Source organism: Camelus dromedarius, chromosome 6 (assembly GCF_036321535.1).
Source record: "Camelus dromedarius isolate mCamDro1 chromosome 6, mCamDro1.pat, whole genome shotgun sequence".
NCBI lineage: Eukaryota > Metazoa > Chordata > Mammalia > Artiodactyla > Camelidae > Camelus > Camelus dromedarius.
This window is the reverse complement of record NC_087441.1, coordinates 44,488,543-44,740,711: the sequence shown is the minus strand read 5'-3', so window position 1 is coordinate 44,740,711 and position 252,169 is coordinate 44,488,543. Positions and strand designations below refer to the sequence as shown.

General features: G+C 41.5%; 7 protein-coding genes and 1 non-coding gene across 29 annotated transcripts; 3 read left to right on the top strand and 5 right to left on the bottom strand.

Moving 5' to 3' along the window:
- Nucleotides 1-17,149: 17,149 nt before the first annotated feature.
- Nucleotides 17,150-50,955, top strand: LOC135321491 (putative uncharacterized protein C6orf183). Its single transcript, XM_064486798.1, has 12 exons — nt 17,150-17,250; nt 20,505-20,618; nt 21,701-21,895; nt 23,046-23,199; nt 23,777-23,934; nt 27,008-27,157; nt 28,969-29,070; nt 30,863-31,024; nt 39,670-39,782; nt 40,154-40,289; nt 40,545-40,748; nt 50,710-50,955. Exons 1-12 carry the CDS (start codon nt 17,179-17,181, stop codon nt 50,911-50,913), a joined length of 1,764 nt encoding a protein of 587 aa, XP_064342868.1. The 5' UTR covers nt 17,150-17,178; the 3' UTR covers nt 50,914-50,955.
- Nucleotides 50,956-52,782: 1,827 nt separating this feature from the next.
- On the top strand, nt 52,783-147,830 carry LOC105097150 (coiled-coil domain-containing protein 162). The gene is made up of 30 exons (XM_010989653.3): nt 52,783-52,890; nt 58,196-58,396; nt 59,091-59,212; nt 61,096-61,324; nt 64,597-64,799; nt 67,104-67,259; nt 70,192-70,285; nt 70,997-71,134; nt 80,359-80,408; nt 80,790-80,966; nt 89,186-89,303; nt 92,099-92,264; nt 96,768-96,906; nt 105,103-105,256; nt 106,811-106,906; nt 107,962-108,117; nt 112,462-112,691; nt 113,541-113,679; nt 114,840-114,960; nt 124,923-125,032; nt 133,336-133,485; nt 134,312-134,365; nt 135,012-135,179; nt 137,034-137,186; nt 137,432-137,563; nt 138,174-138,326; nt 139,553-139,762; nt 141,481-141,601; nt 145,731-145,852; nt 147,632-147,830. Exons 1-30 carry the CDS (start codon nt 52,849-52,851, stop codon nt 147,761-147,763), a joined length of 4,236 nt encoding a protein of 1,411 aa, XP_010987955.3. The 5' UTR covers nt 52,783-52,848; the 3' UTR covers nt 147,764-147,830.
- LOC116154516 (U6 spliceosomal RNA) lies at nt 119,585-119,691 on the bottom strand. The gene has a single exon (XR_004138491.1). It is a non-coding gene; the product is annotated as a U6 spliceosomal RNA (small nuclear RNA).
- A 7,898-nt stretch (nt 147,831-155,728) lies between the features above and the next one.
- On the bottom strand, nt 155,729-169,755 carry CD164 (CD164 molecule). The gene is made up of 6 exons (XM_010989601.3): nt 169,450-169,755; nt 166,541-166,624; nt 165,067-165,138; nt 163,593-163,628; nt 159,678-159,734; nt 155,729-158,191 (listed from the first exon to the last, which is right to left on the bottom strand). Exons 1-6 carry the CDS (start codon nt 169,631-169,633, stop codon nt 158,025-158,027), a joined length of 600 nt encoding a protein of 199 aa, XP_010987903.1. The 5' UTR covers nt 169,634-169,755; the 3' UTR covers nt 155,729-158,024.
- Nucleotides 169,756-174,102: 4,347 nt separating this feature from the next.
- Nucleotides 174,103-206,776, bottom strand: PPIL6 (peptidylprolyl isomerase like 6). 4 transcript variants are annotated; one of them, XM_031456146.2, is made up of 8 exons: nt 206,594-206,776; nt 203,730-203,825; nt 198,931-199,119; nt 195,853-195,915; nt 195,587-195,734; nt 191,438-191,494; nt 181,703-181,838; nt 174,103-175,037 (listed from the first exon to the last, which is right to left on the bottom strand). In XM_031456146.2, exons 1-8 carry the CDS (start codon nt 206,714-206,716, stop codon nt 175,022-175,024), a joined length of 828 nt encoding a protein of 275 aa, XP_031312006.1. In that variant the 5' UTR covers nt 206,717-206,776; the 3' UTR covers nt 174,103-175,021. The 4 variants fall into 4 exon arrangements, with proteins under 4 accessions (XP_031312006.1, XP_064342865.1, XP_064342866.1 ...); XM_064486795.1 differs by having other exon boundaries at nt 174,845-177,541; nt 206,594-206,775; XM_064486796.1 differs by lacking the exon at nt 195,853-195,915 and having other exon boundaries at nt 174,845-177,541; nt 206,594-206,775.
- Nucleotides 206,777-206,779: 3 nt separating this feature from the next.
- Nucleotides 206,780-210,155, top strand: SMPD2 (sphingomyelin phosphodiesterase 2). Of its 3 annotated transcripts, XM_031456143.2 has the most exons (11): nt 206,780-206,946; nt 207,159-207,351; nt 207,581-207,677; nt 207,780-207,856; nt 208,208-208,301; nt 208,445-208,534; nt 208,776-208,858; nt 208,983-209,115; nt 209,209-209,313; nt 209,498-209,651; nt 209,750-210,155. In XM_031456143.2, exons 2-11 carry the CDS (start codon nt 207,302-207,304, stop codon nt 210,136-210,138), a joined length of 1,272 nt encoding a protein of 423 aa, XP_031312003.1. In that variant the 5' UTR covers nt 206,780-206,946; nt 207,159-207,301; the 3' UTR covers nt 210,139-210,155. The 3 variants fall into 3 exon arrangements, with proteins under 3 accessions (XP_031312003.1, XP_031312005.1, XP_031312004.1); XM_031456145.2 differs by lacking the exon at nt 207,159-207,351; XM_031456144.2 differs by lacking the exon at nt 209,209-209,313 and having other exon boundaries at nt 206,780-207,351.
- Nucleotides 210,156-210,295: 140 nt separating this feature from the next.
- Nucleotides 210,296-221,486, bottom strand: MICAL1 (microtubule associated monooxygenase, calponin and LIM domain containing 1). Of its 7 annotated transcripts, none has more exons than XM_031456139.2 (26): nt 221,293-221,486; nt 221,093-221,155; nt 219,464-219,807; nt 219,161-219,368; nt 218,791-218,895; nt 218,345-218,449; nt 218,091-218,246; nt 217,347-217,447; nt 216,403-216,660; nt 216,029-216,144; nt 215,722-215,848; nt 215,464-215,545; nt 214,748-214,895; nt 214,154-214,344; nt 213,892-213,980; nt 213,713-213,754; nt 213,449-213,523; nt 213,170-213,326; nt 212,780-212,856; nt 212,234-212,510; nt 212,015-212,115; nt 211,625-211,738; nt 211,405-211,498; nt 211,126-211,225; nt 210,942-211,015; nt 210,296-210,572 (listed from the first exon to the last, which is right to left on the bottom strand). In XM_031456139.2, exons 3-26 carry the CDS (start codon nt 219,719-219,721, stop codon nt 210,424-210,426), a joined length of 3,204 nt encoding a protein of 1,067 aa, XP_031311999.1. In that variant the 5' UTR covers nt 219,722-219,807; nt 221,093-221,155; nt 221,293-221,486; the 3' UTR covers nt 210,296-210,423. The 7 variants fall into 7 exon arrangements, with proteins under 7 accessions (XP_031311999.1, XP_010987898.2, XP_031311998.1 ...); XM_010989596.3 differs by having other exon boundaries at nt 219,464-219,775; XM_031456138.2 differs by having other exon boundaries at nt 219,464-219,772.
- A 7,030-nt stretch (nt 221,487-228,516) lies between these two features.
- ZBTB24 (zinc finger and BTB domain containing 24) lies at nt 228,517-243,400 on the bottom strand. Of its 11 annotated transcripts, none has more exons than XM_031456148.2 (7): nt 243,145-243,400; nt 241,577-242,560; nt 238,910-239,077; nt 238,343-238,426; nt 237,582-237,665; nt 231,186-231,267; nt 228,517-230,401 (listed from the first exon to the last, which is right to left on the bottom strand). In XM_031456148.2, the coding sequence occupies exons 2-7, from the start codon at nt 242,529-242,531 to the stop codon at nt 229,681-229,683; spliced, it is 2,094 nt and encodes a 697-aa protein (XP_031312008.2). In that variant the 5' UTR covers nt 242,532-242,560; nt 243,145-243,400; the 3' UTR covers nt 228,517-229,680. The 11 variants fall into 11 exon arrangements, 8 of the variants coding, with proteins under 8 accessions (XP_031312008.2, XP_031312007.2, XP_064342860.1 ...); XM_031456147.2 differs by having other exon boundaries at nt 243,252-243,400; XM_064486790.1 differs by lacking the exon at nt 237,582-237,665 and having other exon boundaries at nt 243,252-243,400.
- Between the last annotated feature and the right edge of the window lie 8,769 nt (nt 243,401-252,169).

Sequence of the window (252,169 nt, the reverse complement as noted above, 5' to 3'; positions counted from 1 at the left end):
TCTGTAGGTTTATTGATTAAAGGTACCAGTTCACTTGGTAATCTCAAGCAAGTACTGCCACATAACCATTATCAGATTCAATGGTGTGAATAGAAAAAATGGGTATGAAACACTGAAGTAAATGGGAAGGAAGTGGAGAGTGAGGGGAGCAAAAGTCAAGCAATAATGATCTAGACAACAGCAGATAAATAATATAGAGAAAAGTTATATTCTAGAGGCCAGTTATTGACAAGAATTATGCAAATGATTGCCAGTCACTTTCCTTATGAATTTAAGCCACTCAATTTCCTCATACTTCATCTTCCTTATCAGTTGGGTCAAGTCAGTATTTTTCAAACTGTAGATCATAACCTTTTAAAGGATTGTGAAATCAATTTAGTGGGCCATTACCAACATTTTAAAAATAATATAGAATAGCATTGAAAATACCAGAGGAAACATGTATAGAGAAGGTAGTAGTATTTTATGAAACTTTGTGAGTACTGGATTATAATTTAAAATGTAGTCCTAAATGTCATTTGGAGAAGAAAAAATCGGCTCTTACTAAATGTTCAAAGGGAGTGGATTTGAAAGATGCTGTGGAAGAAAGTGAGATAGCTAAGTTTAAAATAGGAATACTCCCAAATTCTCGATGATGGCTTATGGCAATCTACTATTTGTCCTAAAAGTATCATTTCAAATTTATTTTGTGTATTCTACAGATAGTAGTCCCATTTTAGTCAATACCATTACATTTCCTGGTCTATAGAATACTCTTCAAACACTAGCCAACCTACATTAGAGGAATGTTGCTTTTCTAATATGAATACAAATAAATACATTAAACATGAATCCCTTAACAAATGGCCCCATTATTCCTCAGCCATTGTTTCTATCTAGTCACTGCCTCTGTGTGGAATCTAACCAATTATGGGTCTTGTCTTATGGTTAGGAGAGAAATTTGTCCTGCAGACTGCTTGAGACTGTTTTGAAACACATAAAGATAAGAGATTTGTGGGAGAAAAATTGCATGTCTTGAATCTGAAATGAGCAAAGTTTTACCCCTTGACAAACCCTGTTTGTCTACGACAGTCAGCAGCACTAAAAATATTTAAAACCTTATGTACCATTAACAAGGCACTCTTTAAAAACATGTCATTATACTGAGCAATAGACCTGATAGAATATTTTTAAACAAGTGAGAAGCATATATAAGTATCTTACCTGAAAAATAGCTTCATTAAATGAAATAATTACCAACTGAGAGGCTGTATTTCTGTGACTTTTGATATCCTCTTTAACATATTTCTTAGAGGCAGTATCAGCTCTGGGCTATGGTCACAATACAGAAAGAAATGCCATAAGGAAGTGAACAATAGAATGATGTTCATTACGATAGGATTCTATCCATTTGTAAAAGTTTATTCACTACTACAAATTATTACGGTTGCTTAAGTAGTTAAATAGATTTTAGCCTTTATGAAAAGAGGATTGTAAAGTGAGCCAGACCTTCTAGTTGTAATTTAATAATATACTTTTGACCTAATTTTGCTTAATCTGATTAAGTAAATTCTAGGATAAGTTCAGAAAAACCTTGGAAGATATTTTTTGGTTAGTTTTCCTTAAAGTTAAAAAGTTAAATGTATATTGACTTGTAGGGTATTTCTTAGAAAAAGCTATTACTGAGCTAGTACAGAATGTGAATCATTTCTTGCCTGAAATATAAGATTGATGTTTACAGGGCAGTTGTCCAGAATCCTCTTGCTGAATTGGAAAGTATTTCACTTTTCATCACTGTAAGTTCTTCTAACTTCACAAATGTGTTATTTAAAACATAAATCATATTGGTACACAGGAAACCCATTTAAAATTAAATTTTAAAACACTCTTGAGAATTCCATGGAACATTTTTTGTTTCATAGTTTATAATTTCTTGCAGAAGAAAAAGTGTCTTTAATACCTTAAAGATATTTTTTCAGAGATAACTAAACCCAAAATATGTAACTCATGTGAACGACTAGCAATATTAATATCTTAAATACTGAGTGTTTAAACATAACATAAAAAGCATTATTACTTTCATTTTCCCAAAAATAAGCTAAGCTACAAATTTGAAGCTGGGAAATTCAGTACCAGATTTAAAAGAAGTTATTTCTAGGTTAAGAACTTTTACTTCTTACTTTAATCTCAAAAGGAACTGGTCTTTTAAAAACTTATTCTGTGATTTTATGTATATAATTTTTTGGTTTGATAAATTTGGAAGAATTTATATCATTATTACATACTTTGCTTCTCTCTTGTGGTATGATTTAAATACTGGGTGCCTAAGCTAAATTTTCAGAGAGGGAAAACAATTTTCTCTTTGTTCTCTTACAGTATAGCTCTCAAGCAGAGTGAGGGCTGTGCCTTTGGTATTTGGGTAGAATGTTTGCCTGTGATTTCTAACTCTCAGAGCCACTTCTGAGCATTTCTATGGATATGCCACAGAAAGTTTGATTCTCTTAACCAGTGTGCTAAAATACTACTGATCCAAACTACCACTGGCTGAAATAAGGCATAAATCACTCAGACTAAAGCATTTAGTAAAGAAAAGGAGTTTATATGCAAAGAAGATTCACAAGGGAGTCCAAGCTATAGAAGGACAGCCTTCACAAATTAAAGATATGAAAAAACAACCTACAAAAATACCAAGGTCACCAAGTTTACAGTTACACTCTTCAAAAGAGAAGACAGCAGTTTTCTCACGTAATTGTCATATCCAAAAAGGTCGTCACACCTTCAGACATCAGCGTTGCCAAAATCAGGGATATTGTTATTATTAGAGACTAACTTACAGGAAAGACTCAAGGTTTCATTTACTGGAGAAATAAGAATCAAGCAGGGTAACTGTTTTTTGCTGTTACTTTATCTCAGGGTTGCAAAGTGTGTTTTCAGGGGTTCCCAAGGTCACCTTTGGGTTCAGTAATTTACTAAAAGAACACCTGGAACTCAGAAAACCTCTTATACTCACAGTTCTGATTTATTACAGCAAAAAGATACAGATTTAAATCAGCAGCTGAAAGGGGGACATAGGGCAAAGTCCAGGAACACCAGGCATGAGCTACTAGTTTTCCTTTTCCAGTGAAGTCATGCAGACATCACTTACTTCCAGCAAAGATGTGTGATGATATAGTTGGAATAACGCCAAACAGGGAAGCTCCTCTGAGCCCTGTTGTCCAGGTTTTTTATTGTGGGCTGATCACTAGGCATAGCTGACTGCCCATGTGCCTGACCTTCAGTTTCCAGCCCCTCTAGAGGTTAAGCTGATACTAAATGGCCCAAAGCCCCCACCATAAATCACATTGTTAGCATGGACTGTCTGGCAGGGCCTAAGGCTCCCAGGTAAACTAAAAATGTTCTTATCAGGCAGCATATTCCAAAGGTTTAGAGGTTATCTCCCAGAAGTTGAGCAACAGCCAAACCTTTCTTTGGAATGTGAAAGGTTTACACAACCTAGACATGCTGTATTAATTCTTTACTACACACTGTTTTATTTTGTTTTCTGTCTCTGGAATGTGATGTGCATTGCTTACTTATTTGGTTAAGGTGTCAATTTTGCTTCCAAACTTCCTCCTCAGGCATGGCTTTGACCACATAAATTTATAGTGATTTTCTGATGCAGTATCATTATTTTGATGTTTTGTTTTATTTTTTCAGTTTTATTATGTAAGTGTGATGAAAAGTCTCACTTACATACACAAAGACCTTGTAATTTGGCTAATAAAGCTAGAGTCATGTGATGCTAAAATTTATGAGTTAACTTTGTGTAGAGGCTTTGTAAAGTTCATATGGTTGTTGTTTCTTTTATATGTAAGATATCGCTCTTAATCAGTTCGTATACCAAGATCAGGAACCAAGAACTATCCGGTTCACCTCAAGCAAGTTGCTTGGACTTTGTTGTTTAATAATGTGCTTGCCATATCTAATTTAATGGTATTCAAGGCATGGCCATGATTACAAAAGCAATTTTTAAATTACTACCTTGTAGAAAGGAGAACAGATTTTTACTGACCCTATGCAAAATAGCTACGTGGTATGAAAAGTCAAGGAACTATGTAATGGTATTTTGTGTAATGTTTAACAATTTTTATCATTTTGGGGGTAATTTTATATGTCATTTTTTCCAGAATCATTATTTTTGTATTTCTCTAACTATGTATTACTTATAAGCTATATTAAGAATTTCCACAGAGTACTTTTTTCTGAATTCCAAAGGGTCTGTTGGAACATGATGCCATTTAAAAATGTTTTGTTCCAGTTTATACAAGTGTGGCCAACAGAGAGTTTGAAATAAAGAAGAAAGGGATTTTTCTTACAGAATCCATTAGAAATAGAACATTAATTATAATTAACTAATTTAGGCCTAGGTAAATGAGTCTTATTTTTCTGATTTTGGGTGAAGCAATCAATTTCATAAAGTCATTTGCTTCTGGATTTAAAGAATACTAGATATCCTGACTCTTTTGGTAGTCTGACAGGTATTTGTCATGCTGATAGCAGCTTATACTGAAAAGATCTGTTTCCATGAGTCTACTCCCTGTAGTCAACAGGTATGAGAATAATAAAAGTCTTTGCTGAGGCTTTCACTCTTTTCATGTTTCTGCCAGAAGATTCAATGTCTGGTCTGTAGCTTATAACAGGGACTGAAGTCTAGGTAAATGTAAGGAAAGGGCAGAAACTGCCTATGGATGACAAGACTCAGTGGCTCAGCTAAATTTGTAAGAGCCAACAATAACAGAACAGTGGAGAGTGAAATCTCTTTTTTCTGAAATAAAACATGATCATTTGATAAGGATTTAGTTAATAATTACCTTGAGAGTAAAAATATATTATGGACAGAGTAGATACTAGTTGTCCCCAGGTTCCTTTAATTTATCCCATAAAATATCATGGGATTGTCACCTGGAAGTAAAATATTTCTTTAAAAAATTAATGTTTAAAAATAGTTATTGTGTCAGTCTTTGTATATGGACAGGACTGATTTTGTCCAACCTGAAAGTTGTTGCTGAAGTATCTTTATTTTATATTAACACATTTTACTTAAGTGCAATTAACTCAAGTTAAGCTCCTTTTACTGATTTGCAAGTTCTTTTCATATTGATGACTTGATAAGCAGGGTGACTTTTTACAGTAGTTTTGAGCTAATAAATAATCTGGAGTTTTTCAAACATATAATCATTTTTAGCATTCCTTCTTTTATAGGTTACGTGAGCAAACCATTGTGGCTGTTTGGCAGCTGTTTAGGAAACCCCAAAGGCAATTTTGGTATAAAAAACATTATAAGAATTTATTCATCTGAATTTGGGAAATGCAGTATCAAAAAAAGTTATCAGAGGATAAAAGATATGAGTAAAATAACTAAAAGAAAAAATGTTACAGGCAATATTTAAAATAAACTAAGCATGAAGTAATGGTATTTATTAGGAATTTTTTCAAAGATGAAGAACTTTTGTTTAAACACAATTCAAAGGTATGACAAAAGCACAAAATGTTAGGCTCTCAAGAGTATTTTGGTAATATAAGAGACCTTCACTATTTGTGTACTAAATACCTTTTAACTGCTTTTTGTTCCAAGTAGACATATACTCAAAGATAAATTTGTCAAATTAACAGAAAAGAAAATCCAAAGTCTAATTTTACTCTTTTTGAATGCCATCCATAATTTATTAGAATAAGATTCACAAATCTTTTCTCCATCTTATGAATAAATTCATTTACTTGTAACTAACCTTATAAAATAAGTTAATATATTTGCTTCTTTCAAATTCATTATGCAGGTATTATAAACCAACATAAAGTCCATTTCTCCTCATACCTTCTGCAGCCTATTGTACACCCTCAAGTTTGTCTGCTAATATTTCTTTCTGGCACAACCAGGCAATTTTACTTTAAGACAAAATCAATTTCCTTTTCCCATGATATTAAAACAAAAATTCATTATTTTGCATGTACACCTCTTGCCAGACACACAAATATTCTTTTACTTTTCTTACAAAAAAAGAGCATGTATACCAACATGTCTCAGTTTCTCATATTTATCTTTTCAACCAATTCATTAATGGTCATTTACAGTGTATAAAAGTAAAGCCAAGGGTATGTTAAAACCCTTGACCCAGGATTTATTTGTTGACCCAGGGTTTATTTCATTCTCTACAAATAACTTGCTTAGATACTGTAATTTGTATCCAAGAATTATTAATTAAATGATTAACTTAATTTAATACTAGTTTAGGAGTTAGAAATTTTTCTATAAAGTTTAATTAATTAGGCTTCTGGGGGTTTGTGAAAACAAACCCAAGGCTTTCATAAGTTAGGATGGTATGCTAACATTTTAATTCACACTGTGATAAAAATAAGACAGACATAGAATTGTTTTAAAACAGCATTATTAAAGCAGTCTAATTTTCCCAAGGATTCACCTTGATTACAGGAATATGAATTTCTTGAACTTTGTATTTTCTATTTCTATTTTTCATACTAAATGTTTAAGAACTCTTCAAATTTTGTTTAAAAGTACTAAAATTTTCTTAATATTTTTCTATCAATTCACATTGCATTACTTGTCAACCTGTAAATAAGGCTATTAAGTTAACTCACAGTTAAAGTGTTTTTTTCTTCAACATATAGGCTTCATTAAGAGAAATTTTTCTTTAAGAGTCAACAGACTTTAATGTCAGAGACTTAGATATTTTCTTCCTTTTCTAAAAATTCTTGAGTTCTCTTATTTTAAATTTACAAAAGTGTTTAACAGTCTCTATAAGTCAATCAAAAAAAGAATTCAGTTAAATTTAAAAGACTTATAATCTAATTTTCCTTCAGAGCAGTGTTTTTAAACCTTGGCACTTGACATTTTGAGGAGGTAATATATTGTTGGCGAAGGCTCGCCTGTGTGTTGCAGGATAGTTAGCATCCCTGGCCTTTACCCCTACTAGATGCCAGTAGCACCAACAGCGCCCCCGCCACACACACACACACACACACACACACACACACACACACACACACACACACACACACAATTGTGACAAGCAATAATATCTCCAGATATTGCCAAATATTGCCGGAGCAGAAAAGAATCAAAATCACTCCCAGTTGAGGACCACTGCTCCAGAAATAGGCAAAGATTCTCAGAAAGTATATACTCTTGCTTAACAGATGAATCATATTACTTTTCTGGGAAAGCTATGAAAAGAACTCTGGATAGTTTATAGCTGGACTTCTCCCTCTGTGTATGTATGCTATTTTTGTAGTACTCGTCCAATCAGATTATAGGTTGAGCTAGGGGCACAACTCTGGGTTTATTAACACCCTGGTTTTGGACACCAAGCTCTTTCTCACATCTTACTGGACTCATTTTTGTATTTGTGCTTTCATAGTTTCTTTTGAGAAGGGAGAGGATAAAAGTTATGCACCCAGAGCTTTTTAGATTTTTTATAGTACTCATGAAGTTCTAGGCAAGCCAGAGGCAGTCATTCTCATTCAAGCACAAATTTAGGCTCATTTGCAGAATGGTTATACAAACCAAGCAAAATCTTTTTTTAAGTCTCTACCCTTTGCTCTAAAACCATGTAAAAATAATTTCAAATTTTATTCATTGTGTATATTTTATTTGATGGTAAATCTGTCTATTGGAATTAGATGTCACTATATGGTATTTTCAAATGACAATTTTTCTGACCCATTAATCTCAAATAGCATCCTGAGGAAGAGACAAAGTTGGTTTCAGAGAGAAAGTTTATAATTGTAAATAGATTATTGTAAAAACCTATGCCTTCCTTTTTCAAAGAGAGGAAAAGGCTTTTTTAAAAATACACAAAAAGAACCAACAATCTTGGTTTTATAACATTAGCCACAGATGGATCAATTGTAATTAAAGTACAAAAAACTCATTGGTTGATGGTAGCAGCTCCAGATCTACAATGGTTGCTCTCCATTCCATTGGACACAAAAATATTTTTTCTTAAGTGATTTGAACTCTGAGTGGCACACAACATAAAAAACAGCACAGAGGTTGTCTGTCATCAGGGGTCAGGCAACAATAAAATAAATCAGTACTATAGGGAGTGATATGAGCAACTTCCCAACTTATTACTACCCAAAAACAAAGGAAAGATGTATCTCAGATGACAAAAGATAAAATCCTCAAGGCAAATATAAAATACAATCAGATATCCTGTCACAAAGACCTCATAAAGACCAGACTGTAAGACCATTAAAAGCTATATTATCAACATTGCTGCCACCAAAGGAGAAATATATATGGTTGTATACTAATCAGAACTAGCATGAAAACCAAGCTTAACCAGGAGACAAAAACTAAACAGATGCAAAGAGTCAGAAAAAGAAATGGAATCAACTAGATTAAAACCCTATTGCCACAGGAGATTCACCCTAGGATTGGAAAAAGATATACCTCAAAGAGCCCTTGAGTTGCTCCTTATGGGCAGTGCAGTTTACTTGGCTCTGGCTGATGACTACACTTCCAGTAGATAAATACATAAAATCTTGGTAGAATCTATAGAATTGTCATAGAAATAGCCAAACACAAAGCATTGAGAAAAGAAAATTTTACTTCCAGGAAAAATTTGCAAGAAACTTTTAAGTTTTAAAAGGACTGGTTCATCAAATTAAAAAATACAAAAAAGGGGGAAAACCCCACAAAATTACCAACATTACAAACTTTGTAGTTAGTCGGCTCATGGTAGAAAAGACAGCAATTTCCTGATATGGTTGTCATAGCCACAAAGGTTATCACAGATCTTTAGCTATCAACATTGCAAAAAGTTGGTGATAAAGTTGCTTTTATTAGGGAGTCAGTACTTACAAACAACTCTTAAGGATTCTTTTGGGGGAAACGTGAACTAGGTACAGTGACACAGGTTTGTTCTGCTTGTTTTATTTCTCTCAGGATACAAGTTGTTTTGCTTTCTGATATGATATACACACTTACTGATAATGGCAGCAAAGCATTGTGTCAGTTTTGCTCTCACACATGCTTCTTTTGGTCCTTGGTAGTTAAAAACCCTTCCCTGGACAAATTCTGAGGTAGTTTATTTTTACCTAAGGTAAAAGACATAACAAAGCGAAAGCTGAAGTCTGAGAGAGGTGCTTTGGATAACAGGGATATTTTTTCTGTTTCCTTGAAAGAAATTTCATGTCTTTGTGGACAAAATAATAGAAACTTAGAATGAGGTTAAAATACTAATGACTAAGACAAATCATAAAAATTTGATTTTGCCTGACAAAAAAGGCTGGAGGAGGAATAGAACAAAAGTCTCAGAAGGCTATACCCAAGAAGGAAGCTGGATTTCAAAGTCAGAGTAAAAATCTTTCCACAGTGCTTAGGAGACAAACTCCCACCAAACAGAGGAAGCCGACATGAAACACTTGACCAGTTTTCCTCTAGATGTTGGAATTAGCAAGCAGGGACTTTAAAATAATTGTCATATATATGTGCAGGGAAAATGGATAAAATGATAGATAATTTTGACAGAATTGGAATCTATAAAAATAATAAAATATGCAGTATAGAACTTAAAAATCCAGTAACTAAAATGGAGACTTCATTGTATAGTTTTAACAATAGCTTAGGCTGTGCAAAAACAGTTGCTAAACTTGAGGACAGATGAATTGATAGTACCCAAAACTGAAGCAGAGACAAAAAGAATGTAAAGAATAAAACTGAGTATAAGAGACATGTGGAATACAGTCAAGCAATCAAACATATTCAGTTAGAGTCGCAGAAGGGCAAGAATTACAGGATGGGGCAGAAGCAATATATGAAGAGATAATAGTCAATAAAGTCCCCAAAATGATGACAGATGTCACCCCCAACATTAAAGAAGCTCAGTAAATTTCATACACAATACAGATGTATGCAAAGGAAACCACAATTAAGTGTATCACAGCTGAACTGCTGACAAAGATAAAATCTTAAAAAGCAGCAAGAGAAAACCAGATATTACTTTGTAAAAAAGCAACAGTAAGGCAGATGACTATTTACTTACTGAAATCATGGAAGCCAAAAGACAGTAAAAAACAAACAACATTTAAAGTGCTGAAAGAAAAATAAAACTATCAATTTTATATCCAATTAAAATATCCTTTGAGATCATGGTAAAAATAAAGATTTATTCAGACAAAAGCTGAGATAATTCAGCAGCAGCAGACTTATACTATGAAAAATATTAAAGGAAGTTCTTCAGGCTACAGGAAAATGAACTCAAATGGAAGCACAGATCTTCAGGAAAGAAGAGCAGAATGGAAGATAAATATGTGGGTAAAAAAATTTTTAATTGATATTCAAAGCAGCAAAAATCAAATGTACTGTGGAGTTTGTATGTAGAAGTAAACAGTGGCAGGAATTGCAGGAAGGAGGTATGTGGATTTAAATCATTGTAAGATTTTTATTCTTTGGACAGTAAAAATCACTAGCTTAAGGCAAACTGTTAAAAAAAATCACTAGCTTAAGGTAAACTATAAAAAGAAATTACTAGCTTAAGGCAGGCTGTAGTAAGTCAAGAATATATGTTGGAATCTAGAGGAATGACTTTCAAAGTTGGTCCTTTGACTTAGAAGCATAATCACCATCTGGGAATTAGTGAGAAGTGAAAATTCTCAGGCCTCACCTAGATCTACTAAATCAGAAACTTTGGAGATGAGGCCCAGAAATCTGTGTTTGAACTAGTCCTCTAGGTGGTCCTGATGCATACTAAAATTTGAGAACTATAGGTAACTACCAAAAGAAAACAAACAGGTATAATGAAAAACCTAGTAGAAGAGGTAAAACAGAATGGTAAAAATACTTGATTAATTCAAAATAATGACAGGAAGGAAGAATAAAGGAACAAAAATAGGTGAGACAAGTAGAAAAACAATAAGATGAGTAAAATACATAGTAAGATTGTGCACTTAAACCCAACTATAACATCGTGTTAAATGTAAATTAACTAAATGCTCTGATTAAAAGACCAAGATTTTTCAGGTCGGACTGAAGAGACAAAGACACATAGATAATTTGAAAGGATTAAAAAGATAAACCATGTGCGTAGGAATAAACCTACCTGAGGAGGCAAAAGACCTAAACTCCAAAAAACATAACTAGGGGCTTTTAGGAGCTTTAAAAATGCTCAAAACTGTGTTGATTTATGTGTTTTGATAGGTGGACTTAATCCATTTACACTAACAATAGTTACTAAAATTTTAAAACTTATTTCTACCAGACTTCGTTTTGTGTCCTTTTTTCTTTTTTCCTACCTTCTATTGTATTTACAAGACCCATTCCTATCCCTCACCCCACTTGCTTGGGAAACTCTAGGTTGCATTTCCTTTCTTTTAGTAGCCACTTTGAAGTTTTTGACATGCATTATACATTTTCCTAGAAGACTGTAAAATTACAGTTTCTTTTCTAAACATCCCTGCTTTAACTCCATTGAAGCCCAATGTAACTCCCCATTGAACACCCTCAAACCCTGCTCAAGCTAATCTTACTCTCTTTTTCTTAGAGCTTATATTTTACCACTTTTTCAAACACATAAAAAAAGGTTTTTGATTTGTTTATCAACAGTTAATTAATTAAATTGTACTTATTTTTGAAAAAACACTATTGAAACAATTCTTAAGAATCTCTTTTCTGAGATTTTAAAGGGCCCAGTGCCAGCCTCACACAGAGTAGGTACTCAGTAAATGGAACCCACCTTATCCCGACCCAAAATAAACAGTTGATTATTTCTTTAACACAGCATGAGTACTCAGCAAGCATGGACTCCTCTGAGTTGGATCCATTTCACAGAGAGTGGTCAAATACTGACCTCTCCTTATGTTAATTTTGTGAATATTGTACATGACTGTGTAGCAAGCTGAATGATGCAGGATTAAATGTTCTCATTTCTGAGCTCTAAAGTGTTAAAAGTGATCAGGAAATGAAGGCAGAATGTCCATCATTTGGGAGAAAAATCAGGCAGTCTTTGTTGCTGCTACTCTTGGCTACTGGTTGGAATGCAGCTGTTAAGGCAGCTATTTAACTGTTTGCCCAACTGGAAAGGACACTGCCAAGTGGCAAATATTTTTTCTAACAACATCTTACTTTTGCTGAGAACAACAACAGTGTGTTTTATTGCACTCCAGCAGTGTGCCAAACATGACAGATTTATAACTCTGCAGGTTCACAACCTAGATGGAACACGATGCTCATTTCCATTTTTAATATTCATAAAAAGAATAAATCAGCTCCCAAAGGAAGCCTCTACACAAAACATCTCGACAGCTTATTTGTTGGTAAACAGCAGCAGATTAACTTGAGAAAATGAAATACCACTGAAAAGGAAAAGTGAAAAATCTTTGAATTGTCAAAGTTAAAAAGGAAGGCTTAAATATTTTATACCTCTTTAATGTGGCCTAAGAGTTACTTTACCCCTTCTTGTCCAGGACAGTAGCACAGGAAACACATCATCTCCTGTGTCCTCTGCAATTCATGGGTCTCATTCTGGGTCATGATCTATCTTGTTAATTAAAATATTGACGTTAGTATTTAGCAAATGATTCTGTTGAATCTGACAGACTGTGAACTGGGTGAGATGGTGGGAGTAGTTATCAACTATTTTATTTAATGGTAAAAGCTGTATGACAAATAGAAGCATTCAAAATTAAAAAAACACATTCAAATGCCTAAGCATGATTTTCTTCCAAACCCAAAAGTTCGGATCATGATCGTGTTAGGTAGCTCTCCACTCTCACAGTCTGTTCCCCCTGGTCAGAAGCTCATGCCTTCAGAAAGGCTTATGGAGAAATACTTTATGCTTGTATTAGGATTAGGATCCCTGTGGATCCTGTACACACCTATTGTTTGCTCCAGTTGAAGTGATATTAGATATTAGCAATAACCACCATTCATAGCATTTAGCATGTAATACCCACAAGTCTTTGTGAAGACTGTGGAGGTCAGGCACTGGGGATGCAATCTCATTCAATACACCCTCACAGCCAAATCTGGAGCAAAGATGTTTCTAAAGGTGAGCTGAGCTGAACAAGGATGGTCAATGGAGATTTTCTCTACTGTTTACTAAATGGTAATTAACTCATAAATGACAACAGTCTAGTCCAGCTATTTCTCCAAATTGCAGAAGCATACATTCTACAAAATTGACATGATTTCTTGGACAGAGATAGAGCAAGTCCCACAAACTGGGTAATGGTCACCAAGGAAGTTAGCCACAAGTTTTGTACTCTCTTTTTTCAGGGATCAGAAAAATAGTAGATGGAAACCATGGATGAAATTTATAAGATCGCTTGCACAGAAAAGATCCAGCTATTGGAAAAAGAACTGGCTGTGCAATTGACTGAACTGAAGTCCGAGATAGAAGAACAGGGGACTCTTCAGAGGGCAGCTCATCCAGCTTACAGGTAAAATGTGACAGTGTGAAGGCATGGTCTTCAGGGGCTTTATCTCTACTCTCACCCCATAATCTCCATCAGCACCACTTCTCCTTTTTAGTTGGACAATTGGCATTATCTCAAGCTCAGACTTGATTGCTGCCCCTAAGGTTTTCCTATATTCTAGAATTGTCAAGGCATTTAGAGACAATGTGTTACCAAAGAAAATGGAAAAGTACTCTTCATTTTGTAAATACCATTTCTTCAAGTTCCAGAAGCTATTATACAAATCATACACAATGAAAAGAAATCTCATTTTCTCCAATAATATATTATATGAATTTGACCTTGATTTTGATGAGAAATTTCAAAACAGAAATAATGTGAGGTGTTTGGTAATGAAATGATGCAAAATGATTCTGCAAAATGATGATCTATTAGGAGCTATTCTATAGGTAAATGCTGCCAACGATAGCAATCAAATTCTTTTAGAGAAACCGGGTAGCCAGATTAGCCCCGAAGTGGCAAGTCTCATAGTCCAAGACATTTATGTCCCTCTGTTTCTGTTACTGCCACAATTGATCAAGAAGCGTAGTTAAAAGGACCCTGTTAGGTTGAGTAGCTGAGAAAACACAATAGGGATGGTGAGTGTTGGGGAGAGAAGGTCAGGAGAAGAAGCAATAAGTAAGTACATGAATACCTCCTTCTGAAGATGATTTTGAAGAACCAGTATTTACTGTGTTTTATAATTTGGCATTTAAAGCCCTGGGGTGTATGAAGCAGATCAAGGATTGTGTGATGAAGCGGAAAGGGAATGAAACCGTGCAAGGCATAATTTCTCCCAGCTTTGTTTGGAAGACGAGGTTAAAAATATGTACCTCACCTACCTTATAAAGATCAGTTGAGATCATGCATGCTAAAGCACTTTGAAAACCAGAAAACACCACAGGAAGATCAAGTGTTGATATGGTTACAACTTAAATATCAGACTGGCAGGCAAGGAGCTCCCCACTGTACATTGTGATAAGAAAAGCTTCCTGAAGTCCCTTTTAGGACAAAATGATGGGAAATCTCCAGATACCTGTATTCTCTACTCCCCAAACCATCAAACACTACATCTGAACAATCTAACTATTAATCCAACAAAAACTTACTGATCACCTTATGCTTGTCAGGTGTGTTCAGTTTTGGAGTCCAAGGAAAATATCCACTCCTGGTAATCACTTTAGCATTCTCATTCCCTACTAGACTGAAAAATCTATTGAGAAGAGGAGGATAACCATGCCTTAGTCATTTCTTCTTTCCTTCCTCCCTCCCTCCCTCCCTTCCTCCCCTCCCTCCCTCCTTTCTTCCCTTTCCTTCCTTCTTTCTTTCTTTGTTTTCTTTTTTCTTTTCTTTTCTTTTCTTTTCTTTTCTTTTCTTTTCCTTTCTCCCTCTCTTTCTCTTTCTTTCTCTTTCTCTTTCTTTCTTTCTTTCTTTCTTTCTTTCTTTCTTTCTTTCTTTCTTTCTTTCTTTCTTTCTTTCTTCCTTTCTTCCTTTCTTCCTTTCTTCCTTTCTTCCTTTCTTTCTTTCTTCCTTTCTTCCTTTCTTCCTTTCTTCCTTTCTTTCTTCCTTTCTTCCTTTCTTCCTTTCTTTCCTTTCATTCTTTTCATTCTTTCCCTCATTTTGCCCCCTTAAGCCCAGGTCTTTGTAGTTGTTAAGTGCTTCATAGATGCTTGCTGAAAGCTTAGATGAATGAATGAATGTATAGTACATGAATAATGCTTGATGAACAAATGAGTGACTCTCTCTTTGTGGGCTTATGTATCCACAACTTTTGTTCACCAATCCCTTTTAGGCCATTCACAGACACTTTGAGGTTAACTGAGAAGAAAGGCATGATCTGAGCACAGAAGGTCAGGGCAGCCAAGCCCAGGACCCCACCCAATCTCCCAGCCTGCCAAAGAATTAGGAGATAAGAGGGCAGGGAAGGGATGTGGTTCTTCTGTTTCCCTGATCGCCTAGTAGCTGGTCCTAGTTAGTTACTGGCTCTCCACTTCCATGAGGCTACAGCCAGGATTTAGGTGCCCAGTAATGACGAAAATTATTAATGCTTTTACCCTCAAGGCCCTTGGAACTTGACGTTTTTGGGGTTTTTTTTTCCCATCAAAGTCAAGATGTGAGAAGATAAAGGAGGCATTACCTCCAACTGCAGCTGGAAATTAAACAAAAATGGCTCAGTGGGTTGCTTAGGCTCAGGTGGCTGAGGGGCCTCCCAACTGTCAGCCTGGTGCTCTTTTCATAGGACTGCTGCCTCCAGCGGGGCCTGCTGGCAAGCATACAGACTAACAATGTTTTCATCTTCCCTTAAAACTTATCCAGGGGGACTGATGAGGTCATATGAGCAATGTTAACCTAAACTTTATTGCCTACAGTCCTCCTCTGATCTCAAAGTGGCTTCTCACAGTGTTCTAGAACCTCCAATGGCTCCCTTGCCAATATTTGCAAAGTCTCATCTTAAGAAAGGGACCTCTGCACAGTGGTTACTATTCCCCAGTGTTCCCAAAGCTGCCAAGCCTTGGGTGTATCTTACACCAAATGGGGAGAGCTCCCCTTTTCCTGGCCCAGTGTCCCACCCTCTTATCAGGCCCCAGGGCAGCGTTGCTTGTGTCTCCTCGAGTCAGAGCCCACGGTGCAAACAACTCCTTCGTGACTGGGCTTGGACAGCAGTTGATGAAGCTGCTCAAGCAGGCACTTCTGCTACATTTTTTCTAAGGGATAAATAATTTTTCTAAATCAAAAAGTTTGGTTAAAATCATTTCCAAAGCATTCCATGTTTGATATTTACGGGCCATTTTCACCCCCCAGATAACTGAACAAGAGCACAAAAATAAAAACATTTTGTTTAAATGACAAGATACTGGTTTCATGTGTCCACTAGGGTGAGATAGAGGTATGATAAGCACAGTGGTTGTTAGAAATGAGGTTACTTAAGGAAATACAGGGGGGAGGATAGAAAAATTCTCACTATTGTGCCTCTGCCTGAATTCTGGAGTCAGAAACAGGTAAATCAGGGGTAGAAGGAAAGACCACTTTTGCGTGGGGAGGAGAGGAAAAGTGGCCGAGGGAAAGGGGTAGCAGGCATGAGGTGTGCACCGGAGAGATTCCAACTGAGACAGAAGCATGTAGCCTTTACATGCCCCCAACAATCAGTATAATATGATATACTTATTTAGACATGAGCAGTTGTGAACAGTTACAGATTAATCAGGGCCTGTCTATAATCTGATCTATTATAGCTTCCATAATTACAGCTTCTATTGCATAAACTTTTCTGCAGCTCTATTCGAATGCCAAAGGACATTTCTTACTTTAGAAGAGAAAGGGAACTGGCTCTAAAGAAAACTTTGCAGGTGAGTAGGAGAGTGGGCCATTTCATTACAATGATACATTAGAGTTTGCTAACTTGTTGCAAACTCTTAGCAAGAAAAGCTTATTTTTGCAAACAAACAGCTGATATTAGTGGTAGTGGTTACAAAGACAGAACAGCTCAATATTCAGCTCACTGCTGATATCTGATTTTTGTAGCATTTTAAACTTTACACTTCCTTGATTTATGATGTTAAAAGTTGTTATTTGGAAACTTAGGTATAAAAGCATAATTTGTTGTGTAAAAACTATCAGAAATTGTATGTTATCTTCTGTCATAGACACTGATAGTTTTATTTCCTTCTTTCCTTTTGTCTGCCTTCTCTGTCTCCTGGGGTTCAGGTGGCTGAGTCAAAGCCTCTTGTTATTCAAGCAGATGTCATGCAGAGGGAGCTAGAGAGCTGCCTAAGAAGAGAGTACACTCCTGAAAACTTACCTTTGCTTCTGTTGCAGGTAACAGTCATTTTGCAACTTGAAAAGCATCTGGAATTTAGTAGAAATGGATGAACAAAGCTGGCTTTCTGTATATCCTCTGGCCAGAGTAGGATTTCTCCACAAGTGTGGTCTGCAGAAATGATCTTCTTTGTTAGAGACCTAAGCTATTTAAGTTCAGCTTAGTTATAGTCACTAAACAATTAACTAAGTTTCTACTAGTTGCTCCCTGTGCTGGTATTATGAGGCAATATAACATTGACTAAGATAGTCTGAGACCTCAAAAATTGTTGGCTGATGTAGGGAAGATATTTCTGGAAATCTCTCAAGAAAATAACACAACATGGGGGAAAAGATTTTCCATAAAGATTATTATTGCAGCATTATAATAAAAGTGAAACAATAGAAGTTGCCTAAATGTCTAATAATAGGAGAAAGAGTTAAGAAAAACAGTATGATATTTGATAGAATATTGTTCTGCCCTTAAGCATTTTTTGCATAAGGAATTATTGTGTTATTATATAATATTAGTTAACAAAGCTAATATGTGTGTACCATAATAATGGTCATGTATGTATAGAAAAATCACTTGAAGGGCATAGACCAAAATGTAGCAATTACTGTTTTGGATGGCAGGATAATGAATTTCCTCTTTTTACTTTTATATATTTTTCCAAATTTTTTATAGTAAGTATGTATTGTTTCAGTTTTTTAATTCTTTGTTCTTTACTCTTGTCTTATGAGTTATGGTCTCACTATGCATACAAAGTAGCTCATTAGCAACTAGTTAGCAATTAACTAATAAGAGAATCACAAAGAAACAAAAGATTGTGATTCTATTTGCAAGTCAAACTGTTGTCGTTCATTACCTTCATCTAGGATTCTCCTTCCCTGTCATTTCTGGCACTCTTCATTCCTTTGTATATATATCAGTACTTCTTATTGGATAAAAGGGGAGGGTGGAAATGGGGACATTTGGCAATGTCTTGAGACATTTTTGGTTGTCACAATTTAGGGAGAGGAGGCAGTTGCTACTGGCATCCAGTGAGTAGAGGCCAGAGATGCTGCAAACATTATACAATGCCCAGGACAACCCCCACCACCAAGAATTATTCAGTCCCAAGTGTCAATAGTGCTGAGGGTGAGAAACCTTGGCAGAGTCTAAGTTTCCATATGGTATCATTTATCTTCTGCCTAAAGGACTTAATTTAACATTTCTTCTAATACAGATATGCCAGAGGCAAATTCTCTCAGTCTTTGTTTTTTTGAAAAAAGTCTTTATTTGCCTTCATTTTAGAAAGGTATTTTGGTTCAATATAGCATTCTAGGTAATAGTTTTTCTCTTTTATCACTTTAAAGATGTTGCTCCACTGTCTTCTGGCTTTCATAGTTTCTACTTCCTAACACAACATGTCCTTTTGTTCTGTGGTTGCTTTTAAGATTTTCTCTTAATGATTTAAGCAATTTGATTGTGATGTTCCTTGATGAGGCTTTCTTTATGTCTCTCTTGCTTGGAGTTGGTTCAGTTTCTTGAGTTGTGATTTTATCATTTTCAGCAATTAAAAATTTTTTAACTATTATTTCTCCAAATATATTTTCTACCCCCATACCTCCTTCTGGAACTCCAAAGACATATATGTTAAATCACTTCATATTGTTCCGTAAGTCACTGAGTCACTGTTAAATTTTTTCAGTCCCATCCACCCCCCCCCCCCCCGCCAGTGCTTCATTTGGTGTATTATTGCTGTCTTGTCAAGTTTACTAACCTTTTCTTCTGCACTGTCTAATCTGCTGTTAATTCCATCTAATGACTTTTTAATTTCATATATTATAGTTTTCATTTCTAGAAGTTAGTATTTGATTATTTTTTGATATTTTTCATTTCTCTCCTTATTATGTTCACATTTTCCTTTCAGTTCTTGACTATACTGAGCATATTAATAATAGCTCTTTTAAAGGTTGCTAATTTCATCACTGGTACCATTTCTGGGTCTCTTTCTCTTCACTGATTTCTCTCCTGCTTATGGGTCATGTTTTCCTGCTTCTCTGCATGTCTAGTAATTTTTTTTGGACTCCAGACTTTGCAGTTTTACATTATTGAATGCTGATTTTTAAAAATCCCTTTAATGAGTGTTGGACTTTATTCTGGCAGGCAATTAATTTGTAGATCAGCTTCATACTTTCAAGGCTTGGTTTTAAGCTTTGTTAGAGCAGATCTAGAATAACCTTTACTCTAGAGATAGTTTATTCTCCTTTACTAAATTTTGACCGCTCTCATGTCTCTGCTGAATGCCCCAGGAGTTCAGTGAGGAATCTTCACTCTGTCTGATTGGAACTTGAGCATCTCCTAGCCCTATGAACGCTGAGAACTGTTTAGTTTAGTTTCCTAGTTTGTTATTCTTTGCACAGCCTCATGGAGATTCACCCTCTGTACGCAGGGCTTAATAGTCAGCAAAAAACTCAAGGGATCTCTATGCAGACTTCTGGTGCCCTTTTTTCTCCATGACTTTCTCCTCTCCAATACTCTGCCCTGCAAACTCCAGCTGACTCGGCTTCCCAAACTTTGCTTTCTGTCTACATAACTCAGAGAGGCCATCGTGCTTTGCTTTTCTACTCCATGGTTCAGAAACTGCCTTCTTCAGGCAGAAAACCAGGGTGATTGCAGGACTCACTGCATTTGTTTCCTTTCTCTCAAGGATAATAATCCTGCCATGCCTGTTGTCCCAAGTCAGAAAACAGTTGCCTTGTGTATTTGTCTTATTTTCTAGTTGTTTGTGATGAAAGGGTAAGTCTGGTCCTACTTATTCCATCATAGCCAATATTATTTTTATCAGAAATAAAATATACAATGAGTTGGCTTATTTGACTACTTTTAAGTATAAAAAAAATTTCTGGTCTAAGGTTAAAAGCTATAATCTTACCTGTAATATGCTTTGTATTTTAGACTCATAACTTCAGTTCTTAAAAACTTTTAAGCTCAACTTTAGACAGTTTTACAGGTTTTTATGTCACTGCTAGAATTGTTGACCAGCTGATAAATGAAACTACAATCTGTTGGATTGGCAACAGATCATACAGATTTATACATGCCTACTTGCGTTATTTAAATTTGAATGGTATGTTGAGCCAGTTTCTTAATTTTGTGATCTTCATGTAGAAAATACGTCTTTCCAAAACAGCCACTTATTTTCCTATTGTTAGTGTTTTTAAGACTTAATCCAGTCTTCCTATTATAATTGTATTCTAAGTGTTGATTTTTGTTATTTTTATTAAAGTATTATACAGAGAGAATTACCCAGCTGGCCCAGAGTAAATATTTACACATGCTTAGGTGGAAGAGGTTTTGTCAGCACAGTAAGATCATGGAGCAGCTTTATCCTCTTTACAAGGTAGGAATCCAATGAACAGAACCTGTGGGCTATTTTTCATAATGAAACAGAATGGTCACTAGGCTTCTTAATTCACTATTATTAAGTATAGTCATCCTACTGGTACATTAGACCTCTAGACTTATTATTCATCCTACCTAACTGCAAATTTGTACCCTTTGGCCATCTCCCCTTTTCCCCCAGCCCCATAGTCCCTGGTAACCACTGTTTCATTCTCTGCTTCTATGAGTTTGACCTTTTTTTAAAGACTCCACATATAAGTGATACCATACAGTATTTGTCTTTTTTTTTTTTCCTGTCTGGCTTATTTCATGTAGTATAATGGTTCTCCAGGTTTATTCATGTTGTTGCAAATATTAGAATTTCCTGTTCATCATGGCTGAATAATATTCCATTTTACAAAAGTACATCTTCTTTATCCATTTATCTATCAACAAACTCTTAGATTTTCATATCTTATGACATTGTGAATAATGCTACAATGGAACATGGGAATACAGGTAGCTCAAGATACTGATTTTGTTTCCTTTAGATATATGCCCAGAAGTGGGATTGCTGGATCATATGGTAGTTCTATTTTTAATTTTTTGAGGAATTTCCATACTATTTTCATAATAGATGTACCAGTTTACATTCCCACAAACAATGTAACTTGTCCATTTTTTTAAGGTCATAGTTAAAGACAGGAAAAGAACTAATAGATGCCCTTACTTGCCAGTGCTGCCTGTGGCAGAAGATAATGGTACCAGTTTTTAAGAATGAGATTTGTAGGATGCTTATATGATAGAAAATGCATTTTTCTTCATAGCCCTTGCCCCTTCTGCTGTGGGTAAAAGGCTAACCAGCAACTCCAGTTACTAAATATCCTTAGGCACTGACTCTTTGCTAGGTCACTCTCCTTCAAACTCCTAAGAATGTGATCACTTCCCCTTCAGTAAAATTCAGAATATGGGAGAATTTTGATATTCCAAGAGCCTCGTGTTTGGTTCCCAAACAGCATTACACTATGTTTGGAAGCAAATAACTCAAAGGAATAAGGCTTGCAAATAACCAAGTTCTGTTTTTGTATCTCTCTTAACCAGAAACAAGTTGCCTACATTATGCAAGAGTACAATGATGCCCTTCAGAGAGCGGATAGATTGTCTGTTGCACGAGAAAACTTCCTTATGGGAAAAAAGAATCCTCCTAACTTAGTGACACAGGAAGACCTGACTATTTACACAAATTGGTTAGTGTGTCACCTACACTCACTCGAGACTATTCACCACTACCTGCAGGTATGTGCAACATAGTCGTGTGATGATGCGGTGCCTTCCCAGGATGGTCAGCACATCGTTTTCTCACACCTGTCACCTAGTTTTGGATTGTCAGTTTCTGTATTCCATCTGCCCTACAGATGGCGGGAAAATAAAGGGTCACTAGCTTTTTCCTTTGAGACCTTTGAAACTTTTTGTTTTTTTGGGAAACTTGCTCTAGTGAAATGACTCCATTAATTTAGCTTTCTCAAAGATGCCTCTGTTGTCCTATCTCATATTCAATTTACAAGTTCTCATTTTCATTCTCTTGTTCTGTATTTATGCTCTACAATGTAGATCCACTTTTTAAATACATATATATATATTTTTTTTAATTGAAGTATAGTCAGTTTACAATGTTGTGTAGATCCTTTTTTATTCAGCAAAATCTAATGAGGGTCTAATCTATGCCAGATACATGTCCTGGGTCCATGTAGGGAATATATAATTGCTGAAAGTAAGTGTGTCCCAGGATGGTAGGAAAATGGGCAAATAAATAGTCAACCAAAATGCAATGGGATAAGAAAGAACAGAATAAGTATGATCATAGAGTAAAGACAGTCGCAGAGGAGAAGCCCTAACTCAGGCTGGAGGCATCAGAAAAGAGTGACATGATCACATTTCCATTTTAGAAATATTTTTATTTTGCCACCTAATCTTTTCTTACTCTTTTGCACCTTATCTCAGTGATACCACCAACCATGAAACCTGGCTATCATCATGACATCATCCCTTCAGTCATGATGGGGTGTGCCTCTGAATCATCTCTCCCTGCCTCTCATGGTTTAATAATGATCTGCTCATAGGTCCAAGTCCCCCACTAAATTCTAAAACTCTATGAGATTGGTCCATGTCTTATTCATCTTTGAATCCCTAGCACCTCACACAGAACCTTGTCCATTGTGGGTGGTTAATCAATATAGACCTGCCTAGAGGTTAAGGTCACTTTGAGTTGGTGATAGACCAGGTCTCCCAGCTCCAGATTTAGCCTCTCATGATTGGGCAGGTCACTGAGGCCCACCTCTACCTCTTTCCTCCTCTTTCAAAGTGAAGGGCTGCTCCGGAACCACAATCTGGAAGCTTCTCTGAGAACTGAGTTGATGTGTGGCCTCTTGGTTGTGCCCTTCTCTAGGCCCTCCAGTATTTGCCCATCTCCAAAGTGCTGAGTGTAGCTGTCAACAAAGCCCCTGAGGTTGTTCAAGAAAATGAAAAGGTCCCTGTCGATGACACTGACCCTGACATCCATGGTTCTGCATCTCTAGGCTCTGTGAATACCAGCATTTCAGGTAAGAAGTTGTCTTTTCCCCAGGGTGATGGGGAGAAAAGATTGTGATTGTGCATGTGTGCTGTTTTGTCACCTGATCTTGCTTGAATTTTTCTTTATACCAAAAAGTTTTATCGTCTTAATAAATAAATGTCAATGTAATATTTTCTGACAGAAAAAAATGATAAACGCTTTTCTTAGACAGTATTACCTCCATCTTTGTAACTAGACAATTTTGGAGATGATTAAATTGAGGCCCAAGGAGATGAAATGATGTAAACAGTGAGGCCACAACAGAAATATGACCAGAGCTTCCACTAAGTCATTCCCCAAAGGGTCTGTTGAGTTTCTCCTGCAGGCTTTGAGAAAGGGGAGCCCTGGCTACTGCCCCAGAAAGCCAGCACCAGGAGTTTGTCAGACAGGCCTGGCTGAGTCCAGTGCAGTCTACAAATTGTGGTAGAGAAGGTTGGGCACAGAGCAGAATGGCCCTTCCCACCAGCAGAAGAGGCCCTGCCTCCAGCTATCTCAAAGGACCCTCCTTTTCTCACCCTGACTGGTGTTCGTTGGTGTTAATGCTCTTGATTTGGGACTTTTTTCAGGGCCAGCAAGAACAGAAGCTGCTTTTGTCCTGCCCCAACACATAACGAAAACAGAAGAACTGAAACCTCAGCTGAGGCTCCTGCTCTCCCACTTCAACATCCCCTACGACGTAGAAGAGCTAGGAGATGCTGATAAGGAAATAGAACTTCTTTTCTTGGTACTTGATGAATTCTTTCTTAATGGAAATATAGGTGTTCATAAAAGAAAATACTAGTATTTGCCACAAAGTTGGATATTTATACTGCCAGAATTGTTTCTAGAGTGATAAAATATAATAGTAATACAGAGAGTTAGACTAGCAGTTGAATTTTTTCTCTGTAAGAGTTATGGGGCTCTTGAATATCCAATCCAGAGGGATAGTAGAATTATTTTTCTGCATAATTTGAAGAAAATGGTAGATTATAGTCCATAATATATGATGGAAACATAGCCAAGATTTGGCAGATTTGCATGGTGTCTAGTGTCTGAAGCAACTGGATTCTCAGAGAGTGTTCCAATAGCTCTCCTGTTGACAAAATGCTTTATATTCAATAGAGTGTATATTGTATAGTGATTTTCTTTGTATACATGTGGACTTACGATTTTAATTGTTATCAGTGACAGTACCCAGAACATTCTCCTCAGTCTGGAGGGCACATCAATTAATAAAAATAATAGCCACAGTTAGTCTGTGGCTTAGCACTCAGGGGCCAGATGCTTGGGAATACAGCTTTGCTGACTTCTACACTTGGGCTTGGAGGTTCCTTTTGATCTCATATAGGCCTCTGCTCCCACTTCACTGTGGGTAGCTAACCATCCCAGCATGCCTCAGGGATCTTCTTAAGCTGCATTCAGAGGTCACCATGTCCTGTTCTCATTTGCACCATCTCCATCTCTTAAGTGGACAGCCATTGCTAGGAGCTAGGATAGTGCTTTGGGGGCAGCCCCCTCCATCTCTTGTGTAGTGATTTTTAAAGTCATGTAGCCTTCTCTGCTATAACATAGTGTTGCACCTCTTTTGAAAAATCATATTATCAGAATCCATGCTAAAACTTATTTCAAAGGGGTAAATAGAATTATGTGCAGACAACTTCAAATTTATGATAATAAAGTTTTCAGCCAGAGTTTCAACAATAAAGGTATTTCTAGCTCTGGGTATATAATATTTGTAAGTATGTGTATTTGCTAGGTAAAAATAGTAAGTTGATTGATCCAAAAAGGCAAAGATCAAATCTGAATGTTTTTGAAAACTCTGTGTGTAAAAAGGAGCCACTGTTTTCCTCTGTCATCGTTTGCCTTGACCTTGAAGTTTTGCTTCCATGAGTATTTGTTCCAGCATTATTTTTCTAGGACTATTTCTATTAGTAGGTAACCCAGATTCTTTAAGTTCACTGGAACCAGAGGTATTCCGTGTCCTCTGGTTTCTTTGAAGGTGATGATGTTTAGCTTTTGTCTTTCTTTTCAAGTCAGCAGCAGCACTGTCTTCAGCAGAGAGTGCTTCTAAGGGAGTATCCTCACCCTCATTATCAGCTAGTATTATGATAGACAAAAACCAGAATCAGGACGAGATGGTGTTTAGAAAAAGTCCAAGTAAAGAAAAATAAGTCGTGGCATGCTAGGCTATCGTCAGTGATAACAAAAGAACATGAAGCTACGGAGCACTCCCACAGAGCAGCCTTGTCCCCAAAGGACAGCTTGTCTTCTTTATATAGAAATAGTTCCCACTTTTGATTTTCATGTAACAGTATTACATGCAACGTTAAATGTGCTCCCAAGATATTCGATCACATTACAACAATTTTTTTGTGGATGTAGGAAGAATTCCTTTATTTGAGTACTGTTTATTCTGGCTCTCTAATGCCTTAGAGAAGGGTCAGCAAACAACAGCCTGCAGCCCACCACCTGTTTTTTTTTTTTTAATACAATTTTATTGAAATACAGCCATGCCCATTCATTTATGCACTGTCCGTGGTTGCTTTCACACTACAACCTGAGTTGAGTAGTTGCAACAGAGACCATGTGGTCTGCGAAGGCTAAAATATTTACTATCTGGCCCTTTAAGAATAAGTTTGCCACCCTAGCCCTAGTCTAGCGCTGGCTCATTGAACTCCCTGCACTGATGGGTATAATCTGCGTCTGTGCAGTCCAGTATGGAACCACCAGTCACATGCGGCTATCAAGCACTTGAAATGTGGATTGTGTAACTGAGGAACTAAATTTTAAATTTTATTTAATTTTAGTGACTGTACATTTAAATATGAAACAGGTACATGTGGCTAGGGACAACAGTATTGGACAGCACAGCCTGGGAGTTACCAGAATTAACTGGAAGAATCTTTAGCTCTGTGACTCACTGAACTTGCTCATTCATTCCAGAAACCTTTGTTGAGACCCTAGTATGTGCCAGCACTGTGGTTGGCTCTGTATGTGTGTGTGTGTGTGTGTGTGTGTGTGTGTGTGTCATAAAATATACATAACATAAGATTTACCATTTTAACCAATTCTAAGTGTACAGTTCAGTGGCAGTAAGTACATCCACACTGTTGTGCAACCATCACCATGTGGTGGATTCATGAGATTCATAGCCTGTACCCTCAAAAAGCTCACCATGTGCTGAGGAAGTCATGACACAGTGTGGCCAGTGCAATGATGAAGGCACTCCCACAGGCTCAGTAGGCCTGGGTCCCCTCTGGAGGAGGGAGGAAGAAGTGATCTGCATCTCGGCAGTAGGAAGTTATGTCACAGAAAGCACTGGTAGCCTCCGTCTGGAAGTGAGATGTGAGGGGATTGGCTGAGGAACCATAAAGAGTTTTAACAAGTCTTAGCATCTGGACCCTTCTCTCTAGCAATATCGTGGTCAGGCTTCTGGGAGCAGGATTCATCTCACCCTTAGATGTTCTTGCTTATCAGGTGGCCAGAAAAAGGGAATGTATTTCCAAAGGTGGACAATTTACTTCCCATTCAGGGTCCAGCTCGAAGTACATATAAATAAATATATGACATTGTTTCCGATTTTTGGAGCAGATATTCAGAACAAGTAACACACACAATTATGTTAATGAGCTGACTGAATACATGTGACCCAGAGGTATATACATTTAAGGTCCTGCTACTGTCACAGAGTCATGTTTAATGAATTAGTTTGACTCCAGGACTGTTTCAAAGGCAATCAGTAGCTGTTTTTGAAATTACCTAAAATCTGAGGCTTTTTCCAACCTGGGCTCTGCTTCTCTCTTCTCAATCCTGTTTAGGTTTCCCAAAAATTTCAAAGCATCTTCAAGGAGCAGCAGAGAATGCAAACGTTTCCAGACTATGATGCTGGGATAGCGAAGGTGAATTTGGGTTTGGCAGGACCTGTCATGGCCTTGAAAAAGAGAGCCAACTGGATTTCCTTTATAAAGGTAAGGAGATCCATGGTGATGGTCACCTGTGAATGATGTCAGCGGTGTCACAGAGTATCCTCCAAGCAGGCCAAGCAACCTAACAGCATCAGGTTTGTCAGGTCCCTATTGTCCTCTCTCCTCAATTCCCTCAGCAGACTGTCCCCTAGGACCACAGATGGGTGCCTGCCCGACTGAGGAGAGGTAGCTCAGAGAATCTGGCCTTGTGCACCAGCATCTCCCAGCTCCTTCCTGCATCTTCTCTGCGTTGGAGTTAACCATACCGTTTTGCCTTCTCTGGAAGTTCCCCCATCTCCCGTGTCCTTCTCTATTGGGTCAGAACTCCCTTCTTGTTGTTAATGACCTTGGCTACTTGGCAAGAACAAAGAATAACACTCAGAGGTATAATTGAGTTGTGTAAATCCAGCTTTTCAGTCAGAAACTACTTATAGAGCTCATCCTGTGTGTCAGGAATGGCCCTTGGTTCTGGAAATACACAGTTCACAAACAACATACAAGTAAGCAGATTAAACGGGACGATTTTAGGTAGTGGTAAGTGATGAGCTGATTCTCATTATTTGGAGGTGGTTATGTTCTGTAAAGTTACCCCGAACACTGAAGTAACAAATCCTGAACCATTACTCAGGGGAAATACAGGGTTAGGCTCATCAATTAATCAATACATAACCTAGTTTTATGTGTGTTTCCCTTTAAAGACATTATTTAATATATGTTGTTGATTCATTAACATCAAACTCATGGCCAACAGCACTGTAACTCATGCCTGAATGAAGCTTATTGCACACATGTCCTTCTTCTAGAAGACACATCACAGCCTTCCTGTACTTAGGAACACTAGACAACACTTCAGTTCTATGCTTGGGGGCTAATTTAAACAGTGAAATCACCAACAAAAAGCACAAAAGTATAAAAACATGGCACTAACTAGAACATAAAAAGGAAACTTGTTTACAGTATGAGCTGAAACGAGAAGGCAAATGTCACCTTGTTTGACTTCAGCTGGGAATATGGGGTTGGGTGAGTCAGATATTTCTCTATTCTGTGCATGTCCATGAATGTCCGGGAAAGCTCTGCTGTGCTGATATGGGGGTTATGAATAAATTTTAGTGAGGAGGCAAATTTGCAAATACAAAATCCATGGATAAAGAGGATCAACTGTATCATGAAGGAAAAAAACTTATTTGATAAAGATGGATGGAAGGAAAGCAGAGAAGTCACAAATTATTCCTAAGCCTGAGGCTTGAGCAAATAGGTGGTTGCTGTAGGGGAAGCCAGACTTTTTGTTTTAGATTCTTATACTGGCCATTCAAATATAAATATCAAGGAGATAGTTGAATGTAACAGGCTGGAGCTTAGAGCTAGATATAAATTTGAGTGTTATCAGTATGTTAATGTATTAATAACTGTAGAACTAATTTTTGAAATATAACTTGTTAATATTAAAGATGAAGTTTTACACCTGGAGCCTCAAAGAGTCTTTGTGGGCAAACTTCTCCTGCCCTATAACTGAAGTGCAATGCCAAGTACTGATGGATTTAGGGTCCTTTCTGCCAATGGGTGGTGGTGTTTCATCACAGATGGAGCTACTGCTTCTTAACAGGCCAGGTACCAACAGGAACTACTGCTGCCATCTCCCTACACGCATCTATGAGCCCACACAGACCCTTTCCAAGACTTCACATGCTCTAACAAACTTCCTAGCACCGAGGCCAGGTCCCATTTCAACAGGTCCTTGAATCTCTTTGCTTGCAACTTTTATTGAGAACCATCCTGTTATGTTGTAACTTTGTGTAAACATGTTTGTCCACTAGATTAAGCCAAAATGTGATCCTTGGCAAAAGAAGCTTTTGACCAAACTGAAAGAACGGAGAAGAATAGATGTATTAATGCATCTCCAAGCAAAAATTTTGAAGGTAAAAAAGAATCCATGTTCTCTTGTAGATAAAATTCTGTTCTCAGAAAATTGAATTTTTATCTCCTTTTAAAAAACGTTAGCCATGGATTCACTATGAAGGCTTTATTTGGAACTTCTAAATCTAATTGCCAAACTTTTATAATTCTGTTAGCTTTCAGAGAGTAACAGTTGTCAAAAGAGCAGGATTTGAGTTCAGCTTTAGCACTGTCTCTGTGTGATACTGGGCTAATCATAGAACTTCCTTGAGTTTTAGTTTCCTCATCTGTGAGAGTAAAATGTTAGACTAAATTATCTTATTTTTATTGTGGTTTAAAAAAATCCACATAGCATAAAATTTATCATCTTAACCGTTTTTAAGGGTACAGTTCAGTAGTGTTTAGTATATTCACATTGTTGTGAGACAAATCTCCAGAACTGTTTCATCTTACAAAACTGAAACTCTATACCTATTAAATAACTTGCTGTTTCCTCCTCCTCCCTGTCCCTAGCAATCACCATTCTACTTTCTGTTTCTGACTTAGACTGCTCTTAGATATCTCATATAAGTAGAATCATACAGTATTTGTATTTTTGTAACTGGCTTATTTCACTCAGGGTAATGTCGTCAAGGTTCATCCATGTTGTAACATGTGACCAGATTTCCTTCCCCATATATATATTTTATTGAAGTATAGTCAATTTACAATGTTGTATCAATTTCTGGTGTACAGCACAATACTTCAGTTATATAGGAACATACATATTTGTTTTCATATTCTTTTTCACCGTAAGTTACTACAAGATATTGAATATGGTTCCCTGTGCTATTCAGTAGAAATTTGTTGTCCTCCCTTTTTTTCATGAACACTTATATCAGTTTTATTCACAATAGCCCAAAACTAGAAACAATCCAGATATCCTTCAGTGGGTGAATAAACGAACAGTAGTATATCCATACCATGAAATACCAATTAGCTATAAAAAGGAACAAACTAGTGGTATGTCCAAGAACCTGGATGAATCTCCAGAGAACTGCATGAGTGAAAAAAGTCAATCCAATAAAGACTGTATGAGTCCATTTATACAACACTCTTGAAATGACGAAAGTACAGAAATGGAGAACTGATTCATAGATTCCAGGGGTTTGAGAGACTGGTAGGGGAGGGAAGGGAGTGAAACTATAAAAGGGCAACATGAAGGGTCCTTGTAGTGATAAGTCTGTTCTATATCTTGACTGTATCGACGTCAATATCCAGGTTGTGATACTATTCTATAGTTTTGCAAGATGTTAACACTGGGGGAAATGGAGTCAGGGGTACATAGGATCTCTTTATATGATATTCTTTTCCTCATTCTCTCTCTTTTAAAATTGTGGTAGAATATACATAAGATGAAATTTATCATTTTAACCATGTTTAAGTGTACAGTTCAGTGGTATTAAGTACATCCATGCTGTTGTGCGAGCCATCACCACCATTCACCCCCAGGACTCTTTACATTCGTCAAATGGAAACTCTTTACCCATTAAACAATAACTCCTCATTCTGTGTGCAGGGCCACCTGCTATTGTGTTTAGAAGGTTGTCACAGGATTTAAAATAAGCTGCTGTGTATATTTGAATACTTATACAGTGTTGAATGGATGAACACACCTAAGGGAATCATGATGTTTGAGCTAGATTTTATTTTTTAATTAAGTTAAATCCCACCTGGGACTTTTTTCTTATTTGTGTGTACATGACCTAATTCTTGCTGAAAAGAGAGAAATGCCCCGTCTTCCAACCATTGCTTCTCCTCTCTGTTCTACTTGAGATTTCCAACCCTGAGCGAGTAATGCAAGTGCTCCAAGATCATGCTGCAAAGACAGTCTCACTGGCTTCATCTCGTGCAACATTTGTGGCTTCCCAGGGTTTGCATCAGGGCAACTACGACCAAATCTGGGAGAGCATTTATAGCAACATCAACCTCTACCAGGTATAATAGGAAAAAATAACCAATATGCTTTTCTGTTCAACTCTTTATCTGTTATAGACCTTAGAAATTTACTTTGTTAGTTTTTAGAGACCCTCTCTCCAAAGCTGTATACCTAGCCAGATTTGTTTTTATTATAACAAAATTAAATGCTAATTAAAAAGAGGGATATAAAAAGGTGTAATATAATATGTTCTTGCTGCAGGGACTTATACTCAGCCAATAAATGCCAATGCTAAGTGCCAAACTCTAGTGCTGAACACCAAATGAACTCATTTATCTCAGATGTTAAATATTGTGTGTTTGAGGGACGGCAGTCCCCAAAGAGTTGGTTCTATTGGGGGAAGCCTCTTGAAGGAGGAGGAAATTGAGCTGCGCTTGTAGGAAGCACAGGGCTTAGGGAAGTGGTGGTGGAGTGAGAAGCAGGGAGCCTATTCCAGGAGGGATGCAGAGGAGGTACTGCACATGACATGTTCAAGTCCAGTTGGGTTGAGTGGAAGATTCATGTGGAAATCAAGTGAAGAAAGTTTTTTTAGCAGGGAGGAGAGGCAGGTTATGAATGCTCATAATTCCAGGCTAAAGAATTTGTGCTTGATCCTGTAAGGGAAGTCACACACACACACACACACACACACACACACACACACACTGCTGTATTTTAGGAGGATGCATGTGGCAGCAAGGTGTTAGTTGGATTGAAAGAGGGAGAGATTGGAGGCAGGGAAGCCAGTTAGGCAGTTACTTCATAGGATAGGCATGGAATTTGGAAATGAAAGGAAGTTTCTACACAAAGCTAGTGGATACTTGTCTTTACAATGGAACTGTAAGTTTTTGAAGCTACAGTCTGCTATCGTTTCTTTGTTGCTAAGGGGAGACTTTTGTTTCATTTACTTATTTAAGATGAGAAGACTTGGTGTGTTTATAGTCTGAGAAGAAAGAGCAGTGCAGAAAAAAAGAGATGAAAGATATAAAAGAGTAATGTGAAAAACAGATGACCCTGGAGAAAGAGGAGGGAATGGGATAAAGAAACCAGATAGAGGAATAATTTTGAGAAAGGGAGATTGGCATCAACTTCCCTCGAGGTGAATGAGGTGCGTAGAATTTTCAGGTGCAAAAAGTGAGATAAAGGAGCTTCTGAATGGCCCTGGCTGTTTTAGAGAGAGGAGGACGAGGTTCTGTGAGTGAGGTAGAAGGTGAGAGTGACCTGTGAAGAGGGGTATCACTCTGGGGAAGACAAAGGACCACCAATGAGGAAAGAATGTAAGAGTGACTATGTAGCTCAGAGGGCCCAGTCGAAGTAGGAGGGCATGAATTTGTAATAAGCCTGTCTGTATAATAATTCTATTACTTTTACCCCTAAAGATCATTGTAGAGTAACTAAAAATTATACATAAAGTCAAAAGTATAGAGAAGTTTAGTAAAATGCTGGAGAGAGAAGCAGTGCCATGGTCCACCATCCCAGGGTGGGTATGGGGGAAAGTAAAACCTGAAGTGATGGGTTACAGATTGGCTGGAAGCAAGCACATGTGAGGCAAGTACGTGTGTTCATACACACACACACACATATACACCTTCTATATCTTTTCAATCTGTGTACACAAGAATCTAGAGAATCTAATGGAAAATGAGTTGGCCACACAGATCAGAAGCAGATGCAGCATATCGTAGTATGGCTCTGCCTGGCCCCTGAACTCCCCGACAGTGCACGCAGCTACCAGTGACACCCTCTCCTCAGCTAATATCCTGCCAGAGCTGAGAAAATAGCCACAGTTTTCCTATTCCATTGCCATTTTGCACTGAGGTATATGTCACTATTAAAGAAGACCTTATACTAACAAGGGGACAGTTAAAAATGTCTGGCTCTTCTTTTTGATCCAGATTTGAGGGGGAGGAGACAGGGAGTAGAGAAGAAGGGAAGTGGGTGAAGGCAGAGTCAGCCCAGGTATCTCTGAACAAGATCTCTGCTCCTAGGATCCTGGACAGTCTACCTGTTGATGCTGATGAAGTTCTGGTATTAATATCTGAGGGCCATCACCATAAGTCTGTTCTCCTCCTTGGCTGAGAGCGTGGGGGGAACTAAACTCTTGGGGACCAGACTGGGGTGAAAGGAGGTAAATATGAGTGAGAGAAGGGTAGGAGGCAAAGGAATATGGAGTCAGAGATGAAGAGCTTCATGTCGGAAATCATGGAGAAGTGATGATGTGTGTGGGTGAGGGTGTGGCTGGGCCACCAGGTGACAGAGTTGTAGCAGTGCCCATGTTCGCTTAGGGGACAAAGGAGGTTACCTCTGTGGGACCAGCATGCCGGCTAAAAACAGAAGGTGCACAGCAAGAGCAGGAGTGGTGACTCGGGAGTGTTGAGAGGCAGAAAACACTAAGTTCAAGTCACAGCGTCAGAAGCCCAGCTGCGCAGTGGAGAGAACACTCCTTGCTGTTCTCTGCTGCTGCTTCCCTCCATGTGCCGAGGAGGTGGAAGGTCAGGGTACTGATAAAATGCAGTCTGAGCTTTCACCAAAGTCTGTTCTGAATATAGTTGACCGAATGTTAAAAAGACATTTTATTTTATTTTATTTTTTAAACATTTTTTATTGAGTTATAGTAATTTTACAATGTTGTGTCAAATTCCAGTGCAGAGAACAATTTTTCAGTTATACATGAACATATATATATTCATTGTCACATTTTTTTTGCTGTGAGCTACCACAAGATCTTGTATATATTTCCCTGTGCTATACTGTATAATCTTGTTTATCTATTCTATATATACCTGTCAGTATCTACAAATTTGAACTCCCAGTCTGTCCCTTCCCACCCCCACCCTTGACAACCACGAGTTTGTATTCTATGTCTATGAGTCTGTTTCTGTTTTGTATTTATGTTCTTTTTTTTTTAGATTCCACATATGAGTGATCTCATATGGTATTTTTCTTACTCTTTCTGGCTTCCTTCACTTAGAATGACATTCTCCAGGAACATCCATGTTGCTGCAAATGGTGTTATGTTGTTGGTTTTTATGGCTGAATAGTATTCCATTGTATAAATATACCACATCTTCTTTATCCAGTCATCTGTTGATGGGCATTTAGGCTATTTCCATGTCTTGGCTATTGTAAATAGTGCTGCTATGAACATTGGGGTGCAGGTGTCTAAAAAGACATTTAAAAAAAAAGAAAAGAAAAGAAAGAAAGAAAACCACTTACTCTGGCTAGATACTGACTTGTAAATGTTGTTCTTGGAATTGACCAAAGGGAGAAAATGTGAGCACTGTATTTTCAAGCTGATTTATGGCAAATAGACCCTAAAAAGACTTAGAATACCTACAGATTCTAGAGGTGGAGCATGGGGTGGGGTGTATTTAACACACACAAATTACCAATTACCAAACACATTAATGTCATACAAGTTTTCCAGTTTCCCATCCATTCATTCAGTGATTATTGCATGGGTGCTGTCTTTGTGCCAGGAATTGTGCTGGGCTTGGGGAAGGAAACATGCAATAAACTCGTGAATAAAGAAGTAAACCTACATCTCTAATGTGCAGGTGCTGTGAGGAAAACTAAGGAGCAGAAGGCAGTGGGGTGGGAGGAGCACCCTCTGGTAGAGAGACCAGCCATGATCTTTCAGAGTAAGGGGCATCTGAGCTGAAATTTGATGAATGAGAGGGCATCAGCTGTGCAAACAGGCTGGAGGAGAGCTTTCCAAGGAGGGAACAGAAAATAGCACAGGGTTTAAGGGAGGAGATCCTGAGGCAACAACCAATAGTTTTCCACCTTCCTTCACATTTTCCTGTGAGTGTTATTCCTCCAGTATTTCTGGTTTGGTCAGGAGGCACTTTATACAGTATCAGGGCACCAATGGTAGTGTGTTGACATTCTGAATGTTGAATACTGGTCAGATGAGATTAAGATTAAGTAAAATGTAGCAACTGGGAGGAGTCACAGGAATGTGGGTATGAATTTTAAAGCTCTGTAACTATTTTGCAAGCACATAGCATTCAAGTATGAATTTTAGCATGTGTATGTCGGTCAGCATCCTGATTCTGAAGTTGACAACCCATATCCCATGAAAAAGAGCTTTCTTAAGGGCCTTCGCATGAAGGAAAACAAACCTCAGAGGACTGTTCATTTTGACAGCCCTGAGAGAATGCTAGAACTAACTGTAATGCAACTTCAGAACAGTTTCTGATCAATTCTTAATGAATACTATGCACCAGCAACCTTTCTTTAGGAAGTTTTTTTTAAAAAACTATATGTTTTATTTTTGAATAGTTTTAGATTTACAGAAAAGTTGCAAAGATAGTATAGAGAGTTCCCAGTACAAAGCATTCCCAGGGTACCACACTATTTAACTGTCACGTCTCCCTAGACTCCTTGGGTCTGTGCCAATTTCTTAGTCTTTCCTTGTTTATTGTGACCTTGGCAGTCTCTAGGAGTAACCTATAGAACATTTCCTAATCTGACTTTGATGTTTTTCCAGTGGTTACACTGGGGTGATAGGTTTGGGGTAAGAGCACCCCAGAGGTAAAGTGCTCTTCTTGTCACATCAGATCAGGGGCAGATGCTCCCAACATGACGTCACCGGGGATGTTAATCTTGATCATGTGGTTAAGCTAGTGGTGTTTGCCGAGTTTCTCCACTGTAAAGATACCATTTTTCTCTGTAAGGAGCTTTATAAAAAATTAATTTTAAGCTACGGAAGTAATAACTAGATATTAATGCTTTAACTTGAACTAATGGGAACTCTAATACTGGTCCCCCCTATTCCACTACCTCAGAGGTAAGCACTGTTATTGCTTCAAGCCATTTCAGTGCATTGACATCCATACATATGTCCCCATTAAAAATAATATTTGTATATACATAGTATAATTTTGCATTTTAGTTTTCTATATGAACCGTCTGTCATATCCTATGGATATCTTCCTGCAACTTGCTTTTTTCACCCAGCAAATATGTCTTAGAGATCTGTCTCAGCTGTCCTTTTCAGTGGCTGTGTTATTTATCGTGTACTACAGGTCACACAGCCACCCCTTTGTGGATATTTGTTGCCATTTTTTTCCCCCATTAGAAACCATGGCTACTGAACTTTCTTGTATATGCCTTCTTCTACATAGGTGTGTTTCTTTAGTGTAGATATTTAGAAGTGGATTTTCCGAATCATAGAATGTGCACTTTAAATTTTTCATAGATTCTGCCAAAGTGGTAATAGCATTTTTCCTTATCCAGAAACTTATGAGAGAACCTGTTTTCCCACATCCATTTTAATACTGAATATGTTTGTCTCAACATTGATAATGTCTGTAATGTTTCTGTCACAGTTTGAATTGGCCTTTTATTTATCATTAGCATTGAAGGCTGGCCACTCTTTCCTTTAAACACAGTTCTAACTCCAGATTAACTCAAAGATCTGGGTTTGGGGGATAAAGAAAAACATACCTCATTTTCTTATAATTATTAATTGACTACAATGTATAACTTGAAAGAGATAATTCTGATCCAGATGGATTGCATTTTTGGATATTCTTTTAAAAAAACATAAAAATAATTTAACTGTATTCCCAATCAGAAGGACCAGCTAGCCCTGTGTGGATCCTCCCGAACCTGTTATTGTCTCCAATGCCATTCTCTAAGAAAACACCTGTTTATGAAAACAGCTATGTATGGACAGTAAAAATCATCATATTTCTAAAGATGTGGCTTAAATTGATCACCGTTCTTTAACTTTGGAGTGGTGAAGTGGCAGAAAACACTATATCCTTTGTCTCTACTTCTGCTTCTGCTTCACTGGTCACATCAAGGAGGGAAGATGGGGACACCCTATGTCTATGTGACTGCTCCCTCCACCCAGAGATAGTGCGATATAGTGAATACATGGTGTGCTCTCACAGAAGTGGTGTTGGATGTGGTAGCGCCAGTGTGCAAGAAGTTCCGGAATCATGAAACACCTTTTTCCTGGTTTTCCTCATCAAATTCAATAGAACATTTAAAAACCAAACATCTTCTGATAACCATAATAACATGTATTTATCAGAAAATTTGGGAAATAGAGAAAAGTTCAAGGGAGAATATTAACATCACCCATTATTCTATCACCCAGATGTAACAACAGTATTGTTAACATATATCCTTCTAGTCTTTTTATTCTGTGGATATACACCAGTAAGCTGTAGAGACATTTAGGGGGATGGGGAATACATAATAGGCTTACTCTTCCTCTAATTATTCCCTCCACCCTACCTCCCACTCCACTGCCCCTGTCAATTTTCCAGAAGAAAATGAGATTTACAATCAGTGGAAATCTCAGAACTGTCAAAATGCATGAACTCAGCCATTCTGGCAGAGAATCAGCCACAAAGTAGAATAAATGTCAAAGGATTTACTTACCTAGGAAGAGAGAATGAACACAGGTGGTGTTGACACTCTGGTTTCTCGTCAGTCCTTGGCTTACCTGCACTGTGTCCGGCTCTCTTAGGGGAATACACTCATGGACTCTTGGTGTTTCCCAAGCAGTTTGCTTCTGTGGGCTGTGGTTGGTTCAGGTTTCCCGGAGGATGCTGGGCTCTCTTCCTTGACTCACCCTAACCTGCTGTGCCCCCTTCCTCTCTTCCTGGCAATCTGCTGGTCCAACAATATTTTTGTGGTTTGTTCAGTCATTCCTTTAAAGTGTCTTTCACTGTAACTTAACATCACTTTCTATTCCTTCCTATGTAATTCTGGGTAATTTAAGAAGCAGCTGAAAAAGTCACAATCCCATCAGAGAAAAGCTGTGGCTCTGAGCCTGCCCTCTGGAGCCACATCAGGCACTGCTGAACTGCAACACAAAAGCGCTGTAAGCCCAGGAGGCAAAAGGCTTCAGTAGAGCCCCTCTCACCCCAAATTCTGGGTCAAATAGAAATTACCAAAATTCAGCTACCCTCATGGGGTATATACTTTCCTATAGATTTTTTTTTTAAATAATGGATTCTCTTTACTTTGGAATAATGATCTGGTGTTTCTGTATTAAGGAACAGGACTGCACCACATCACCTCCTAGGGTCTTTTCCAGTCTGTGGGTTGTTTACACAGAAATATACTGATGTACATTCTCACCCAGAACAGAAAGGAGCTACCTCTGCCCACAGGCAGAATGGGAAGCCACTTAATGATACCCAGTTAGACAACTTTCTCTCTTCCCTACTCTTTCTAATATCCCTGTCCAAAATTTTCTTCCCCACTGCCTGTCATAAAAGCTGGTAGTCTCTCTTTAGTCTTGGGAACTTTGTTAGTTAAGATTAGGTTTGGTTGTTGGTCATGGTTAAACACAAAATAACAGAGGATTAAAGGAGATGGAAATTTCTCTTTCTCCCTCATATTAACATCCAGGGTAGGAAGTACAGAGCTGGTGGGATGACTCTGCTTCACGGAGTCTTCAGGTACCCACACTGCTTCCATCCTGAAGTTCCAACAAATGTGGCTTCCATACCTGAGGTCAACACCTGGTCTGAGGTGGAGTTCCAGCTGACACATTCATCAGGCAGCAGGATGGAAAATGGGGAAGGGGAAGCTGCCACATCAGGGCAATTCCTGGAAGCTGCTACGTGGCATTTCATTTCAATTCCATTGGCCATTAGTCATATAGCTCCACCTAGCTACAAGAGAGGCTGGGACATGTAATCTTTATCTGGGTGGTCATGTGCCAGGATAAATATTCAAGTACTGTGGGAAAAGAGGAAAACGAATATGGGAGAATAACCAACAGTTTCTGCCATAAGTATTTGTTGGAATTCTGAGAACTGCTGTTAAACACAAGTAACCCAGCTAAGCCATTGACACTCAGTATTTCCATGCGGATCAGTGCCACTAAGAAAGAGCACATCTTATGGAAATGGGTTGTATGCCCAGGGATGGGCAGAGAGGGTGACCGAAAAAGGGGCTGCCCAGAGGGTGGGGGCAGGACCAGACATCCTTATCACCTTCTTCACAGTTTTCCTTAGGACCCTGGGTGCATGACCTCATCCTTCTCCATGTTAGGAAAGATAACTGAGGAAATAAGCATAAAACATGAATTTTGTGATAGATCCTACATCCTGACTGATGACTACCATCCCTGGCCAGGAGACAACTAGCATGTGCTGAGCACCTATGAGGTGCCAGCCACAGAGCTTTATACACATTTTATCATTTAATTCTCACAACAGCTTATTTCCCAATTTCACACTATTTTATAAATGTGAAAACAGGATTAAGACTTTAAATGATTAAATTATATTGCTAAAAAGTAGAAAAAGGCGTTTAATCCACTGATCTCTCTCAGCCTGGGACAAGACTAGATGTGAGAGTTTCAAGGTTCCAAACATCTACAAATGTACGTATCAACCTTTAATAGAATGAATCATGTAAAAGGGGAGGCGGAGTGGTAATGGCTGGTATTTAAAAGTTCTGAATAGTTTTGTAAAACAAAGACTAAATAATAGTAAAAACAGTGACCTTTAATTCATTTTAGAAATTCAGGTTTTCACACATCAGGTTCAAATGGATCAAGATGCTCTTCTACTTGTTCATCTAAATGTGCCTTGGATCATGAGATTTAATTTTGTGATGACCTGACTATGATTTTGTTAATAATACTGCAAATGTTCATGCAATCCTACTAATGCTACTTTTTCGCTAGAATGAAAATATGAAGGAAGATGACCCTTCAGTGGAAGGAAATGAAAATGACCCGGCACAAATAAATCTTAGCCAATGTGCTGATGAGCCTGTCAAACAGAAGAGAGAGACAGGGTAAAATTAACTCATTTTACTGGCGACTCAAGGAAATGGATTAAACACTGTGGGGAAAATTGAGTGATTGATTAATATGTAGGTTACATGTTAAACATCAAAAATGAAGCTGAAGTAAAAGCAAGATTGTTACAGCAGGTCAGATAACTAAAACCTCTAGGCCTGGGTTTTTAATGAGAGTGATTGCTCAGAGAAATTTCTTTTTCTGTTTATACATAGAGAGTCATTATTTTCATTCCAGTGTATTTTAAAAGAGTAGCTATTACAAAACTCCCTGAAGTTAAAGAAAACAACTTCGGTGTGGTATATATGAATTTTCTGAATCACTTTGAAGCAAAAGGTGTTTGTTCTGTTTTTCTGGCCCGCTGAAGGTACAGCTGCGCAGTAGCGCTACAACTGCTGGGCTTGGACGACCTGCCTGGGCCCGGTGGCGGGGACCCTGTCCTGGCGAGAGGGACCTACTTGTCCTTTCTGTATCTGCGCCACCTGCGGATCAGGGAGCTGCAGGTATGAGGATGGCCCAGCACAAACCTGAATTGTTTGGTTGTCTGGAAGGGGGTCTTTCCTGAGACTCCAGCAGTGATGCATTTTCACACTTTGCTCTTTGTGTTGATTTTCCCGTGAAGGCAGACCTTCTGGAGGTACTGTGCTTCCTTCCCAGCAGTGGAGCTGACCTGCAGCCTCCGGAGCCCCCGTAATTTTTACTCTGTGTGGTGGATTGGCGAAGGGCTGGGTCTTGACCCTGTTCTTTCTTTGTTTCAGCGCATCTGCTTAGGAATTCTGAACTATTTCAGATCCATTGAGCGAACACTGACAATCAACACTTCAGGCCTTACCTTGGTTGCAGGGAGCCTGGTCCCCACCACAGAAGATAGTTCCTGGGTAAATACAGTGAAAGGAGGCATGGGTACCTCACAAGGCCTAGGCGCTCACCACTATGTCCATGGGACATCTGCCGAGCACAAGGTGAGGATTCTGCTACGGTTTTTTTCTTCCTTTGATTCTCCTGTCTTCCAAGCCACCTTCGTCTCAGCGCCTGGAATCAGTTAACATGATGAAGTAACAGGTGGGAGTTTCTAGGGAAATAGGTTTTTTGAAACATTGTGGTGAAAAGGGAAATGGCTTTTAAACCACAATAAAATGCAGAGTCCACTTGAGAGCAGGACACAGGCAGCAAGTACTCGGCCCTGGAGGCCACAGCAGGAAGGAAGGCGTTTTAGCTGCGGGTTTGCGGACTTTATAGTCAACAGAGCAGGAGGGGCCCTTTCTGTTATCCTGAGAACCACATGTCCTTACAGAGACCCTCCTTGACATTGCTAGTGGTACTTTTTTGCCTCTTTCCTGTTTTTTCAAGCCCCAAATGTAAAAACAGATTAAAAAACAAGGGTAGAAAAAATTTTGATAAAGCTGAACATAAAAATCCCTCCTTCCAAAACCCTGCTTGTCCCTTGATCTTTTATTATCTCTTTAATACATCTTTCTACACTCTACAAAATTCATATTAAATCCCTCTCTTTGGAAATAAAGTTGAAAATGCATATATTTTCTTGGAATATTGTAGACACTCTTGTTGTATTTTCATCTTAACTCTAGAAAGTTCATTCCTGAAGGTAAGATTTAATATGAATTTTATCTTCTTAAAAAATGCGTTAGTTGACAAATGTTGAAAAATAAAATCTACTTAGCTACCAAATAAGTTATATTTTAAGCTTGTATCACTCCTGACTTATGATTGTCATTTCATAAAGGTATGAAATCTTACTATCAACTGTCGCTAATGTGTAGTGTAGAGTAGTGCTGTCCAAGAGAAATCTAACACAAGCCATCTACATAACTTAAGATTTTCTAGTAGCCACATTTGAAAAAGTATAAAGAAATGTGAAATTAATTCCAATAATGCAATTTATTTAACCCAATGTATCCAAAATATCATGTAATCAATACAAAGAAATCATTGGTAAGATAGTGTACATTTTTTCATACTAAATCTTCAAAATCTAATGTGTAGCTTATATGTATAGCACATCTCAACTCAAACAAGCCACACTTCAAGTGCTCAATAGCCACATGTGATTAGAGGCTACTGTGTTGAACAGTTCAGCTCTAGATATTGAAAAACATTTTCTTATTTTTCCTACCTAGTCTCCTAGAATCCAACTTTCACTGAGTATCAGGGAGACTCTCTTTTTGGTCTCGTTCCCTAGCAAGTACCCCCTCCCATCTCTTTAGTGTACACAGACTCCCCTTTTACCCCTCTGTCCCTCTCCCGTGGTCCTAGCTCATAGTTAGTCAAGTCCAGTTAGTATGCCCCTCAGTGAAGCTGGACAGGAGGGCTAGGGTGCTTTCGAAACAAGCACACCTAGGAAACAAACACATCTTTCTCTTGCTAATATCCTGCCTTTCTCATATCACAGCTGTAGTGTGTTATTTGCTAATGGATTAAAGAAAGATTCTTCTTACCACTGAGCCACTCTCCCAGTTTGTTTGTCCTGGATTGGAGGTGGGGTGAAGTGGGAGGAAGAGAATGAATGAAGGAGGAGAGGGGGGACAAATCCTATCCTGCCCCATTGATCGTAAGAAGAGATTTCAAGGGTAATGCAGCATTTCTTTCCCGTGCTCTCATAAATGACAGGAATAACTGCTTCCTTAGAAGCTGCCAGCAGCTACTACTTTAGTGTGAGAAACTTAAGGAAGTGGCCTTCCTTCAGAGACTTTAAAATAGGACCACGTGGTTTAGCTGTACTCCCTGTATGTGGCCTTGTCAGGATTTAATCTAGAAAGTCCTTCCTGTGTGTGGGATGGAAGGCACAGATGCTGATTTGTTGGGCTGATCCCACCAGGCCCAGGGCTGAGGCTACTGGGAGCAAGATCACTGGGCTCACCAGCCTGGGGAGCTGACATTGAAGAAGCCCCTAAGGTGGAGACCCCTTCCCTAGGCCCAGTGTGTTTGATCACGAGGAAAATCTTGGGCTAGTGTTAACACATGTTTGCCCAGTGACAATACCAGTAAGGGAAGCACCTACAGCCTATCACAGACACTCTGCCATGTACTTGAGGCACATGGCAGAGTAGAAAGAGCCCCAGAATGAGAGACAGCAGGCTTCTCCTGGCTGTTGGACTTTGAGCGTGTCTCCTCAGGCACACAGGCCTGACATCTCATGGCGTGTTCAGGATCGGCCTGGACTTGACATGCTAGTAGCAGAGGCTGTTGTGAGCAAGCAGTGGGAGATGAGGCTGCAGAAAAAAAAGCGGGCCAGACCGTGAAAGCAGAGGCTCTCCTCAGGATGTGGGACTAACTGCAAGGTTGGAGAGGAACAGAGAATTTTAAGTAAGACAATGGCACTCCTCATTGCTTTGTAAATTTCTCAGGACCTTTGCCCAGATGTAATCACATTTATTCCCTTGCTTGAGGTCTTCAGGAATTTCCTGTTTTTCAGAAGATAAAGTCCAAGCTCCTTGGTAAAGTTTACAAGGCTGGGCACAAGCTGGCTGCTGTCAGCCTCCCAGAACTCATTTCCCTCCACTGCCCCTGTACCTTCATTCTCATGGTGCTGGGCCTGGTCCTCCTCTGAATGAGCGGAGCTGTTCACACCTCAGGGTCTTGTTCACAATGGCCCTTCTGTCCCTCACCTCCTCTTTCCTTAGTAAAGGCCTGCTCTATTCAAGTTTTCATTCAAATATTACCTCTCTGAGAAGTCTTTCTTATATCTCTGGGCAGAGCTGGGTGCTTCTCCCTGTGACCTGTCTGTCTCCACCACAGCACTCAGCTCACTCCATGCTAGACTGTTGGCTTATCTACTCCCACACGCTGTGAGCCTGTCATTCATTGTTCATTCTCTCATTCATTCATCCCACCAATGTTCTGACACTGGGGGTATATACTAAGCACTGTGAATACAGCAGTAACAAAACTGTCACAAATCCCTGCTATCATGGGACTATTCAGTGGAAAGAGACAGACAGTTAATAAATAAATAACACATATAGAATGGGACATGGTTTGGCACCAAAGCTGCCCCAGACGTCGTAGGCCCTTGCAGCTGGGAGGTGTCAGTGGGCTCTGAGCATTAATGACATGTCACTTCTAGTCCAAAGCACGTAAGAACTGGTCCATAACCCTCCAGCTCTCTTCCCCTGCTGCAGCCAGTGGAAGGCACATGTTAAGCCACAAAGTAGAAATATCCTGGATTCCTTGGTCACTGCTAGAAGAGGCCTAGAAATCAACTAGCCCTGCAGTGGGCTCTGCCTGAGTGAGAAAATAATTTTAAGGGTAGGCTATGGAGTTTGAGGTTGTTTATCACAGAATAACCTAGCCTTTTTGGACAAGTAAAGATGGCGATAAACACTATGGACAAAAATTTAGAAGGAAAGGGCAATAGAGAGTTGGTGATGGGATATTGCAGGTGTAAGTGGGGTGATCGGGGAAGGCGTTCCTGAGAAGGTTCTATCTGAGTAAAGACCTGAAGGAAATCAGGAAGCAAACGACATGACTGACCGGGAGAAAAGTGCCAGGCAAAGGGGAGAGCCAGTGCAAAGGCCATGAGGCAGAACCCTGTGTAGCAATGTTGCAGGAACAGCAAGGGGTTCAGTGCAGCTAGAATGAATGAGGGGGAACTTGTCAGGAAATGAGTTTAAAGAGACTGGAGGGTGGGGAGCCAGTTCTGTAGGGCCTTGTGGATCATTTTGAGGACTTTAAGTGAGAAGGGGAGCCCTGGGAGAGTTTTGAGCAGGAGAGTGATGTGATTTGACTTCCATTTTTACATCCATGCTGCTGTGTTAAGAATGGACTGAAGGGCTGAGCAGAGGTTAGTTGGGAGGCTATTGCACTAATCAAACTAGAGACAGTGTGTCTGAGAAGATAACATGATTAGAAATGGTCAGGTTCTAGATATGTATTTTGAAGGTACAGCCGGTATGATTTCCAGGCAGTTAGGATGTGGAATGTGAGAGAGAGGGGCTAGGGGGAAGTCAAGGTTGATTCCAAAGTTTGGGCCTGAGCATCTGAAGTTTAGAGTTGCCGTCATCTAAGATGTGGTTGGAGCAGGTTTGTTGGGAAGATCAGGATCTTGGTTAAGGGCATGGACGTTTTGACATGATTACTAGATGTTCAGATGCCAAAAGGAAGCAGAGAGTTGGATATATATCTTTCAAGTAGTAGGTACCTAATAAATGTTTACTGGACAAAAGAAAGGCTCTGTCCATAGCAGAATGATTGTGAGATCACAAAAAGACAATATACATGAAAGTGTTGTGCAAAGTATGTCATGCTTTTCAAAAGCAGAAAAATAGGTATGATAAAGCATTATACTCTGCAGGTGAGGCAGAGACTAAAAGATTTTTATTTTCTTTTTCAAAGATTTAAAAGATTATATCCAGTAGATTGAATCATTCACCAATAAAGTTTGATGAATTCTTAGACTGGGCTATTATTATTTGAAATTAATGCAAAGATGATTTAACAAAAGGCAAGATAGTCAGAGAAGTATTGTCTACATTGCTAAGAGGCTTAAAATTTTTATTAAAAAGTGATGGCAGAAACTAATAGAGTGAAAAGAATTAATGATAGGCCACCAATTTTCCTATAGTCGCTGTACTCAAATAGTTATGCTGGCATCAGTTAATTTGCAGACTTAAAAACATATGAATCATCTCAAAGATCAGATTATACCTTAGCGAAACAGGTAATTATTTCCTTCCTTTTCCTGCCAATCCTGCAAGAATAATATTGAAGGATCAACTCTCTACACCACAAAAACGTTAGAAGGAAGGACTTCCACATGGCTGTGGAAGAAATTAAAATGAAAAGGAAATATTATAACCCTGCATGAGGTAATTTGGCCATCTGGTCTTCAAAGTTCATCTCCCACGGACAGAAGCATACATTTCAGACACAGAAGCTCAGGGAGAGAAGGGGAAGTCGTATGTCTGGCTATATAAAGGGCTCAAACAATGAGGTGAGCGTGGGGAAAGTGGAAAAAAAAAAGACCATTTAAATAGACAATGGCATTACAGTCGGTGTCCGGACACTGTTACTGCTTTCCGTCAGCACCAGAACTTAATCCAGTAGCCATTTCTTTAAAGTCCTATAAAATTCCCCTGTACAAGAACACTGGGAAAGAAAGGTCTTTTCCAGTAAAGTGGCTAAAGCATATCACATTAAGTTGTCCCTTTCTACCTCAGAGGATAGCTCATTTTGCATAACAGGTCACAGGAGCTAAATGCCAACAGAAGCCAACATGCTAGTTTATAAATCTAAGCAAGCTGTTTAATTTTTGTATATGTGACATCTCATTTTCTTAGCATCTTTTCTGTTTTCTAATGGTGCCTATCATTTCATTAAAAAATAATACATTCACTTTTGGAACTCCTAGTCAAATGAAGCTCCTAATTATTGGAAAGTTTTATATCTAAGGAATAGTAGAAAGCAAAGTAAACCAAAACAACCACTGACTAGAGAAATGTTTAACTATGAAATATCCTTCTGATGGAAGATTATGAACCCTAGCTATTATTTAGAAATGCTCATAGTTTTACTTATTAGAAGATTTCAAAGTTCCTGCTTGAATCATTAAGAATTTATAATTGAATGAGCAGTTCATTAAAGAGGAGTCTTCAGGGAGATTATTTCATCATCTGCTGTACTTATAACAGCACATAAAAATGAATTATAGAGCCAGAGAATTGAAAGGACCCACAGAGTACCGCCCCTCTACCTTTCCAACATATACAGTTAACCATCCGAGTAGATGATTATTTGCCCTGTTTGTGAAGGTTCCAGAGGGCTTCCTGTTATACAATAGGCAATGCCACATACACAAACCAATTGACAAGTCTACTGAGAGCCAGGATATAATGATTGCTTAAAATTTATAGATAAATGTCTTCTATCCAAGAACTGATTACTTAACTTAGCAAAGTTTTTATGTTACAATGATGAATAGATGGAGGATAAATGATTGGGAGCCATTGATTCCACAGTTTAAATGACTCACAAATATAACAACTAAGAAAATCAGACTTTTATTCTTTAAAAATATCACATATATGAAATATATGTGTGTGTGTATATATATGTATATATATTTATATGAAATAACTAATGTTAGTGAGGATGTGGAGAAATTGTATATTCTTTGCCTAGTTAAAGCCCCTTCATCTTCCAACCCCAGTTCAGTCATCACTTTTGCAAGGAACTCTTGTGTACTATACTGTACTCTTGTGTACTCTTGATGGGAATGTAAAATGGTTCAGCTGCTTATGTAAAACAGTATGGTTGGTCCTCAAAAATTAAAAATAGAATTGTCATATGATCCAGCAATTCTACTTCTGGGTATATACCCAAAAGAATTGAAAGCAGGGATTCTAAGAGATACTTGTATGCATATATTCATAACAGCATTATTCACAATAGCTAAAAGCTGGAAGCAACTCAAGTATCCACTGATGGATGGACAAATATGATATATACATACAGTGATATATTATTCAGCCCTAAAAAGGAAGGAAAAACTCAGACACATGCTACAACATGCATGAACCTTCAGGACATTCTGCTAAGTGAAATAAGCTAGCACAAATGGACAAATACTGTATGATTCCACATATATGAATTGCTGGAGTAGTCAAAATCATTCGACAATAAGTAGAGTGGTGGTAGCCAGGGGTTGGGGAAGGGTATGGAGAGTTATTGTTTAATGGGACAGAGGTTCACTTTTGCAAGATGAAAAGTGTTCTGGATGGATGAAGGTGATGCTTGCACAACAGTGTGAATGAACTTAATGCCACTGATCTGTATACTTAACAATGGCTAAGACATAAATATTATGTGTATTTTATCATTTAAAATATATAAATTTATATTTTATATAATATAAAAAACTAGGCCAATGTTTCTTAACCTTATTTTTCATTTTTCAAAAAGTCCTCCTCACACAAGGAGTTTTTTTAGACTTTTCCCCCTAATCTCATCCCCAAAGAAATGTAATACTAGTGATATGCCATGTATCTGTTTATGTACAATGTATATTTGTGCTTTATACATAAAAAGAGTAAGTTTTTTTTGCCCTCCAAGAAATATTTTTTAACCTAGACATTATCACCCACATTAAGAATGCATTTATTAGGCTGAATGACATGAGAATCCATGAGGGCAAAACACAGGATTTCTGACTGGTATATATTAAAGGTATAAGTAAGGATCATAAAATCATAGCATAAAAGAAATCTATGTCCAAAAATCTGAAACAATTGACTTTATTTTTTTCTAAGCACTGAGGACACAATAATAAACAAAAACAGACATATTCCTTACCCTAGTAGTACTTATAAATCCAATGAGTGAAACAAATATTGATCAATAATTACACAATAAATATAAAACAGTTACTTCAATAAGTACCTCAAAAGAGTGATACTTGGTGCCATAGGGAGACCAAGGGGGAGTTCCCTGCAAACGTGGTGATTGAGCTGAGGTTGGAAGATGAAGGGTGGAGGGAGACCTTTCCACTGAAGGGAATAGACTCTGTGCAAAGGACCTGTGGCCAGGGAGAACATGGCACCCACAAGAAATCAAAAGAAGACATGAGTTGGCGGGACACAGTGATCCAGGTGGAAAGTGATACGAAATGAAACCATCCCAAGGTTTCTCAGCCTTGGCACTATTGGGGATGTGGATAGACCAATTAAGAGGCTAGACCAGTTTAGAAGCTCCTAAACTAGTTCTAGTGCATGATAATAACAGCTCGGACTACAGTGGTGGGTGGAAATGCAGGCAAGTGGGTGGATTTGAGTGATAGGAAGTAAAATCAACAAGACTTGGTGATAGACTGGATGTGTAGGCTGAGTCAGAAAGAGATGTCAGGAATGATTCATGCTAGAGGAAGTGGATGGGTGGTGGTGCTATTTACTAAAATGGGGCAGCTGGAGGTGGCCTGGGTTTGTGGGGAAAGATCACGTGATTTGAGCATGTTAAATCTGAGGGGCCTTTGAGATGCCCAGGAACAGATGCTAAATGGGTCTAAAGCTCTAGGAAATCTGGATTGGAGATATAAATTGGGGAGCAAATGGTTTTAAAGAGGGTAATCTCAGCTGTGAAATTGTACTATCTCCTAAGAAAGGATTATAGGAGGGAAAGATGAGGTTCTAGGACCGGGGATTTAGTGAGACCACCATGTAATGATCTGATAGAGAAGAAAGGGCTGGAAAGTTGGTGAGAACAAGGAGAATATGGAGTTCTGGAAGACCAGGGCAGAGGGTGAGTCAGGAAGCCGGGAGTGCTACATTGTCAGATGCTCCTGAGAGGTTGTGTAAAATGACTCAACACAGTCTGCTGGAAGTGGAGCAAGGACTGTTGGTCTTAGTGAAAGTGGTTGGGGTGGCTGGATGGAGACAGGAGCCCGATGGGAATGGGCGAGGAGCAGGTGGTGAGGAGACGCAGACAGTGAGTACAGAGAACATTTGAGGAAGATGGACTGTGAGAAGGAGGAGAGACAAGGTGGAGCCTGGGGAAGGGTGTGAGGATATCTTAAAGTGAGCAGCTGTGAGATGTTTCAGTGTCAACTGGGAAATCTCTGGTTGAGATGAGTTGAATGTCCAAGGGGAGGATATGCTTCAGAGTGGGAGGGAATGGCTTTTAGAGAAGGGGAGTGGAATCAGCCCCTACAGTTCTGAGGAGGCAGGAGAGGAGGGGCAGCAGTGGTGTTTGTGTGTGAGTGGGGAAATGGAAGGGCTTCTGTGGAGACTGAGGGAGGCTGGGCACTGGGGCCGGTGAGAGGGGAAGTGAATTCAGAGGCTTGAGAGGGTGGAGAAGTTTGAAATTCTGAGAATTATTACTAGAATAACTAGTAAGAATGACTCTTGGGAAGCAATAGGTCCTCAGTCATCCAAAAAGTAAAATAAAATTATGGTTGGAATATTCAAATTACTTGTATTAGTTTCCTGGGGCTGCCACAACAAAGCTCCACAAAGTGAGTGGCTCACAACCACTGGGAAAGAAATTTATTCTCTGACAGTTCTGGAGACAACAAATCCAAACTCAGGGTGTCAGCAAGGCTGTGCCCTCTCTGAATGCTCCAGAGGAAGATCCTTCCTTGCCTCTTCTGGCTTCTGGTAGTTGCCAGCAATCCTTGGTGTTCCTTGGCTTATAGATGCATCACTCCAGTCTCTGCCTCTGCCTTCACGTGCCCTTCTCCCCTTTGTATCTGTCTCCAAATTTTCCTCTTTTTATAAGAATACCAGTCATTAGATTAGGGCCCACCTTAATCCAGTATGACCTCATCTTAGCTTGTGTATATCTGCAAAGGCTCTGTTTCCAAATAAGGGCATATTCACAGGTTTCAGGTGGACGTGAATTTGGGGGGGACACACTATTCAACCCAGAGTATTACTAAGACTTGACATTGTGTTAATGCACTTTAGAAGTATTTATAAGATTAAAACAAAAATATTTTTAACAGCTAATGTTTCTAGATCTCAAGCGCCTCATATGCAGTGTCATATTCCCTACAACAACTGTTAGGGTGTTTTCACTGCCCCCATGTTACAGATAAGGAATTGGAAACTACAAATCGCTGCATAACTTGCCCAAGTTGAGATCCTGGCAGAGGCTGGATCTGAACACAGGCACTCTGACTTCAGAGATCACTTTTACACTTGGCTCTATTGCCCACATTTATCCAGATAATCCTGAGTTAATCAGAAAACCTTAATCAGCTGGTTATCTACCTCAGGAACTACCCTTCCCTGCCGACATTCTTTGCTAATATCTTTTTCTGTACATATAGATAGCTCTTTATACAGTCATCATGTCTACAGCTCCACGCCGACAGCCTGCTGTGTGGGAGCAGAAGTCTGCTGTTCGGTCCATTTGGGCTGACAAATAGATCTCTCCCTCTTCCGGTAACTTCCAGGCTTGGCTTTCTTTCACCAGGCTCAGAGTGTCCAGTTCATGGAGTTCTCAGAAGTAGAGAACCAGGATGACTACTACTGCATGGTTGCTGGCTGCGTCCACACCCAGGACCAGCAAGGAGTGTATGTCGTGTATGATGAAGCCCTGAGTGATCTGAAGGAACTAGAGACAGAGCTGCTGCTGCTGGCCAGCCATTACATTGAGAAAGAAAAAGGTCAGAAGTGAGGTTCTTAAAAATCAACCAGCCAAACAAACAAAAAACACTAAGGGCTCTATTTAACACCTCCCACCTCAAAATATAAATGCATATCCCATAGTATCTGAGAATTCACTAAGCACATACATACACCTCCCCAGTACACACCACTTTTTTGGAAAAAGATTTGTTTCCAGCTCAAGTCCCTCATTTTTTGGAGACTGTGACTTGGTTACAGTTCTTACTGTTGTTTAGGCTTGTTGCCCATTAGCATTCCTGCTTCACCATTGAGTGCAGGGCCCTCAGGGACAGAAAGTAAGCAAGTGAAATTAATGATCAAAGTGACAAAAACAGTGATTGACCTTGGGGAAACTGCAGTTAGAAGCATAGATATTCCTGAATTCCTAACAGAAAACCACCAGGATGCAAGAAGACCTGGCTAGGAAAATAGCAGACAAGTCCCAGAAGGAGAAATCATTACTCAGGGCAATCAAATAACCCATAACCTGTATTCTCCCTTCCTTTGGGCATCACTAACATTTATCCAATTTTAGAAATAGGTGAGGTAAGAATATTCCTTTAGGAATAATATGACAGCATTCACATTGCATTGGAAAGAACTTAAGAGTTTCTAAACACAATGCAACACCTGAAGGAAAATTTAGCAAGGGTTTGTGCTATTTTGTAACATATGAAGACTTTAATTAAGGATAATTCATGTTCATACTGTTATAAAATGCTGCCCTAAGAATGTTTGACAATTAACTTCTCAGATCCCAGACAGAATTAATTTAATATTGGATTGAACTCTTTGTTCTCTTTGCCACAGACCACTGGGGATCTGAATCATGGGATATAGTGAAGGCATCCAACATTGCAGGGCATTTAATTTCAGCTGTTAGCTTTTATCTTTACTAGTCATCCTATATACCAATGCATCATTTCTGCTGATACTAATTTACAGTATGACGTGACTCTTTCCAGCTGCTAAGAATTTACTTTGATTGAAACACTTAGCAGTCACTTAGCCCCATGAGCATCTCTCACTGAGCTAGGGAGGACATACATGATCATCCATTGTGAAAAGATTTCCCAACTGCTGCTAGAGAAATTCCTGACCAGTTTTCTCTTGTTCAGTACCATCATATACCATAATTATTAAACTCAACTCCAGCACCTGAAAACTGATCACTTAAAATTTTAAGCAATAATAATGCTGACAGTGAAAATTTCCATTAATATAGTGGGAAAATATTTTAGCTGAATAGTGGCAATGATTTCACTTATTGATTTAAGTTAATAATTACCATACCTAAGGAATATCTTAGAAATTTCCCTGAAATTTTTTGACTTGGCTAGCATCCATTTATATAGCAGGTTTGTTGTTTAATCACCAGGGACCTATTTTTACAGAAGAAGAGATGTTTGTTTTGCCTTTAAATGATAGATTTCAAGACATTTTAGTAAATATTTCATGTTAACTGAAATTTTGGTTATATTTTTTAAATTAGTCTTTTTGTATTGTTTTGTTTTATGAGGCAGAGGTAGTTAGGCTTATATATTAATATATATTTGGAGGAGGTGCAGGAGATTGAACCCAGGACCTCGTGCATGCTAAGCATGCACTCTACCTTAAATTAGTCTTTAAATTTAATATTAAGAAGTCAAGACAAAAACCTCTGTTGACTTAGAAGTCAACAAGTATGAACTTAGGGCCTCGTCTTGCCCAAGGCTCATTAGCTGATTCTCTGGAATCCCAGTTACTGATTCAGCGTTTTCATTCCTGAAGTGGAGCTGACAATCTGAGAGGAGCTTTTCTACTAGAATAACTTCGTAGAGAGGCCTGTCTCTGGTCATTCTCATCCACTTCTCTCCTAGGCCACAAAGTGGGCATCAACTCCAATACTGGCCATGACTGTGGATGGGCCCATGCAGGTGTGGACAGATGTGCTGTGCTGTACGACATGTGGACTTGGGAAGCAACTCTTCTAGAAAACAAGCGCCAGGTATTTTTGCCTAGAAAACAAAACATCTGTTAAATATTCTAAATAAAACCCAGTATTTTTTAAAACCCAGTGGGTCTTTTAAGGCAGCTCCTAATAAAAATAATAATTCTTCAGATAATCTCAGCTAGTTGTAAGGATGTGAGTAATACATTTTATGTTCTTTATTGTGTTTTTTTTGTTATAAAAAAATCAAATGTGAAGGATACAACTTAATCTTATAGGTATGATTAGTTAGAGGGCTGTATAATGTAGGACCCTTTATAACACATATGCTTTTAGCGAGAAAGAATGATGATTCCTCTCATGTTCATTGTTCTGTCAGGGAAGCTTCACTTTGCTAAACACAGACAAACTGACCAACCTTAGAAATGTGTGCCACATATGAGTGGGTGAAAGCAAATGGCAGGATTTGCAGACTGGATGTCAGAGTGAGAGAATGAGGGTGGAATTAAAATCACTTCCTCAGGGTCAGGGAGGAGGCTATTGACCGAAACAGAATGAAGGAAGAGGGGTGTCTTTAGATGGGAAGGTAGGATTGAGACTAGGACACAAGGCGTATGAGGAGAGTTTGCTAAAACCCAGGTGTGAATGTTTTGTAGGCTCAGGAGCAGGTATGAGCTGAGGTATGAACATCGAGGCTGAACCATAGTAATGAATCAAAATGACTAGGAAAAGCCAGAGATGCCTGAAATGGGTCCCTGGGGGACACTTACATTTACAGGAAAGGTCATGAAACAAGAATCCATGAGAGGAGCAAGAAGAAGTAGCCAAAGAGACTTCAGGGAAAAAAAGGAGGGATAGTGTTAGGAAAGCCCACGGGACAAAAAACATTTTAATTAGGAAAGGATGGTTACTAGCATGGAGTAGAGTGAAACATCAAGAAAGGTGAGTCCTAAAAACCAGACAGTGGGCTCAGCCCTCAGGAGGTCATTGCCAGCTTTGTAGGACTCTCTCAGAAGAGTAGTGGAGGTGGAAGCCACGTTACAGTGCATTGTGATGTGGTCAGAAGATGGGGAAGTGGCAGTGTTTTCTCTGAACTGTTTTTCTGGTAGAATAGATGGTTTACCATTTCATCTACTCACTGGTCTGTTATTCACGGAGTTATAGGTCACCCAGTTTTTGAAAACAACTGGCTGGACTTAAAGTGTACAAGTCTTGGGCTTTGAAAATGGTTCCTCTTTTCAAAGGTAACTGACCTCTAGAGTTTGCATCTGCAGCCTTGATCTGCCAATTAGAACCATACTGTGATCAACTGAGTAAATCAGATAATTAGGCTCCCAGTGTAGAAACTGGAGAGGATGCATTAAATATAAGACAGAATCCTCAAATTCCACAAGTTTTTGGTCCAGGCATGTGTTTTAAACAACTCCCCTTTCCTGTACTCTCTCCACCTCCACTTTCAGTTCTTCTAGGCCCCCAGTGGAGGCCCCAGGCATGACTAGGGAAGAATAGAAGTCCAGAGAGTAATGAAAAACAAACCAGTTTCTCCTCACTTTGGCCTAGGGTTCATTCTGCGCTAAGCCACCAGGGCTGTCCACTAGTTTCTTCTAAGGGATATGAAATTGTTTTAACTTAAAACAATCACTGAAAATATCTCCCTCCTTTCTACCCTGAGAATAAGTTCTCTATAGAAACTAAGCTATCTGTGCCAAAACTGGAAAATGTGGCCTTCTAAATCAGAAATTGTTGAAAGAGCCCATTTTTAATGGATAAACCAGATTTTTATCTACAGTACAATTGATTTCCCCCAGTACTGATTCTACTGCCAAGTGTCCTCAGCTGTTTTAGATTGTTAAATTTATTGGAATCACTGGAGTTAAGAATTGCTCGAACACACTGGGTTGTCTTAAATCTTTAAAGTAACCATATTATGTAAGAGGCTCATAAAAATAGAGCTGGTGTGAATTTAGGTGGATTAAGAGGCTCAGAGAAACCAGGCATCAGCTGTACCAGCTCCTAAGTGACATTTATACCAAACTGCTAATTCTCTCCACAGCCACTAGAGGACACATTTTCAGGGCAATTTGAATGTGTTCAGAGCACTGGAAAAAAAAGAAAAGAAGTCTATGACAAGTTGTGTCCAACATTGATTTTCTGTTTTGCACTTTCATTTGACCTAAAATACTGTTTTTAAAAGTTTTTTAAATCCAAGAAGTAAAAAGGTTGAGGTAAAAAGAATATAAACAGTAGGGTTTGAGATTATTCATTCTGGCTATTTTTCTATTTCCTCCAATATTTGATACCTACAGTCAGTGAGTACCACATATTATTTTGCCTGAGAGTTGGCCCTTGGCACACACAGGTGACATCTGACAAGGCTAGAGAGACTTCTTAGACAAATACCAGCCCACAGTTTAAATGGAAATGGGCCAGTTAGCAAACAGATAATAAATAGAACCCACGAGGTGGAATGATCACAGTCCTACCCATGTTGGGAAAAAAATCATAATAAAATTATGCAAAGGGCCATCTGAGAGCTTCTTGAGGTGGAGGCCAAAGCTTGCAAAAAGGCTTGTCAATTTAAAGAGCCACATTTTCCTTCTCAACAGCTAGGGTTGCCAGGTAAAATATTTGTGATATACTAAAAAAGTGTCAGTTGTTTATCAGCAGTTCAAATTTAACTAGATGACCTATATTTTTGTTTGCTAAATCTGGCAATCGTACCAACAATGAAGTGATCATGGCAATGTAGCACCAGCCTCTGCAGCTTGGTATCACCAGATTGGAATCACCAGCAAGAACCCTCCCCACCAACTTCCCCTGTCAAATAACCAAACAATAGGGCTCTTTGTCTGAAAACAGGTCAAAGCAATACAAATACTATAAACCAGCTCCTGGGATTGCCCTGGCCCAGCCAGAAAGATTCAGGTTCCTCCAGAATGGCTTAGAGAAGTAATTGTTTCTTTCCTAATCTCCCCCGAGGATACTAAGTGACACCCTTCTTACCCCATCTAGTCGCTCCTTTGTTTCTGCTTTGTATTCTGCTATTTAACCGAATGCTACTTTTGAGTAGGACTCTGTGGACTGAACAAGGTCATTCAGATAACCCTGCCCGCTTCATTTTCCCTGGGCTCACTTAAAGGCAAGGGGATCTCCACCTTCCTTCATTTCCCACTCTGAGGTGTATGAGTTTCTAACCTGTGGAGCTCACTCTATATCCCGAGGCTTTTGCTTGTTTTGATGTTAGCCTTTTTATACTAAGGGTGACCCAAGATTCTGTAGACCAAGGGGCATCCTGCAAAACTGGATTCTAAATGAAATGCCCCAGGCTTTCCATCCTGCAGCCTTAGTGTTGAAGCCCTCAGACACTGGACATCTGTTACTAAGGCAGTGTTTGATTCCTAGTCTGCTATTGATTCTGGAGCTCTTATCTCCTTAGGAGCCACGGAAGCCACAATAGCAAGATGGAGAATCTGCTCTTGGCTTTTCCTGCCACTTGGTTCCTTGGCTCCCCTCTCCGTTGTTGCCACCTATATTCAAGTACTGCTTACACCTTCTCAAGTCTTTCTGGTCTTGCATTCTTAGCTATGGACGCCACATAATGAAAGGGCCTGTTTATCTCCTTTTAGGAAATTCCTTAGATTGTTAAGAGGGCTGACTTCCTGACCTCAAACCACCAGGAATACCTGCACCCAAGGAAACAAAACACATTCTTTCTCTAATGTATCTCAATGTGTGCTAGGCTGTTGGGCTGGTAGAAATTGCAACCTCAACCGCCTACTTCTTGCTGCCAATTAAATGCACACACTGGGCACACCTGTGCCTTTGATGATAAAGCTACCTTGGGAGCTGAGGCCTTGCAGAAGAGTGAAACCTCCAATAGAGGAGCTGGTGAAAGAAGACTGGGGAGGGAGATGTTGAGCTAAAACTCTGAGGGAGATGTTGGATTAAGCCAACAGAGAAAAGGAATTTGTTCCATTGTAATCCAGGGGGACTGAAAGTTCAGAAGCTTTCTGTCAGAGTTGACTTATCCATCAGGTAATATAAACTTGGTGTTTAGGATCTGAGAGCTTTTCAGGGACCATTGGAAATATGTGAGATCTGAGAGAAAAAAAAACAGTGTTACTCAGAAATACAAAAAGAAAATGTAAAATAGACAAATTCTTAAATGACATGCCCATAAAATGTAAAAAATTAGCTGAGCACTTGTAAACATCTCATTACATTTGAAAACAATTTGTGGATCAGATCTCATTCCATAAGAGTACTAAAGTATATGCTGCTCAGAAGTCATAGCCAATTATTAATTAAATGTATTGCTCAAAGCCAAATATTTGAAAAGCAAAGTTATAAATACCATTTAACATTTTTACAGAAGAAAACCGATTGGGATGTGAGTTTTAATATATTTGATATAACATGGGATAGGGTCTCCAAAAATAAGTGTGTCTAAGGCTTATGAAATTTTTAAAACAACCCTAGAACAGTAATTCCATTGTTTGGAACTGCTTACAGATCTTACCCTTAGGTTCCTGTTTGGGATTCCAGCCCAGTGATCTCTGAAGAGCTTTTTCTGATTAGCACCATGACTAATTATACACAAATAGAATTTACACACAGAACAGAAATCCCTTAAGCTTATAGACAAATGTAAAAGTAAAATAGCATCTTTTTCTGAACTCTCTAAGAATCCTTTTCAGTGGTTAGCATCTGGAAGCTCTCTTCAGTTTTTAGAAAAGTCTTGGGAACTCCACTAAAACAGAAGCTTCCTCGATGAGCAGGAGAATTCCTACATAGGCCCTTCCTAGTGGATTCCGATCTGGGATTAATGCCTTTATATTTATATTCTAACCACAACCACGCCCCATCGTTACTACATAGGTGAAACTCAGGCAAACAGTTATGAGGTCATTAATGGGGCTGAGGGTGTAGAAGTGAGGTGGAGGCCTCCTGCCCACCTTTGGTGATAAAGTGAAATGCAGGAAGGAGAGTGGGTCTGTGGGGAAACGGTGTTGGAGAAAAGTGTATTTGACAAAATGACATTGACCGCTCTGTCTTACTGGTGCTTATAGCTACTAGATAATACTTTTCACTGTATAACCCTTCTTTTACTTATGGAGAGCCAAGGAAGGGGGGACAGAGGCAAAATGAGTGCTTTTTCCTTGCCCTCCCTAACTTGGTCTGTGGGTTTCCTAATCTCTCTGAGTTGCTTTGGTGCTGCAGCTGCCCACACTGGGCCAGTACCCAGAAGTTCAGAGCTGTCTCTCTCCTTCTGATGGTGAGGAGTTTTCCCAAAGCCTGGAGTGGGTGGGGACTCATCTCTTTTTGCTGGACCCTGTTCTCTGACTATCAACCTTATTTGCAGCTTCTTGACAGTTACTTTGAAGCCTACCAGCATGCGTTGGACCCAGAGGAGAGGTTTGCCTTAGCACAAGTGATCACTGACATCATGCACAGGTGCGCAAGGTTTGATCTCAGCCAGCCTTACTTCATTAAGGCCTACCGAGATGAATGTGCCTGCCTGAGGCTTCACCTGCAGCTAGTGAGGGGCCTTCTCAACCAGCACGTGAGTACATTTGGGCTTTAAAATATCCCCTGTGAGAAGAGGATGGAAAACACTGAAATTGTGTCTTTCTATCAGCGCTGGTCTAGAATCTAGGTTTCACCATGTTTATTTATAAGCTTATTTGCATTGTTGAATTCCAAGCATAACTCCAGTCTTAAAGGGAGATTTCCAACCCTAATTAGACTGAATGGTTACAAAGAATTGACAACCTGTTTTCATTCAATCATAGAGTTTATTGGTAGTGAAAGAACTAACCCTACCCCTCTGTGAAACATTAGTGTGTAAAATTATATTTATTTTTTAAAACGTCGCAACCATTTTTAGGACCCTACAGGAAAGGAGCACAGTCTGTTCTCTGGGGAGAAGCTAAGGAGAAAACGATCATTGCCGTTACCTTAGGCCTGGTTAGAATTTTTTCCTCGCAGTCAATTATTTGACAGAAAGTTTTCTTGGGCCTCTTGAGATTGCCTGAAGCTAGTTGCCTTTGCTTTTCCTGGCTGACCCTTGGCTCAGACAAAAAGACAAGTGTGTCTCTGTGTGAATGAATCTCCAAAACCACGTCTGAGTGAAAATTAGTTAAATAATGAAGAGACGCAAAGGGCTGATTTTCTGCTCTTCTCATGCCAAGGCTCATAACTCACATCTATGGGAAAGTTTAACTTTTCTAATTTTAACTTTCATGCTACATTTCTAGATAGAGTGTCAGCGGGAGTATGTCCGGAGACTTTGGCTTGACAGCCATCCAGATGATAGCACTACATTTGGACTTCCTCTCAACATAATTTGCAAACAACTCATTTCCATCAACAATAGCTGGTAAGTCGGTGCTGTCTTTAGACATTTTACATTTAGATAATTTCTTCTAGATAATTTAAGGGTATGACGTTAAGTCAAATACTATTCTACAAAGCACCTTTCAAATATTTGGAGATGCGAGAAATAGATATAAAAGCCACAGAAGAAGGGTTCACTTTGTAAATAAAGGATAAGGAGGCTGGGATTTAAACTTATGCCACTGGGTGCAGAGTCTTCACTCCCTTGAGAAGTCCTTAAAAATGTTTCTCTTCAAATACTGTCAGAGGATGCTATCACAGGTGCCACACAAGCCAACATATATGAAACATGGAAATATTTATAAGTTTCTCAAAAAGGAATTTCTTTCTTCTAGCAAGGGTCAACGAAAAGGTTTCTGTAGACTTACCTTGTGACCCACTCCCCTTTAAGGAGTGGATTAAATTTCCTGAGATCACTCAGAGAGAGTACATAAAGTCACCCCCTTGATAAGTAGTATGATTTTCCCCCACCATTCCTTTACAGCCTTTGAGGCAACAGAGGAACTGGAAAGCTGGTGACAAGCCTCAAGTTGATCTGTGCCACCCAAGATCACAACCTCTCTGTTGCCTCCAAATGGGTAGAGAAATTGTCCAGCTCTTCTCAACAGCCAACAAGTATTTTTTGAGGATTTACATGTACCAGGCAGTGTGTTAGGAGCTGGGGACACACATATGAACAACAGAGTCATGGCCCTATGCTCCTGTGAAGCGTACAGTCCAGCAGTACAGCCAGACTTTCAGTAAGAAGTCACCACAGTGAACTCTAGTGTCATCTTGGTCCATCACCCGATGGATCGGTAGGGTGCCAAGGGATTTCATAGCTGAGATTGTAACCTTGACTCTTGAGAAAGAACCCCGGGAGCTCCAGGCACAAGACTGCATTTTCTCCAAAGACCTTTCTCAGGACTGAGTTTTTCACTGCAGTAAGCTTGAGACACCAGCTGTGTGTGTGTGTAGCTTGCAATGGCAAGAATATGCTGTTCAGGAAGCAGGTTTTGGTGGAATATGCTAGGACTCTATGGATACTGAGACCTGTCAGAATAGTCTGAAAAGCAAAGGATACTTGCTTGATGAGATTCCTTTCCAGTCTCGGGGTTGTAGTTTCTAAGACCTTGGACTAAGAAGAATCACATTTGCATTGGTTTAAGAAGTATTTATGTTCTTTAGTTCTGTGGAGGTATAGAAAGGCCCTTGACTTGACTGGTGCTGTATCCTTAATTTCCAAAGGGATAACCCATAGACAAATGTTTTATCATTTCTGGCCTCATTCATTTATAAAATATAACATTTTTATGGCAAACATGAATGATTCCAGCAGTTGTGTATAGAACTTAAAAATCATCTTCATCTGTTATCATTTTGAGGAAAAAAAGGATAAAGACTCAGGTAAAAAATAGCAATAATCATGGAAATTATTTAATATTTAGTCACTTTTATTTTAAGTTATTTTGTTTTCAAATATTTGGCTAACTATTGATTACTGAAATGTTGAAAGGTTTGCCATATACAATTTTGGAATCTTTTTCAATTTTATTGAGATATAATTGACATACAGCACTGTATAAGTTTAAGGTGTACAGTATAATGATTTGACTTACGATGGCTCTTATTCTTATTGACTTTTAGATTAAACTCCTGTGTCTTCCAATTTTAAAAGTGTGCACATTAAAGCACAGAGCATGTTGTATAACCCGGTGGGTTCCCTGGACAGCCTCTGAAGCCCCTTTGAGCTTCCAGGTTTTTATAAGGCCCTGGATTGTAAGAGCTGTTTTATTGGTCTTGAAAAATATCAAATTCAAATATCTTTGGAAACAGATTAAGTTCTTCGTTGTGTAAAATTGTCATTCATTGTTTCTCTTCATTAAGCCCAGCTTTGAAAAACATTTATCTGCTAGAGTTCCACCCTTCCCTGGGCCTAGCTTCCTGCATCTCCAGAGCCCTTGAGCACCTCCTCAGGGAGGCCCGCCACACTTGCAGGCCCAGGTCGGCCAGCGCCCTCACCTCGCTGGAAAGGCACGTGCTGCAGCTGGCCCTGGATGTGTGGCTCACCCCGGCCAAGCCTGAGTCCTGGTACAGCACACAGCTCCAGAAAGATGTATGTTCTCTGAAGGGGTAGGTGGGTCCTTGGCAAAGAGATTGTTTCCTCCCAGATGTTACTACTTAGCTTTGTTTTTATGTTTGGCTCTATTTCCCCATTATCTGGCCAGAGACAGATCATAGTCCTAGGGCTTGCCAACATTTTTATGGTTTTTTTTTTTCTTTCCACTTTTGGTCAAATTTTCTAGTTTGTCAGGATGCTGCTACATTTAAAATTAAATTTTTAATTTTAAAGTTAAAATTTAAAGGGACATGTACATGGGTATGGTTTATTATCTACATTTTAACAATATATATTTTTAATTAAATTTTTTTTCTTTCCAATACTTTTCCTAAAACGTGCTCTTTCACCCCGAGCTGAGATCTGGTAGAGGAGAGATGGCATTGAGTGAGGAGTCAGTGACCTAGACTCAAGTTCAGCCCTGCCAGTAACTTGCTGTGTGACTCTGAGCCTTACTTTTCCCATCTTGTAACATTATGTTTGTGTGCTGGGGGGTGGGGGCTGGGGCGGGTGGAAGCCAGCCCAGTGATCACTAAAGCCACTTCTGGCTCTAATGCTCTGTGGCTCAAACTGTGGCCCAATGATTTACAAGGCATTTGTAATTGGATTTTAATTCTTTTCTTTTTCTATTAAGGCTGTCACAGTTGAGCCTAGGATCCTAGTTTGATCTTACTCTGTGTGGATACTTGCTGTAGGATGAAGGAATTTTCAAAGGCTCCAAGCTGCCAAAAATACCTGTTCCACAGGTCTTCCGCAGCCTCCTGTCCCTTCCTACCCAAAGTTTTATTTTCTTTTAAATTGATTGAAAAAATTCATAATTTTAGCAAAAGAGGAAAGCAAAAAATTACTCTAAAAGTAACCATTCAAATGTATTTGTAATCATTTTTCTGAATTCAAGTATTCTTCATATATGTGTTTTACATATTTCTAATCATATCCTTCATACATGGTCTCCTGTTTTTCTCAGTTAACATATTATATTGCAAACTAGTCTTTGCAATATAATATGTTATATTATATTGTTGTTATATTGTTATATTGCTAATATCCTTATTGCTAACTAGTCTTTATATTCACCTTTTTGACCACATAATTCCCTTAAGTGATGATCATAATTTATCCCACCATTTCCCTACTGATGAGCATTCAAATAGTTTACAATTTTTTATCATTATTAAAAATGCTGCAAGGTACATCTCCATGCTCACAGATTTTTCCATATTTTGAATCAATTTCTTTTGATAGATTCTTGGAAGTGGATTCGCTGAAACAAAATTTACATGTTTGAATATATGTTGACAGCTTTCCAGAAATGTGCCAAATTATAATGCCACTGATAGTGTACAAGAGTACCAGTTCTGCTCTACCCTACAGTATTAGGTGTAAGCATATGATGTCACTGCTAATAATATATACATGTTATGTATAATGTACATATGTACATTATATATACACACAACACACATATATATTATATACATATACTATATACATATTAAATAGGATTACACTGTTAATTTTCTTTCTTTGCTATTTGTTGAGATTATTCTTCCAAATGTCTTGTTACTAGCTGTATTTTTTGTAATTTTCTGTTCTTTCCCTTAGTTTATTGGTCTCTTGGAATCCTAATGTTATTCCTATCCATTTACATGAGCTCTTCTTAAAAATAAACTTTAACCCTTTTGTCCATCATATTTTCGGCAATTATTTCCCTCAATTTGTCTTGTTATTTTTTAACAGAAACTTATTTTCATACAGTCAAACCTTTATCTTTTCCTTTGTTATTTCTTCTATCTTCCTAAATCCAGAAAGCAAAACTTCCTCCAGATGTTTCATATTTGTCTTACTTTACTCTAATTTCTTAAGATTTTTATTTTATTTTAAAAGTATTTCACTCCTTTTAGTATTTCACCTGGAGTGTGTGTGTGTAGTGTAGTGTGAAGTATGGCTCAAAGTAGAATTTTCCCCCAAATTACCAGCCATGTATCCTACTATCATTTATTGAGGATTTTTTTCATATTGTATTATGGTACCAGATTTTTTTAAAAGTATTTTAAATATTTTATAAATCATAGTGAATATCTGGGGACCTATCTAGTCTCCCATTGATACCACACAGTTTTAATTATTATTATTTTTAAAATGTGTTCAAATCGGGGCCTAGAAATGATAAATATTCAGATCAATCTTTTGTATTGGGACAGAAAATGGGGCAGGTATTGTCCTCAGAAGATAATCAGGAAATCAGTTTAATAAATCTCTTTTATCACTTTGGAAGACTTCAAGAGTCCAGAAATTGCATCCTGGAGTAGGCAAGGCCTTTGGTCAATATGTGGACCTACCTTTGGGAAGCCAAACCAGGAAAGGCAGATTAGGGGATTCCAAACTGGGTCCTTGCTGGGAGTGGCATATGAGAGGGTAGCAAAACATTAGAGCAGAGGAGCCAACCAAGGTAGAAGGACGTTAAAGAACAATGTGGTTACTTCACAAATCACCCAGGGCTGGCTCTGAGTGGAGGAGCACTGTAGAGGCAGTTTGACATACTGTAAAACTACTGAGCTTGGAAATCAGAAACCTAAGTTTACTCTCGGTACTATTGTGTGACCTTAGAAAATTTCAGTGTTTCTTAAGATCCCTCACTGATAAATTGGAAATAATGGTATCTGTGACGCCTACTTCCTGGGGATCTTGTGAAAATAAAAATGAGTTAATATATGTAAAAATGCTTTGAAATTTTATTTACTTTTAATGTCCTTTTAAAAAACTTTTTCTTTTAATGAGGTACTGAGGATCGAAACCCAGGAAATTTTGAAACTTCAATTAGAGGGGTTTATAAGAAATTGTTATTATTATTGGCCACTAACATACTTGAAAAATATCAGGAACTTCTATTTCTATTTAGGTCATCTTTGTCATTTCTACTCTTTATTTTGGTGTAAAACATTTATAATAATGATAACAGCAAATACTATGTACCAAGCACTCTTGCATATATTAACTCACTTAACCCTCTCAACAACCCTGTGATATGGTTATGATCTATTAGTTCCTATTAGGCACTGTTATTTTTTTCCCCAATTAAAGATGAGGAAACAGACATAAAAATTGAGTAAATTGCCCCAAATCCCACAGCTTTTAAGTGGCAGAGCTAGGAGTTGAGCCTAGGAACTCTGGATCCGCTGTCTATGCCACTGACATATTTTCCTTAACATGTTAAATTTCTTTCTTTCTTTTTTTTGTATTTTAAAAACTATTTTGTTTTCTTTCAGCTGTTTTCAGCTAAAGTGATGGGAGACCCCTTTCTCGTGGGGGAGATAGGCCTGCTTGCACTCAAGTCTGCAGCAGATGAAGGACAGAACCAAGGCCAAGATTCTCATATGCTGCTCCTGGAGACGTTTTCCAAACTTTTGGAACTCTTGACCCTCCGCCATCGGCTGGTAGAAATGAGTCTGGAGAGTGCACACTTAGCACGGTCAGTAGGGGGACTGAGGGTCCAGATGGAGGATAACAGACTATGGTCTCCCTATCTACAAGCCTTACCCCATTTATGCCCCTAGAGTAGCCAGAGTGAGTTTTCTAAATGGCTGAAATGATGCCTCCCTCCCTTGTTTCTCCTCTCACTCAGGTCTCCCCCCATGCCCCTCTAACCACTCAGCTGGCTGGGTTCTCCTGTGATCACCTGGGCTTCCTCTTCATTCAGCCATTGCCTTTTAATTAGATGCTTACTATTGGTTTATTGGTTTTTCTGCTTGTGTAAGCTCCCTCAGTGCAAAAGCTCTGTCCACATTGTTTTCCATAGTATCCTATCAGCTGGTATGAAGCCTGACCCACACCAGGCACTCAGTGAATACTGATTGGATTTGCCCTCAAATATAATGAAGTTGAATAGCAGAGCAGAAGCAGTGGAGGGCCCAGAGAAAGGAAAGGATGTGTCAGTGACAGCATCCAGGTCTGGCAGAGGTTTGGAAAGTTCAGCAGGTAGGAGGAGAGAACGCTTCATGAGTTAGGTTTTAGGTATAAGTGTGAGATGATGGTAAGACATTTAAGTGAACATGTTCTATAAATAGGAAAAACTTGGAACATGAGGATTTGTTACAGGTGTGCATGAGTTCTGTTGTACTCTGGTCCCCATAAAAGGTCCTGAAGACACAAAAGATCTAGTCATCCACCATCAACCACTATCTAGGGCCTACTATGGCCAGGGTCTGTACTGGGGACTTTACACGTATTAGTTCATTTAATTCTCAGAATAATTTTATGATATAATATCCTTATGATATGATATTATGATATGATGGTTTACCAACATTTTACCAGCGAGACGATAGAGGCTCAGAAAAGTTAAATAATTTTTACCTAAGATCACAAAACTAGAAAGTAGTAGGAGCAGAATTCAAACTAGGAGCCAAGACCATTATTAAGCTCTAGGATACTACTTCCCATAATTTCTGATCCTTGTTCTCAGGGATCAGAATGTAGCAGTTAACCCTAATACAGTTTAATATGACACTTTGGTCCTATGAACAAAATACTATGGGAGCACAGAAAATGAAGTATTTCATTCTTTATATGTAGGTCAGGGAGAGCTCTGTGGAAGATGGCCTAGGGATGAATTGTGCCCCCTTAAAATTCGTGTTTAAACCCTAATCCCTAGTACCTCAGAATGTGACCTTATTTGGAGATAGGGTCTTGATAGAGATCAAATCAAAATGAAGTTATTAGGGTGGACTCTTAGCCAATATAACTGGTGTCCTTATAAGAAGAGGAAATATGAACACAGACATACACAGAAGGAAAACTATGCGAAGGCACAAGGCCAACACGGCCATCTCTAAGCAGAGGAGAGAGGCCTAGAACAGACTCTTTCCTCAAAACCCTCAGTAGAAACCAGCCCTGAAACACTTTGATCTTGGACTTCTATCCTCCAGAGCTGTGAGATAAATTTCTGTTGGTTAAGCCCCCCAGTTCATGGTACTGTTTTATAGCAGCCTAGCAAACTAATATAGATGCTGTTTGAACTCAGCCTTGATATACCAGCTTCTCGAGATGAAGAAATGTGTTAGGATAGGGGTAAGAGAGGAGGGGAAGGCATTCTAGACAGAGAAGACTGAAATGCCAGACCGACATCTGAATGGAGCCTTGCTGCAAGCCATGGAAACGTGAGAGTAGAACTCAGAGTGAAGCAGGACAGAGATGGGATCATAGGTTCCTACACACAGGGGTGATGGTTAGGGCCTGGGGCTGGATGACAAACTCCCCAAGGAGGGCATGGAGAAGTTGAGAAGAAGACTGGGTTTGGAACCCCAGGAAACACCCGGATTTGAAAATAAAGAGGAGGAGAAGCCAATGAAGACTGAGAGAGAATGGTCATGAGGCAGAATCATGGAGAAGATCCTGGAGCCAGGAGAAAAAAGATGTTCCCCCAAGGAGGGGACAGAAGGGCCAGCTGTGAAGGGCTCTGAGAGAAAATGGTGAACCTTCGATTGCGGGCAATATTGGTGGCCTCAGGAGGGCTCTGAAGCCAGACGCCAGCTTGCAGGAAGTGAGAGTTGAGGAAGTGCCCAAGCACATCTCCTCCCACCTTAACTACTATCTTTAACTGTCACACCTTAGGGCAGACCCAAGACCTTTCTGACTCATTCATTCCACACAGGACTTGGCTTACTTTTGTTTTGACTTTTGCTTTTGTGCTTATTCAGATGGTTTGGTTTTCTTACCACTTACTTCCTTTTAGGGGAAAATAATACCAAACGTTCTTGTCTTTTACCCCTTTTAGTCTCTATAAGGAATTGGCGTGTGAGGTGGGTTTTGAAGAGTTCCATTTGTATCTGAGGCCTGTTCACTTTGAATTTGCATCACACAAGGACAAGGTGGTCCATCCACCCCCTGTCTTTATAACTTCTCTGCTGGAAGACAGTGATCGTGTAGACAGGTGAGCCTTGAGTGGGTCAAAGGAAAAAGAATGTATTGGTAGAAATGATTGGCCAGTGAAAAATAATTTCATCACTGGACATGCAATTGCATTCTAGATTCTCTCCTTTATAATCTATTTGCCATGATGTCAATGTTTTTCTTTTTTCTTTCTTTTTTTCTTCTTATTTTTAATAAGAGGAAGAACATAGGATTTCAATCAAGGGGGATAATTGGATTCAAAAACACAAAGTAACTGAGAAATGGAAGAATCAGAGTAGAAAGCTCTAATGTGATGGAATCACAGGCTCAGCGGCTGTGCAGGGTGATTGTGTTGTGTCCAGGGAGAAAGTGGTGTGAGGATTGGTCTCATGGGGCAAGAACCATGAATCAAAAGCCCAGGTCCCTGTTTGCACTTTCCCTGGAACCAGGAAGAAGTCAGTCAAGTTTTTTGAGTAGCTGTTTCCTCAAAACTCTAACACAAAGCACAAATGTGACGTGTGCGGCAGTATCTCAGTCAGGCTGTTGTGTTGGCCAGTGAAAGAAGCCAACTCAAATCAGTGAAACCTCTTTTTCATGCCCCATAGGTTTAGCCCATTGCCTGAAAGAAAATACTCTTACTAGTAACAAAATGTGAATCTACTCAGTGGGAGAAAGCAATCTTTTTCCCCTACACAGTCAACCTTTGATGTTTACCCAGGAGAAACTTCCATCTCCCTCTTCTTTCCTTCTCTGCTTGTCTGCCCTTCCCCTGAAGATCAGAGCTCTATTCCTGGAGATTCCTGGTATGGATGGGCCCCACCTCAAGGAAAGCAAAGATGATTCCAAGGAGGGAAAGTCACCTTTGTTTTGCTAATGTGGATCACGCTCCAAATATAATAATATGCTAAAGGAGGCGCATAGGCTGGAATGGAGGGGGTATGAAGATGGAATACAGTATCCCAGAGTTTCTAAACCTCAGCACTATTGAAATTTGGAGCTGGAAAACTCTTTCTTGGAGGGGGCTGTCCTGTTCATCAGAGGTGGTTTAGCATCATCCCTGACCTCTACCTACCAGATGTCAGTAGTACCCCTTCCCCCATTTGTGACGATCGAAAATGTCTCCAGCCATTGCTATGTGTCCCCTGGAGGTAAAATCTCCCCTGCTCTATCCTGTCACACAACCTAAACCAAAAAGGTAATTTATTGGAAGGATACAGAGATACCTCATAGAAGCTGAAGGCAGGAAGTGTGATCGGACCTCAGGCGAGGCGAGGTCTCCAACCTGGAGCCAAGCTGTTTTCTGGCTCAACAAGGGCCTCCTCTCGGAGCTGCTATTTGAAGCTGCTGTGAAAATAGGGCATATTTTTGTTCAGCCAGAATCAACCAATCAGCACAAACTGAATGTTCTGTGGCCTGGCCAAGTGGTGATTGGTCCTCCCAGTGATGACCCAGATATCTTTTAAGATCTGAGGAGTTTTCTTTTTTTTTTTAAACATTTTTTTTATTGAGTTATAGTCATTTTACAATGTTGTGTCAATTTCCAGTGTAGAGTACAATTTTTCAGTTATACATGAACATACACTCATTGTCATCTTCTTTTTCACTGTGAAGCTACCACAAGATCTTGTATATATTTCCCTTTGCTATACAGTATAATCTTGTTTATCTATTCTGCATATGCCTGTCAGTATCTACAAATTTTGAACTCCCAGTCTATCCCTTCCCACCCCCCACCCCCTTGGCAACCACAAGATTGTATTCTATGTCTTTAAGTCTGTTTCTGTTTTGTATTTATGTTCTTTTTTTTTTTTTTTTTTTTTTTTTTAGATTCCACATATAAGTGATCTCATATGGTATTTTTCTTTTTCTGGCTTACTTCACTTAGAATGACATTCTCCAGGGACATCCATGTTGCTGCAAATGGCGTTATGTTGTTGGTTTTTATGGCTGAATAGTATTCCATTGTATAAATATACCACATCTTCTTTATCCAGTTGATGGGCATTTAGGCTGTTTCCATGTCTTGGCTATTGTAAATAGTGCTGCTATGAACATTGGGGTGCAGGTGTCTTTTTTAAGTAGGGTTCCTTCTGGATATATGCCCAGGAGTGGGATTCCTGGGTCATACGGTAAGTCTATTCCTGGTCTTTTGAGGAATCTCCATACTGTTTTCCACAGTGGCTTTACCAAACTGCATTCCCACTAGCAGTGTAGGAGGGTTCCCTTTTCTAAGATCTGAGGAGTTTTCTGAATTTCCAGGAGAAGGTTATACATCCAAGGACCTTGTGCATTGAATTTGCATTTGTTTTATGTATGCTAATTTCTTCAAGTTATCACTTTGGAGTGATGTTACAGCAGCATATACCAAACATGAGCATAATGACATATTTTGAAAAGCACATTCATGCATATTATCTCACTTAATATTTGCCAGAACCCTGCCAGAGAGGTGATATCTTCATTTACAGATGAAACCAAGATTCACAGATATTAAATTACTTGACAGAGTCTCCTAGTTATGGATGAAGGATGGTGTTCTGAGGCAGAAACATGGCTGCAAAGAACATTTAGATGATTGTTGGAGCCATGGGAGAGAGTGAGAGCTGGACAGCATTTAGGAAGCAAACAAAGGGGGCCGAGTCAATGATGGGCCTGTGTAGGTGACATCAGGAAGGTAAGAGGGAAAACAGGAGAGAGCAGTGGAATGGTGACCAAGAGAAAATATTTCAGATGCTCTGGGGTGTAGATGGTCACACAACAACAAACTGCAAGGAGATGAAGTCCAATAAGGCCTGAAAAGACCCTGGACCCCATCAGTCTTTGGGTGGAAATGCCAAGCCTTGTATAAAATCTGTACTTGCTGTTACTACCAGTGTCTCAGAGCTGATCACATGTCACTCTGTCCCATCAGAACGGGCATCTCCTGGCTAATGGCACAGCACATCAAAACAGCGTCGTGTTTCTTCTTACAGATATTCTCCTGTGACTCTTGTCTTAGCCATCTCTGAGGTGGATGATAACCAAGTTGGCAGATTTAGTTTTTATACAAAGGAAGCCATTCTTAAGGTAAATTATTTGATTTTTTTAAAGAAACTAAAATTGAGCAATTTTTTCATTTATTCCTTTAAAAAAAAGCATAATATTTAATTCATATTAGTTTGACCCCCATATGTAAGAAAAGCTTCCAACTTCATAAATGATGATGGCCTTGCCTTGTTTGATGTGTAACACCACTGGCAGTAACTTCTGTTTGATTTTAAAAAGAGGTGCATGTAGTGAACCATCTTACCAACTTTGGACGAAGTCTTTAAGATATGCACTTGTTATTGGAGCTTTCATCTGATCTTTTTTAATCTGATGATATTTTTTCCTGCCACTCAAGTGGATTTCTTTGCTTCTATATGTGTGTGTGTAGGTCTGTATTTCTGTGATTTTTATATATTAATAATTAGTAATTTTGGCAGTTTTAACAAGAGCCTACCTCTGAGCACCTGTTTGCTAGTTTGTCAGAGCCTAGTCATCCTTTCCTGACCATTGGGAAACCTGATGGCGCCCAGCTACCAGGATCAAATCAGGCCTGGAGGCTGCCTTCATGGGATGAAATGCTGCTTAGGGAGAAAGCAGATTGGGGCTTGTGGCTGAGGAGCAAGGATCTCAGGATATCCTGCAATTTGATCCATATATTTACACGTTGAGTAAGTCGTTATCTTCACCCTCAACTTCACCTCTTTCTTTATGAGGGAAATTCCTAATACCTTTTATGTTTTCTTCCTTTAGCTCCTGTCCCATTCAGGAGTGGAAAATTTGCAAGTGACCCTTGCATGCCAAGCTACTCAGAAAAATGCTTTAATGGTGGCTGTCCAGCAGGCGTCCTTCTATCACACTCCCCAAGGGGACTGTCCCGCTGATGTCAAGGTCAGTCTGTAACAAGATAAGAGAAGCCTGAGGCATGATACCACTATCGCCAGCTTCTGTCGGGCTGCCACATCCTTCCCTCCCTCCCCCTCCCTCCTTCCCACCTTCCCTGTCTCCCTCCACCCTCCTTTCCTTCCCCCCATCCTCCACTTTTCCCTCCTTCTCTTTCTCCCTCTTTTTCCTTTTTCCCCCTTCTTCCTTCCCTCTTTCCCTCCCTTCCTTCTTTCCCTATAAGAACCGAAACATGATCGAGTCCTTACTGGGTCTCTTAAGTTTTCAGTGATTTGCTGGTCATTTTTCCTTTGTGCATGACTCTGTAATATTGACTAGCTAGAATCAACCAGCAGAAAATGTCCTGTTCCTCCATCCCTACCCTTTGTAGATAAATGGTTCCATTGTTTTTTGTCTTATCCTTCCTGTATTTCTTTTTGCAAAAGTAAGCAGATACATTTGCCCTTCTTTTTTTTTTTTCCACAAAAGGTAACCCAAAATATATCCTTTTATCCCTAGATTTTTTGTTATTATTGAGATGTAATTCACATAACATAAAATTCCCTCCTTTAAAGTGTGTAATTCATAAGATCATGCAATCATCACCACTGTCTAATTCCAGAACGTTTTCCTCATTCTCAGAATAAATCTTGTACTCATTACCAGTCACTCTCCAACCCCCACTTCCCTCAACTAGTAATTCACTTTCTGTCTCTATAGATTGCCTATTCTGGACATTTCATATGAGTGGAATCATACAATATACAGCCTTTTATGTCTGAATTTTTTCACTTAGCGTAGTGTTTTTAAGTTTCATCTATGTTGTAGCATGTACCTATACTTCATTTTTTTAATGATGAATAATATTCTGTTATATGGGTGTACCATATTTTGTTTATCCGTTCATCAGATGACAGATACTGGGTTGTTTTTACTTTTTGACTATTATGAATAATGCAGCTATGAACATTCATGTACAGCTTTTTGTAAGGACATATATGTTTTGAGTTTTGCTAACACTTGTTACTGGCTTTTTTTTAAAGCCATCCTAGTCGGTGCAAAATGATATCTCACTGTAGCTTTGATTTGTATTTCTCTAATTACTAACATTGAGCATCTTTTCATGCACTTATTAGCTATTTGTATGTCTTCATTAGAGAAATGTCTATTCAAATCATTTGCCCTTTTATAAAATTGGGTTTTTTTGGGTTTTTTTAGTGAGTTGTAAGAGTTCTTTACACATTCCCAATATACTTTCGTTATCCAGTATATGATTTGCAAATATTTTTTCCCATTCTGAGGGTCGTCTTCTCATTTTCTTGATGGTGCTCTTTGAAACAGAAGCTTTTCATTTTAATGAGTCCAACTTACCAGTCAGTTCTCCTGTTGTCACTTGTTCTTTTTGGTGTCATGTTTAGGAAACCATTATTTAATCCACAGTCATGAAGATTTACTCCTATGTATTCTTCTAAAAATTTTGTAGTTTTAGCTCTTACATTCAGGTCTGTGGTCCATTTTTGGTTAATTTTTGAACGCAGTGTGAGGTAGGGGGTCCAACTTCATTCTTTTGAGTGTAGTTATCCAGCTGTCTCAGTATAATTTATTGAAAAAGACTCATCTTTCCCCATTGAATTGTCCTGGCACCCTTGTCAAAAATCCATTGACCATTAATGTAACTGTGTTTATGGACCCTCAACTCTGTTCCATTGATCTGTATGTCTGTTTTTATGCCAGTACCACTATGTTTTGACTACTGCAGACCTGTGGTAAGTTTTGAAATTAAGAAGTATGAGTCCTCCAACTTTGTTCTTTTTCAAGATTTCTTCAGCTATTTTGAGTTCATTGCCATTTTTATGTAAATTTTAGGGTCACCTTGTCAATTTCTGCAAAAAAGAAAAAAAGCCATTTGGGAATTTGGCAGGGATTGCATTGAATCTGTAGATCAGTTTGAGTACCATTGCCACCTTAACAATGTTAAGTCTTCTGATCCATGAACATGGAATGTCTTTTCATTTATTTAGGTCTTCTTTAATTTCTTTCAACAGTATTTTATAGTTTTCAGTGTACAGATCCTGTACTTCTATGGTTAAATTAATGCAAAGATATTTTATTCTTTTTTATATTATTATAAATGGATTGTTTTCTTAATTCTGTTTTCAGTGTTCATTACTAGTGTATAGAAATACAATTGATCTTGTATCTTGCAAACTTTCTAAACTTGTAAATAGCTTAGTTGTGTGGATATGTATGTATTCCTTAGGATCTTCTATATAAAAGATTATGTCATCTGCAAATAGAGATAGATTTACTTGTTTCATTTCATTCTGGATGCCCTTTATTACTTTTTCTTGCCTAATTGCCCAGCTAGATCCTCCAGTACAGGTTCAATAGAAATGGTGAGAGTGGATATTATTCCTGATCTTAAGGGAAAATTTTCAATCTTTCCCCATTAAATATGACCTTAGCCATGAGTTTTTCTTAGATAACTTTTACCAGATTGAGGACATTGCTTCTATTCTCAGCTGGTTGATGATTTTATCATGAATGGGTTTGGGATTTTATCTATATGTAATACTCTTTTGCATTTTGTTTTTTTCACGTAACAGTATATCCTGGAAATCACTCCAAATAAGTTCATAGAGATCCCTCCCATTTTTTAAAACAACTATATAGTTCTCTCTTGTGTGTACATATTGGTGAATGTAATTTAAGTGTAAAATTAAATACAATTTTAGGAAATCAACTTTCCAGATGATCTTAAACATTCTTTAAGCCTTATGGATTCTATATAGCTCACTACATTTATCCTTTATCACATTTATTTATTATCTCTGTTTATCTATTTCTACTTTTCACATTAATGAGAGTATTAATTTATGAGTATGGCAAGAATACCCTATCCCCATTTCTATTGCCAAATACTAATTTCCATAGAAATCAAATACTTAAGTAGAAAATAGGGATAGAGTGAGTTATATTGATTTTTAAAAATTCAACTCCCAAAATCTTAATTCAGTACTTACTTTAAGTTAGGCTCATCAGATAATACTGAAGTATGGTTCACATTCCTGAGGACCTTATATCTGGTGTATAAAAGGGGGACAGGCCCATAAGTGGTTCAAATACAAGACATAAAAGAGGTTCACAAGCTATAGACGGAATTTAAAGAAAAGAGAGGTCACATCTGGGGAACCAGGAGGGGAAGCATAGAGTGGAGCCATTTGGGAAAACTTGAAGAATGAGTTTTTAATGGGCAGAGATGACCATATGATCATTCTAAGTAGAGAGAAGACCTTTCAGATACTCAGGCATAGGCATATGAAAGGGCAGAAGGGTACTAGGGAAAAAGTGAGAGGCCCAGCTTGATCCCACCTGTGGTTTTCATGCATAGTTGACATACAGAATCTTTTATTCAATGTAATCTTTTTATTTTAATGTAATCTTATGAAGAGTACCAAGAGGTAAAACAGATAAAAGTGGGGTTTTTCTGGTTTAAATGGAGATTGAGAGGCTTATAAGTCACTCCCTGAGATCCATCCAGGGAGCAAATGTTGAAAGTCACTGGGTAGGAACACAGAGCAGGGGTGGGAAGGCATTAGGGTTATTTTTATATATATGAATATGTGAATATATATAGTAATCTATATGTGTGTGTCTGTGTTTATATACTGTTACAAATGTAAGATAAAAAGAGGTCTGATGATATAATAAGGAGGAATAAATGACAGAGACATTAAAAGGGAACAAGAGGAAGGGAGGAAAGGGAAGAAGGAAGGAAAGAGAAAGAGAATAAAATTGTTCACTGCTATCAAAGCCAAAGGTGGAGAGTGTTTCAAGAAGAAATGAGTCACCGAAAAGTTGTACAGATGGCAAATAACCACATAAAATAATGTTCAACAGCATTAGTTATTAGAGAATGCAGTTAAAACTCCAGTGAGAAACCACCCTATACCCACTAGAATGGTTAAAATTTAAACTGACTGTTCTGAGTCTTGGCAGGACGTGGAGGATCTGGAATGCTCATATGCTGTTGATGGGAATGCCAAATGGTCAGTTGCCTTGGAAAACTGTTTGGCAGTTTCTTAAAAAGTTAAACATATACTTATCATATGATCCAGACATTTCACTCCTAGGTATTTATTAAAGCAAAATGAAAGCACATTCCATACAAAGACAAAGGTAAATGTTTATAGCAGCTTTATTTTAAATAACCAAGAACAGGAAAGAACTCAAATGTCCATCACTAGGTGGATGGATACACAAATTGTGGTATATTCATGTAATGGAATATTACTCAGCAATACAAAGAAATGAATTATTGATATATACAATAGAGATGAAGCCAGACCAAAAAACAGAGTACATCCTGCATGACTGTATTTATATAAAATTCTAGGAAATACATTCTAATCTATAGTTGCAGAAAGCAGAGCAGCAGTTGCTTGAGGAAGGGGGCTGGGTGAGAGGAATGGCCATGGTCATTATTTTGACAGCAGTGATGGTTTCACAGTTGTATAAATATGTCAACACTTATTTAATTGTACACTTTAAGTATGTGCTATTTCTTGAATGTCAATTATATCTCAATAAAGCTATTGTTTTTAGGGGAGGGAGGGAAGAGGAGAAGAGAGAGAAAGTGGAGGAAGAAGTTGATAGAGTTAAACGTAGGGGGAAGAACTAGAAGAGTAGGGATTAAAATGAAGCTATTTGACATTCTCGAAAGTTCATTGCTGACTCTGAGAGAGCAGTTCTAATGGGGTTGCAGTGAAAGCCAGACTTCCCGAGCTAAGGAGTGAGAGAATGATACAAATGTAGAAGCAGGTATAATTGTAGCTCCTGCATTAGTCTGCTGGGGTAGCCATAAAAAATATCATCAACTGAGTGGTTTACAGAGCAGAAATTTATTTTTTCATAGTGATGAAGGCTAGAAGTCCAAGATCAAGGAGCTAGCATGGTCAGCTTCTAATGAGAGCTCTCTTCCTTACACATTCTCAGTGTACCTCACATGGCAGAGAATATTTTGGTGTCTCTTCCTCTTCTTATAAGGACATCAGTCCTATCTGATTAGGGCCCCACCCTTATGACTTCATCTAACTCTAATTACCTCCCAAAGGTCCCCATCTTCAATACCATCACATTGTGGGGTTAGGGCTTCAACATAAGAATTTAGGGGAAGACACAAACATTTAGTCAGTAATAACTCTTTCAGAAGTTGGGTCAGAATTAAAGAGGAAGCTGGAGAGGGTAGGAAAATTCAGAATAAAATAGATGTGAACATATTTGTAGGAAGGGGGCTGGAAAAGAAGCAGCAGTTGAGAACAGAAATGAAAGACGAGCATTTGTGAGATCTTGAGTGCAGGTATGAGAATCAGGGAGCTAAGGCGTTCAATTCAGCAGCTTCTCTGGTCCAGGCCAGGCAGTGAGCTAAGGGATGAAAATATCTGGGCTCATGAAATCCTCCCAACAGCCCCAGGAGATGGAGGATATCATCCCCTTTTTCTAGGTAGGAAAAACAGGTTCTGAAAGCTTAAGGAACAGAGCCAAGATCACCAGCTGAGTGTCAGCACTGGGATCTGACAATAGAGCCTGTTTTCTTCCCTATTGGCTCACTCATAGCCTTTCTAAGACTTCTTGAGTCTTCTGAACTGGTATATTTTACTATTTCTAGGATACTGGGATAGCCCAAGAGTTTTCAGAAAAACAGGATGCAAACTTTAGACTTCTTACTCAAGATTTTTTCTTTTACCCCATTTTCCTGATGTCTCCTTCAGTAATTCAGATATGGAAAACTCAAAGGAGAATAGTCTTTCCTTTGAAGGCTTAATATTTTTTTTTTTAGTTAGTATTTTAGAAAAATGTAAAAGAATTCCATCCATCATGCCCTGTAGCTCCATAACCAAAAGGCCAAAAGGAACATTGGAAGATACAGAATTCCCTTTTCCTCTTCCCCTTCTACCTTCCCCTCTCTCCCCACCTTCCCTCTACCGCTCCCTCCTCCATCATTACATTGTGCATGGCAGCATATACAGCCCACATCCATCTGCTTAGGCTACCCCAGAATGGGCACCCTGAGACAGTTTTTCAGATCTTGCAGCCATGAAGTCCATCAAATATATTTCTTAAGAGGCCACTCTATGCAAAGCACTCTAACCAGCCACCTGGTAGAATGGAGAGTTGTTTTCCAGAGCACTTTAGACAACTCTGCTGTATTCTGGAAATAGTCACACTTAGTGCCTCACCCCTTCATTATTCACAGTGGTATCTCTCTTCCCTTCCCTCCCTACTCTGTCTTCTCTCCCTTCTGCTTCCTCCTACCTGCTGTGGACCTAGCCATTTACCTGTATTTGGGGGTCAATTATGGCTGTGAGATAATTTTACAGCCAGTACCACAGGACTTACAAATCCAACAAATTTAATTTAATTGACTTTGGTTTGAAATATTTTAGGAAATAAGTTCAGATCTGAGAAATAATAGTGGAGTGGGTCCAACCAGAAGAAGAAATTCCAGAATTGTGAATGGCATAGAAAACGTGCTGTTAGCCCCAACTCCAAAAGTCCCAGACACCCTTACTCATCCTTCAGAAAGATTCCAGTCTACCAAAAGGTACTGCACAGGAGTGGAGGTGGGGGGTTGTTTATAATAACAAAACTATTGTCTTTTAAGTCTGTTAATAGCATAGTGTTGTGCGACCAAAGGATGTCTAAACTCCCAGAGTGACCAGCATGTGTTAAGTTTTTAAGACCTTGTGTGAAGACCTTGTATGAACACTGAGAAGGTTCAGCCCCTCCTATTATTCTCCAATCTCTGAAGGAGAGTCAACAGTTCTTAATTTTAACCTCTTTTTTCTTCTTTTCTCCCCATCTTCCTTCCTTTCTCTTCCCCTCTTCCCCTCCTTCTTCCCTCTCTCTGTATTTTTTATAACTCCAAAGAGTTTAGAGCATCAGGAAGAAGAATATGAGTATCTCCAAAATTTCCATGTCTATTTTAAACAGAAAAGCACAGAAGGTGCTTTTTTCTGTTTAAAATATTCAAACTTTTCTTCTTGCTTAGAATATTAAAATAGAGGGGCCCAGTCTCTACAGACAGATATTTATAAGCCAGAGATGCCCTATTATATCTTGATCTCTTACTATGACAGAGAAAGAGAGAGGTTTGTATTCGGTAATAATTATGAATACTCAATATTTTATTGAGGCATATCAATGACACCCTAGTCTAATTCTGGCAAATTTAGAATGAAAAAAAAAAATAACAGACAAGACTACTCTATTCCCCAAGATACCATTAATCTGACACATGTCCAGAGTTCAAGTGTCCTTACTCCACATTCCCAAAGAATGGAAGATTTAGGATCAATGTGTCTGGTCGTAAGGATCCTTAGGAGGCCACTTCAGTCCAGGTACCCCTACCTTTCAGGCCAGGAAGGCACAAAGGCACAGGGTAGTACAAACACTGGTCCAGGCTATGAAGTTTGGGACTGAGCAGGGACTGCTGATGCATGAATCAGGCACACGAGGGTCCCCAACCAGGATGGCGACACATCAGCATCCCAGTGATTAGAATGAGAAACGCTTGAAGCTGGTGAGAACTTCTCTCTTGCTGCAGTGTCCCGTGTGCAGCCTCAGGTGTTCCTGTCTTCCAGAGAGCTCTTGAGTGGTCTCCTTGTTATGTCCTCCTATATCCTGCCTTGGGCTCAAGTGTCTCTGTTCACTTGTCAGGGCTCCAGAAGCTTTCGTGTCTATTCAACTAGAAAAGGTGGGGCTGCGGGACATGATGCTGAATGCCTTCCTCCTCAGGAAACAGGCCACGGCTGACAGAGCAAGGAACCTCGTGAGTGTAGTAAGAAGGGCTCCCCAAAGCTCTCATCATCTTTTACATCTGAGCAAATCTGTTGCTTTCAGCCTATTTGGATAGAACCATTGAAAATACAAAGAACTGAAAAAGGGTGTTCAATCAGAAATAGAAGGGAAGGAATTCAAGCTAATTGCAGTCTAGTTTTAAAAATATGTACAATTTTCCAAGGCCATATTTTTTTTTGTCACTTTGTAAACAGAACTAGTTTCAGCACCTGCTCTGGAACACTGGACCACTCCTGAGTGACCCGCAGGTGCGTAGGGGGCTTAGACAAGGTGAGCGAGGGCTCTTGCCATCTAACTTACCTATAATCTTGGTTTCTCAGACACCACCGCCATGTCTCTATATAAGGGTTTTATACTAGCCTAATCTTTTGAAAAGTATTATAAAATTCAAGCTTTGAAGTGTTGCTTAATTTTATAGATATCATTTCATTACTCATTAATTTTTTGATGAGGAAGTCATCAGGCTAATATGTAGTAATTTGGGAAAGAAATGACAAGATTTACAATCTCTAGGCTTTGTTTCTACCTGTGACTGAAAGGGAAAGACTTCAGTTTAGCTAATCCAGTTCTACAAATTGGATATGATGGAGGCTAGACCTTCTAGATTACTGCTGAGCAATGATGGGGGCAAAAGACCCCTTTTAATAAGTAATTGAGATATTAAATTACTTTTTTTTTTACTGTAATATTCAAAAAAATATTGACCAAGTGAAAAATATATGAGCTCATTAACTGCCCTTCAGGAATATCTGGTGCCTATCCCATTAAAAAGAACTCAGGCAATAAAACTGTCAGTTTTGTCAAGGTCCGGGATTTTAGCCTACTTAAGCTAATAAGTTAGCCTGTTACCATTCTGAGGATGCTGGCAGAAAGCACAAGACTCCTCGGTCAGAGACAGAGAACTTCATTACTCACAGCAGAGCCAGCATCGTGAGCCTCCTGCTTGTGTCAGTTCCCTCTGCCTCCCAAGTCCCACGAGGGCAACATGCAGGAGCCCAGGGGTACGTACGCAGTTTTGTGTCACCATTGAGTAACACTGAGCTTGGGAATCCACTGATTTTATAGCAAACCTCTTCTTTTTCCTGGAGGGAGACATGACCTCATCCATCCAGACTGCTCTCTGCAAACATAACTGTGAGAAATGGTTCAGGTAAAGAGTGGGCCTTGCATTCTTGGTATACTCACAAGATGTGTAGAAGTAGGAAATACCCGCGGAGGAGTGCCTCCCTGCAGGCTGACCTTCAGAAAGAATACCTCAGCTGTGTGGCCTTCTCCTGCTTTCAGTTGCCTGTGAGTCTGTATACATGTACGAGCTTGGGGAATTCTTATAGCCAACTGTCTAACAGGAGAACTGTCTTCCTCTTTTATCACAGGATGAAATTGGGAAAGTCAAGAGAGATGTCATAGTTGAATATTGTCAGAAGTAAGTACAGAATATATGTGAACTACACATGCTGATTTCTAACTCTGAACTCAACACATAGCAGTATTAGATAGAAATCCAGACAATGAATCAACTGGTTTATGTTTAAATAAGCCACAGTCCTATTGGGTGAGAGCAAACTAAACAGGCCTCTGACACACAGAGGAAGAAGCATCGGAAGTGAAGGGTAAGAGGCATGTGGAAAATGTCCATTCCTCTGCCTTCAGGCAGTAGCAACCTGACAAAGACAGAAGTTTCTTCCTGACAGAGGTCCTCTATTCTCTTTGAAATGTGTCCATAGAAGTGGATTCTGGAACTTCAGTGAGAGAGAGAACAACTTGGATTCGCCTCTGAACATCATCTCTTCTTCTGACTTTCCAGGTTCAACCACCGTATGTCTCACTATGCTCTTCGGGGTCAGATCATGGCATACTGCAACAGCCTGAGAGCCCTGCTGAACCATTTCCCAACCATCAGGGATACCTTTTTCATGCTGGGACAACCACAAGAAAAGAAGGGGTTGAGGGACTCCAAAGAGGGCCTCGAGGCTGACCCCAGGTACGGAATTTCCTTTCCTTTCCTTTAGGTGTGGTATGACCTTGTTATTCACCACTCCCATCCCCAACCCCTCCCAGTGGAAAGGCATGTTAAGTTTGGGATGGAAATCTTGCTCCCTTTACTGCATTTGACCTTGAATTTCTGGTCTAGAAGGGCAAAAGAAAGAATTGACACTCTATGAATAAGAGTATCTTTGTATTTGAACCCAGAAAGAGTTCTTTGTTTATGGGCTGTTTGACTGCTTTTTCAGTCTATGCAGTTTTGTTTTCCCCTGCAGTGCCCAGAGATTTTCATCAGTCACACCCTTTTATATAAGCCAGCATCTAAAATAAGCAAACAAATAAGTAAACTTGATCTTGAACTGTTCTGGCTTTAGATAGTTTACTCAATAAAGTAGAAGAAATATTCAAGAAAAAAAAAACAAAACAAAACCAATGATACTCCAGTGCCTTGGATAAATCAGTGTCCTTCTGTACTTCTCTGATAGAGAAAAAATATATATGTAGAGTGATATTAAGTGATGAAATTGGAGCTGCTTCCATACTTCCTTATTGTACCTTATCCGGTTTTCCAAAAGTCCTTTTTTTTTTTATTGAAGTATAGTCAGTTTACAATGTTGTGTCAATTTCTGGTGTACAGCATAATGTTTCAGTCATACATGTACATACGTATCCAAATGCTCTTAATTCAGCCTACCTAGAGTTCACTCACCTGGATGGAGGACTTGTCATACTTGTTCTATAACTGACCACGTTTCCTTTAAGAAAAAGAAGGGGATGTTACACAGTTACTCAGCCTCCAAGAGGGAGCAAAATACCCTGTAGGGTGAGCTTACCTCCCTCCTTACTGTTTTTCCCTTACAGCACGGGGCTTAATGCTGAGTAACAGTAATACTTAAAAATATGGTCATAGGACAGAGAGATGGAATGGAATTGTAAGACCATTTGTATCAGACCATTCTTTCACTCACTTACCATTCATGAATTGTTCAACCATTATTTGTTCAGTGCTTACTTAGTACTAGGCACTTTGCTTGTATGCTGGAGTTACAAAGGTGAGTCATTGACTCTGGCAATAAATTCAGCCTAGTGAAGGAAAGCTCTATACACAAACAAGCAACTTCAAAGATTTCAAAGATAACATGTTAGAGTTATGTGAAAAATCCTGTGAGGACACAAAAGAGAACATGTTTGACTCTAGCCCAAGGCCTCAGAGAGAGATTCACAGAGGAGGTGACAGGTAGATTGGAGTTCACCAAGGCAATGGGGATAATAGAATAGGTTAGAGAATGCTAGAGAATGAAAGAAGTTGAGTCCATCTGCCCTTGGCCATCTGATAGCTGGATATCAACATAGTGGCCAGTCCAACCTTAATACTTATAAGGTGCCTAGTGTGTGGATTACCAGTGTTTCATCTCTTGGGTACATTCCCTTGGGTAGACTTCAGGATTTACCTAATGGAAGAATGCCTTAGAGGAGTAGGGCAAAGATGCCTCAGTAGACTGACTATTTTGCTGAAAGTTTTGACTGGACATCTGTTGCCCAATGGAATGAAGCGCATCTTTCTCTCCTATGAAACATCACAGGATAATCCTCTGAGATTTCTTAGTTCCATTCTCTCATCCACCCACTAGCCATGTAAACCATTTATAAGCCCAATCTACATTTGGGATCAAATTTTAAAATAGTTTATAGAAGTCTATCCACAGGTTTGCTACATTTGTATTTAGGATAAAATGGATTCAGGAAGTCTATTTGGATTCTGATCTGTTTTATTTGCTGCAACCAAATAAGAAAACCAGGAAATAGGGAAAAAAATTTCTCCAGTGTGCAGGTCTTGGTCTATTCCTTTAGTGCTTTTTGTGAATGACATGTGTTCCCTAAAGATTAAGGGGAAACAGTAATTTAAGGGAGAGAGACTAGAGCCCTCAATCATCTGGCCCGTTAATGTGTGGTCATTTCAGGACAGAGCTTTGGGCCAGGAAGGTATGAGCAAAGTGAGTGCCCACCCAGAGCCCAAGTCACACAGATTCAGAGGTTCTCCGCTACACCTGTCTCATGCTTCCTAAACTCTCTCAATTTTTAGCATATCCCTTTTAATACACTTACATAAAGTGGAGTGTAGAGAAAGGAACTTCTGTGTTCTGTGGAAGTTTGGAAAAGATAATGTACATGATTCTTTCTAACTCCAAAGTCCACAAATCCATGCCTAGAGTATCAATAAAAATTGAACCTCATCCATGAGAGGGTATCGTGCAGAGAGTCATAACCTGGGAGTTAGAATATTTGGATTTGACCCAGCTCAGTCATAAGTTGTTCTGAGGTCTTAGGCAAATCACTTTTCCTCATTCTCCAGACTTCAACTCTTCATCTAAAGAGTAAGGAAATTGAAGCATCTCTTTAAAGTTAGACATGATAAGTGCTTAGTGTCTAGAGCTTTATTCCAAGGAATGGGACTCTTGAGGAAAGACTTGCTAGAAAGGGGCCATTTAAGAGTGTTCATGAAATGATCAATGGGAGTCATCTCAGGCCAAGGTTCATGAGAGATGAAGGGACAGAGGACAGAGCTGAAGAATGAGGGTCATGGAAGACAGAGGTCCTCATCATAATCATAAAATAAGGAGTTGAGTTAGATGGAGGATAAGAAATAAATTTTACTTTAAATGTCAATTCCAACTACATGTTGGTGTCCTGCTGAGGACTGAGACATCCCAAGCTTGTGAGATTGTTGTGAATGATTGGCAGTGTCTATCATGATGATGGAATAGGAGAAAGGGGAAAGGGGGTTGTGTTGGCCATCCCCTTGACTAGAAGACCTCCATAAATTCTGTAGGCTTAAAATTCTAAGAAAATACTTCTTCCTTAAAAGGCTGTAACATACTGCTTAGTTTTAGCACAGAAGCCCTGCCTGTGAACCAGAATCTAAAAAGAAGAGGAGCCAAAGGAAGCTCTCCTCCAAAGGATGCCTCTTGAGGGATCTATCCCCTTATGGCTCTAGAGGAGCCTGGAGTCTGGAGACTATGATGACACTCAGCCACACTCCTAAGACCAGTGGTGTTGGCTGGTAGAGGAGCAAAGAATGGACAGAGAGAGGGCACTAACCTCATTGAAGCCTTTATTAAGCCTTTACAGTGTGACAGGCAGAGCCACCACTCTCCAGTACTGCTGTTTGATGCAGATTAGAAGAAGGTACCATGTCCTCTGGGCAGGTGTAGCCCCATGCCAGGGTGCAGAGCTTGGCAAATATAGGCTGGATCTCAGCCATTGCTGGCTGCCTCAGGGAACAAACTGAACCGCAGTACATGGCAGTCTTGGTGCCAAGCACTGCACAGCAATGAATTAGACATGGTTCTTCCAGCAAGGGGTAATAGGCAATTACAGTACATTGTGATAAAGAATAAAATAAAAGTATAATAAAAGCCCCCACCAGGAAACATTCAATGTTATCTGAAGGATGAGGGAAGTGGGGATGGGGTGCTGGGCAGGCTTCAAAGAAAAGGGGACCCTTGACCTGGGTCTTGAAGGATGACTAGTGAGTGTTTCAGTTGGACAAGGAAAAGAAATTCAGTTCAAGCTGGGAGACCCACATGTGCAGTGGCACAGAGATGTGAGACAGCACATGGACTTCCCAGTGTCTCCTCTCCCTGGTATGTGAGGATGAGCTGGGGGAAACAGGTGTGCAGAGTGATGGGTAAGATCCAGAAGGCTGGTGTTGATCCTTCAACAAGCAGGGAGAAAGGGAGCAAAATGATGGTCAGTGACCATTTAGGAACTTATGAAACTGTAGAGACAGGGGATGGTGAGTGGGTGAAATCAGCCAGTCCAGATGCTGGATTTCATGCAGAGCTGAGCAAGGAGAAGGAAGAGGAATCTAGGAAATCACCCAAAGTCTCTCACTTGGGTGGATAAAAAGATGGCAGTGTCACTGTTGTTTAATGGGTATAGCTTTTCAGTTTTGGAAGATGGGAAAAGATTCTTTTCTGGAGAGAGATGATGGTGATGGTTGCACAACAGTGTGAATGTACTTAACACCACTGAACTGTGCACCTAAAAACAATAAATATGGTAAATTTTATGTTATGTGTGTGTTATCACATTTTTTTAATGGGGAAGAAAGGATGGTAATGCCATTAAGAGGAAGAGATGTGGAGACGGAAATAGTAAACCACAGCTCAGACGCCTCAGCTGTGAGTTTCTTCCGTGTGTCTCATGACAAGTCTCAGACACTTTTTATTCTGGATGTTCTCTGCACTTTCACCTACTTCTGTTCCTCCTGCTTCTATCATAGCATCAGACTCACATGTTTATCTGCCCCTGGAATGTAAGATCCTTGAGGACAGAGGCTGTCTACATTTCATGTCCCAGGTGTGCACCTCTGCCTTTGACCTTGCTTTGAAAGGGAGGATGGTGAGGGGGGAATGGGCCCACAGGACGTGGAGGCAGTTTCAGCCCCTTTAATTCACTGTTATGAAATAACAGACCATGTCATCATCTGCTGCTAGGAATTTGGTATGAAACTTAAGGAAGACTTCGAATTATTGAAAAAGGAAATGGGCATGAGAGCTGATCAAAGGAAAGAAAACCGATTATCCCAGGTCTGACACAGCTCAGGCTGGAAACCATTTACTTGTTGTTGCCTCAGTATAATTAGCAGTGTGATATCCTCCAGCTGTGCTCAGCAGGGTGTGACTAGAAGCAGAAAGCGGACAAGCTGGAGGAATCCAGAGTTGGGGTTTTGCTAGACAGGTGGGTCGTGAGTACAAAGAAGCAGAGAATTGCAGGTGATGGTGGGAGAGTAGTTCACATGTTGGGCTGTGAGGCCCAGCGTGGTGGGGGTAGAGAGAGGGTCAGAAGAGGAGTGACAGATGGAAGGGGAGGCCTGAGGGCTCAAGGACATCAAGGAGCATATTTTGTGGGGATGAAGGAGGTTTTGTGGGAGTGAATGCATGAGAAAACTGGGAGAAAAAAATGTTGAGCTGAGAAAGTAGGATATTCAAGTGTAAGTCTTTGGAGGTAATATGATTCCAGGTGATGACAAGGTCTGGAGTATGGCTGAGAGTGGGCGGTGAAGGGAAATGGAGGTACAGAAAGGTGATACTAAGCAGGTCAAGAAATTGTCAGGCTGCGGAGCTGATGGGCCATCCCAAGGTGGGAGGTATCCTTGTGGGACTGAGAACCAGGCTTCGCTTTGCACTGAGCACCTTAAAGCTTTCTGCTGCCCTCTCTGCCCCTCCTCTGCAGAGGGCTGCCTGCTGCAGGCAGGAGGGAAATGGCAGGAAATAGCAGATGAGAACGAAGAGGTACAGATAGATGGCCCTGTGGCTCCAGAGACACATGCTTTTCAGAGGCCAAGACTGGATTCAGCCACACTGTTGCGCGCCAGCCGCATGGCCCATAAGCCCATGAGCTCAGATGTGGGCCTTGTGATGTTTTACTGTTGATATTCAAAGTTTCCTCAGGGCACCTTCAAACACTGTAAACTGAATAATAGCGATAAGATGGGTTTAAGCTGGTTTTGATCTGGTCCAGGACAGGATAGTCTGACTTTGTGGTTGCTGAAATAAGGAAAGTTCTCCAAACTAACACCATACTTTGTTCCTGAGCTCCAAATTACCTAATTAAAACCCTGAGACTTGAAAGAGGTAGGTTTAAGGCCATTGATTGACTTCAAGTAGAGTTTTGGTAATTTTAGGTTTCATATTCAGAATGTTTGATATGGAAAACAGTCAGCCCTCAGTTAAAATGAATTACATTTTACTTTAAGAAGTAGAAAAGGTCATCTGAATCTCTCCTAAGGACTCAGAAATAATGACAGTCAAAAAAATGCCCCTATGATTTCCAAAAATGCCCCCTAGACAGTGAGACCCTCCCATTGAGAGTCCTTGCTATACACAACGGAGTGGGAATGGAAACTGGGTACCAGAGAGTAAAACAGTAGGACCTGAGGAGTGAAGAAGGAAGCATTTAAAAATGGCTCCCCAGTATCTGGTTTTGAGGACTTGGGGGTTGTGGTTCTTTTCACACAAGAGGAAGCCCAGGATTGGGGTGGGAGGGAATGAAGAGTTCAGTTCTTGCCTTTTTTGAGTGAGGTGGTCTGAGGCACTGCCAGCCAGGATGGAGCTGTGGAGGGACCAGGCATGTGGATTTGAATTCAGGAGGCATGGATGGCAATTGCAGCCAGAGAATGAACACAATTGCCCAGGACCAGGGGGAGAGCAGGAAGAGCAGAGCTGATTGGGCCCAGGGCGCCCTGGGCTGGGGATGGTGGTGGGGAGGGGGCTCCACTTCTGCTGCACACCTCCTTCTGCTGTTTGTGTGTCTCATCAAGCCTGCCTGATCTAGCATAACCAAGACAGGTGTGAGGTGGCACTAGTCTCTGGGCTTCCCTCATAACTCTCAGTTCTAGGACATCTCCTCATTAGCCTGTTCAGGTCCCCACTTCTTACCGAATGACTCTGAGAGTTCCTGCATGCCTCTCGACTGGACCACATGCATGCCTTGGCCCCCACCCCCGGCCACTTTCCAGGCACGCACACCTTAGCATCATAATACCAAACTTTATATAGCACCTCACAATGTATAAAACACTTTTCACATGCTGGGTACTCTTTTTAAAAATTATTCCTTACACCAATCTTGTTAGTTAGGAATCATTATTCCGATTTTATGGACGAAAAGACTCAAAGAGGATAATTCGTCTATGCCTACACAGCACACAGCTGTGGATGATGGAAGTTGGTCCCCAAATCTAGTCCCCTGATGCCGGATTCCACACCTATTAACTGAATATATCACCATTTTCCACAGTAGATGAACACAGTTAATTAGACTCAAAGGCACTGAATCCATTCAAATAGGAAACAGTCCTCCAACCTCCACCCTCTGTTACAGTGGGCTGCCTCTATAGATGATGTAGAAACCAGATCAGGCTGCCACCTCCCTCCAGGGACACGTAGTAGAAAGAGCTTCTGTGTGTATGAAGGTCAAAAACACGTAAACCCAACAAAATAATCTTTTAATGGTGTATCCATTTGTGGTAAAACTCCAAAGGAAAGCTAACATTGATTAGTGTGAAATTCAGAATGATGGTTCCTCTGGGGGCCACCAGGGAGATGCACATGGGGCTTCAAAGGACCTGGTGACATTCTATTTCCCAGGCCAGGGAGTGGGTACCTGGGCTTGTGTGAATCCTTAAACCAGACATACATGGATTATGTGTTTGTATATAAACCTGCAACAGAGATAGCGATACTGTTGCCTAAGAAATGATAAGGTATTTGGAGGAGAAAGAAAGGAGAAAGAGGGGGAAGATATAGCTCAGTGGTACAGCACGTGCTTAGTGTGCACGAGGTCCTGGGCTCAATTCTCAGTACCTCCATTAAAAATAAAAAATAAAAGGAAAGGAGATCTACTATATATACAAATAGATAAAAAATAAATTTATTCTGTATAGCACAGAGAACTATATTCAATATCTTATAGTAACCTTTAATGAAAAAGAATATGAAAACAAATATATGTGTGTGTGTATATATATACATACATACATTACTGGGACATTATACTATACACCAGAAATTGACACACTGTAATGACTATACTTCAACAAAATTTTAAAAATAAAAAAAATTTTAAAAAGAGAAGGAGAAAGAAGGAAAAGAGGGCCAGAGTCTGGAGAACCTGGCAGGAGGCTTGGTGGAGAGGAAAGGAAAATAGAGGCTGGTCTGTAGAGCCTGGATTCTAGAACTGGACAGACCTGCACTTAAATCTCTACTTCATTTCTTAGGAACTGGGTCGGCAACATCTATGTAACCTCATAGGGCCTCAGTTTCCTCATCTGCAGAACAGGAAGAACAATCATAAGATTGTCTTAAGAACTGAGAGAAAATGTCACCCCCAGTATGATGCCGGCACTTCATTCATGCCCTCCCCTTCCTTCCTTACCACACCTTTCCCTCCCTCTATGCCCACGCCTTCCTCCCAAGACAGTGAGACTAAAACCAGCCCAACTGCTCTTCTCCGGCTGAGCTATTTATAACCGTGGCCACTTGTGAGTGGCCTGGAAAGTAGGCCCGCTGCCCCGCAGCTGAGACGCTGGGTGTCACCACACCCTGGACTCTGGCACTGCAGCTGGAGGGCCGCGGTATAAATAGTTCACACCAGGACACCTCTTTTACACAGAGAGATCTGTGCCACCCAAGCTTTCTTCTCATGCCGCAGGAGTTTTCAGCCCCGGCCACGATGTTTGCTGTCTGCTGATGGAAAAATCTTCCTCAATTTATGGTTCATACCCCATCCTTCTGAAGTGCTGGTTATGTTCAAAACTCTGCCAGAAAAGGTGTGTATTTTTTACGTGTGCCAGCCTGGAAACTGGCTGTTTTTATGTCTCACGTTGAAACATATCAGTTTCAGAGAGTATCTCTTCTTTGTTTTGTTTGTTTATTTGTTTGTATATTTGTTTTCAGGAACATCTAATAACTGAAATCTCACAGCTCCTCATAGTTTTGCCGGCTTTATCATCATTTCCCTTATGCCTCATTATTTCATGGTTCTACTTCTCCCTGGTAATTACTGAACACTAATTGGAGCTTCTGACATCCCTTATTAATCCTTAGTTTCCTCCCTAACCCTTTAAGAAAACCCCACCCTGATGTGCTGAAGCTAAGGAGAGGCTGAGATCACATTTAATCACAGTAATTAGCTGGTTCCTTTTTTGAGGGGCTCCTCTAAGTACCTCATTTACTGAGAGAGGGTAATCATAAAAAAAGAGTAGATATAGAAATACATGAACCATTCAAGTATTAGCTAAATAAAGTGCAATGTTGAAAATGGCAATGTGGGAACATTCTGATTTTTCTTTGTAAGTGAAAACCTGTTTAGCAACTTAGGTTTCTCACCCTTTCTTTTTTTTTTCTTCCCTCCAGCTTTATTGAAGTGCAATTAGCAAATAAAATTGTATGTATTTAGAGTGTACAGCGTGATGATTTGATATACATATACATTGTGAAATGATTACCATAGTTAATTAATACATTCATCACCTCACATAGTTACCTTTTTTTTTTTTTTTTTTTTTTTGGTGGTGAGAATGCTCATCTAACTTTTGTAGCAAATTTCAAGTATACAATACAGTGTTATTAACTACAGTCACCAGGCGGGTAGGATATAGCTCAATGGGTAGAGCACATGCTTAGTTTAGCATGCACAAGGTCCTGGGTTCAATCCCCAGTACCTCCTCCAAAAATAAATAAATAAACCTAATTACTTCCCTCCCCTCAAAAAACAAAAACAAAAAAAAAACAAACTATAGTCACCATGCTGTACATTAGAGCTTCAGGACTTATTTAGCTTATAAAGTTTGTACCCTTTGGTCAACATTACCCCATTTCCCCCATCTTCTGGTGACCACCTTTCTATAAGTTTGCCTTTTTTTTTTTTTAGATTCCACATTTGAGGAAGATCACACAGTTTGTCTGGCTTATTTCACTTAGCATAATGTCATCCAGGCTTACCCATGTTGTTGTCAATGGCAAGGTTTCCTTCTTTTTTATGTCTGAATAATATTCCTCTGTGTGTGTGTGTGTGAGTGAGAGAGAGAGAGGGGGACATTTATACATTTACCCATCTACTGGACATTTAGGTTTTTTCCGTATCTTGCCTATTGTAATGCTGCAGTGAACATGGAAGTGCAGATAATTTCCTTGATATACTGATTTTATGTCCTTTGGCTATATACCCAGAAGTAGGATTGCTGGATCTTATGCTAGGTATATATACAAAAGAATGAAACTGGATCCCTATCTTACACCAGTCACAAAAATGATTTTGAAATAGATTAAAAACTTGAATATAAGACTGGAAACTATGAACTCTTAGAGGAAACCAGGGGAAAAACTCTTTGACTCCTGTCTTGGCAATGATTTTTTGGATATCAACCAAAAGCACAAGCAACAAAAGCAAAAATAACCAAGTGGGACAATATCAAATTAAAAAGCTTCTGTATAGCAAAGAAAATAATCAACAAAAGGAGAAGGCAACCTACATAATGGGAGAAAATATTTGCAAACTACATATCTGATAAAGGGTAGCAATACCTCAGATATGTTAGGAACTCATATAACTCAGTAGCAAAGCCAAAACCAAACCAAACAAACTAAACACAAAGGAAAAATTAGAAAAACCCAATACTTTGATTTTAAAATGGGTAAAGGACCTGAATAGACATTTTTCCTAAGGAGACATACCAATGACCAACACATAAATGAAAAGATACTCAATGTCACTAATCATCAAGGAAATGCAAATCAAAACGTTGATGAGCTACCACCTCACACCCCTTAGGATGACTGTTCTAAAAAAGATGAGACAAGTGCTGGTGAGATTGAGGAGAAAAGGGAACTCTCGTGCACTGTTGATGGGAATGTAAATTGTTGCAACCATTATGGAAAACAGTGTGCAGGTTCCTCAAAAAATTAAAAATATGAAAAATTGTGCTTTACACTGGAATTCGACACAACATTGTAAAATGATTATAAATCAATAAAAAATGTTTAAAAAAATTAAAAATAGAACTCCCCTTTATTTCATTGAAGAATTTTTAGGGTTTTTTCTTTAATGTAAAAATACTACCTTCTGCAATTAATCATAGTGTTTCATTTTTCCTTTACTGAATATTGATATTTAAGATCCATTGTTTGATTTTTAGTCATGGGTTTGAACTATGTTGATAAATATTTATGTTTTGCTTACAGGTATTCCCTCAGGGCAATGTTGTCTGAATGTGAGTCCTGCTAGGAATTTATTTGTGACCCTTGTAATTCATTGATGGTTGGTCATATAAAAATGTTTTGATGTGTTTATGGCTACCAATGGCTTTAAACAAAGAGATACACATTGCTTTTAACCTTGCCCCCTCCGCAGGAGTTATCCAAAGACAGATATAGCCTTGGTGCATGAAAATGCTTATTCTTTTTTCCAGACATTATCCTGTAATTATTATCCTTTATTATACTGTGAAAATGTTTATCTAAATATTCTTGTTTAAAGATATTATCCCTAATCAACACTTATATACTTTATATGCCCCTTAGAAACTTCTTGAAATTTATTCTCTTGTATTGCTTTTACCCACAGGCAGCTTTTAGAGCCTTAAAGCTGACTCTACAGCTGATAGCCTCTCTCCATGACATTGTGGCCTACCTTTTCAGTTTTGCCAAACTTGGAAATTGTCCAGCATGTTTTGAATTTCCTCTAAGTCCTAACCCTCTGAGAGGTAACTGGGGAGGAACTGAGGGGATTGGTAAGTGATTAAAGGTGATTAAAATCACCTTCAATATTCAGTTCAAATTCTGTGAAGCTTTTTTTGGGGGGGGCTTTATTGAATTATAATTGACAAATCAAATTATAAGATATTTAAAGTGATCATCGTGATGATTTGATATACATATACATTGTGAAAGGGCTTCTCACATCTAGTTAATTACTATGAAGCTCTTATTACTTGGAAAGACAGAACTAAAATATTTCCTCACAAATGACAGAAGGTCAAAGGGAAAGTCCCATTATATGCTGTCTCCAAACGGATTGGTTCCACATTTACAGGTTAAACAGAAAAATATGCCTCGTCAGAAGCTGGGGGGCCTGGGTTTTTACCCTGGCTCTGTCACTTGTTTTACCAGAAGCTGGGCACTTTCCTCTCTGGGTCTCTCTCTATCTATCTATGAAACAGGGGTGGCAATGTCTGTCTCATAGAGATATTCTGTGGATTAAACTCTGAAAATTCTAGAAGGAGGTACAAGTCCCCATTGAACAGTAGTTTGCTTTCAGTCCCTTCCTCTCCTGGCCTTTGTGTACTAATGTGGCAAGGTCAGGGCTGTGCCTTCACCACCAAGAAGCTTGCAGCTAGCCCTCAGTTAGCTAACAGTGCCCCAGTGGTCCTGTTAGTAAGAACAACTGAAGCTTTAGTTTCATCTGCCCAGTGCTAATCCATGAACTCTTAACTCAGCGCAAATTCTCAGATCAATGCATGAGGTAAATTAAAGACACTGAAATGCTTAGGAAGCTGGGATTATCAGAAGCAGGGAAACTGATCTTATTATTTTAATAATTTGACTCCCATCCAAATTATGTCGTTAGTCATGTAAGTATTAATCAACTAACAGCAATATATTATGACATAGTAGCCAACGATTTTCAAGGATATGAAGAGCCAAAAAATGAGGTAATGTGCCTATTTAAACCTACCAGTCTTAAAACAAATGCGATAGAACTGAATCTATTCCTCTCTGGCCGGTGCATCAAGGAAATGTTTGTGGGAGACTCTGACTTGTTTGCCAGTAGATTTGCATTGTGCTAACGAACAGTGAACATTCAGATGGGAGATGCAGGGACGGTATGAGTGGTGATCTGGGAAGAAGATTGATAACTGTATCTGAGGAGAGGCAGCATAAAGAAAGGGTTGATGCTGCCTCAGCAGAAAGCACAGAATTGTTGCAGACCAATGAGCTTTCAGAACTACTAGCAAGTCTTCATCAGGAGATTACAGAAGTTCCAAAGCACTCTTAAATCCTTTCCTTTTTACTAATTTGGGGACTGTTGTAAAAGAGGTTTACTTAGGAAATAAACTAAGATGCTCTCAGGGGAGCTGATATTGGGAGGGTGTGGGGCTGGGCTTTAGGTAAAGGACTGGAGAAAGGAGGTGGGGCCAGGAAAGGGAGACAGGGAGACAAGTGTTATATGGAGATGAGATATAGAAGCCGAGATAGAGCAGAGCCAGGTTTCCAGAAGAAGTCGCTGCACAGGAAGTCCTATAGCCCCTGGGAGGGAAAAGCCCACACAGAAGGTGATCTGGGGGGACTTACCTTCCCTTGAATCGATGGAGGAAAATAGGAGGGATGGTCCTGGCAGGACAAGAACAGGATACTGGCAAAGGTAACAGGCAGAACTGCACGTGACCAGTCCAGAGAATAAGGAACCCACCAGTGGGACACTGAGGGGTAGTGGGAAATGAGGCCCAATTGTTGCGGACCTAGAATTCAGGATGAAGGAAATTGGTTTCTTACTATTTATATGCTTATGGACCGGAAACCACTGAAATACGTGGCCCAGGCTGTGAAAGGTGTGCAATTAGAGACACATACCTTGTCATGTTGCCAGTAAGAACGTCTGTGCTACAGGGAGAATGTGCAAAGGTTTGCATACTCTGCTTTGCTGAAAATAGATAAAGAGAAAACAGAACTAAAAAAATAATCCCAGTCTGAGATAATCATCTTTTGAAAAAGGCTAGGCTGCTCAGTCCCTGGCCTGCTTCCCAGAGGCGGCAAGGAGAATGAAGGTGAAAAGATGAGCTGGGTCTGTTCATGTACCCACCCAACTCCTTTTAGCCATTTCAGAGCTGTTGGGAATTAGATAAAATGATTTTTATATGCTTTTTTATATGCTTTAACATATTTTCTAAAGAGTCACTTCCAATTTTGGCTGTGTTCCTCCTGCTTGACTGAGGAAGCAGCTCTTAGACACCGTGGATGCTGTCAAACCCTCTCCTTCCCTGAAAGCCAGCAACAACCTGGGGGAAGCAGGGGATGTAATTAGAATGTGGGCGTTTGCACTGTGATTTCCCTATAAAGGATTAGGAGGGCAGTTCAAACCTGATACGACCCACTGAGCGTAGGGTTTCAGGACCAAAATGTACCAGCTTTGAGGATTCACACGGAGGCAGGGCCCCCTGTGATTCCTCTCTCTCTGTCTGATTTCCCAAACGGAAGCCTCATGGGGAAAGGCCCAAGAAAAGGCCAGTTTGTTTCCTGGTGTTGCCTGGTGCAGGGTCTGCCCCCAGCACCCCCACCACAGCCACGTGGCAACCATCCTCACAGACAGGCTGCCTTCCCTGCCTGTGCCCACCACCTCCCCTTCCACTGGGCAGTGTGACCCCGCAAGGGAGGGAGGCCTGACCGAGGAGTATTATGTGTAAGTACAAAGCAAGGAAAGGGTAGGCCCCACCTTCATTTTAATGATATGTATTTCAATTTTGCTGTGAAGTGATTGTTCAAATGTGCAAATACAGCATTATATAAACAATAATGGAACTAATGAAAAGAAAAATCACCTGTAATCCAACCATTCTAACAAGTGAACTATTTTTATCTATTTTTACTTCCTTCTAGCCCTTGCCCTAATACATTTCACAGGGCTTTAATCACAAGATATGTGCAAACTCTGTATTCTTTTTGCATTGTCATTGCATATAAACCTTTCCCCTGATTGCTGCCTTGTCGCCTGACAGAGTGTATTGTTCATAGACCAAGCACACTAGACCTTGAGCGAATAAGGCTCACTGACTACCCCTCCTCCTGTCCACCACAAAGTTCTTAAAGTCCTTGTTCAATTTGCTCTGTGACTCCTCTTCTGGTGAAAGTTTCTTTTCAGCCCAATATGACCATCAGATTTATAGGAGTCATAAAAATTCTGACAATTGGCCTCAATTCTTTTGTGGCTAGAAAAACACTCCAGAAACGCTTTTCTGTTGTGTGTAAGACATCAAATGGATATGAAATCTGAACTGCTCATCTTTCCTAAAGCCAAAAGAGTATACTGCAAGTACACGTTAACAACCGTTCTCAGACCTGATTCTGCCCTGATCAGACTCTCATGGATGGTGTCCTTGCTCCTTCATTTCCCCTTCTTTCCACGCCAGAAATGAGGGAAGAGATCCAGTACCCAGGCCAGATAGGGTGCAAGGCTGCTCAAGTCAGGACAAGCTGTTGATATCGAGTACCTCTGGAAATGCCTCATGGGTCTGCTATCTTACTTCTGCCTTGGGCTACATATAGGCCCGGTGACCAATTTCCACAGTCCTTCTTGTCCCATAGCAGGGATGTCCTCTCAAGTAGAAAACTACCACTCTCCTTACAGGGAGTTAATGAGCATGACCAATCAGCTGACAATCTAGGGGTCCTGGAAGTGAGGCCCACCTATCCGCCTCACCAGTGCTCCCTACGGGCTCGCGTTCTTGCTGTAACTCTCCCATTTTGAACAACTCATTTCCTGAATCAATAATAGAGACGCTAGTACAACCATCTAGACTCAAACAAGTATTGAGTGCTCCAAGGGCACTTACTTAAATTTCCATTCAAAACACATATAAATCTGTTTATATGCAGTGGGCTTTTGCAATAAGGGTCCAAGAAATAAGCCAATTGAGAATCTCTCACACCTACTCCTAAAATCTAGAATCTCCTAGAAGGATGTGTGTATGTGTATGTATACATGTATGTATGTATGTATGTATGTATGTATGTATGTATGTATGTATTTATACTTGCCTTGGATGGTCGAGTCTTTTTTAATTCATGAGCCATTGACAGGATGAGTCAGTGACAAGGCTGATTTGGATGGCATGGCTATGTGAAATGAGTGCTGGTTTATGATCTATAAAAATTTCAAACCGCCAATAGATCTCCGAGGCCTATACTTTCCTGTTTCTTGTACTTTCTCTTTTTCAAGCTATGTGAAGTCTGTAGCCTTGTAAATTTTGAAACTTTCTTTCAATAGTATGTTCTTAATCTGCTGAAAAGCAAAGCAAGTTATTACATTCCTGAGGAAGGAAGGAAGGAAAGACAAATCAGACCTCAGGTTCTAGAACATAAGGCTTTGCTGATCTTGCAAAACATAATTAGTATACTCACAAAGAAAGGGAAGTCAATTTAGGTAAAAAGTTAGCTTTGGAGGTGAAATGATGGTTCATAGGGCAGCTAGGGTAGCCTGTATTTCACACTGTCTAACTAAAATGTTGTCTGTCTTCTAGCGTCTGAGCTTCAAGAGCTGCAGAATATGATTGACAGCCTCCAGAGCCCCCAAGACCCCACCCAGGTGTCCCAGGCCCTCCTCCTCCGAAGGGAGGTTATGTTTCTGCAGTTTGATGCTGCAGTGAGGTACCTCATCCGGTAAGGGCTGGAGTGCTAATCCTGTCCAGTAAATTCTGTGGGGCAGGTGTTTCTGAGTGATCATGGAGGGAGACCACACTTGTCACAATTAGATAATGAACTTAAAATAGTCAGGGGCACAACCTGATCCAGGACACTGCGGCTGCCAAACATGTTCTGCGGCAAAGGCTGTCCCTCATGGTGGACTGTGTTCCTGTTGGACAATAATATTCTTGATTTTATTAAATGTGATTTCAATACAGTTAGTTTGCATAACAACAAGATGTTTTATGGAGAATCATATTTTTTATAGTTTTGAAGATGATTCTTCCTAAGAGTTTTTTGTTTTTTCAGCCCCTTAATTACCTTTCAAAAGAGCAGAATTTCACTGCACATCTGAAGCCAATGGAATTGACTACCTGAGTTAAATTTATAAATAAATTAATTTACCTCTGGCCTTGTAGGTATTAAACACTCTGCATACAAAAATAATGTTTGTTTGGCTAATTAATCATGGCTGATGAGAAAATTAGTTTGGAGTGAGAGTCACAATGTTTCTTGTATAAATAATAAGTTGTGTGTGGAAAGGGACAAGGTCAGGCCTGAGGGTCTCTGCTTATTCTGAAATTGTCAGAATTAATTAACTTCATTTGATTAATTCCCAGTGTGAGTATTTAGTCCATGAGGGGGACCTGGGGGGCAATGCTCTTATCCGTGGATTATAATGGCTTCCCACCGTTAGCACAGGCGTCCATAGCGAATGGAAATGTGGAACACGTACTGAGCTATATTTTCTTCTTTCACATTGAGTTTTCTTTACTCTGAGCATTAGGGGACCCGATTTAGAATGTAAATTCGGCAGGACAAAAAAAAAAAAATCAGGCTCATTCATTTTCTTTTGATTGACAGCTTTCAAGGTATATCTTTGTCAAGCTGGTAGGAGATAAAAGCTCTAACTCATTGTCAGCATAGCCATTCACTAGCCCTCTGGGCTCTGAAATCCCAAGTCAGAATTTGCAAGGAATTTACATAGCGTGAAGAAATAGGACTATATCCCAGAAGTTCTTTTTGGATTCCAGCTGCAGAGGGTTCAGCTTGCCTCTATTCTCCCAGGAGAACCACTCTGCTTCCCTCAGGAATTGCTTTGCGGGGTTTTCTTTGCCCGGGCACAGTCTGCAGGAATGGAGGGTACTGGGTCCCATGTCTGGTTTCAGATTATTCAGTATATTTTTCAGAGGACCTCAGGGAACCACCCAGGATGGTATACCTCCAGGAGTTCTTCACTTATTGTATTTCCTCCAGACTTTTTTCTTCAGAGCTTTTCAGGGTGTGTATGTGTTTGGAATCACTAGCTGTTTGCCACAGCTAGTATGTGGCGGATCAGAATTAGAACCCCGGTGCACTTGGCTCCAAAGCCTGAGAACTAGGATGGATGCCAGACAGCAGCATATGGGTGGAAAGAGAGAGTCTAAAGAGAAGGCAGGAGGTCGGAGAAAAAGAAAAGCTGAAAAACAAATGTCACCCCTCTTGAAGATTTTACTTAGTGTTGAACTTGCAAACAAAGAGTCATCCTTAGATAACTAAGAGAGACAGGAAGCTTAGGGAAGTTCCCACACCCTTCCCAGAGCTCACCAACTCTGAGCAAACATGACTGTTTACCCCAGGGAACTTTTTGCTTGTGTAAACTGAAGGGTTCTCCAGAGTTTGAAGAGAAGGAACTGAACTCTTACCTGGAATGAGATCAGCACGCTTCTGTAGACTGGGGGAGGTGAGGAAGGGTGTAGGTCAGGGACCACAGGACAGTGGCCCCGTGGAGTCCCCTCATAGCTGGCCCCTGCTTCTCTGTGGCATAGATCAGCTCAGGTTGTAGGACAGATGCATGCTGCTAAGCATAAAAGTTTCTCTCTTCTCCGGTTGACCTGTCCTCTGCCAAACGCAGGCAAGAGCCTGATGGAAATCGGTCTGTCTCCCAATGGTAGCGTCCACCAACCTGCAGGAGTTTTTTATTAACCAATGCAAGAAATGCCTGAGGATTGAGCTTATCTTTAATTTCAGGTGAATTAACTATTTGCATTGAAGGTAAATGCTTGAGTGCTTCTAATCAATCTCATCTGTTTAAGTTAGAGACAAGCGAGCTACTGCCACAGGCCCCTGCCTGACTTTGTAAGAGTGGCTATTATGTGTTTAAATGATTGGGGGGAAAATTCAAGAGTAGTATTTTGTGACATAAGAAAATTATGTGGAACTCAAATTTCAGTGTCCAGAAATGAAAGTTTTGGGAACACAGCCAGGCCTACTCATTTATGGATAATCTCTGACTACTTTTATACTACAACCACAGAGTTGAATAGTTGCAACAGAGATCATATGATCCACAGAGCTGAAAATATTTACTCTCTGACCCTTTAAGAAAGAGTTTGCCACTCCCTGATTTAAAGGATTGAATTCCTTTGAAATTCAAGAATGGAGGGAAAAAAAAAATCTTCAGAGGAACTCTCTAGAACAGGCTAAAAACCTATGGCATGAAAATGTCACTAATCTGAATGTATTATTGACATTCAGAGTGACTAGTGTATAAAGGAGAAGATTGTGGAATAAACCGGAGGTGCAGTAATTTCCTGCAGTAAGCCTGATTTAGGGGTATGTCAAGGGGTCTCTCAAGAAGCAACACCAATTTCTTAGTCCTTGAATTTGTGTGGATTTTCTCTTCATTTCTCAATTTAGTTTTATGCTCATCAATTTAAGTGTCTCTGAACACACAGATATTACAGTGTGCTTTAGGGTTCTCTGGAGATTCCTAGGAGATACAGGGAAGGCCTCATGTGTGCTGAGCCTAGCTCAGGACCACGGTCCTGGTCTCAAGTGTCTGAGAAGTGAAGAGCCACAACTTTTGCCTGGCCTCCCCAGGCCACTTTGCAGGTGTGTTTTGGTCTTCTTTATATCCTTGCATCCAGGAAAAACCCTTGCATTTGCCCCATGAATTCCCTGCTCCTGATGGCTAGAGCCAGCTTGCCTGGGATCACGCTGTGGGTAGCTGTCTCACACACGAGGTGATTGGTGATCTAGGAAACCCTGGACTGCTTGTTGACAGTCAGGCAGCTGGAATGCAGCAGAACAGTTTGGAGACTGTGGTGCATCTCTTCTGGCATTTTAGTGGGCTACTGGGGAGACCTGACTTTATTAGGGGCCGACAGTTGGCAGATTCACCACGTCATAAGCAACAAGCCAATCTTTCATTCCTATAGGTTTTACTGCTGACAAGCTGCGCTGATTAGACCCTCCCCTGCAGAAGGCACAGGCCAGGGCTTACCAACTGAGGGTCTGAGTGAGTTGTCACAGTAATCTGTTTTCAGTATTTCTAAAGGCATGATGAAAAACACATTTGCCCCAAAGTTTTGCTGGTAAGGAAAATATCACATTTCTTTCTTTTTAAAACTGAAATCATAAGAACCGAGTGAGATAAGGAGGAGAGGGAACTTTCTTTGGTTGAGTTCCCACCACATGCCAACTCTGTGGGATAGCAATGATGTCATCATTTTTACAGATGAGATGATGAGTCAGAGAAGTTGTGAAACTTGCCCAGGGTCACACAGCTTGTTGTAGCAGAACTTACATTCATACAGTTTTTCTGACTGCAGAGCCCTGTTCTTCCCTTTATATCATGTTTCTTCATTTCTTCCTATAGCTCAGAGCTTAGGCTGGATGAGTATGTGGTTTTGAGTTAAAAATAGGAAAATGCTTAATTTGATAGAAAAATCTTTCAGAATATGGGGTCCATGGAGAGGAAGGAAACAAAAGAAGATATAGGACTTAAAATGTTGGTTATCATCTTGAAACCCCTTTCCTTGCATAGCATTACACTGTACAGCTCCCTAATACACAGTTCTGTTCAGAAGGGAGATGAGTGTTGTGGGACACAACAGGGGGGCCCGTTGGTGACATGGTGATGTGCGGGTTGGTAAAAGAATTTACCAGAGATAAAGTATGGGAATAGAAAAGGAGTTTATTAGGGTACGCTGCCATAGACAACAGCGGGCCACACAGGCGAGAAGTGTCTGTGTGAGCACCAAGGGCCGGTTGTTGGGGTCTTTTATAAGGTCGGGTCACAAGGTGCCTGATTGGCTTGTGCACAAGTCTCTGATTGGCTGTAGGTGAGGTAAGAGGTTTATGGTCTGTGAAGGACGGTGGGGTTTATGACTCTCATAAGGGCTGAAATAAGCCAGCCTGAGCTATTGTGAGATTAGGCATCAGCTAGGGCTATTAGTTTGTTAGGGCAAACATGCCCAGTAAAGAATGTACTTTATCTGTTGAGGAATCACAGGCAGATCTGAGAGCCCAGGAATGGGGGTCCTTGGATTTAGAAGAATATCAGTTGGCCCAGCAATGGATCCTGCAAGGACAGTGACTAGACTGAAAAATCAGGAAAGTGAGGAAAAGGATAACCAAGGATTTGATCAATGGTGGTGCCTGGACTCTAACTCTGATTCTCTAGAGAATGTATCATATTCTATGATTCTGTAGCTTAGGATAGCAGTCATATTAATGTCTGATGGATTGATATTTTTGAGTAGTCTCCAAGCATCTATAAATGAACAGATCTAGTATGTGTTTGGGGCTCTAAAACTCTGCCAAGAATTGTGGTGGGCTTTGGCACTTAGTAGTTAAAAGTTCTGCACAAACTTACCAAGATAAGAGAGTATGTCAGTGTTCTGTGTTCTTTTCTGTGATGCTCAGTGCAGTGTAGCCACAAGAAGAGACAGAAGAGAAACTCAGGAAAATTAAGTTTTATACTCTCAGTTCCTAGAAACAGGCATCGAGCCATGTCACACATGGCCACGTGGATCAGGAGCAAGGAAGGGTGTTGAGACCATGGCCTGGAAAGGCAAGGCAGGGCAGGGGAACAGTTTAGGATCAGCTAGTTTGGATAATTCCAGCACGCTTTGGGCTGTAGGGGTGGTCTCTAGTTGCCCGTACACTAGCCCTGGGATGATTAAAGCAGAGGAATATTGCCTCCTGGATTGCAAGGGTCTGAGGAGGAATGGCCCAGATTGGCTAGTTTATGTATCAAAGGCATATTCCTTGTTGGGTCCTCAACTATCTCTAAGAATTGGCCAGCGAAGGAGAGGCAGTCTCTTCCCAGCCAGCAGAGTTTTTTTAGATGTCAAAACATCATAATAACCAAAAAGTAAATTTTAAAATATAAGCAGTGCAGTCAAGGATTGAATAGTAAGATGTAAACAAAGCTGGACCCAGAGGCTGAGGGAGAGAGAAATAATTCCACAGATTGGTGGCCAAGAAGCGCAGGAATGACATGGAAGGAGCCGGCCATGGAGAGGCTTGAGGGGTACTGGGGTTCTGTGCTCTTAATTTAGGCTGGAAATAAATGTCTCCATTAGAATACTCTGCTTTTTGGTACTGTCAACTGAAGAAGAAACTCACAACCAGAAATTGTGAGTTATGTCTTATTCAGGACCTTACTGAGGACTATAGCCCAGGGGATAGCCTCTCAGCTAACTTTGAGGGACTGCTCCAAAACAAACAAACAAAGAAAAAACCCATGTAGTTGGACATTGAAGGATTACCACTAATCACAAAGAAACATCTCAAGTTAATGATTTTAGTGCTTGTCTATGTATGGGAAGATGCAACAGTCTGGGCTCATTGAAATCATTCCTTGGATATGCATCTTCACCTTCCAAGGGCCAGGATCCTGCTTTTTTCCATCCTGAATTCTCCTCAGGGCACACCGTCTCCTCATGGCTGCGGGGGCTGAGGGTTTAATAGCAGGCAGCGTTCATTGTTTACTGAAATGGCAGGCCACATTTTTTGTCCGAAGTATCACTGTTTTAAGAAGATATAATACAACCTATAAGGGAGATGTGTATGTAGAAAGTGCCTTGGGAGGAAGATCAGAAGAAGAAGGTCAGGAGCAGCTGGATAATGAGGTCTGTCTCACTGGTCCCTATTGGGCTGGAAGGTCAGAACCACGTAGGTCCCATCTTTGCATCTCGGATGTATCTTCCTGTCCTCGATACATCACTGTCATATGGCTGTTGAGTGAATCATGGGTTCCTTGGCAGGGCCCATTGAGAATCAAGATAAAACATGAGAAACGGGAGAAAATGTTTATCCATTGAGCAACTCCAAACTCCATCCTTGAGCTAGCAGGGGAAATCAATGATTTTGTCCAGTGTCTCAGAATGTAACAGTATGCAACTATCTTTTGTTAATTCTCACTAATATGTGAAAAGGGTGGTATGATTTTTGCACTAATGCAATGGTTTGATGTAAAAATTTAGAATTCCCTTTATCTGTCTTTGAAATTAAGTTCATAAGCCCCTACTTCTGCTGATGGCAAAAAGATTAAACTTTCTGATTCCATGTCATTCAGCCACATTTAGAGTTTAAAAGTGATCAGTTTGAGATCTAAAATCAGTTAATTCAAGATTATCCCCTCTTCCCTTTGTTTTAATTGCCTCCTTTTCACCCTGTTGGTGAGGAAAGGATTCTGCACCAAGGTTATGGGGATGGCCAAATACATGACCCTAAACACTGGACAGATGAGAACAGCAGCATTTTCTTAGTGACATGTACTCATAGCCGAGGGGAACAGAACATTGCATGCCATGCAGGGCCGTAGAGTGTTTGCACTTGTGCAACTAGGGGCTCGGGAGGCAGGCTTTGTAGTAGGAGGGTGTGCTGCCTGCTGGTCCCCACAGGGGGATATGATTGGTTTGTTTGAATAATTTTTTGTTCAGCAGCGAACTGAAACCACTCCTTAGGGATAAGCGGGCATTGATTGCACTTGGTCCCTTTGATAAGGGAGCTTGTTTGACAAGAGCACCTTACCCCTGTAAATTGAGAAGGGGAGAAAATGTAATATTGGACCTTAACTTTAAGCCTTACACCACACCCTCTCCTCCTTCATCCCTCTCAGAAGTGCCTGGGGGTGCTTATAAATCATCCCAGCCATTGAAGAGGAGCGGCCACCCCACCCATCTCTGTCCAACCCCATATCGCCTCTGGTCAGAGTGCTGCTCAGCACCCCACCTGGATACCCCTTCATGGGGTCTTAGGCACTCCCCAGATCCTTCCCCAACACTGTGTCTGCTGGTCTCTGTGAGGCTGCCTCATTTCCCTCAGTGCTGATGTCTCCCTCAGTCATTGCTAATTTCCTTCTTTTTGATGTCTGCTTTATGCTTGACTTGGGCCAAGCCCATGAAGGATTTAGGCAAAAGATGCCTTCTGTTCTGGGGACCTTAGGCCACTCCCTCCAATTTATCCTGTAGCAGAATCTTTTCTTAGGCATCTACAAGATCTAAGCTCTAGAAACAGTCTTTCCTTGCTTGCTAAACTCATTTCCTTTGGGGCAACAAAAGGATTGTGATTTATCAAGCATACTTCCTTCTCTGTGACTTATGGTACAAGTTTCATGCTCTAGTCTTCAGAATTTTTAGTTCCTGATATGCAAAGCCAAGTTTTATTCAAAACAAAACAAGAAGGTTTCAATCTCTCAAACCCCAGGCTCTTATTATTCAACTTAAAATTTGGTTTTACATATCAACAATTGCTGTCTCAGCTATTGGTCTTAAAATAACTCAACAATCAACATCTTTGTTCTAGAGCTACAGCTGAACTGTCCAATACAGTAGCCATGTGTGGCTATTTCATTTAAAAGTTTAAAGTAATATTGATGTAGACGAAATAAAACTTAAAAATCAGTTCCTCAGTCACAGTAGCCACATCTCAAGTGCTCCACAGCCACAAGTGGCTGGCGGCGACCATGTTGGACAGTGAACTATAGAACATTTCCACATCACAGAAAGTCCTATTAGACAGTGCTGATCTGGAGGGTGGCTGCCTTTCCCGTGAGGACAGTGAACTGTGAGAGTGGAGGGCAGTGTGTAGAGAAGGGGGAGTGAGGGATGGCTGAGGAAGAAACTCATTGCTATCTCAAAATGTTACCTTGCTACAGTAACCTTGAAGACAGTTTTGAGCTTTAGAAACTTAAGTATATACTTTTTAAAATTTTTTTGTTTCACTTTTTTTGGGGGGGCAGGTGATTAGGTTTATCTATCTACTTATTTACTTAATAGAGGTACTGGGGATTGAACCCAGGACCTCGTGCATGCTAAGCACACACTCTGCCGCTGAGCTATACCCTCCCCCCACCCCCAAATGACTGCTTTTAATGAGATTCCCTCCGTCTTTTGGTAGAAGAACATTTCTGACAGCTGGGAATGCTCCTGCCTACCAGTCTGTCACAGACGGCATGTACCATGGGTTGCCACCACTCAGCAACTCTCTGGTGAAGAGCATTTTTGCTTCACAGCTCAGCCTGCCCCCACCACTGGATCCACAGAGCCTCCAGGTGTGTTGAGAGCTATTTGTATCTGTGTGTGTCATCTTGTCACTCTGTTTCTGTTTGGCTTAAATTTTGCAGGGACTCTGTGTGCCTAATGCCCTGCAGCCTTGGTTGGCTCCCCTTCCCTCGCATGGTAGGGTGGCCTGGGCCCCATGGGCCGCTGTTAATCCCAGTCAGAGGCTCTGCCTGCAAACTACTCCACAGGCTAATTGGGACCACAGTTTATCTGCTCACAGCTGGTAGCAAAACCAACACCTGATCTCCTCCATGTAATAGATAATAATGATAGCAATGATGATGCATAAATTAGGCCAGCAGCTGAGTTTTGAACAGCCCTGGTTACAACATGTGTTATCAAAGGTAATCCTGGCCAACTGTCATTGCTCCCAGACACCAGCTCTATTACCCATCTTCTACAACTAAAGAGTTTAGGGTTGAGAAAGGCCAGAGATCAGACTGCTGGGCAGCCACAGTGGCGCTGGGTCACAAACTGCTGTAGTAATCTATGGCCTGGTAGCAAATTACCCCCAAACTTAGCAGATGAAAACAATAAACATTCATTATCTCAGATAGTTTCTGAGGTTCAGGGGTCCGGGAACAGCTTAGCTAGGTAGTTCTGGCTCAGGGTCTCTCCCCAGGCTGAGATCAAGAAGTTCCATCTCTTACTGGGAAGAGAATCAAAGACTTTGTGAACATATCTTTAAAACCATCTCCCAAGCCCAAGTCTTTTGATTCCAAAACCTCCAACTTAATGTTTTTATGTTTCAAAGCTAAGCCAAGTAATGCCGACATCAACTCCATATAAGTCCCACACTTCTACCTTCCCTAGCTACAAGCCAATGACTCTTGACCCAACCCTACCCTTATTTAAACCCAGAAGACAGAGTTGGACCATGGCCATTCGGCCTGCTCCTGCTGCCTTTGTGTGCCTGGGGTCAGGTGGACACGGGTGTCCTGGCTCCCTGCTACCTGCATCTACTCCAACTCTAGGAATTGTCTGAAGCCAGTAGCAGGTCTGGAAGTGTAGAATGGGGTCAGATGGAAAAGCCCACTATATCCAAGGCTGCATGTGGCTCCACAGGGAATAGGCGATGCCTTGGCTGTCGAACAGTGACGTGCAGAAGATAAGAGGCCCGTGTGTAACATTATGGCATTGGTTTTGAGTTGTTACATAGAACTGTAGCACAATGGCAATAAAGGGCAAATTTTTAAGGTTCTTAATGTTGAGAAAACTTGAGTACATTCACTTCTGTTGATTATAAATATGTTCCATTGGTTTTATACTATTCTGGGACTTCCAAACACTGGTATTGACTAGTACTTCATTTTAAGTATCCTTCTGTGTTTAGCCACTTCTGAAAAATCAATTAAAAAAAATAAGATTACTTCTCTCTCCTCTGCATCATTAGGGACCATCCTTCAATAACTACTTCTACATAGTAAATAAATCATCACACAGTGTTTTGGTGTGCAGACACAGACGTCTCATTCACATGTAGATGTCTATTATTTATGGATACAATACAGCATTATTGTATTTATTATTCGTTTCTTCTTTAGGCATTTGTGCTGTTCCCTTGGAGAGCATTTCTGGAAGATGGAGGACCATTTCCACTTATGAGTAGCAGCCCAGATACCCTAGAATATAATATGCAGGTAGGATAGATCTTTCCACTTGTCACAGAGGGAACTAAATGCAGACTGCAAAAGGTATCTTTGGGTCCATAGGTCAGATCCTTCCTACTCTGGCCAGTGATAAATAATCTATGAGATAAGCAAGGTGTTTGGTTATGAAGCTATAAACCCAGTGCCACAAGGTGAGTCATATTTTCTTGTGGCAGAAGAAAATCATGGTTTCAGCTGGCATCAGCTGTGTAGCAGCTGAAACTCCCCAGGCCAGTAATGATCTGAGGGAGCAGTTATCCACTTCCAGCCACCCTCCAAGCCACTTAGAGAAGCTCCCAGGCTGACAGCTCAGAAGCCTATGACTCCTGACCCACCTACAGTGGTAGGAAGAAAACTCTTTAAGTAGGACTCAACAGGAGAATTTCTTTCAAGTATATGTTTTCCTTCTGATTATTTAAGCAAATATTATTGTGTTTTTATTTAAAAAACAGAAAAGTATTAATAACAACATGAAAGTCAATCATAAATTTGCTTCAAGATAATATGGAGGTTGGGAGGGCTGGGACGGGGCAGGACTGGCCATGGCTTGGTGGTTCTTGGGACTAGGTGATGGGAACCATTCTGTTTGTTTTTGTGTATGCTCAAAAGTCTCCATAAGTACAATTTTTTAAGTGAAATGGTAAGAATGGTTTAAAAAATCAATCATAATCCCCCACTAGGAGACGGTCACAGTTCATTTTGTGTTTTTTTTTTTTCCTAGTATTTTCCCTGTGCTTACATGTGTTTAGATCTGTACTTTTAAAGGAAAATTGATATCACACTATACATTCACCATGTACAGACACAACTATCAGTTTTAGGAAACTTGGACTTCCCTACAGAGCCAAAAGTCTGAGATGATCAAGGAGGACTTTGAGCTAGAAACGTTGCTCTTATTTTTATGGATTTTTTTTTCAATAGTTGAGAGGGCGGGGCTTGTAAACACAACTACCCCTAGTTTTCCTCCCATAAAACCATGTGTAAGGGGTACCTAGAAGACTTCAGAATGGATGTTTTGGTTTCGTTTTGTTCTTTTTTGTTTTTAGCTATGCCTCTGTAGGCTGAGTGACCGCGACCTCAAGGTGGCTCACGGAGAACTGGTGGGCATGCAACTGCTAATGGAAGATGTACTTCTGAGCAACTATCATGTGATCATGGAGGGTTCCCCAGGACAGCAAGTCACACTGGACAAAAATATACAGGTATCCTTGGTGAACAGTCTTCATAATTGGCTAATGCTGTATTGCACTGAGCACTTTTCTATTTGAGAGGTGGGCTAGAAAGCCACATCTGTCCCATAGCCTCTTCCAGGGTCCCAGGACTGTGCCAGTGCCACACGGGAGCAGCAGTGAAGCAGGGGTAACCAGTGAGAGCCCCTCCAAAGTACTTTCCTTTACAGTATTCAGTGTAATTAGTGGTATATCCATTTCTTCTAATTTTAAAAGTAGAACAAACTTGTGAGGGGGTCCACTGAAACCAAATGGAACAAATACTCCAACTGGCTGCTCTTCCTTGTGAGTCACACATTTAGGACTGGAGTTGGAAGGACCAGAGGGGTTGATAGAGGCCCTAAGTGAACATCTCCCGCCTGGGTCCAGTCTTCATCACTGAACTAACCTATGGACTCCTAGGCAAGCCTCCCTTCTCTGGACTTGTCCCTCTGAAGCTGTAAGGTACCAAGAGCTGGTAATCCACCTAGTATCATAACTTGAAATAATTTCTGCACATATGTGGAAACAGACAGAGACTTGTCTGGACGCAGGGTGAGCTAGCTCGTGCCCGATTTAAAGAGCCCCCTTTTCAGAGCTTAACTTTCTGCACCAGCCATCTCCATTCCCTTACTTTCTATCCACTCCTTGGAAACTGCAGTCTGACTTCTTCCCATCTCACCACTAAGACTACTCTCATCAAGGCTCCATGGTTCTCGTCACTAAATCCCTTGGTTTCTTTTTAGTCGCCTTCCAACCTGACTCCTTGGCGGCATCTGACACAGGGTGTCCTTCTTAAAGCCTCTCGGCCCTTGGCTTCCAAAACACAACTCTCTCCAATTCCTGCTGATATTTCTGGCCATGCCTTCTCAGACCTCTCTGCCAACTCTCCTCCCTCTGCCAGTCCTGAGGGCGTGGGTTTCCTGGCTCTGTCCCGCTCCTCCTACTAAAAGGGCTGCATCCTGACTCCATGACTCTAGCTGCTTTTGTTTTTGTGCGCCCATTACTCCCTAAAAAGACATTGAAAGGTAGAGTTTACAGCTGTGTTAATACAAAGAAAAAATATATTAATATGGTACATTAAAGCATTTTATTTAATGTGAATGTCTTTTTTCTGATTTTAAAAGAAATTAAAACATTTTGTGGGCCCTAAACACTGTGCCTTCTGTGTGTAATCAGTGAGTTGGCCCTGAACACCATTAACATCATTGTCTATGACTGAGATCTGTTCAGAGTGTTTTATTAATTATTAATTCCTTCAGTTCTCACAATAATTTCATGAGGTTGATGCTTTCATTATTCTCATTTTACAGGTAAGAATACTGAGACACAGGCTAAGTGATGTGCCTAAAGTCACTTGCCGAGAGAGAAAGGAAACCCAGACTCCAGCCTCACAGTCTGGCCCTGGAGCTCCCTCAGAGTCTTACCTGCTGTGTTGTTCCACTCCTCACCCTCTCCCAAGGCAAACCCATCTACTTTTATAACTGTGATGGCTTTACATATGATGACTCCAAACTCTACATGTCCAGCCCAAGCCTCAATCCTATCAGATTCATATGTTCAACTGCCTTGTTCCATCTCAGAGACAATGTGTCCCAAACTGAGCTCATTTTATTGCCCCCAGACTTGCTCCTCCTTCCTTATTCCCTGTCAGTTGACCACCACCTGTGCAGCCACCCAAGCCAAAACATCTGGACACCCATCTTTGACTTCTCTCTATCCTACCCCACCATCAGACACCAAGTTTTACTATCCTATTATTTTAATATCTTTCACGTTTTCTCCATCCTCCCTCCCCACCCCCTCCACTAGTCCAAATCGCCATCATCTTCTCATGCTGGGCTGTGATCATAACCTCTACGTGGACTCCCTGTATTCACTTTTCCCTCCTTCACATCTGTTCACCAGGGTGATATTTTTAAATGTGAACCTGATTATGTCGCTTCCCTCCTGTAACTCTTCAGTGACTTCCAAATGCCCTGAGAATAGAGTCCAAGTGCCTCAGACAGATCTTCATGACCTGAGTCCTGCTAGTCTCTCTACCGCCAACTTCTTTCATTTTGTCAAATGCACCATGCTCTCTCCTCAGTACCTTCATGCATACTGGCCCCTCTGGTGGAACACTTCCCTCTCCTCCCACTCTCTGCTTTACCATCTGATTAACTCCTACTTGTCCTTCAGGTTTCAACTTCCAAGCCACTCTTTAAGAAGTTTTGTCTGATTTCCCACCTTTGAGCCATGCCCCTCTGTGCCAGTGAGGGCACACCCGCTCTAAGTAAGAGTTGTTGTACTAGTCTCAACTTAAATTAGAGAGTGTATTTGTCTTTCAAAACAAGTCTAGAAGGAAGCAATTCTGGTTGGTGCAGGCACCCAGCTCTGCCATCCTGGGCGTGTCAGCAAAATGTCTCCCTTATCTTGTTAAGGTGAAAACAGGAATGAGAAAACTGTCTCCTTAAGGAGTTTTATCTTTTTATCAAGGAGGGAAATCTTTTTCCATAAGACTTCCAGTAGATTTTTCTTCTGTCTTACTGGCTAAAACTGCATCACAAGTCCACTTCAAGCCAATTAGTGGAAAAGGAAGTGTGTTTAGAAATGCCATGTAAATTTCACTGCAGAATTTGATGCTTTATCTGGAGGGAGCATGTGCAAAGCTGGTACTCAGCCAAGCAGTGTCAAGATCAAGAAGTATGCCAGGCCCTTTGGTCCCTCTGTTTACCCTTTTTTGGCTCTGTTGCTGATGGAGTACCATCTTTCCCTGGCAGTCCCACCCTCCCCCACCCGGTTCTTTATCCTGTCTCCTGTCTCTTCTTGCATCCCTTAAAACACTTAGGGAGAGAAGATATCTCTGAATGTGAATATATTAACAAGGTAAGTTTGTCTTAAAATTATTTTTAATTAGTTTTATTTTATGATTGGCTTTATTTAAGAGTCTTTCAATATTCATAGACAGTAGGAAACACTGGAGTTTGTACTGCCTATGACTTAGGACTCCAGGTTTCCTGTCCCAGCTGTGCCTCTTGTTCTGAGATCTCTTAGACTTCAGTTGCCAAGACTCACAAGTGAAGGTGATGGATGATCTCAGGGACTGTAAAACTGCCCCAGTAGCCCTAGGTTCCTCGAGGGACTTTGGGGATTTTTGAGCAGAGGGGCCTGTATGTGGGCTGGCCCTCCTTGTCACCAGGCTCAGCCTTGGTCTATTGATATTTTGGGTCACTGAGTAAGTAAGATACATATGCTGAAAGGTTTCTGGGGATAAAATAAATCTGGAAGTGCATGCATTAGCTGCTTGTTGAAGAGGTAGGCTACTAGGTGGAGGGGTTGCCAGCTGTCAGTGGAGTTTGCTTTCCCTCTGCTGTGGGTTTTGCTTGTCAGCACTTCCTCTGACCAATGCTCTTTCTGGCAGCCCTGCTTCCCTCCCCCAACCCCATATATTAATATGTTGATAGCACTGATCTGGACCCAGTTACACCAGGTGGTGGTTCTTCCAGTTCCTAGCCAGGAAACTTGAGTGTCCAAGGTGGTGTTACCTAAATGTTCTCTGAGGCCTTTCTGGTCAAAACACCATGGTTCAGATTTGCCATCTTCGTCTGAAAGGAAAGCTCCTGTTTCTGTGACTGAGACACTGGCATCAGACCAAGGGCCAGATGCAGGTCCCCGTTCTGCCTGTTACTCTGGGTAGCCCAGCCCTCCCACCACAGGTGCGGGAGAGCAAGGGCCTGAAAACCTGGTTTCCTCCACATCCTCCAGGCCTCACAGCAGCTCCTCCACAAGCACTCATATAAGGAAAGCACCAATGAATCAATGAACAAATCAGAATTTTAAAGAAAAATTGCCTATTGAATAATAAATTCTAATCAAGAGACATGTTCTCTGCCTAACTTTTAAAGGGTGGGAGAAAGAACAGGAGATAAGATAAGCTTAAGTTTCCATTTTCTTACTCATAAAATGGATAAAATCCCCAATTTAAGGCTATGTTATAGCTCTACCATGATGAGGGGAGTTAAATCTTGAGTGTGTCAGAGACCATTTTCCAAGATGCAGAGGCTCAATTTTTCTAATACAGATAAAATGTTAGCACCCAAGTAGAAGAGTTTTAAGTGAGTGGTTCAAGAGTTAAGCAGAAAGCTGGAGTGGAGACATTTCTGTCCGCTGTGTTTACTGTCTGTTCAGGAAGGATGCTTCTCCTCCCTAAGCTCCATGTGGGCTGCAGGCCTGTAAACCATTCCTCCCAGAGAAAAAAGTCATTCTCCAAAGACTTCATTCTGTGTGGGCTGCATGTAAAAGGTTACCCTGTGCTGGTCCATGATCAATACAGAAGATTTTCTCTAATGCTTTCAGCCAGATTTGTCCGGAGTGCCAGGATTTAGAAGTCAGTTCCAAAGCAGCCCAAAGGCATCCGAGCTGCTGGGGGGCCCGTGCAATGCAGTGATGTCCCTCGCTTTGCTGAGATCATTTCTGGTGCTGTGGAAGCAGCTGGAAGTGCTAAAGGAGCATTGGGGCCGACTGAAGCTGCGAAGCCAGGATATCAATTCTCTCTCTTTCCACAAACAGTTCTTGGAGCTCTACAGGTGAGTGTTGCTGAGGGGGAAATTCATGTGAACCTGGGGACTGGCAGATTCCTGCCCTTGCGCGGGGAAGGAAGTTTGGTCTATGAGTCCAGAGGAAACTGGGCGGTATGTCTGCAGAGACGGTGCTTTACAGGAAAAGCTGGATCCTGTTGACTGCAGGGACGGCGCCGGAGGTCACTGCAGCACTGTAGATCATTTACCCAGAGTCCTGTCCCTGGGAGCTGGTGTTTCTGAAATGTCCCTGCAGTGCTGACTTTAAACATTTTAGCTCATAGGATCCCAGTGAGCATTGGGTGGGTGGGGTAGGGGGTCTTGCTGTGACCTCCTCCCTGTTCTCTGCCCCGTTAGACCCAAGTCAGAGGCTCTGCAGCCAAAGGTACAACATGGGGCAGCGTGAGGTCTTAGGTCTGCCGAATGCTGGGTGGTTTTCGCAGCTTCAGGCCCCGGTTGGGATGACTTAGCTGGCAGATGCCATGTGTCTGTTATCAAACCAGCATTTGCTAAGCACCCACCCACCACCCTGGACCTTACTAAGAACACAGACGCTCACGTTGGTGGCCTAGTCCAAATTGTCTAGCTTATGAATTATGACAGTCAGCTTTCCTGGTAAATAGGAAATAAAAAGATGTGTCCATATTTTAGAAAATGACTGAAATTAAATGTGCCCAATGGGAAAAAGCCTCAAGATTTAATATTGACTAAGGGAGTGGCAACCGTGGTGAGTTTAGATGTCAGTGTGAGTGTCTGTGATGGGTTGGAGGTTTATGCATGATGACAGGAAACAGAATTGTCAGAGAATCTGAAAGAGAAAAAATATGTTTGCTCATTTCTGCCTCTCTTCTTTACTAGAACGGACATTCTCTACCCCAGCATGAAAGCCATAGCTAGGCGGATGGGGAAAGAAGATGAATTTGAAGAACTTATAATAAGTAGTCAGTCTATTCTTCCCCCCAGAGGATCTTCAGAAATTGAAATAAAAACTCAGCAGGTATGCAAGGCTGTTTTGAACTTGGCTTAAAAATTTACTCTATGGCATTAGCATGTGAAACTACAGCTATACCCAAGTGGTGTTTCTTTCTCAGAAGTGAAGTGTAAATTGAGCGTTTGTAAGTCGTTGAACAGACGCTGAGGAAACTAAGTGCTTAAAGGCACATAGGGCTTTGATTAAGCAAATAACCACCCCTAACGTCTCAGTTCTGTAAGTCTAGGTGTTCATATTTTTATTTTCCTCAGATTAAAGTGCACCAACCACCATGAAAAAAACAATAGAAAACCATAACCACTAGCATCTGAAACATAAAATCCAGCATACAAGTATCCACCTGCCACAACACACACACCCATGGAGATGGAATGTTTAAAATAGCTCCTGTGATTTTTTTCCTGAGAACAACACAATTTATGCACAAGCCTATATGGTGTGTGTGTTGATGATCTATTTGAAAAGGTTGTTTCCCAAGTGTTTGTTCCCTTCGGTCCTGGACACGGGCTCTGCCTGGCTGTGCTTATTGTAACAGGGAGCAAAGACTCTAGCTGGCCGGGTGTCGATGCAGAGGTGCATGTCCACTGAGCAGCATGGAGGACTCAGCACTGCTCCTCCTCAGCACAGCCCCCAGTCCTAAGCCCACTGCTAACTCTTCTGAACTCTGGTTCGTCTCTAGTACCTGGGGTCCTCTGACAGGAGAAGTGTGGGCTCTGCTAGCATACTGGGTAGAGGAAGGGCCCACAGATATTGGAACAAAGTTTTCTGTTGATTGTGTATGGAGTTAAATCTTCTTGTGAAATCCTCCTTGGTATCTAAATCGAGTTTCAAATCTAAGCATTTCTCTTATAATAATAGCCCATGAAATTCCTGGCCACATTTAAAGACTCCAAAACATATGAGGTCACTTCAGATATTGAGCACTTTGCAATTTAGCAGAACTTGGTAAAAGGGGGTCATATTTTATCAATCAAGATGTGGGCCAGGAAGAAAAGATGTTGCTCTCCAAAAAGGTGTATCTACCCAACTCAGGAACCCAAGAAAGGAATCCTTCTTCCCTGAGAGACAGTAGCTGGCAGGACCCAGCCCGCGGCCCTTCTGCAGGGATTTAGGAGCCGAGAGTGTAAGCTGAAAGTGGAGAGTGACTCTCAAACTTCTTACTCTAGCTTCAGAAACTTCTAGAAAATCTTGAAATTCATATGATCCAGGAGGTATTAAGAAAAGTAAACAGAGAGAGAGCACTGGTTGTGTCAGAAAAGTCCAAGGAGCGGCATACTCTCCCTACAGGTAAAGTATGTTTATTTTAATACTTCATAAAACAACATTTTAATTATTTTTTCCTAATTATAAAATTCACGTATCTGTATTCATGGCTTAAAAACAAAACACTACAATCCCCAGAAAATTGTATAAAAATGACTTCTTAACACTGTGGCCCGGAGAGGAGTACTTTTAACACTTGGATAGATTTTCTTCCACTTAAAGGGCTTTTAAATACAAAATATTTGTTAACTTCAGTCTCAGTGCTGCTGATTATCTTATAACTGAAATATAGTTGACATGGGAGAAACACATAACGCTTTTCTTATTTGTAATGTGTATATATTGCCTGTGTGTGTGTGTGTGTGTGTGTGTATCACAAATATATATATTTGGGTGGGAAGGCAATAAGAATTGTTTCCTTTCTTCTGAGATCTAAAGTCAGGGTGACTTCATGGGCAAGTGACCAGTTCACTCCCTTAGGACTCACACAGGGGCACTTAGGGTTTAATGCTCTATAGGTGCCATCTTGAAACTCTTCATGTTAACTCAGAATTTGTATTTGTATTTGGCATCCAGTGACCATGCACTAAAGGCTTGGAGCCTGGGCTCATGCTGTCCCACCTCCTGCTGCCTCCTCACCTTGCCAGGAGGAGTTCTCAGCTGCCTGATCCTCTGCTCTCTGGCACTCCACTCACCCCTAATCTCCCCATCACCATTCCTATCCAGTAATCACTGCCACTCTCCACCCTGGTGGGGGCCTCAGTGCAGCGAGGGTCGGGGTGGGGCACGTGTGCCTGGCATTATCTCAGGGATGCCAAGCTGGCAGCACCATAATATGTTTGATGGTGACACAGTGGGATTGAGCCTGCTGCCCATCCCTGGGTACCTAGACTATCCCAGGGCAGAGGTTGCAATGCCCTTGGGGTTGCCCATACACAGTGGGTTGGAGCAGTGGGCCCATGGGAAGGAGAGATGCTCAACTTCTTTGCCCCCGACTAGGACATGTAGCCTCAGTCCAGTAGCTGGTAGACCACATGCATTCAAGCGCCCAGTCATAGGTCAGTGCCTGTAAAAGTCATACTTGCCCTGCAAGCATTCTCATGCCCTGGGAGTTCTACATTAAAAACAAATAGAAACACCATGACAGGCCAGGAGAGAGACTGCAGAAAAAAGAAAAACACTTTGTATTTTAGTTACCTATAATGACACCTCTTCTCCTGGTTTTTGAACAAGAAGGCCTGCATTTTTTATTCTGCACAGTGCACCATAGATTATGTGACTGGTCCTTTCTGAACTACAGTGACTTCTAACTCCTACTAATTCTGTAAGAAAACCCACAACCTTTGAGCTGCAGGGGAATTGTCTGATTAAATTAGGTTTTCCTTTTGAGACAAGGCCCACAGACATTATAATGTTAATTAATAACCTCTGTCCTCGTCTAAGACATTGTCAGTTTATCGGGGCTTGGAGTAACTGTGTTCTGTAGGTAGGACTTTGGGGTAAGGCTGTGCAGTGGGAGGGCGAGCCTGACCAACTGGGCATCTGAATGTCACCAGAGAGCTGAGCGTGGTTGAGCTCTGATTACAGAACACTTAACGAGACACAAAGCATCCGTTGTTTGTGCTGTGTCTGCTGCATCCAGGAGGCTCCCTTCCAAGTCCTTAGAGAAAATCCACAAGAACATAGCAGGTGCAACTGTCTCCGTGTTTCGGGTCTTTGGCTCTTATGAGACGTCAGGTTGGGGCCCAGGGGAAAAAGCTACTTTGCTTCGCAGATGTACTGTGCGCTGCCTTGTGCAGGGTGTTTGTCAGCTGACCTTGGAAAGGGCCTTCAGGCAGGAGCTGAGGGAAGGCAGGCAGGGTTGAGGGGAGGGTAGAGTTATTTTTAACAGTGGTAAGGTTGATATTACTAAATCTTACCTTGGCTAGAGTATACTGGCCAATTCTAAAATCTTGTTTAGAGTCTATACTCATAAGGCTTTAAAAATAAATGCCAATAGTGAGAGCATTTTATAATTGTTGGGTTTTGTTTTGCATCTGTTCAGTATGGTTCAGCATGGAGGCCTGGGTTTCCTCCTGTACTGAGTTCCCCCAGTACAAGTGATGGAGTCCCCACTGTGTACCAGGGCTGCTTTTCTATACACTTCTTTGACTTAGTCTTCCTGAGACCTCTGTGGGCTGGAAACATGGAAGAGGGTGCTCAAACCATGGAATTCCCACTCGCCTACTGCTTGGCTCAGCAGCAGGAAGCAGCCGGGGTGGATCAGGCTTCCAACGGGGGCTGCTTCTTCATGCAGAGACCACCCTTTGTGGTCAAGTTTAGCTTGGGGCCAGGGCTTTCTCCAGAGGGAGCCGGGAATGGAGGGTATGGAGAACAGGGGACATCGGAGGCTCTTGTTCTTCCCTCAGGGTCTCCTTTCTCCCTGTTGTCCCCTCCAGTGTCTCCGTTGATACTTGTCTAAAGGGAACCCTCAAATACTTCTCCCCTGTATTTCCTTCCCTCCTCCCTACCTTGTCTTGGAGCTTCTGAGTGAGCTTGCAGTTTGTCTGTGAGCATCTGAAAAGATGGCAGCCACACCTGGTCTGGGGCTAGTCCTTGATAATTTGTGCTCCCCTAAGAATGTCCAGGAGCAGCCCCAGACATCCTCATGCAGCCTCAGGGTTTATCAGAGATGGGCTCCCCTAATCCCAAAAGGCTCTGCCATTCCCCATCATTGACATTTTGGCATTGAAGTCATTTTTAACTGATTCTTTAAATTTCCCTGAGCAGTTATAAGGCCAGCAGTCTCCAATGTGGAGGCATATATCCCAGGGGTATGGGAGGAAAATATTAGAACTTCTAAATGAAGTCTGTATGTAAGAAGCCCATGTCACACTCTTCACTGAGATGTCCTGAAGCAACCATGGGGAAGCAATCCACAGGTGAATAATGAAAAATAGTAGAGTTGACAGTTCTAATCCTAGCACATACTTATCTTCACCCACATTGTTGGGTTAAAAAAGATAACCTAATCCCCCCTAAGAAATCAGACAAAAAATTTTAAAGGTCAAGGAAACTGTTGAGAATGTGGGTTGAGCTGCATTCTCATTGATGATGACCCTCACCCTCAGTACATCGTGCTTTGCAGTATTAGCCAGTGATCGTCCTGGAGGTAGTAGTCAGGAATACATACACATACGTATGTTAGAGGTGAGTGAACAAAAATGTTTTGCTTGAAGGAAGCACAGTCAAAACACGTGGGAGAACATGGTCTCAGTCAGCATTTCCTCAGCAGTGTGCCCTGCAACACTAATTCCTCCACGTGTTAATGCAGTCATTCTCCCAACCACCCTTCACTAACAGACTCAGTGGATTACCTGCTGCTTTCCATTTCCATTCTCCATTCACAAGCGGAGAAAGCACTCAGGAGAAAGCATTTGGGTTGCAAGTTTACCCAGCATTGTTGATCGTTGTTGGCTTCAAACCTGTTGGTGCTCGTTTTACTTGTCATTTTGTTTGAGTCGTTTAATTATCATGTAAACCAATGAAATAGGAGGACCTGAAATAGGACAGAAAGAAATCTGCTCTATAAAAACTAAGTCGAAATAGATAAACTGTGGTACATCCTGTTGATGAAATATTACTGAACACTAAAAAGAAATGAACTATCAAATCATGAAAAGACATGAAGGAAGCTTAAATGCATATTACTAATCTGAAAAGGCTACATAGTGTATGATTCCAACTATATGACATTTGAGAAAAGATAAAACTGTAGAGACAGTGAAAAGATCAGTGATTGCAGCCGTTGACAGAGAAGGATGAATAAACAGAGAATTTAGGGCAGTGAAACCATTCTGTATGATACTACAATAATGGATACATGCTGCTAAACAGTTATCAAACCCACAGTTTCACGAGAGTGAACAATAAAGTACACTATGGACTTTGGATGATAATGATGTGTCAGTGTAGGTTCATCAGTTGTAGCTGATTTACCACACTGGAGGGGGATGTTGATTGGGAGGCTGTGTGTTTTGGGTGAGAGTACAGGCACTCTCTGTGTGGTCTGCTCAATTTTTCTATGAACCTAAAACTGCTATGAAAAGAAAAAATGAAGCATTTGGATTGTTTCATGGTCGTTTTCTCTCCATAAAAAGAAACAAACAAAACACACACACACACACACACACACACACACACACAAGAAATTGTAGACCATGCACTATGTATTATGATATAGAGAAGAGAGATGGTACAGTACCCTGATGAGGGGGCACGTACAAAGAAAAGGCCTAGCTCTACATTAGAAGATTGGCACATGTTTATGTATTTGGGGTTTTTTTTTTAACTGAAGTCTAGTTGATTTACAATGTTGTATTAGTTTCTGGTGTACAGCATAGTGATTCAGTCATTTTATATATTTCTATTTATATATTTCTTTTCTTTTTCATTATAGGCTATTACAAAGTATTGAATATAGTTCCCTGTCCTATGCAGTAGGACCTTGTTGTTTATCTATTTTGTATGTAGTAGTTTGTATCTGCTAATCCCAAACTCCTTTCCCCCTTGGTAACCATAAGTTTGTTTTCTATGTCTGTGAGTCTGTTTTTATTTTGTAAATAAGTTCATTTGTCTCAGTTTTTTAGATTCCGCATATAAGTGATGTAAAAACGTGGAACTCTTCATGCATTTGCGGGTCATCCTTGCACAGGGGCCGTGCTAATCTTCTCTGTATTGTTCCAATTTTAGTACACATGCTGCTGAAGCGAGCATTGTGTATTTTTAATTTAAATAAAATGTTTAAGATAGGACATGTCATTTTTAAGCACTCTCTAGCTTAACAGGCTCTTTTGATTGACCAGCCAAATTAGTCTTCATTGCATCAGACAGGAGGATTTCTACAGGTGTTTGGCAGGGACTAGGGGGGAAGGGTTTTGTTTGCTTTTTAAAAATAAATTTGAAAAATGGGGGTAAATAATATTAAAAAGATTCCTTTACTCTGAACCTTCTCAGAGCCTTTACTATCCTACTGTGCATTGTAAACATCCAGAAAAAGTATGAAATGTTCTTTAAGTTTATTTGAACCCTTTTCTTCCCTTGGGAATATCTATCATCAACTCAAGGAACTAGTGTTCTGGGGAGCAGTTTGAGAAACACAGGAGTGCAAAATTCATACAGATGCTGGAAGCAGAAAGGTTTTCAACCTACCCACTGCCCCACCCCTGCTCCCACTGGTCAAGAGAACAACCGTATTTGGCAGCTGTGTGCCTTCAAGTTTCAGTTCTGCCTCAGCAGAGGCCCAAGGTGCTGCTCAGGCACAGGGGTCTGGTGGTTGAGTCAGAGAAGTGAAGTGGTGCCAAACCAAGGTGCCCTTTCTGGGCAGTGGGGTGCTGCTGGGGGCTTTAGAGAGGAAAAGAGGGAAAGTGGTTTGGCCGCCAGGAAGTCAAAGTTTCCTCCAGTCAAATAGCCTGGGAACAGAGTGAGAGGGAAGAAAAAACCCTAATTGAATCCCCAGTGCACTGTCTCCCTCCCACCTCCATGCTTTGTCTTAAAGGAACCATGACCACACACACATTGAAAATGGGACACATTTGGAGACCATCAACACCACTTGGCCAGGAACTACTTCTCCTGGATGAATTCTTCTCACTCTGACTTCCCCTGACTCCTGCCTACAGATGCAGATGAATGTCTGAACTTGAACTCAAGAGGAAGAAGCATGCTGGGAAGATTTTCCAGCACTTTGCTAAAATATTTCCCCTTCAGCTGAGCCCAGAGCTAAACCCCAATCCAAGGGAGGGTCTCCAAACTAGAAGTGGTCCCTCACTAGGCTTATCTGTGAGCCAGAGACCCGCCAGGAGAGTACCCTGGGAAAAGTATCCAATTTCTTGTCTGAAAATTTCTGAAACATACATGAGCTCTGTCATCTCAAAGTTTAGGCTTATGGAAGTCTTATACATGTGAAGAAGCATGAACTTCTAGGCTCTTTTGGGTTTTCTACCAACTATGCTAGGGCAGTGGTGAAATGTCTACTCACCTTTAGTAACCTAAAGGAAAAGCAAAATCAGATTTATATGTTTATGATGGAAAGGAGCCAACTGTAGAAGAAATGTGGAATCCCATTTTGAAAAACAGGACCCCCAGTAAATAACATTGAGTGCAAACCCCAGTCTCCTGCTCTGTCATATCCACATTTCTGGGAGGATTTTGTGGGACACTTCCTCTTTCTGCGCTGAGTGGCCAGTCAGAAAAATGAAAGTATGGGCAGGAAAGCTCATCTAAAATTACAAACAGCTGGGGGCAGGGAGAGGCCTGAGGAGGCTCTGGCCAGCCCTATCCGCGACGAAAGGGAGTGGGGCGGGGCTTGGCTCCTCCCTCTGACTCCTCAGGTCTCTCTTTGTCTCAAGACTCCCCTGGAGTGGGAGGAGGAGAGAAAGAGGTAAGGGAGATTAAGAGGGACAAGCTTCCAGTTACAAAATAAAGGAGTCCCGGGAGGAAATGCACAGCACAGGGAGTGTGGTTAACCATACTGTGATAATTTTGTATGGTGACAGATGGTAACTAGACTTATGGTGGTGATCATTTTGTAATGTATAGAAATAATCAAATCATTATTTGTGCACCTGGAACTAACATAGTATTATAGGTCAGTAATACCTCAATAAAAAAAAAAAAAGACTCCTCTGGGGCCACACACAAGGAAGTAGACCCTACTCAACATACTATACACAGGGACTTCTGCTGTCCCATATGGAAGTTAAGGAGGGTTGACATACTTTCATTGTTCCAGCGCTGTCATATTATTTTTAAATTTGATTTTTCTAACAGATAATACATTCACCTGACTCAAAACTCAAAATGATATAAAACATACAGATTTAGAGATCTGGTTGCCACCACTGACCCCCTTCTGCTGCCCCTGTGTAACCACTTTTATTAGCTTTTTATATGTCATTTCAGTGTTTTTTATGCATATACTAATTCATCCTTTCATTCAATACCTACTTTCCAGGCCCCTGCTGTTGTCTAGGCTACTATATTTTAGGCACTGTTTTGGAGATACAGTAGTCCCCCCCTTACCCATGTTCCAAGACCCTCAGTGCATGCCTGAAACCAGGGAGAGTACTGAGCCCTATATATGCTATGTTTTTTTCTATATATACATACCTATGATAATGCTTAAATTATAAAGCACATTAAGTAAGAAATTAACAATAACTAATAATAAAATAGAATGATCATAATGATGTACTTTAATAAGAGTTATGTGACTGTGATCTCTCTCTCAAAATGTCTTAATGTACTGCACTCACCCTTCTTATGGTATGAGGTGTAAAATACCTACAGGATGAGATGAAGTGAGGTGAATGATGTAGGCATTGTGATACAGCATTTGGCTACTATTGACCTTCTGATGATAGGTCAGAAGGAGGAGCATCTGCTTCAGGTGATCCTGGATCATCGAGTCATTCTGATGTCCATGGCTGGATGTCACGAGCAGACTGTGGTGGTGGTTGGGGGTCCCATGCGGGATGGAACAGATGGTGTGAGATTTCATCATGCTATTCATAACAGCACACAATTTAAAACTTAGGAATTGTTCATTTCTGCAATTTTCCATTTAATATTTTCAGACTGCATGAAAGTGTAGAAAGTGAAACCATGGATAAGAAGGTACTACCCTTACTCCACCCCTGGAGCAGAAATCCTTACTCTCATGGAGTTTATCATTCGAAGGGGGTAGACGGACAAGAATCAGTAAACATAAGGAATAAGAAAATAATGGAGTAAGGAGGATGGTGGTGTGGAGGCACTTTGCACATTGCAATTTTAAATAGAGTGGTCAGAATAGACATCCCTGAGAAAGTAACATTTTGAGCAAAGTTGAAGAAGGTGAGGGAGTTAGCTATGTGGGTATCTGGGGGAAATCATGGCAGAAAGACAAATAGCCCATACAAAGGCTGGAAGCAGACCTTGCCTATCATATTTTTGGAACAGCAAAGACCCAAGAGTAGCTGGAGTGGACAGAGTTAGGGAGAGTAGTAGGAGATGAAGTCAGAGAGGAGCAGTGAAAGAGGACAGACAGATCGTGCAGGACTTTGCAAGGACTTCAGTGTTTACTCTGAATGTGTTGGGGAGCCTGTCCAAGATTTTGAGTGGCATGATCTGACTTATATTTAAATAGAATCTCTCTGGCTGCTGTGTTGAGAAGAAAGGGTGGAAGAAGGGAGAGGCTGGTTTTGAGGCTATTGCAATAATCCAAGCCGGAGGAGATGGTGGATCAAAAAAGGCTGAGAGTCATATAAGTATTAAGGTCAGACTGTGGGCATATTTTTGAAGTAGTCACTGATGGATTGGGTCTTGGGCTTGGGAAAAAGGGAAGAATCCATGATGACTGTAAGATTTTTGACCTGAGCAGTTGGGAAAATTGAACTGCCATCGGTTGAGATGGCAAGTTAAGGAGGGAAGATCAGGAATTTCATTATGCACAAGTGAGGTTTGAAATGCCTTTCAGACATCTAAGAAGAGATGCCAAGTAGGTGTTAATATAATTTGGAGGGTACTCAGCACATGGATGGCATTTAACCATGAGTCTAGATGAGATGGCCAAGGGAGTGTAGATAGAAAAAGGGAAGTGAACCAAGGGCTGAGTCCTAGGACACTAGTATTAAGAGTGGGAGATGGGGAGGGGAAAGGAGAACCAGCAAAAGTGACCTACAAGGAGCAGTGAGGTAGAGGAAAACTAGGACAGACTGCTATCCCAGTGTCTGGTGATGAAAGTTTCTTAAGCAAGAGTGAGTGACAAATTGTGTGAAATGTTGTTGACTGTCAAGTAAAACCACTGTCTTTAGCCATGTTGAGGTCACTGGTATTGATGACAAAATCAGTTTCCATGAAGTGGTGGAGGTAAAAGCTGGGTGAGTGGGTCTAAGAAAGATTTTGGAAGAAGTTGCAGACAATAAGTGTAGGCAGCTCTTTCTGAGAGTTTTGTTAAAAAGGGAACAAAGACATGAGGCAAAAGCTGACAGGGGAAATGGAGTCAAGTGAAGGATATTTATGAGGTGGGAGAAATAAAGTGTGTTGTGAGTGATCCAGGAAATAGGGGAGAAGTGATGATACCGGAGAAAGCTGAATTTTGGGAGCAATGACCTTGAATAGGCTTGAGGGGATATCCTCCCCCTTTATTATATTAGCTATATATTTCTTACAAAATACAGCATTTTATATCCATTTTTTGGCATCTCATATTTTCCACTTAGCAATCTATGATTCTTTTCACATCAGGGCATAGAGAAAATCCTTTTTTCATAGCTGCATACTATCCCATTGGAAGGATATACCACAGCTTATGTGTTGTTTCTAAGCTTTTGCTCTCTTAAACAATGCTACTCTGAATAATTGTGTATGCCTCATCACATATGTATCAGCCCTATTGCTGCTTCAGTCCAGGAGCTGAAGTTCATAGCTTTATAAAGTTCATATCATAGTCTGTCAGCTATCAGTATTTCTGATCTGTGACTCCTCTCTTTTGATTTTTCTCTTAAAATTAACTCTATGTTGAAATTAATTTTGCCTTGTAACATCAGGAATGTGCTTAAATAGATAAATATAATAGTTCTTTTATTTCAGATAGTTGCATTAGGTCAAAATAATTGTTCAGATACATTTGGGACTTTATGAAAACAGATGTCATATAGGGCAGTAATAACGTTTGATCTGAGATTTTTAGTTATGGTAACAGAACATTGTTCACTGGACTTCAGAGGTGCTTTTGCACATCTTTTGTTAGGAATCTTTGTTAACAGAGATCTTCCTTATTCCCATGTTCTGGAGGGTCATATGTTCTCAGCCACCTCCTCCCTCCCCTTCTCACCCATTAGTTTTCTTGTATTTGGAAATGACAGCTTGTGTCCAGTGTTATGTCTCAGACAGTTGCCATTTTGCAGCCATTAACAGTTGTTTGAGATCTCATGATACTAGTGTTGGTATGTTTCTCCCCCTAGACCTTTGGAAACACCAAGTCATGAAAGAAAACTTTTCAGTTATTAGACCACAAATTGTGGAAAAGTTTATACAGAGATTACTGGAGAATTACCAGGATGGTGGAGTAGAGGTATGTATTGAAAATTAGTCATTCTGGAGTGTGTCTTTTTTTTTTTCTTTAACATAAACCCAAACAAGGAAGAGTTTCCCCTCAACATACCTCCGAATGCTTCCCTTACTCCCTTAGACTGAAGATATGAAAACCAAAGCTGAACTCAACATAGTAATCACTTGTTACCATTTTAATTTTGGAAAAAGACTGATTTCTAACAAAGACAGGAGGGGAATTAGAATATGCGTGTTGGCTAATTTCAGATTTGGCCAATTTTTTAAAGTAACCTTGGAGTTTATTTATGGATGAGTTATTTTTACCATTTCCTGTTGTCAATTTTTTAGTATAAAAAATTTAAAAGAGAGAAACCAAAATAGCCTCTGATACCATTACCTAGGAAACATTTTTTAAATGTACAATATGAAAAAAACTAACAGCTCAGGAAGGTAACGTTTTCACCCCTCCTCTACTCCACTGTCCTCAATTTTCTTTCCACAAAGGAAGCCAGTATGAACAATTTGTGTGTGGGTGTATAAACATGTGACTCCATAGCAACTTTACATAATATATATTTAACAGTAATAGATATTTAATACATACAACATGCATACACACAGACCTCAGAGTTTTAAACTGTTTAGTCTTTGACAGGAAGTGCCTTTCTAATCAAAGAAATCTGCTGAAAAGTTAGGATAAGAGAGTGCATGTGGGTATCTGGCTGTAACAGAGCTTTTAAGATCTTTACCAAATTAAGCCTAAGTGCAGTAAGTAGATATAAATTCAGTTTCCTTTGAAATTCAACCATTTAAAAAACAGAAAAACCTGACTTGGCAAAATGTGCCCAATTTTTTGAAACAACATTTTCTCCAAATTTGTATTTTTCTAAGCTCTTCAAATATTCCTCGTAATTTTATAATAAACACTTTAATTCTTACTTATGAGATGGAAATTCACAAATGCTTGTCTGGATACATGTTCTTCCTCAGAACTTGGTGATTTACATGTATTTGCTTTAAGCTTTCAGTTATACCCAATGTAGTATGTGTGTTCTGATGAGGGGCTTCTGAAGTGGTTCCTTTTGGGTCTCTGCAGCCCAGAGGTTTTCAACCAGAGGTGATTAGGGTGGGGCATGTTTGGAAAAAAATGTTTGAATTAAAAATTTTATGACTTTCCTTAAAAGGAAGGAAATTCTGGTACATGCTTCATTATGGAAGACCTCACGCTAAGTGAAGTAAGCCAATCATGAAAGCACACATGCTCCATGATCCCACTTACATGAGGCACCTAGAATATGAAGACAGAAGGTAGAAGGTGGTCATTGGGCTGAGGGGAGAGGAATGCGGGGTTAGTGCTTGACAGGTCCAGAGTTTCAGTTTTGCAAGATGAAAAGCATTCTAGAGATTGATCGCACAGCAGTGCAAAGGGACTTAATGCCACTGAACTGTACACTTACAAGTGGCTAAGATGGCAAATTGGCCACAGTTAAAACAAACAAAAAGTTTATAGCTCAAGATCTGCTCATCCCTTATCTATAGACTTCATCTGATATTGAAGACAGGCTCTTCTAGGAAAGAAATGTGGGTGTCAGGAGACAGGGCAAATCCCTGTCAGGTACCCAGGGCACACTGAAGAGGCTGGGGTCAGCCTGTGGCAGTCCCGGAAAAACAGGGCCCCAGGATGTGAGCTCCCTCCAAAGTCTCTGCCTGGCGGGCTTCTGGCCTCTTCTGGGCCCTCTGCAGTGACAGAGAGCTCCCCTTTTCTCAGTCACTGCCCCCACCCCCCATTCCTGGCAGCTCTTGTTTCGCACAGCTCTTACAGAGCTGGATTTGGCCTCCCCACTGGCTCCACCAGAGATCCTAGTCCCTGGGACACCACAGATCATGGTTCCCACCCCTCACAACAAGCCTTTCGATATCTGAGGGGAAGGCAGGCCAGTCCAAGAAGCTCGGGTGGCACTAGTACTCACATGTGTGAATACTCTCTTTGTAAGCTGACAATGAAGGGCTGGCTCTAGGAGGACAAACCCAAACAGCTGTCCCTCTGGGTGGTGGATTACGGATTGTTACCCCTTCCTCCAGGCAGTGCAGCCCGTCCCAGGCACGTGGACGGGGAAACACAGCAAAGCTGGGCGCCTGTGTGCAGAGCAGACTGCAGGAGCCTGAGTCCCGCCTCCCCTCCTTCAGACCAAACCAGCCTCCTTTCCTTTACTACTTTCAATGAGCGCCCCTCCCCTCCTGGTCAGTCTCTTCTAAACTCAAGGTCATCTAACCTGCAAAGAGAGCCCTGGTCCTGGGTGCTCTGCTTGGATAATTGCCCATGACTTTGTCGGGTTCATCACAGCTGACTCAATAGGCTAACAGTCACCCAAGGCCCACACATGGCCTTCGGGCCTCCTGCCACCATATCAGCCTTGTTCTCGTTCAACTTGGCCCACTCTTTGAACCTCTTCAAATCTTTAAAAAAAAAAAAAAAAAAAAAAAAAAACCTAGATTTTTATCATCTAGCATACTCTCTCTCCCTCCCAGGTCCATGTCAGCTTGCCCTTGGTGTCTTCATTCAAGCCATTAGTGACAGTGTGTGACAGGACAGGCCCCGAGCACTGTACTGCCCACTCTGGGTCCCCTCCAGGCTGACCAGGTACTTTGGGCACAGTCTTTCAGGGGCTAGAAGCTCCTCGAGTTGCCCTATCACCCAGCCAGTGTTCTCCACTTGTTCGAAAGAGCATCGTGGGAACCCTTCTCCCCTGTCCTGCTGAAATCCACATACACTGCCTGCAGGAAAAGGTTAATCTGACCTGACTATTCTTGAACTCATGTTGGCTTCCAGTGATTTTTGCTTCCTTCTTCAAATTCTAGAACACAAGCCTTTCACAATCAGTTCTAACATCTAGGCCAAATTTTATACCAAACACACTGGCCTGAAGTTAGAGACTGACCCTTTTTTGCAGATCAGAACTGTAATAGTCTATTTTGTGGATTCCAGAACCATTTTCATGCCTATGCCGAGAGTCCACTCATTCAGCAAGTGTTTATAGAGCTCCTCTTCTCTCCCAGGCACTTTATTAGAGACACAAGGCAAAAGGTACAGTCCCTGCCCTTAAAGAGCTAATGGAAAAAGTTAGGTGAACCAGCAATGCCCAGAAAAGGTACTTCACATTAAGTGCTTTGATAGAAGCACACACAGGGTGCTGTGTGAGCTCAGAGAAGGGGTACACAATCCAGCTGGGTGTGGGGCAGGAAGTAGTCAGGGAAGACTTCCTGGAGGAGGTGCTGTTTGGGCCAAGCCTTGAAGCACACGTAGGTTTTGGCCAGATGAAGAGGGGTAGGGGAGGAAAGGCAGAGCAATCTAGGAAGGAGTATAGCAGAGTTTAGAGAAGGACGTTGTGAAGGTGGGCAGGGCCAGATGCTGAATGGCTTTGTGTGCAATCCTTGAGTTTGGATTTCATCCCAGAGTCAGTGGAAAGTCACTGAAGCATTTTGTCAGTGGAGTTGGTTTTAGATACATCATCAAAACACCTTGTGTGTGCCTGATGGTAAGTGAATTATTATGAGGGGCTCTGAGATGAGGCAAACCACAGAAATTCAGTTTGCTCCCAGCAGGGCCAGACTTTTACCCTAACAAGGCCTGGCACCTACCAGGCTCCTCCCCAGGCTGCCTCTCCAGAAGAATCCATGGGGTGATCTGGGGCTCCTCCAGCCGATGCCATCCAACACAGTTCAGGTTTAAATGCTGGCGAAGAAGTCAGCCCACTGTAGGGCACTGGGCCAGCGGTCATCACTCTGGTTCTTATTGCAACCCTGGGGCCTGCCTTGGAGGGGAAGTTGCTACATGAAGCCCCTTTGTGCTGCATTTTGATATGGAGCTGATATTTAGTGAACTAAAGGCAGGAGTGGGTTGCAGAATAGCTTTTAAGAAATAAATTGCTCTGAGAGCTCATAGAAGGATTGTGCCAAAAGAAGCCACATCAGCTGAGGTCCCACAGCACTGCTTCTCAGTGGCTTCTGGAAGGCCGAGTATTCAGTCTGCAGGAGCGAAGTTCACCAGGGGAGAGGGACTGCTGGGAACTGGGAGCCCCCATACTCTCTGTCACCTGTCAGTCTCAGCTTCCTGTCGGCTCCACTCAGGCATGCTCCCCATTCCATGTCCCCACTGCGATGCTCTGGCTGGGCCCTTACCCCTTTCCCTGCCTTCATACTCACCTTGTGTACCATCCCCTTGAGCTGATATTTCAGCCCAACTTTCTGAGGCCTCAGCAGAGCCACTGAGGGAAGGAAGCAACATGGTTTCTCTGGCCTCTGGAGATGCTCGGGGGAGTCCTGACCTGTTTGGTATAGCACAGACCCATGCAAGGCTTCCTCATCCTTGCTGAGTGAATAGCATGTTCGCTAAGAGGGGATGGCAGAGGGTCCCTGTGGTTTGAGTCTACATTTCTGTTTGTTTGGGATCCTCTATCTGCAGTGGCTACAGTGGCATTAGTTTGAGAACTGTTTGCCCTGCTAAAAAGCTGTTGGAGGCCCTGTTGGCATGCTCAGGTGTGGGCACTGCTGTCCAGGACAGTGAGGGGTGAGTCACTCTGTGGCTGACTCCGAGCACTGGGCCCAGCCACTGTGGATGAGGTCACTGGCCACACCCTGCTGGCCTCAAATGTGGTCTCATGACTTCTCAGGGTTTCAGGCGTTTATCGTACAGAACCGGGAGGTATTTCCTTTGTCAATACTGATTCACATAGCCTTGGCCCTTTCACCAGAAAGAAGTCGAGGTCCCAGGGGTGGAGTCTTGCTGCCCTGTGCCTTGTGTGAGCAGCTGACTCTGACTATCCTACTGCTCACTTTCCAGGGCAGGATGGGTTGCTCTCATCCCCCACCCCAACTAAGGGACCCTTGCGGAGGCCTAGAAAGTGGGGGTGGGAGGGGGCCGAATGCCTGGTTTCTGCTCATAAAATCCCCCGTGAACAGAGGTTTTCATCTACTGTTTCCATTCTGCACATCTTCAGGGCATCCTGACAAGCTGCTACAGTTGATAACCTTTACCAGAGCTTTACTATTTTTTAATTAGTATATACACTTTAGTAGGTATGTAAATATTACATCACATTTTAGTATATATATGAAATTGCACATATATTTTATATATAATTATTTTAATTATATATACATTTTATGATTATATTAGAAAATACACTCATAATCTTACCCTCATTGATAGCCAGTATTATTATTTTGGTGTGTCTTCCAGACTTCATTAACAACTTTATTCATGCACTTTTTTAACAAAATAAGATTCTTCTATATGCCTTTTTGTGATGATGTACTTTTTTTCACGTGACTCTATGTTGTAAACATGTTTCCTTGTCAATTAACATACGTCCACAGCAAAATTTTTGGTGGCTATTTAGTGTTTCATCGTATAGATGAATGAGACAGATTCAACCTGTTTATTATTAAGCACTTCAATTGTTTCCATTTTTCTTTTCTATTGGAAGGGCTACTATAAAGAATATCTGTTAACATATGTTTTTGTGTATAACTTTTTTTATTCTCTAAAGATAAATTCCTAGAAGAGGAATTACTGGGTCAAAGAGCATGAATATTTAACATTTTTTTCATAGATACTGCTCGTCTGTCCTCCAAAATACCACACTGATTTCCCCGCCAGTCAGCAGGGGTGAGCGAGCCACTTTCCTCACTCCATCAAGACTGGGCTTTCTCACTATCTGCCATCTCTGCTAGTTTGCCTCAAAAACTCACCTGGCAAAGCCTGTCCAGGCTTTCTCTGGAGGCCAGTGGCACTGATAAGACAGTGTCACCAGGATAATCAAATCAGCCAGGGAACCACCCCAGGCTGGAAGGAGAACCTAGCCTGGAGCCCTCCTGACCCTGGAAGTGTCACAGATAAAGCTCACCAAGCAAGCTGACCTCTAGATACACTCACTGACACATGTAGAGGGACACATATAGACACACAGAGACCTATACAGACACTCACAAAGACACAGAGATACACACAGACACATGCATACATACACTAGTGGATAGAGACACACATACACACACAGACATATCCACAAATGCACATGGACACACCCACTGATGTAGACATACAGAGACACACACAAGCACTCCTGTGGACATGCAGTTCCTAGTCAGGTGGATCTGCCCCACCTTCCACATATTGGCTCCCATTTCTCTTGGAGCCTAAACCTAAGCCTGCCTTGGAGGGGTAGATTTTTCCTCTATTTCTTAATGGCTGCCTCTTCAAAAAAGTATGCCCAGATGCCTGGAGAAAGGAGGGAATGGGACTGCCTGGAGAGTCAGCACTCTGGCCCTTTGACCAGGACAAGGGGAGCCCCTGCCAGATGCCCCACTTTAGAGGGCCCCACCCTTCCCCACAGCAAATCCCCACTGCCAGGGGGACATGTCCACTCAGATCCCTGGTGTGCTTTCTTTTTTTTAAATTGAAGTATATAGTTGATTTACAATGTTGTGTTAGTTTATGGAGTACAGCATCGGGATTCAGTCATATATATACACACACATACACATTCTTTTTCATGTTCATTTTCATTATGGTTTATTACAGGATATTGAATATAGTTCCCTGTTATACTGTAGGACCTCACTGTTTATCTGTTTTATATATAGTAGATGTATCTGCTAATCCCAAACTCCTAATTTATCCCTCCCCCTACTTCCCCTTTGGTAAACATAAGCTTGTTTTCTATGTCTGTGAGTCTGTTTCTATTTTGTAAATAAGTTCATGTCAAATATTAGATTTCACATATAAGTGATATCAGATGGTATTTGTCTTTCTGATTTATTTCACTTAGTATGATAATCTCTAGGTCCATCTATGTTGCTGCAAATGGCATCACTTCATTCTTTTTTATGGCTATGTAGTATTCCATTGTAGCCAATCATCTGTTGATAAACATTGAGGTTTCTTCCACGTCTTGGCTACTGTAAATAGTGCTGCTATGAACATTGGGGTACTTGTATCTTTTTGAAGTGGAGTTTCCTCTGGATATATGCCTGGGAGTGGGATTGCTGGATCATATGGTAACTATTTTTAGTTTTTTAAGGATTCTCCATATTGTTTTCCATAGTGGCTGCACCAATGCACACTCCCATCCCTTTTCTCCACATCCTCTCCAGCATTTATCATTTGTGGACTTTTAATAATGGCCATTCTGACCAGGGTGAGGTGAAACCTCACTGTAGTTTTGATTTGCATTTCTTTGATAATTAGCAATATTGAGCATCTTTTCACGTGCCTATTGGCCATTTGCATGTCTTCATTGGAGAAATGTTTGTTTAAATCTTCTGCCCATTTTTGGATTAGATTGTTTTTTGTTATTGAGTTCTATGAACTCTTTGTATATTTTGGAAGTTAAGCCCTTGTCAGTCACATCATTTGCAAATATTTTCTCCCATTCCATAGGTTGTCTTTTTATTTTGTTTATGGTTTCCTTTCCTGGTCTTCCTTCTGGACAGTGCTCCAGATATCTGGGACCCTGGAATTCCCTGAATCCAAGGCCTCTTCCCCAGATCATCTTCCCCAGAGGGAGAGCGGGCCTCACCACCAGTGTGCACACCCTTGCCTGGGGCATGGGCAAGGGCAGCAGTGCAGCGGAGTGGGTGGCTAGGCTGCCTGCTTACATATGCATATGCAGCCCTCCCGCCAACAGTGTGATGTGATGTGACACCAAAGATAGGAAGCGAATGGGGTCAAACTGTTGGGGACCAGCTCTCCCCAAGTCATTATACTTCAGCATAGAACCCAGTGTAGTCTTCAAAGTAAGACAGTTAAACTTTTTCTTTTTCTTTTTCTTTTTCTTTTTCTTTTTCTTCTTCTCCTCCTTCTCCTCCTTCTCCTCCTCCTTCTTCTTCTTTTCCTCCTTCTCCTCTTTCCCCTTCCCCTTCCTCTTCTTCTTCTTCTTTTTAGGTGGGAAGGTAATCAGTTTATTTATTTTTAGAGGAGGTACTAGGGATTGAACCTAGGACTTTGTGCATGCTAAGCATGCACTCTACCACTGAGCTATAACCTCCCCCCAAACATTTTCATTTTAATAGTTTGATTTGTAACCTTACAATATTTAGGACACTTAGACATATGGCACATGGGCCTCCATTTGTACGCTCGTCCCTGGCCCTGCAAATGTTAAGAGCAGACCTGAAAGAGAGGTGTACAAGGCTGGAGCTGCTGTTTCTCTGTGGAGGAGAAATGGAGGTGGGTCTGTGAGCCAAGACAATGTGAGCCATGAGCCCTGCCATGGTGGGGCTGCCCTGCTGGAGCTGCTGTGAACGATGCCCCTTCCTTTTCAGATCACTTTCAGTAAAGACCACCTCGAGGCCTGCCTCCTTTCCCTGGGCTGTGATGTGATGGCCAGAGAACGCAGCAACTTCGAGAGCTACTCCATGTGTTACGAGCACTTGTTGGAGCATGCGAGGCAGAAGCTCCGCCAGAAGGAGCAAGTACGTTCCCAGACAGATGAGAACTGCGTTGGGGAAGGTCTGGGAAGGGAGGCACAGGAGTCACTCTGAAGAGACAGTAAAACAGGGTCCAGGGAGGTGTTCTTATGTGAGAAATGAGGATAAATGGTACTCTCCAAATTTCTCTTCTCTTTGGCTCATTTTCTTGGGCTCTGGTATTCTCAGTGGTGAAGGAGATGGCACCACCAACACTAGGTTGTGTGCTTTGGTAGTGTCCAGAGGGGAATATAAGAGGTGAGGGACAAAGGAGCTGACCCCCCCAGGGAAGGTGCATAGCTGACCTTCCCACCCTCAGCAAACACAAGGGATCTTGTGCTGTTCCTGGTCCAGCAAAGAAGCCAGAGTCCTTGAGTAAACTCTGTCTTCTGGAGGCACAGCATGGGTCTCATCCATGAGACTTCTTAAAATGAGATCCCACAGGTTGGATCCATGAGTCACTTCTCCTGCCCTAGATTACACACTGCTTTGAAATGGATTGCGTCAGAGGTCCAGAGTAGTCTTTGTACATAAGAAAAGTGCAAAAGTATTTAAAAAAATCAAATGAAGCATTAAAATATCACATGATCTTAGCTTTGTGCTCAGTCTGACTTGCCCCACGGCTGAGGCCTCTGCACCAATGGGGATACGTGGGCGCTGATGCTGTCTTGTGATGCTTCCTGAAGTCTGGGGGGCAGCAAGCATGGTCCTGGCTCCAGGCAGAGCCTGAGGAGCTCAGAATGAGGCACCAGTAGCACAAATAAGAGGTGTTTGGAGCGTGTTGAACTGAATAAATGTTGGAGTTTGGTGATGCACTGCTTTCTTCTCTTAGGAATTAGGCATCATGCGAAGAGGTCAGAGTCCACCTGAAAGCAGTGCTGGTCAGGTAGGCCAGTTATCACTAAAGAGGTTCTCTTCTCCACTCTCAAGTCCACAATCTCAGCAGGAGCCAGACATGGGACTTCCTCGTGTCACTTTCTCATGCCCCTTTCTGTAAAAGTCCCTTCAGTGATGGGTCCACTGCAGAGACATTCAAGGAGTGTGCTGCACTTTTAGGCAATGAGCACTTTTTTTTTTTAAGTTTTTTGGTGGCTTTTGTTATTTTTTATTGATTTGTTTTTTCTTTCTGTTATTATATTTAGGAGCTTGGGGGTTTTGTTGTTGTTGCTGCTGTTTTCCTTTAAGGCCAATGTGCCTTCTGACGAAGAAATATTTAGGTTAAGGTGTCAAGGAAAGGCCGGTTTGGAAATGGAGGCCAAGACAGCTGAAGTATTCTCTCCAAATGAAAAGTGCTTAAGGGACATCTCCTCTGGGCTCATTCATTCAGCAGCCATTTACTGAGCACCTATTACATGCCTTAGACCCTTAAACCAGCCTCAGCTTCTTCCACCCACACCTGCACAATAGGAGATCCACCTCTTCATTAGGTTCAAAGCGAAGTGCAAATTCAACATTCATATATGAGGAACTGTTCTGGGCAGTTTGGAATTCCTGAATGATTTTCCATTAAAAAAAAACACTTCTGCCGCTAGGTTGCAGAGCTCAGTCACAACATGATCATGGAAATCACTGCCCTGAGAGCCCAGCTCACGGATTTGGAGGAGGAGAATCTGAATCTCAAAAAGCAGATTAGAAAAGAAGTCCAAGAAGAATATGAAGCCCTGGTCCAAGCTTTGTTTGTGACGTGTTTGCACATCAAAGTAAGTGACTGGTGTCGGACGTCTGGTCAGTCCTGGTGGGCCCTGGGCACACCTGACCCCTGCGGTGGCTGCACACAGAGGGATCGTGACAGAATGGGCTCAGTGGCGCCAAGAGAATTCTCCAGCTCCAGGCTTTCACTGAAGACAGTCAGCGATGGGTGGTCGTTATTTTACCACAATAGGCACTGAATTTTAAATAATTTAGATATTTGCTTTTTTCCTCACTCTCCTGCCATTGTTGCCATCTGATTGTTGGTCAGGGAAGGGGGATCCGTCTTCTGCAAAACTAGCAGTTTATGTCACTGTTCTGCCTATTCAGTGACCATCTAAAATGGACAACACAGTGCTCTGGGCAGGCCAAACCCCAGTGTAGGTAGCAACAGGCACCTGCCGACAGCTCAGTGGGCAGATCCAGAATTTGAATCAGCTTTTGGAGATTTTCCAACCCTCAAAACGCCCACCATCCTTTCTCTCACACCCTGCTGACCTGCCAGTGAAGGCCCATCCAGGAGAGGAGTGGTGGGTGCCATGTGCCCACAGCACTGTGGAAGCCCTTCACTTTCTTATGGTGTCTGAGCAGTTTTAAGATGGAGACCTCATGCCTAAAATGGGCCATCACGGAGCCTGGTCCAGCTGCCCCACAAGTGTGAATTTCATTACAAACCTACCACCTCCAAGTCCACAGCTTCCCCCAAAACTACCCCCTTCCCTGCTATTGGATGTTCCCTAGAGATTTTGGGGGCCTTCACTGTCTCTCCTGGGGAATTCTAGGGTGATCCTTGGAGTCATTCCATTGAAAGGAGTTTCCACTGATGCTCTCCCTTGGCCTGGTCATTCCAGAGAGGATTGGACATTCCTTTTTACTGGAAAATGTCCACAAAATACAAATGCTTACAAACATGAAAGGAGCCAAACCAACATGCATTGGGGCCTGGTGCTGTGGGAGAAGGGTGAGCACACAGTGAAGTCTGGAATTTACTAAGCCATCTTTTGGGTGTGAAATTGTTGAAAAATTTCTTTTTGGCTTCTGCCAGATTCCTAGACAAAAGGTACACTCTCTACTTCTCCCAGGCTCAATTAGTTCCACAAGCCCCTGAAAATAGGGAATTCCTGTTCTACCCCAGGGCCCCAAGAAGGTGCTGAAGCTTTTGCTGTGTGGCCAGTAGCCAGACTTCCTGCTGTGGTTCCCCAGCTGGCGCTAACCTCCTGTTTCCTCTCCAGGGAGGTGGTTCAGAGATGAAAGGACACCCCACACTCACCCCTCACCCAAGGATGCTGGGTCTCCAGTTGTACTTCCCAGTGATCAAGCTGTTTCACCATTTAGCCACCAGCCATAACCATCCAGAAGGGCTGTTTCACAATGAGATACCTGCTGGTGCTGAGGAGGAAGACAACCAGCCTGATTCCTCCCTCTACCTTACCTATTTTTAATGGAGTTCCCTGTTAGCGGCTCATGGACAGTGTCTTATCTGGTCAGATACTGCTGAGTCAACCTGAGAGCAAAAGGCCCTAGGTTCAAATTCCCAAGTAACCCTTTGCGTGTGTTTGGGGTGAAGGGGTTGGGGGTGCGATTCAGTTTTTCACCCGTGACCTCCCTCTTCGATGGCTCAACTTGCCTCGGTGCCTGACATTGGCAGCAGGCTCTAAGATGTGCAGGTGTCCATATGATGCAGCCCTGAGGGTTGAAGAGAGCACTAAAGGGGCCACTAGAGAGACTTCCAGGCAGTACTCGATGGAATCATTGTTTGGGTGGATGGTGTTTTAATGTGAAATCATTTCTGAAAGCTGGATCTTAGATGGCAAAAGGACTCTTCTTCAACTGCGCTTCCTGAACTTGATTTCTGCAATTTGCAGGAGAAACTGGATGAGAATCAGCTTAATTTGATCCAGAAAGTGTGCGAGCTCATCGGTGAAGTAAGGACAGAAGGGATTGACAACATGAAGGACCTAAAGAAAAAATGGGGCTCTGCCAGACCTGAGGAAGAAATGAAAGAAAACGCAGCTGAAGTATGTGGTCTCATTTAGCTAGGGGGTGGGGGGCAGTCAGCATTTAACCCTAGCATCTGACCCCACTCTCTTTGCATTCTGGTCCTGTTCCCCTGAGAGAGCTTTGCTTCAGTCATTTAAAGGCACTGGGGCTTACTGCACAATTGTCTCATCTTCTGGAAGGCATGTTTCTGATGTCAGGATTCATGCCCTTCCCAAGAAAAGTGCTCGGGGCAGCCTTTTCTGAAAGTGAGCCTTCTAAGCAGGAGCAGCTGCGAGTCCTGGAGCAGAACAACAGCAGCCTGGCCGCCCTGGTGTGCAAAGTGAGGAGCCTGGGCCACTGGAGGCTGGCAGTGCAGCAGGCGCGCTTCCGGGGCCAGCTGAGGAGGGCCGAGGAGGTGAGACTGGGGGAGGAAGGGAGGCCCGGCCCGGGGCTGGGGCAGCCTGGTCCCCTGGGCTGCAGCAGCTGCACTGGTGTCAGGTAGCAAGTCCGACCCTCCTAAAGGATCCGACAGCTGGGAAGTGTTCCTGGGAGAGGGCAAGGTCAGAGCCCCGGGAGAAACGGGAAAGAGCCAGAAGCAAATGACAAGCAAATGGGAGAAGAGAGGAGAGAGTTTAGCACAAGGGAAGGGAAAAGATGGAAGGAGAGACTTTACCAAGTGCTGGCAGCCGTGTCAAAACACTGCCAATCTGAGTTTCCAACAAGATTATTTGCAGAAAATGAAATAACGATAAGTGGAACATTGGCTTTAAGGCAAATTGAAACCAAAGCACATATCAATAGTGGTTTGGAAACTTTTCCTTACTGTTTCTGAAAGTCTTTATTTACTCTGATCTGTCACACTCTTCTTCATTGACATCATGGAGGCAAGTGACCAGCAGGAGCTCTGTTCTACCAGAAACTTTAAAAAAACAGTAGATGATGCTGTGGTTTGGAGGCTGGTTGTGAAACTGAAAATAAGGAGACGAAACTTATCTCTTGCCTTACTGTGTTTGGGATGTTCACAGGAAGCTATGCAAAGTAAAAAAGAGTGTTTGAGCGTCAAGCTAATGGCAGAACACGAAGTGACTCTGTTTCGTCAACAGCTGTTGGCTCTGCGGCAGGCCTTGGCCAGGGCTCAGGCCGACAACGCGAGGGTGTGCAGGCAGCAGGAGAACCAGGTACCTGAGCCTCCGAACCCCTCTTCCTCCCTCTCTTTGAACACAGTCTGGCGACCAGAAGCGGCACCTTGCTGCCTGTAGCTGTCCCCAGAGTGCCACATGGCCAGAGAAAGATGGCCTGGACCTCGGCTCCCCTGTTCCCTCCTTTCTAGCCCAGAAACCAGGGGCAGTGGCTAAAAGGCTTTGTTCTTATTCATATTTGGCTAAGATGGTGAAATATTACTCATACCTAAGATTGTTTTCTGTGTGTGTGTTTCTCTGAGGATCTTTTTACCCAGAGGGCATCGTGGGGTCTGGGTCTGGGCCTCTAACACATGCCTTTCATGCTCCAAGCACGCTTTCCACAAGTGTGGCCATCAGCAGAGAGTCTTGGTTCCTTTCCTGATGACCCACGCTAAGTCTTAATTTCAGAAGTTACTGCTGCTCTGTAGGGGTGGGAACCAAAATAAAGGTTTTTTAAGTCTGCGCTCTTAATAACTGTGCCAACTCTCTGAGCAAGAATGAAGCAGAGAGATCAAGATTTACAGAAATAACAGCCTGGGAAACTGGGCTTATTTTTAAAACATAAAATATAATCTGTTCCTTTTGGATCCTAATTCCTCCATTATTGTGTGCCAGGTGAATTATGATGTATAATTATGTAAAGTTACCATACAAATATTAATCAACATTATTAATATTATAATTAAGGGTCGACCATCTAGTGACTACTGGAAAATTTCAGAACAGAACAATTTTATTACTACTTTTTTCCTTTTCTAACCATCTGGAATCTGGCTTCCCCGAAAGCTACTTTGAAAATCAAAACAGAGGCAAGATTAACACCTCCCTTCCCCTTCCACTGCTATTGTACGATTAAGGCTCAGTGATAGTGCAAATACAGTTTTGATAGATAAGACTATTTGGTTAATAAGTTATCTAACATACACATTAGCATCCAATTGTGGTAATAAGAGACCAAATGATTTAACCTGGTATTGCTGGAGAGTGGCCTTACCACTTGCCTGGCTTCTGTGGTTTCCTTGTTTTGTCTTGTTCCCCCCAACCCCCGACTGTTGCCTTGGGGCTTACACGGGACAGCTGGGCCGTGGCACCCAGCTCCACCCAGTTCTGCCCCTGGGCGCTAAGGGAGGGGATGGTTGTGTTGGTCAATCTCTCATTCCCTGCCTTCTGCTGAGAAGAAAAAACTGCCTCTTTCTGTCCCCTTTGGCCTTTTCCTGCCACAGGCTCAACTGCTGAAAGAGTTAGAACACAGAGCGACCCAGGAAGCTCGCCACCGGCAGCAGCTGGATTTAATGAAATCCTCCAGCATGGAGAAGCTGCTGGAGGATGTGGAGCAGAAAGAACAGCACCTGCAGCTCCTTACTGAAGAGGCCGAGAGGGCCTCTAAACTGGACCAGCTCCAGCAGAAGAAAATTCAGAGAGAACTGCGACAGGTGAGTCCAGTGAGGCTGGCAAACCGGGGTGCCGTTTCATTCTTCCCGTCTCTTCCAGGCCTCTCATGCCTCCACAGCGGTGCTCCTCCCCTCTGTCACCGCCAGGCCCACCTTGGGCGTGGAAATATCTACACCTGGGCGATTGCTCAGGCTGCCTATGGTGAAAGATGATGGCTTGACCGCTTCCAGGCCCAGATCTTAGCACCTTTCTAACCACTAGAAAAATGTATTTCTACCCAGCTCTAATGTTTGAACTAGAAGGGATCCTTTAGAAAATTCTGACAATCCGGAAAGGCAGCAAGTGTTATGGAGGCTATTATAAGGGATTTTATTCATGGTGTTTCTGGAACTGCAGAGATAAAAAAGGAAAGGCAGAAGTGGTTTCCAGACACAATATGTTTTTATTAAGAAAAAAAAAAGAGGAGGAAATAATATAATGTAAATGTGAACTCATGCAAATTTCAACAAAGGGGACCACAGAATGTATTTCAACACAAAAGGGGAGAAAAAACCTAGCACTTTCCAGGGCTGGTGCTTCACAGGTATTCATTGAATGAATAAATCACTTAATTCACCAGAGATATTAGGAAACAGAAATGGGAAAGTTAAATTATTGGCCAAGTGTTTCAAGTACTCAAGGGGGAGATTAGTAAGGAGAATTCTATAAAAATAAATGACCAGAAAAAAGGATAAAAGTTTTATCCTCTCACAGTTCAGGAGGCCAGAGTCTGAAATCAAGGCGTTGGTTCCTTTAGGAGGCTCTGGAAGAGCCTTTTCCATGCCTCTTGTAGCTTCTGGGGGCTGCAGGCAGTGGCTGACATTCCTCAGCCTGTAGCCACAGCTCCCCACTCCCTGCCTCCCTCGTCACATGGCCTCTTCCCTGTGTCTCTGTGTGTGGGTACCCTCTCCACTTTTTGTAAGGACATCAACATGGGATTTAGGGCCCACCCTTAATGCAGTATGACTTCATCTTAATTACATCTGCAAAGACTCTATTTCCAAACGAGGTCACATTTTGAGGTTTCAGGTGAACATGACTTTGTGGGGTACACTATTCAACCCATTACACTATTACTTTTCTATCATTAAAAACAATTAGGAGATGATAGACATAAATTTAAAAAGAGAAATACCTGTGACCTCTGCAGGTGAGGTGCATTTTGGACCCAGTGACTCCCTGGCCAAGGGGACTTGGGGTCAGGAGCGCCAGGAGAGATTAAACAGTTTGCCTCCAGGTGTGGGCCTTGTGTCAGGCCTGGAGATGGTGGCCAGGGCATTCCCTGCAGATGAGCTGAACTCAGGGTTGAGATCTGGGAGATCAAGTCTTGGCTTGAAGCCATCCAGGGTTTCCCACAGGTCTTTGGGGTGGTAGATGCCTGGCTTGGCCCACAAGGTCCTCTGTGAACTGGCTCCCCGCCCCCGCTTCCCTCTGGTGAAATAAACATAAAAAATATAACTTTTGTGAGTAAACTCCTGGCTATTATAAGGTAATAAAGGGTTTCAAGGCCTCTGTTCCTCTTTCAAGTTCTTGGCCTTCCTAGAGCTCTTCATTCTCAGAAGGCTGAGTTCAGCCTGACCAGGACTTCATGACTTATATTCTGGGGTAACCTGGGACCCACACTCTCCCTAGAAGCCGCCCTTCCCCACCCCTGCCCCTCCCAGGGAACTAAAGTGTGCACCAAAAAGCATCTCTGCTTCCCACGTGCTTTTCCCTTCAGATGAGAAGCCGGCTTGCCCAGGAGCGCAGTGTGAAGGTGGACGCTTTCCAGCGGGTAAAAGAGCTGCAGAGTCAGCTTAATGATGCTGAGCGATTGTTGGACCAGGTGAACTCACCAGGCGGTAAGGATACCCCTACTCTGTGTAGAATAAGCGTCCAGGGTCTGGTCTGAATTGAAGGAGGGTCTCAGGGACCAACGATAACAATTCAGTGGTTATTGAGTGGGTGCTCCATGTTTATTGAGTGAATGAATGAACCTTCACTCTGATTTGCAGTCAGAACTCTACTTTAGTTCACCTTGGTGTACTGACATGCGGCACTAAAAGATTTCAATCATAAAAACTGGCTCTAGGTGTAATATATCACCTAAAGAACATTGGGTACTTCACTGGATATTAATACACTTTAACACCTTGGGACTATAGGGGAGCAGAATTTGCCACCCTAAGATATGTCTTTGGCATATTGTTTTAAGTTGATTATTTTTTGAGAAACAGCAGACATGGGAAGGGCTCTGAAAATCAACCAAGAGTTGCCTTTTTGTAAGAAACATTTATTATATTTGTAAGGGAAACCTCCATTTGTAGGGATGTCTCCCTCTTCTGTGCCAGGAAGAGAATGACCAAACCTCTAGAAACTTATCAATGGAAAAGACAAGTATGTATAACCAACTGATCGTTGTTTATTGTGCTTTTCTGGGTAACCTCCCATGGCTGACTTTCCCCGACCGTCAGCAGCCTCTTCGGGCTTTAGCTGAGGATGGTATTTAAGGTGAGGGCTTCAGCAATTTTGGCAAGTTATTCAGTTCTCCTGGGCCTCTCCCAGGTATACATGTTATTAAACGTTTGTTTGATCTTCTCCTGTTAATCAATTTCATGTCAATTTAATTCTTAGACTAGCCAGAAGAACCTAGAAGGGTAAAGGAAAATTTCTTCCTCCTGGACAGGACATTAATGACCACATTTCTCAGATGTTACTTGTAGATTCTTGGGTCCTGGGGGCTTGAGGAGTCCTATGGAAATAGCAATCAAAACAGCACTCTGGACAGTGCAGCCAGCAAGCAGCAATGGAGCAGAGGCCAGACTCAGACATCTTGAAACTAGCTTCCTCCCCTTTAAGATGAGGAAGTTCTCGTCCAGATCTATCAAAAATATCACCCAGTATGAGTAACCATGATCAGCCTATTATTAAGATCAGCCAAACCTCTTCTTTCTGTTCTACAGTGTAGCCTGATGGTTGAGGCTGTGGACTTTGGAGTAAGACAGCTAAGGTTCAAATCCTGCCCCTGTCACTGCTAGCTGTGACCTTGGACAGGTTACTTCGCCTGTGAAATACCCACCTCAAAGGTGTATTCTAATGACTGTCTGCCACATTGTATAGTAGCACTAGATCATTTTGCAAATGTTGTTTATTACACTTCGATACATGTGTGTCCTTGTCTGTGTTTCCTTTTGTCACTTCCTAGTGTGAATGATGTGAGAAAACAGTCTATCAGAAGCAGAAAGATCATTTCCAAATATCAAGCAAAGATCAAGATACTTCAGATTTTCTAAGAGCAAAACTGGACTCTCAGAAGCCAAGGGTGCTCTGTCCTGCCTCTGTGCCCACTGCCTGGGCCCTGACAGTGGGGCCTGAGAAATTGCAATTTGTTCTAGTGCAGTTACTCTCAAAATGCTTAAGAAACCTATAATGAAAAATAATACAAAAACGAATATTTGTATGTATATGTATGACTGAAACATTATGCAGTACATCAGAAATTGATACACTGTAACTGAGTATATACTTCAATTAATAAAGACGTATTAACCAAAAAAAAATGCTTTAAAAAAAAATGAAATCCCTGCATGTTCGGGTCCCAGCAGCGGAGAAATTACTGGCTCACAAAACTGAAATGTTCAGAGGTAGACTTGCTTAAGTTGGCTTGATCGAGGTTTGAACTATTTTCTTCTTTTTCCCCTGGACCTGGAAGCAATTTTATTTTTTATTTTTATTTATTTATTTAAAGTGAAGTACAGTCAGTTACAATGTGTCATTTTCTGGTGTACAGCACAATGTCCCAGTCATGCATATACATACATATATTTATTTTCATAAAAGGTTATTATAAGATATTGAATATAGTTCCTTGTGCTATACAGAAATTTTTTTAATGTTTTTATATATAGTGGCTAACATCTGCAAATCTCAAACTCCCAAATTTATCCCTTCCCACCCTCTTTCCCCCAGTGACCATAAGATTGTTTACTATGTTTGCAAGTCTGTCTGTTTTGTAGATGAGTTCATTAATGTCCTCTTAGTGTCCTCTTTTTTTAAAACAGATATCACATATGAGTGATTTCATATGGTATTTTTCTTTCTCTTTCTGGTTTACTTCAGTTAGAATGACGATCTCTAGGTCCATCTATGTTGGTGCAAATGACATTATTTTATTCTTTGAATGGCGTAGTAGTATTCTATTGTATAAACCACAGCTTCTTTATCCAGTCACTGTCCATAGACATTTAGGTTGCTTCCATGTCTTGGCTACTGTAAATAGTGCTGATGTGAACATTGGGGTACATGTATCTTTTCAAATTAGAGTTCCCTCCAGATATATACCCAGGAGTGGGACTGCTGGATCATATGGTAAGTCTATTTTTAGTTTTTTGAGGAATCTCCATACTGTTTTCTGTAAGGGCTGCACCAAACTGCATTCCCACCAGCAATGTAGGAGGGTTCCCTTTTCTCCACATCCTCTCTAGAATTTGTCATTTGTGGACTTTTTAAGGATGGCCATTGGCCATTCTGACTGGTGTGAGGTGATACCTCATTGTAGTTTTGATTTGCAGTTCTCTGGTAATTATTGAGCACTTTTTCATGTGCCTATTGGCCATTTGTATGTCTTCACTGGAGAATTGCTTGTTTGGGTTTTCTGTCCATTTTTGGATTGGGTTGTTTTTTGGGTATTAAGTTGTATGCACTGTTTATATATTCTGGAAATGAAATTTTTGTCAGTGGCATCATTTGCAAATATTTTCTCCCATTCCAGAGGTTGTCATTTTGTTTTACTTATGGTTTCCTTTGCTGTGCAAAGCTTAGAAGTTTAATCAGGTCCCATTGTTTATTTCTGCTTTTATTTCTATTGCCTGGGTAGATTGCCCATGAACTATTTCTTGAGGACTGATTTCCCTGCAGCTCTGGGCCCTAAGCGTGCTAAGAGCACAGGGGAAGTGGAGCCCCAGGAAGCAAGAGGGCTGCCACCTCCGTGGCTTCCAACCTGTGTTCAAGCTCACATCACAGGAGTGCAGTGTGGAGAGGGGACAATTAAAAAGAATCAGGTTTTGACCAGGCTAATGTGGGTCATGTGACCAATTTTGGACAAATCACTGAAGCTGGGTAGTAAAATGGCTGGTGGGCTTACGCCTAGCTCATGTTATCCCCTACAGCTGAGGGTGGGGTCAGCCTCACTCACTCTTCACAGCACCTATTTTATTTTTTTATTTTAACTGAAGTATAGTTGATTTACAATATCATGGTAGTTTCAGGTGTGCAACATAGTGATTCAATATTTTTATAGCTCATACTCCATTTAAAGTTATTATAATGCAGCAACTATTTTAAATTTTCCTGGTCTCTTCAGTCCTTCACAATCCTCCTCTTCCATCCAATGGGAACTCCCTCTACTTGTCCCCAGCCTACCTACATCTATACTCAGCTGCTACTCCCTCCCTCCTGTTAAAGTGGATAAGATGCCCCTTTTCTTCTGTGGGACAATCCCTGTGAACAGGATCCATGGGCCCCTGCCTTTTCAGAGGCCTTGAGCTAATCTTTATCCGCTTCCTCTCTACATACATGTATTTCCCACCTATCCTTCTGATCTTATAACCAACAATGACTTATTGAGCAGGTATATGCCATGATCACAAAATCCACCATAAAATAAAACTAACATCTGTCCAACTGCTTGAGCCAGAAATTTGGGAACTATTCTTCTTCACCCTGCAAATCCAGTTAATTGCCAAGTCCTATTAATATATCCTTAAATATTGCTCAGTCCACTTTCACCCACAAGTCCAAGTAACCCATCATCTCTTTCACTTTCTCTTTCATGTGACCCTCAGGCTAAAGACTTCATCCTGGTTTTGACATCATCACTCAAAATTGATGAAGCTGAATCAGATGCCCATTTTAATCTATAAAATTTTATGGATTGAATCTAGGCCTGTACGTTACAACCAGAGATATAACTTAACCTTTTTCACATTATAGGCCTTATATCCCAGACTCACTACTCCCTACATTCTGCTTCCACATCATCCAGATACTCCCAGCAACACCTTTTAAAGACTGATCTTATGGGCAATAAAATAAGGATTCAAAGGCCAAAGACTGTAAGTAATGATAAAATTGATTATGTAGTTGCAACAATGAAAATTATAAATATGAAATTATAGATTTAGGGTTACTTCAAATTTACATTAAAAAATTATATATCAGGATCTTATCTCAGTACTTGGGTCTGGATGACAGAATTCTGGGTTTCTCATAAAGGGAATTTGTCCATGAACTCTTGCTGAATCACTGTGTTTATGGGGGAAGGAGGGTCCAGGGCTTCCTATTATGCCATCTTGCTGACGCCACTCCTCAATAATAACATTCTGATGTTGAAACAAGCCCAAAAGCACTTACTCAGTACATCAGTAAATGAGTGTGGACATCAGTACCAGCACCTTGCTGTGTTCTGTTCCTGAATTTCTTCTTGTTTTTCAGTCATCAACAGTAATTAACCAGCAGCATCAGAGCCTTTATCTGAGTTCCTTGGCAGAGCAGAAATAGTTTCAAAAGTCATTTTAAAACAAGTGAGAAATCTACCCTCCCAAGAAAATTCCTGGAATGTAGGTTAGATTGAAGCATAGCACATATCTGAAGAATTTTCTTTTAATATTTCAGCTTTGAGTTTACGTAAAACACCATTTACACCCTCTTTCACTGCCTTCTCTGTACTATTTTAATGAGTATTATACTCTTTGCTTCATTGTTTTCTAGAATCTTCTCCAGATTTATATATCTAATCACACATTTAAGAATTTCTTCCCTCTTATCATGAGAAAAATTAGGGGGAAAAATTATTCATTGTCAGAGAAAATATGCCATCCTTACGCCTCTTTTGAAGGTGTAATTCTGAAGCCGATGGTTTAGTTATTGGACCAAAAGTTTGTTGTAGGATTTCTAAATATACAGTTAAGGGACCACACACAGAAAGGGAAGAAGCAAGTCAGGAACATACCCAATTGAGATCCTTGACCAAATAGGACTGCATTATTAATGCCCACCATTTGCTTGACCCATCAATCTGTCAGTCATCTTTCATCAGAAGGTGAAATTCTAGTATGTGTCAGTTTCTACAAAAGCTCTTAGCAATGTTCAGTTGATCTGTATGGAACCACAAGGGCTTTTAAGATTCACTCCACCCCCATTTCACTCCCCAAAGCAAATGTTCCTACTGTGCAGCAGATTGGTGATCAAAACTCATAGCTGAGAAGGCTGCTAAGTAACTAAGTACATTAGTGGAGATTCACTAGGTTTCAAAGATTTAGAAGGGTAATGGTCTAAGGCTAACTGTTGGCTATATTGCCTTACTAAATAAATAAGCCCTAATAAGTAAGGAAGTGTCTTGAGGGCCCACTGGCTTGTGTACAGTATAGAGACCCCAAGCAAAAAGCCTGAGGTCCAGGAAAAGCACAAAATTAGTTGGGTCCTCTTCAAATCTAAGGTCTCACTTCTTAAGCAAGGCCTATGAGGTAAGTCAGATAAATAGATTAAAAAGAATTTATACATGGCTGGAATATAAGACCACCAATGATTTTCTTTTAAAAAGTAGCACTGCACTAACACAAATGATAAAATGTTAAAGAATTTTTAGATTACTCCAAATACAAGCTATCTGTCCTTTCTTAGCTGGAAATGGCTTTCCATTGATGGATTCAATCCTGACCAGTTCCCTCTATAGTAAGAGGCAAAATATGTACAGGAAGGCACACTAAAAGGCCCAACCTAGACTGAACCAATGATCTTGGTCTTGTAACAGTGACTTGTAGTGATGCTATGATTAAGAATTATTCACCATCTTTTGTAAAGTCTCCAATATCTACTTAATATTTATATTGCAGGTACCTGCACCTATTAAACACAAAAAAAGAAATGACCATGTCTTCCTACCCAATGTGGCAGAAAATGTCCAACTTTCAGCTTTTCAAGTCAAAACGGATCCATCCAGAATCCCATTCAGGCCTGATTGGTAACATATATCCTTTTTCCAAGTTTTATTTCTATGAGCATTTGAATGAATAAAAATGATTCTAAACTCCATTAAGCCTTTTATCTAATTTTTTACTATCAGTACTGTGAAGATAGTATGGAAAGACTGAGATGATTACATCTGAATGTCCCAGGTAAAATAGGGTTTGGCCCTGAATTTTAAAACACTGAGAGTTGATTTGCATTTCTACAACCTGAGCCTTGCCTCTGGTCAACCAGCAGCCTCTTAATACAAATGGTTACCTTGGGTTACTGATTAGGTGGGACAGCCAGGAGAGAAGGCATTGCTGCCTGACAGTATTTACCAGCAAGTGGAAAACCAGAACAGACACTGATCCAGGTAAATTTCAAAGCACTTAAGAACATCATTCTCTCTTAACAGTCTAATTTTATTCTTCTACAAATGGCAAAACCCTCTTCAGACTTGTAAAGTCTGAATCAGAGTCTTTTTGTTCAAACAAGAAAGTTTATCTTGGGTAAAGGAATAAATAAATAGATGAATGGAACAGAAGAGATCAGAGAAACATAAATACATAAATTTACATATGATATATGTAGCTTTTTAAATTAAAGAAAAGGGAGAGTCTATTTAAAGTAGATTAAATCATTACCTTACACTATACACAATGAATGCTGAATGGATTAAGTTCAAAATGCATACACACTTGCAAAGACATACAAACTTATTTCTGAAATAGAACATAAAAGCAAAAACCAAGATGATTGGTGACTCTGGTACCATAACTAAAAATTCGGCATGACCAGGTATGATACCACTTAACAATTTATGACCTCTCACCTCCAAATTCATCCTTCATTTTCTGCTGTGAAATAATGAACCTGGACCCTGTAAATATTTCCTTCTTTGCCAACTGGCAAGATGTTAAGCTTTGTCAGTGATGACCACAGACACTACGGTGTCGGATGCAGTTTTCTGAATGCACTTCAGCACTTAGGAAAGAAAATGACAAGCTCGGGTCCTTTATTCTTAGCTCAAATTATGGTCTGAGTACCAGAGAGCTTTCACAATAGCCTTTAAAAAATCTCTTATTTCTTGTAGTCAGGGAGATAATATTGCTAAAAATCAAGCACAAATTTTAAGGGGCAGAATGCTAAATTACGATGATAGCCGAGTTCACAATCTTGTTTCTCACTGCTGTTGAGATGGGCTCTCATTTCAATGATGATGCAATTCCACAGTAGCAGAAGCCAAACACCAAAGACAAAGTGGGATATCTATTATAAAGGGCAGCAGGGACACACGAGGAGTCAGGACGCCTTGGCACACAAAGATTTTTGGTGGTCATGAGTCCCCACAAATGAAATGGGCAGCCAACAAGGATATTGCTTGATCTATACAGGAAAAACTCTGGTAGCCAAAACCTGACTTGAGACAGCACAATGGAGAGTCACAGCCTCTCACCCTGATTCCAGACCTACGTCAATTCACAGGTCAGGGCCCTTTAACTACAGGGGAGGTTAGATTCCCCACCTTACACCATGGCTGTATGCACGTATCTTAAGTCTCCCTACAAACATTGTCCTAAGGATCTATAATTATTTGCTACAGTGACTAGTCTTCGGAGGGAAGAAATAGCATCTAGCCTATTTGGTGTTTACTAGGAACTACCTCTAAATTAATTCTAATTCCTGGGGACCCAAAACACCAGTATGGCTCATCAAAATGAAGGCTTACAAGGTGAGATGATAGGAGTTGTCTTAGCTCAGGTCCAAATTACAGTAGACCCAGTTGGTCCAGTGTGGTTATTTCCCTACTTCCTGAATGTGTAACTGGAATAGCCATATTTCAGATTCCAATTATTGGTCCTCTGACCCAATAGTTGAAGGCTCATTATTGTAGGGAGGGATAATTAAAAGCCCCTGGAACTTCCCCTTTCTATAAAGAAAGTAAACTAGAAGCAGTATTACACTGCAGAAATTGCAGATTAATTGCCACCATCAAAGACTTGAAAGAAGTGAGGGTGGTGATACCTGTCACAACACCACTTAACACACCACTTTGGCCTGCGTAGGAAACAGATGGGTCTTGGAAAATGACTAGGCACTATCAGGTCCACCCCTTCACCAGTTAATGATTCCAATCACAGCTGCTACCCCAGATATAGTATCTTTACTGGGGTAAATGGATATGTCCTTGGCACTTGCTATGCTGTTATAAGGCCTTTTGCTCCATGCCAAATTGCAAAGACCACAAGAAGCAGTTTGCTTTTACCTGGCAGGACCACAGAACACCCTCAAAGTCTTGCCTCAAGGCTTTGTCAATTCTGCTTTCTGCCAGGATTGAGTCCAGAGAGACCTTGATCATGATATTCCACAGAACATCACACTGCTCCACTACACTGACAACAGCATGCTGACTGGATATGATGAGCTGCAAGTATCAAGTACTGAGGTAAAACATTAAAAACTAGAGGGTGAAAGGTAAGTCCTCCAACACGTAACAAAGTTTCAGTGATGAACCCCCAAGATGAAAGACATACTACTTCATCTCACAAGATGTTACCACAGAAAAAGAGGCATGATGCTCAGGCCTTTTTGGATTTTGAAGGCAACATATACTGCCTTTGAGAATGCTCCTAGACAGTCATCCATAAGATTACCAATTCTGAGCAGGTAACCTCTTAAGGCAGCCCTGTTGTGAATCTGAGTTACACTATAAGCTGCTCTATCATTTTGGTCCTATGATCCAGCAGAGCCAATGACACTAAGTGTCCAGGCATATAGGGACATTGTATGGAACTTCTGTCAAGCACCAGGAGGAGAATCACAGAGCAGACTCCTAGGATTTTAGAGCAAATCTATGCCTTCTTCTGACGGTAACTACTCTTTTGGACCTTGGTAGAGACTGAATGCCTAATCATGGGATAGAAGGTGGTCATGTAGCCTGAACTTCCCATCGTAATTTGGGTGTTGCAGGACCCACTTAGTCATAAACTTGGTTGGGCATGCACAGCAGGAATCTACCACCAATGGAAATGGTATACAACAGACTTAGTTTGCTTGAGCTTGTCTGCAAGGTACAAATAGCTTCCTTGAACACATGGCTCAGACTTTTTTTTAAGACCAACTTTCACTGCCTCTTCTCTCTCAAATCTGTACCTCTCACCTGAGGTGTTTCTAAACCTAGCTGGCCAAGAAAGGGGGGGGGGGGATCAAGCCTGGTTTATAGATAGGTCTGCATATGTTGGTTCCACCCAAGAGTGGACATCTGCACCACTCACTGGTAGACCTGAAGGACCATGGTGAAAAAATCCTCCCTGTGACCAGAACTTTGAGAGTACATTTGGTTGTCCACTATGTCTTACCTGAGAGATGGCCAAAAGTACAGCTATATACTACCTCCTGGGCAGCTGCTGATGGTTTTGCTGGATAGTCAGGGACTTGGGACAAAACAGGATTGAAAGTTTGGTGACAAAGAAGTCTGGCTGGGCAAGCACTGTGAAGATATTCATGTCCCGTGTCAATGCCCATCAAAAATCACCCACAGCAGAGAAAGCTTTTATTAATCCATAGGACAAAATAATGCATTCTGGGTGTTAGTCAGCTTCACTCCCCAGCTACCCCAGGGCTTGCTCAAAGGATCCATGAACAACACAGCCTTGGTGGCAGAGACAGAGGCTTTGAATGGGTCCAAAAATACGGACTTCCCCTTGCTAAGGCTGGTATGCACTACTGGCAAGTGCCTCATCTGTCAAGAGTCGAGACCAATACTGAGGCTGCAATATGGCACCAATTCCATGGGTAACAGCCATCCACCTGGTGGCAGTCTGATTACACTGGACCTCTTCCATCATAGATGGGGCAGAGATTCAACTTCACTAGAACAGACATTCTGAATATGGATTGCCTTACTGTCCGTAATGCTTCTGCCAGCACTACCACCTGATCCCTGTATTCACAGAATGCCTTATCCACCATTATGGCATTTCCTATGCCGTTTCTTCTAACCAACAAATCAATTTCACAAAAAAGGAAATGCTTCAGTGAATGCATGCTCGTGAAATTAACATACTCCAACACCCAGAAATAGCTGGTCTAACTGAAAAGTGGAACAGTTCACCAAATATTGTTATAACAACAGTTCAGAGCTACCAACCTGAAAGGATGGAATTCTGTCTTAGAAGTGGCATATGGTTTGAGATGAATATATGGGTCCAAGATCAGGGGGTATAAGTGGGAGTGTCTCCTCTCACGATTATACTTCTCATCCCAGCAACCTCGAACTGTGCTGGTTTAAAGGTCTTAGTTTCCAAGGGATGCTTCAACCAGGAACACAACAGGTCTACTGACCTAGGTGAGACTGCCACTTGGGCACCTAGGGATTCTTTGCCACTACACCAATTGGCAGCAGAAATTGATCCACCACCTGGATCAATCAATCCTGATTACCAAGGGGAGACTGTATTGCTGGTACATAATGGAGGCAAGAACTGTATCTGGAACACGGGAGTCTCTGGGTGCCTGAGAATTCTGTACCCAATAAAAAAAGGTTAATGAAAAACTACAGTGACCAAACTACACAGGACAACTGGAAGATTCAGACCCCTCAGTAATGAACACTTGTGTCACTCTGCCGGATTAAAAACCCTGACCAACTGAGGTTTTTACCAAAGGCAAAAGAAATACTGAGAATATAGAGGAAGGTCATAAATTTAGAAACAAGGGCTATGAACTTACCCTCTTGTTGCCTGCTCCGTCCATTATCATGGTGAAAATGGAGCTGGACCATATGAATACTTCTTTGCTAGGTAGCATGCCATTTTGTCAGTACAAAGTACTGCAGAGATTTCACTTCCTGGTTCCAGGCAGACTCCCACAGTGCCCAGCTCTAACAGTGCACACAGCACAGCAGTGGAGTGTTACCTTACTCTGCACTCCCTTGTTGGATGACTTCAGATTGCCACTGGTGTAACATCTCCTCACAGACAGCTTTCCTGGCACACCTCAGATGGAGTTAACACTACCATAGACTTCATCTCAAGAGCCACAATTGTATCCTCGCTAATGATTTCTGGAATTCAGCCTGAGGGAGCACATGTAGTGGCCATTTCCTAGACTGACCATTTCTATATTTTTGAGAGTTATCTCCACTGCTTTGTAGATTTTTATTTTTTAAAATATTACATATATGCCCCATCAATTCAATCTATTCTCCTATAGTGAATACTTTTTTACATCAAACTTTTACTGCTCGTATTACATAGCTTCTGTCTCCTGCTGATACAGGCACTGTAATCAAAGACTTGAAGATAAGTGACTGAACAAAGTCTATTGACTATGGCTTAGCATCCAGCATATTTTAAGATTAAAAAGCCTACAAAATAAGAAAACAGAAAAACAGGAAATTCACAGAGGAAGGACAAATTAATGATATCAACCAAATAAATCATTCTACTCACCAGAATATTTAAATTTAACTTTTCCAGTATCAGATGGTAAAGATACAGAAAACACTCTGATAACTGATGGTGGAAACTGGAAGGAAATCTCAGTGTTAAAACTTTCAAAGTGGAACCCCTTTGACAGAGCTGTCCACTTCTCCTTGTTTACTCTAGAGAAATATTCACAAACAGGTAGCAGGTACAAAGATATTCCCCACAAAACTGTCAGGATAAACTACAGATTGCAAACCTAATCATCCTTCAACAGGTAGATACTTACGATATTCACACTACATATACCAACAGAGAACTTAAGAATCTGGTATAGCTAATGAGTGAAAAAAAGTTGCAGGATAATGTTAAAATAAAAATCCACGTCATATATTTTCTAAAGCTACACTTAGTTATGTGTATATAAATTGTTGAGGGGAAGTGTTTAACACCAAACCAGTTCTAGTTATTACCTCTGGAAAGTGGGGGAGGGCGAGGAAGGGGAAAGGGCTAAGGATGGCCAAATCAGACTTTAATAGTTTCAAAAAAAAATAATCAAGGATATATACTTATCTATTACTTAAATAATTAAAAATTAAAACTTTAAAATCCCTATCTGGCCAAGATGAAATAAGAGACTGGATATACCCTGAAACAAATGAAAAACTGGACAAAACACATTAAACAGTGGTTTTCAATACACTGGACTTTAAGCAAAGAAGGACAATGATCCCTGAAAGATAGGCAACTATTGACCCAGCTTACTGCCTTGAATTTCTAAGCCATGATGCAGGAAGGGGACACCCAGGCAGAGCTCAGCAGAGCTCCTGGGTTGAGATATGGAGCTTAAAGTTAAGGGAAAGCCTAATAATCCAGGGGGCACTGGGTACTCAGGACTGGGGAGCAATGAGCCCTAGAACAAATGATGCTCTGCTCTCACCTAACAAAGCCTAAAAGGAAGACCTCAAAGGATCCAACTGTTTAAGAAACTTAACTACATCCCAACACAAAAACAACCAGCACCAAACATGTTTAAATTTACCTCTGGCATGCAATAAAAAATTACCAAGCATGCAAAGAAATAGGAAAATATGACCTACAATGAGTAAAAACATCAATCAAAAGAAACTGATCCACGTTAAAAGTTGTTACACTGTATGTTCAAAAACTAAAGACATAACGTGTAGAAACATGAAAAACACCCAAACTGAACTTTTAAAAATGAAGATATCTGAAATGAAAAACACACTGGGTAAGATTAACAGATTAGATGTAGCAGAAGGTAATATTAGAGAACTTGAAGATGGTAATAACAATATGAAACAGAAAAATATGTTTTTAAAAAACAAACACTGCATGGGTGAGTTGTGAGTTACCTTCTAGCAGTCTCTGTGTAATTAGAGTACCCTACAGAGAGAATGGAGAGGGCAGAAAACGGTATTTAAAGAAATAATGGTTGAAAAGTTACCAAATTTGATGAAAAACCACAGATCCAAGAAACTCAACAAACCTCAAGAAACAGCACAGCATACTACAATCAAAATACTCAAAATGAGTGGTAAGAAGGAAAATCTTAAGCAACAGATGAAAAAAAAAGATACGTACTGAAGAACAAAAGATAAAGATGACAGATTTCTTATAGGACATGACACACAGAAGACAGTGGACCAACATCATAAAAGCAATGAAAGTAAAAATGTCAACCTAGAATTCTATATCCAATGAAAACATTTTTCAGAAACGAAGGCAGACACACAAAAACTGGAAGAATTCATCAATAATACCTCTACTATCAAAATCAGAAATGTTCAAGGTTAAAGAACATCCTTTAGGCAGAAGGTAAATACCAGCAGCAATAGGTATCTACACAAATTAAGAGAGCGCACAAGGATGGTACCTACATGCGGAAACACAAAGGACTTTTTATTCTCATCTAAAAAAACCACTATGAATGCCATTCTTAACAAAATAACAATTCATCTCTAGCAAAGTTTCAGGAAGTCTTCAGTCTACTCTTCTAGGCTTTAAGGCTTACAGGGAAGTATTTATTCTCTCTCCTTAATCCAAGTTCTGTGATGTAATATAGAATATAATTTTGCCCAAAACATGGGCCTACAGAACCAGATTTCACATACCAACATGTGGCTTGGCACTAGATAGTTATACCAAGGACTCTGAACAGAAGCCCAATTTTACTTTACTTACAATCTAAACTAAAAAGGCAGAATTACAAACAAGCTTTCAGGTATCTAACAACAATTGGTATTCTCATAAACTCTTCACTTGGTAAACCAGTAGATGATTTCTATTGATTTTAGAAAGATCAACATGCATGTCACTCCCACAGGCATACCAAGCGGTCCCTCTATCACTTCTAAGGCTGTTCTCCACTGATGAATACGTACCTTAGTTACTATCTGCTGATCTTGATGAGAAACTGAAAACTGAGTGGACAACCAATCTCCAGACAGATGAGTAAGATAAATTCACTGGCATTAAATTTCATAATCAAAATGCAAAAACACACTTTAGTTAATAAAAAAAAGAGCAGATTAATCCAATAAACATGTAGGTTTATTTTAAATCAGTTTGGTACATGATACAGATTGGTTTTGCAGTTTTTAATGAACTGAAATAGAAATTTCTAAATACAGCAGTGTCTGCCTGTGCAACAAATGTCTGTAAGGTAAAACAAGGGATTTTAATAGAACTACATCTGCATGAACAAATCAGATGAAAAATCTGAAAAGGTTTCTATATACCTTCTGGATTAAAAAAAAAATTATTAATGGCTCAAGATACTAAACTGCTAAAGGAAGAAGGGAAAAGGCCGTGAGTTGTTTTAAGAGCTTTTCCTGCAAAATTGAATTCCATATTATGATTCTGTTAGAGCAGTATTCCAAATTACAGAAGATGAGAGGCCTCATCAGCTACCCTTTCACAAAAACAGCTACAGTGTTAACATGTGGCAAGGTATTTGTATCTAGGTAAATGACAATTATAGCACTGTAGCTAATTTTTGTCACTTTGGGAGGAATAGAAATTCTGTGAATTTTCAACTAAATCTTCTATCTTATAGCACTCACTAAAAACAGCCATGGCACCATAATAAAATTCTGTGAGGTACCTAGAATATTACTACTGAGGGAAACACAAGAATGTGAGGTAAGCCTACCTTTTCCCAAAAACCTTTGAAGCCAGAGATTTTAAACAATTAAGGCACTTGAAAACATTAGGTGTATGTACAAATGTGCACATAAAACAAACTTTAGCTGTACCAGCAAGTAACAAAGAAACAGTAAATCTCCATTTTAAGGACCTTTAATTATCCAAATGCAAGGAATTTTGGCTTATGAAATGGACTAAAGCAACTTGTCATTTCCTACTATAAAGTACCGAAAACCAAGTGCTAAACTCAGCCACTACAGGCTAAAGAAACTAAAACAAAAAACCTTAATGACCTAGAAAAGCAAAAGCTCACTTCAAACTAATTTAAGCCCCTGAACTAACCCAACGTGTCAAAGGCAGGGAAAAAATATCCCTCTAACGCTGAAAAAACTACCACTTCATAGAAAAACTAAAGACATAAAAGTACACATGTTTATCATACTACAGGAATTGAAACTAAGAAAGATGGGAGAGGAGGAAAAAGGAAAAGCACAATCTGTTTATCCAGGGCAATCATCATTAAAAATCTACAGTAATCGGATCAAGTCCAAATCCTTAGATTTTCTGAAATTACACTGCTCATACTCGCTGTCTCAAAACTTAAAATGATTGTCTTATTTAAATTGTTAGTAAATGATTCTAAAACAACTTATTTCCTTCTTGGCTCACAGAAGTTGCTTTTCAAGAAAGTTTGGTGGAAATCCTTTCAAGGTACAACAGTGATACTTTTTTGAAGTACAAAGGAAAATATAATTAAATCAACTTTATACCTTTTAACAGCCACAAGAAAAATGTTGGGAGGCTTATTAATATACGAAGGATTCTGACTTTGTATAACATCCTTTAAGTTAGGCTTGAAATAAAGAAGGTAACAGTATGGTATCTAAAAACAGGTTTACTACTGCTCAGATCAACAGTTACATCCTCAGACCAACCTTTCCCTTCATTAATGAGAAAGAACAAATCACCAACATGCTAGGTTATCTTCTACCTTTCAGTCTGGCTTTTAAGGCACTGTTCTTTATTTTCTCAATGATATAAGGTGCTTCACAAGTATGAACAACCTACTATACTTTAATGTTTTGTATTCTTTTCATTCATTTCTTTAAATCTGGAATGTAATTCCCTGTGTGGCATCTTATTTCTAATGTAGAAAAAATAACTGTTATCGAGCACAAAATTTTACTCTAAGGATACTAAATTTATAAATTTATTCCACTTTTGTAATGATAACCAAAAAATCCACCTGATTGATGCTCATTTGGCACATTCTTCTCAATTCTGACTACATCCTGAGTTAGGATGAAAATAATGCAGCTTTCAGGCTTTAAAATGACTACATTTAAACTGCCAAAAGAGTCATGAGGTTGTCTGTGCAGGACAATGTTTTCCATCACGTACAGAGTTACATTTGGCATTTCAAGAAGAGAGAATATAATCCCACAGCAGCAGCCATTTAAAATAAAAGAAGACAGCCACAAGGATTCATGCAGAATATTTTAAATATTCCCATTGAGCAAAATGATTTAACTGATTTTTTTTTTCTTCAAGGGTGATGCTCCTATATGCATCCTTTGAAATTTTAAAGATCCTGGAATAGCGTCTTCCATGTGGGACATCTTGAAAGATAATATTTTGGTTTCAGTGAGTTACATGCCAGTCCTTGTTAATTTAGTGGGTCTGTTTACAGAGTGTGGTAGTTTCGTTCTTTAGATTTGCAGAATTTATAGAGAAAGAAAATTACAGCCTGCACACCCAAGACAAGGACAATTCCTCCAATGAAACTGGCTGCGTCAAAGGTTGACTTCCTCACAGGTTGTGAAGTCGGAGTTAAAGTGGTATTAGTTGCACCTGTTAAATGAGATACAAGAAATCACAATACTTAATGAGTCTCACAATTCTCTACCATAATTTTAAGACCCAGCTGAGCTTCTATTTTGCCGTGTGTTAAATTCCATGATGTGTTTTCTCTTGCATTAAGTCTTTAGAGTTAGAATTTATCCCTAATTGAGGAAAACAACCATTTATCAATTCCATTCTACATTCTACCCAGCAGTATCAAGTGGTCAATACTGCTATGTAATTTCAAACATGAAAATGATAGAAAATGTTTATGTTATGTAAATTATGCTGAGAACATGTCAAGCACTTTTAAAATTTGCAATTTCTTCAGACTATATATTTTAGTTAATTGCTAGAGCAAATATTAATATTTATGTTAAAAATTCATACAACTTTTGAATTTTGCTAAGGTAAATAAAATGATTACAATTTTTCAAATCACAAAAATAATTTTAATAATCTGCGATTATAAATAATCATATAAATCTGCGATCTGTAATTCTAACAAGCAAAGAACTCATTATTAAAGGTATCTTAATTCTCATTGCAAATTTTATGAGAAAGTATTACCAAGTAACAAGGAAAAAAAACACAAAATTTTAAATTCCTTTTCAAGGAATAAAATGTTTCAAGTGGAGCACCATCCACTTTAACAAAAAGCAATTTTGTATTTAAAATAATTTTACTTTTTTCTTAAACAGAATAGCAAATAAACACTACTCTGGTGGCTGTATAAGCCGATCAGCTTTAAAATTAATTCCAACTGCTCTGTATTTCTTCTTGTGAAGACAGAATGACTTCACTGAAACTTAAAAAAAGGTAGCACCAGAATAAAGCCAAAAGAATTTTAAAAATATAAAAGATTCACCAGAATCAAAACAACAGTACTATAAATAAGGCTGGAGGGAAGGCTTCCTAACCTGTGTACCTACAGTGTCCTGTGGCATAACCTAAATATGATTTGCTTTATAACATTTCAAATCATTAATTAATAAAAAGTTAATTTTCACATGCACTGTATCAAGGGTTGTACTGTAATAAGAAATGGTAAGAAATATGATTGAAGTGCACATTTGGTCATGATCTTGGCTTTTTAGACCTTTCACAGTAAAAAAGGATGAATTTATCATCTTCATTCAAAGTGCTATGCTCTAATAAAATGAATCCCTAACAGTAATCAGTATTTAATTTTTAAGGTATAAGAAATTCAACTTCACCTATAAGTTGTACTAAAAGGCTTATTGGAAAATCATTATCATTCAATCCTAACATATCATGCCAAGTGTAATTACACATTAAAAAACTAGAAGAGGACTCTCAGCAAAACCTCTTATTACTGCTTTAACAGTCTACTATCTTGGTACTCTAAATATAAGAGATGAAATTCAGTTCATAACTATTCAAGAATAAAACTGCAAAGTGATGGCAGAAATAGTAAAAGGCAACACTGCAGACACATCCTATCTCACTATTAGTTTAAAAAAACCTCAATTACCTGTAGTAGTAGCTGTGGTGGAAGTTGTAGAAGGGGAAGGCAGAGTTGTGGTTTTAGCTGGAATGTGAACAAAATGTATTAAAAACTTGAATTTCTAATTTTCTCAATTATCTAGCATCTATCTTGTAAAAAGACTGCTACCAACTTCAACATGCTTTCAATTTTTTAGAGAATAAAGGCCAAATCTCAGGTAATGGTTCACTAATACATCTACACATCCAGAATACTAGCTTTTAAATGTATTTTAAAACATTAAACAATCATAAAATTGTATCCATGTTAGCATATATGTACACATGAAAATATAAACATCTATGTACACACCTGGATAAAGTTTGCACAAAGACATGCAGGAGGGCAAGAATTAGTATTTAGATGAGGGAATTACACAGGTTCTTTATAACTAATCTCTATTCTAAGACAAAAACCATTAACTTAAAAAGTTATGATTATAAAAATACAATTTCAGTATTTCTTATATAGGTATCAAGATTAGCTTTATCTACTTCATTTCAGGGGGTTGGCAAACTTTTCAGGGGGTTGGCAAACTTTTCTAACAGGGCAGACAGTAAATATTTTAGACTCTGTGCACTGTCTAATGCAAAAGCAGCCAAAGACAAGTAAATGAATGGGCATGGCTGGAGTCCAAAAAAATTTTATTTATAAGAACAGGTGCCCTGGGGGCCATAGTTCCCCTAATTTAGATTTTAAGAGCCCAAGGGTAATAAACTCTAGTTTACCATACTGCATGAGTTCATATAATTATCTGATGATGTCTCTAACAAAATGTACACTCATGGGAAGAATTATTTTGAATGTAAAAACATTTTAGGAACTAAAGCACTATATAAAAGAGACTTCTGTTAGAATCAATACTACTAACAGATACTAACGAACACTATAGTACGTTCACACACATTTGTACTCCTTTCTCACTGTTAGCATTGTGCCCCACCCACCAGTGGACAGTTAGGTCATCTCTCATTTCTCCATGTTACAAGCATCTTACTGGGAAATATTTGATCTCATTTTCTGATAGGAGTGATTCTTACACAGAATTCCTAGATTTTTAAGACCCATAATCCCTTCAAAGTTTTGTGCTTATATATTCTGTGAAACCACAAAAAATGCTATTTATAAATTAAACATATATCAAATTCTTTTCAATCTTAAAGTAATACTACTAATCCTATCTGACAACGTTAGAGGGGAAAAATTTGCAAATTTGTTATTTGGTTCTCATTACCCACCCTCTTAACATGGTTAAAAAAATTACTTTTTGAAACAGGCAAAACATTTACACACTTTTACTTCTGACCAAAGTATTACATAAATAAAATTTTCAGTATTAGGCACAACTTAGGGAATACCTCTACTGACCTACTCCATGTTCATTAAAAAAATTATAATTCATAGGTTATAAAAGCTGCCACCAAAAACGTAGAAAACACAGTGGAGACAGTTAAGTGAGCCTATCATTCAAAGAAACATGCTACTTCCTGCCAGTCATTTTTCCAGACATGTATATAATTAAAAAATAAAATTGTACTAGAACTACTTCATACAGTTTGTGTTCCACTTAATATGAACATTTTCCACTATATTTCTGACATAATTTTAGTCATTCTAAGATATATAATACTTATATATTATTTGTACTGGTGGAAGACTATATAAATAACCCTACTTAACTATATAAATCAGATTTTCTTTGCATTGTTTCTTAAACAGTTCCTTAATTTCTCTCTTCAGCAGCTGCCATGGAAAGAGATCATAAAAACATATGCATTTCAACCACTAATTGCCACGCAACTGATGCATTTTCTGTAAGCAAGCCCTGGCTTCCTTCCACTTTACAGAACCAAAGCGAGAGAAAACAAGAAACTCATGACAGTTCGCAGGAGAACCCAGTATGAAACAAGCAGAACTACATCAAGACTCGTAAGGAAGAAATTAAAAGCAACCCACAATGGTTTTGGGAAAACTATTTCCCCCTCTCTCCCCTTCTGTTCATATCCCACCTTCTGGAAATTCATTTTCTCTCAACATCTCGGCTTTCATTAACCTTTAACATCTCAGTCAATGACTTCTAATGGGTATTAATGGTTTATGAACACACCACACAATGTGCTCTCCCAGGTAAGTTTTATAGCATTTGCAGATTTCCATGGAGTGACTATTTCCACTGCAGCCCTTAATTCAAGCTACCAATACAGTATCACTGAGGTTGCAGTTGGATGAGCTGTGTACAACTGGGCAGCAGAAGCTGGTACAAGCTAGCCTAGGTCTTTCAAAATGAATTCTTGTCCTTGTTACAGCATCTGACCACTTCCTCCTCTGAAAAACTGAACACTTAAAACACACAGTTTTTCTTACACACACTTCTCTGCCCATCCCTACTCAAGTTTCCTATCCAGTCCTCTTCCCACCTCTTAGGCATTATTGTTCCCAAGAGTGTAGTCCTCAAGCCCAATTCTCTCCAGAAAGCTAAAAAGCTGCTGCAGTGGACTCTTACTGCCTACACTGATTATCAGTATTTTTTAGCTAAGAGCTCTCCGATCACCTCAATCAAGTCCTTTCTTTTCTACTTACTAAGCCTATCTGAATACATCTGCAACTCCTCCCCAGTGGTTCTCTAGAATTACTGCAACAGGGTATCTAATCTCCCTGTGTTCACTCTTGCCTCTTTCCAAGCACCTCTCCACACAATCAGAGTAAGTTATTTTATTAAAATGCAAATCTCATCATATGACCTTCACACTTCAAACACACCAGCAAGGCATACAATGGCAATTCCCAATCTGGCTCTTGACCTGTTGCCATTCTAGCTTAGCTTGTCCTCACCTTGTACTGAACACCCCAAATGCAATTCCCTGACCTCATTATCCTCTCTCACATCTCCTTCACATGTGCTGACCACCCTACTTTGCTTGAGAAGCTCTTCTTCTATTTTATCAGGGTAATTTCAAGAATGAACCAATCAACATCTCCAGGAAGCTGCCATCACGTATTACTCAATACACACATCTTCCTACAAATCCCCCAACACACGATGCTGCTTCCAGACCTTTCATAGTTCCTACAACAGACAAACTGCTACCCTACCTCTGTCTCTATATCCCTATCTTCTAGCCTAGTACTTATCCTGGAGTAGATTTTTTAAAAAATTATTTACCCTTCCTATCAAATTGGTAAAGATTTTTTAAAAGGAGATATGACTTAATGCTGCTGAAGGTGTGGTGAAAAACTCCAATTATTGATAGGAATGAAAAGTATTATCTTTCTGGAAAGCAATCAGTATTGAAAATCTTAAGACAGTCATCCTCTAACCTAGAATGCTGTTTGAATCAATCCTACTAGAAATGACAGCAAATATTTCCCTGTAAGATGTTCACTGCATGGAAAATGAAAGATGACCTAACTATACAACTAAGAGTAGAAGGCTAAAGGGCGTACAATAATGCGTGCAGTAAGAGGGAAGACAATTCAAAAAGTCATGGACATATCATCCAACTTCCTAGTAAGAGTATTTATTCAGATACACACAGAGGAAACACTAGAAGAACTTAAAACACTTTGGTATACTTCTAGATGATGAGAATTATAGGAATTTTAATATCCTTTAGGCTTCTGTATGTCCCAAGATTTCCACAAATCCACAAATAGTTTGCAGACTCAATACACAAAGCTGCACCAAATCTGCTCAATTCCGTGAATGTGAAACACTACAGTTGTGTGTCACTGTCATAAACAGTACATATTAATGCAAATATTATGGTCAAAGGCTAAATATGTCTACTAATTTTTAAAATTATACTAATCACTTTTAGATATTTTATTACTAAAGTTATTCATCTAGAAAGCTTAAAAACCCTGAAAGGAGGAGGACGAAAAGAGTCAATTATCTTGTATTACCTGTAGAACTGGTTGGCAACGGTGTGGTAGTGGGCACTATTTAAAAAAACAAACATGTAAGTCAAAGCTGTCTAACATACCACAATCTATAATGCTATTTCCCAACCTGCATTTGAGAACAACTTTTACAATTTTTCCATTTAACCTGTGGAGAAGACTGACAATTGCTCTGTCCCAATACTGGTCTCCCTTTTTTAGAAATAGAAGCAACGATTTTTAGTGATACACTCTCTCTCCTCCAAGACGTTTCTTAGCCTCCTTTGCAGCTAGATAGTCACATGTAACTTCTAGGAAGCATCTGGAAAGTAGATAGGGGCATCTCTTTTTCCCTTCTTCCTGCTGGTAGGAAAACCAATTTGATGGCTGGAACATGAACACTCACCTTGGAGAATAAGGTCAAAGTCATTTTTGACAAAGGACAGACCAAAAACCTAGAAGGTATCCAGATCTCTAATGGTTGTAGAAATGCCACTCTACCCTCTAGCTGCACTCAAGCCCAGACTTCCTTCACACAAGAGCCAAATTAATCTATCGATTAAACCATTGTAATTTGGGGTTTTATGTCCTTAACAGCCAAAACTAATTCTAACTGATACATTATCAAATGAGTAGAATTACTTACTCAATTTTTCTTTAAATTACTATATTTTTAAATGTTTTACTTCCTCTTGTATTATTGTACTGCTTAGAAAAGCAGTATTATCAAAAAAATCACAGGTACCCACATTAAAATAAATGTTAAAACTGTTCATTTACCACCTAAACCATATCATGCTCTCTACATAGGGTATAACTGATCTCAAACTAATCAAAGTCTCAGTTACAAAGTTCAAGTTGGGCTGGGGGGATAGATGGGGAATGGAGAAACTCCTACTAAAATTAAATAGTTACAGGTAATCTTTCAAGGTTACTGACACACTCCAATAAAACTTTATTTAATTATTATCTACATACCAATTAAGAGTTTTTCTTTCCCATTAATTTATGATCTTGTTAGAAAAATCAGCTTTCATCCAGGAATTTTAATTATTTCCTGGGCAAAGAGTTAAGGTTAAATAGTCAAGTTCCTCAAATTAAAGTAGAGAAAATGGGTGAACACAGAGAGGACTCATTTAACCACAGCGCAGACTGTGCTGCACACTGTGATATCAGCAGCACTGTAACCAGGAAAGTGCCAGAACAAGGCCGTCGAAGCCTGCAAAATGTGACCAAGAGAAGAAAGTCTAAAATGCAGTGAGCTTCTGGAAAAGTTAAAAAAAAAAAAAAAAAAAAAAAGTAGAGGAGGCATCTGCACTTCAAGAACTCCACAGTATACACAGCCAAATGATTAAACCAAGCTTCAAAGCACTGTCCTTTCAGCAATCAATATGAATATGCTATAAATAAGCCAAATTCTGAAATAAAACTTCCTGAGGCAATGATCTTCCTTACCTCTCTGCGGCCACTTTTCCCAGAAACCAATGTGAATACTTACCAGAACAGAATTCTGTGCCATTCACCACCTGGCAATCACTAACTGTTGAATTATCTGAACAATAGCTTCTACCTGTTATGGGGGGAAGAAAACAAAACAAAAAACAAACAAGTGAATAAAATAACCCCAGCACCAATTATTCACTAATATCTTTGACTTACTATGCTTCAGAACTGCTTCCAAAAATTAAACTCAGGTATAAACTCTTTAGAAGAACACAGATCAACAAAACACTTCATTATTTTCTTTTTCCCATTATTTTACAACTATCACTCAGGATGTCTCCAAATACCCTTTTTAAATCCACATGAATATACTAAACAGATGAATCAGAAACAAAGCAATCTCAGAGTTGTGGTACTGCATAAGGAAGGCTGCTAGAATCCACAGGAGGGCTGAGTCAGTAGGGGAAAGTGCTCAGAATCTAATACGGGCTTAGTAAACAGGGGAGGTGCCTCACATCAGCAGTGGGACCTCTGTTCCAGATCTCTGTAGTCTTACACACTTTCTAAAACCGCTTTCCTGGATGGGAAGACTTGTAGCTAAAGTTTAAGGGAAAGCTTTCTCCAATATATCCTACAGTGAGGCATTCAATCTCCAAAACTTGCCAACTCTGCCATACGTGGAGGGGTGCACTTTTAAACTTCATTTTATGACCTAAAAATAAGTGATCCTCACACAACAAAAAAATTAATTTAACCCCAAATTAAGCTAATACCGTACTTTTATAAGAGGCTTTTAAACTTTGTTACACAGTGACATAATTTCAGTACTCTTAATTTTTTCAGTGACTAATAAAAACGCTTAACGTGTAGCTTTGGCTTTTTCTTTGTATAAAAAAAAACCTGAGAGACTGTTTTACCGGTAAGAAAAAAATGCAACCACTTTACCTTAAGAAGTCAGAATACTTCATGCTGTAATCCTGTGGTTCTAATAAAAACCTTAATGGCATTTCAAAGTATCTCCATCTAGCTCTTTATCCCTCAATCAAATTAAAGGTAACTTTAAAACTTAACAGAAGCACAAGTCAACTCTATCTCATTCTTTTCCCCTAGCTAAGTATTAAACAAAGTTTCATACGGTCTCTTTATAGTTCATCTCGAAGAACATCTACAGATGAGAAATGCCTGAAACATTTTTCTGGGGAACAGTTTTCAGGGGTAAATTTCACAACTTACTTTCATAGCGAATTTCAGTGTATGAGTACACTAATCTAACTACAAAGGTCTGAATTCTCTCTTCCTTTTTTAAACTAGTGACCGTTAATTATCAAGCCTAAGAAATTAAAGGGGAAAGAATGGGAGACATGAAAATATTTCAGGGGGAGTATTAAGCAACTGGTACTTCAAAGAAAAAGTGCGTGATTTGCAAAATAAATAGTACACACCATTCTAAATGCTCTACATAATTTTCAAATGCTAAGAACAAAACAATACTGAGTTCTCAAAATTAAAGCAATCCCAAAGTTTCTTACCTTTACATTCTATCCAAAAGCAGGCAGTATTAGCAGTGCTAGCATTAAAACAGGAAACACAGCTTTTGCGGCTTTCACAGATTTCTGGGAGGATGGGGATAGGGCGTTGAGGGTTAAAATACATAAAATCAATTAGTTGGTATCTCATTTTGAGTTTGTACGACTTATCTTTTTTAAACAACAATAAGCATTACATACAATATCAGACTTGCTAATTCAGAGAAATGGCAAAACTTTATAACCCATCCACAGATGAATGGATAAAAACGTGTTACACACACAATGGAACACTATTCAGCCATTAAAAAAGGAAATCCTGTCATACGCTACAACTTGGATGAAACTTGAGGACATACTAAGTGAAATTAGCTAGTCACAAAAGAGCAAATACTGCATGATTCCACTTATAACGTATCTAAAATTATCAAACTCTGAAGCAGAAAATAAAATGATAGTTGCCAGGGGCTGGGGGGAGGAGAAATGTAGGTTTGCTGTTCAATTAATATAAAGTTTCAAGCAAGATGAAAAATTCTGGGGATTTTCTATTCGTCACTATGCTTATAGTTAATACTGTACAATACACTTAAAATTTTAAGAGGGTAGATCTCACATTATGTTTTTTTAACCCACACAGAGAAGAAAAAAATTATAATGTAGCTTACTAAGAAATTCCAATCATTATAAATGATTTAAGAAGCCAGAAGTCAACTCATGAGAAAGGGAAAAAAGTACAACCTAGCAGGAATGCTCAGTATTTCGTGGTACATATTTAAACAACGCCTTTTTACACATTTTTTACACAGCAACTATTTCACAGACACTCAGTGTTTCTTGAGGCATTTAAAGTATCATTAAAAAAGAAAAATAGTGGAAAAGACACTATGTTACAAGACCAACACTACACATAGGGAAATCACTACCCCAAAACATCAGATGATACACTGGAATATGTAATAGTAATAAGAGACTTACTACTGGTTGAACCCAAGCTCCGATGGTGCCCATTTTGAAAAGCAGAGACTGGTAAATGATCCACTCTTTCTGGGATTCTCCACACAAGAGTGTGAAATACAACCCATCTGGAGGGGGGCTACATTCACGTACACATAATTTAACAAGAGAGCAAGGTCTCTGTCAATAATTTAAGCCAAATGACCCTGAGATAAGACATTAATTTAATGTCTGGACAAACAAATGGACTATAGGATTGGGCTCTATCCATTTTCCTAAAAGCTAGATGCCCCCCAAAACATTCTCATTTGTTTTCCCCGTGCCTAAAAATAGTTCTGCACAGAGGCACTGCATTTCAATATTTATCAGAGACTGGGACGTTCTCTGGGGGAGGGGGCTGTGAGGGGTCATAAGGTAGAAGTATGTTCTTTAGAGGTTCGCATATAGATGAAAATGCTAGTTGTTTAAAATCTTTTGTTTGATGATGAATGCTTGGGTAGTATAGTGAAAGTTAATTAAAACGAACTAAACGTGCTGCCCTTTAGACTGCAGCTTATCCAACTACCACTTACAGAAAACACAAATCATCTCCTTCGCACTCATTTCAATTACACAAATACAATTAACATATTTCCAAGCCTCTCTTTAAACACACACACACTCCCCAAAACAACAATTCTAGGAGGAAACTACCAAATAAGCACAAGACAAAAACATATCCTGCTCTATTATCTTAGAAATTGCGCGATTAGAATTTCCAGTATTGTACTGCAATTTTCCTCATTTAAAATGTTTGAACTTCACCATTACATATTCCTAAAGCTTAACAAACAACATTAAGTTTATTATATATTTCATTAAACTCTTACAAAATACAAAAACCAGGGAAGACACTGTAGAACAACACGAACAGCCTGTAAAATAAGCCAAGGTAAGAATCCTTACACTTCAGCAATTCTTCGGTCAAAATGCCAGTTACTCCTTACCCAATATTAACTAGGATAACCAATCACACTAGACTGCAGGCTTTAAATATCTAAAAGAGGTTCTTCACTTTGCTACTTCAAATTTATCTCCCTGTGTGGTCACAGCACTGACATTTCCTGTCCTAAGATTCAGTGTATGCCTCAACCAGCTCCCAAATCGACTGCAGAGCTTAACAGAAAGTGTTTCTGATCACGTTTTAGAAAACTGACACATCTGGGTTTCAATCTCAGCTTCACAATCTACTAAACACATGGTTCCGCCGAGTTACTTTAATCCCAACCACTTCCCAGGTTTCACCATCTATCGTCTAGTTCAGCCTAACATACGAAGAGACATACGCGAAGCACCGGGGACACGAGTGTACTTTTCCTTCTTTGCGCATAGCATGAAATGTAAGATTTTTATTAATTAAATGCTCAAACTCAGATATGTCCCATACCTATCCGCAAAAACTATGTAATTAAATCTTGGGCGACTTATTTTTTGAGGCACCAGCGAGCATTAACGTCTTCAGCGTCTCTTCCCCTCTTTAACCAACTTCGGGAGAAGCTTCCCTTCGGAAAATACACCTGGATGGACAAACGACTAACCCCAGGGAGTGGGAGTTCGGTCTCATCGCCAACTTTGGAGGCGGTCGCCTCGCCCCACAATCAACCCTACCGCCGCCACCGCGGAAGGAAGCCACGTCCCCTCTTCCGAGCCTGAAGTGAGGCTGGGGATTACGACGCACTTTTAAATTGCCACTTCGGCGCGGGACACTGCGGGGTCGGAAACGAAGCCCGATGGCCCCAAGGCTCGGCGGCCCCTTTCCCCAGGGCGCTCCCTGACTGCGGCCACCACGGCCGCTCCGGCCTCGGACGGGCCGCCATGTTGCCCAAGAGCGGCCCGCCCCGGCCCAGCGCCCACCACGGGCAGAGGATGCGGCAAGGCCGGACGGGCGGGCGCGGAAAGCCCGTTGGACCAGCGCTCACCAGGTGCTGGAGTGGTGACCGTCGGATGCGTCGTCGTCGTCACCGGGGCTATCTTGGTGGTCGTCGGTGAAGTAGTGGGTGTAGTCACGTTCGGGGTCAAATCGGAGCTCTGAGCCGCGGTCAGCACGCACAGAGCGGCCAGGCAACCGGCCGCCCAAAGCAGCGGGCGGGAGAGTCCCAACATCGCGTCCTTGGGAATGACTTTCGAGCGAAGACTGAGGCACCCAACGCTGCGTTTGTCCCTCTATTCCCTAAGGCGCCGCCTCGGAGACTCCGCTCCCCTTACGGGCGCGCGCCGGGGTCACGTGAGGAATCCCAAGCCGTGGCGTGCGGAGGCGGGGCGCCGGCGATACCAACTGAAACCCCACGGGAGGGGAAACAAGAGCGTCGAGAGGAAATAGAGGGAAGATGTCCCTACAAGTGACTGTAATATAGCAAAGAAACTGTTCAGACTCAGGAAACTCTTTTATTTGCCCTCAGGGTGCCACACTGGACGTGTAGGAGGTATTCTCGTCCCTGAGATAGAGAAGGCTCCCACCCCGGCTTGGATTCAACAACCTACATGACGTGGTGACGGCGTCCCCCTGAAAGACCTGCTGGGCAGTAATTCCGCGGCCCCATGTGATCTCGGGGGCCACGCCTCCTGGACCTGAGTGCTGCTGAGCGGAAGTGGTTTCTAAGCGGTGCGCAAAAGTTAAGTTTGTACTGTCGTCCTGCGTTCCGAGGTGCTTGCATATGTATCGTTCAGAGGACCTGCGCTTTTTTCCTTGAAAATCGATTTTGCTGGAAGTAACCCTGTGTTAGAACAATCTAGGGAAATAGAGACACCTCGTGGTTGAGGAGTTTGTGCTCCGCCGCCCACGTTGTGTGACCGACTGAAACACCGAAAGCGGTCTCCTATCTTCCAGTCGGAGCCGCACACCATCTATCTCTGTCACACTTTCCCTGACTTTTCCAAATTTCTTGCGATTTCACCCAGCGGTAGTAGCAGCCAGTCGGTGACACTGCTGTAGTCAATCAAAGATGATATGGGTTGGAAATCCCTCTGGTCCGTTCCCACCTTCACTTTACAAGTGAAACCGAGACTCAGAAGTGACTTGACTGAAAGGCGCAATCATTTATCATCAGGGCTGGATTTCGAAATGCCTGTTCATGTTCTGTCACTGATCAGGCTTTTAGTTAGGGTGAGCGCCATCTGATGCCCAATCACAGAAATATTCACAAGGGCATCCATGTTTATATCAAATGGTAAAAGTTAGATTGTAAAAGCTGTATTAAACGCTGGTTTCAGCTATTTGTAGTTATTCAATTTTAATTATGCATATTTACCCTAAAAATAACAGAACTTGCTTTTTGAGATCTGCTTTGCTCTGAACAGCATCCCCACCCTTGCCGAAGATGACTACAGAAGTGCTATATCTTTTTTTGCCTAACCATGAAAGCCTTCCTAAACTAAAATGTAATCAGTGGGGTCCTTCTGTACCCTCATGACTATGAACATATTTGTTCCATCGACTACACTAGTTGGAGATTCGCTTGGATGTAAACAAACTGATGCTTTTTGACTGATCCAACCTACAGCCAGAAGCATGAGAGTGCAGCCAAGTGAGGCTGCAGCCATCATCAGCCTTCAAACAATGAAAGGTAGCTGTTCTCTCAGGATACCTTTAAACAGTATTTATTCAGCACATGACCATATGACAATTGAAGGCACTAGTCAACTTTTACATTTTTAGGTTGAAATATAATAGAAGTTGTATTCTCTTTCCAGATCCTAATGGATTATCTTGTTTAAGCGCCAAGATGAACACATCCCATTGTGGAGGCCATTGTTTAACAGTTTACCATCTGGGCATTCAACTCTAGTCCTCAGATTTTTGTTAGTCTTTGTAAGGGGACATTTCACTCTTGTTTTAAAACTAGAAAAAGCATTGGCTAATTTTATTTTATTTTACATGGCATCTGTTGAGCTAGATCAAGGAAGACTTCCAAAGTTACTTTCGCCATTTCAGAGCAGGGACTGGCATCTATAATACAGTTTTAACACGTATTAAACCTGCTGTAATATTTAAGTAACTTGCACAAAATTGGAAAAGGATTGTAATAAATCAGAGATTATTAGTGAGCTGAAACTGTATGGTCAGATTCTTACTATTAACACTGTGATTAGGGTTGGTGTTAAGATACTAGAGATACTCTCATTAGGAGGCTCTCCACTTTGACAACAGATATTTCCTTGATAACTTGCAGGGTTTCAGAGAGAAGCATTACAATTTAGAGCAATTGTTCTCAACCTTGGCTGAACATAGGAACCAACAGGAAGTTTTGAAAAGTACTAATGCCTGAGTACTGATTTAATTAGTCTGGTATAATGTCTGGGCATCAGGAGTTTTAAAAGCTCCCCAGATGTTTCTAATCTGCCATCTGCAAACCACACACAGCTTTACTCTTCTCAAAGTGTAGATCATGAACCAATATCATTCATACCACTTGAAAACTTGTTAGAAACACGATGTCTTGGGCCTCACCTCAGACCTGATGCATACCCCGCATTTGCACGAGAGCCGTATGCACACCTATTAAAGTCTGAGAAGACTGCTTTGCACTTTGACCCATGGAGAACTATTCTATCCTCCTAAATGGCTGCAATTCCTTTCAGTACAAAATTACATCAAGCAAGACATGTTGGAAAGTTTTTTCTCTTTGTTTGGTTTTTTGTTTGTTCTACAAATGTATGTAAGGTCTGGGTACAAACAAAATTTCTGAATGTGCTGGAGTCACGGAGCTCAGCCTAGGTTCCCTGTGTGCTGGCACCTGAGACGCATTTATAGTTTATCTGCTTTAAATCCTGGGTATGCTGGAGCTTTTTCCATTATATCTCTTAGTCCTTTAGGAAACAGAAAGAATACTTTTAGATAACATCCCCCAAGTTCAAGCTATACTACACCCCAGGCAGTTTCTGATATCCAGCGTTAGCTACTACCTCCCCCTGCACCCAGGTATCTGTTGTGCTCCTCCCAATCCTGTCTTGGAGAGCTGATTTTCACCCAGGACACAATCAGATGGATATTCTGGTTATTAAAATATTCAATTGATTCTGTACTGAATGGTAAATAGCACTGCCCTGAGCAGCCCAGGTGTCCCAGTTCCTTCCCTGAGACCCCAGACTGCCTGTTGCCTCTTCAGCAGTGGAGGGCTCACCTCTGGTCCAGCCAGGAGCTCTAGGACCTTGTATCAGACCTCTAGTCACTGCCCCTTCTGATTGTTCAGTATTTGCTTACCTCCCTGCTGCCTTAATGAAATCAAAGTTTCTTGTCTCATCATTTTGCCTCATTCTTTTCTGTTGTCACACTTGTGTTTTATAACTTTTATCCTTCTTCCACATACCTGCGTGCCACAAGTCCCTCATATGTCTGTCTATGGCTTTAACACATCCCCGTGGTTCTTAACGTGTGGTCTCCAGACCAGCAGATCAGCATCACCTGAAACATGTTAAAAAGGCAAATTCTCCAACCAGCTCCAGACCCACTGAATCAGAAACTGAGGGAGGCACAGGAATCTGTGTTTTAATAGGCTCAAGCATTTCTTTATTTTATTTTTTAAATTTTCTCTTTTTTTTTAATATTCAAGCATTTCTTATGCACATGGAAGTAAAAGAATCTATGATTTACCACATTTCAAAGCTCCCTTTCAAGTATCAAACTTTGTAATTTATGTTGTATATGTTGCTACTGAGTTTATTACAAATATTTTGTATGATGTATAAAATTTATTGCAGATATGGACTGACTAGATTTGCCAGTTTAAGTTGTGATTCCATTTTGGGAAGGGTAGTGGATAGTATAAGCAATATAATTGTTTAAAAAATGAGTTTCCAGGGAGAGAGAGTATCACTAGGTTGGTAGAGATCAGTTTTAATTTTGATAATATACCTTTGAGTTAATTCTGTCAATTGAAAATTAATGTGAGAATAGCATAACAGGGACTTGATGTTTCTTGAAGTGACGTTGATGATGATGATGTTATTTTTGTCGGTGGCAGTTGACTGGTTTTTGTGGGTTGATATTTCAGAAGGGTAACTAATTTTTATCGAACTTATGCTGTATGTCAAGGATCACTAGTGGTGTCTTCACACATCATCTCAATTAATCCTCAAACCACCATGAGATAGATGTACCCCCATTTTAATAATGAAATTGAAAAGTAAATAATGGTATTGTTATTGATTCTATAAATTTACTCAGGGACTCACTAAAGTTTTAGAGCCAGAAGGGAGCTGACAACTTCCTTACTTCCGTAAGTACTTTTTACAAATGAGAAAAATGAAAGGTTAAATGATTTGACAACCTTATTGCTAGGTAGCCAGGACTAAAACAAATACACATGATTTAAAATGTGTATAAAGTGTAAATATTCGAGTATGGAATCCTGAGGTTGCCAGACCATTCATTAGCAAATAGCTGGCATTGTTTGGAGTTGGGGAAAACATATTCTTTAGACAGTTTTTTAAAAAATTTTTTCTTGGGGGGCAGGTAATTAGGTTTATTTATTTATTTTAATGTAGGTACTAGGGATTGAACCTAGGACCTCATGCAGGCTAAGCATGCACTTTACCACTGAGCTATACCAACCTCTTAGAATTTTTTGTTGTTGTTAAGGAAAAAAAAAAAAAAACAGGCAGGAGGGTATAGCTCAAGTGGTAGAACAAATGCTTAGCATGCATGAGATCATGGGTTTAATCCTTGGTACTGCCATTAAAAAAATAAATAAATACATCTAATTACCTACCCCCAAAATAATAATAAATACAATTTAATTTTTTTAAAAACCCAGAATTTATTTATTTAATATATTCATCACAAGGGCTTAACCACACAAAAAACAAAAACAAAAGTGACACCACAGATAAGATACAGAGTCCTATACAGAAATCAAGGAAAGGACAGGCCATCTAAGGAAAAAAATAAGATGACACAAGGAGAGAGCTGGACAGCCCAAGTCAGGGCTTTTGGCTGGAGACCTGCTTTAAGCAGGTTTCTTGCAGGTTAGAATTTTAAATATTTATCTCAAATCTCCACTAATAAGAAAAATGTCCAGATACTACACACTCCACTTATTAACATGGCTTAGTGTAAGATCTAGCAATGTGTACTTGACTTTGCCATATCAGCAGTTAGGGCAAAGTCACATAACTAACTTTTTGTATAGATCATCACAATGCCTTTACTCTTATACTTGTAGACTTGGTAAAATTTAGAATTCCTTTGTTTAATCAAATCGAAGTCTCTCAATTTGGTTAAATCAAAATATTATACTTGGCGTTAATTGGAATAAGTTTTTAAGTCCTTTGTAACAATCAGTTTCTCCAAACAACATGGTTAAACATATGAATCATTTTAAGACAGAATATATTCTATTACAGAAGTATCACGGTGTGATGATGGTAATAAAAAACACTGCATAGACAGATCTGTGATTAAAGTTTCTACACAGCCTGAAAGTAGGACTTGAAATTAAACACAGGCATCATGATCTTGCCATCCTTTAGACGGTGGTTAGCAGAGTTCTACTTTTACATTGCAGCTAAGCTGAAAAATAAAGGGAGCTGAGATCAGTTTCTTATACCCATGCAAAGATCTCAGTTCTTTCATAGTATCAGACAAATGCTTTATGCCCTAATATACAGGTTCATTGCCAGTATGAATTGCCCTACTGCTTGTTATTACATGACTAAGGCTTGTAATTTGTTTTAACCATGATCTTTGCAAAGCGTCAGTTTCATCCATCACATGCTTCATGAGTTGGTGAGAGTCTTTGTAGCAAGCCCAGCGTCCCTTTGTTTGAGATGTTACCAATCTGTCCAGAGAAACCCCTCCAGAGGCCTAGCGAGCGGATCTGGAGGTTTCATATAAACAGCTTGAATTCTCAGGGTGGCCAAAACTCGTAAGAATAGAAGAGGAGAAACCTCCTCTTCAGTGTTTCCTTAGTCTAGCTGTTAGTCATTGAGGAACTTTTTTTTAAATACAAGTTCCTCGGCACCAGGAGTTTATTAAGCATGCATGTATCGCGCACTTACAGGCCTACTCAAGGTCGTGTCTACACACGATTGATTCCTTGAACCCTTACAACAACTCTGGGATAGGTGCTACTGTTTTGAGATGAGGAAATAGAGGCACAGTGAAGTTCTTGCCTGAGTTCGTACAGCAAGTAAAGGGCAGAGCCAGGATTCCAAACCCAGGCGGTCTGGCTCTAGAACACACGTTCTTAACTCTGCTGCCCTTGGGGGAGTTGAGAATGTAAGGCAGGCAGTATGCTTTCTCCCCATCCTCCTCTCAGATCTTAGGATAGAAGTATATGCCAATATGAATGAAGCTGTTATTTTAAAAAGAAAGAATATGCCAGTTGTCAGGGGGTAGGGATGATAGGGAGCAGGGGAGTAGGTGTAACCATAAAGGGCTATCCTGAGGGAGGTCTTTGTGGCACTCAAGAAGGTCTGTATCTTGATTGTGGTACCAGTCACGCAGATCTACACGTGATAAAATGACAGCTGTACCAGTGTCAACTGCCTGGTTTTGATATTGTACTCTAGCTGTGTAGATAGGCCACTGGGGAAACTGGGTGATCCGTACACAGGACTGCCCTATAGAATTTTTGCAACTTCCTATGAATCTATAATCATTTCAAAATTAAAAATTAAAGTGGTGAGAGTAATAGCTCAGTGGTAGAGCACATGTTTAGCACTTACGAGGCTCTAGGTTCAATCCCCAGTACCCCCATTAAAAAGAAAAAAAATTTTTTTTAATCCTTTGGCTATCTGGCAAGCTTCAAGTCAATTAGAGGGCTGTCTCCTTAAGACTGGCTCAAAGAGAGATCATTCTTGGAAGACAAAGCTTTGGCTAAGGGCAAGAAAAGCTCAATGGCTCTGGGCAGAAAAACAGTGCAACAGCACGGATGGTGGCAGCAGAGCATGGTCACCGCTGACAGAGGCAAGCACTTCACTGGCTACAGAAAGGAGGCTGAAACCTGTTACTTACATCTTGCAGTGATTCCCAAGTAACCAGTGCCCAGGTGACTAAGTAAGAACCTCCGGGGGGAGAGCTGACAGTACATACAATCCCTGTCCCACATCTCAAGATTCTGCGGGTCAAGGATGGGGTCCAGCAGCCTGTGTTGAAAAAGTTCCCAAGGTGACAGGAGTTTAAGCATCTCAGCTTAAGGGAACAGCTGATAAAGCTGGATCCCAATAACATCTCAGGAACCCACCACCAGAGACTATAACCCAAGCTCTTGGTTTTCGTATGGTTAGAATGGCTCAGAGACGAGCATTCTATTCATGTCATATAAAGGCATCCAAAGTGTGTACCCGTTTCTAAATGCTGTGTATGAACAGTGAACTATTACAATGAATTTTTTTTCTATTACCTCTTTCCTATTCGGTTATTTACCAAGTTTCTTATGGCAGAAGTATAATTACAGACAACAACATAATTCTATTATAGGTACAAATGTTTTAGGATTCAGAGGCCATTATGTTCTGCTGCTAAATTAAGAATGGTTTTGGCTACAAGTAACAAAAGAGTCAACCAACAGGCAGGGGTCTATCTGCCTCAGATAGTAAGAAGCCCAGATGTAGGTAGTTGTTGGTATTGGTTCCACAGCTCGAGGGTTGGGGCTGACTTCTGTGTTGTTCTCTTGGCCTGACCTTCATGGCTCCAGCCTCTCTGCATTCAAGACTGGGTGGAGGGTCCCACAGCCACTCCTAGCTGCAAAGGAGGCTGAAATAGTGTGTAATCTTGCTTTTATTGTCTTTACAGCAGAGACAAGATAGGAAACTGGGGAAAGAGTGGGTGTTGGGTGAGCTAATCTACAACGTCTCCCACAGTTTTCAAATTAAATTTTATCAAGCACTGTTTAATTAAATCTAGAAACAGCGGATCAGATATATGATAAAAAAATTGTCAGAAATTATTGATATGAAAATTAAGCATAAAGATCTCCACTATCAATAATTCTACATTGTTGTACTGGTCTTTCATTTTCTGTGGGAACCAGTTCTAGTTGTTGAAGAACATCTGTTCCTTCAATCAATTGCCTATATAGGGGAAAAAATGGAAAACATACTCAGTCTTAAATTTTCACATTTAGATTACATTCCTAAACTGAGTCCTATCTAGCTTAGCTAAGGCTATTTCCTACAAATTAAATTAATATCAGTCATAAATGTCTTAAATAGCTCTAGATGTGTCCACTTTGCCATGGTTCCTTCACATCTGCTCTGGGACCTTTCCCATCTGTTATCCTCGTGGCCATCAGAATGACCTTTTAGAAATGCAACTATGATCTCATCTCCCTGCATAAAACACTTCAGTCATTTCCCATTATCCTTATGATAAAGACCAAAAATCACTACCATGGCTGGCCTCCCTAATCCCCAAGGGGCTACCTTGCAACATGCTCCCTGTCCTCTTGGCTCCAATTGGACTGGCTCTCAGCACCTCAGTAGCCCTGTGTGCCCTTCCTGCCACAGCTGTCGCCTTTGCACATGTCCTCCCAGTACCCCTTTGCCTGGTCACCTCCTAGTCTTCCTTCAGACCTTACTCAGTCATCACTTCCTTGGGGGAAGTTTCCCAGACACCCATTTCTGATTATATCAAGTTCCCCTATGCTTTATAGAGTGATCGGGGTTAAATTTGACATTTATTTGTATGTTTCCTGGATTAATTTCTGATTCTCTCACGAGGGCAGAGATCATACTTTTGCTTGGTGCTCAGTGCCTGGCACAGAGGAGGCACCTCATCAACATCCACTGAACACATGAATAAAAGACAGCGCAAAGCCATGCTAGTTTGGGTTTCTGTAGACATTTCCTGGCCACAAGCCAGAACTCCCTGAGTGGAACTAGACTTCTAATGGTTCTTGCAACCAGAGGGGGCCACAGGGGCCAGAGAGACAGCTCTAAACATAGGACTGTGCCCTCTGCCAATGTTTGGGTTGAAGCAGTGGCTGAGGGGAAGGTGTGATTTCCATTTCATGATCCTTTATGGGGACACAATCAGTGCTGACACTGACCATGCTCTAGCCATCTCTTTTTTGGGGGGCTCTATTTTTGCCATTCCAATTAGAAAAGATGACACAGAGCAGGACACAAGGTACATTCTGAGGATGAAGAGCAGGGGATAAATGGGCAGATTCAGCTCTGACCAAAGATGATGTACAGCCTCTTCTCCAAATTGGTTTCACAATTATTGAATGAGTACCTACTGTGTGCTTCTTGCCACTGTGACAGGTGTTAGAGCACAAGATGAGAGAGACTCAGTCCCTATTTCAAGTTGTTCGTGTTGCACCAAAGAAGGCAAAGAAGCAGTTTGATTTTGGTAATAGGAGGGGTTTCTGACCTAAGCCTTGAACAGGATTTTGGCAGACTGAAGGAAAGCAAAAAGGAACAAGACAAGCTGAGGCACAGAGGCTGTTCTGGGAAGGATGGTACCCTGGGCTGGCTGCAGCTCAGCTGCCAGGTTGACAGCTTCCAAATCTCCATCTCTAGCCCCTGCCCAGCTTGAATACCTACTCCTGGTATCAGGAGTTGCCACCTTCCTGTCACATAGGTACCTTAATTTGAAACATAACTTACCCATTTTGAATTCATGATCTTCTCACCCATACCCTCCCTCTTGTATTCCCTACCTTGGTGAATGGCACCAACTATCCAACCAGTTCCAAAATCCTGGGAGTTTCTCAGATCTTCATTGCCCAATATGGTAGCCACTAGCCACCTGTGGTTATTTAAATTAATTTAAATTTAGTTCCTTAGTTGCAGTAGCCACATTTCAAATGCTCAGTGGCCACATGTGGCTAGTGGCTGTCATACTAGGCAGCACAGATCATAGCACATTTCTAACACTGTGGAAAGTTATTAGACACTATTGCTCTAGACTTTACCCATGACCTCACCTTCAAAATCTAAATAGTCATAAAGCCCTGTTGAATCTGACTTCCAAATGTCTCCTGAATTTTTCCATTTATCCCCTGCTCATTTGTATTGCCAATGCCTTAGGCCAAACATCACTTATGGCCTGCTACTACCATGGCTTCTTAACTGGCCTACTTTCATTTTCATCCTCTGCCAATGAATTCCTCACTTCTACTAAAAAGAGATTTTTTTTTTTTCAGAATGAGAACCTGGTAATGCTGCTCCCAATTTAAAATTCTTCCATGGCTTCCCAGCCCCTTCAGGTGGTGGTGGGGGGTCTACACTCAGCAGCATGGCACTCACAGTTCTGTGGGAGCTGGGCCCTGGCTGTCTCCATTTCCCCCTGGGCATGAAGCTGTAGCCAGACCAAATGACTTGAGATAAGATGCGCTCCTTACCCCTTAGGGCCTCTGCAAATGCTCTTCACTCTTCCTAAAACTGATTTTACTCATTTTGATTTCCAGTCTTCTCTATCTGGCTAACTTCACCATGACTTTCAATACTCATCTCACCTTCTCATGAAGCTTTCCAGGGCCTCTCCCCACTTTAGGCATCCCTTATAGTGAAATTAATTCCCTCCACCACTATCCCAAACATACACCCCTTCTACCTATATATGTGAGAATGTAGATCTTACAGGCTTGTATTTTGATATTCTTTCCCTGTGAAACCATTGGGAAAGGCCATCAACAAAACTGTGAGTTGATGCAGTCTCTCCTAAAGGGTATTCTGAGGGTCATTCATCTGAAGACAAGGCAAATTCAAGTACCAGAAACTAGGGCTTGGAAGGTGGGTCTGTTTCAGATAGGAGAGGAGATTTCTGAATCTCTCTGGACCTTGCTAACCACATCTGGGCCTCCAGAAGCCCAGATAATCCTGGGGATGCTCTGTGATGATGGGGAAGAGAAAGCATCCACAACCGGATGCAGCCCTACAGCAGGAAGGAAGGTATCCCTGAAGGAGTTGGTTATATTTTGTCAGAATATCTAGTTGCCTGTTATGGTACTACCTTTCTGCTTCTCCCTAGTGATCTGTAGGACCACTATTAATTAAAATATTCAGCTCAGACTCAGCTGTGATTTAGAGGTTTAAGAGATATATTGAGATTATACTTAGGCTAGAACAATAAAAGAGGTGCAGCCTCTCCCTGAGGCCAGGGTGTTGGTGATAACTAATTACTGGGAGAGATTCCCTTAAAGAAAGGTGAATCACATGGAAAATAGCCATCATCAAAAGGAAACTAAGCACTCCTCCACTCCACTACCATCCTGTAACCATCTGATCTGCTTTGACATTTACTAAAGGAGTTGGAGGGTGTTTATTGCCTTATGGTCTCTCCTGTACTCCCAGTGCACTCTTTATAGGATTTGCATAGTCAGGTCTCACCGTCTCACAGTTGTTGGGTTTTCTAATCCACTATTGGCTCCCTGAGGGGCAGACATTGTGTCTCATCACTCTTTCCCCATCTGAGCATGGTGACTAGCATGTAATAGGTGCCTAATAAAATGCTTATTGAATGAATAAGTCAGAAGGCTGAAAAAAGATGTGGGGCCAGAGGATGAAGGACACAGAATGCCACTCTGAACTCTAGGCTCTCTGCGTCTGGGGGTGGAAGTGGTGAAGGAGGCATTAAACATTTTAAAGTAGTCACGTTTGTGCTTGAGAAAGGTAACTTTTCGAAAGATAGAAGTAATCAACTAAGCATGTGGTTGAGGGCAGTGATACTACCAGCAGGATGACAGGGAAGACATTTACATGATTTAAGAAATTTTGAGAGTTATATGGATTTAAAAGTAATTGAAGAATGCATTTCCAAAATCAGAATACACTTTCTTAAGACCAGGGAAGATGGAGGATAACACATTATTTTAGGTTATGTAGCTGTTAAAATAAAATCATCTCTTTAAGAAATCTTCTTTGGATGAAAATATACTTTCTGCTTTTTCAGCCTGGAAATATCATCTGCATTATACTTGAAGGAGTAATTGTGGTTAAAATTAACACTGGCCTAAAATTTTTTTCTTGGGATGAAAAGTCAGTAATTATCCCAATGGAGAGGCTGGAATAATCTAATACTTATTCAGAAAAGTTCTAACACTTTATATATCATTTCAGGGAAAAATATTTATTCTTAAATATGTTTGTCTATAGTATTTGTATTACTTTTCCTTTTAAAGTCTATTTTTAGCAACCCATAGACTTTGTACAATACTTACCCAAATCTTTTTGAACCACATTTTTACACGTATGAGCATTATATGAACAAACTTACAACGCACGTACCCAAAAGCCACATATTTTCTATCTAGATAGGGAGTTGGTTGTAGTGTGATGTAGAACTGTGACCCATTGCTGTGATGGCCTTTGTTGACCATTCCAAGAACTCCCCTTTTATTGTGAGGAATTGAGAAGTTTTCATCTAGAAAAGACAATAAACAGTCTTTAATAATAATAAATAAGCAATAAATGACCTATCATGAAAATATTTCTGTTTTCTTGATTGATTGAAACATGTAAAGCACAAACAGAACTCTTGGTAACAAGGATTCTCTATCATGTTTATCAATACATTCCAAATTGTTAATATTCTATTTGTTTCATATTACTTTCTTTCAACTGGGCTGTTAAAAAAGATAAGCTGCTAAGTCTTATTAGAATTATTTGAGCATTTATCTTTAGTTTATCATTATCATAGCTAAAAACAAGGTTGCTAAGAATATTAATAATGTAAAAGGAAGTACCTTAAATTAATAATGTAAAAGGAGGCACATATGTTTTTTAGGAATAAAAGTCAGCAAACATTCTTGTGCTGCTGTTTTGACAGTAGTATTTTATTCAAGCTACCAATGTGATCATTAAAATGCCTCCTTTGAGAAACCTTTCATGGATAGATCCTTCCCCTCACAGCATCTTCTACAGACCTTTACTGGAGTCTTTAAAACACCCTATGTAATTGTTTACAGGCTGTATTCTATACGTGAAGGCAGGGACTTTGTCTCATTATAGCTTTACCCCCAGGCCTCCTGGAACATTGCCTGGCACATGTGTGGCCTTTAGTATTGATGATGAAAATAAATTAATTTATGCTTATTTTTAGTAGTCTGTAAATGAATTTTAATCTCAAACCTTATGTGGGTTGACCAAGATTTCATGGAAAGTGGTTTTTTTAGTGTAAGGTTAACAAGTAAAAAGAATTGTACAGTGGTTAATAGACCGCCATTTGGGGGAAAAAACCATTTCCAGCACTAAATAAGGTTTGCCTCCAAACTCAAAAACACAGAAGGAAAAGAAATTCAGTAAAAGTTTTCTTTCAATAACTTTATCAAATTCTGGGCGTAACTGAGAGATATGAATGTTAACTGTCAAGATTTTCTTAAACTGCAGTTACTGACTATTCTGATTTTAAGTTTCAAAGCTAAACCAAGGAAGCAATTAGGCCATACCTATGGTGGTTACTTTTAGCTTGTTAAACTGCATACTGAATAAAGACTTCTGAAATCTTATGAAATGCAAATAAAGCATTTTTGTGCAAATGTATCTTTATAATAACATTGATACTCCATATTCATTTCAGTGGAATAGAGAAATAATCCATTCATTTCACATAAAATTGCATGGCATAGAAATGTGCCCAAAGTAAAGAATTCAGAGAGTTTTAACAAAATGGTATTTTTCATTACCCTTATATATTATGATTAATTTTTCTTAAATTCTAGAGGTAATTGGAGAGAAAATTTTATAGAGTTGTAACATTTTTACTAAAAATTCTGATTATGGGAGAACTTTTAAAGCATTAAGGGTGAAATTTAACTTTGTTTGAAACAGAAATCAGAATTAAACTGCTGAAGAAAATCAGTTTCTGGATTTATTTAAAATAAAAATCATTCTGATGTTTATAATGAAAGCAACTACTACTTTCTCAAGTCTGGAGAAACTGCATACCATTCTCTGGAAAGAGAATAATCAGACATTTTGGGACATTTCCATATAATTTTCTGAAGACAGTAATATCAAGTAGAAATCGGACTTGAATCCTGCAACATACGTTTTTTAAACCTACTTGTCTAATTTTACCAGCATATTGATTGATTGATTGATTGATTTATCCTGTTAATTCTTTCTTTTTCATTTTTTTAATTGAAGTGTAGTCAGTTTACAATGTTGTATCAATTTCTGGTGTATGGGGGAAGGGTATAGCTCAAGTAGTAGAGCACATGCTTAGCATGCACAAGGTCCTGGGTTCAAACCCCAGTACCTCCTCTAAACATAAATAAATAAATAAACCTAATTACCTGCCCCCCACCCCTGAAAAAAAGAAAAAAATTAATTTCTGGTATACAGCATAATGTTTTAGTCATCCATATACATACATATATTCCGTTTCATACCATTCTATAATTATTTTTAAATTGTACATATGCACTTTCTGTATTTAAGATAAATCTCACAATTTAGAGAAAATGAATAACCCTTAAATGATTACCCAGATCATATTATCTTCAGTTCTTATTTCTAATTAAGAAAATACTTTGGTATAACTTTAGTTGCATTATTGACTACTGACAGTGCACTAGGCTTTCTGCTTTTTATTAATGTCCATTATCATTTAAAGACAAAGACATCTAGGAATGAGACAAATGGATTTTAAAGTGCTGTATCTATTTGTGAATTAGGGCACATGCTAATGTTAAGAAACTAGTCTACTTAATGTAACAAGGATAATACAATATTTTAAAAATATATGCCTTTTTTCTTCTGCTTTTCATATCAATTAACTTTCCTCTAGTCAGCCCAAGCCATCTAGTCACCAATCCTTTGAGGGTGGGAAGGATTAGGCATCGTGTACAAGGAGTACACGGGAAAAAACTGTTGATATTCAACTTCTAACATTCAAAACAAGATTTTGGAAGACAATTTAAAAAGCTGTGATTCAAAAGAAAGCAAAACAGACTTTACTCAAATTAAAAAAATAATTAACCAATTTATAAAACAATCAACTAATTAAATTACATATCATTTATTTCAATTTTTAAAAATTCAGTGTTTTATGCTTAATAGAAGTGATTTTTGTGGTTGTAATTGTTTTTAACAAGCCCAAGGTTTTAATTCTGCATCTCGTGGAAATACAGTCCAATGAGAAAAATATGGAGGAGGGTCTGGCTGTCGATGAATTAAGATTCCACAGGTAGGGGTATGAAAGGAGGAGGGAAACCCATGCCGTAGCAGTTCTGAGTACTAGCCCTGCTCTCTCTCAGCCATTCATCTTTCCTTCTGGAGCATCTCTCCTTTTCACTTGACAGGTTACTGAATTCCTAATTCTGCTCTGCCAGACAAACTGAGGAATCAGAGCTTCCCTAAACCCACTGGGCTCCCTGGGACCAGAGGAGCCAGGCCTCCAGGTGGAGACTAAATTTCCACAGTATCTAAGGATAGGGCAGAGGGGAGTGGACAAAGGCACAGGGGTGCCCAGAGGGGCAGGTAAGGAGATGAGCTAAGAGATCAATCTCCCACTGGACAGAAGGCCCGAGTTCTGCCCAGAACTGCGCCTCCAAGCAGGAGTTTGGGTGATCTGATAATGGCCCTGGGGTGGAAAAGTGTGGATATTCATCAGGGATTAAGGATGCCGGTAAAGTTGCCAAAACCGGCAGTGTCTTATTTTTAAGACCCAACCCAAAAGCTGCCCTGAGCCCCCACCCCCAGCTCTCCCAGGCACTTGCCCTTTCATTCCCCACAGCACTGGGGTCTTCCCCATGCCAGCAGTTTATCTGCTCAAACATCTGCTCAAAAACACTAAAAACCTTGAAGCCACTGGATGCTTGGTCATAACTTTTGTTTCCTAAGGTTCTAGCACCTAAGAGTTTAATGTTATTTGAATGAATAAATGAGTAGTGTCACTTGCACGGTTTTATTTGGTAAAGTTGTCTCCACATGAATTTAGAAGGAAAACTAGCTTTTACTTTTCCCTTTCCTTTGGCCATCAAGTCAATATTATTTTTTAACTTTTTTATTATATTAAAATATAGACACAAAAAGCCATGGGAGACTAATGTATAATAAGAATTACTGTTATGGTTATTATAGGGCAAACAACCTTTTAACTACCATCCGGGCCAAGAAAAAGAATTCTGCCAGCCTTCCCCAAAGTTCCTTGTATGTACCTCTCGCCCTCCTCAAAAGTAACCATTCCCCTGAGTTTTACATAATCATGTACTTAATGTTTCCTTACAGGTTTACCATCAGAGTATGCCTCCCTATGTATTATTGACTAGTCTTTCCCATTTTAAAAGGTTTTTATGCCTTATGAATCTTTTTTTACTCCATAGGTTCTTACTCTATCCCTTTCTTTTCTTTACACTTTATCTGTTAATAAACAGCTGAGCTATTTAACCTCTAGAATTTCTCCCAGGCTGGAGCTGGCCGATTGCACACACCTGGGGTGGTTCAACACGTTTCTCTGTTCTCCGACCTGTCAGTTCTGCTCTAATACTTGTGTTGTGTTGAAGATGCAAATGGTTTCACCTTGATTGATGTACTAGGGCACAGGCTGAGCATGGTGAATCTCCCCCCTGCTTAATGTGCAGTTCCCTCTGGGAGAAGCACCAGGTGAATGTAGGGAACTGCCTCCAGCTGGACTGAGCCAGCTGCACAGGAATACACAAGTCAGACATCCACCAGCCACTCAGCCACCACGCGTGAGCCATGTCCACCCACATCTGGAGTTACAGCTTGCCTCTCACTGCAGAGAATGCTCTTTCTGCCACTTCAAGATCACTCACAAGCTGCAACTCTTCCCACGCCACCTCCACAAACGTCAGGGGGTTTTCAGGGTAAAGTGCCTTATTTATTACAGTCTTTATGTGTTTCTTGACCATATAATATATGTAAAACCATGTTATTATTTTTTTAAGGTTACTGTCTTATTTTTAAATGTGTCACTGAAGAAGTTTTTTAACCTCATTTTTGCTGTTAAGTCCTGTGTTTTTTATTGCATAATTTTATGCATAGCACAGAGATCTTTAAGAACACATTATAGCAGAACTGGCTGTATTTCTTGCAAAGTGGCAGCTGGGTCCAGAAGCTTCATCAGGCTCATGTTCTATATCCCTTTGGTAGTGTGTTGTCTCCACAGAAGGCCCACAGTGTCTGGGTATCTTTGTTTTTGTGAAGTTAGTAGATACCGATGTAGCAAATGTCTAGATCCATCATTTCACTGAGGGCAGCAAAATGGTGATATTCTAATTCTGTTTAGCCTTTTCATTATTAATTGGAATACTTTTATAATAAGATGTTTTTCCCTTATCTATGATTTGGTATAGTTCTATAGGAAAGGCAGGATAAATGCTTAATTCTTTCCCTATGTTTATCAGTTTTCAAGATAATAAATTCATCTCCTATCATTCCTCTAAAGGTAAACAATTAAGCTTTATTTTATAGTACAATATCATTATGAACTCATGGATTTAAAATATTTGTTGGGTTTCAATCAGTTGTAGTTACTATTCAAATTACTCCATGTTTGGCCAGTGAGAAACTCTTCAAATTGACTCCTGAGCCCTCTGACATAACCCCAGTAAATCTTTAATAGCGCTCTTGGCTGTCTGAGGATAGCATGACTAAACACAAGGTTCCAGGCTCATTTTGTAATTTCCTGTCTCAGAAATGGGGTCCACCATTTGTCCCAGAGGCCCTGGTTTCTTGAAGTGAGAAATGGCATTTCAAAACAACAATCGAAATGCTAGGAGTGTATATCGCTATGGGGCTGTCGTCGTAGATGAATTCCAAGGGTAGAACTATAGATATAGATATAGATGTAGATATAGGTATGATATCTTTAAATTCAAAATGATATTTCCAATTCAAATTCAGGACTATGGAATATTTAGTCTCTATCATTTTACATTTGTATGTCCTTTTTTCCACATTGAAGATCCCAATTCTCAAGGACACGGGATATGATAAAATTAGAATATCCCACAATTACTTGCTTTTTCCTCTATTATATATATACAACAATCTGAGAATAAATAACACCATCCCCAGTATAATTACTGAAAATAGTGGAACATTTTGTGTATATTCTCTCCATTTCCTTCATTTTCAAATTGTTAGACTAAGCATATAGTGTTTATATATCATACTGTCACCCTTTTAATCCTCATTAAATTTTAGTTTTATAAGAAACTGTATGATTAATGCTCTTCTATCCCTCTGGTAACCTGTTTGTGTGAAACTCATTCTACAGTCATTGATTCCTCAGGAAGGACTCGGCATGTAATAATGGCATCATTATTCCCTGAAGTTTCCTGTGTTGATAACTCTGTGTGCCCTTTATAATTCAGATTCAGTTTGACTGGATATAAAGTCCCCAGCTCACATTTCATTTCCTTGAGCATCATAAATATATTATTCTGTGTTTTCTTCTGGCATAAGAATATGATGATAATGCACTTTTCTTTCCCTTATAAATCACTTCCTGTTTTTGCCTAGCTGCCCAAAGAATTTTTTTCTTCTTCTTTAATATCTAATAACATTACTAAAATATGTCTGGTGTTGGTTGTTCTGGTTCAATATTGTCAGGTAGCATTTTGCTCTTTCAATAACTTGTTTCAAGTTTCTAGACATTTTTACTTGAGGTATAAACATACAATAAAATGTATAGATCTTAGATGTTCAGTTTGATGCATTTTGACAATTGCATATAGTTGTGTAACCACCACCCAAAACAAAATACAGGACATCAAATCCTTAAAAAAATTTTTTTAATTGAAGTATAGTTGATTTACAGTGTTGTGATAGTTACTTGTGTTCAGGAAAGTGATTCATATATATATATAAAACATAAAAATTTATATATATATTAAAAACATAAAAATATTCTTTTTTGGATTCTTTCCCATTATAGTTTATTATGAAATATTGAATACAGTTTACTGTGCTATATAGTAGGATCTTGTTGTTTATCTATTTTGTATACAGTAGTATGTATCTGCTAATCCCAAAATCCAAATTTACCCCTCCTCCCTGCTTTCCCCTTTGGTAACCATAAATTTGTGGTGTGGTCTATATCTGTGAGTCAGTTTCTGTTTTGTAAATAAGTTCATTTATGTCCTTTTTTTAGATTCCACATATAAGTGATATAATATGGTATTTTTCTTTCTCTTTCTGACTTACCTTCACTTAGAATGACAATCTCCTGGTCCATCCATCTTGCTGCAAATGGCATTATTTTATTCTTTTTATGGCTGAGTAGTATTCCATTGTATATATACCATATCTTCCTTATCTAGTTGGCCATCGATGGACATTTGTGTTGTTTTCATGCCTTGGCTATTGTCTTAAATAGTGCCGCTGTGAACACAGGGGTGCATGTGTCTTTTTGAATTATATTTTCCTCCTGATATATGCTCAGGAGTGGGATTGCTGGATCATATGGTAAATTTATTTTTAGTTTTTTAAGGAACCTCCATACTGTCCTCCATACTGGCCAGCATTTATTGTTTGTTGACTTTTTAAAGATGGCCATTCTGACTGGTGTGTGAGGGGATACCTCACTGTACTTTTGATTTGCATTTCTCTAATAATTAGTGATGTTGAGCATCTTTTCATGTGCCTGTTAGTCATCTGTATGTTTTTGTTGTTGTTAAAATGTTTATTCAGGTCTTCTGGCCATTTTTTGATTGGGTTTTTGTTTTTTGATATTAAATTGTATGAACTGTTTGCAATTTTTGGAAATTAATCCCTTGTTGATTGCATCATATGCAAATATTTTCTCCTGGTATGTAGGTTGTCTTTTCTTTTTGTTTATGGTTTCCTTTGCTGTGTAAACCTTGTAAGTTTGATTATTAGGTCTCATTTGTTTTTGCCTTTATTTCTTTTGCCTTGGGAGACGAACCTAAGAAAACACTGCTACAATTTATGTCAGATAATGTTTAACCTATGTTCTCTTCTAGGAGTTTTACGGTGTCGTGTCTAATATTTAAGTCTTTAAGCCATTTTGAGTTTATTTTTGTGTATGTGTGAGGGAGTGTCTGAACACCATTGACTTATATGCAGCTGTCCCCCTTTAAATCCTTTTCTACTTTAGGAAAAGTTTCTTCAATTTTAATTCTTAGTATTTGTTCCATTCCTTTGCATTGGTTTAATTCCTTAAGAATACTAATCATCTGTATGCTGGATCTTCTCTTTCTGTATTTAGTATTTATCACTTTCTTATAAATCCTTTTTATCTTTCTTCATCACTTTTTGGTTTTAAAAAATTTCCTCCTTCTACCTTCTATTTCTTTTAATACACATGTCTGCTGTTTTATTTGTGTCCCTTCTAATTTGTTCATTTCTGAAGTTTTCTTTTATTGTTCATTCTTTCCTCAGTCCTACAACCTCATGTCTAAATTTCTCTAATTTTGACTTATGAGTTCTTTCCTGTCTTATATCATTTTCTTCATGTCTTTTAGCTCGTTTTGAAATTGTTAGTTTTGATCTGTTCTGTGAACTGTCTTTCTAGTATATTTTCATTATCTAGAGCGATGTTACTATGCTCCTTTTTTAATAATAACCATGAAACTTTCTACTTTTTATGCAATTTTATTTATTTTTATGTAAAATTAGTCTTCCTAAATGTTGAGGAGGAGGTGTGGCTTTAGAAGGAAGGTAGTTATTCTAACTTCACAAAGCTCCCTCTCGTGCTATTTCACGCGTCATTCAGCTACATGGCAGATTGCTTGCTGAGCTTTCCTGGCTCTGTTCCCACTCTCTATCACTGTTGTCCCAATACTCTGTGTAAGTTTGATTCCATTCCCAGCAATTCTTCCTTAGTGTAGTCCTATCCTGGACGAGAGGCCTTTCAGAGTTCACAGAGGTTAGGCTGCTCCAGCCTCCTCAAGCCTCATGAGGGCCCCATACAGTCCCCTGCTAGTGGCTGTTTTGGGGTTCTGTTTTCTGAGGTCTATCAGATGCTCTGCTCTCTCCCACATAGATGCTGATACCATGTGGACTGTGGCTGTTGGTAGTCTGGCCTTACCTGTTTGTCTTTTGGAATTAGTGTAGATACCTTGTCACCTAGTTTTGTTGTAAATGTTACCCATGGGTTTTTAGTTTTTCCTATCTAATTTTTTGGCCTGTTTTTATGTTGGGATTTCAAAATTTTTTTTAACTATGCCACCACCATACCCTTTTCCCAGGATCCTGAACGGCAGTCTTAGTAGGATGATTATCAAGGTACCAATTCTAAGTATGAGCCTGGCAAATTAAAAGCCTTAAAAATATAAATTCCCATTACTCAACCATAAAAAAGAATGAAATAAAGCCATTCGCAGCAATATGGATAGGCCTAGAGATTATCATATTAAGTAAAGTAGACAGAGAAAGACAAATATCATACGATATCACTTATATGTGGAATCTAAAAATAAAAGGATACAGATTTTATTTACAAACCAGAAATAGACTCATGGACATAGAAAACAAACTATGGTTACCAAAGGGGAAGGTGGCGGGAGGGATAAATTAGGATTAATTTGGGATTAACAGATACACATTACTATATATAAAATAGATAACAAGGACCTACTGTATAGCACAGGGAACTATATTCAATTTCTTGTAATAAGCTATAATGGAAAATAATCTGAAAAAAATGTATGTGTGTGTGTGTGTGTGTATACACAACTGAATCACTTTCTGTATACCTGAAACTAACATTGTAAATCAACTACACATCAATAAAAAATAAAATTAAAAATATATATATATAAATTCCCTTCCACCCCTGCAATCCTAATTCTAAGAACTTATCCTAAAGAAATAACATAATTAGGCAAGTGAAAAATTATATGTACAAAGCTATTCTGAACTGGGCTGGGGTGTCTTCCCCTCTACCCCACTTTTGACTCCTACTTTTAGTGTGTGTACTTGTAGTATGTTACCCCCAACACTATCTTATTTGGGGTTGTGAAATTGTCCAGTCCTGTTAAATCTGAATAATCAATTAGAACACAACTGACGAAATTTAAAGATACATACCTTCAAATGTTGGTCCATAAATTGACTCTCCACCATTTCCTTTTCCAGCAACTATATCTGAGAAACAGCAATAAATAAACATTAGAATTCTGATACTAAAATAGAAAATACAGTGATGGCAGGGAAACAATGCTTTAAATTATGATTCCACTTACACCAATGACTACAGTAAGTTACCTAATTTTTCAATATCTGCACCATGAAAATGTTTCTATAATGATTTCACTTGTACTTTGTAAGTCCTTTTATATTCATGATCCCATTTGTTTCCCTCATAACTCTGAAGTAGGTTAAATTATAATGCAAAACCTTTGAAATGATGAAGTATTGTAATTGTGCTATTTAAAGAAAATGTGTTCATATAAATTCTGCTTATTTCACAAGCTATTCCATAGCCTATCTTGCTTTTCAGAAAAATAGAAAGGTCAAGCTGAGAGGGTGGAATAGGAATGGTAAGGTCTTTTTAACACAAAAATAAAAATAGATGCTCTAAAAAGAATTAACGTTCAAAATTTCATTCCTTGGAACCCTATAGTGATTAACTCATTTATGTATCTGGTATTTTGGAAATGAAGTTCCTTTGTAATGTAATGTGGTTTTAAAAAATGGTATTTATATGACCTATTTCACATTATGTGCATCATATGCTTATTTTGGCTTAGGTAATGATCCTACCATAAAAACCCTCCATGCACAAGTTATTTTTTAAATCTATCCACAGCTAAAAGGGAAGCAAAGCTAACTCTAGTGAAACTACAGTTCTCTGAGGTCTGTGTTCTTGCCATCACCCCTTTTACTTCCTTCAGCTCTCTTGTCTGCCCTCCTTGAATAGTGTGCAATAAATATCTGTTGAAGGATTGTGCCATTTTAACTCAACATGAGCTCTTTATCTATAATAAAAGCGTCTATGATATTTTAAAGAAATCTGATGCAACAGCAAGCATGTGGAGAGAATTTTTGCAGGACAAGGCATGTAACATTTAAATCATACTTCATAAAGCTGGCTCAGAAGTTAATTGATAAATCTATGTCTCCAACCTACTCCACCTGATACTCCCCCATGATTCACCCCACAGCCCACAGTTGTTCTCCAGAGCCTGCTGCAATAGCCAGAGGCCAAATCCGAGGATGGGGAAGTTGAAGGAGTTCCAGCACCAATTCCTTCAGGTCCTAGAATTTGCTTTGCTCAGAAGAATCTGCCCAGATGATTTCTCCACCCCTGCTAACTTATATACACACCAGTGACACTCCCTTGCCCTATCTCTCCAATACCTGCCATTACTCCTGTCCTTTGCTTCAGATCTCCCAGGTGAATATTTTATATTGATACCATTTCAATCAGTATGTAATATTTTTTGTGGCAGTAACCCCCCTTGAATTCAGCTTTGGATATCTGATATTACGTCTAGACTTCTGGCAACAAATTTAGTAATGCAGAATAGTGGTTAAAAGTAAACTTTAAAGTCAGATGATTTTGATTTAAATCTTGATGTTGATTACCTTTTCCAAGACTGTTTCCTCATCTGCATAGACAAGGATAACGAGAAGTGCCTCCCAGGTAGTTCTGAGATTAAGTGATTAAATGCAGTGGTATAGGGAGAGCACATGGTGTGGTGCCTGGCAGAGGGTCATGCTCTTTCATTAGGGGCCATTATTATTGTGCAGCATCACACATTTGGAATGCATTCTGCCATTATCATCATCTTCAGCATCATTATGATGATAGTGATGACGATAAAGTGTATTAAACTATATCTCAAGAGATCCTCCTGAAGGCAGTAGGCCTTGCAGAAGCCACACAGATAAAATCCTACCAAAGAGCCGTAACAACTTAGTATCTTCTTTAACTTCTTACTTTCGAAATGAATAGAATGTATGTTTCCTGTTTAATTATCTGTTCATTCATTCATTCTTTCAACAAATATTTTTTGAAGCATCTACTATATGTCAGGCACTGTTCTCCAACCTGAGGATTCAACAGTGAACAAAATAGATAAAAATCTCTGTCCTCATGGAACTTATATTCTAGTGAAAAGAAATTGACAATAAATCAATTAACAAAGACATATTAACTGTTGTCCAGTGGTGAAAAGTGCTAGGAAGGAAAATAAGGCCGGGTAAGGGGATAGGAGAGCAGCAGGGAGGGGATGAGGAGAGGTATATGAAGAGAAAGGTGGCAGTTTTAAAGAGGGTGGTCAGGTAAGTGCCAGCTGAGATAAACTCTTAGTAAAAATCAGAAACAGATCAGGGGGTGAAGCAGAGGGATATTCCAGATTATAGGAATATAGGAGGAATAGAAAGGTGGAGATCTCTCAGGCAAAAGACTTCAAGGCACATAATATGTTTGATGTGCTTAGGGAACAACTAGGAGGCCAGGGTGTGGAGCAGAGTGAGTGAGAGGGAGAGGGCAGAAGGTGAGATGGGGTCGGGGGAAGAATGAAGACTGTGTAGGGCCTATTGGTCCCAAAGGGTGAGCAATCCTGGAAGCATCCTAAGGCACAGCACAAACCCACAGTTAGCTCCTGTACTCCCAAATTCTACCCACAGCCTAGTAGGAATCTTGACATTTGAAGAAGAATGCTTACAGAGCTTGGCACTTTCAGTATACCATGGTGTTGAATCCTCACCGCATCCTGTGATAACTATAATTATCCCCATTTTATGATTAAGACACTGATTCAGAGATGACAAGTGCCTTATCTGACATGGCATGACTTGTATGTATCAGTTTGGATTTGAATCTAGTAACCAGAATTTTTCCCCCAAACTGTCCTTAAACATCAATGCCTCCCAATCTAAAAACGTGATCTGAGATCTGTGCACTTACTATTTGGAAAGTTTACTTCAAATAAGTAGACAAATAACATGACCTACTTTTCCCAAATCTTGCTCTGGGGCTTACAGGGGAGGGCCAGGCAAAAACCAAACACTGGGAGCCCAACACATAAAAGTCAGTGTTGAGCTAAGTATCAGGAGACCCTGATGTGGGCCCTCTTGAGGACTGTTTTATATTAACAAAAAATAGATAAAGGTTCACCAATGGGGAATTCATTAAACTGGCATAGCGGTATGATGAAAAGTTAGGCAGACACTAAAAATTTTATGTGTTTATGTGTATTGACATTGACTATGAATACCATTTATAGTAAGTGAAAAAATAATGAGATTAGAAAAAAGTATTTGTAATATGATCTCATTTTGGAGAAACAGGAAAAAACAACTGATTTACATAAAAGATAGTTGAATTAAATCTACATTTTTCTCATCAGCCTTAGAATGTTCCCGATTGTAGAAAAATAAACATTATTAATGTAAGCCTCTGCATATTTCACCAAATTCAAGTAAATCTCCTTCCACACTAAGCCAGTTATTTTTAAATTGTTGCCTGCTTGCTCCCTATGGGATATCTCCTAAAAGGCCTCCAAAACTTAGTTTTTGTTAATCAGGCATCTAGTCTATGTAACTCCAAAGGACTGACCTGAAAAGAAAGCAAAGATGGAGACCAAAATGCTTTACATCTTACTTTTCAGTTGTAACAATGTAACATCTTTGGTGAGAAATAAACTGATTTTCATTTATTCCATTTTCAAATTCCCACCTGTAGTCTGTTTCTGAAGAGCACTGTATTTTCTATGTACTATTTCTTTAGGTGAGAATTTGCAATCATCTTTTAATTAAAAAAATGTTTTCCTTCTTTTTTATATCACTTTTTAATCTGGAATATTCCTGGTGACACACTTTAGATTTGTTTATCTTAATAATTGGGGAATTTTTTTAAGTATGAATGTCTTAATTCATCATGTGGCCATATAAAGTATCCTTTAAATAAATATATATAACATATAATATTAAATATACCTAATTCTAAGGGGGACAGTATAGCTCAAGTGGTAGAGCACATGCTTAGCATGTATGAGGTCATGGGTTCAATTCCCAGTACCTCCTCTAAAAATAAAGAAAGAAATAAACCTATTTACCTCTCCCCCCAAAACAAACAAACAAACAAACAGGATAAACCTAAAGAAATTTAAAAAAATAAATATTTAAATATACCTAATTCTAGATGAATTTTACAAAGGCAGATAAACAAAATTTTGGACATTCTGATTTAATGTTACAGTTAAGTTCTATTTAAGGTTTTAAACTCACCTCCTCCTTGTACCCAGCCATTCCGCACTACTCGATGAAAAATTGAACCTGTGTAATGTAGCCTGATGCCACTTTGGGAAAACCCTGCTTTTCCTGTGCACAAGACCTGAAAATTTTTACATGTTTTGGGACATGTATCACAGTATAGCTATAAAATAAAGATAAAAGGTTTAAAAGATTAAACACTTAATATTTTGACAGTTAGAGATTCTTACTCCCCCCAGCTTATTAAAAAAAAAAAAACAAAACCACCCAAAACCTCTTACCTCAAAAATTAGTCTTCCAATTGGATAAAAATCAATAGAAATGTCCAAGAACACAAAATCATGCTATTAAAATCAAGGAAAAAAAGGTAATGCAGGTCAATGTTTCGGAAGTTCGTAGAAATGACCAAAATTATAACAGAATAATGTTTTCAGTGATAAGATGATTAACAGCATAAAGAGTGGATAATGTAACAGCAAAATGAAAAGAATGACTTAAATAAGTTTGTTTTATTATACCAAGTTTTACAACCTGAATAACATGCTTTTTAAAACCCTTCAATAGCAAAGCTATGAATAACATTAACCTATCACACAAGACTGAGAACACACGGCCTAGATCTCCACTGCATTGCAGACTAGGTGTGGAAAGGAACATTAGTCAGGCCCTTTGGGAAAAGCAGCAGACTGGGAATTCTTTTCTTTCCTGAGTAATTCTGGGAAAGGATCCAACGTGAGTCCCATGAATTTGGTTACCGTGTGTTGTGGACTTTCAGAGAGTGCACAGATCAGCTAAGTAGGGATAGGCCACAGCCTTTCTGAGCAGGAAGATAAGGCCACTCTATGCATAGAAGGGGCAATACCAGGGGTAGGGAAGAGAGGAAACTATGCTTTCAAGTTATTTCATTCATGTTCCCAGATGCCCCCAGCTCTTATTTTCAATTGACATCCTTTCTAGTAGAGACAACTAACACTTTTGAGCCCTACGAAGAGGCAACCGAAATGAAAACACTCTTCCCCATCACAGTAGCATTCATTTAGGGAGCAGGACAAATCTCACGACTACATTTCAACTCATACATAAAAATGCTGCCTGATTTAACAAGGCACATAGTTTGCCCTGCCCTATTTCTTAAGAATCTAGGAGACATAAATGAAATCACTTTTAAATGTATCACTATCATTATTTTATGTCACTCTAAGCTTTTTTTTTTTAATTAAAAGACTGAAATGATATTATAATGTCTGGCACCCAGGAATGAGGTATTACACCCATGCTAATTATAATTAATGGGTTTGTGCCTCTCGGCTTCTGTACTATAAGTTCTTAATTATAAAAGTATATTATGACTTTGGCGGGGTGGGAATAGCTCAGTGGTAGAGTGTGTGCTTAGCATGCATGGGTTCCTGGGTTCAATTCCCAGTACCTCCATTAAAAAAACATTTAAAAAAAAGAATGTTATAACTTTAAAATAAGTGGCAATAATATAGAAAACTTCACAGGCATAGGAAGAAAAAGAGGATGTATTAGAACTCATGATTGACTTAAGAAATGAGTGAGTCCATTGAGGCATCAATAAACTTCTCTGGGCATCAATATATTATCTTTATGTGGTTGTCAAGAGTACATAATTCTAAAAATTCTAATGAAAAGAGAGCAAATGACTGTAACACAGGTAATGTCACCTAGCAGCCAAACCTAATTGTCTTGTATATCATTCCAAACAAGTCCCTGGGTTTTACTCAGCACGAAGAATCTAGGACCTGTGCAAAAAATCCAAGGATATTCTCTGGAATCTGGGTCCTCTCTCTTCACTGCCACTAATTAATTCAGGCTGTCATTATTTCAAGCCCACACTACTATAGCAACTTTCCAAATGGTCACACTGCCACCAAGCTTTCCCCACTCCACCCTGTTGGGACACAGCCCTAAAAATTTTTCCAGAACAGGGAAGAGGATTATGTCATACTCTTGATGAAAAGTTCTGTTAGCTCAGCTTCCTTCTGGATAAAATCTAACTTCTTGGTTCACAATGGACAGTAAATTCAACCTTTCTTTAGTGGATCTGTTTGTTTTGTTTTAACACCTAAGCACCTTTCCTATTTGGGAAACTCTCCACAGGGTGGCACCAGCCGCTGCAGAACCTTCTCCCCTGGCCCCTGCTCTGTGAGAGCCAGGCTGTGGGGATACGACCTGGGCTCTGGACTAGTTAGGTGCTCCTGCCTGGGGCCTTGGATCTCCAGGGAGTGACGAAGACCCAAGAGAGCTGAGAAGTTACGCTTGGTGAAGGCGGCAGTGTGAACCCAGGGCTAGCAGACACCACAGCAGGGTCCTGCCTCCATAAGCCTGGGGTGTGCCTCCGGTCGTTTTTCTGCTTCCAGGCCTCCCCTGGTTCCTGCCTGCTTTCCAGAGCTGGTTCTCCAGCTTTCCTGTCAATTGTGAGGTTACCAACAACCTTTTAATACATACTTTTCCTCTTCCAGTTAATCAGAACAGCTTGGTATTGTTGGCACCAAGAATCCTGACTGACCCTCTCATTTTCCCAATGTTAATTTCCTCCCCAGAGTTTCCAGCATTTCCTCAGTGCATTGAGCACCTCTGACATTTCAGACTCTTGTTTGAGGCAGTGGTTAAAGAAGGATGAACAAGGCAAGTGTTTGCCTTTATACAGCTCTAGCACTGGGTCTTTCTGTGAGCACAGGCCATCGTGGGCCTGAAACGATTTTCAGCACGTGGTAGCCGTTGCTACAAGGTTTCTGAGCAAAATTACAAAATACTTTCCCCTCTGTTGCCATGTTGCCATTCCACCCTGATGTCTGTCTCTTGCCCTCTGGACCTCAAGCTTCATGACTGTCCTCTACCATTGGAAACCTCCCCAATGCCACAGCTTGTCTAGTCCTGCTCTCCCCAACTATGTCATGCTTTAAAATGTCACCTTTCTTCTCAAACTTTCCATTCTCTTAGTGTTAGAAAGAGAATGCAAACTCACTTAGGTGTTAGAATGTATTAATTTCAATATTTCATACGAAAGGTGAATGAAGGATAGGCTTAACCTTCTCTGAGGTGGGGGAGGGTCTTTATATTTTAAAATGGGTGATAATTCATGCATTATAAGCTTCTGATGGGAAGTAGAAATGTTTGAACAGGGATGTGCTTCTCCTTGTGCTGTCTGCCTGCTGCTTTACACACCACCTGCTGGATTATAATCCTTTGCAACTGGATCATAAGGTCATTGAAAACCTAAAACCTAGTCTTCTCCTTTTCCATAGTCCCTTTGCCAGGTTATCAGTAATTAATGCTGAATCAATATAAGTGCTCAAAGATTCCACTATTTTTCTTTAAAAATGAGTATAACTTGCCTTGGTGTCTCTTAAGAATTTGGCAGAATAATCCATTGTAAGTGCTTCATAAAGTGCAGGGGACTTAAAATCAACTATATTCCACACCTTGTGGGCCCATTTCTGAAGATCAAGGGCATTGCCGAGGAGCTGATCATTAATAAAACACATCACATAGGCAGAATATTCCCAGATTTCATTCTTAAGTTCCTGTAAAGGAAAAGGACCAGAAAAATGTAATGGGGGAAAAAAACGAAAACCAAAAAACCTTGCTTAACCTGTAAGTCAGAGCTTGGGATCAAACATAGGACTGAATCTATTAAAAATGTATTTTTTGCCATCTTTCAGAATTTTACTCTCAAAAGGGATTTAAGAACATTTTCAAGAAACTGACATTGCTGGAATCAAAGAATGACCTAAAAGTGATCTTTAAAATGGTACCACCTTAGAAAATAGATGGTAATCTGGTAATAAAAATCTGTGTATGCATAGCATACTTGCTATATTAATTTGACAAGAAAATGCAGTCCTCTAGCTTCATTTCTGGAGCATATTTTACGGTGTGCATACTTGGTTTGGGGTCCTAAGTAAGACATGGTTTTCAATGCCAAGGATTGAAAAAGTGCTTTTTAATGGAGGGAAATCAGAACAGGTGAGGAAATGCCTCCTCAGGCCAGTAGGGGTTTCCAGGGGCACACCCAAGGCACTGAGGAAGAGAATTCACTTTTGTCAACACTTTTAAGTCTAAGCCCCTCAAAATGAAGTGCATTAGTGTTTTCATCCACACAACATTGATGGCCAACCTCTGAAATCCCAGAGCATGGCCACTGAATAATGTCCCCTCCTTAGGGAGATCTGGTTTATTATCACCTAGTGCCAGTCCTGGCAAAACCATGCATCATCTGGGACAGCTGTTCTCCAGTTTTAGTGTGTAGTCAGAATTACAGGTTCCTGAGTCCCACCAGGAGCTTCTGATTCTGGGATGGGGTCTGACCATTTGCATTTCTAACAAAATCCCAGGAGGTCTGCCGCTGCTGGTCTGGAGACTGTACCTAGAGAAGTGTGGGGCTGAGAAACAGTTTACCTTCAGCTGCCAGCATGCTCCATTCCTGGCTCCTCTCTCAGGAGAAGCTCACGTCTGATTCCTCACTTCCTAAACTTCATCATGCTGAACTTTCAACCACAGAGAAAGTTATGGGTCAGTTTAAATTTATCAGGGTTCTCACATTTTATAGGACATAGAACTTTAAAAAGGGGAGAAGTTTAGTTATGGACATTTTAGTTAGCCTGGTGGGAGCAATGCAATAGCAGGTACACTTTATTTAGAGGCTGAAGATGATTTTTTTTTATTGAAGTATAGTTGATTTACAGCGCTATGTTAGTTTCAGGTGTAAAGTGGTTCAGTTATACATATATGTACAAATACCTATTCTTTTTCAGATTCTTTCCCATTTTAGGTTATTATAAGATACTGAATTTAGTTCCCTGTACTATACAGTAGGTCCTTGCTGTTTGTCTATTTTGTATATAGTAGCGTGTATCTGCTAATCCCAAACTCCTAATTTATCCCTCCCTACCTTCCCCCTTTGGTAACCATAGTTTGTTTTCTACATCTGTGAGTCTGTTTCTATTTTGTAAAGAAATTCATTTGTATCACTTCTTTACAATTCCACATATAAGTGATATCATATGGTATTTGTTTTTCTCTGACATACTTCACTTAGTATGATAATCTCTACATCTATCCATGTTCCTGCAAATGGCATTATTTCATTCTTTTTTATGGCTGAGTGGTATTCCACCTTCTTTATCCATTTATCTGCCGTTGACCATTTAGGTTGCTTCCATGTCTTGGCTCTTGTAAATAATGTTGCTATGAATGTTGGGGTGCATGTATCTTTTCAAATTAAGAGTTTTTGTCTTTTCCAGATATATGCCCAGGAGTGAGATTGCTGGATCAAATGGTAACTCTATTTCTTGTTTTTTAAGGAACCCCCATACTGTTCTTCATAGTGGCTGCACCAATTTACATCTCCAACAACAATGTAGGAAGGTTCCCTTTTCTCCACATCCTCTTCAGAATTTATGTGATGATGGCCATTCTGACTGGTGTGAAGTGACACCTAATTGTAGTTTTGATTTGCATTTCTCTATTAATTAGCAATGTTGAGCACCTTTTCATGTGCCTATTGGCCATCAGTATGTCTTCTTTGGTGCAATGTCTATTTAGGTCTTCTGCCCATTTTTTTGATTGGGTTGTTTGGGTTTTTTTAAATATTGAGCTATATGAATTGTTGGTATATTTTGGAAATTAATCCCTTGTCAGTCACATTGTTTGCAAGTATCCCATCCTGTAGGTTGTCTTTTTTTTTTTTTCAGATTCCACATATAAGTGATAACATATGGCATTTTTCTTTCTTTTTCCAGCCCACTTCACTTAGAATGACGATTTTCAGGTACATCCATGTTGCTGCAAATGGTATTATTTTATTCTTTTTTATGGCTGAGTAGTATTCCATTGTATATATGTATCACATCTCCTTCATTCAGTCATCTGTTGGTGGATATTTGGGTTGTTTCCATGTCTTGACTATTGTAAATAGTGTTGCTGTGAACATTGGTGAGCATGTGTCTTTTTTAATTTTATTTTTCTCCAGGTATATGCCCATGAGTGGGATTGCTGGATCACATGGTGGGAAGTCTATTTTTAGTTTTTTAAGGAACCTCTGTACTGTCCTCCACAGTGGCTGCACCAATCCTTTTTGACAGGAGGTAGTTTTATCAACTTGTAGAACAAGCCACCAAAGTTAGACTCATACTCTCAGAGACTGGGAGATGGGAGTGCTATTTCCTTTGATAACATTTCAAACAGATGTTTCCCAGATCCTTGAGATATTCCTGGGTTGTAAAATAATAGGGTCAGCAGAAAATCAAAGGTGGAATGAGGCATCCATAACCATATAGTTTATTATCCAACCAAGATACTTCTTTTTCTTTTCCTCTGTGCTTAGTCTAGTTTCATTTGCTTATAGGGTGCTGTGTGCAGAGGCCTTGTGTTTGGCTTGGAAGCTGAAGATTAAATGCCTTGTCTGTGTGTCTTCTGTATATGAGAAGCCCTCCTCACCTGCCTCAAGACAGTGGGCTGGACCTTATTGTTTTTTAGGGCTTTCTAGCACTAACATGTAAGACGCTGCCTTTTTTGGAGTGGGAAGAAAGGCTTTCTGAAAGGCTCTGAAGCCATCCCTCAGGTGTGGTATTACAATCTGCTGAAGCATAAGGCCACCTCAGATCTAACCTCTAATGTGCAAAGATGCACTACATATGCCATAAGACAATGCTTATATAGAAGGAGGACAAAAAACTGGCCTGAAAAGGAGGAAGAGATTAAGGTGGCAAGTGTACAGGAGATGAGGGTGGGGAAGGGAAGAAGGGAAAGATAAGGAGTAAAGAACATGTGGGAAGAGGCAGCAGTGATTACCTGGGAAGCCTCATTCAGGCCCCATAAGAAAAACAGGAGGAAGAGAACACAAACCATCTCAAGGTCAGTAACCCAGGCTGACAAGGGATGGAAATTGTGGAATGGAATGCACACCAATCTTTCAGAGTACGGTGGGAGTATGTAAGGGGAATGGGTACAGACCACAAAGTGTGAAATCATGGCTGTCCTGCAGGTAGAGAGCATGATACAATAAGTAGTAGAGGAAGTTTGATGAAAAAATTAAGAAACATATTGTTTTACGATAGAGTGCCCAACCACCATTGTTTGCCCAGGGTTATCTCAGCTTTAGCATTAAAATTCCTGCATCCCAGCAAACCTCTCAGATTCAGGAAAACCAGTACCCTTGGCCACCCCAGTTGTTATAAGGGTTAGAGTCAGTATTTATAGAAGCCATTAGAATCGTGTCTGGCATATAATAAGTGCCATATGTAAGTGTTCGCTATGGTTCTATCTGAATTCCAATGCAAATGTATTATGGCTATGAAAATGGTAAGAGACTAACAAACGTTACCCTTGACTCAGTCTTGCGCCGTTCATGTGACTGAGCAGAGAGTGAAGTGGTCACATAAAGCAACATTATCTGCATGATAATCACAAGGTCACAAGACGTCCTTGTGCAACCAAGCACAGAACAATCAAAACTGCTCTGGTCAGGGGAAATGGGATTTCATCAGCCACTGGGAGATGGGGCAGGGTAAGGAAACCTGGACTGGGACTCTCTATAGGACTGGGCCAGAGGTGACAAGCAGGATATTCTTGTGTATTCATTCCAGCCTGTCCTCTGAGATATATCTGAGCCAGGATGCCACCTTAGAATCCTTCTTATCACATACTCCAGGCAGCACTACCAACTAATCAGGTTGGCACCAAAGAGGAAATCAATCAGCCATGCTTGGACAAACTCTGCTAGTCTTAGGGTCTGGGGTTCTCCAAGGGTACTGTTAGAGGGGAGAAGGCAGGCTTGAAGCTTCCTACAAGGCAACCCTGTGGGAACTTGGTGCCTGCCATCAGAGCTCTCCTAGGCAACAGCCCCACACAAGCAAGCTCCCATGCTATATCTGCATCAGCAGGGGTAAACTGCAGCACTGAGAGTTTAAAACTTACCTTTATCACATGCCTTCCAAAAGAAAATCCTCTAAATGTATTACTTTTTCTTAAAATCAGCCTGCTAAATGATTGAATTAATAGAGGAAAAGTGCCTAATTTAGAGAAATAAAATCTAGTTGCATTAAAACGACTGCTTCAGTTTTTCCAAAACAATGCATAAGTAAATAATTCAGGCAAAACTTCGCTTATTTCCCACACCCCAAATATCCTTTACCCTTTTCTTCTCCTGTAGATATTGATCCCATGCAAATTCTTGAACAGGAATTATTATAGGATCTTCAAATGTGGATGGATAATTACTCTTCAAATTCTATGTTTCAAAATAGAATAATTATTTTAGAGTAGGTTCTCTTTTAAAGTAGAAATCACTACCCCACCCCCATTTTTATAGTATCTCCAGAAAATTTTATACAACATACACCCAGCTCTCACAGTCTTAGATGCCCCTTGCCAGCTCCCAGAAGCCCCTCTGCTTCCCTCCATTAAGTCCCTCCCCAGACCACACTTATTTGTCTCTGATCTGGAGAGAATAAGTTCCTTGAGGACAAAGAGGATGTCTTAGTATCCCACTGGCCTCAAGATCTGGCACATAGTGGACCATCCTCACATAACAAAAGAATAAACAAATGAAAAAAAATGAGTTTATGCCAACAGTTTTGTGATCTACCATGTTCTTTTAGGATTAGTTTTTCCCTAAATTACGCTCTTACTAAACCTCAGTAGATCTCTGGATACTTTTGACAAAATGTTTTGAAGAAATTTATTGCTTTAATTCACTGACATATGACCAAAAGGATGACAGAATGACCAAAATGATATTGTTGTGCTCTACCCCTTGGGAAAAAGAGAAGTAAATATTAAATATGTTTTGGTCTAGATATTGAGCACGTATTGATTTAACATATTTTGTTTTGTCTGTGTGAATCTGAGAAAATTCTTACTGGTTAACAATTTCTGACCTAAAAAAAGTTTTGGTTCCTGATATGTTCCACTTTGCCTCCTCCTAAAGCAAGAGAAGGCAGCTGAGGCAATAGTAGTGAGGCCTCACTTTCCTGAGCAGGTATGAGAGTAAACAGGCCAACAGGGAAGTGTCAGCTGGCTGCTTCTGTCGTGGTCTAAGAGGACACTGGCCTGGCACACTTCATCAAGGATGAATATTCCAAAGGGGAAAAAGGCAGGATGTGAGTGTACCCTGCCTGGGGACCAGGGGTAGCAGAACAGGGCAACAGCAATCTGGCCGTTTCCTTCTTAGACTGCTGTAGCCAACCCACAGCTGATGTGTCCTTTTTCTCAATTCCAGTGTCTGTGCTCTGTCTCAGCTGGTCATGCAGGATGACTGCTGTTTCTCACTGAGGGACTACTTGGCATAAAAACTAATAAGCCCAATAGTTTTGAAATTAAGGCTACTTAATCATACTTTCTTCATAATATAGTGTCTGTTTCAGAATGGACTACATCCAAATTAGAATATATGTAATACTTACCCTATAAATCTAAATCTTTGTCAGTTAATTAAGGCATCAGGGATTGCTCACAAATGATCATGTTGGGAATATATTCAAGGATCCTTTACTAAGAACTGATGTGACACTGATACGTTTTCATATTCAAACAGAGGTATAGTAGGCAAAAGCTTAAGAAAGTGAAAATTAACATTACTAATTGTTTTCTTAACCTAATGTCCTCTGCAACAGGGGTTGGTGAGCTGTGGCCAGCAAGTCACATCTGGACCACTGCCTGTTTTTGTAAGACTTGAGAGCTAAGAATAATTTTTAGAGTTTTAAACAGTTGAAAAAAATCATGAGAAACATTATTTCATGTCATGTGAAGTTACATGCAAGTCAAATTTCAGTGTCCATAATAAATTTTTATTGGAAAACCACCGTTCATTTATATACTGTCTATAGCTGCTTTTGCACAAGGGCAGAGTTGAGTAGTGACTAAGAGCCTACGGCCCCGAAGGCGTAATAATTTTTTATGTAGACGACTTTACAGAAAAAAATTTGCCAAGATCTCTACAGTGTGGAGAAGAACATGTGCCTTCAGAAAAGGAGCTAAGAAAAACAAAAGACAAAAAAAAAAAAAAATCCCTTAAACTCATTAAACACAACCTGGGTCTTAAAACTGCTGATCCTATCAGCCTAGCTAACACAGTCCATAATTTCTACTTTTTTTGATGATCCATGTATCCTTTTCACAGACTGAACACTTGTTCTCTCCATTTTGATGTAAGCTTTATCTACTTCACAAATTAGTTACTATTTCCTGAGTTTATATAAATACAAACTTTAACTCTGTGAACTTAGACAGGCAAGAGGATAGGAATTTCTTAAGATTTCTTCTATTTGGGAACATTTTGTGTCAAGTATCCAGCTGGGTACTTTGGGAGATACGAACATGAATAAGGCATTTTCCTGGAATCTGGTAGGGTTTTGAAGGAGAGAAGCTTGGCACAATCTTACAGTCACATTGCTGTAGCAAACCCCAAAGACGTGCTGAATTCTACATTTCAACATTTCAAACATTTCTGCATTTTTCCAGCATTAGGGTTATAAGTGTGCTGCAGCATTACTGACCTGGCCAAATTCTTCCCGTTAAAGTGTTTTTCCTTAACTCTTTTAAGCACCTATTCGATTATAATGCGGTGGCTGCTATGGGAAATTTAAAGGAAAAAAACCCTCCCAAATGAATAGTTTTCAAAAACTACTTGAGGAGGGAGTTTGTAAAAAAAAAAAAAAATCAGCTAGTTATATGGCAACATTTTTTCCCAAGAAGTTGTAAAATCTATAATTTTAATTAAAAATTAATGTGGAATAAAATCTGTGGTAATGTAGAGGGAGGAATCACTTTTATTCCCACGAAGGTTTTTGTGCTTCCTTTGCTCGGAAAGCCCTTTAAAGGTAGCCCTTCTCGAAGGGGAAACTCCCGCCCGGACCGGCACTTGTTCCCGCTCGGATCCACCGAGAAGTAGCCCACCTCAGCCGGGACCGCCTCCCTGAACAGCTACTCCCGCTACCGGAAGGCGAAAAACCCGGAAGCGGGAAGGGCAGCCCGCATTTGTGGTTTCTTCACGGTTACCTCAGCGGCGCTCTTCGCAATCTGAAAGCTGGAACTTTTGAAGAGCCCCACTACCTTCACCTGCAGCGGCTGCTCGGGCGGCGACTGCGAGCTGCACGGGGCCGATTGCTGTGTGCTCGCCATGGCGGCGCGCGAAGACTCCTCCGACCACAAACAGTGCGCGTCGCCGGGGTAACCGCGCTGCCCCGCCCCCGCCGCCGTCAAGGAGGAGGGGCCGAGGGGCGGGCCGAGGGGCGAGGAGGGCGGCGAAGGCCCGGCTTTTCCTCAACTTTGAGCCTGTTGCTAGTGAGCCGGGAAAGAGGCGGGAAAGGACTCGCGGGCGACCGCCTCCAGTGACGAGTTTCGGGGAGAAGGTACAGGAGCCCGCGCCCCGCGTGCCTCCGCCCGTCTCGCCGCCCGCCCGGGCCCCCTCTGCGACCACCTGCCTGCCCAGGGTCCTCGGGCTCTTCCGTCGCCTCCCGTTAGCGCCCTATTTCGCCGCAAATCGCCTTTCCGGGTTGGCGCGCGGCCCGATTGGGGCCAGCCGGCCGGTTGCCGGGGTAACGCGGGAGTCTGTCCCCCGCAGCGCGGGCTTCGGGGCCGCGGCCCTCCTAGGAGCGGGAGGGCTGTGCGACCACTTTTGCGCCTTGCCCCGGGAGGAGTGCCGCCCGCCCCTGTCCCCACCGTTGCCGTCGCTGCGGAGGCCCAGCGTCCCCGAGCGTCCCCGCCATGAAGCCCAACTTCACCCTGCGACTGAGGGTCTTTAACCTCAACTGCTGGTGAGTGCGTCTGCTGACCCGGACCTGGGGCCGCCGTCCCGCTCGCTCCCACACAGCCAAAGGAAGAAGGCCTTGCTCACATCCGGGCCGCGGCTCCGCTCGGTCCTACAACCTCGGGGTTGCGGGGACCATCCGCACCTCCAGGGCGCACACCTGGCCCCAGCTCCGGTAGTACCTGGAGCGCAGGGCACCCCGAGCCGTCACCTCCCCTGGCCCTTCTTGTCCGCAGGGGCATTCCCTACTTGAGCAAGCACCGGGCTGACCGCGTGAAGCGCCTGGGAGACTTCCTGAACATGGAGAGCTTCGACCTAGCTCTACTGGAGGAGGTGGGCCGAGCGGAACCGGTGTGGAACCCTGGCTGGAGGTGGGGGGCGGCTGAGGAAGCGGGACGGGGCTTTCTCCCTGGCATCTTTAACCTGCTCCTTAAGGTGTGGAGTGAACAGGACTTCCAGGACCTGAGACAGAAGCTGTTGCCCACCTACCCAGCTGCACACTACTTCAGGAGGTGAGAAGCCGACTCACTTGGGAGCCTATTCTCAAATCTGGAGGCTGTTGGCCCTGCCAGCCTTTCCCTATGCTTCCTGTACCCTCTTCCTTCACCCAAGCGTCTTCTCTGCTGGGTGTGGGAGCAGAAGGCAGAATGAGGAAAATCTAGCTCCTCAGCTCATCTTAGCTTTATTATCAGGCCGTCATATCACCCCACCAAGGCCTTTTGCTTTGAGCTTTGTTCGGAGGCTGGTGCCTGCAACACAGAGAGAAAAAAGTAGCTGATAAGAGCTGGGAGACAAAGGAGGGGAAGGGGGCTGGGTATTTCTCTCCCTGCTTTTCTGGTTATTAATCAGGACTTGGCTTTCAGCGGCATCATTGGCAGTGGCCTCTGTGTCTTCTCCAAACACCCAATCCAGGAATTCACCCAGCATGTCTTCACCCTCAATGGCTACCCCTACATGGTGAGCCTGATCTCTGACCTCTTCCACCTCCCTTCCCCACCCCCCACTAACACATAGTAAAGGAGGTCCCCTTCCTTGGACTATAGGGGATGGACAGAAAGAGAATGGCAGTGCCCTGAGTTCCTCCCCTCTCTTGCCTGCAGATCCATCATGGTGACTGGTTCTGTGGGAAGGCTGTGGGGCTGCTGGTGCTCCATCTGAGCGGATTGGTGCTCAATGCCTATGTGACCCATGTGAGTGAAGCCAGCAGTGCTTAGGGCTGGGACAGGCAGGCTTGTCCTGGGAGGGAGAGGTAGGACTTCTCTGGCTGGGCTGCCTTGGGGTGAGGTGTCTCTGGGCAGGATCTCCTAAGGCCAGCAGTCCAGGTTCACACATTTTTTAAGAAGCACCATACCAAGTGACAGACACAAGCTTGTTTTGCCCCTGCCCCTGGGACTCTGTCTCACCTGCCATAATCTCATCTATCTTACTCAGCTCCATGCAGAGTACAATCGACAGAAGGATGTCTACCTAGCACATCGTGTGGCCCAAGCTTGGGAGCTGGCCCAGTTCATCCAGTGTGTGAGCCTGGGCTTGACAGGGGAAGTGGGATGGGGTCCAGGGACTGAGGAGTGGCAAGGGTCCCACTTTTAGGACAGAGCTGGTGGGAGAATTCTTGCCTCACTATCTTGGTCACTCCAGCCACACATCCAAGAAGGCCGACATGGTTCTGTTGTGTGGGGATCTCAACTTGCACCCGAAAGACCTGGGCTGTCGCCTCCTGAAGGAGTGGACGGGGCTATGTGATGCCTATCTTGAGACCCGGGACTTCAAGGTGAGGACCTGCTATCTATTTCCCCACCTACACCCCCAGCTTCTCTCCCTCCTCCTTTCCCCACATCCTAGCTCGAGCCAGCTATTCACCTAGGGCTCAGAAGAAGGCTGTACAATGGTACCTGAGAACTGCTACGTCAATCGGCGGGAGCTGGAGCAATTTCCCTTGGGCATCCGCATTGACTATGTGCTTTATAAGGTCAGACCTCTCCCCACAACATGTCTTCACCCACTGTGTCTCTTTGTCTTTCACCAGCCTGTGCTGATCCTTTTTCCAACTAGTCTAGTCTTATATCACTGATGGCTGGAGAATGGGACAGCCAGCAGCTGATTCTTTGGGAAGACACCCTCACAAAGAAGTTTCTCTCTGGCCCTTTTCCTAGGCAGTTTCTGGCCTATACATCTCCTGTAAGACTTTCAAAACTACCACAGGCCATGACCCTCACAGTGGCACCCCACTCTCCGATCATGAAGCCCTGATGGCTACTCTGTGTGTGAGACACAGCCCCCCCCAGCACACCTCCAGCCCTTCTCATGGTGAGTCGTCCCCATCCTTTTCCTTGGCCCTTCCCCACCACAAGGCAGCCTCTCCACTCTGACCATCTCCCCCACCCCACTGCCCTGTCTTGTTCTAGGACCAGCAGAGAGGTCAGCATTGATCAGTGTGCTAAGGGAGGCCTGGACAGAGCTGGACCAGGGCATGGCTCAAGCTCTCTGGTGGGCCACCATCACTGGCTACGTGATTGGTCTGGGTCTGCTGCTCCTGGCGTTGCTGTGTGCCCTGGCAGTTGGAGGAGGGATCAGGGAAGTTGTTATACTGCTCTGGACCCCTAGTGTAGGACTGGTGCTGGGGGCAGGTGCAGTCTACCTTTTCCACGTGCAGGAGGCCAAAGGCTTGTGTAGGGCCCGAGCTGAACTCCAGCATGTGCTAGGAAGGGCAAGGGAGGCCCAGGATCTGAGCCCAGAGTCCCAGCCAGCTCTGCAACCGGGACGGCAGGAGGGGGACAGAGCTGAGGAACAATAAAGCTTGACACTTTTGTGGCTCTGCCTTTTTCCTTTTAGAGGCAGTGACTGGGGCCAGCAGTCCGTGTGATTGTCACAGTGTAGACCTTCAGGCTCCTACACATCTTCCACCCTCCCTGCACACTCCCCCACCTCCCAGCTGCAGGCAGCCAAAAACGTTATGGCAGAGACGTTTTTATTATAAACAGTGAAGCCCTCTTCTAATCAGCCCAGATGAACAGAGTGGCACCATGCTTGGGTGAGGTGGTCTTCGTTGCACGGGATAAGACAGGCAGCCCACCCTCTTTTAGCCCTGGGCCCCTGACCCTGTGGCCAGCTCGCTGAGCCTGCGCTCCTCCCGGAAGCGGATGAGGGCATCTCGCTGGTTCACCACGTCCACCAGCTGCCTCAGAACCTGGTCCTCAGCCTGCCGATCAGCAGCTGTCTTCAGGATTTCTGCACGTAGGAGAGGAAGCTTAGAGAACAGAGAACTGGCAGGGAGGCAGGAGAGGCACAAGCTAATCCCGGCCTGTGTAACTTCTACAACACCAGCTGTTTCCCAGTCTGAATTTGGTTTATCAGCACTAATGGTTTTCTACCATTGTTTAGCAGCAGCACCATTTCAAAGGAAATCTTGCATAAAAGCCCAATTGTGCAGCTCTGACTACACTGAAGGTGCAGAGTAAGGGCATGGAGCCCCGTCCTCTGGCTTCCTCCAATTCAAGAGGCAGTTCGGCCTCAGAGGTACTCAGACTAGAGGACCATTGCCTGGGCAGTATCTGATATCATGAGGCTTATACCAGCCTCTCCCAACATCCCACCCACCTTCCCGGTTTATATAGGTTCGTAGTTTTTGGTCCAGCTGCCACTGTTTCTCCTCCAGGTTCAACTCCTGTACCCTGTGGAGGCAGAAAGAGAAAAGGCACAGGTGTCCGGGGTGCCCAAGGACCTGGCTGGGGCCTGGCTTATAGGCCACTGTCACCCACTCCCCAACCTAGACACGCCTTACGTGATCATGAGCTCGGCCTCCTCAGCCACCAGGCTGTTTTTCTCCTGAACGAGCTGCAGCAGCTGTTCTAGCCATAGCGCCTTTTGCTTTTTGGGGGAACCTGATAAGGAAAAAGGGGGGCCAGTCAGGAGGCCTCCAGCCAGGGTCACAGGAGTCATGGGCATGCAGAGTGGAGCCTGCCGTGGGCTAGAGCCGGGTGGAGTAGGGGGTTGCTGGGGGCATTAAACAGTGCTCAGAGGCAGAGGTGTCCCAGCTCATCGCTCCCCTGTCTTCACTCACTGCTCTGGCTCCTCAAGGCCAGCTCCAGCTTCGTGCCCTTGGCCTCCAGCTCCCTCAGAGCCACCTCAATCTCATTTAGTCGCCGCTGGATGGCCTGAGGAGTACAGGACAGGAGACCCAGAAGTCTGTGGATTGCTCAAGAACAGAGCCTGGGAGGAGCTCTGATGCCCAGTCTCAGAACTCTGACCCCATCAGAACTTCAGGAACCCCTAGGCCCCACCTGAGCCTTGCAGAACCGCTTCATCTCCTCCTCCTTAGCACGGCGCAGCAGAGTCCGACGCCACGTTGGGTAATTGTTCATGGTGCCTGAGTTCTTGGCCAAGTTCCACAGGACCTGTGGAAGGGTCAGGCCAGTCAGCGGTGGATAGGGGCTGGGGAAGCTCCATTTGGAAGGGACCAGAAAGACCCTGGACAGGAAGTGGGGTAAGTTCTGATAGAAAAAATGGAAGCTTAGAGACATGAAGGAGTCAAAACTGGGTGAGAAGACATTAGGAGACATTTGGGCTTGGAGGAGGGAGCATGCTGTGGCAGGGCAGAGGGTGGGGGGGGTGTATTTAGTGGATGCGTGCTGGCTTGGGCAGAATAGGTGGCCAGGTTCCTGCCACTTAACCTGTTGTGTGGTGTCTGGATCCAAAGGCATATCTTCCTCTTCCTCTGCTTCCTCTTCACTGGAGGAGGGACTCTCTTCCTCATTCTCCATGGCTGCCAGAACTGAGCAGAGAAGTAGACGTGGCCTGGGATCCCCACGACCTCCCTTTCCATTCCCCAGCATCCCCTTCCAAGAATCCTAATACCACCAGCCCCATCCCCACCCTGGGGCAGCAGTTACCTTGCGATCTCTGGGCTGGTACTCCCCAGCCCACAAAGCTGCCCTCCAGGGCCTGGTGGGCCAATGCAGAGCAGCTTCGGGGGGGCTTGGGTGGAGGCTCCATTTCTGGGTCAGGGGTAAGATGAAGGGAGGATAACTGCTGGCGTTCCGGGCTAGAAAGGCGGATCAGGCGACGGGTGGGCTGGCTGAGGCCTAGGGCAGGACTGGTCCCCTCCTGGGGGGCCATAGGAGTCGAGGGGCCTAATGGCATGTTACTCTCATCTGGTGTGGGAAGGTCCTAGAAAAGTCACCGTTATCTTTTGGTCAGGAACCTGCTCAGTGTGGGTTGAGGCTGCCCCTTTACACAGATGTGGGCCCTGGCATTCATTCCTGTATGCCATTTCCTGAACAGTGGGATACATCAATAAGTGAAACAGGACAAAAATCCCTGCCATCGTGGAACTTACGCTCTAGTAGAGAGCGTTCGGTTACCCCTGGCAAAGTCAGCTGGGCTTGGAGAGCCCTTCCCTCTTCCCCACCCCTCACACACACTTTCACAGCTTTTACCTGACTCTCGGGGCCTGTGTCACTGCCATCCTCTTTGTGGCCTGGTTGGGGTAGGTGCTGGAGGCAGTAGAAATGTTCTGGGAAGGTCAGAGACGGGAGGAGGCATCAGATGTAGGCAGCCCAGTGCCAAGCTGCTCAATTATCAGGGAAAGTGGGGCTGAAAGGACTGCATTTGCAGGTAAATTTTGACTACCCTCTCCATTCCTTACAACCCCATGTTTGGCGCTTTGGAGGGGACAGAGAAGACCCTGAGCTCAGGGGAAGAAAGTGTCATCTTTAGCCTGTTTCTACCTCATGTCCAGCACCCCACTTCCCCTCCATCTTCAAGCTCCTGCCCCCCAGGCAGAGCCAGACCCAAAGTCCCTCTGGAGGCCTCCCAGTCTCACTTACCATCTTCTGGGTGCTGCCCATAGCCACCTGGCCACAATGTGGCCTCACAGATATGGCAGCGGAAGCAGCTCCGATGGAAGAAACGGCCATCGGCACAGAGGCGCTCCAGGATATAGAGGTGTTCCCCACAGAGCGCACACAGGTCCTCGGCACCGGCCTGCAATGGCCCCCAGATTGCAGGTCAGCTGCAGTCAAGGCTGGCTGCAAATTCCTCCCTTCCTCTGAAACACCCCTCCCTGCCCTTATAGGCCTGTCTGCAGACAGAGCCCCTGTTCTCACCTCCTGGTGTTCAGATGGGGGTGTCACGGGCTCTGGGACAGGTGGCTCCTCAGTACTTGGGGTCTCAGCCTCTACCTAAAAAGGTAAGTGCTCAGGCCCAGAGGTAGAGGGGCAGGCTCAGCTGGGGAGTGTATGGGTGCAGATGAATAGAAAGAACTGGAAGGAAGGGGAGCAAGACCAGGAAGGGAGATTGGATGGGGGGTTACAGAACCTGGGGGGGGACAGGACATGGGAAGGGACTGTCCAGCCCCTGTGAGCATTTACCTCCAGGCGAGGCTTCTTACCACCAGCATCCTTCCCGTTTTCCTGCAACAAGTCCTACATTCTGAGCCTGGGGGTCTGAGCCCCCAGTCCTCCACTTCCCTCATTCTCTTCCTTCCCATCACCCCAGAAATCCCCACAGGGAACCCACTGTCCAGCCCAACCCCACTCAAACTCTCCACCTGGGCCCGGGTCCGTTGCAGGGTCCTCTGCAGTTTGCCAAGGAGGAGTACAGCACCGGCGATGCCTGGGGAGCCTGGGCTGACGGGGCCTGCAGGGAGTCAGGGTAGACGGTGGGCCCAGAGAGGAAAGATACCTCTCACAGGCTGTCTGTTAGAGGGTGCTCTCTCCTTTCTCTCTCTCTCTCTGTCTCTTAACACACACACACATATCACCACATCTCCTCACCCCATCTCTGTCCCACCCACCTACCCTCCAGGTCACCTGGGTTGTGGGGTGTGTTCTTGAAGGCACTGTGGAAGTGGCTGAGGTAGGCAATGAGGCCCAGTGGGTCACTCCCTGCCACCACTGCTTGTGCAGACAGCACCGGCGTGATGCCCAGCTCGTGCTCCGCCATCCTCAGCGCCCAAGAAGTTGCTTCCAGAGCCCCCACTCCCTGCAGCTCTGAGGGTTCCCTGTTGAGGGTTGGGGAGAAAAGCCAATGGGAGAATAGAACTTGACCCCATGGGAGGAGAGGGACAGTAGGAGGGAGGAGAGGGCATAAAGGGTATTTATTCTCTGTGCTACCCCCACGTGCTCCCAAAGACAAAGGCTGGCCTTGGGGGCCTCTACCACTCACAAAGCTTTCCCTATTGAACGCATGTGATTCTCCTGGGCAGGCAGAGTCAGGAATACCATCTCTAGGGAGGTGAAGTGACTAGGGCAGGATTATTAGCAAGAGGTGGCACTGGGACTCAGCTGGGTGTGCTAACACCTACACAGGGATCCCCCACCATTCCACCCTGCCTGGAGGCAGGGCAGGGGCATGAAAGAGAGGTATGGTCTGCCAGGGACCCCCAAGCCCAATTCCTGACTCACAGTAGGCTGGGCCGCAGTCGGTGCACCAGGGCACACAGAGCCAGCCCGTCAGCCCAGGAGGAAGACAGGTCGGTGACATGGACACCTGGGTACCCAGCTGTCTGCTCCTGGCACCAGCGTAGCAGCTCCTCCTGGGTGCCCGCTGACCCTAGGAGAGGAGGTTATGCTGTGCCCAAGGCCCCCTGGCTCTCAGAGCCCAGTTGCTGAGTGTGGGGTCTGTATAGGAGTGGGAGGCAGGGAACGCACCCCTACGGGGGCCGCAGCCTAACACTCAGTGTCAGTAGCACCTCTTTCATCCCAATTTTTTCATTTGAAAAAAATACTTTTTTGGAATAAAGTAGGGGGATGAATGGAGTGAAATCATCGCTAGCCCCATAGAGGCAGCAGGCTATGAACTGAGGGGCAGAGGCTAAAAAGGAGAGGCAGGTTTAGGGTCTGCAAGGCGGGAAGGGGCAGGATGGCTGAGAATAGTGCAGCATGGCTGCCATCCAGCTGCTTGGTGACAGCAGTGGTTTAAATGCTGAAATACTTCCACACAGGTTGGCAGACAGCTGCCCCTGCGCTCTCCAGGACACCCTCAACCTCCCCACTATCCACCAGTGCTCCAGACTCTGCTCCCTGCTGGCGGGGTGGCCACAGCTATTCTGATGCTCGGTGCTTGTGCCTCACTGCTTGGTAAATATTTTGGACATGGCCCTGGATGGAGGCCTGCTCACCGGTGGCCGGCTCTCCTGAGTCTGTCTTGTCACTGATCCTCCGAACCGGCTCCTTGGCCTCCACGTTATACAGGTCTCGTACCTAAGGCAGCCCCTTTCAGGCCTTGAGGCAGGCTGACCACACACCCTTCTCAGCCCATGGAAGAGGGGCTGCCTGGGTGGGACTCACCCCGAAAGGCAGTGACTGGGCCAGCCAGGAGGGAAGACCTGACCTGGCGGGGGCTGACCTGGCAAGTCTGGGGAACCATGGGTTCTGACCTGATTGGGGGTCACGGCCCGGAGGTTCAGGTTGGGGTAGCGGGTGGTTGGGTCCAGCCCATACTGGGCCACATTGTGGTGCATATTTTCTGGGGAGGTCTGTGACAGGAGCTGGTACAGGCTCTCTCTGGAGGGGGAGGGGGAGGGACAGGGGCACAGGTGGGAGGGCACTGTCAGCACCCACCCCTCAAGAATTGCCAGGCCTTTCTTTTGCCTATGCCCCCATCTACTCACCCAGCACCCCTGATCCTATTCCTGACTCTTATCCTATATCCAGCCCTGCCCTACCCCCCAACTCAGGCCTCACCGCTCTGCCAACACCTCTAGCGGCCCAACGCCCTCTGCCCACCGCTTCACCATCCAGGCAGCATCAAAGGCGGCCAAGAAGCCCCGGGCCACTCCAGTGCCCAGCGGCCAGAAGGGCTGCGGGGTCAGAAGGACAGGAAAACAGCTCAGTGCGAGTCCAACAGGAGTACCCAAGCCCAGATGCCCAAGGGCCAAAGCAGAGGGGCCCTCACCCCACCAAGCCGCCCTCAGCTCCTCCTTACAATAAGCAAACCTTTTTTCACCCCTTCCTTCCCAAGAGGCCACTTCCTCCTTCAACCACAGAACCCCTGTGCTTCCTTACAAGGAGTCCAGAGAGCCCCTCTCCCTCCCCAGTCAGCGACATTGACCCCTCACCTCCACCAGGCAGTCCCCGACCAGCCCCAGCAGCAGGCGGGCGCCGTGCTTCTCCTGCACCCGAGCGGAGCTCTCTGCCCGCATCATGCTTGTGAAGTCAAAGGCAGAGACATCAGGCCGCCCGTGGGCGTCTTGGGCAAACTCCAGCTTCCCAAGCTTGCCGTGGGTGGCAAAGTTGGCAGCTGCTCGAGCAAAGCGCTGCAAAGCCTCGGGCACCACATTGGCGCTGCCAAGCAGCCGGTCGGTATCCGGCCAGTCCTACATGGCCAACAGATCAGAACCAACAGGGTAAACTGGGCCATCCTGTCCCCTTAGGGTAGAAGGTGCATATCCTGAGGCCCCAGGAAGGGGCTTCCCCAGATGACACAGCAGTTGAAGGCTGAACAAGGACTAAAATTTCAACTTCAACGTCCTCCCATGCTCAAGCCCTTCCCTCAACACTCACCCTGTGCTGGGGTCTCAGGCCCCACCCTGCCTCCAAGGCCCAGTCTCATTACTGTTACCGTATACTCATTCGGACAAATCACTGAGCTTCTCAGAGATTTAGAAATAAGATACCTAACTTCTCAAGGTACTCGTGAGAATTAGGTGAGAAAATGCAAATAAATCTCTCAGCACAGTACCTGCACACGAGGTGTTCAACTAGTTCATTCAGCAAATAGTTTACTTATATACACTTACTATATACCAGGCACCACTCTGGGTACTGGGAATCATCAGCAAGAGAAACAAAGAGACAAAACCCCTGCCCTCATGCAGCTTACATCTATAGTCTTGTGGCTGGTATATGGTGTTTAGCCCAGAATATGAGCCAGGTTGCTATGCAAGTCCCAGGAGAGAGAGGATGGGTTCCCTCTGCATCAAGGGGGAGACTGTGCCCAGGCCTGGCCTCTGTCTCCTGGGGCCCACCACCCTGCCCCTCTCTGCCTGGGCCCAGGCCCCACCTGACGCAGCACCCCCAGCCGCAACAGGCACTGCTTCTTGGCTGTCATCACAAAGTAGTGGGTATCATCCTTGTAGTACACAATGTTCTCCAGATCAATGCCTGTGGGGACAGGGCAGGGTTCAGGGGTTGTGTCTCCTCCTCATTATGTGTCACCTCTCCACATACCCCAGCCATGCTTGACCTCCGAGAGATGGGATCACAGCTTAGCCTGCATTGGCTGCCCACCGCCACAGGAGCCCATGAGTTCTAGTGACACAATGGCCTATCTGTCCCAGGCCCAGGGGGCCTAAAGATGTGGAGCAAAGAGAGAAACTTGGGTGGGGTGGCAGCTGGGAGACCTGTACCATGTGGTCACAGGCTTGCAGAAGACAGCCTGGCTTCTCCAACTGGGGTGTGCACACTCCAGGGGACATGACAGTGTGAACCCAAACTAAACATAGGGCGTCTTCTGGAAGTCCCACTTTCATTTGGAATTTACATCATTTCTATAGTAAAGCATATATAAAGAAGCACAGAGCAAATCCCATGCATTTTTGTAAGAGATTTCTAAGACTTGTCCTACTAGGTGGTCAGCTGGGGCTGTACCTGCTGAGTCTCCAGGGGCACGGGTTCTTTGCTGCCAAGACCGCAAAGATGGAAAAGTATGAGATTCCTTGAACTATGGACAGATCTGAGAGGGAGAGGCGGGAGGCAGGCCAAAGTCTGGCATGGGGAGGAGAAACCCTGTGGGCAGGGCCCTGACCTGTGGCTTTGAGCAGGCTCTGGAAGAAGCTCTGGTTATAGATCCTGGCCACGCCGCTGATTTCAGGCACCTGCGTCTCTTCCACGGTGCGCCCATTTACAAAGTTGGCTGTGATGCCAATGGCCAGTTTGCCACGCATTTCTCGCACTGTGAAGCCTAGAGATGGGGACAGGTGGGGAGTGGCAAAAGGACAGCCCAAAAAAGCCCAAGAGGAAACCAAGATGCTGGCTCCTTCAAGGGAAGAGATCACTCACCTTCAGGGACGAATTTACCTCCAGCAGCAGAGATGAGGACATCAAATTCATAGTTGGTCAGTTGGGCTGGGGGGTTGGGCTGGAGCTGGGCACGCCAGCCACTCCCTGGGGCAGAGGGTGTGAGTGGTGCAAAAGCGTGGAAATCTGAAGGGGCCCCCATATTCCCAGGACAAGCCAGTGAAATAATTAAACATGTAAAGGGCTTTATGGTTTAGAAAGGGATGACACATTGTCTATCAAATTATACCTTCACAACAGCCATGGGAAGTGGGGAAGGAAAGAAATACTTCACATTTTACAGATGCTCAAAATGCAGCTCAGTAGGGATTTACACAAGGCCACACTATTAGAAAGGGAGACAGCTCATTCCCAACCCCTCCCTTTTTCTTCCACAAGGCCAAGATGTCCTTGGCAGAGCCAGATGTCAGGCTCAGAGAAGTACTCACCTTTTTTGGGAGGGGGCTGGAGGCCGGTGAAAGTGACACCCCAGTGGATTTCCACCCCCAGCAATAATGTCACTTTCAACAAAAGCAGCTGAAGTTGCCGGATGCCTGGAAGGGAGAAGACATTAGGAACAGAATGCTGGGACCCCACAGCCTCCCCAAGCACTGGTATGCCCCTGTCAGAGCAGGAGAAGGTCTTAGGGATCACTCAGTCCAACTGCCCATTTTACAGGTGAGGGACCTGAGTCCTGAAAGCTACCTGGCTGAAGTGAATGTCGTCCACTCTGCCCCTTGGCTGGCCCAGCAGCGCCCTCACTGGCCTGTCTCTAAGCCCAGGCTCACCCGCCCCTCCAGGCTACCACACGGTGCTCACTGATGTGGTCCAGGGAGCCTGTGCAAAAGCGCCCATAGAACTTCTTGGCGCCAAGTCCCCGAAGGTCATGAATGGTGAAGGGCCAGAGGTGGAGCACGTTGTGGCGAGAGAACTTGGTGCGCTTCTCCACCACCACCACGTGGGCCCCGAGCATCGCCAGCTCCACGGCAGCCCGCAGCCCGCAAGGTCCCGCACCCACCACTAGGCACTGCGAACACACAAGGCAATATGGGCACGGCGTCAGGCCTCCCTCCCCTGACTTACCCCACTCTCCAAGCTCCATCCCAGGCACTGTGTACCCACCTTGGTGCTGGTGCAGGCCCGGCCCTGCTGGTACACAGGCTGGCTGGCTCGCTTGTCCAGCTTGGCCCACAGTGACTTGGCGCTCCAGTAGTTGAGCTGGGCCTTGATCTTGTGGTACTGGGGCAGCCCCCCTCCCGGCTCCAGCCCCAAGGCCCCGCACAGCCCCTGGAAGCTGCTTAGCACATCCTGGCACAGTTGGGCCTGCAGGAAGCTCTCAAAGTGGGCATGCGCAGGGTTGGTGGCGGTGGGTGCGGCCATGGAGACCCTGGGGGCTCCCAGAGAGGGGAGCAGCTGGGCAGAGGCACGTGGCTGCTGAAGAAAAGGAAGGAAGAGAAGGGAGGAGGCTGGAGAAAGGAGGAAGGGAAAAGGAAGGGGAGGAGAAGAAAGCAGTCTGGTATTCCCAGAGAGCTCCAGATCCATCCCTGATTGGCTCTGCTCCTCTCAGCCAGCTGCTCCAGAGACAGCTGCTAACCCCTCCACTCCAAGTGAAATTTGCCAAATTTGGAAATGAAAAATCAGCAGTCCTGGGCACAAAGGGCACACGGGAAGCCAGGGAGCCTCCAGCTCAGCCTTCCTGTCCAGGGAGCTCCAAGCCCTATTCCATCTCTGAGGCCCAAGGGACAGGCATTCTTACTCTGCCTTCTTGAGGCCCTGGAAACAGGGCATGGGGAATTTCTCAAACGCGGAGAGGGCAAAGTGCCCAGGAGGAAAGCTTTCCTTGCAGTGCAGACAAGGACAGATCTACCAGCAACCCCAGTAGCTGGGCACACATGCTGTTCCATCTCACCCCACGCCTCCTTGTGCCGTGTGCCCCTTGATGGACTCAGTGCCACGCTGGCCATGGGGTGTGTTATGCCAGGGGCAAAGTTTTCCTCTTTTGCACTCGTGATTACCTCCTGAGAGAGGGGTTGACCATTTCTAACTCGGTGGATTCCACTTCCCACCACCAAAACTACCTTAACAAACAGCCTGAGGATGTTGCATCTGACTGAGTGACACACAGTTGGGTCTATTTCTGACTCACTGCGGTCAAAATACTTCCCCTGTGACTTGTCACTGCTCCAGCGGGCGTTGAGGAGTTGAGGGGCGACAAGGCAGCACGATTCGCTCCTCCCAGCTTTCTCCCACCCCCATCGACCCCCCCGCCCCATCCCCTGCATGATCTCCCAGGAATTTCCCGAGACAAGGCCTCCCTTTGTGCCCTCCTCCCTCGTTCGGGCCCCCACGCAACTTGAAGGGTATGGGAGAGGGCCTTCTCACGCTGGGACCGGGAGGAATCAGAGGGTATGGCGGATGCGGTTGCCCACGGGGGAGTTAGGAAAGGTGGGTGGAGTTGATGGGGGGAAGCCAATGGACTGATCCCCTTGAGCCCCCTCGACCGCCCACCGGTCCCAGCCTGAGCCCAGCGGGTCAGGCCGAGGCAGAAGGAGATTAAAATCGCCGCCACAGGTCACCTGTGGTAAGGAAAGGCAAAGGTCTCTCTTGAGCAGTGGAGAGGGGGTGGTGGTGGAAGGAGGAAGCCCTCAGAGAAGTGAGTAGAGTGGGAAACGCCAGGACAAAGGGGTGGAGCTGTCTGGAAAGATGGAGAGGGAGCTTGACTACTGGAGGCGGGGGTCGGGAGGTACTCACACTCTGGACCATAAAGCCTGCAGAGGTGCTGAGCTGGGCTGAGCAGGACTGAGCAGGTCGTAACTGCGGAGAGACGGGCCGGACCCGCCAGGCAGGATTCCCAAGCGCCCGGAGCCACCTTTCCCCGAAAGCGCACCCCTACTCCCACCCCGGGCCCCCGCCGGCAAGGGGCGCACAGCTCCCGCAGCTGGACAACTTACCCGGGGGGCTCCGGAGCCCGGAAGGGCCGCTTCCTGCCAGGCGGGCGTCCCCGCCTGGGCGGGTTGTGGGGCGGGGGAAAGGAGGTGGAGGAGGCGCGGACCAAAAGCCGGCGTTGCAGGGCTGCGCGCCGGGTGCGCCGTGTCCGGCTGGGTGTGGGCTTCCGTGAAGGACGCGCGGCCTGCAGAGGATTTATTCGCGCCTCATTAGCATCTCATTACACCTCAATCCCCGGCTCGGGATAGCCTGGGGCCCGCCCATGGGCGTGGCGCTGCAGACGCCGCGTTCCGCTTGGGGGCCCGGAGACCCGGGCCCCGCCAGGCTGGGGTCTATAACCCAGGAGTCGGAGGCGCCCAGAGCCCGAGAGCGCGCCCGCGGCCTCGGGCTCCATCCTGATGCCTGCGCCTACAAAGCTAATCCTTCCCAGGCGGACGAGGCACCCCACCATTACGCAGTGCCTACTCCGCCTCCGTCTCCGAACACTAGGCAGAGACGGCGCTCGGGCTGTGCAAGAAGTTTGCAGAAGCTGTTGGGTCCGTAGGCAGCGCCGGAACCTTTGCGTTCTTCTACCGGGAGATGCAAGGCCCGAGCGCCCCACGATGGATCCAAGCGTGGGATCCGCCTCCCCTGCAAGCAGTCTGCTCTTAGACCCGGGATGAGAGCATGGGCATAAATTCGAGTCCTGGAAACTCGGCAGTCTGCAGCTTCCACAGTGGCAGAGTGAGAGAACAAGAGGGTCTTGGGGTGGGAATGGGAATATTAGACGACAACTAAGAATGGCAGAAATGGGAGGGATGTGTGGGTGAGAAGCTAGTACCCCCAATAATCAAGATGCCTTGGAGAAAGGACCCACAGACCTGTCAGTGCTGAAAAGGGCTCGAGAGACCTTGGGGATCAACTTCCTCATATTCCTGATAAGGAAGTAGTGCTGAATGTGAAGACACTTTCCCAAGGTCATTCAACTAGTTAGTATTTATAAAACATCAACTGTCATTTATTGAACGTCTACTATGAATATCACCTAATCTCAATGATCATTTCCCATTTTACTGTCCCATTTTACTGAAAAGGAAACCGAGGGTCACAGAGGTTCTGCGACCCGCAACAAGTTACACAGCAAGTGGCAGAGCTAGTGTGGTCTATCTGGAGTTCACCAGACCAGACCCAGGTCTATCTGGACTCCATCACACCAGTGTTTATCCAACGTGACAAATGAAAGCCTGGCATTATAAGAAGCTGTTTCTTGTTTAGAGAGGGTGACACTGTTACATCAGAAACACTGACAAAACAGAGAAATAAATGGGTGGGTCCTTTCTGTGGGATCCAAGGACCAGAAAGAGCTGGTGTCCTCTCCCTTCTCTTTATTCTCACTTTGCTTTCTGTTTGGGAACACTGAGACCCAGAAAGACCTGTATACTCACTTCTCCTGGCCTGAACAGAGAAGGAGACAGGGAAGGGGAAATGCCTGCTCCCTGCCTGGAGAGGCAGGGAATTCAGCCAGGTTAGGCTCAGGAAACTAGGGCAGCCTCCCAGCTGGGTCCATCCTAGCTTTCGAGTGTGACTAGTCATTTGGCTTGAAATCAATCTGCCAAATATCAGACACACCCATATTTAAATACATCATATAAAAAGAGTTCTAAAGTCCACTCCAAATAGGTTACAAGGCTTTTAGAATCACCCTTATTTCCCTTTCATTAGCGGATGGTAAATAACCAGCTGCTCTGACTTAGTGCATTTGCAAAGGCCCAACAGGGTCTGCCCCTTGACTCAATAAATTGGGGTCACATCCACAGTGTTGTGTAGCTCTCTGAATGACAGATGGTGAAACTTGTCTTTAAAAAAGATCACAGAACAATAACTTCATCAGTGCTTAAAAAACAGCTGACTTGGAGTTTCACTTTATGTTAAAGATACACAGTGGAGTAAAAAGCAATGGGGAATATATTGATTTGTAATCTTGAAGATCTGGTCAGATTCCAGCTTTGCTTCACACAAACTTACTGTAACCTTGAAAAATCACCAACCACCATCTTCCATCTTATCTCTAAACGGAGGCAGTTTAGTTACTCAACCTCTTCAACATATTTTGACTCTAAAATTCTATTATTAAGTGTTGGTGATTCTAAGAAATGTACAATCTAGGCCCCCTATTGGAACTTTCTTCAAAAAAAAATTGACCTCTATTAAAGCTAAAAGAATAAATTATTATTTATCTACAAATGTTTCTCTTCTTAATTAGAATCTTATTTGAAACATGAGCCACATTACATGTATATGAAACTAGAAATATTGGTGCAAACACATTGGCTAATTCATACTGAATCAAAGAAGTGGCTGATACATGAAAAGTCAGTTTTAAAAGAATCCCATTCCAATGTTTTGCAAATAATCATGCCAGTGGTAGCCTAGGTGAAAAACCTGGGCCATTAAGATAGGATCCCTTTCCTCTAATCCACACCATGTTCTGTCTTCTTGCAATGCCATCCTTACCTCACCTCCCAATCTCTCATCTCCTAAGCCTGTAGCCCGAAACTAGATCCTTAGCAGGCGACACATCTAAGCTGTCCTGTATATGGCCTTACACTGTATAAGTCAGTGCGTCCAAACACTACACCCACTGTTCTGGGTCAGGAGCTGTGCCTGCAGTGTGACCAGGCAGACACAGCTCCTGCTGTAAAAATAATTACCAAGTCCAAAGTGTAGAGTGCTGTAGATGGATAAGAAAGGGTGGCTTGACTGAGATTAGAGGGTCAGGAAGGATTAGAGGGTGAGGAAGTGACACTTGCACTGAATTCTGACAGACGTGAAGACATTAGACAGAGTAGGGGCAGAAACCTTTTAAGCCTGAGAAACTGCCTGCCTCAAAGCCCAAGGCAGGAAATTGCTGGGTATGTTTGGGGAACAGCAAGGAAGACAGTGTGGCTGGAAGTGAGAATGAGGAAGGGACTCAAGAGGAAGATGGGTTGAGGATTTCCCTCTGAGTGCAGTGGGATACTGCAGGATTGTAAGCAGAGCAATGATTGTATTTGCCTTAATAACACATTGTCCATTCATTCAGCAAGGCACTCTGCTTGGTGCTGAGGGCACAATGGTGAGCCCAGACAGATTACCACTTACCGTGGAGAAAGGGGGAGAGGAAGAAATGCAGGCCTTGGCAGGAGTCCAGGCAAGAGGGCATGGTGATGGTGCAGCAGCTGGGATGCACAAAGTGGATGGACTCAAAATACAGTTTGAGGTGAAACTGACATAACTTGGTGAGGGATTGGGTGTGTGTTATGGGGAGGAGGGGCCCATCAAGAAGGACTCCCAGTTTTCTCTCTAAACTGTTAAGAGTGAGTGAATACAAAATTTGGGTTCCTCCTTCTTTCCTACTGCTCCCTGCAACTTTATCCTCTGTATGCTGCTTTTTATTCAAGTACCTTCTCCAGAAGTCAAAGCATGATTTCATAGACTCTAAGATAACACAAGGAACAAAGATTAAAATACAATTAGGTTCAGGATCTGTTTAAATACTTTCCCCTATTTTTATGAGAGTACTTTCATACTTCAAACATTAAGATTATGGAAAAAATGTGTCCAGAAGCCACTTACTCATACTAGAATTATCTATGAGAGGTAGATTTTTAAAATGTAGACATTCTTTTTTATATCTCTAACTTAGACTAAGGAAGCTTCAGTTTAACTTTTCCTCTAACAAGGATAAATACAAATGAACTAGAATACACATCATCAATAAAAATGACAATTAAAAAAATACAAATGAACTAAAATCAAGAGCCAAACTATTCTTCTGGAAAATCTTCAAATACGTATTTTAAATGATCTAATATTATGGATATTAAAAATTCAAAATAAATAATAAATCCATGCTCCAAGAACAAAGAAGTTCTCTGACCTGACTCCTACTCAAATTTTTCCCTTTCTACATGTCACAGTGGATAGAGTAGTATTTTTCACTTATTAAAAACAAACCAAAAAAAGAACTAAATGTTACCTACATTTATTCAAGTTTCTACACTTTGTGTTGAGAATGTGATCAAATAAGCTTAATATAAAAGCTCTCCTACTGTGGTACATTTCCAGTGAGAATGATGATACGTGAATATATTCCAGTCAACAAAAGTGTTTGTTGCTTAATTATGTGTAAAGAATTTGAAAGCAAGATAAACTATCACAGTGACATTTCAGCTTCTTTTAGAGGTCATTCATTTACACCTGCTGTTTACAAAAGGCAAGGGGGATCTTTTTAGAGGTCATTCCTCCAAACCTGCTCTTTACAAAAGCAAGACATAGAGTTTTCTTTCAATTCTTAAGAAAGGCTTATTTTAGTTTGGAAACTGAGGGTGAAAATTTACCTTAATACTTCCAAATAAGGGTAGCAAAAATAGAGCAAATCTGCCCTAAATTTAAAATATCCTGTCAGAAGTTTGAAAAAGGGGCTTAAAGTTCATGTTGGTTAAGATTTTTCATCCAATGTGTAACTTTTGATTAAGCTTTAAATCAATAGTAGTAAAATACTAATACAAGTATTACTAATATGGTAGTTATTACATTTCTATAGGAGAAAGACTAGAACTTTTACTATTATTGCTTTATGTAAAAAGTTTGATTGCTAAAATTTCATACAGACCCCCAATTTTAGTCAAAAAGTTTCTGTTACATTAAGCAGATCATATGTAAAGAGAAATCCAGCTTAAGATTTTAAAAGGCTGATGCTAGGAAGCCCATTTGGTGGAAGCCACAGTGGACCAGCCAGCTGGGTACCCCAGTTCCAGCTCTGCCACTTAGTGTGTGACTTTGGGCAATGAACTTCATCTTTCGGGGGCCTCAATGATCTCATCTGTAAAATAGGCATATTACTTACCTCATAGGAATGTCACAAAAATTAAGTAAAATGAGATTGTATTTCAAGTAGGTTATAGGTGTGTCCCAGACACCGCTTCCCTCTTCATTCCAGATGCCAGTTGTTATGGGCTGAACTGTGTCCACCCCCTAAAAAATTCATGTTGCTGTCCTAACATCCAGTCTCTCAGAAAGGGGCCATTTGGACATAATGCCTTGAAAAAGGTGGTCATTAGGGTGAGCCCCAATCTAATCTGAGTGGTGTCCTTATAAAATTAGGACAAACACACAGAGGAAGACCATGTGAAGACACAGGGAGGAAAAGATGGCTAGGAGGCCTCAGAAGAAACCAGTCCCGCCTATACAAGATCTTGGGACTCTCAGCCTCCAGAGTTGTGAGAAAATAATTTTCTATTGTTTAAGCCGCCCAGTCTGTGGTGTCTGTTATGGCAGCCCTCCCCAGCAAACGAATATACCAGTCACGGCCAGAGGGGACTGGAGTCCTCTAACCCAGGGTGCTGAATAAATCCTTTTTGTGCGCCATGACGTGGTAAAGGTTTCAGAAGCGCTAAGATTTAGAACTCACGCACCTGGCTTTGCTCCTGGCCCATAGTAGAGACTCAGTATGTGGCAGATATTGTTATTACTCCAATTTATGAAAACCTTGATGTAAGCATCTATGAGACTCTCAGATTCCTCAGCATCATTTAACCGGCTGCTCACATTTACAACACAAGAACCAAATGCAGAAAAATACACAGAGGAGAGGAAGAGTTTTCGAGAAGCACAGGGGCGAGCACAAGAATAACTCATTCTGATGGCAGGAGCTCAAGTATTCCTGAGGCCAGCCCTCTACTGAGAGAAAACCAGAGAGTCACCTTCAAGAGGAACAAGGTCATTTCAGTAGTTTGAAAGCATAATATTCTAATTCCTAACAAGTTCAGTTTGTCTTTCCACACTTGTTAAAACCCTTTCTAAGACTGTTCTCAAGCTTAGTGCAAAGTGAGTTGTGAAACAATGAACCAGCAATTTCTCAGACAATAGAAACATTTTTACGTACATGACATTTCCTTTGGGTAGTCACTGAACTTTAAAATTCAGGATTTCATTAAAGGGACAACAGTGTGTATTTGGGACGCAGGAGAGAGGCTAGATTTATGAAGCTTTATTTTTCTCACTTCCCTTTGACAGCTGGTCAAATAACCCAGAACCTTCCCAGAAGAGATTTTCACAGCTGAGACCGGCTCTCACGCTAGAGGCAGGCAGGCCTGCGTCACAGGAGCCACTGGCCACAGAGGCTAACAAGCACTCACAATGCGGCTACTGTGACTGAGGACGTGGCCTTTACTTTTAATCCTAATGTAAATTTTAAACCTGATACTTGTTTCTGTTACTGGGAAAAAAATTATGTCTACAACTACTTGAATGTGTGAATCTAGGTTTTCAACTCTAAATTGTATGAACTCTAAATACAGATCAAGTATGTATCATGAACATTAGCTACAAACTGAGTGTGCAGTAAATGTAAAATACACACCAGATTTTGAAGACTTAGTATGAAAAAAATGTAAACTATCTTATTAGTACATTTTAATGTTGGATATTTACATGTTGAAATATTTGGCAAATGTTAGAATAAATAAGCTATCTTATTAAAATTCATCTCACCTTTCTGTTTTTAATGCAGCCACTAGAAAAATTTAAGTTACACATGTGACTCACATTATATTTCTCTTTGACAGTGCAGAGGTAGACGCCATAAAGCTAGTTAAACTTGACTTGTAAATAGTCATGTGACCTTATTTCCTGAATAATTATCTAGCTACCCAGAGTGAGTAGTTAAACATTCATTTGCTTTAATACTATGTATCTCCTGGAGAAAATGTGGGCCAGTAGGGGTTGAAAAGCTGGTAAAAACACTGCACTTTAAACAATAAGGTTAAATAGTTTAAATGACTAAATCAAGAACCTGAAATATTTAGGGCATAACAGTATTTGTAAAAATTATCTCCAGTCAGGTCTGATTTAACATACTTTGGTTGACAGATATAAGATAAATCATTTTGGAATTTTTTAATTATATACAATAAAATATAGTTTGGCAGATATGTTAGAAAAATGCTTTCATCTTTTCTCAAAACTGAATCATTCTCTATTACTTTAACCTCCAAAAAAACTTGCTTGATTCAGGTGGAAGTCAAAGATATCTAAAACAAAGAAGTGACTAATGTGAAGTCCTGTTAATTTTAGGGGAGATTATCCCTACTGTCCACCAGCATTATGTTAGTTTATATATACTAGTGCCCACTTTCTTTTCTCAAAAATCCTCTATCAGTTTACTTGAGAGAACGTGGTCAAAGTATTCAATAAAATAGCTGGAAAACTGAACCCAAATATAATTTAATCTTCTGATGGTTATTTAAAATCACACAATTACAGACACGCTGGCTACTAACTCTTGGAGGCTCAAAATGATTTTTAAGATGAGAATTTTCTGTTTTAAATGATGTGTCTATTTTGTGAGATTTAACCTTTGCAATAAAAATAGATTATAATAAGTTCCTATCCAGAAAGTTATTAGACACAATACACAGAACAACATTTTGAGAGACCAATTAGATTCCAGTATTATCCAGAGTATATTTAACACAAATTACACTGAATTTTATATTCCAGGATAATTAAGAAAGCTTTAACTTCATCATGAAGATCAAATATCAATGCTGACAAAAAGTCAGAATTTATTTGGGGTGAATATCGTGATCTAATTTTATACTTTAATTAGACTTTTAAATTTTCAACAACCTGCTTTTAAAACACATGTAAAGCTATGTATCTCAGAAAAGTTGAGTTCAGAATTTAAAAAACAATCCTATCCTTTTGGTTTTCTTGTTATGTGAATTTTGAGTTAAAACAGACATTTAGATTATAGACTATAGATTATAGATTATAGACATTTATATTATTAGCCCACTGCACCACACGAAGATTAAATATTGAGAAGTTACCATGTCTTAGGGGACTGGAAATTGTTAGAAGAACAGTCCCCCAAGTTGTAATCTGCCATATTTAGCCCTGACTTGTCTTGTAGTGGCAACTGTGTCACCTAAGAGAAATAAGGAGGGGGAACCAACCATTCTACCCAATTCAACACATGACTTCCTTTGTTCTAAAAAATAAAAAAGATAACTGGAAAGGTCAGCAAGACCATAACCTCTGGTTGTGAACATTTAATACTCACAGGAGAGTCTAATTCAGTGTCCCCAAAGAAAAGTTACCCAAGTCTGTAAGAGACATAGTACATGAAAATGCAAACCATTCGTCAACAGTGAAATGCCAGATCCAAATCAGCATTAGATGTAAGACATGACACACATCTTGTTTCCTGGATGGGAAGCATTATAGCTCCAGCTCAGCTCAGCTCAGCTCAGCTAAGGTCTGTAAGACCTGTAAGTGAGCGCTGCAAAAGGCCTGACTTCAGGCACACAATCCAGTCACCGCAGGCTTGCGGAGAGGAGACCAACGGAGCAGTCCAGTGCGTTTTCAGGTCAGCTCTGCTCCTGGCTAAGCGGTGTGGGCTGGGGCACGCGGTGGGCGGGTGGCGGCGGAGCAGGCGCCTGCGGCAGCTGCAGGTGCTGAGCCGGATCTGAAGCGCTCGCTAAATGGAGCTCCTCTGTTTGCTCCTGATGGGCGTGAAGATGTGCCAAAGTTTCCTTGGACAGTGTGATTACGTGCACGGGCTCGGTCTGTGAGGGTTCCATCTGGCTCTCAATCATATTGAGGCTCTGAAGGTGCTCTGTTTGCTCCTGCTGAGCTGAAAGAATTAAATTCTGCAGCTGCTCGGGCGGCTGCGTGAGCAGGGTGAGATTAGCAGCCTGGTCTGCGGTCATGCTCTGGGAACTCTCTGCAGTGACGATGCTGATTCCTTGGCTAGGACCAGGCATGAAATTGATGTTATGTACAGAATCTGTTACAAGAAGCTGAATCTCCTGCTCTCCGGAGGTAGAGAGTTGATAGGGCTGCAGCTGAAGAATATTCCTGACCTCCTCAGTATTATTATTGCCGGAAACGCTGCTGGCATCGGACGCCTGCTTCTCTTTGCTATGGATTTTCAAGTGAGCCTTCAAGTTGTCTAAGCGAGCAAACTGTAAGTTACACTCAGGGCAGGAGAAAGGCTTTTTGCCCGTGTGTAGAATGCAGTGTCTCCTCTTGGCACTCGAGTCAGAGAAGGATTTGCCACATACAGCACAGGAATATGGCTTTTCTCCTCTACAAGAAAATATACGTTTTATTTTTAAAACATCAATTTATTACTTCCTGATTAGTTAGGGAGAAGCAGTCAAGAAGAAAGGAAAGTTAGCTTAACCGGGAGATGTAAGTCATGGGTTCTCCTACTAACGTAAGGGTTTGGAGCAAGTCACACCTTCCATGGGCTTCATTTTCTAACCTTAAAGAAAAAAAGGGGGAGTGGGTATTTGAGGACAGGTGGTGCATGGGGCTGTGGGGCTGGGTTAGATGTGATAAAATTTTATGATTCCATTGTGCGTATTTCAGATAAGAAGGTAAATGTTAATACATTACGCATAAAATTCTTTTTTGGTTTTAGTTCTCACAGCCAATTTTTAGACTCTAGAAGTCAAATAAATACATGTTTGATTTCAATATTACAAATTTAAGTAGCCCCTAATTGTGTTAGATGAACAAGTCAAATCTGGAAATAAGTTGTGTTAACAAAAAAATTTATTCAGAAAATATTAAATTTAATATTTAGTTTTGATGAGACTTAAGCTTTGGAGTAGCCCCCCAACCCAAAATTAAAATTCAAGAAATGACATCAATAATGCAGACTTTTGCTGTTCAGAATCAGTTTTCCTGATTTTGCCTAAGTGAGAAATTTCTTTATTGAAAAGATAAAACAAATTAATAAACTACTCAGGAAATTTCTACCAGAGTAGTAATTTGGGGGAAAGGACTATAAAGGTAATATATGTCACCCTACTGAATATTAGGAGTGAACGAGGACTCCATGTGAGAAAACTGTGCAAAACTTTACCGATGGATTCTGATGTGGGTCTGAAGAGAACTCTTTGCTGTGAACGATTTGCCGCAGATTTCACAAGTAAATGGCTTCTCACCTAAAAAAGGGGAAAGCGTTCAGAGATATACATCCAAAATAAAACAAAAAGAAAAAGTCACCCCATGGTATCACAATACAAAAAAGAATGAAGGCAGTACCACTTGAATTCTCAGTAGGCATGAGTGAGTGAATCAATGGAGCACTTAGCAAGTGCCTACCGCGTACCTGAGCACCGTGTGCTAAGTGCCCCGAGGACTCAGAGAAGTATAAAGTACAGTCCTTTCCCTCAAACACTTAAAAACTGAAACAAGGAGGTGGCAATTAAATGGACAGAAACCACATCTGCTTCTGTGTGGACCTCCCTTAGGTAACTTACACTCTCATATTCCTGCGTGACCTTCCAAGGACACCCGGGATGGTGCACAATTAGGGATGACTCCCATTTCCATCTCCTTTCCCAGAACCTGACGACTTCTTGCCACCTCCACAGTCACCCCTGGCCCAGGCTGCCACCACTTCCCGGCAGCAGCCCTACTCCTGCTTCTGTCGTCCACCATGAATGTGGCAACCAGAGTGATTCTATACACAGTCAGATCCTATCACGTTCTGCTGCAAATGCTCCAACAGCCCCCCATCCTGTCTGTGGAGATAAAAGCCAAAGCCCTGGGCCTACAAGGAATCAGAGAGCTGCCAGGTCTGTCTGCCCAAGGCCATTCCTCACCCCAAGCCTGCCTAACCTCATCGGGCACTCTCCCCTGCTCACCAACTCAGCTTCCAGAGAGTCCCTGAACACCACATCCCAAGCAAGCCCCGCCCCGGGCCCTTGCACTTACCATCCCCGCTCCCCGGCATGTCTCCCCCAGGAGTTTCCCAGAGAGGTTCACTCTCCACACTGCCTTCCAGTCTCTGCTCAAGTGTCACTTTATCAGTGAGGCTTCATCACCAGAGAGTACTGACCCAGTGTGTCTTGGCTGGCTTCCCTGAGTTAGTTTTCCCACAAGGCCATCCCCGGCTTATACACTCTACGTATTACTTACGTGTCTATCCCGTTCTTGACTTTTTTTTTTTTAATATTTTCTTTTTTAAAAATATATTTTTGTTGTTATTTATTTGCTTTTGTTTTGGGGGAGGTAATTAGGTTTATTTATTTATTTTTTTGATGGAGGTACTGGGGACTGAACCCAGGACCTTGTACATGCTAAGCATGTGCTCTACCACTGAGCTATGCCCTCCCCTGCTTGTGTCTCCCGTTCTTATGTAGGATGATTTGTGGGCTTGTCCACTCCGAGGACCCCAGTGTCTAGAACTGGGCCTGGTAAATGTTCCAGAAATCCTTGTTGAATAAACAAATTTCAGAGTGGGAATTAAGGCCCACACACGATGTCATGACTGCTCCAGACCCACTAGGAATAATAAGGCTTCTACAGCATTTATTCAGCATTAGTTTGTATACTGCACATACAATGACAGACTGCCATGCCCTCCAGAAACACAATTATTGATCCTAACGAAGGCAAGGGGACTATGAATTAAAAAAAGAAAGAAAAAGAAAAGCAAAATCCCACTTAAGTAGGTAACAGCAAGGGATGAGTGAAGTGGAGGATGGTCAGGTAATTTCCCTTTCACAGCATCTACTAGAAAATTTAGGCTAGTTATTTCCCCAAGTTCAATCTAGGCACAGAACGCTTATGACAACTTGGGTCAATCTGCATCTTTGCAGCAATGACCCTAACCCACTCCAAAGGTTAAAAGCAGGCCACTGCCACTGTCTTTCCAAAAAATCACACAATCATCTCAATAGATGCAGAAAAAGCATTTGATAAAATTCAACCCTCACTTAAGGTAAAGTGGGTTCAGAGGGAATATATCTCAACATAATAAAAGCCATTTATGACAAACCCACAGCAGCACAACACTGAAAGCCTTCCTGCTAAAATCTGAAACAAGGCAAGGATGCCCACTCTCATCACTTCTGTTCAACACAGTACCGGAAGTCCTCGCCACAGCAATCAGACAGAAAGAAATAAAAGGGATCCAAACTGGAAGAGAAGAGGTAAAACTGTCACTATATGCGGATGCATACTATATATAGAAAACTCTAAAGACCCCACACAAAAGGGATTAGAATAAACAAATTCAGAAAGGTGGCAGGATACAAGATTAACATACAGAAGTCTGTTGCATTTCTTTGCATCAATAATGAAATATCAGAAAGGGGAAGTTAAAAAAAATCCCTTTTAAAATTGCATCAAAAAAATAAAATACTTATGAATGAACTTGACGAAGGAGGTGAAAGACTTATACATGGAGCACTATAAAACATTGATAAAGGAATCTGAAAATGATTCAAAGAAATGGAAAGATATCTCATGCTCTTGGGTTGGAAAAATTAATAGTTAAAATAACCATACCACCTAGAGGAATCTGCAGATTTAATATGATCCCTATCAAATTACCCAGGACATTTTTCACAGAACTAGAACAAATAATCCTAAAATTTATATGGAACCATAAAAGACCCAGAACTGCCAAACCAATACTGAAGAAAAAGAATGAGGCTGGAGGCATAACCCTCCCAGACTTCAGACAACTCTGCAGAGCTACATTAATCACAACAGCATTGTACTGGCACAAAAACAAGACACATGGATCAATGGAACAGAACAGAGAGCCCAGAAGTAAATCCACATACTTCTTTTCTCCCTAGGCTAAGAATCTCTTAAGTACTTCTCTTCCTACCACTCTCCTGACCCAAAGGCCTTCATCTTTCTTCCCCAAAGAGCCTGTTAACTGGCTTATTGTCAGAACCTTCCCTCTCTGACCATCCTCTTGGGGCTGCTTGAGTAGTCCTTTTCCATACAGGAAGCAAAATACGCCTCCTTTCTGCCGAGAGATCTCCCCTTGCCTTCACCGCAGGTCCGCCCCCTGGTCAGCAATCCCACTTTAGCTGTTCATCAGGGAACTCCTCACCACAGGCCCGCCGGGCCTCTCACATTCTCAACCCCACGCATCCTGTTCCCCTCTGGGAACGCCTCTTCCCACTTCCTCTGTCAATCCAGCGCTTACTCTGGCTTCAAGATCCAGGTCTTTCCTCTGGGATGCTTCCCCAGCTCTTCCCAGGGAAAGTTAATCACCTCTGTGTTCACATCTCTACTGGGGCTTTTATCACGCTCCACTGAGGTCCTCACTAGAGCACATGTAGACTCTGGAAGGGACTATTGCAGGAGGGGCCCCTGATGTCACAAAGATGGGGACCAGCAATGTTAATGGATGGTCTTGACACAGGGCTAAGGAGATTTAGGAAGCTTCAAATCCAACCCAACAAAACGAGGCTGTGAATGAAAGCTGTGACTCAGTTACCTGTATCACAGGCAGGGCACCTGCCTGGGAGTGGGAGCCAATAGGGGAGGATTGGTGTTTACCTAACATCATATGCAAGAGACAGGGACACTGGAGGGCTGCGACTATACTGTATGAACTGGGGTCAGAGGCCACTCACCAGGCTTCTTCTGGGCTAATTCCCTGAACTTGTCCCCAGCTCGTCAAGCAATCTTTTGATCACTAACTTATTTTCAGGTACACTGATGTCAGGAAGGCAGTACTGCAGACAACAGAAAGGTGTAGTCCCTCTGTTAAGTGTAAACATTTGCTGCTTTCTCAGTCCTATGCTTGGCATGGCTTGGCTCAGTGCCTGACAGCCTGACCAGCTCCACATACGGGGACAAGAGCTGAGCTGCAGTGACCTCACGACACTGCCTGTCATCTTGCCTCCATGTCAAAATGCATCTGTCCACCCAACTGAAGATGACCTCTTAGGGAAGAAAGCATCTCTTACTTATCTCTGACTTCTTGTGCTTGGCAAAGGACATCTAACCCAGAGAGAGTTTGCACTTAAAGAGCTAAGAGATGACAGTGTTGGTTTTCCAGTAGGTGTGGCCCTGCTGTCACAACAGGTGCTCTTGCTTGGCCTTCTCAGCACCACCTGCCTGCCGGGCCTGTTCGCACCTCCGTCTGTGCCTCTCCCAAACCTCCCCGAGGGAGCAGGGAAGTGGCACGCCAACACCAACTCTTCTCAACCCCGACATCATACACGCTCTCGGTGCTAAGGACAGATGAGTCACAGTCCCGGCCTCAGAGAGCCTAATACTTTGACGGGTTTCATTTCTTATTTCTAAGGATACAAACCACTTTACAGAGCCCTTGTCATCTCCTTTTTCACCCATCACATCACCACTTCCCTCTCCTGCTCCCGAGAGTAGAGGGTGGAGCAGTTTGCAGGGATTACAGAGAGAGGACTTGTTCTGCTTTTCACCCCTACTTCAAGGCCCGCTTCTCCTCAGAAAGACCAGAAGCCTCACTGACACCTTATGCTCAGAAGACAAGATGAAGATGCGATGTCTCAGCTCTGGCACTGTCCAGAGGAACTGAGGCCCCTGGGCTCCCCCTGCAGACTCTTCACAGCCCCACATGCCATTCAAAGGCCTACATGTAAGCATGTACATCCGTTATCTCTGCTTGCAGGTCTCCTCTGAACCCGGACTCAAATGTCCAGCTGCCTCCTCCACACATGTACATGGATGTCAGAGAGACATCTCAGACCCCACATGTCTAAAATCTAACTCTTGATTTACTCCTCCGTCTGCCCCAGTTTCTCATCCTTCCAGCTGCTTCTGCCTTCCCTTCCTCTTAGCCCTCCACATCTAACCATGAGCAAATCATGTCAGCCCTTCCTTCAGATCACATCCGGAACTGGACCACTCAGCACCGCTTCCATTGCTACCACCCTGTGCAGAGCCCTGATTACCGCACCGGCCTCCCAGGGGGTCTCTGCACCCTCCCGAGGGCACCTGCACCCCTGCCTCACCCCACCCGACCCCACGTGGAGCTGGAGCAATCTCATTAAAACTCTACATTACATCACATCAGTCCTCTCCTTAGTCATCTCACTCAGAATAAAACCCAAAGTCTTTTTTTGCGGCCTCTAAAGTTCTTAGGCCTAAGTGCGCACTAGAGAAACCTGGAGAGCTTCTAAAAACGCCACTTCTGAGCCTCATTCCAAGTCACTTCAGTTAGAGTCTCTGGGGGCAGGACCAGGCTTTTTCCATTTTAAAGCTTCTCAGGTAACTGAAGCACACGCTGGACTGGGAACCCCTGCATGACAGGGACTCCAGCAGCCTCTGACGTCCACCTGCACCCCACCCTCCCACTCCCACTGCCCCAGCACTTCCACGCCCACCAGAAACCCTCCTGCCTCAGGCCTCTGCACCTCCCGTTCCCTCTGCCCACAATGCTCTTCTCCCGGGTAGACACAGCCCTCGCTCAGTCCCCACAGCAGTCACATCTCCGTCCACGATGTCACCTCCCCTGCCCGCCCCAGCCCCATCCCCTTGCCCTGCATTCAGTTCTTCATAGCACTTACCCCCACCTAACACGTCACACAGTCACTTGTCCTCTGTCCCCCCGTTTGAACGTCAACCCCTCAAGAGCTGTCCATCTCATGCACTGTGCTATCCTCAAGACCATGAAGACTGCCTGGTACCCAGTAACTGTTCAGCTAATATGTGTTCAGAAGATGAATTAAATTTCACAGATCCTATTAATGATGTCTGTGGAAAGAATGTCTAGAGATCCATTTTTATAAAACTCAGACCCAGTGAGATATTTAAGAAAGTAAATGACCTTAAGAAGAAAAACTTGTGTTAAAAAAAAATGTCCAAGGCAACATAAAGCAATCTGATATATAATTTTGGTGGACAATTTACCAGAATCATTAAATTATCAACTTACAATAGGAAGTTTTTCTTAGAAAAATCTAACAGGTTTCTTCCTAAGAAGTGCTTCTTACCCAAAGTTCTAAAAGGCCTACATTTTTACTTTTCTGATCTTAAGTGAAAGAATTTGACCGGCTCTAATTGATCCTGCCTCCTTTTCCTCCTGGAAGCTGATTTTTCTGGAGGTGACGATGCTAATGCTGTAAGTACTGGTTCTAGGAGAGAAAGTGGAAAAATCCTCAGTGCCTGTGCTACCTTTGTGTCTGCTTCACTTTGCTTCCTTTTCTAAAAAACATTATTTTGATAATCTTTTGATGAAGTAAATTAAGACTGAAACACAGAACCTGATTCAGACTTGTTCTATTTCGTGGTATTAAGTGAAGTTTCATAAATGAACAGTGCTCAGTAAGAACTCTTGGTTTTGCTAACCTACAGAGATGAGATTTCCCCATAGCACAGTGTATTCTGCCTGGGCTTTTTAAATGATCTACTTATAAAATCCCCACTCAATTTACAATAAACACAGCCTGAGGAGGGGACTCCGAATACTTCATAACTCATTCTCCCAAAAACAGGAAGAAAGGGCAAGATGGAGTTTTACCCGTGTGTGTTCGTAGGTGTTTCTTTAGCTGAGACACATCCATGAATTTGCGGCGGCAGTGGTTGCATTCCGGTAATGAGTGGCCTTGTCGCAACAATAAAAAAAGTGTCAGTGCATATATGCTGTCCCTGCATTTCTTCAGTGATTTGTGTTAAAGCACTTCCCTGAAAAATAATCACTTTAAATATGGTACTTTAATAAAACAACAATTTTTAAATTAAATCTGGTTAACAATGAGTATTTTCCTATGCATCTCAACTCACTGCTTCCCAAAAAGAGGTGGGACCCTTCCAATCTCCCTAAATATAATCTCCTTTTCCCCTTGAAGCACTGGTGTGACTGTGGCTAACTGATCTTAAGTGATGCTCCCAATCCCCTTTTCATTTCTTCTCAGTTGGCAGAAAAGAAAAGAGGCCCATGGGTGGAACCAGCTGGAGAAAGCTCGGACTGGCACTTATGGGGAGGAGACACCATTGTTCAGGCACCACTAACAACCAATTAGCAGGAGCCCCCTAGTCAAGCGGCACCTTGAACGATACCAATTTTGCAGGGCTTCTGTGTATGGCACCAAAATGATAATATAGAAATTTAATATAAATCAGAGTAGTAGAGAATAATACAAGGACACCCAATTTATATTGCTTTTTAAAGAATTATTTCCCTAAAAACTCATTTATCTTCTGCAACATGAATCTGACATTTCAGAAACAATTTGTAATTGCTCCCCACCTCAATCCCAATTTTCCCTCACTTTATTGTACCTGTATGAACTCGGTAATGGCTCTTTAGTTGTCTTTTCTGGCTGAAATATTTTCCACACTGATCACAAGTAAAAGACTTCTGTCCTGCCAAATAAAAAACAAAACACGCAAAAGACTATAAAGAACTAGAAAGCTCACTAATAAGGTAAATACCATAGTGGGCCCAGGTCCCCATTTTCTATAAATAACACAAGTTGACTTGTCTACAAACCCAAATGTCACTGTAACATAAATATGCAAAGACATGAAAGGCAGTAAGGAGTGATGGAGACTGGGACAGACTGGGAGAATTCAAATTTGCCCCAAAGGCATCCAAAGTAAAATAATTCTAAACTCTGGTGGTTAAAACATGCCTGCTTGTTGAACTCCCAGCAGCCAGTTTATAAGCCCTAGTTTAAGGCTCACTGCTGTGCAGAAGTCTACACTGTGACAGATGCATAATTCTGTCTTTCAATGACACTGCTTGGAGAATGATACCGGGGAGGAAAGACCACTCAGATGGCAGTAATGCCCACCCCGGGAACTGGAACCTGGTGGCAGCGGGCCCTCTGGTACAAGCCTGGCTACCTGAGTGCAGGCTCATGTGCTCCAGCAGCGAGTGCTTGGTGGTGAGAGCCTTGCTGCACACGGTGCAGGTGTACGGCCGCTCGCCTGTGTGCATCCGCGTATGGACTTGCAGGGAATGCTTCTGGGCAAAGCCTTTTCCACACTCATTACATTTGAAAGGTCGCTCCCCTGGAACAAGAGCCCCAGAAACATGGCATAAGCAAGAATCTGCACATCTTTCTGTCCTCTCTCCAATTAAAATGACAATGAATGGGAGAGACATCAGCAATAAAATTTTGCAAGCTCAAACAGATGAATCTGATGCCAGCAGTGAGGAGTGCTAAGAGAAGTAAGACCTAATTTTAAGACAGAGCCTCTGCAAGGTTCAGGAATTGGTGGCGCCCGTTATCTCTGAAAGTAGGGGGTAAGGAAGGATAAATGAGTGTTCCAAAAGTAGCTGGCAACTCCCCTGCCCCGATCCAGTCTCCTACTTCACGCAACCAGGAGACCACCTCTCTCCCTAACAGAAGATAGAGACTGTTCTCTGAAGAGGGTAAATCAAACAAAGGGTCTCTGGACTAGGGGACTCCGGGTTAGAGGCCTCCCAGATCGGTGGAGCAGGACCACCATAGGGAGAACAAGTCAAAGTTTCCATCTGGGACAATGAGACCGCTCCCCAACCCAGCCTTTGGTCCCTTCTTGTGCCAGACCCTGGCAGCCAGGCCTAGAGCCTCCAGGTGGGAGGTGAAGTGCCTTCTCCTGGAATGCGATGGGCCCGAGGAAAGAGAGCTGAAGGAGCCAGGGATCAGCGAGGATGCCCACAGGCCCTCTCCACACCCACAGAGTTGCCCGCAGCTTTTAGCAAACCATTCTTGCATATAATTAAATACAATTAAAACACACACACACAAATCATCAGTCAAGGAAGGCCTTTAGTAGTTGAAATAGATACAGAAACAGACAAGAGAAGAAGCAACTTGCAGAAAACAGAGACTGCCCAGAGTGAAGAAAACATTAAAAGCTAAGAAATAAGCAAATGCTGTTTTTAGCAGGCTCACAGACGTTACAATATTACATTGTGAAACAAAGAGGATTCTAACTTAAAAAAAAAAAAAAAGGAACTCAGAGAAAAGACCTCCTACCAGTAAAAAAGTAAGAGTAGAAATAGAAAAATAAAAGTTAAAATATAAAGAAATCCCCAGAAAGTAGAGCAAAAAGTGATGGAAAATAGGAGAGAAAAGGTAAAAATGTTAGGGGATGGGTCCAGGAGGTTCAACATCCAAACACCAAGAGTTCCAGAGAAAGAGTAGAGAAAACATCTATGAAATAATTCAAGAAATTTTTCTGGAAGTAAAGGATACGAGTTTCCAGACTGTATGGATCTACTGGTATCCACCCAAACGGAAGAAGAGAGACCCACACTAAAGTGATTTAATGCAAAACTGCAGAATACAGGGGGCAAAAGGGAAGATCCTACATGCTGTCTTCCTTAACAAATCCTATAGAACTATTTAACTCTTTAAATGATCCTCCATTACGTTCAACAAATAAGTGTCTACTTAGTTCAAAGAACTAGAATTCAGGGTTCTCAACCTATCTGTCCTTAAAAAGCACCAAAGCTCCAGATAATGAAGTCAGAAGCTCTGGGGCTGGGACCAGGCACGGGTAGTTTTTCAAATTCCCTAGGAGTCTGTAACGTGCAGCCAGGTTGAGAACCACAGTGCTGGACGCTCCTGGGTCACAGGATGGCTGTGGATGAAGGAAGACTTAAGTATCAGTCCCCGTACTTCAGCTTACAATCAGGTTGAGGGGTATATAACAGGGATATAAATACGCCCGACCCACAGCTGCACGAGTTAGGTGTATAATAGAGGCTCACAGGAGGAAGGGGTTTCTGGCTAGGGCTGCACTGTCCAATGTGGTGGCCACTGAAATTAATTAAAACAAAATATTCAGTTTCTCAGTCATACTCACCACATGTCAAGCACTCAACACACACATGTGGCTAGTGGCCACCATAATGGACAGCACAGATATAGAACAGTTCCATCCTCACACAGGGATCCATTGGCCAGCACCGGGCTAGAGGTACCAAAGAGGTAAGGACATTTACAGCTAGATGACTGAGTGAGAAAGCTGTCCAGACAGACCTGGGCAAAAACATAGTTATGGTTGGGAGGGAGGGTATAGCTCAGAGGTGGAGCACATGCTTAGCATGCATGAGGTCCTGGGTTCAATCTCCAGTACCGCCATTATAAAAATAAATAAATAAAAGGAAAAAAAATGTTTAAAACCCCACAGCTACGGTCAAGATGAGGAATCTTCAAGAATCATAAAGCAGATTAAATGTGGCTAGAGTTTGCTTGCTTCCTGGACATTCAAGCCTTGAACCACAACTTCAAATAAGAAGAGAGGTCCTGGAATCAGGTCTCTTGGGTTCAAATTCCAGCTCTGTCACTACATCGATGCCCTGGGCAAGTTACTTTAAGCTTTCTAGGACTTAAGTCTCTTCCATCTGTACAACCAGGATAATATTACCTATCTCACAGGACTGCTGTGAGACTTCACTGCAGTAACATGTACACTTTGTGACAATGCCCATCACATAGATGGCGCACAATAAACGAAAGCTATTATTATGGTTACTTCTCCAAATCACATTCCAATAAGCTGTGAAAGTGTAATTACCTGTGTGGCTCCTCTGGTGGATTGCTAAAAAGTGATTGTACTTAAACACTTTGCCACAGTCTTTACAACGGGCCTCAGGGCCACCGGGGCGCTTCCTCCTTCCACAGACCCTCTTGGCTGAACCCTGGTCATCTTCATCCCCAACAAGTTTGTAATCTTTAAGTTTGACAGATCTCCGAATCCTCCGCTTGCTGCACCGGCTCTGGCTGTCCTGCCCGTCAAGGGTCTGGGGATCACAGTTCTCATCTTTTTCAGCCGGCACTCCCTCCCCTCTACCTGGCTCACAAACAGGCTCAGACTCTTCCAATTCTTTTGCTGGAACCTGCTCATTCAGTACACCACTGTCTCCTTCTTTAACCACAAAGTTTTGTCTATTCTGAACTGAGTTGTTCACTCTGAGCTGTGTTTCCTCTTCTGCAGTCAGTTCTGATTTCCCCTCCTGTAAACCGTTGACTTTCCTGGGTCTTCCCCGTTTCCGCTTTGGAGGATCATTTTTCTTATTAGAAATAACAACCACTGGAGCACCAGCGGCGTTCAGAGTCGTTGGCTTTGGGGAGCTGTGATTATTCTGAAAGTCTGTATAAGCCTTTACCAGGTCATAGACTTTTAAGAACTGGGCAGTGGCCAGGATTTGTTCTGTACTTTTCTCACTGGCCTGGAGACAACCTGTGTAGATAAATTCCAGCAGGATGCCAAATGTGTCAGCAACCATGCCTTCCAGCATGTAAATGGACTGGCCGATCTCCCCCTCTTCAGCAAACATCATTGAGAAGTATTCACTACTGGCAGCAAGCAAAGCTTTATGGGCCCGGAAATGCACATTCTCCACGATTAAAGTAATGTCACACAGAAAGCCTTTCTTCCTCTGATTCTCAAAACTGGCCAGGACAGTGTCACTGTGGGTGTCTGAGTGTACAACAAGCTGCCCAGGAGGCTCTGATGATGTCTCTGCCATTTTCTTTAGAAGCCCAAGAAGGATTAATCCTGAAATAAGAAAATATTATTTTAAAAAAAGGAGGCATTATCTAACAATCCCACTCCAAAAGCACCTACTCTTCACTTCACTTTAACTAAATTTTACCATTTACCACTCTTAAAAGACTATTTAAAAACTTAGCTTTAGGTTCTCATACTTATTGTACCATCACCCAGCCGGGTGAATTTCCGACATCCACGGTACCGCTCAGGGTTCATTTTCTCCTCTGTAAAATAAAGAAATTGGGCTCAACCACCCCTTAAGTCTCTCCCTGCACTAACTTCCCATAGTTGCATAAACATCAGAATGAAAACTACAGTGTCTGGATTTTACATGTTATTAGCCATTTTGTCTGTGAAACAAAAATGGAAAGGGCGAAGACAACGTCCACGTGCGAAGTGAATTTTGGGGTAGCTGCAATTAAGTAATAGTACTGTAAGGCGTATTCGGCCTCGCTCTGGAAGGGCGGCGTGGATCGCTCAGGCTGGCGCCAGACGACACGCGGCGCGCAGCTGCGGGCGGGCGGGCCATTCCCCGGAGCCCGCGGTCCGCCAAGCTGGAAGCGGGGAGCGAGGCGACGGGGGGCCCCTACCTCCGAGCCCAGGGCCCCTCGGGCCGGACCCGGGAGCGGCTGCTGGGGAGGCGTCAACACGGCTGCGCGCCCCGCGCCCCCGGACGGTGGGCCGACGGCGGACGTACCTCTCGGGACGCCGGGAGAGGTCCGAAACTGGGCCGCTCACCCGCGGCCTGGCGGGCGCACCCGGGCCGGGCCTGCCCAGGCCCCCAGCTCCGCGGGGCCAACAGCCGGCGTTCCTGCGCCGCCCGCTTCTGCCCCTGCGCCGCCGCCGTCGCCGCAGCCAACCCGGAAGCGCCGGCGCCGGGAGCCGCCTGCGCGGACGAGGGACCACGTGGCCCGCAGAAGCGCCCCCGGGCGGGGCGGGGCGGGGCGGGGCCTGAGGTCCCGGGAGGAGCCGCGTGGAGAGCCCTAGCGGGTCTCAGTGTTTGCGAGGAGTGGGCCGTAATGGCGTTGTCACTCTGGAAGTATGGAAGTTTTATATCCTTTTAGCTGCCCACCGACACCCTAATTTTGTCTCTTCCCCTTCCCAGACGCTGAAGCTGGCTTTCAGGTCTCGAATGTGTGACGAATGCTGAGTTAAAGCGCCTTTACATTCATCGTCATCGTCGTCATCCTCCTCCTCATCCAATGCTTTAGTCCAAGGGAGTGAAGAGAGCCCTCTAGTCGGATAGATGTGGTTACTGAGTGACCTTAGTTACCCTGTCAACCTTGTTCACCTTAGTCGTGATATGCAGATGTTAACACCAGTGCCAACACTGGGTGACTGTGGAGTAAACAAGATTAAGTATGTAATGGACGTAATGGTTTAATTCATGTCTACTATGATTAAAATGATCATTATTATCATTATTCAGACTTTAAATATCTTTCTTCAATAGACTGCTAAGGGTTTCTAACTAGCCTTCATTGCAGTGTTGTTCCCTCCAGTACGCAGGAGTAAAGGAGACCTCTCCAAGTGCAAATCATATCCAGAGACTGGAGTCACTCCCTCGCTTAGATTCTTTGTGAATCCCATGTATCATCTTGATAAAGACCAAGTTTCTGGATGTAGTCTACAAGCCCCACCTAAATCCAGTCCCCTCCTACTTCTCTATTTCAGCACTTTCTCTCAATCTACGCTTCACTAATACCTAATTGTTTACAATACCCCCTACCCCTTTCCAGAGTCTAATCTCCCAAGATTTTGAAACTGGAGGTATAATTACATCCTGGCTCTTGAAAATTTTTACTAGTTTTTATTAAAATCATCTCCTTCTTTGAGGTTTCCCTCTTTGTCCTGAATTGCCTCTAAACCCGAGGATTTGTGGGGTCCAAGTAGAATGGGGTCTCTGCCTGACCTCTACACACTAGCAGAAGAGAAGTAAGTCCAAGGACTTGACTACCTTGTTTTGTCTCACTGCCACAACAATTGCAGAAAAACACTGGTCCTCCACAAATCCTCAATCCAACAGCTGACAATGACTCGGTGACCAGTTAAGCCAGGTACTCCCACTCCCTCATTCAGTCATGGCTCAGTAAGGGAGGCTCTATGAGGGGAAGCTGGGTCTGGAGGATCTTCTGGCATCAGCTCCTTGCAACAGAGACTAGCCCTCTGATGGCAATTTTGTTTAGTATCCATGCTGACTTTTCTTGAGAGGTTTGTTGTCCGTGTTTTTGGTTAAGGCCTGCTCATCTACCTTCATCTGGTCTTCATAACTTTGAATCTTGCAGAGCAGAGTTTGGGGGGCAAATTACCCAATAAATATTTATTCAATACCCACTAAGTTTCAGGCACTGTGTCAGGTGATATGGATATAGCAACTAACAAGGCCCTTGCCCTCACAAAGCTTACATTCTACTAAGGGGAAAAAGGACAAAAATATAAGTAAACAAACAAGTAATATAATTTCAGAAAGTGTTAAGTTTTATAAGGAAAGCTGATAGAGACTGACAAGGAAAGTGAATCAGGATAGGGTGACATTTGTGCTGAGGTCAATGATATGGAGCCAGCTGTGTGACGATCTGGAATAAGAACGTTCCAGGCAAGGGAAAAGCAAACATAAAGCCTCTGGGACTGAAAATGAGTGTGATACTTTTGAGGGACAGGAAAGGTCTGTGGAGTTGGAGCACAGTGAATGAAGGGGAAAAAATGGCAGGAGATGGAGTGGAGGTAAAAGGTTACCACATTTTGCCAATAAAAACATAGGACATCCAGTATAATTTGAATTTCAGATAAACAATGAATAATATATCATGGGACATTCTTTTTTTTTTAACATTTTTTATTGATTTATAATCATTTTACAATGTGTCAAATTCCAGTGTTCAGCACAATTTTTCAGTCATTCATGGACATATACACACTCATTGTCACATTTTTTTCTCTGTGAGTTATTCATAACATTTTGTGTATATTTCCCTGTGCTATACAGTGTAATCTTGTTTATCTATTCTACAATTTTGAAATCCCAGGCTATCCCTTCCCACCCTCCACCCCCCGGTAACCACAAGTCTGTATTCTCTGTCTGTGAGTCTATTTCTGTCCTGTATTTACGCTTTGTTTTTGTTTGTTTGTTTTTGTTTTTGTTTTTTAGATTCCACATATGAGCGATCTCATATGGTATTTTTCTTTCTCTTTCTGGCTTACTTCACTTAGAATGGCATTCTCCAGGAGCATCCATGTTGCTGCAAATGGCATTATGTTGTCGGTTTTTATGGCTGAGTAGTATTCCATTGTATAAATATACCACCTCTTCTTTATCCAGTCACCTGTTGATGGACATTTAGGCTGTTTCCATGTTTTGGCTATTGTAAATAGTGCTGCTATGAACATTGGGGTGCAGGTGTCATCCTGAAGTAGATTTCCTTCTGGATACAAGCCCAGGAGTGGGATTCCTGGGTCATATGGTAAGTCTATTCCTAGTCTTTTGAGGAATCTCCACACTGTTTTCCATAGTGGCTGCACCAAACTGCATTCCCACCAGCAGTGTAGGAGGGTTCCCCTTTCTCCACACCCTCTCCAGCATTTGTCATTTGTGGATTTTTGAATGACGGCCATTCTGACTGGTGTGAGGTGATACCTCATTGTAGTTTTGATTTGCATTTCTTTGATAATTAGTGATATGGAGCATTTTTTCATGTGCTTTTTGATCATTTGTATGTCTTCCTTGGAGAATTGCTTGTTTAGGTCTTCTGCCCATTTTTGGATTGGGTTGTTTATTTTTTTCTTATTGAGTCGTATAAGCTGCTTATATATTCTGGAGATCAAGCCTTTGTCGGTTTCACTTGCAAAAATTTTCTCCCATTCCGTAGGTTTTCTTCTTGTTTTACTTCTGGTTTCCTTTGCTGTGCAGAAGCTTGTAAGTTTCATTAGGTCCCATTTGTTTATTCTTGCTTTTATTTCTTCTAGGAGAAACATGGGACATTCTTATACTAGAAAAAATTAATGTGATTATCTGAAATTCAGGTACAACTGAGCATCATGTATTTTATCTGACAACCCTCATTGGAAAGGATGCCTGATTCTGACAATATAGGAAGATAAGATTATGAAAGAACCTTCCACTACAAGAGAGCTAGAAATGACAACAAAAAGTGCATAACTTAAAAGAGCTTAAGGTAAGTAAAGGAAACCCCAGAGGCCAAAAGACAGAACTGAAATCAGAGTAGTAAGCTAGCATTAGAGCCATGGGGCATTTAATGAAACTAGGACCTAGAGGCTTAGGTTTTAATGGATAAACTAGGACCAGCAGAAAAAGCCTTTGGTGTGTGTGAAGTAGGGCTTCGGAACAAAGATCCTCCCACAGAAGTCAGGCCCCTCAAAACGGCTACAATCTCTGTGAAAGGGTGGGTTAGAAAACAAAAAATCTGCCTGCTGTTAAAAGGAGATAGCAAGAAACCGTATCTTTCTTGGCCTTGACTCCAGGTGAGGAGGAAAAGTCTCCTGAAAATTTGTGACCCATCAGAATCTTAAAAAGAACCCTCCTCTCAAAATCTTCCTAGAAATTAAAATGTCATCAATGAAATTTAAAAATAAATGGATACAATTTCAATAAAATTTACATATAATCATATGTAAAACTCTATGAACAGGTTAAACAGTTGAAGAGAGAATTTGTGATTTAGTAGATGAAATTGCCCAGATAGCTAGTCTGAAATAAAGAGATGGAAAGTATGGAAGGGATGTTGAGAGACATAAAGAACAGAATGAGAGTGATTTGTCATATAATTCCAGATGTAAAGACTAGTGAGGAAGGGAAAGAAACGATATTTAGAGATAATGATGAAAATTTTCCAGAATTGGTACAAAACACAAGTCTACAGATTTGGGAAGCATAACAAATTTTAAGAAGGCTAAACTAAAAAGACATTCACAGCTATATATATATTGTAGCCAAAGTGTAGAGCATCAAAGCTGAAGAGATCTTAAAAGAATGTAGAAAGAAAATACTAATTACCTATAGAGGAAACTCATTTACACAGACTGATAACTTCTCAACAGCAACAGTGGAAGACAAGAGTCTTCAGTAGAATGATATTTGCAAAATTCATCTATTTATTTCACTTTTAAATAGATTTTATTTTTTAGAGCAGTATTAGGTTCAGAGCAGAATTGAACAGAAAGTACAAAGAGTTCCCATATACCTCCTAACTCCACATATGCACAGCCTTGCCCACTGTCAACTCCAGCATCAGAATGGTACATTTATAATGGATGAACCTACATTGACACATTGTTATCAGCCAAAGTCCATAGTTTACATTAGCATTCATTCTTGGTGAAATGCATTTTATAAATTTGGACAAATGCACAATGGCATGTATCCACCATTATAATATCATACAGAATAGTTGTACTGCTCTGAAAACCCTCTACCTATTCACCCCTCTTTCCCTACTAGCCCCTAGAAACCACTAATCTTTTTACTGGCTCCATCGTTTTGCCTTTTCCAGAATGTCATATAGCTAGAATTATATGAAATGTAGTCTTTTCAGATTGGCTTCTTTCACTTAGTAACATTCATTTAAGTTTCCCCCATATGTTTTCATGTCTTGACAGCTCATTTCTTTGTAGTGATGAGTAATATTCCATTGTCTGGAGGTACAACAGTTTATTTACCCATTCATCTTATGAAAAAGTCTTGGTTACTTCAAAGTTTTGGCAATTACAGCTAGAGCTGCTCTAAGCATCTTTTTGTGTCTGTGTGTGGACATAAGTTTTCAACTCATTTGGGTAAATATCAAGGAGTGCTATGGCTGGATCATTTATGTTTGGTTTTGTAAGAAATTGACAAGGTGTCTTCCAAAGTGACTGCACCATTTTCATTCCTAGTCATGAATCAAGAGTTCTTGTTGCTCCATATTCTTATCGGCATTTGGTATTGTCAGTGTTCTGGATTTTGGCCATTCTAATAGGTGTGTAATTGTTGTTTTAATTTGCATGGCTAAGTCTTGAAGTCAGGTAGTGTTAGTCTTCTGACTTTGTCATTATTCAGTCCAAAAGAAGGAAGGAACAGATAAAGAGAAAGAATTGGAGAAGATTTTGATGTTAGGCAGGTTTAGATCATGTAAGGGATTTTATGCTGTGTTAGTCAGAGTTCTCTAGAGAAACAGAATCAATAGGATATAGAGATTTAGACTTATTATAAGAAATCGGCTCACATGATTAGGCAAGACCCACCCATATTATGGAGGGCAAACTGCTTACTCAAAGGTCACTGATTTACATTTTATTTTTATTTTATTTATTTATTTAAAATTGACATACAGTCAGATTACAATGTGTCAATTTCTGGTGTACAGCATAATAGTTCAGTCATACATATACATACATATATTTGTTTCATATTCTTTTTCATTATAGGTTACTACAAGATATTGAATATAGTGTGTGATTCCCTGTGTGGTTTACATTTTAATCTCATCCAAAAACATCCTCCAAATTGACACTTAACATTAACATATACCAAGAGTAGAATCTGGATTTTGTTTTAACTGATATGAGAAGCCATTGGAAGATTTTATAAAGGGACTAATGAACTTGATTTATGTATTTAAAGATTATCCAGGTGCTAGGTTGAAAGTAGATCCTAGAGGGACATGAGTAGAGGCATAGAGACTAGGTGAAAACAGTGAAAAACATGAGGAAAGCTCAGACTCAACAGTATATTTGGAGTTAGTTCTCTTTGACAGGGCTTGTTGAGAGAATGGATGCGGGGGGCATGAAGGAAAGAATGCAGTTAAGGTTAACCCTTAGGTCAGGGGCCAAATCAACTGAGTATACAGTATTACCATTAACTGATCTGGCATAAAACTGGAGGAAGAGAGATTGGGTGGATAACAAGTGTGGGGTGGGCATATTAAATTTGAGATGTCAAGCAAAGATATACAGTAGGCAGTTATACAGTCTGGAGTTCAGAGGTGAGACATGAATTTGAGATATTAACAGTGGAGTTACCAGAGTATAGATTATAAATTGTTATAAGTAAAATCACTTAAAGACTGAATAATGATAAATAAGAGGGACTTTTTCTCTTTCTCCTCCAAATCCAATCTCCACCCTCCTCCCCATCTTTGGCCTTGGGAGGCTGCAAAGACTCCATCAACAGAGCCCAGTATGTATTGCCTTCTGGGTGGACTGGGTCAATGGAGAACATGGCAGGAGTTTGAAGGAAGGAGAGGATCATGATGAGCTGGCAATTAGAGGTTGGTGAAAGTCCTTTATCATTACAAAGGGCATCAAAAACATCTTTGTAGAAACAGAAATAGACTCATAGACATAGAATACAAACTTGTGGTTTCCAAGGTGGCAGAGGGTGGGAAGGGATAGACTGGGATTTCAAAATTGTAGAATAGATAAACAAGATTATACTGTATAGCACAGGGAAATATATACAAGATCTTATGGTAGCTCACGGAGAAGAAAAGATGACAATGAATATATATATGTTCATGTATAACTGAAAAATTGTGCTCTACACTGGAATTTGATACAACATTGTAAAATGATTATAAATCAATAAAAAATGTTTTAAAAAACCATCTTTGTAGGCTATAATAGTTGATTGATAACTAGCTGGAAGAAACTATAGTCCAAGGCTCATTATGACTTAAAGGGATATGAAGGGAACAGAAAGATAACTGACAATGTTCAATGCCAATGGGACATCTTTATAGGGACTATAAATATAAAGCACTTTATAGGGATTTTATAGCACTAATTCAGTAGTGCTCCAGTTTCTAGGCTCCATATCTTCTGCACTACATAGGGGTGGTGTGTATCTGATTATATTTTTATCCCCTACCCTAGACTGGGAGAGTTCCTTATAAATATGCATATACTTATATGGACTAAGCAATCCTCAACATGCCTGGCTCACAGGTTTGGTGAGTACATGTGTTTGCTAATTCCTAGAATGCCTTTCACTTCCTAGTTAGAATCTCAATTTTTATTTATTTCTCTAATCTTACCTCCCTTGATTCTGAAAGGTCCATTTAATTCAGATGTTACCCTTCTAAGAATTCTTCCCCAAACTATCCCGTAATTAAGGGCTCTCAGGCTTTGTAGATATACCTCTACCCAGGCTTTCATTGGTAAAAGCAAAAACAAGTGAAAAAACATAAAATAAAAAATCACCCACAACTAGACAGAGGCATACATATGTAAAATATCTCTCTCATTTTTTTCCCTATTCTTGAACTCCTTCCCCTTTACCACTGAATGTATGAAAACTTTTAATAACTGCTTTGAGAATAAAATGAAACATATGTAATAAAACCAAAAATGTTAAAAAAAAAACCATAGTATTTATTACTTTGAGTTTTGAAGAATTTAAAACTACAGCTCACATCATATCCTGAAATGAATTCTAGGAGGCTTAAAGAATTAAATATAAACACATACATAGTAGAAGAAAACAAACTAGAATATTTATTAAATCTCTGAAGATGGGAGAATGTCCAGAGCTTAGAAAAGTATTCAATATTATGAGGGAAAGATGAACAGTTCTTTCTTTGGTACTTAAAAAACAGGACTCATTTACTGCCAATACAAAGGACTGATGTGTATGTTACATAAAGAATTCATGCAAAAAAATTTAAAATTACCCAATGAGTAAGAGGGCAAAACGTATAAAAGCAATTCACAAAAGAAGAAACTTAACAGGTGACCAACATATGTAATAATGTTCAATATCACTATTAATTCAAATTAAAGGAACAAGGTTCTGCTTTCTGCCCCTTTATTCTTATGGGTCGCAATTCCTATTACTAAGCTGCCTTCCAAAACAGTTACAGCAATTCATACTGCTTCCAGGAGTGCCCAAGAGCACCATTTTGTTACTTCTTTACAATCATTTGGCATTATCTTCTTAGTTTTTTAAATTCATACCAATTCACCCAGTACTTTAATTTCAGGTTAATAATCCCAAATATGGGGAAGTCACAACATTTTAAAATATAATACAACAGTACACAATCTAGCAATATGAATGGTCAAATATAGTATATCTATTTGATGGATCTGAGTGTTAACTGGTAAATAAATAAATATAAAATTGTTTCCTTACTTGTCCACATTTCATTTGCTATAGTTAGATTACCTTTTGTCTTAGGGTGTGTCAAACGGGCACTCTCTCCTCCCTGGCTGAAATTATGAGTTTAGTTGTAGTGAAAATGACATCTAGACAAGCCATGTAGAGGCACAGGCTGGCTGAAGAGTCTCCTTGGCCCTGGGATGGGCACTGCCTCAGCCTCTTCCTGAAGAGGTCGGTGGCAGCCTTGAGGACAGAAGTAATGACTCTCAGTGAGCACCATGGGCAGGCAACTCACTCTTACTGTCTCTGTCAGGGAAGAAATTCAAGGGCCCTGGACACCCAGTCAGACTATTCTTTTTATCATATTCAGCCATCAGTTGATAAGACTATTCATAATAATATGCAAGCATAATTTTCTAAACAAAAGGAGATCTCAGTAAGAGGTTTTAAAATGATGCATGTTCTCCTTTCTTATTGAAGAAATGCTGTTCTCCCTCCCTAGGGACACAGACCTCTAACTTTCTAAA

Bases quoted from the DNA above. Each gene is read 5' to 3' on its own strand.
- LOC135321491 (XM_064486798.1), top strand. From the start codon at position 17,179: ATGCAGAGGGAGCTAGAGAGCTGCCTAAGAAGAGAGTACACTCCTGAA. The intron at 29,071-30,862 runs GTAAAAAAGAAT...GTTCTACTTGAG, and splicing joins TCCAAGCAAAAATTTTGAAG to ATTTCCAACCCTGAGCGAGT. The intron at 39,783-40,153 runs GTAAAATTAACT...GGCCCGCTGAAG, and splicing joins AAACAGAAGAGAGAGACAGG to GTACAGCTGCGCAGTAGCGC.
- CD164 (XM_010989601.3), bottom strand. From the start codon at position 169,633: ATGTTGGGACTCTCCCGCCCGCTGCTTTGGGCGGCCGGTTGCCTGGCC. The intron at 166,625-169,449 runs GTGAGCGCTGGT...CCATCCTCCCAG, and splicing joins GGTCACCACTCCAGCACCTG to AAATCTGTGAAAGCCGCAAA. The intron at 165,139-166,540 runs GTAAGAAACTTT...CCCCCATAACAG, and splicing joins CTTTTGGATAGAATGTAAAG to GTAGAAGCTATTGTTCAGAT.
- LOC105097150 (XM_010989653.3), top strand. From the start codon at position 52,849: ATGTGGACTTGGGAAGCAACTCTTCTAGAAAACAAGCGCCAG. The intron at 108,118-112,461 runs GTATCCTTGGTG...TAATGCTTTCAG, and splicing joins CACTGGACAAAAATATACAG to CCAGATTTGTCCGGAGTGCC. The intron at 133,486-134,311 runs GTACGTTCCCAG...TTCTTCTCTTAG, and splicing joins AGCTCCGCCAGAAGGAGCAA to GAATTAGGCATCATGCGAAG.
- PPIL6 (XM_064486795.1), bottom strand. From the start codon at position 206,716: ATGGCGAGCACACAGCAATCGGCCCCGTGCAGCTCGCAGTCGCCGCCC. The intron at 203,826-206,593 runs GTAACCGTGAAG...TTTGAAACATAG, and splicing joins TTGCGAAGAGCGCCGCTGAG to AATTTGAAGAGTAATTATCC. The intron at 195,735-195,852 runs GTAAGAGGTTTT...TTTATTTTATAG, and splicing joins TTGGAAGACTAATTTTTGAG to CTATACTGTGATACATGTCC.
- SMPD2 (XM_031456143.2), top strand. From the start codon at position 207,302: ATGAAGCCCAACTTCACCCTGCGACTGAGGGTCTTTAACCTCAACTGC. The intron at 207,352-207,580 runs GTGAGTGCGTCT...TCTTGTCCGCAG, and splicing joins GTCTTTAACCTCAACTGCTG to GGGCATTCCCTACTTGAGCA. The intron at 208,535-208,775 runs GTGAGTGAAGCC...TATCTTACTCAG, and splicing joins TCAATGCCTATGTGACCCAT to CTCCATGCAGAGTACAATCG.
- ZBTB24 (XM_031456148.2), bottom strand. From the start codon at position 242,531: ATGGCAGAGACATCATCAGAGCCTCCTGGGCAGCTTGTTGTACACTCA. The intron at 238,427-238,909 runs GTAGCCAGGCTT...TTTATTTGGCAG, and splicing joins GCACATGAGCCTGCACTCAG to GACAGAAGTCTTTTACTTGT. The intron at 237,666-238,342 runs GTACAATAAAGT...TGTTGCGACAAG, and splicing joins CCATTACCGAGTTCATACAG to GCCACTCATTACCGGAATGC.
- MICAL1 (XM_031456137.2), bottom strand. From the start codon at position 219,883: ATGGATCTGGAGCTCTCTGGGAATACCAGACTGCTTTCTTCTCCTCCC. The intron at 218,247-218,344 runs GTGAGTGATCTC...CCCCATCTCTAG, and splicing joins AGGTAAATTCGTCCCTGAAG to GCTTCACAGTGCGAGAAATG. The intron at 216,661-217,346 runs GTGGGGCCTGGG...TTGGCCATGTAG, and splicing joins GGCTGGGGGTGCTGCGTCAG to GACTGGCCGGATACCGACCG.